We start from the raw sequence: 288,358 nt of genomic DNA on the forward strand, positions 1-288,358 counted from the left end.
TACGGAAATCAATAAATGTTATTCACCACATCAATAGACTTAAAAACAAGAACCATATGATCATCTCAATAGATGCGGAAAAAGCATTCGACAAAGTACAGCATCTCTTTATGTTCAAAACTCTAGAAAAACTAGGGATAACAGGAACATACCTCAATATTGTAAAAGCAATCTATGCTAAGCCTCAGGCTAGCATCATTCTGAATGGAGAAAAATTGAAGGCATTCCCTCTAAAATCTGGAACAAGACAGGGATGCCCTCTCTCACCACTTCTGTTCAACATAGTTCTCGAAACACTGGCCAGAGCAATTAGACAGACGAAAGAAATTAAAGGCATAAAAATAGGAAAAGAAGAACTTAAATTATCACTATTTGCAGGTGACATGATTCTATACCTAGCAGACCCAAAAGGGTCTACAAAGAAACTATTAGAGCTAATCAATGAATTCAGCAAAGTGGCAGGATATAAAATCAACACACATAAATCAAAGGCATTCCTGTATATCAGTGACAAATCCTCTGAAATGGAAATGAGGACAACCACTCCATTCACAATATCCTCAAAAAAAGTAAAATACTTGGGAATCAACCTAACAAAAGAGGTGAAAGACTTATACAATGAAAACTACAGAACCCTAAAGAGAGAAATAGAAGAAGATCTTCGAAGATGGAAAAATATACCCTGTTCATGGATAGGCAGAACTAACATCATCAAAATGGCGATATTACCAAAAGTTCTCTATAGGTTTAATGCAATGCCAATCAAAATCTCAATGGCATTTCTTGTAGAAATAGAGAAAGCAATCATGAAATTCATATGGAAAAATAAAAGACCCAGAATAGCAAAAGCAATGCTAAGCAGGAAGTGTGAATCAGGCGGTATAGCTATACCAGACTTCAAACTATACTACAGAGCAATAGTAACAAAAACAGCATGGTACTGGTACCAAGACAGGCGGGTGGACAAATGGTACAGAATAGAGGACACAGAAACCAATCCACAAAAACTACAACTATCTTATATTTGATAAAGGGCCTAAAAGCATGCAATGGAGGAAGGATAGCATCTTCAACAAATGGTGCTGGGAAAACTGGAAATCCATATGCAACAAAATAAAACTGAATCCCTTTCTCTCGCCATGCACAAAAGTTAACTCAAAATGGATCAAGGAGCTTGATATCAAATCAGAGACAGGCCGTCTGATAGAAGAAAAAGTTAGCTACGATCTACATACTGTGGGGTCGGGCTCCAAATTCCTCAATAGGACACCCATAGCACAAGAGTTAATAACTAGAATCAACAAATGGGACTTACTCAAACTAAAAAGTTTTTTCTCAGCAAAAGAAACAGTAAGAGAGGTAAATAGGGAGCCTACATCCTGGGAACAAATCTTTACTCCTCACACTTCAGATAGAGCCCTAATATCCAGAGTATACAAAAAACTCAAAAAATTAGACAATAAGATAATAAATAACCCAATCAACAAATGGGCCAAGGACCTGAACAGACACTTCTCAGAGGAGGACATACAATCAATCAACAAGTACATGAAAAAATGCTCACCATCTCTAGCAGTCAGAGAAATGCAAATCAAAACCACCCTAAGATACCATCTCACTCCAGTAAGATTGGCAGCCATTATGAAGTCAAACAACAACAAGTGCTGGCGAGGATGTGGGGAAAAGGGTACACTTGTACATTGCTGGTGGGACTGCAAATTGGTGCAGCCAATTTGGAAAGCAGTATGGAGATTTCTTGGAAAGCTGGGAATGGAACCACCATTTGACCCAGCTATTCCCCTTCTCGGTCTATTCCCTAAAGACCTAAAAAGAGCATGCTACAGGGACACTGCTACATCGATGTTCATAGCAGCACAGTTCACAATAGCAAGACTGTGGAACCAACCTAGATGCCCTTCAATAGACGAATGGATAAAAAAAATGTGGCTTTTATACACAATGGAGTATTACTCTGCATTAAAAAATGACAAAATCATAGAATTTGGAGGAAAATGGATGGCATTAGAACAGATTATGCTAAGTGAAGCTAGCCAATCCCTAAAAAACAAATGCCAAATCTTCTTTGATATAAGGAGAGTAACTAAGAACAGAGTAGGGACAAAGAGCATGAGAAGAAGATTAACATTAAACAGGGATGAGAGGTGGGAGGGACAGGGAGAGAGAAGGGAAATTGCATGGAAATGGAAGGAGACCCTCAGGGTTATACAAAATTACATACAAGAGGAAGTGAGGGGAAAGGGAAAAATAATACAAGGGGAGAAATGAATGACAGTAGAGGGGGTAGAGAGAGAAGAGGGGAGGGGAGGGGAGGGGGGATAGTAGAGGATAGGAAAGGCAGCAGAATACAACAGACACTAGTATGGCAATATGTAAATCAATGGATGTGTAACTGATGTGATTCTGCAATCTGTATATGGGGTAAAAATGGGAGTTCATAACCCACTTGAATCAAAGTGTGAAATATGATATATCAAGAACTATGTAATGTTTTGAACAAGCAACAATAAAAATTTAAAAAAAATAAAGATCTAACAGTATCACAGAATAGCCTTCCATTTTGATATAACTAACTCTATCCAGAACTTCTTCTACAGTTGCTGTCATTTGATATGAATTGTTTACCGAATATCTGCATGAAGAGATCCTATAGGAATTTAAACTTGGTAACAAAATATATGCTCTATTTCCTTTATTCTCCACCCACTCAGTTCTCCCAAAGAAAACCTGAGATACATTTGATATTCCTCATCACCCCCAGAAACCTGATCAGTCACAGATTCCTTCCCAATTTGCTTTCAAAACTGTTCCTTCCTCTCCCCTCCAAAAATCATTATCTTATCACTTCTTGCCCATGTGATTCTATGAGCTCCACCAAATACCTCTGCCTCTATACTCACCCCCACCTGTCATACTCTCCACAGCTACCAGAAGAAAACACCTGAACTAAAAATTTTATCTTTTGTTCTCTCTCCCAAAATCCTCAGCAATCCTCCCATAAAGCTTCAAGAACAAAATTCAAATTTCTCATTCTATGATGTAACATATTTCATAGATATTCTGTTATCTGCCTCTCTAGACTTACTTAATCCTATTTTCTTAAACATATCTTTTACTCATTCATATCTAAGTAATTATAGGCTCTTGAACGCTGTGCTATTTCATGCCATTGTTCTCTTAATCTCTTTGTTTGGAATGTGTATATCCTTTCCCCTCTGCTAACTTCCTCATTTGTTAAACTCTTTCCTGCAATTTTTTTTCAACTGTAAATTGATAATATATAATTACATAAATTTATGGGATACAAAGTGATATGATTTATGAATACAGAATGGAATGATTAACTCTAGCTACATAATATATACATCACCCTGAATACTTAATGTTTTATGGAGAGAGCATTTGAAATTTATTCTCTGAACAATCTTGAAACGTATAATATTCTATTGTTAACTATATTCATTATGGTATGTGGCATAACTAAAGAAAAAACATAATTTTCCAGTCTGAGATTATGTACCATTTGACCTCCATCTCCCCATTCCCCTGCCTCTGTAACAACCATTCCCATTCTCCCCATCCCCCTGCCTCCGTAACCACCATTCCACCATTCCACTCTATTTCTATGAGTCGTATTGTTTTAGATTCCATATATATATATATATATATATGATGCAGTGTTTGTTATTCTGTGCCTACCTTATTCATTTAACACTTTCTCCAATTTCATTCATGTTATCACAATGAAGGATTTTCCCTTTTTTGAAGTTTGAATAGTATTACATTCAGTCTATGTACATTGTCTTTGTCAATTCATTAGTTATTGGATACTTTGGTTTCATAACTTGACTATTGTGAACAGTGCTGTAATGAAAATGGAATGCAGACATCTCTTGGACAAACTTACTTAAGATCTTTTAGGTAAATACTCAGAAGTGATATTGCTAAATCATATAATAAATCTCCCTACAGTTTTCCATAGTGATTGCTCTAACTTACATTCCCCCCAGCAGGCATAAGGGTTTCCTTTCCTCCACATCCTCATCAACACTTGTTATCTTTTGCCTTTTTGAGAATAGCTTTTTTTGACAAGTGAGAGGTACCTCATTGTTAACTGCATTGTGTTTTATTTTGCATGACCTAATGGTTAGGAACGCTGAGTACTTCCTCGTCCCCTTTGGTCATTTGCCTGTCTTATTTTGACAAATGTCTATTCAGGTTTCTTTCCCAAGGTTTAACTGAGTTTTGATTCTTTCTAATGAGTTTTTTGAGCTTCTGATATATTTTGAATAGTGATCCCTTGTATTATTTAAAGTTTTCTAGAGCAGATTTATCAAAACCAGATGATGACACTTCCAGAAAATAAAATTATAGACCAATATTCTTGATGAAAACAGATGGAAAAAACTAAAAGAAAAAAAAATCAAACTGAATTCAACAACACAAATTAGGCATAGAAAGACCTTAGCATTAGGCCTACATGATCAGAGGCTCAACTAGTTCCACAATGGCTACCTGCAGACTGAAGACCTGGGCAAAGAAATAGCTGCTCAGTCCAAGAAGTTGGAAGTCTCAGAACAATAGACTAGTGATGCAGCCTCTGTTTAGAGCTGAAGGCCTAGAGGCTCTCTGGAAAACTGCTAGTACAAGTTGTGTTCAAAGGCTGAAGAACTTAAGTCTAATGTCCACAGGTGATGGTGGAAGAAGAAAATGCACCTGCTCCAGGAAAATGGAGCTTGCCCAACCATGCATGCTTCCCACTTTTTCTATTTTGTTCTACCAGGGATGGTGCTTCCCACATTCAAGGAGGATCTTGCTCAGTTAGCAAACTGAGAAAGACCCTCAATTTGCTAACCCACATGCCAGTCACACACACACAGAAGTGCGTTTTATCACTTTTATAGGCATCTCTCAGTTCAGTCAAATGTACAACCAAGATTAACCACCATACCACATATCAGATTATCATCTCACAGGTTTGCAAGATAGTTTGTCAATCTGTAGGTTGTCTCTCTGCATGGTTAATTATTTCCCTTGCTAGCTGTACACTTTTTAGTTTCATGGAATCCTATTTTTCCGTTTTTGTATTTGTTGCCTGTACTTTTGGAGTCAAATCCAAAAAGTCATCACCCAGACTAATTTCAAGCAGTTGACTGCTCTGTTTCCTTCTTGTAGATTTTGCACTTTCTGATATTACATGTAACTCATTCAGTTTTGAGTTGATTTTTGTATGGTGTGATTCAAGGCTCCAATTACATTTTTCTGAATCTGGATGTCCAATTTTTCCAACAGCATTTATTGAAGAGACTATCTTTTTATCATTTTATATTCTTGGGTGCTTTGTGGAAAAACCATACATGCAAGGGTTCATTCCTTGGTCTTCTAATCTCTCCCATTGGGGTGTCTCTCTCTCTCTCTCTCTCTCTCTCTCTCTCTCTCTCTCTCTCTCTCTCTCTCTCATCATGCTTCACAGTTTACTATAGTTTATAGTATAGTTTGAAATTAGGTAGTGTCATATCTCCACTTTTGCTCTATTTTCTCATAATTGCCTTGACTATTTGGTTGGTTTTGTTTTGGTTTTTGTTACCATATAAATTTTAGAATTGTTTTTTTTGTTTGTTTGTTTTTATGAAAAAAAAGACATTGAAATTTTAATAGAGATTGTATTGAATATGTAGATCATTTTGAATAGTTTGGACATTTTAACAACATTAATTTTTCCAATCCAAGAACACAGTATATCCTTCCATTTATTTGTGTCTTCTTTACTGTCTTTCATCAATATTTTATGGTTTTCAGTGCACAGCTCTTTCATCTCTTTGATTAAATTTATTCTTAAGTATTTTATGTTTTTGCAGCTATTGCAAATAGCATTGTTCTCTTGTTTGCTTTTTGGGATCATTGTTAGCGTACAGAAATGCTACTGACTTTTGTGTGCCTATCCTGTACCCTACACCTTTACTGTATTTGGTTTTTAGTTCTAACAGGTTTTTGGTGTAGTCTTGTAGGGTTTTATATGCATGAGATCATGTCCTCAGTAAACAGTGACAGTTTCACTTCTTTCTTTCCTGTTTGGATACTTTTTATTTCTTTCTCTTACCTAATTTCTCAGTCTAGGGCTTCTATATTATGTTGAATAGCAGTGGTGAGAATGGGCATGTCTTTAAGCCTTTGTTACAGGAAAGGTTTTGAATTTTTCAAAAGTGAGTATAAGAAGCTGGGGCTGTAGCTCAATGGCAGACCATTTGCCTAGTATGTGTGAGGCACTGGGTTCAATCCTAAGCACCACATTAAAAAAAATAAAAAAATAAAAGCATTCTATCCATCTACAACTACAAAAAGAATTTTTAAAAAGTGAGTATAGGGCTGGGGTTGTGGCTTAGTGGCAGAGTGCTTGCCTTGCATGTGTGAGGCACTGGGCTTGATCCTCAGCATTACATAAAAATGAACAAATAAAATAAAGGTGTTGTGATCATCTACAACTAAAAATTATTTTTTTTTAAAAAGTGAGTATAATATTAGCTGTGGGACTCTCATGGACCTTATTGTGTTGAGCTACATTTTTTTTATGCCTGATTTAAAGAGTTTTATCATAAAAGTATGTTGAATTTTGTCAAACACTTTTTCTAATTTTATTGAGATAATCAAATACTTTTCATCCTTTATTATATTAATATGATATATCATATTCTTTTTTCACATATTTTTACCCATCCTTGAATCCCAGGGATAAATCCAACTTAATCATGGTGGACGGTACTTTTAGTGTGTGGTTGAATTCAGTTTTATTTGCTTGTTTGTTTGTTTCTATCTGTTTTCATCAAGAATGGTCTATATTTATTTTGGTCTATATTTATTTTCTGGAAGTGAAGTGTCATCATCTGTCTGGTTTTGATATCAGAGTAATGTTGACCTTATAAAAAGAGTTTGGAAGTATTCCCTTGTGTTCTATTTCTTGAGATAATATGAGAAGAATTGGTAAATAGTTCTGTAAATATTTGGTAAAATTCTGCCATGAAGCTATCAGGTCCTGAGCCCTTCTTTAATGGGAAACTTTTTATTACTGATTCAATCTTCTCATTTTTTATCTGTAAAATTTTCTGTTTCTTCATGATTCAGTCTTGATAAACTGTGCATACCTAGGAATTTAACCATATCTTCTCTATTATCCACTTTGTTGTACATAATTGTTCATGGTGGTCTCTTTTAATCATTTAGAGTATTAAGAAAGCACAGAAGAGTTTTTAATTTAGATAGATGAAATAAAGCTTTCCAGAGATGGAGGACTATTGTAGTTATTTTTGTAATGTATAGGATCATTTCTCATCCTAAGCGTAGCCATTTAGAACATGTCACACTTTCCTGAAACTGTCAGCTCTCTTACCTCTGTCTCCTAAACTTCCTTGAATACAGGGATGATACATTATTTACCATTGCATGCTCGGATATGTTCATAGTCCTTGGCATTTGTTCTTTAAAGGATCCTAAGGTCAGTGTGGTGGTAGCAGCAAGAGTTTTCGAGCAATTCCCAAAAGAAAGAGAAAAATGAGCATGTCTCCACATAATAGAGGATCTTGGCTGGATGGTCTTAAGGAAACTAGGAGTTTCTTTATAGTGACACTTGTTTGCTTACATCAGTACTCAAGAAATCCATGTTGAATAAATGGCATAATTTGATTCTATTGAGAAATCTTCAAATCTTTTTTATTATAGTAGTCCCTCCTCAAACTTCTTATGTTCAAATTCAACAAGAAGGACATCCCAGAGGAAGAATGCAATTCTAAATCCATTACAGTTCTAAGTAGAAGCATTTGTTATTCAGCTTTTTGTCACTGTAACCAAAATACCTGACACAAACTACTTGGAAGAGGAAAGGTTTATTTTGACTCATAATCCATGGTCAGCCAGCTCCATTGCGGTGGGCCTGAGGTAAAGGCAGAACATCATGGTGGAAAAGTGTAGCAGAGAAAAGTTGCTCAGCTCATGGCAAGTAGAAACAAACAAACAAACAAAAAAAAAAGTGAGAGGAAGGAACCAGAGAGGATATAGTCCCCAAAGGCATGCTCTTAGTGACCTACTTCCTCCAACCATGTCCAGCTGCTTATAGTTTCCACCACTTCCCAGTAGTCCATTCAATTCTTAATGGATCAATTCACTGATGAAGTCAAAGCTTTTATGTTTCAATCACTTTCCCAAAGCCCCAACTCTGGAGTTTGCTTCATAGAAGACCAAGCTTTCAATGAATCAGCTTTTGGGGAACATTATAGGTCCAAGCTATAACAGAACTATTACATCCGTCATAGAATGTGGAGTTAAGTGATTCTAATTATCCACATGGGTGCCTTAGTTGGCTGCTGGATTTTCAATATTTCTCATAGATAATTGTGAGTAAAAAATAGACACTATCTACTATTGTAGCTCTGAAGGAAAATAGTACTTATTTAGCAATAAAATATTGTTTTGTTGAAAGTCTGACTGTTCCCTGTTTTAATACTTTTCCTCTCCCACGCAAAACAATATCAGAACCTAGAAGTTTAAAGATTTTTCTCATTCACTGGAACTAAATGTGTCCTATTTTTATTCACCCAAGAGGCTTAGTAAGATAAGAATGCTTTTATAGCAATTATCTAGGCCTTGCTTTGGCACAGATAGTCACCTATGTGAAGGAGAAGAAAAATTTTACAAATAAGTATTTCATCATAGATTTTTGTGAGGTTGGTACTGGTTGAAAAGTACTGCTTCTATTTATGTACATAAATCCTCTTGTGCTAAAGCAAATGAGTGAGTTGTAATCAGTTTTAATGGACATTATTCTAAAGGGAAAAGAATATATAGAGAATTTTTGGTTAAAATACAAATATAAAAATAATGTTATATACCATTGACAAAAAAAAATGGTAAGGCCCACTTAAGAATTTGTAACTCCCAAATAAAAGACATCAGGGAAGTGCTAGATAAGTTAGGAGAAGCTTGCTCTAATTCTCTCATAAATAATCCAGTTAATTCCTTTATTTCTGACAATCTAATTATTCAAACAATAATGATTCTTTTTACTGATAGTTTGAAATAGATCAGGTCAGAGGCCATTTTTATGAACTTAATTATGGTTAACTGTCATTTCTACTAAAAAGTAGATTTCATGAGAACAAGAATGTGTTTTTTTTTTCCTTTTCACTGCTGAATCCCATTGTCTTGTGCAGCTCTATACATACAGTAGGTTCTCATTGAATATTTGGTAAGTGAAAAAGTGGTGTCTTTTGTGGTAAAAGGCATGGAAATTAGGAGAACAAGAATCAACTCAGTAGAGTTGAACAGGAAAAGCATCATTACCTGCATAACTCACCCCCAAAATTCAATAGGTAGTAGAGACAACAGAATGTACACAATTCCCTTGATACTAATATCTGCACAGCTGTAATTTTAGATTGTCTCTTTGAATGGATTTTGCAGTTTCAAGCAAGGCAAGTTTGAGGAGATTTTTATTAATGTTTTATGGAGTATTAAGCAGAATTGTCTGGAAAATATATTTACTTAAAATCAGAAGGAATATATTGTAACAATCATTCATGAGAAAACGTTTCCACTTTTGATGTGCACTACAGCCTTCAATTCAGTAAGCCTTTGTTGGGCAACTACTGTACATTAAGAAGAGTTTTATGAGGTACAAGGGAGAGCATGAAAATTATACTCTACCAGTTCCATTAAGTAAACCATTGTTTACTATTATTGACTCATCTTTCTTCCCTAGGATTGAAGAGGTCTTTCTCAAAATTTAATTTTTTTGGCATTGAAAGATGATTCAGGACTTTCTGAAGTCATCCCAGAACTATATGCAGTGTTAACTTCTCTAATCAGGACATTATTTAGATGGATCATCATATCCAGAACCCTTCCAGAACAGAGACTGTATGGCATATATGAAAAATCTCAAAAATAGAACTTTTCACTAAAAATATTTACACTAGAATTGTTTTCATAGACAAGAGATATCAAATGTTAATGGAAACTCATGTCAACCACATTTCCTTAGTTATTTATGAGTACATCTGTTGGATATGCAGATGAAAAATCAGTGCTGTGTATTATCAAAGAAATCAATTGTTCAATAAAAGTCAAGACACTATATGAGGTATGTGTCATATGACAAGCCATCCAATCAATATGGATTTTGAATCTTGAATAAATTATTCATTCTTTGATTCCATAAGGACTTGAATATCTAACCAGTCCAAGACTCTCAATGGACACTATGACCCAGTGTTTGAAAAAGAGATATTACAACACAAAGTAACAGAATACTTCAGGAGCACCTGATAGGAGTTGAAAAGAGTACCCAGGCAAAGGTAGAGGAGATTAAAATGTCACATTCAAGAAATTAAAGATTGAGTGGATCAATCAAGAGTTTTGTGTGTGTGTGTGTGTGTGTGTGTGTGTTTGTGCACGTGTGTATGTTTGAGAAGGAATTAGTGAAAAAGAAAAAGATGGACATGAATCTAGACATGCAAATTTGGCTCATGGACCATAATAACCTATGAAGGCTTTTTCCTATGGGCAGTGGGAAACTCTTGATAGATTTATTGAAGGATACCAAAGTCATCAGATTGGTAAATATCCCTAGCTGTAGTTAGGTGGAAAAATCACAGCAATAAACAGAAGAAGGGAATCAAGGTAGATGGCCAGCATATTTGTTCAAGTTAGAGATACTGGTAGATTTATTTAGGGTAGTGGTGGTAGAAAATAGGAGTTGGTGGATTTGAGAGGTATTTAAGATACAAAATAGAATGTGTGCACTGTTTATAGAAATACTGATTATTTCCTTTTATTGACAATGGTAAGAACTGACCTTGTTCAAACTCTGAAGTCCCAGCAAGACCTATTCCAGAGGGAGGGGTGCACATGAACAGAACAACTTCAGAGCATACCCTTGCCTCTCTTATAATAATCATTCCTGGACAGAGGGGCTTTCGGAACAGTACTGGGGATATGGCAAATAAATAATCTGGATTTTTAACAACTCATTCTGAGGTTCAAGATATATGAGAAAGTAAAGTTGATGAGGCAATTAAAAGTCAAAGAAGAACAAGTCAGATTTTTGGAAAAGTGCTTTTATGAATAGCTTCCCACTTAATTGTGAATTTCAAACATGTCTCCAAAGAATCCCTTAAAAGAAATTTATATCAATCAGGTATTGAAACATAGACAAAACTGGCTTGATTCTATGTATGCTAAGGCTTCAGAACACTTTGTTAGTGTTTCAATAAATAATAAAGTATTAATTCAACATATGACTACTTAACTCTAGGATTTTATAATTTGGAATGTTAGGGTTAAAACTAAGGCAGACATATTTTGTAGCTATATAAACAAGATGAAGTGAGAGGAAAATTTTTTAGGTGTGTTTTATTGGGATGAGAATGGCTATAGCTATAAGGCATATGAAAAAAACCCACAGATTTAGTGGAAGTCATTATTGTTACTTTCTAAGACTTTAGGATGACTGTGGGGATTTTCATCTCATAGTAGAGGAACTACTACTGTATTTGTTCAATTATTGGGATGGAGCACAACAAACATTCCTCATGCATTAATTTACTTATTTGAATAATATTCATTGACTACCAATATGAAAACTTAATAGAATCTGAGTTTTCAGGACAAATGATACTTGGCATTTTCTCTCAATAAACATAGTTTTATTAAAGGACAACAACAACTAATTCAACAATGACAGCACTGTGTCAACAATACCATGATCAAGGATGTATAAGAGAATGGCAGAAAAAAGTCCATAAGCATGATGTCTGAGAGAGCTACAGAGAGTTCCAAATGATGAATATGAGGTTGGAGGGATGATGGTGGAAACTGCCTAAAGTAGCATGCAGGAACCTGGCTCATTATTAAGACCATGTGTGACAAGAAATGGTGTTTAAATTTTATCCTGAGAGCTATGAGGAATTGCTGAAGGATTTTAAGCAGAGAAGTGATCCAGTTCAATGTATGATGGAAAGTTGGCAGCCCCTGGGCTGGGGATGTGGCTCAAGCGGTAGCGTGCTCGCTTGGCAAGCGTGTGGCCCAGGTTCGATCCTCAGCACTACATACAAAAACAAAGATGTTGTGTCCGCCAAAAACTAAAAAAAAAATAAATATTAAAAAATTCTCTCTCTCTCTCTCTCTCTCAAAAAAAAAATTTAAAAAAAAGAAAGTTGGCAGTCCAGATATGACTGGAAATTCCAGTTTCATGGAGATGGAGAATAATCAAAGATCCAACAACTACAATAACACATGTGGGTTACATTTGATCATGACAAATCTACTGATTAATAGTCAGCAAAGTGTCAGTAGAAACATTTCTGACAGTGTAACACATGCATGTGTAAAAAGAAAGAAAAGTCTCAACAATGAGAGGATAAAGTAAAATATCTACCCCTTGGATTTCATTCTAGGGTGTAACAAGTAGTTAAAGTAAATGGTTTAAAGCTGATTTGGCCAGACAGTGCTATTAGACTTTAATCCCCAGCAAATGCCCTGTGGTCTTATTGTTAATCTCAGACACTGAGAAAAACAATAACTAAAGGTGTACTGAGGTTTTAGTGGGTCATTCAAATTTAATTGCCAGTGTGAAGTGCATCCAAACATGATTATTGCCTACCACAGAGACCTTGCAATACAAACACCTAGAATACTAAGGCTGCTTCAGGGAGCTTTCTTATAATATCTGAGAGATAATGACACTTCTTTTTAATAATCATGCAGGCACTTACATATCGAAATGAAGCTAATAGCTTTCAGCATAGGCTGTGTACTTGTTCCAACAGTGCTCTCTAATAATTCTATGCATTTACTCAAGCAAGATACAAATTTTAAAATTTTATGAACACATTCCTGAATTAACATAGTAGGCAAAATTATCCAAAAATGAATTCAAACCAATAGGAAAATTTATTTAAAAATTATAAATTTTATCTTTTATTTTTATTTAATTAATTTACTTCATTTTGTTTCATTTCACTTAAAAATAAAGTTATACATTTGCATTATTTTAGAATTTAATGCAAAGTAGCAAAGAACTATGGAGAACTGTGATGTCCCCTGAAGTAGCTGCCGTATCAGTTTGGGAAAAACTGACATCAAAGGTATTTATTGTGCTCAAGGAAGAATCTAGACAATGTATTACCTCAACATATTTGGTTTTCTTTACCATGTATTTGAATTTAGTAAAAGTTAATTTATTTAAGAATTTTATCTTTATCCCTAATTTCTATAACCCACAAATATAGGCCAGAATATGATTTCCTTTACCACGGTCCTATTTTAAAACTCTGGCCACTGCCACTGCTTTTGTGTGTGTGTGTGTGTGTGTGTGTGTGTGTTTCTAATTAATTTATACCACAATAATTCAATTAGAAGAGTAGTGAGCTAAAGAGGGAGTTTTGTGAGCTCTGATGCCTTCAGAATGTGTTGATTGAAGGTACACTTTAAAAGTACTATGGAAATCACAGGAATATCTTTCAGTAAACCAGGCAAAGCTTGATCTATGGAGAAATTGATGTTTTATGTTATCTGCAATAATTGACACCAAGTAAAAAAGAACATACTTATTTTGGATTAATCTCTCCTAAAATATTGGTATCCATGGATTATAGCAGATATTTACCCCTGGATTTTTAAAAAAAGTTGTTGAAGTAGACATGTCATCAAATTTATTCATTGTAAATATAAAAATTCATTGATTTTAGTATACTTGCATGGTTATCCAACCATCACCACAACCCACCACAACTTAACAGAACATTGTCATGCTCTGTTAAGTTCATTTTATGAGAAACTCAACATTCTTGAGAATACTAATAGCTTATGTCAGCCCTGCCACTAGGCTCAAATAATCTGTTATCTATTTAATGGGTGGATTGAATCACTATCTTCTAGTTGTAGGAGGAAATATGACAGTTCCTTGAGGTAAGTCATGATAAAGGAAGAAATAGCCAGAAAAATATAGTTTTATCAAATAATGATGAGTTCAACAGTTGAAGGACCCATAATTCATATGTTACTAGAGATTCATAGATGATTAGATGATTCTGCTCCCATATTAGATACATGCTCATGGAATTTTGTCTGATATATATATATATATATATATATATATATATATATATATATATATATATATACATACATACACACACACACACACATACACACACACATACACACACATATAAAATTAGGCATTAAACAGATATTTGTTGTTTAATAAAATATTTATTAAAGAAATTGTTTGAATTATATATGATAATCAAAAGTACAGGTTTAAAATATAACACAACTATTCTATTAATGTTCTATAATAACAGAATGGGAAAGTTTCATCTACTCTGCGCTAGGAAAATGAATGATCATAGCATCTGACAGTTCCATTAATTGGCTTCAGAAAGAAAGAATACCACTTGCAGAGAGAGAGCACTACCTGTGGACAGCACTACTTGCCAAACCCAGGAGAGATGGTTTGGTTATGGATAAAGAGTGCAACTGTTACACGTTCTTCTAGGATCTAGCAATTCCCCCTGGAAAACTCATTGGGTGAAAAGATTGGATTGTGAGAACCATAACTTGATTACATTTGATGAATTAAAAATTGAATGGAATACTGCATGTAAACTGTACGCAGATTAGTGTATCTAGAAGGAGGTAGGTCACTGGGGCTGTGTCCTTGGCAATTATATCTTGTCCCTGGTCTCTCCAACACCACCACCTCCTTCCTAGCTGCCACAAAGCTTTCCTCCACCATGCCCTTCTGCCATGATGGTCTGCCTCATCTCAGACCTAGAACAATGGAGTTGGCTAACCATGAGTGGACACCTCTGAAACCATAAGCCAAAATAAACTTTGCTCCTCCAAGTTGTTCTTGTCCTGTATTTTGGTCACAGTAACAAAGAGTTTATTAACACAGAAACACTGTATTTTCCTGAACATTGTACCAGAAACATTGTATTTTTCTGAACTTTATACCAGAAACATTGTATTTTCCTGTTGCCTTCCAAAACTTGTGGGGAATAAGAGACTTGACTCCTCCGCCTAATTCTGTACTACTCCTGCCTTTGCTCAGTAGCCTATTGGCACAGTGGCCCTCTTTCTGACCTTCTGCCATGATAAATTATTCCCTCACTCAGGGACTTTTGCTCACTGCTTCCTCACCAAGGACTGCTCATCTTGGACCCTGAAAGGTTGATTTTCGTCTTCAGATTTCAATTGACCTCCTGTCTGTCCAATCTAAAGTAGGAATCCAACACTATCTTTTTTCATTGTACTTATTAGCATACACTTAGAAACTTATATATTTTATTTTATAAGCATAAGTTAGGAGTAACAACAATGAGAACAAATTTATTTGGATTAAAACCATAAGGTTATCTCATAAAAATATATTGCTAAGGCCCACTGTAGCACCACCATCCGCCACTGCTGCCCATCTCTAGATATGGCCACCTCCATCTTGGGACATTGCTGCCACTGCATCACCATCTTGAGACATAGCAGCCTCCATCTTGGAATATTGGCCAGGGCCTGGAGGTCCATTATCCTCAGGTTTGATTACATCTGAGATCTTCCTGCTGGGCGTGCTAGTAGCCACTCTCTTATTGCAAAAGCAGGAGAGAACTGGACTCTCCCCAGCTCCACAAGTCCTGAAGTGTGCAGGGACTGGCGACAGTGGATTGGAAGGTAGGATGAGGGTGTGAGCATATCTTGCTCTCAGCTCGCCCAGCCTTTTATCAAACAAGTAAACTTTCTTCTCAGCAGCAGAAGAATCATTCTCTAAAATAGACCATATCTTATGTCACAAAGCAATTCTTAGTAAATACAAAAAAGTGGAGATAATATCCTGCTTTCAATCTGATCATAATGGAATATAATTAGGAATCAAGGATAAAATAAAAAATAGAAGCCACTCCAATACCTGGAAATTAAATAATAGGCTATTGAATAAGAAAGAATAGCAGAAGAAATCAGGGATGAAATAAAAAAAAATACTTGAGGTAAATGAGAACCCTGATACAACATATCAAAATCTCTGGGACACTGTTAAGGCAGTGCTAAGAGGAAAGTTCTTTGCATTGAGCTCAAGCACTAAAGAATAGAAAACCAACAAATAAATGACCCAACATTACATCTCAAAGCATTAGAAAAAGAAGAACAAATAAATACCCAAAGCAGTAAAAGACAGGAGATAATTAAAATCAGAGCTGGAATCTATGAAATTGAAACAAAAGAAACAATTGCAAAAAAAATTGACAAAACAAAAAGTTGGTTATTTGAAAAAATAATAAAATTTAAAAGCCCTTAGCCATGCTAATAAAGAGAAAGAAAATTCAAATTACTAAAATTGATAATGAAAAAGGAAGTATCACAATGGACACTACTGAAATACAAAAGATAATTATAAACTATTTTGAAAATTTATACTTCAATAAAATAAAAAAATACTGAAGGCATTTTAAAATTTCTAGAGACATATGACCTACCCAAACTAAATCAGGATGATACACACAATTTAAACAGATCAATTTCAAGCAAGGAAATAGAAGATGCCATCAAAAAATTACCAACCAAGAAAAGCCTAGGACCAGAGAACCCTTTCAACAATCATACTATAAGACCAGTATCACCATGATACTAAAACCAAACAAAGACACACCAAGGTAATAAAACCAATATCTTTGATGAACATAGATGCAAAATTTATTAATAAAATTCTGGCAAATTATATACAAAAGCATATTAAAGAGATAGTGCAACACAATCATGTGGGGTTCATCCCAGGATGAAAGGTTGATTCAACATATGGCAATCAATAAATGTAATTCATCATGTCAATAGACTTAAAGATAAGAATAATGATCATCTCAATAGACGCAGAAAAAGCATTTGATAAAATAGAGCACTCCTTCATGTTCAAAAAACTAGAAAAACTAGGGAGAGTAGGAATGTACCTCAACATTGTAAAAGCTATCTATGCTAAATACAAGACCAACATCATTCTAAATGGAGAAAAAATTAAAGTATTCCCTCTAAAAACTATAACAAGACAAGGATGCCCTCTATCACCACTTCTATTCAACGTAGTCCTGGAAACGCTAGCCAGAACAATTAGATCAAAGAAATTAAAGGGGGTATAAACAAGGAAGGAAGAACTCAAACTATCACTATTTGCTGATTACATGATTCTATATTTAGAAGATCAAAAAAAATACTACAAGAAAACTTCTAGAACTAATAAATGAATTCAACAGAGTAGCAGGATATAAAATAAACACCCATAAATCAAATGCATTCTTATACATCAGTGATGAATTCACTGACAGAGAAATTAGGAAAACTACCCCATTTACAATAGCCTCAATAAAATAAAATATTTCAGAATCAATCTAACAAAATAAGTGAAGAATCTCTACATTAAAAACTACAGAACAATAAAGAAACTTAAGAAGAACTTAGAAGATGAAAAGATCTTCTTTGTTCTTGGATATGCAGCATTAATAATTTAAAAATTGCCATACTACCAAAAGAATTATACAGACTTAATGTAATTCCTATTAAAAGCCCAATGATATTTTTTACAGAAATAGAAACAGCAATCATGAAATTCATTTTGAAAAATAAGATACCTAGAATACCCAAAGCAATCCTTGGCAAGAAGAGTGAAATAGGAAGCATCACAATACCAGACCTTAAACTATACTACAGAACCATAGTAACAAAAACAGCATGGTATTGGCACCAAAACAGACATGTAGACCAATGGTACAGAATAGAAGACACAGAGACAAGCCCACATAAATACAGTTATCTCATACTAGACAAAGGCACCAAAAACATTCATTGGAGAAAAGATAGCCTCTTCAACAGATGGTTCTAGGCAAACTGGAAATTCATGTGCAACAAAATGAAATTAAACCCCCTTCTCTGACCCTGCATAAAACTCAACTCATGGTGGATCAAAGATTTAGGCACTCAAACAGAGACCTTGCACCCAACAGAAGAAAAAGTAGGCCCAAATCTTCATCATGTCAGCTTAGGAAATTACTTCCTTAAACCAGACTCATATAGATTAAGAAGTAAAATCAAGAATCAATAAATGGAAAGTATTCAAACTAAAAAGCTTCTTCTCCTTAGAAAAGTAAACAACAACGTGATGAGAGTCTACAGAAGGGGAGAAAATGTATATCACATGCACCTCAGATAGAGCATTAAATTCCAGGATATATAAAGAACTCAAAAACAAAACAAAACAAAAAAACATCAACACCAAAAATTAAATAAATAAATAAATAAATAAATAATCATTAAATAGGCTAAGGAACTGAACAGATACTTCACAGAAGAAGAAATACAATCAATCAACAAATCCATGAAAAAATGTTCAACACATCTAGCAATTAGAGAGATGCAAATCAAAACTACTCTTAAGATTTCATGTCACTCCAGTAAGAATGCAATTATCAAGAATACAAGCCACAGTAAATGTTGGCAAGGATGTGAGGGAAAAGGCACACTCATACATTACTGGTGGGACTACAAATTGGTGCAACCATTCTGGAAAGCAGTATGGAGATTCCTTGGAAAACTTGGAATGGAACCACCATGTGACCCAGCTATTCCACTCCTTGGTTTATACACAAAGGATTTAAAATCAGCATACTATAGTGACACAACCACATCAATGTTTATAACAGCTCAATTCATGATAGTCAAACTATGGAACCAACCTAGATACCCTTCAGTAGATGAATGGATAAATAAAATGTGGTACATATACACAATGGAATATTACTCAGCCTTAAAGAAAAATGAAATGATGGCATTTGCCAGTAAATCGTTAGAGCTGGAGAATATCATGCTAAGTGAAATAGCCAATCCCCAAAAGTCAAAAGCTGAATGTTTTCTCTGAAATGTGGGTGCTAATTCACAATAAGGCAGGGGGACTAGGGAAACATAAAGGTATTTGGATTAGGCAGTGTGGAGTAAAGGGAGAAGACGGGGTGTGTGGGGAGAAAGGATAATAGAATGAATCAAACATTATTACCCTATGTACATATAAGATTATATGACTGGTATGATTCTACATTATGGACAACCAGAAGAATTAGAAGTTGTACACCATCATGTGTGATGTATCAAAATTCATTCTATTGTCATATATAATTAGTTAGAGCAAATAAAAAAAATCTATTGCTAAAAACTTTCTGTGACATGCCCAAAGGTCATCCAGCTTTTTCTTTTCAGTAAAAGAAAAATTGTTCTCTCATTGGTCAAGATACTCAGTAGATAAAAGATTCATATTTGTTTTTCAAAAATTTTTTGGTAGTAGGAACATTTTAATAACTTTTTGCTATAACTGTCACTATTCACCATTGACACTACAGTAAAATGACAGAAGTATTAATTTAAAGGTTCTTTGCAATATGGAACTTGAAACACTACCACTGAATAGTTCATAATCTGCCATATTAAAATCCATGTCTATCATGCACATTGAATGGATCTTATACTAATGTATGAGATATTTAAAAAGCAATGCATTTTTTTCTCAAATTACATACATCTTCCCGTGTCCCCATACTTAAGGGCAAATGACCAAAAAGTCACATTTGCAAATATTATTGCAGATGCCTCAGAAAAAGATATAAGTAATGGGAAGAAGGTAGGGTTAGGGTTCCTGTTATTCAAATTCTTTCTCTTCAGATCAAAAATTTACTGTCAAAAATTTTTATATTGATTCAAAATATGCTTTCTTGTAACTTTAACAGAGAGCCTTGCTTTTTCCATCTTAATTATGTAAAATAATCAACACATAATTATACATTTGATTTTTTTCTACTATTTGATACAGCTTAAATTATTGCAGATTCAATCTTTAAACAGGAGTGAATACATTTTCATGTTCTAAGAAGATGTCTCATCAAGAATTAAAATATGTTGGAAATAGTAACCAAAGTATGACATTACAAAACAAAGAGCTTACAAGAATTTATTGTTCACTAAACTGATTGGTGGTTCATATCTCTGCCAAAGAAATGAGCAGGGGGAGTCTTAGATGAAAGGCAGAGCAGAGGTAAGCTTAACAGGTAGGTGTTGACTAGTGACTGGTGGGCTAACATCTTCATCTTGCAGTTTTTTTTTTTTTTTTTTTTTTAACCAGAGAGTGGAAGAAACATCAACCACTGAAACTAGTTTGAGGCTTTCAGAACTGGTTTTTTTTTTTTTTTAGTCATAATGATATTGTATACCAAAACAATATCCTTCGATGGGTTTGCTACTTTGAGACTGCAGAAATGACTTCCTTCCTATGACAGGAAAAAGAAAAAGTCTGATTCTTTTTGCAATTCTGATTATTTCACAAAAAGATGAACATGCTGTGAATTCTGTTGAGTTTATGCTTTTCTTAGAAAAGTTAGTAGAATAAGAGAAGTACTCAAAATTTTCTTTGTAATTAAATTACATACACCTGGTTCTAGACTATTCCTATCATTTTTGTTCAATGGACATTTGACTCAATTTGAAGTATGGGTATTGAGTACTGAATTGTACCAGGCCCTGGGTGGGCTGTAGGTAATCAACCCCCAAAATGCAGTCCCTGTCCTTGGGAAGCTCATACTATAGTGAGAAAAGCAGATAAGTGGGAAAATACTGTTGCAATTCCACCTGTGAAAATAGAAATACTCTGCCCCAGAATCAGTAGGAGCATAACCACGAGGCAGCTATGCCAGTCTTGGAGGAACAGGGGAAGGTCCTCAAGGAAATCACCTCTGAAGTGACACTTGTAGAAGGAGGAGAATGAAGTAGAGGAAGGACAGTGAAGGATGTGTAAGAGCCTGCAAATAAAAGAGATCATGACCTTGAGTCACAGCAAGTAGTTCTGTATGGTTGAAGCACAGGTTTTGAAGTTTGGAGAGATGAAATAATAAGGCTAGAAGAATGAACTGAAGTCAGATCTTGAAATGTTCCACATTTTGACTGTAAGTCAAGAAGGAAGAAAAGCAAAATGAATTCTCATTCATATTCTCTAATTTCAGATTACATTGTACCTGTGCATGACCTCAGTTTCTCCTGTCCTATATTGAACTTCACAAAATACTATGAAACTCAAAAATCATATGAATGAATGACTGTGAGCATTGATCCTCCTCTTTTCAAATTCCAGAAGCAGAGAAAAGAGAAAATGGTAAATAAACAAATTTAAGAAGGATAATGAGTGAGATAATAAGTCATATTACCTCTTCTAACAGCACTCAGCTAAAGATGAACTCCTTCTTATCTAGTAGATATCAATTTAATCCCTATAAAAGAGCATATTATACTTGTTTAGTAAATTTTTAGTAGGTAGGGAATATTGACAGGTTAATAATTCTAGGAGCTTTCATTTCTAGTTAGAATTGAGGGACTTGTGACACACCAATATTTCCCATGCAAAAGCTAGAAAACATAGAGAAAAAGTGGGAAGAGGAAGAGAACATATAATTCATGAGGAGGATGAAGAAAAAGAAAAATATGTTAGAAGATAACTATGCCATCTGGTAGTGGTTTTCATCCTCGGATACATTAAGGACACCACTCTGAATGGCTAAGAAAAGGGTTCAGGGAAAAGTGATGCTACCACTGAGAACTGAAGAGAGTCCAAGGTCTTGAAGAAGATGAATTTACACATTTACCCAGGCTCAACATTCTGCTTTTGTTTTTCTTTTCATTTGGCACATTTGCTGATTTGGGTTTTGGGGATAAGGTTAAAAGGATGAGAGTATCTTCTAAGAAAGAGAGAAGCCAACCAAGACATCAGCATTCTCATGGATACAAGGAATTATCGCTTAAAAGTGTGAAGTCAAGCCTCTGAGAACAGTCTACTACCTTATTTGGAAAACTTGCAGAGCAAAGTATTCCAGGAACAAATGTGAAGCAGAGGTGACATTGGTAACAAGCATGCATTTTAAACAACTTACTCCTTAATTGGTTCACTCAGTACAATCTATTCACCTACCTATTGGTAGGTAGAAAAAAATGCTCCATGGAGAAACATTTTATATATTTTCAGACATTTTTCTGGCATTAAATAAAATTATTGAGCAAACTAAGAAACAAGACAAGATACTAAATAAAAATATAAATATATCCATCAACATCACATACATTGAAGTTATCAGATAGAAACTTTAGAATGACCGTAATTATATGCTTAAAAAATAGAAAATATAAAAATGTCACTGTAGAACTGAAATTTATAAAATCTAATAAAATGAAAATTCTACGGTAAAAATATAATAATTGAAATTGAGACTATAATAAATAGGTTTAATAGAATACTGCATTCTAGAAATGATTAATCAAATGGAAAATGTATCAGTAGAAAATATCCAGCTGAAGCACATTGAGAAAAATAAGTGGAATACTTTAAAAGTGTGTAATGATTTATAGGGCAGGTAATTGAAATTCCAGAAGCAGAGAAAAGAGAAAATGGTAAATAAACAAATTTAAGAAGGATAATGAGTGAGAATTTTTAAATATTGATCAAAATAGCAACCCACACCTTCAAGAATAGTTCCGAGCAAAACTAAATACAAGGAAAACAACCCAATTTTACATCACTATAGAATTGCTGAACACTAAAGACAAATGAACAGTCTTTTTGTGGGAACAAAGAGGCATTTTACCTTTCAAGATAAACACCACATTCTAAATAGTAATGAAAGCAAGAAGAAAACTGAGTGATACCTTAAAGGTACAGACCAAAAAACAAAGTCAATCTAAAATTTTCTGCACAGAGAAAATATCTTTTAAAATTGAATGCAAAATAAGACGTGTCTAGAAAAATAAAGATTGATTCTCTCACCAGCAGAATCTTAATAAAATATAAATAGAGTTCTTAAGACAAAAGGAAAATTATCCCAAATGGAAACACTGAAATGCAAGAAGAAATGAAGAATCATGGAAAAGTTAGACATGAGGGCAAATAAAAACTAATATTAACTGTGAAAAAATAATAATTGTATGTTGTGGAGTTTAACATATATGTAGAATTAACATACATTTCAACACAATCACACTAATTCAGAGTTAAAATAGTCTACAAGTCTTGCATTACCTGAGAGGTGGTACATGTACTAATTTCTCTAGACCCTACTAAGTCAAGGATATATATATTATATATATATATATATATATATATATATATATATATATATATATATATATATATTAATCTCTCTACTAACACTAAAATAATAGTAAAAGAATATATAACTAAGAGGCTAATAGATTGGTAATTTTCTTATGAGATTAAAAAATACTGGTTAATCAAATCAGAATGAGTGAAATGAATTCTAAAAATATTAAGATAGTAAATATTAAGTTAATCAATTATATTAGTAATTACATCAACTGTTATTGGACAAAATACTCAAATTTTTATTCTCAGTCTGGATATACCTAAAGATTTAGCAAGTAAAACCACATGTCACCCAGTTAAAAAGTTTAAATTTCAGATAAATGATGAATAGTGTTTTAGTCCTAAAAGACTGCTTATCTGAAATTACAATTTAAACATGATGTATTGGACCTGGCAAACACAGGTTTACCCTTACCACTGATGAAGTTATCAGTCATGCTGGAGAATGCAACTTTTGGCAGAAAGCCTCCTGAATAACTTCAGAATCATACAGGTTAACCCAACTACACTGCTAGTTCAGGTAATCCTCCCTGCTACAAATTCAAAAGCTGTTCCTGGAGAAGCAGAGTATAAGCCCCAGTAAATGTTGCTACCAAAAGACAAACCTTAAATACAGAATAAGAAAAACTGAAAGTAATAGAATATTAAAAATATACAAATGTGAATACCAAGCAAAAGAATCCTAACTTAGCTATACTAATTTTGGACCAATAAACTTTAAAGCAAGAGAGGTGGAAGATTACTAATTTCTCTAAACCCTACTAGCCAGGCAGGGTGGTGCATGCCTGTAATTGTTTTCTGCCAAAAAACAATTCTGAGAAGCATTCTCTATGATCCTCATAACATGACAGAGGACAAAAAGGGAGGCTTGTTACCTTCAGTGGTAACCTTGATAATACACCCTTATAATAGCTTTCTGTGTTTCCTCCCTCTCCCAAGTCCCTCACTCCCACTTCAGAAGATTTGCCTCCTTAACGAACTATATTCACCCTGTCCTTGTCTTGGATTCTGATTTATGGGAGAATACAAACTAAGAATTGTGATTTCTATTCTGCAAGGCAGGGGAACCCACGCACAGAGCCATGTTGGAGTGTCACATTGCAGGCAAGGAACTCATGGGAAGACTGTTGGGGTCTTTGAAAGCCTGGATAAATCATCCCCTTCTTTGCACAAGCAGTGAAAACAAGGACAAAGAAGTAGTGCAGATGGAAGAAAAAAGCATTACCTTTATTGTTGGCAAAGGTCAGAGTGCAGAACGTGACTCATCTTTAAGGCACATGAGCTTCCTGCTAATGTTCTTTGGTCAGACATCGACTTCTGACAGCTTTAAGGCAGTAAGACCACCCCACTGTAAACACATCCTGCCCCTAGAGAAGCAGAGCAGAATACCTACATACAGACTGGGAAAGAAGGATTGATTTCTAGTAAGCAACGAAAAACAGGAAAGCTGTGTTGAAAAACAGCTTTTTGATTCAAGCCTTAGCACCTGAGTAGTTTTGACAGGTGTAGACAGGAGATTATAAGTGAGATAATTCTTCCTAAGTGATTAAATGCTGAAGCAAAGTTATTACTACACTCATGGCTACAGGAAATGGATCATTTAATGGAGGATACTGGTAGGATTTTGAGTATGTATTCATTTCTTCTCAGAAAGTCAAATGGAATTCAATCTTATCAACTAGTGGGTGGAATTCTGAGTTAAAATGTCAACATGTAATAACTACAGTTCTCCACATTTCTTCCCTACAGTCAAATTTATATTCATTAAATCCCTCTCCCTTGTTGCTAAGCAGGGAATTCAAGAATACATTAAAATCATAAATATTAGCACGGTAGGATTTGCAAGTCAACCTGATCTATTATGAATGCAGTTGTAAAGTTTTAACCTTCAGAATTCTTGTCCACATTCTGAAGACGCCATCAACACCGCCTGGAGAATAAAAAAAATCGACACCAGAAAATGTGGCAAATGCATGTAGAACATTGTCATTTCTTACCTGGTCCCCTTATTTACTGTGTTCACATAGTCTATTGGTATACATATACGAGGGCACATCCGGGAGTAAACATATGTCACACCCCACGCACACACACAATCCACTTAGAAATGCACACAGATAAAATGTACACTTTCCTAGTACCTAAAAAATAAGATCTTGCCACTTCTCCAAGTTTAAGGGAGAATGTGAGCCAATATTAGGCTTAATAGAGTCTTGTATGTTATTTATCATATTTTGGTTGGCATTGAGGTTAGCATGCTTGGCAAAGGAAATTTCATAATGCACATAAGTACAAAATCTTGACATTTTTAAATGCTTTCTCCCGGACCAAGCGGCTATCAGATTATGTCAAAGCTTCATTAATCTCTTCTCCCCTGCTGCTTGCCTGCCTTTTGACCATTTCGTTGCTAATTAGCCCTGAAAGCAAGGGAAAGAGAGGCTTTTGATCTCTAGGCACTCCATTTCACAGTTAAAGAAAAATGGGAAAAGTGAGGTTTGGTGCTGCTTTGTTTTACAGATCTTCACTCTAAGTTTGGACACAATGAAATTCAGGCTTGCCTTAAGATACCAGTTGCTATTGTAACCTTCATAGTAACCAGTCTTTTGATTCAATTGGCTTTCATGATTCCACTAATGATCTAGCTAGAGCTGGGCCTTGTCATGTGTTAGGAATAGATGAGTAAATTAGACTTCCCTGCTTCTTTCCATGGTGGAATTTGTGGAGGAAACTGTAATTACAGACAGCACACACATAATTGCACAGCTGATGGCAGGAGGCTAGGGCAGGGTGAGGTGGGTATGCACAGCAAGGAGATTTGGGTCAGTCTATCAGGGAAGGTCTCTGAGGGAATGGTGCTAAAGAGGACACAAGAAGAATAAGTAATAGTTTGCAAAGTAAAAGCATTGGATTAGCATTCGGTGCAGGCAGAGAGCATGCAATCCATCAAATGATATTACCTAATAAGAAATATTTGTTTTGAGTGGCCGTGGTCTTTGTTTAGGGCAAATCTCTGAGTGTCAAGAAACACCTCTGAGCACTCTGAAGACTACTAGGAAGTGGGAAGGCCAATGGCTCTCTTTGTGAGTACAGGCACAGGGTCACATACAAATAGGTTTAAAGACCTTCATGGAGCATTGGCACTTCAGCTTTTTCTCCCTTCCTTCCCATACCTTCTGTGTTCTCGGTTGAAAAGAAGAATACAGACAATACATGACTTAGAGTAATGGCTAAGCTAATAACCTGCCTTTTTGAATTAGAAGTAGAGATTTTTCACTTGCACAATCTCTCAGAAGATTCTTTGATAGCTCAAGTTCTTTCAGTAACCTCCTCCCATCTGGATCTTAAACATGCAAGCTTCTGGTGAGCTCTAATTAAAGCAACTTCTGACTTTGAGAGAACAGCAGGATAGTGCTTTGAGGACCCTTGGAAATATCACCACATTAAAGAAATGATAAAAAAAAATCAGGTTGGGGCATTTACATGATATTTTTCCAAAAGCAGACTGATATGATGGAAATTTAAGTCCTTTGGCTACCAATATATCGAATGCCGATGAATCAGACTCCCTGTGAAATTTTTAGGAGTTTTTTAAACAGCCTATAGGAGACATCAAGCATGTATATAATTCTTTGGATTTAGGTTTCAAGTCCCTGGTTTAAAATTACTAAATATCCTCATAAAATAAATGACAATTAAAAGCACCTATGATTGTTAATCTTCAAGTCTGCCATTTGATGACCTAAGTCAGGTGCAAACTATAGAACTGATTTTTATTATTGTTGTTAGATCCATGTAATATCCATATTTGGACATTAAGGGGTTTCTAGTGATTGTTGCTTTGTTTACTTAGGCTTCAACCACTTTCTTACAGATGTGGTGCAGAACTATCTCAAATGTGTGCCAAATTCTCCATTCTCTAATTTAGCCATAAAGGCTGTGCTGCTAGCTTGGATTTTGATAAGGTAGAAATGTCTTTGATGAGTGAAATATTTTTATTAATTTTAGGTAGATTCAGATTCGAATCATTTTTAAAGATTTGAAAGGTTTTTCATTTTTTTTTCTTGTCAACACCGCTTTGTGGAAATTATAAGAGTTATCAAGGTGATTGTTCTTTGTAAAAATGGCTGAATCAGTCTTATGTCCTTTTAATTTGCTTATTTTGTAGAGTGAAGGTCTGTGAAAGATAGCTATTTTTAATCCAACCCTAAGCATATTTCTTCCTTCACCCTTCCTCCTAATTTGTAAGGTCAATGATACTCACTCCTTTCACTGATAGCAAATCCTATCTGTATGAAATCAGCTTATCTAAATGCATCACGAATGCCCAGCAGGCCTGTTTCATGGAAATTAAATAAGTGAATAACTTTGTGATGAGAACATCATGAGGTCATGGCCACAGTCGCCTTAAAACTAAATGAGCAAATCTTCAGATCAGTTTGCTTTTGCTTTTTTCCATGGTAAGAGCTCAGTGGTCATCTTCTTGTTGTAATTTTGAGATTCAGAGCCTCTCCAAGGCCCAGGAAATAAAGTCAGCTGCTAGGTTTGGGGTGGGTTGATGGGACCAACAGCCCTACCTTATGAGATCTGAAGAAGCTTCCTCAGAAACTGTTCAGGAGTTTGAGATAGAAATTAGAACTATTATGTCTTTGTAGTCTTCCAGATACAGATGTTATGTTTGAAGACTCTGGTGTATTATGCTGGTATGCTATGTTCAACAGCTTACTATTTCCACATAGTAAAATGGTTGCTGGGGTTACAATAAGAAAAAATAACTTTGTCCTTGACATCTACACTACTCTTTATTGGAAAAGTTTATACTTCTACCTTGTGCCTCTTCATTTCACATTGTGAAACTTGAAATCTGGGATGTGAACACTGCTAGGATGATCATCTATTAAGATTATAAACAGCTCAGACAATAACTTGTGAGGGAAAATTTGTGTTTGTTGATGCTGTAATTTCTCCTCCCATCTTCAAAAGATGCCCTTGCAAACATTTGTATGTTAATGATATACCAAATCTTCCTCGTCAAAATCATATCTTAAAAAAGATACATTTTTAGAAACAATTTTTGGTGCAAAGAATTATGTCAGTAAGTTTATAAGATGCACTTATTAATGCTTTAAAGTTCCACCTATTTTATCTCAGTGTCTCCTTATATTTTGAGGGATGTGAAACTTTGCCATTGATAAATGCCATTCAGGTATCAGTAGTGCAAATGGAGGAGTGTTTGGTGGAGGAAAAGTGGGGTGAGGAGTAAAACAGTTGTGAGAAGGAAGGAAAGGCTTATAGAATTGTGCTTATTGTAAGGAAAAGAAAACCTGAATACTTTTGATTTTATGCTTCAGTGTCACATGGGTCATTTAGTGATAGATTCAAGAACGCTCAGTTTCTGTAAATAGTAGGGTTTATTTAGCTCACAATTTTGGAGGTTCAAGAACATGGTGTGAACATCTGCTTGGTTCTGGCGAGGACCTTCTTTGCTGTATTACATGCCATATGGTAACACACCTCTTCTCTTTAGAAATCCCTACTTTAGGCATTTTGTTATAATACTGGAAAACAGACTAATCTAGAATGCAAGTAGAGAAAAATTGAAGGCAACACCTATTGTAAACAGAGACTGAGAAATTATCTCTGTAGTGAGATAATGTAATTCATTTTGGGGTCAAGACATAAATAGTGGGGATATGTATAAGACAGCCTGAGGTTAGCTAATTAGAATGCTGGAGGCTGGAACCCCAAATACCCCAGATGTTTCTTGATTAGGAAAATAATGGCAGAAATTGTTCAGAGTTTTTTAAGTGTCTTGCCATTCTGTGTCAGATATAAGTAATGCAAAAACATATAAAATGCAAAAACATATAATGGTTTAAACATATCCAAGCTAAAAAGTAAATGTATACCTTCAGTAAAATCTTTGGCAGCTGTGGGTCCTAAAATACAACCTCACCCTGGCGAGAGAAATCTATGTCCTAAGTTGTCCTAATCTATGTCCTGTAGGTCACAATAATGTTAAAAGATAGGAGACCATGGTTTTGGGACTGAACTCCTACAGTAGGCCTCTAAAGACCAGACCAAACAAAAATGGAGTCAGACTTGCTAAGTGCCATATAACCAATCCGAAACTTTAAAGAGGTAGATAAGATTTTCCTGAAAACAGGATATTCCAATCTACCCAATACAGCATAATAAGGAAGCTCCCTTTGCTTCAACCCTTACAAAACAGTAACCTGATATAAAAAAAAAAAAAATCAATTGTTTTTCCTGATGCTGTTTCCTCATCCTCATCTTACAAAACCCACTGTTCTGCTATTGCTCACAACTCTCAATTCTCATTCCATTTTGTAAACAGGAGACTGAGCTGATTGATGAATTGCAAATAAAAGTTGATTAGAACTACGTTCAAATTTGTTACAATTTTGTCTTTGACAGTAATAAAAATGTGCAAGGGTCCAGCTAATTATCTCTACAAAGCATATGAAACAAAATAGCCTATGCTCCAGGCCTGCTCCCAGTGCCCTCCTTCCCTGATACCAACATTTAGACTCATACCCAACTCTTTCTCCATGTGCCATGCTCAGGAAGAGAGGCCTTTAAATATAGTGATTGAGTCATCTGATATAATCTTTAATTGCAGCAGTTATACAACCTAGTTACATATTAAACTGGGAAACACTTAAAAATTTATCTATATCCAGGTGCCATTAAATCATATTCTCTCAGGATGATGAGACAAGGTGCCTCATAAGAAGTACATAGTTTATAAATAATCTGAGGTAATGATTATACTAAGATGCACTGTGAAGACTAATTCATAGAAAGGACTGATTACTATTGGCTTGAGTTAAAAGAACACAGTTTAGAGGAGTTGGGGCTTGACCTGGAAAATGCCAATATTTTAAGTGGACATTAGGAGAGGGCCCAACAAAAGCAGTGTGGGCATTATGACTGGGATTCCATACTGATCCAGGTCTGTTAGGAAAAAGTGATCAGAGGCCTGGACAGTGTTAATACTCATTTGTGAAGCAATGGGAATTGGTACAAGTGGGCAAGATCAGATGATGGAGAAGATTGAATAAAAGGTGAAGAATGCATTGTGGAGATACAATGGTAATTTGAGGCTTTTATCAAGAGGACAACATTGAAAGTGCTGGGGATTCCCAAGGACACCCATTCCTAGATTGGAATTTGTTTTCTGTAGTAGAGTAGATGACTTGGATCTATTATTCATCTCTCAATATATACCTTTCTTGTTGCTCATTATCTAATGTCTGAATTTCACAATACCTAGTTTGTAGATGCAATAACTAGCATGCATCTGAGTTTATGCAAGGTGTTCCTGGAATTTTTTCATTGCACAGCACCTAATAGCCACTCAAAAACTGAAGTGAGTATAACAAATATTTTCACAATAGCAATAAGCTTTCTTATCTGATTAGCCTTACACAAATCACTTAATCCTTTCAGTCTTAGTTTCTTCATTTGGCCAATGAAGAGACAATACTAGACATTTTGTAATTTTACATAGAGAAGTAGCATCACATATATTTCTGATTATTCTCAGCCACACATACAGTAAGATTTGTAATTGAGATTGCTCCTTTCCTGGCCATCTATTCCCACTTCGTCTGTGTACACTATTATTTAGATGAGAACATGTGCATTATTTTTTCTGGTGAGTCCAAAGAAAAGTAACTGATGTTTGACAAGAAGAAAATATTGATCATGTTTATTTTTTTTTTGTTTTTTGAAAGGATGAATGAAAATAAATAAAAAATCTGCAGGTTAATAAATTAGACTGGCATAAATATTTGAGTAGAGGAAAGCATAAAACTTCATGTCACCCATACATGAAACATACAGAGCAAATAGTTATCCTTTTGAAGATTTTAATACAGACTTAAAAATGGACAATTTAATATTACAGTTATATACCATTGATTCTGTTAGATATGTGGATGAATGTGTTTATTTGTTTTTCAGTAAAATAGTTTCATGCTTATAAAAGTCACTGTAGGTCAAGTTGGAACAAAGAGAACCACGTACAGTAGAAATAAACCTGGTATTAAATACGGTATAGGTAAGGAAAAATTATTATAAAGCAGTTACATTGTTGACACAAAATAAAAATAAATAAAAACACTTCTCTATGTTTTGAAGGCAATTCACAATCATTTCCAGGAATTCTGTGAGAGTTTAAGGCCATTTGTTCTAAAGAAATGCTTTAATTTAGACACAACTTCACAAAACTTTAATTCTTGTAAAAACTGTACATGCAAAAACTTTACAATTAATTGTGGACAGGCAGATCAGTATATAGGAGTAGTTTATTTCACAAATGTGTTGTGCACTAAGTCACATAGTTGTATATATTGAACTGGGAATTTCACAAAAGACTCCAGCCTGTGCACCCTGTGTGGCAAAGTGGAATGGTGAGAACAAGGAATTCCAATCAAGAGAGCCAGTATCCCTTTGAATTAAAATATCTAGACAAGATATAATGGAATAAAAAGTTTAAAACATCTGCTACATGGTTCATAGTTAAATAGTCTTGGTTTTTAGTCTTTCTAAACAGCATTATAATATAAGGATGCTACTTTTTACATAATGTATTTTCTGTGCATTTACAGTTCACAATGTTTGACTTTTTATTACTTCTACTTAGCATTACAAAATATAAACTGACTGCTGTCTAAATTTAGAACCGGAAAAATTTGTGTTCTTATAGGATAGACATCTGCTAATCTTAAACTCCCATACTTGGCAAACACTGCAGAAAAATTAATTACTAAGCAGATGTGCCTTCTTAAGACAATTCAGTTTCTGAGAAATACAGAGTATCTTCTTTCCCTATTTGCAAATGTATTTGTCCAGACAGTCATTCAAAGAGATATTGCTCTTGTGATTATAACTATTGCAATTTAGAAGACAAAGGATTCAATATTCAAAACTCTTATTCTTAAGAACAGTTATAAAAGTATTGAAATTTAAAAAGTAGTAACATGTAAACATTGATACAGAGAGACTGCTCTCCTATACATATAGCAGTCGAGGACAATATTTGAGTTAAAAACATAGTTTGTGCTTTTCCCAACAATACATTGGAAATTAGCTGTTCAGTCAAAAAAAAAAAAAAAAATTAAAGATTCAGAGAAGACATCCGTACTTTGCTTCAAGCATTTAAACATTTTTTCTGTTGCTCATGCAACAATCATATTTACAGTTTTGGTTTAGGAAGAGAATTAATTTTGGATCCAAGAAAGCACGTTAACTAGTACTGCTGAAACCAAACTGAGAGAAGTATCTTGATCCCTGGTTCATTACAGAGCACCAGGCACAAAGCATTGACTCAGCAGCTCTGACTGATGTGTAGGTAACACGAGCATCTGGGGGCACAGTCATATTTGTGTCTGCAACACATGTGTAGGTGGGGTGTATGGGGGAGGCGCGGGTGATGGCTTGATTCCTCGGGCCCTCATGTAGGAGAGAAACTGCTCGGGGATCTCAGCCAGGACATCTTTGGCCAGTCTAGCCATGCTCAGTATGTGGTTTCCACTTCTATCAATGTAATCCCTGAATGGCACAAACTAAAACAGAGGCAAAAGAAAATTATTTCATAGGCTCATAATCTCTATAAAAGACAAAATTCAGCACATATAAACATTTGGTAGGAGGAGAGTCACGGAAGCCCAGGATAACCAGGAGATGAATGATAATAGTACATTTAAAAATATTTGATACACTATAAGCAACTATAATAGTAAACAAATGCTTTTAATATATACTTTATCTAAAAAGGGATACAATTCTTTTCTTTTCTTTTCTTTTCTTTTTCCTGCAAAACTAATGCCACTTGGTCCTGAAACACTGATTATGTTGCTACATGTGTTCTGCAGTTTTGAATTCTGTATCCAGCCTGATGCCCCAAAAGGAAGGAACATGTAACCTCTTTAGGGCTCAGTTTCCTATCAAATGGAGTAAATACATGTATAATTCAGTTCTGATCCAAAAGTATTACTCAATGCAACATAAGGAGCAAATATTACTCAATTCAATGTATATATATATATATATATATATATATATATATATATATATATATATATATATATATATATCATTAGGCAATCCTAAGTACATGGATGAGGACACAAATGGTGTGACTCTACTTTGTGTACAACCAGAGACATGAAAAATTGTGCTCTATATGTGTGATATTAATTGAAATGCATTCTGTTCTCATGTATAACAAATTAGAACAAATAAATTAATTAAAAAAACAACTATTGTTAGGAAACACAAAATGATAACATTGCTACAGTAAACCAAGTTAAGATTTTGAAAAATCAAATAGCAGGTGTAATGTCTGTAACAAAGTGAAACCTGTCTCTTAAAAGGAGAAATATACTCCATTCTCTTTAAAAGAAGGCATGTTTGGGCTGGAATTGTAGCTCAGTGGTAGAGTACTTGAGTCACTAGTGTGAGGCACTGGGTTCAATCCTAGCACCACATTAAAAAAAAATTACAAATAAAGGCATTGAGTTCATATATAACTAAAAAAATAAAATTAAAAAAAAAGAAGTTATGCTATAGGCAGAAGCATACCTTTGTCACTAAAATGTTATCCTGTTTTGCTATTAGGAGGAAAACTCAGAGCATATTTCAAATCAGTGTTATAGAAAAGTGACAGATCTTCCTCTTACCCCTAAAGGTAGCTAAGTCAGGGTAAGAAAAACTTAACAGTGAACGTAATTCAGCTGAGAACAGGGAGGGTGTGAACTTTTGTGATGTCACATTATCTAGCTATGCACAAGACTTGACATTTTTAACAAAACAGCAGAGAGGTGACAAAACAAAGTTAAAGTTTATATTCTCCCTAAAACTTGAATTAGAACAGTGAGAAAATAGGAATCAATGTAGGTAAGGATTAAGAGGAAACAAATTACAATTGCAGTTATAGTTATTTTATTCTTACTTTAAAAGTCATGATATTTTACAAATTAACATTTACGAATATTAATACAGTTAGTATACATATAGCTATTTTTTAAACTATTTCTTTAAAGGTTTAGTTTTTTGAAAACGTGTAGCTAATATGTTCATTTCGGGAAAATAGAAAACAGTGGATATTTCTTTAGAAAAAGGGGAGATCATATCTGCTTGTGTCTTACCTCAACTCTGGTCTTTTAGTTTTGTTTGATTCTTTACCTCTTATCATACCATGGACATGAAACTTATCTTTTAACCCTTTATTATCACACACTCTGGAATTAGACTTCTTAGGTTTGAAGCCTGATTTTGGTACTCATTACCTGCATGGACTTGGGAAGATATGTTCCACTATTGCCTCAGTTTCCTCTTATATAAAATAACTATAATATATATAACATCTACTTCATTAGGTAGTTGCATTACATAAATTAACATATAAATTGTTTAAGACAGTGTTCAATCATAACATGTACCATATGTGATAGTTATCATTATCATCATTGCTAATACTATTCACCCATTTGTTCATTCCTTGAGTTATCAATATAGATATGAGGCTTTTCTCAACAGCTTTCTATTCACACTCATATCAACCATTGAGAATAAAGAACTATTATATTTTATCTCTCTTAAATGGAAGTACAATAACAACTAATCTAAAACAGTAATTCATAGAATTTTGGTATGTTGAACACTTGGTTTTTTTTTTCATCTTACGAGCAGGTGTTATAGGATCTATAGGTTTTTAAAACTGAAGTAAATTAAAATTCATTTCAGACTTTTATGATTCTCTAGAATGTCACAACTACAGGTTCCCAGCCACTGTTCTCACATCTCACACACTTATACAGATTTGTAAAGTCTCCTTATAAATGATGGGTAAGAAAGAAACCCTTCTTTTCAACCAAGCATGGGAATATATAAATCATATAATTTAGGCATGTCAGCTGGGGTCATAGACTCTAATGTGCCACTTGAGCCCGAGGTTGAGAATTGCTGTCCCAGCAAGTCACTGTCCTCCACAGAAGCACATTTCATCCTACATATATGTGGGGAGTAGAAAAAGAAGTTGGGAACTTTCTCCTCACTAACCTAAATGATCTCTATCTTTTCCAAAGGAACATTCAATTTTTCAGTCCACTTTGTAAGTAAGAAATGAAAATGGCAAATGACTCTTCATTTCCTTTACCTCTTACTAGTGTCATATTTTATAGTTTTCATGATGAAATATGCCCTAATTTTTCTTGGAAGATGGATCATGGCCTTCTACCATTAGAGATTCCTACTAAACTACTCAGACCACTCTCTTTATTTTCTCTTTCAACCTCATTTCTGAGTCCTCAACTTAGGGACTTCTTGTTCAAAAAAATTCCCACACATTTGTGGCTGCAGGTTGACCATTAATTCAGCTGGACCCTTAAAACATTCAATTTAAATAATAAAAAAATAAATGAATTTTCACTCTTCAATAATTTATTACATTCATATGATAAATATCAATAAATGCATTCTGTACTTTATACAAATATGGTATCCTTAATACTCAACATCCTTTTCTCAAAATCCACAAGTATAAGGAAAACATTCCACATGGCTGCTCTAATGGCTGGCTTTGCCTGTTTGTGAAAACAAGTTGGAATTAGTTTGGGCAAATGGGCTTTTAGTTGCTGTTCTGCTCAATTTTGTTTGATTGTTCCTACTGTGCAGAGCTCCATTAGTGATTTTCAAGTCTAAGCCTTGAAGGTTATTATTCTCCTTTTAATGGAAAATATGATTTAAATATAATTTTTCAGGAAATGATATGCTGGTCAGCAACTGCATGCAGCTAGGAATAATGGCATTGAGTTATTCACAATGGTCAACCCACAGCACAAACAAACAAACAAATAAAAAGCCTTTGCATATATTGACTTGAGGAAATAACTCACTTAAGTTTTAGAATAACAACCACAGGAACTCATCTTGCTTACTGTTTATATTATAGTCATATGAAATTGAATCCCAAGGCAATGAGACATAATCACTCATGAGATTCACTACATGTGTCAAGGTACAGCTACTTGCAATAGTGACAAACAAGTGCCTTCCCATCAGACTGTGCCAACACACTAGCTGATGATAATAATTGATATTGATATAATGTATTTACTGAGCAACTCTTCAGTGGAAGGACTTCTGCTAAGGGATTTTTAGTATAATACCTCATTTAATTTTCACAAGTGTCTATCCATATTTTAAATTTATGTAAGAGGAAACTGAAACTCAAGAGGGTTTAATTAACTTACCTCTCAGTAACAAGTATCATTATTTGAACCTAAATTAATCCAACTTTGACCCATTATCTACTACAGAAATCTGAAAAAGGGAATAGATCCCAATAATGTTTAGAATCTTGCTTTTTAAGGGAGTAGGCATATTATCATAGAACACAGGTTTGGGAATCAGTATGGTGTTGGAAATCTCGACCTATCAATTTATGACTTAAGCAACCTGGCATAGTTGTTTAGCTTCCCAACTTAGTCCACAGTTTCTTTATGTGCAAGTGACTGTAGGCAAAAAGGAACTAGCATGTTTAGGAGGATATAAGATGATACGGGAACAAAGTAAAGAAGAGGAAACTAGTTCAGGTGTGGGAGTGAGGGTAAGACAGAGGGAAATTTTAAAATAGAAGATTTCCATCAGTACAGATGAGGAAGCAAATGATATCAGAGGTAAAATGACAACAGAATAAGAGTAAATATTATGACATTGTGTGGTACAAGTACAGTTAATTTGTCTACATAAAATTTAGTACGTTTGTGTGTGTATTTAGCTGAAGAGGAAAACTGAGGTCAGGTTATAGAGACTCTTAAATGCTATGTTGATGTTTTAGAATCAAAGTTATACAGAATACTTCGGAATATTACAATCAGATATTTTAGAATTAAATCCAGATTCCACTTCTTGTTAGCTGTGTGATTATGGACAAGAGAAAATTGAACTCATTTTTTTTTCTTTTGTAAAATATAGTAATCCAAGTACCTGTTTCATAAAGCTAATTAAGGAGGGAGTTATGTAATGCTGTACCATGACCAGCACATAAAGCATGTCAGAGTTAGAAATTTCTACTAGGAGAAGAAGCTGTTGAAGATTTGATGTAAAAATAAATACCCAATCTACTATCCTCGACTCCCTCGACTCTCTGCTGAACCTCGACTACATATTATTTGTAGTCCTAGGCTTTTGTTTGTTTACTAGAGAAATCTGTTTTATTTGTGGTTTATTTAACATGATTAGCTTCAAAATGTAAGAAATGGAAAGAAGAGAAAAAAATAAAGGAGTCTAAATGGACCCTGTTCTCTGGTAACAGTTTAGCTAGTTTGTTTATAGATATTTTCTGGCCAAGAGGAGATGGACAATATTAAGGGAAGATTGACAATATTATCCTAGATGTGCCCCTGCAACCTCAATATTCTAAATATTCAAAAATGCTTCTATTCTTGAAAATAACTCATTTAAAGCAGTTTACAAAGGCTGGGAGGACATGGAAAGCTTTGAAGGTGGAATATTTAACCTTATTCAAGATGTGAGACAAGATGCCAGTTCTTCAACATAATGTAAATGTTTGGCTTGCTTAATATTTTGAAAAGGTCAATCCCCATTGAGGAACATCTCTGTGAAATTAGGAAGAGTGCATAAAATCTCCTTAACTGAATGATGAAATGTAAAACAAGATGTCCCTTGTCATTAGGGGGCTCCTCATTTGCTGGCTATACTGTAATTTCCTGTCCACGTCTCTAAGAATGCTCTACTCTTTCAGCTCAGCGTTTTGTGGCAGAATCCTTCAAGTGATTGCCTGTATCCCCAGGTGTGTTCAAAACCTTTGGGGATCCCAGTATCACTGAAGGACTGGTTATAAGGATTCTGATTCTCAAGAACAGGAAACTTAAATAATTACACTAACATATGTCTATGCTGGTAGACAACAAGTATTTTATGTTGTTACTTCTTCTGAGACTCATCATGGGAAGAGCAAAGATGAAGGAACTTGAGTTCACACACAATGAAACAAAGGCCACTAGAGATTTACTGGCTTCTCCAAGATCGTGTCAAAATTGTACTTTCACAGATATATGGGTCCTATCTTAATATTCTACTCAATGGAGTAAATCCACTGAGAGAGCCTAGTTGCATAATAAAGGACATTGTTTTTATAAATGCAAGCAGGCATAACTCTTTGTTATCACCCACATATCAATTCTTTTAAAGAAAATCTTAGTGATATGAACAATCTTGGCCACTTCCTGGGGGAGGAAATAGTATACTAAGTTTCTCTCAAGCATCATCTAGAAGGAACTGTGAGATATAAGGTGTCCCTTGCTAATTTCATAACAATTCATTACAACAGCAACATGACACTTTCTAAATGACTTCAAAGTCATACTTCCCTCTGGTAATGTGATTTCTTGGAAACTGTGAGCCGGACATTACAGAAAGCTTTTAGATAAAGTGCGTAATTACTTGGACTTATAATTATACTGATGAGGTTGGTGAATAATTATATGTTTATGAAAAAACACCATGAGATTCTTAAATAGATGACATCAACACGTCATCTTTCTCAGATGCTTTTAGTCTATAATCATTTATTGTATATCTGTGTGCTTTTTACTTTACCAATTATGTTAGAGTGGAAGTTTAAATCATATTTAATTATTTAAAAAAACTTATATGGCTGTTTCTGTTTTAAAATTTGATTTTACTAATTAATGCAAAAGTGTTTTTTAATCTTTAGGAACATTATTTACTCTTTACATGATCATATTCATAAATTGATTATAAACTGACATTATTTTCTCTTTCACTATATTAATCATTTTTGTTGTTTTTAGTGACTTCTATTTCAGAAATATATTTTATGTAAGTCATCTCACTTAATTTTCACAATGCGATTTGCTTTGTAGAACACTGAAATTTTGAGAGTATATCCAATTATCACAAGTAAGGATTTGAACCAAATTCTGAATGAGTCCAAATTATATTCTCTGAATAGCTCTAATATAGGTAAATATATAAGTTTGATTATTTTGGAGATAATACTGAAGTCCATTGTTTGTTCATCCAAAAACTTCTATATACTGTGCTTAAATAATACTAAGACCCTCTTCATTTCCTAGTTAAAAGATGTGCTTCGCAGCCTTTTCCCCTTTGCATAACCTAAAAAGTATGGACACTCTAAAATATGCAACTGTTTAGTTGAATTAACTCCTTGTTTTCAGTTATAAATTTTAGCTGAATCTTTGATTATTGAATGTTTTCATTCTATTCACTCCCCAAATAGTAGTCAGCAGTTATTTCTTCTTCTTTTTTTTTTTTTTTTGATTTTTTTAAAAATACAAGACGGTGGAATGCATTACAATTCTTATTACACATATATACCACAATTTTTCATATCTCTGTATGTATATAAATTAGGTTATTTCTTAATTCTAACATTTTATATGTAAAACTTATGACTATAACATATTGTTATATATTTTATACACACATATTACATATATGTAATTTTAAGATCTATTTCTCCACTTTCCTTACTATAATCTATGGGGAAAATGTGACAATAATTATAATCTTTTTGTAACTATTTTATTTGTACATTTTTTACTATGTTTACTTAATCTGGATATATGTCAGCTGTTTTGAAACACTTAGTTTTTCCTGAGGACTAAAGAATGAATAAACAGGCATCATTTAAAAGACTGTTATGTTTCTAGCTTTTGATTTTACTAAAGGTCACAATGATGTTTTCTGAAAATAGTAAAGTAGGAAAAACACTTATTAGTAATTCCACTTATACCAATGAACCTGAAGGAGGAGAAGTGCTTAATATAACATCTCACAGAGAATTAACCAACTTAATTAAACAGAACCTAAAATTTCTGATTTCAATTTAAGTAAGTTGCTTATTTTAAATTACAGCAGACATGGGCTCTTCACAATGAACAAAACATAAGTTTTGCTTAGTTTCTCCCCCGCCTTCTTTCTTTTTGGGGGGGTACCAGAGATTGAACTCTGGGTTACTTGGCCACTGAGCCACATCCCCAGCTCTATTTTGTATTTTATTTAGAGACAGGGTCTCACTGAGTTGCTTAGTGCCTCACTTTTGCTGAGACTGGCTTTGGAATCATGAACCTCCTGCCTTAGCCTCCCCTCAGCCATTGAGATCACAACCATGCAGCACGGCACCTGGCAATTTTTGCTTAGTTTCTTACCTGCACAATGTCCCTTTCGGCATATTTTCCTCTGGAGGAGACTCTTACATCATCACCATCCAATTCAACCATTGCTTAAAAATAAAATACAATCAATGATTTATTCAGTATATTTTTATCAAAATTTAAAACTATAGACAGTAAGACATCAGTATATATATATATATATATATATATATATATATATATATATATGTATATATATATATGTACACAGCAATATGTTCTATGTAATGACAGCAAGCCTGCCACCTTCATCTCTTCATTTATTTCTCCCACAAAACATGACTGAGTACACCACTTTTTGATAAAAGCAAGACAAGACCTTGAATGGCCCTTTCAGAGATAGGCAGAGCCAGTACGTTTAGGAACAGTCTTTGGGTCCATCTCTCTCTTCTATAGGTTCTAAACTTTAGTTACATGCTTTTATGACTGATTGGGCAAGTAATATTAGCCCATTAAATTTTAATTTTTCTTTCTAATTTAAGAAATTTGGCAGCAATTTTAGAATTCTGGATGCCAAGTTAAACTGCATTCTCATTGGAACTACAACAAAGCTATATGTCCACATTGTCCAATTTTTACTTTATAAATAAATTACAAAATAAAGTGACATTTTATCAGTCCTTATACTGATCAGATAGTTAGGTTTTTATAAAGTCTGTTTTGTTGTTGTTGGTGGTGGTGAAGAAGTAATTTCAGCATTGCATAGATCAGCTGGTATTTGGAAATGCTGTGATATAATGGGGCAGCTGGTGGCACAGAATGCCATGCTGCGATTAAGAACATTTTCCAGAGTTTATTAAGTTTTCAGTGAGAATTTTCTAAATAATTAATTACATGAGGGATGCTAATTTGTTCTTAAAGTATAATTCTATTACTTATAATTCATTTTGTATACACATGACATTCACCAGACTCCAGAGAGCCACTTGCAATTATGTTTGCCTCTTTACCCCCCCAAACAAAATAGTGCTCAGTCAGAATACAATCCACCTCTTCACTATTTTCTTCAGTCCTTGGATAATGTATTTGAGTTAAAAAAAAAACATTGTTTTCAATTTTATCTTTCTATATATGTTTGTGAGTCAAAGTTTTGGCTGAAGTAACACTAGTACGTACATCAGAGAGCAAGCATTCAACACTTTGCTTAGATATACCACACAAGTCATAATTTTATAAGATGTATACATTATCAATAATAAGTTAATGAACTTATTTAAAATACAAAAGACCTATATTTTCTCTGCTATTTCTTAGGATATAAATATGATGTTCAAATATTTTCAATACTTACTTCCTATTTCAACTAGGTTAGCTTTCATAATTTTCATTATTACTTTGAGACAAAATGGCACATTATACCTGGGCACGGTGGCCACACCTATAATCCCAGTGACTCGGGAGGCTTAGGCAGGAAGACTGCAAGTTTGAGACCAGCCTTAGCAACTTAGCAAGGACCTAAGCAATTTAGTGAAACCCTGTCTCAAAGTAAAAAAAAATAAAAAGGGATCGGGATGTAGCTCAATGATATAGGACCACTGGATTCAATCCCCAGTGCAAAACAAACAACTGCACATTGATAGTGACAGATCAGCAATCACAGAAAATTCCCCTTTATTCTCTAATATATTAATAAGCTACAATAATTACCCTGTGCTCACTCTAAAATGGGAAACAAGAATCCAGTGATAATCTAGGTCTCACCTCCACAGTCCTCTACAATATCTATCTGTCTTTGAGAATGTTTCATTATCATTAATGAAGACAATGACAGTAATTCAGGTAATCCATAAAAGGATGAGATCTTATTAAGCATATCTTACTTTTCAATGTGCCCTTTGGGTTAAAAGGTTTCAGGCAGCAAGAGCTGGAGGCTCTGCATTTGAGAGAAGAAGAAGGGATGGTGTGCAAGTAGTGAGGGGCCACATCCACTCTTTAGGTTTTCAGACCATTTTATTCTCAAGGAGGCAGAGATTATGAGTCCCATTCCCTACAGGTATCCCAGCCCAGAAAGAGGTGCAGGAGAGACATACCTGCACTTCTTTCTAGCCATGAGAGAAAATGAATTTAGAATCCTTTCTATTTACTCCTTCCCCAACTTTCATCAAAGCTGATGGCCAGATGCCGCTGTAAGTTTACTCTTTGAATGTCTTTTAAGGATAAAGAAATCATATTTGGAGAAATCATTTTTTTATTAATGAAGGTGCTTTATATTGGAGAGGAAAGTCACCAAGGAAAATTACAAAGAGCATTTTAAAACTATTCTTATTAAAATATAGAAATGGCTGGGTGCAGTGACACATGCCTGTAATCCCGTTGGCTTGGGAGGCTGAGGCAGGAGGATCATGAGTTCAAAGCCAGCCTCAGCAACTTAGCAAGGTCCTAAGCAACTCAGCGAGGCCCTAAGCAACTCAGCAAGACTCTGTCTCTAAATAAAATATATTTAAAAAGCTGGAGATGTAGCCTAGTGGTTAAGCAGCCCTGAGTTCAATCCTGAGCGCACGCGCACACCCCACCCCCCACATATATACACATTGCACACACATATGTATAAATGAATGAGAATATTCACTAATCTAATAGTTTATTCTTATTTCCTCTCTTCTCAAGGACAGATAGAAAATTTTGCATTTCTTGTTCATGCCAACCATGTCTTTCTGATTAAAACTGTGTAGATGTAGACTTATGTGATTAACAGATATAACCTGCAATTTGGATTTCAGTCTTTGCTGGATTATATATATGAAATGTAAATTTATACTATGGTAGATTTCAAAGTTACAAGAGAGGCTCTTCTGATAGGATAGCAGTAATTTGACTGTAAGTCAGAGATTTTTCTATATTATGCATTATTGTCTCCTAACAGGATAGTTGACTTTTCTAGTACTCTTGAGTATCCTGAAAGTTTTCCATCCTATTAAAAGTTCTTTCTAGTGAATATAGAAACCAGGTGTTGCATGATACTAATTCCATATTCACATGTTCCCCAGGGAAAGTTTCAGTCTAATTTCCTGGAGGGAATTCTACTGGGAAGGTAATGCATGATCTTAATTCCATATTCACATGTTCCCCAGGGAAAGTTTCAGTCTAATTTCCTGGAGGGGATTCTACTCGGAAGGTAACTTCCCTTTCTATCTGTAACCACCACATGCTGAGAGAGGAGTGAGTCATAGGATTACTAAGATTAGGAGAAAGAAATAAACTTGACTTCCCCTATCCTTGGAATGAATGTAGTTTCTCCTATGGAATGTTTACCAGCTAAAGCTCTACCCCATCAGGAGATCTGCAGATAACAATGAGGTCATTTAATCTAAAGGTAATGGAAAGTCCAACTCTGTTCACAGGATAACCCTATATCTCAAATTCTGCATTGCTGGTAATATAAGCTGATATGCTGGTCTGAGTGATGCCTGAATATTTTTTTTTTCCAATTAGTTCAGAATCAGGGAGGAAAATGATGAATTATACCTCAAAACATAACAAATTCATTGGGAACAAAAGAAAAAAGAAGATAAATAGATGTGGCTGTGGGATGAGGGTAGTGTCCAGATGGTTGTACCTGCTGTTCTTCATAGAAATACGTGACCAAAAATATCAGGAAAGTGCTTTGTAGTCATGCACCATGTGTGGGGGTTCTTGAACAAGAAGGGACTGAGGTTGACTATCACTGAGGTCATACACTTAACAGCAAAATTCTATAGGTGTCTGGAGACCTGAGATGTACCCATGAGTGGTGAGTCCTTTAGAGCTAAAAGCAAACAATAGCTGAAGAAAAAATGAGTTTAGTCCAGCAATCAGTAATGTTTGTGAATCACAGTCCATCACTGATTACTGCACGTTATCAGGTGCACAAGCATGGAAAAGAAGGCATTCCTAGCTCCAGAGAGGTGTTTCAAATTCACGCCTGAAGTACTATGTAAGCTGATGCAAACACTGAGAGAAAATATTAGCAGAAGCAGTAGCAGTCAGGACTAAATGACTTTTGCTTTAGAAACTGTAAGATAATGATCATGAAAAGGATGATCAGTCAAGCAAAAAATCTAAGGGAATCCAGAGTCAGCCAGATAGCTTTGCCCCTTGTGCTGTATCAGAGACTGACAGATCAGCAATATCCTTAGGCAGGGAGTCTGCTGATTAAAAAAGAATCACCCCGTCATAATCATACTCAAATGAGCCACATATGTGCCTAATTTAACCAGTAACTTACCAAGGATGGTTCCAAACATTCTAAAAGTATTTTCTTTTCCAAAGTCCCGGGCTAAATAAATAGTCATTGTTAATAAAAATACTAGAACCAGGTGAATGTTCTATGGTCACGCTATTGTTCAGCACAGTTTCCTAAAAGGAATTCACCAGATGACTAGAAATAGATTATGCCTAGTTTACCCAGATCACTAGTTACAAAACACCTGTAACTTAACTGATATTTGAATGAGGCCGGGGTCCACAAAGAAAACCAGTCATGAGCCAATTTAGCATAATCATCTAAGGTCTCATTAAATTTCAGCTGGTCAGTTCCAATTCGTTTTACTTTGCTCTTTCACATGACAGCACTTCTCTATTTATAAAACTAATGTCTATCAACAAGCCAGGGTCTGGAAACTTATTAAATTAACATATTATGCTTATTTAACATTTCTTTTCACAACTTGATGATTTATTAATTTAGTGCTCATCCTTAAAGGTTTTTAGTGAACTCAGAATGTGTTTTGCCTCTGGAACTAAAACTCAATTTATCACCCTGTCAGTCTTAAATATTATTTTGAGGTATAAACTATCGCTAATGAAATGGTAAGCTACATGTTGAATTAATCTGAAAACTAGGGAGAGAATGTCCTATTTGGAAGACAGTACCTTTTACTTTGTTTACCTTAACAGACATCATCATGAACTGTCTATTTTTATGTCTACCTGGAAATTTTATCCAAACCCAAACAACCACAATAAAAGTCTATGAGCTTGACATATCAAACTCATTAGATTTCCAAGGAATGCTATTGCAATTTTACTACTTACCATCAAATTCAGCTGGTCCAACACCCACTATGATGATTGACATTGGAAGTTTTGAGGCCTTTGGAAAAAATAACACAATTAGCTTTCAATTGAGAAACTTAGTTATTAAGAAGAAGAAAATAATATTCTGAGTTTGATTTGATGTTTTCACAGATGTTCATTAACACAGTTTTTAAACGTATCCAAACTTATTAATAGAATGATATACTTGATTCCACTCTTATCCTTTCCAAACTCTCTAAGTATGCTAACCCAGTAGAGCATTTTTCCAGGAATAACCAGCTCTATACAAAACCAAGGAACGTATACTTTCATTGCTATTTTCAGCCAAAATCTTTCTAAGCTGATGCTGGGTGTCTTTAGTTGGTTTTTCATTTTCTTTCTCCTCCCTGGATCTACCAGTTGCTAAGGGATGGGGGGGGAACCAAATTATTGCCAGATTCATGAAATAGTACTACCATATTTTACTTCATTTATACCAAAGGTTAGAAAAAGCCATTTTCACAGTAAATGAGGAAAAAAAAAATAAATTATCACTATAGAAAATAATTTTCAGAATTCTTAATTTATGTATTAAATATCCAGGAAATTGTGAGGGATACTGAATGTTTGATGTTTTTCCATCATTTGTATTACTTAATTTATATTATCACCTTAAATATTTAAATGGCAAGAAGGTGAGATCCAGCAACAGATAGATGGCACTCTATAGCAAACACATTTTCAGTCTGAAGGTCAATAAATTATGAATAATTGTTTCTCAGTGCATCATGTCCAGTTAGTTAAAACCTAAATTATTAAGTCCATATTTTAAAGTGCAAACTAATGCCACTGAAGAAAGCATCAAGGAAATTGATAAATTTCAAGCATGTCTAGTTAAAAACACATAAACATAAATTTGTCTGCCTTTACCACCTTTTTGTTTGTTTTTTCTAAGAAAATCTATAAAGCATTTTATTTTCCCCACATGTAACTATTTTTTTTCTTACACCAAACAGTTGTATTTCTCTGTGTTTTTATTGAAACTAATTTTTCATTAAATGTCTACATTGTGCCAATCATTGCTAAGCCTAGGTATAGAAGGTGAGTAAAAGTGGATATGATTTAATAGATTATCATCTAGTAAATAAAGACTTCTATAGACAATTTAGAACAGAACTGGGCACAGTGGTATATGCTTGTAATCAAAATAACTTGGAAGGCTGAGGAAGGAGGATTGCAAGATAAAGTCCAGCCTTAGCAACTTAGCAAGATCCTGTCTCCAAATGAGAAATAAAAAGGACTGGAGATGTAGCTCAGTGGTAAATCATCCCTAGGTTCAACCCCCAGTACTATAAAATTTTTTTAAAATATATAGTAATAAAAACTAAACATACAATTAAGAATTAAAATGAGGAAAAAATCAAGTCCAGTTCTATAGAATTAGACAGCACAATTCTGTAACTGGAATGCAAATGTTAAGAAATAATCTTTACAAGTCATAACACTGCATAGAATTATATCAACTAACAGAGGTAAATACACTAACGCACATTAAGCTAATACTGCTACTTTCTGTTTTCAAGGCAAGAATTTTATGCCAGTTGAACTATTTACCCAGACGTGTCCTTATGGATCAATAGTGAAGATATACATGAATTACCTGGATAAGGTTAAGAATGCAATCTGCTGCAAAGGTATGGGCATATTATTTCACTGTTATGTCACCTAAAATAGATTCTGTTCTCAACCTAAGGGGCCCCATGCTATTCCTTAGCCCAAGACTCCAGATCCCTACTCACATTAACTATGGACTCCTTGGTTTGAGCCATGTCAGAGATAACACCGTCTGTAACAATCAGGAGCACAAAATACTGGGAACCATCCTTCACAGAAGAAGCATATCTGTAAAATTAAGGAATACTGTGGTAAATAAAACATTCTATCTCCATATGATGGTTGCTAAATAACACAGTAAACAAACATTTTAATCTTGAGAAAATATTTAGACATGTTAGAAGTCTACACAATGCAAACTCTTATGTAAACACTTTTCTGAAACAACACACTGGAATAACAGCAATGTTAGTGCCTGCCGGCACACAGAAATATACGGATGCCTTAGAAGTTTGTTTTTAATAAAAATTTTACTAAGATGAGGGCTGGTTTAGCACAATGGAATACACAAGGGTTTTGGAATAGACTTGTCCTGACTAAGCAACATATTATGATCTTCAATAAATTATGTGAGCTGTCTGAACTGTATTTTGTTATCTTGAAAAATCAGATAATAACACATCTCTATATTGTTGGATGAAGTAATAAAGAATTACACGTATGGTTCTCAATATATAATAAAATTTGATAAGTTATAATAAAATAAATATAATAATAAAATGATTTCTGTTTGGAACAATATAGAGGTGATGGTTGCACCAACATTGTGAACATATTAAATACCTTTAAAATGTACACCTTAAAATGGTTAATTTATAGAATAGAAATTTCACTTCAATAAAAAAACTGTAATAGAAGAAATGCCTTTTGACATACCCACAGTTCAAGTTCTTAATACACACGTTATTGATGAAAAATGGGAAGAAAATTATAATACGGAAAAAAATTACATGTAGAATAATAACATTCTAGTACTTAAAGTCTATCAGAATTCTCACCAAATAATAACTCAGAGGCAGATTTTATGAATTTGCTACATTTTACTATATTTCGTCTTTTCCTGTTCTTCATTCTAGATTCGTAGTCAATATTGTCAACTAGATAATTTTTATGAGTTCTGTGCCTGACCTGTATGCAGTCCATATCCAAGCAACCACTCACTGGTACTTGTAAGAGACATATAGTGAACAGGAAAACTACGGTCCAAGTTTCTAAAAAATTATCAGAATCACTGAATTTAAAAAAATTCTATTGACCGGCCAATGAAATTCCTTCCAATCTGAAGGACCCCAAGGGATCCTGTTTGAACAGGTTGCAGGGCAGACAAATAGCACATCATCCCAGTGAACAAGTTTTTTCTTGGACTGGAGAGTTAGCAACCATATGAATAAAAAAATGTATTTACTAGTTTCTTAGGTACTACTGAAACTAATATGTATTCATGCTTCTAATAAAATGACGGGTAACTTTCTAGACTGATGAAGAGAATATGAACAACTGATGCTGGATGTTAAGGAAGGTGCATTAATTTGATTGTGCTACAACCAATGGGAAACAATCCAAAGCAGTTAGGAACCTACTCTCTTAATACTTTTACGAAATCTCACAACTTTACTCAGGAATTCAATTTTTTTTTCTTTAATTTTTATTGTTGGTTGTTCAAAACATTACATAGTTCTTGACAAATCATATTTCACACTTTGATTCAAGTGGGTTATGAACTCCCATTTTTACCCCGGATACAGATTGCAGTATCACATGGGTTACACATCCACTGTTTTACATATTGCTATACTAGTGTCTGTTGTATTCTGCTGCCTTTCCTATCCTCTACTATCCCCCATCCCCTTCCCTCCCATCTTCTCTCTCTACCCCATCTACTGTAATTCATTTCTCCCTCTTGTATTATTTTCCCCTTTCCCCTCACTTCCTCTTGTATGTAATTTTGTATAACCATGAGGGTCTCCTTCCATTTCCATGCAATTTCCCTTCTCTTTCCTTTTCCCTCCCACCTCTCATCCCTGTTTAATGTTAATCTTCTTCTCATGCTCTTCTTCCCAACTCTGTTCTTAGTTACTCTCCTTATATCAAAGAAGACATTTGGCATTTGTTTTTTAGGGATTGGCTAGCTTCACTTAGCATAATCTGTTCTAATGCCATCCATTTCCCTGCAAATTCTATGATTTTGTCATTTTTTAATGCAGAGTAATACTCCATTGTGTATAAATACCACATTTTTTTTATCCATTCGTCTATTGAAGGGCATCTGGGTTGGTTCCACAGTCTTGCTATTGTGAATTGTGCTGCTATGAACATCGATGTAGCAGTGTCCCTGTAGCATGCTCTTTTTAGGTCTTTAGGGAATAGACCGAGAAGGGGAATAGCTGGGTCAAATGGTGGTTCCATTCCCAGCTTTCCAAGAAATCTCCATACTGCTTTCCAAATTGGCTGCACCAATTTGCAGTCCCACCAGCAATGTACAAGTGTACCCTTTTCCCCACATCCTCGCCAGCACTTGTTGTTTGACTTCATAATGGCTGCCAATCTTACTGGAGTGAGATGGTATCTTAGGGTGGTTTTGATTTGCATTTCTCTGACTGCTAGAAATGGTGAGCATTTTTAGGAATTCAATTTTTACTATTTAAATAGCAACATTTTTTAAAGCATTCTTACTAGCCCTAATTCTGAAACATGGGAGTTTTACCTTTTGTGTAATTAAAGGAAGGTTAGAAATAGTAGTGGTGAATTTTTACCAGGTTCAAAAATAATACAGAAAATTGAATATTAAGTTGACATCAAAAATACCACTTCAAGTAACTTGGCTGATTTTCTTTTGATTCACCAGTATATATGTCTAAGAGGAGATCACATTCATAATTCTCCCCATTTATAGGGGAGAGCAACTGAAGCAGATCATAGTAAACTGTGAATTTCTCTTAAATTTGTTATTTATCTTACAAATGCATAGTAATTTTGCACTTATAGTATATATGCAATTGTACTAATGCTTTATATTTCTTAACTTTGAGGAAAACTTATGCTGTAGAAAGATGCACTCATTTTATTATGTGATTCCTTCCACCACTAAATCATTTGACCTGAGAATAAATTACATTATTTTATAGAAAAGCATCCAATCCATTTGAGTCTTTATCACAATCAGCAGCATAAGTCAATGTTTTAAAACTATTTATTGTTTCTATGGCATTTGCCCTATGCAGTGGTATAGTGTTCCACTTTGTAAGTAAATCTAAATTTTATACAAATACAGTGTTGTACTACCACTTCTTCTAATTTAGCCATTTATTTTAAAAGTATTACTTAGTATTTCTTAAATATGTACTTAATATGCTACAGAAATGTATGAAGTAGAAAGCCTATGCTGGCCACACCTGGATACCTCTTCCAGGAGGTGACACAGATACATGGACTGGCAGAACAGATCATATTTTAAAGGAAGCTTGTTCCTTAACAGAACCTGATGATGAATCATTCAGTAAACGCATAATTAAAACTTGCATTAAAAGTCACCTCACTGCCTTTTCTCAAACATAGCCAATCTATAATTTATATATTAATATTACCATGATCAATCTGAGAGAAAAGCTAGCTTTGTCAGGGTTGTGGAACTTAAACATATTTCTTTGGAGTTTCTGTCCAAGTTTCTAGAATTGTTCACATAAAAGCTCAGAAACTGTTGGCTCATTTTTGTGAAACATTATTTCAACTTATTATTAGTTCACAGGAATGGAGAGGGCATGAAGACAAGAAACTGGCTCAGGAATGTTTTACTTAAGGAACTCGGTTATGATTTATACAATGGATTGACTCTTCCTACTATCCAGTAAAGGAATGCATACATTTAAATACTTCAAAACAAAGGAACCATAAATTTTATGCTAACAAGTCATCACCCCAAACTACTTTTGCCTGTGTAATGAAATGACCAAATACATTCACAATGACAGGTAGCCTTGCTTCAGTTCCTTTTGCGTCTTTACCTCTGTAGCAGTGACAAAAAGGTTTAAAGAGGCAAGATGTCAGAACAGACTGGAGTTGAAGTCAGACTATTTAGGTTGGAATTTTAGCTCCACCACACTTAGCCACTCACCATACCCACTTGATTATCGGTACCATAGGAACAATAACACTATTGTAATCTCCTAGAGTTATTATGAAGATTAAAAGAAATAATCCATATTGCAGCACTGAGATAATGTACGGGCTCAATAGTGATTGTTTAGATTTTATTATTATTGATCATATGGAAGAAATAAAGTAGACTACACTCTATAAATTAATTTGGAAATTCCAAAATAAAAATGTCATTTTTTTTCAAAAATGAAAATTAATTTTGACTGATTATCTAGATTCTGCAATGTTCTCAATATCAGGAAAAAAATAAATATAAAAGGTCAGTAGAGGGGCTGGGGATGTGGCTCAAGTGGTAGCGCGCTCACCTAGCATGCATGAGGCACTGGGTTGGAGTCTCAGTACCACATAAAAATAAAATAAAGATATTAAAAAAAAAAGTCAGTAGAACAGAAGTTGATAGATCCCTCTTTTTTATGGTACCAGGATTGAACCCAGGGACATTTAACCAGTGAGTCACATCCCCAGCCCTTTTTATTTTTTATTTTGAGACAGGATCTTGATGAATTGCTTAGGGCCTCATTAAGTTGTTGAGGTGGCTTTGAACTTGTAATCCTCCTGTCTTAGTCTCCTGAGCCTGTGCGATTATAGTTGTGTGCCACCACACTCAGCTAGATCCCTTTTTTAAAAACAGAAATGATAGTGCCTCAAAACAAGTAATTTATTAGGCAGTGGAAACAAATGGCTAAAAGGAAACAATGAATATATCTATGTAAGTAAAGAAAATGGAGAAATTTTATGGTAGTCTGGAAATATATTTGATATTTTCACTGTATTTATTTTTGAAGTATTAAGTTGTTAAAAATATACCAGTACATAATATTCATCTCAGAAAATTTAAAATTGACATAAAATTTTAGATGAATCAAAACTTTGAAAAAAATAAGAATGGAAATATGTTACCATAGCCAAGAAGAAACTGTGATTAATCATGAGATAGTTAAAACTACATTTTATTCAAACGGAATACCTACATACACATAATTTCCTTCATATTTTCTCTCTACTGTTATTAATTAATGAAATTGAAACAGCATAATAAATATTAAGCACTTAGTAAGGTCATTATATGGAAGCCCCCAAAATTATTTCTCCAATTTCAAACTTGCTTTCAATTTGCAAAACAATGGTAAAACATTTCTTTCTTTGGTAGATATGATGATTAGTATTGCGTGTCAATTTGGCTAGATTTAAAACCCAGTTATTTAATCAAATTATAATCTAAGCATTGCTGTGAAGGGATTTTGTAGATATCATTAACATCTACAATCAACTAGTTGAAGGCCTTAACTTGTTTTGTCCTATTGTCCCAGATTTGGAACATACATAAACAGTTAGATATAATATGTAATATAATTACATAACATACAATTATAATAATAAACACACAATTATGTTACAATATAATATTAATTAACATGATGATATATTTAAGCTTTAGATTATCATTTCTAACCTATCTAATGTAGCCATGTAATTTCATTGTAACATTGTTAACATTCCTAGAAAAAGAGAATTCTATTTTAAGAATGCAGTATCAGCTTACTTGAGTTTCCAAACTGTCCACCTCTCCTATAAATATTACACTTTCCAGCACCTACAACTGCTTGAGTCAATTCTTTGAACTACATCTCTACATGTATACCTTTTTCTACATGTCTCTTATTTGTTGCAGAAACCCGATAGGGCCGGTATCAATCACAATCACATTTTCCACAAGTGATTAAGACAGACTAAGCATTTATATTGAAAAGTTTCTTTAGTTTTCAATTATAATCTTGCTAATTAAAATACATTCATAATGTATAATATTTAGCTAATTAAACAGGTATGGATTTCTCAGTATATGCAAACTACTGTGTATATACACATAAGTATATAATTTAATCACAATAAACAGTTCCTACCTTCAATGTGGAAAATATCTACTTACATGTGACAATAGAGCAGCATTAAATTAGGTAAGTGTTGTGATAGACACATACATGGAATGATATCACAGAGCAGAAGCAATGATTCACTGTGACTGAACTGTGGTACATTTGGGAAAATGTGAAGTAAAATGGAGTCAGATGGGTGGGAAGTGGCTGGATATTGGAAGTTCTTGAATGCCTAGCTAAGATATCTGCACTTAGATTTATGACAAGGCATTAATAGATATTGAGTAGAACTTTTACATCATTTTAAATATTGTTCCTTGGCCAGCTTTGGGAAAAGATAACTGAAAAAGCCGGAAATCGGAAGCAGAGGGTTGGAAATCCTCGAAAAGCATATAAAATCTTCGAATATTACAAATTTGATATCTAGAGTCTTCTCTATTTCATGGTCTGTCATCCCATTAATATTGTAAGTCAGCAGTCTTACTACGAAAAGATCAGTTCCCAAAATGGGCATATGCTTAAAGTCATTCTTAAGAAGAATAAGCATTCTTCAAAAATGCCAATAGAAATGATAAAAAGCCACTAAGCTTTTCCTCATTTAAGAAATATACTTCTGAAGGTTCAAAAAAATGAAACAAATGGACAAAGTATATACAAATATTTTCTCGACTTAAAACAAGTTTTAATAGCAATAAGTTAGTATATTTAGAATTCTTTTATTAGGTATTTGTTGATTACTTACTGCCTATATGATAGACATGGTGCTAAGTACTATAGAAATGCAGTTACAAGTGATGAATAAGAAATTATATATAAGTAAAGGTCACACTCATTTTAAATATGGTATGGCACTTATTTTGATGTAGAAAAAATAGTACCTTGTTTGTAGTTGATAAAGTTTTTGGATGAGACAAATTGTATGTATGTTTTAATAAAAATTTAAAAACAATTGAAACATAACATTTAAAGATAAGAGAATGAAGAAAGGTATTTCTTTTACAGATCTGTAATAAGAGATAGATACACAGCATTTCCTATTGTGTTGAAAAGAAATGATGATTCATAAAAAGCATCTTTATTGTTTTTTCTCATTTTCTTCCATTTAAAAAAATAACAATAAAGAATTATTAGATTATGTCTTATTTTCAAAGAGTCTAAAAGCTTTAGCTAGCAACTACCTCTATATTTGAGAATTTACAAAATGCTGGGCAAAACATAAAATGGCAATAGAATACTATAAATAGTATATACAAATGTATCAAGAAATCTTGTGTCTGTAATTTTAATTTTTATAATGGAGATATACCAGGACAAGAAAAATTTAAAATTAATTTGTAAACACTGATGAAGACAATTATAATAATTAGCAGGAATTCACACAAAATAAGTTCTGCCATTCTTGTCTTACCTTTTTTGTAAAAATGTGATCTGTTAGGTCATATGAATCAATTAAAATTTGTCTTGTACTAATATAATATTGATTCTGCTTTTTTAAAAAAATCATCAAAAAACTAGGAAATTGTAGTATGTATAACATTTCTTATCCAGGCTAATATAATAAGGTATGATATATCTTTCAAATTACAGGTAATGACCTACTAGTGTATTATGAAATGAATTTTGTGGGCCAAAATCTGAATTGGGAACAGAAAAGAATAGCATGCCATAGAAACAGAAAATATGAGATAAGAATAAGTATCATTCTATAACTAAATTTTTTGTTTGTGTATGTACAAGGTTGAGATGTAAAATTCACATTTTAGCACAGATTAGAGATAAAATGTTAGAAAAATTCAAACTAATGGGTAAAATTCACAGAGTTTTCCTTAATGTATCACTGTCATTCCGAGGTAGAGTTTCCCCTGGGGAGGTCCACTGAGGTCAGCTTTGGGTGCAGGGGTACTTTAGCATCTTGTCCATGTCCCAGATAATGGAAAGTAGAACACATTAAAATTTTTAGTCATGTCCAGCAGGGAAGTGGTAAAGCAACAGAACCTTCAGAGAACTAGAGTTTCATATGACCTTTGTACACTGATAAACTGGTGAGAATGAGATACTTTTTCAAGTTTTGGTTACATATTTGAAAGGACATAGAGATATTCCTTTTTGATTATCTCAAAATAAGACAGAGCTTCATAGGATTTGCAGTTGGCTCAAGTGAAACATTTTAGGGATTTGAAAAGCAGTGTCTAACTCATTTTTTGCATTAATGAACAAAATGGTAAATAAGTATAAATAGATTTTCAGATTTTTAACATTTTCTCTAGAACATGTAATAGATGGAGTCATAAGCAATTATATTCTGATCTCAGTACTATGCACTATATATAGGTAAAGCACTGGGAATTTATAAAATTAACTACTATATTAATTCCAGAAGTTAAAATAATGTGCCCTATATATATCATAAAACTTCAAATTGTTGTCTTAATTGAATTCAGTCTCATTACTTCTATGCTACTATGGAACATGACATTAAGTATGAATGACTAACATAGTTGAGCTCATCATCAATCATGTTATTGCTCTCATGAAAGCTTTTTATTTTTTAAATAAAATTCCATTTTGTTGAACAAAGACAGGTCCTAACATAACTTAGTGTATGTTTCTTCACTTAACATTCTGATGTAAAGTTCTCAGCGAAGTATCCTGAGAGCTTAATAGGGGCACTACCATTTTAACTTTTTCCTCACTTTATTAGAGGTATATTAAAGAAAGCAACTTTGATGTGTGGAGTCATTCCAAAAAATACCATCATCCATTACACTAGAATAAATACCTTCTCTATTCTATACTTACCTTGCCACATGGTTAATTACAGGAGCAAAGTTGGTTGGCCCATACAGTTGGACAGATTTCAGACTCCTATAATAAGCCTCCATAACCCCTTCAATGCCATCACAGTAGGGATTTTGAGGGTTGCCATTCTGTAGAAAGTTAGAGGGCAAAAAAATTAAAAACTTAATGTCTCAGCCAGGTGTAGTGGTGAATGTCTGCAATCCCAGCAGTTTAGGAGGCTGAGGCAGGAGGATCACAAGTTCAAAGCCAATCTCAGCAACTTAGAAAGTTGCCTCAAGTAACTTAGTAAGATCCTGCCTCAAAATAAAAAGTAAAAATGGAGTGGGGATGTGGCTCAGTGGTTAAGTGCTCCTGGGTTCAATCCCCAGTATCAAAAGAAAAAGTAATGTCTCTGTGAAGATCAAATGAAAAAAAGGGAATAATACACACAGACATACATAAAGTTACTTTTAAGAGATATTCTTTTGTAGACTTTATATAAACAAAAATATAATAAAGTGTTCAATAATATATTAATATATATTACAATGATATAAAATGCATAGACAAGAAAATTCAAATTAATCTTAAGAGAAACAGAATATCACACATTCTAAAATGAATACTGTCTTAATTTCACACATGTTGATAAATATGTAGAGATGAACATATCAAAATTCTGAAAAGCAGAATATCAAAATAGCGGTTACATCCAGGTGGTTAGATAACTGGTGATTTTCATTTCATTCTTTAGCCTATTCTATATTTTTTTTTCAAAAATGCATGCAATGAACATACATTAAAATGAAAAAAAAATTCCAAATGTATAACTTTAATCTATTTTAACTGAAAGAAAGAAAAATGTAAAATATATGCCACATGGACAATTTTCAGATTACAACTGATAACTCCAACTAGAGAAGGGATCAGAGGGATGATAATTTGGAGTGGGAAACATCAAGACAAAGTAAAAGAAAAAATATTTGAAGAAACATATGCACATTGTTCAAGGGAAATGAATATGATACTAATGAGTTCTGATTCTGGGGATGGTACCCAGATGGACAACTTGTAGAGCTTTATCTACCTTCCATGTTCTTGTCATTATTCCATCTGATTCTCCTATTTCCCATTCCACAAATAAAACTAATAATTATTATGAATAACACGTGGTGCACAAAGCTGTGCCCTTTTGCATAGTTGCATAAGACAATAAACAATTATTGTCTCACACCTGGGGAGAATCCACAAACTGCTCAACTGGGTGGCTCTTGAACAGGATCTCTCATGAGGTCAAAATGCTGGCCTGGACTGTAGTTATCTGAATGCCTGACAAGGCTGACGGATCTACTTCCAAGACTCACAAGGCTGTCCATCAGAGGACAGATTGACTCTCCCAGTGCTGCTTCTCATAACATGGCAGCTAACTTCCCCCAGAACTTGTGATCCAAGAGAGATGACAAGGACAAAACACCAAGGGCCTTTCATAAGCTATTTTAAAAAGCAGCATACCATTACTTCTACTTAATTTGCTAGAAACCAGTCACTAAGTATAGCCCACACTCAAGGGAAGGGGAATGAGTCTCCACCTGTGAAGGAGGGGCATATGGAAAATTTTGTAGTTATATTTTGAAACACAGGGATAGTCATTACATTTAAGCACAGTTAGCAATCATTTTGGCCTGAGTGTGCTTATCTTTAAAAAAATCACAAGTAACTGGCAATCTATAATTAAAATTTGTTGAATTTTATATGCCAAGTTTTAAAGTATTTACATATATAATTTTTATAATAACCTCTAAAAAGGTAGCTTAAAGTACTGTCATTATCCCTGCTTTATAGATAAAGGAACTGAGGCACTGAGATCATCGTATGCCCAAAGTTACACAACACAAATAGGAGATCTAAGATTTGAAATTTAGTTAGTCTAACTCCAAGGCTCACTCTCTTAATCACCATTACATCACCACATTATGAAACCCTAAACTTTTCGCAAAGTTGGAGAACTTGGAAACTGAGCCAGAAATTACCAACTACTTCAATTTTGTCATTTGTAAGAAAAGGATTTTTAATCATTTTTTCCTTTTATTATTCTCTCTTCAGTTTTTATTAACTCTCACATAATGTTTTACATAAAAAATTATAAAAGACCTCTGTGAATTATAAAATTGGTTACACAGATTATTTGAAATTAAAGTGTAAGAGTTTAACATTTAGCACAAAACAGTTGATGATTGGTTTTGATGTTAATCTGAGCTGGCCTATTTAACCTTCTTTTAAGTAAGATTTTTATGGTGCTCTTTTCCCTTGATAAGATATGAAACTAATTAAAATTAAAACTCATTACCAATTTTGAACATATAGAAATGTAGTATGTATCTGCCTTAAGGGAACAATTACAAACTAGGATAGTTCTGAGCTACTTTTTGATCAGCATTTTAACATTTTACTGGGGGTTTTTATTTCTTTTTCTTTTCTTTTCTTCTTTTTTTTTTTTTGAGAGAGAAGAGAGAGAAAGAAAAAAAAAGAGAGAATTTTTTAATATTTATTTTTTAGTTTTCGGTGGACACAACATCTTTATTTATTTATTTATTTTTTTATGTGGTGCTGAGGATCCAACCTAGCGCCCTGCGCATGCCAGGCGAGCCTACTAAGGCTTCAGCCACATCCCTAGCCCCAGGGGTTTATGGGGCTATGAAACTATTTCCTTCTTTTCCTCTAAAACTGAAATTACAACAAGGCTCATGTTTTGTTTTGTTTTTTTCTTTTGGTAGTGGGAAGATAATCATTAGACCCTATTCACCACATGGATTGGTTTAAGCTTTGATTTCTGAATTCTTCCTAAACCATAAGTTGCTCTAAGGTTTCTTCAAATGGCTTAAATGATAATAAGAATGTGTTGTAATATAAAATCATATCTTCTTTTTCACATGTGCTCTGTATTATGTCAGGATTATTTTAAATATTTTACGGCTACTCAAAGGAGATTTTTCTTTTTTAAAAAAATATTTTATAGTTACTGATACATCTTTATTTTTTATTTATTTATATGCAGGGCTGAGAATCGAACCCAGTTCCACACACATGCCAGGCAAGTGCACTACTGTTGAGCCACAGCCTCAGGCCCAAGGAGATTTTCTTTTTAATGGTAAAGTTGTAATGAGTTACAAAGGATTTTTAGTCTGCTTAAAAACTAATTTCTTTAAACAATTATACATGGAATCAATTTTTGCTTGTTAAAAGATATTGAAATGAATATATACGTGGCTCTTGCATAAAAGAGCTAGATAAAAACTAGATGTTTTTAAAATTAAATTCACTTAATTCTGTTGTTTATTAATGAAGGAGGCAAAGGATGCCCTACTTCATAACTTATTTTTAATTAATAACTTTTCATATTATAAAATTATGAATATTGAGTTGTAAATATGTAGAAAAGAATAAAGAACTGAAGTCAAATGAGCAATAATTCCACCACAGAAACCTACCTGGCTGGAAGTGTCTAAGCTCTCATGCCTTTCCCTCCCCATGGCTGCCTCAGGAATCCTACTGAGATTTAGATTCAGTTCCATGCAAGAAACCCATAGCATCTATTGCTGCCTGTAGCCTATAACAGTTTTCAGCAGGGCTAACAAGCTGATAAGACACTGAAGAGAAGCTGTTAGAGGCTATTGCTGTGCTATAAAATATATCTGTTGTTGCTTGGAAATTTTCTTTTCTATGGGAAAAATGTGGGAGAATTATTCCTTTTATTCAACCAACAAACATCTTTTGAGCTTTTATTTTATGTATGTATAGTGCAGTGTTAAAAACAGTTGTTTATTAAATTGTTAGTGTTTAGCTGGAAGAAAGATATCTATGTAAAAATTAAAATGTACAGATTTCTATAAATGCCAAAATAAGTGAAAGGTATGCAAGAGATTTAGACATTTAGAAGGAGCTATCACTTGGACAGGAGTAGCATTTCTCTGCTGATCAATGTGGAAGCCTTTCTTTTTAAAGGTCCCTGGCCACATGCCCATTGGAAATATTCTTCTAGAACTCCACATGATTGCATTTTAGAATAGCCCTACAAGGAGTCATCAAAAGTTATAAAGAGAGGGGAGAGATGACTCATTCTTTTTACAACTTGAAGTTTTAAAACTGTAGGAAATTCTTTCTTTCCTTTCCCATTCCCTTTTCTTTCCCCATGGTATCTATTCTTATACATTCGTCACATTAAAGACTCAGTTTATCTGAGGCTTTGTTGATAAACAAAAGCTCAATTTCAACATCAGTGCTAGCCAAAATCACTCACTAGGAATTATTTTATTTTCAAATATGCCTCCTTTGCCATCTGAAAAAAAATCGATTTGGTGAAATAGTGACTATATCTCAATCTCACTATATGTCAATATCTCATTACATTGGCAGTTAATGTACATCATATATTTTTACCATGGAGATATGAGGGTTGGTTACTACTATGTAGTCATTTATTGTCAGATTGTTACAGGACTCAAGCTTTTGTATTTGCCATGTTTGGTACCTCTCTCTATTACAGTGATTTAGGATGAGGTTAATGTAATGTGTTAGCAGACATCATACCAAATATCTCATCCAAGACCTACTTAATCCTCATTAGTCTTACTTATCCAAGAAAACAAAAGTGTGCTGAAAAAAATTAAAGTAATACCATTGTTACATAATACTAAATGGAAGCATTCAGATCATCACCATCCACATAACCATTATTTTTATCATCAATTTAGGAGACTAGGCTTCATTCATAGATTTCAGAGGGTAGGATACCTATGCTGAAAGATTTGAATTGTGTTAGAAGAAAAGCTTAAGGTGAAAAATAATAATAATAAAAAATCTTTCCTTACAAGTAGATCTCTGTATAAGTTTGCCTACATGGAGTGAATACAGAGGTAGAAAAAAGCAGAGCCGAGGAAAGTAGGAGAGATTATAAAGAAAAAATTATACACAAGGGTGAAAAAAAAGTGTAGAGGGAAAATTAATAAACCTCATTTAGTTTAACACAATTATTCCTTTTCCTAGGTTTCAAAATAGCTCATGACCTTTTTCCTGAGGCACTTAAGACTTAGGATCACATGAATGATTTTCATGGTTTTATAAATTTCTGGGAGATTTTAATTCTCTAAGACCCAACAAAATACAAACAGACACTCATTTTTATTTGACACTGAGAGTGTGACATGTGGGCTATTTCATGGAAGAAAGAATTAAACCCTGCAGCAACCTTCCCAGAAAGTGTCTGGGTGACAGAATAGAAAAGCAAGAATAAGTACAGAAATAAAAATACTCTTCTCAAAACATATTTGACCAAGATGAAATGAATCATATCAAAGCATTTGGAAATATCATTGTGTTGATAAAGCATGCATCTGAGTGACAGGATGAGAGTGATTTCATAGGATACAGTTTGGTAGCAGCTAGGAGCCCAGATCCTGAAAAAAGACTGAATGAAGTTCAAGTCCTATCCTTTGGAACTCTGGTTAATTTCTAAGCCTCTGAATTTGACATATACAACTCTTGGGGGTACTCTCCTCACTGGGTCAATCGGAGAAGTGCAATGTATCTGCCATGACATATCTAACTCCCAGGAGTTACAAAGATTACAGAAGATAATAAGTATAAAGTGTATGCCTCAATAGTGATTATGGAGTCCCAAATCACATACCATCTCACTGAATCAAGACCACTTAACCCGCCCTGTTTTACCTACTCAAGAAAAAAAAAAGGGTTTTGAAAAAAATAATCATAATGTATAAAGTTGACACATTATCATCATCATTGACCATAATTATTGTTGCTCTCTTCATCAATTTGGGAGACTATTTTTCATAGGGTTTAAAGAGCTCTGTTTCAGTCCATTGTGAATTACAACAGCAGCATACCTGAAGCTGGTAATTTATAACACAGAATGCTATGTCCTCATATGACAGAGGTAGAAGGGTAAGAGACTGAGTGCTAGCCTAAGTTTCTTTTATTAAGGCTTTAATTCCATTAGACTCTCAAGGTCTAATCAATCCTTAAATTCTTAAATTCCCATCTTCTGATGCTATTCCATTGGCAACACCAGAGTTTTGAAGAGGACCCATTTAAACCATAGCAATCTCTATCCTATACGTGTTATTTTGGGATCAAAGAACAGATAAAAATGCAAATTAAAAAATCCTTCCTTAGCAGTTTATATCTGCATTGGTGTAGTTACATGGAATGAATGAGGATGTAGAAGCAGAAAACGAAATAATTAGAGGAAAAGAGAAAAAAAAATCACACATAGGATGAGAATTATCATTTGTAAGAAAAATTAATAAGCTTCATTTAGTTTAACATAGTCATTCCTTTCCTCAGGTGTGAAGAAAGGTGGTAATTAAGATAGCCAGGCATTCTCTGATATTCCTCCCACTGAGAGGTGAAAATTAATTTCCCTACCTTAAACTTGGGATGGCCTCAGTAACTTACGTAAAGAATAGAGACTTCTACATCTATGCTATGAATGGCCCTGGAGTTTCTGTCTCAGACTTAAATACTCATTTTGGGCCATGTGACCACGATGAGGCCACCATGTAAGGATGAAGCCCACAACAACCTTGGATAGACCAGATCTAAAAGGGGAAAGATGTCCAGGAAGCCTCAGCCCTTTCAGCCATCTCAGCCCAGGCACTGGACATGAACTCAGATGAAAAAGCGATAGTAGGGAACACACGCACCCCTGGATACTTGACACAGAGAAGACCCGAGGAATTCAACCAACAGGAGAACTGAAGTTCAGAAGTATGGCCCTAACCAACAAATGCAGCTCTCTCGCCATTCAAGTCATAGCAGCTGAGGCCCCAGCTATTGAAAAGGAGAAATGTGCTACTCCACATTTCTGACCCACAAATTGTGAGCATAAAGGAATGATGTTGTCTTATGCCTCAAAGTTTTAGGGATGTCTGTTATGCAGCAACAGAAAAAGAAGAGACCTCCAATTTATAAATTAGAAACACTTCAGTTAGATTTACTCATCGTCTAATTTATCTTCGTTTTCCATTAAGATCACATTTCTAAGTCAACTATTTACCAAAATGAAGCTGACTCTATGGTTATGAAAGTTTGTGCACAAATGAGTAAAGAATAAGCAGAAAATCAATGTTAAAATAGCTAACATATGAATTTTTCAAAATACCAAATCCCTTTGGTATATTCTTACCAAAGCAAATTCATGAGATATCCTTCCATCTGGAGGCAGCTTTGCACCAAACCCCAGAGCAGGGAACATCTTATCACTGTCATAGTCTTGGACGATTTCTCCCACTGCTTTCAGCGCCATGCCATAGGCGTTCAGCTGGTAAGGATTCATGTAGTGGAGAGAAGTGGGCTGGGCAGGGTTGCCTGACAACAGAAAATGTATTGCAAGCATAAGTCATCAGGCTAAGGATATTTTTAAACAACATTGTTCTCTGATGTCCATTTCAGAATAAAATATTCAAAATCATGATTTCCTGCCTATTTCCATAGTGTGTCTAATAGTTTCATTTTTGATGGATATTAAGATACAGGTTGAATTCTTATGCCTACAGTCAGAGGACCAAAATGATTTATGCGTTCAATAATTGTAAGCCCTTCCTAAAATATAACTATAAATATAAGTTGAACTTTGGAGAACTATCCCAATTTGTCATTCAAGAAAAGCAGAGCACAGTGATTTTCAAATTCAAGGTGATTAAATACGTAGATTGGAAACATATTCAGACTTGCTAACTAGACAGTAGGTTAGGAGCCAGTGGCCCAGAGGTAAGTCTCTCCATTTCCAGGAGAACATCTGTAAAATAAATCCTCCCTTAGTGATATCTGGGAGGACAAAATAAGGTTATGTGTTTGAAAGTGATTAAAATTAAAAAAAAGTATCACAGAATTGTAGGCTTAACTATTATTGTTATTATTGGTTGGGTTATCCATAAGGTTTTATATTTCTAAAATGCTTGTTCTATATAGGGGATGCATCTGAATGGAGATGACCTTGAGAGCGAATGTAAAACACCACTCAGACACACTGAAGTTCACACTGAGTCACCTTAACTGCCAGCACAAAGGCAGCCTCCAAGTCCATTCAGTATCTTAAGTGAAAATGGAAAGTTTGATTGGACTTGTAATAGCTCATACGACTCTATTCCACATTAAACCAAGGCCCAAAGAAGGAAGGCCTTGAGACATTTAAGGGGGGAAAAATAACAATAAATACTTGCAATTCAGAGAGAAACAAAATAAAAGAGAGATTCCTCTTGGTTTATAATACATATAACTACACAAATGCATTTGTATTTCCAAAAGGTTACCAGCATTCACATGTTGGTTCTGCATGACGAAATTTCTAAGACAGTCTTCTATAGATGTCTTTAAGGTTCACCTCAACTTGACTGACTTTTGAATGGTTTCTTCCTGACTCTAGGACCCTGACCTCACTTTTCTTACAGCATTTGCTTTAGAAAACTTGCAACTGTAAATTCTTTCTTTCCCTCTCAAAAAGGAAAAATTCTATAACCATGAAGTATCTTCCTTAAGAAGCTGGGGGGGGGGCATTCCTTTGAAATACAATCATTTAAAAATACAGTACTACTATCTTCCAGTTTCTGCATATTTAAGAGGCTGCTTTCAATAAGAGCCAATCAGCAAACACAGAGGCCTGCTCACATAGACCAATCTCCTAGTTAATGTCCCACTAAATCACCCTAGCATTCAAATCCCTCCAGCCTTTTGCTTCAGAGCCCCAGAGTTCAATTTTTTTCTCTTCTTAACTCTTGATTATATTATTAAATTGCTATAATTCTGAATAAAGTCTTCCTTTTCTTTTTAATTCATCCAGTACAATTTTTTCTGTTATGTCCTTCTAAAGTAGGGACTTTGTCATTTGGTCAAAAGTCTACTTTAGTCAGAAACAGGAATACCATTAAAGGACTAAATGGTTATTTAATGCAACTCTCAAATAATGGTGGCAATATGACAAATAATTATATTTCTCTAAAAAAACAAAAAAACCCAAACCATTAGAATCCCAGCATGCTTAATATCTTAACCTCTCATGTGTAGCAGGACCCTACCCCTCTCAGCATCTTTATCTGAACCATCTCCATTGTATACCAATGATACTTCCCTCTCCTCTCTACAGACTTCTCAAATTTCCACCCTGTCCTGAAAATAACTTTCTTCTCTTCCAGCTTATGTCTTCTGTGTACCAAACAACGTTCTTCTTTAGCTTGGCCCTTGCTATCTTTTCTTTTATATCCTTATGGCTCTGATGGCTCTGATGTTCTGCACTACAAAATTTGGCAATTAAAAAATTAACTGCCAACTCCAAGAGTCTCTGACCATGTTTGTCTTTCCTCTATATCTGCAATGGTATTTATACAGAATGAACTGTAATAGGTTAATATGATATATTCACAATAACAGGGAATCTAACATATATTGAACATCTTATTTCATATCTCACTTAAGCATTTCAACAAACCAATGGCATGGGTAATTTTATTATACCCATCTTTCAAATTAAATAACTTGCTCTAAATCATATAGCGTAAATAATTGGTAAAACTAGAATATGAATTTAAGCAGTCAGATTCCACAGCTCTTGACCTTAGTTATCATTCTTTACTTAAGGTATTTACAATAGTTTTAAGCCTAGAATAATATCACACTTAAGCTGATTTTATTTTAGAGATAACACCAGGCGTTTGTAAGAACATTAGACTTAAATAGACTTTTAGCTGCTTACTGAGACATAATTCACATCATTTGTAAATTACAATTCTATCATTTTTTACTACAATATACTCACAGATATGCACAACCCTCATTACAATCAATTTTAGGACATTTTCATTGCTTCAAAAATAAACCCTGTACTCATTAGCTATTGATCCCTTATCATCCACCCCAGCTGTAAACAGTGAATGTCTTTCCTGATTTTCCTAATCCAAATATGTCATACAATGGCATCCCATAATATGTGGTCTTTGTGACCAGCTTGTGATTTCAACATCCGTCTATGTTGTAGCATGCATCAGTTCTTCACTCCTGGTTATTGTGGATCAATATCCATTGTATGAATACACTACATTTTGTTTATCAATTTATCAGTTGACAGACATTTGCATTGTTCCCATATTTTGGCTATTTTGCTGCTACAAAAATCCACTGGCAAGTTTTTCTGTCCACGTTTTCACTTCTCTTAGACATATATCCAGACGCAAAACTGCTGGGTTGTATGGTAACTTTTTATTTAACAATTTGACTAACTGTGTTTTCCTAAGTGGCTGCATCATTTTATGTACCCATTCATAATATTATAAAATATCTGGTTTCTTCACATCCTGACCAATACTGATTATGGCCAACTAAATAGTTGTGAAATCTTACACTTTGATGTCTATTTCTTGAAGTCTATGCATGCCAAGAATGTATTCATGTGTTTACTGGTCATTTGTATACCTTACTTGTAACAATCTCTACTCAGATTCTTTGCCTATTTTTAAAAATTTGGTTATTTTTCTTATTCAGTTAGAAGAGCTCTTCATAGTCTACGGCCATACCACCCTGAACGCATCCGATCTCATCTGATCTCAGAAACTAAGCTGGGTCGGGCCTGGTTAGTACTTGGATGGGAGAAGAGTTCTTCATATATTCTAGATACAAGACCTTATAGGATGTATGCTTTGTAAATATTTCTCCCATTCTGCAGTTTGTCTTTTCACTTTCCTGATAGTCTCCTTTGGAACAAAAGTGTTTTAATTTTGATGAAATTCAATTTATCTATTTTTTCTTATTGTTCATGTTTTTTGGTGTCACACTTAAGAATCAACTGCCAAATGCAAGATACAACCTGTTTTCTATAAGTTTAGCTCTTACATTTACATCTGTGTTCCATTTTGAGACTTTTTTTTTTAAATCTCATAGAGGTAAGAGTCTAACTTCATTCTTCTGCATGTCTATTCAGTTGTCCAAGCACCACTTTTTAAAAAGATTATTATTCTTTATCCAGACATGGCATCTAGGTTGATTCCACAATTTAGCTATCGTGAATTGTGCTGCTATAAACACTGTATGGTTGTATCACTGTAGTGTGCTGTTTTTAAGTCCTTTGGGTATGGATGGAAGAGTGGGATAGCTTGGTCAAATGCTGTTTCCATTCTACCTTTTCCAAGGAATCTCCATACTGCTTTCCAGATTGGCTGCACCAATTTGCAGTCCCACCAGCAATGTATGAGTGTGCCTTTTCCCCCACATCCTCACCAACACTTATTGTTGTTTTTATTTCTAATAACTGCCATTCTGACTGGAGTGAGTAGTTTTGATTTGCATTTCTCTAATTGCTAGAGATTTTGAACATTTTTTCATATATTTTTTGATTGATTTTTATATCATCTTCTGAGAAGTATCTGTTCATTTCCTTGGCCCATTTATCGACTGGGTTATTTGTGGGGTTTTTTTGGTGTTAAGTTTTTTTTTAATATTTCCTAGAGATTAGTGCTTTATCTTATGCACATGTGGTAAAAAATTGCTCCCATCCTGTAGGCTGTCTCTCTTCACCTCACTGATACTTTGTTTTGCAGAGAAGAAGCTTTTCAGTTTGAATCCATCCCACTTATTGATTCTTGATTTCATTTCTTGCACTATGGGAGTCTTGTTAAGAAAGTCAGGTCTAATCTGACATGATGAAACTCTGATACACACACACACACACACACACACACACACTGGAATATTACTCATCATTAAAAGAAAATAAAATCATGGCATTTTCAGGTAAATGAATGGAGTTGGAGAATACCATGCTAAGTGAAGTAAGCCAATCCCCCCCAAAACCAAAGGCTGATATGTGGATGCTGATTTATAATGGGTGTGTGTGGGGGGGCATGGGAGGAATGGAGAAACTTTAGATAGGGCAAAGGGGAGGGAGAGGAAGAGAGAGGGATTGGGGATAGAAAGGATGATGGAATGAGGTGGACATCATTACCCTAAGTACATGTATGAAGACACAAATGGTGTGAATCTACTGTGTGTACAACCAGAGAAATGAAAAATTGTGCTCTATATGTGTACTATGAATTGAAATACATTCTGTCATATATAAAAAATAAGAATAAATAAGTAAATTTTAAAAAATTCTTATTCTTTCCCTCATTGAATTGTGTTGGTATCCTTGAAATCAGTTAACTTAAATTGAGTTGTTTTTTTTTTTTTTTTTTTTTTGCTTTTTAAAAAATTTTTTCATTATAGATATACAGGACAGTAGAGTGTATTTTGACATATTCTACATATATGGAGTATATCTTATTCTAATTAGAATCCTATTCTTGTGTTTTAAATTTTATTGATCTTATATCTATTTTTATGCCACCATCAGACTGTCTTGATCACTGTTGTTTTATAGTAAATTTTAGAAGTTGAAAATGTGAATCTACCTAGGTGATCTTTTTTAAGTTTTCTTTGCCTTTTCTGGATCCCTTGCAATTCCTTTATAATTTTCAATATGAATTTTCCACTCCTCAAAGAAAAAAATGGCCTTTGGAATTTCAATAAATATTGAACTCAATCTGTCGATCATTTTGAAGAATACTTTGATCTTCACAATATCAGGTCTTCTAATTCAGAAACATGGCTATATTTTTATTTATTCAAAATATTTAATTTCTTTTGACAATATTTTCAGAATATAGTTTTCAGAGTATAAATTTGATGCTTATTTTATTCAGTGTATCACTAATCATACCATTTCTTTTGATGCTATTATAAATAAATCTGTCTTCATTTTTTTGGTACCAGGAATTGAAACAAGGGACACTTAAAGACTGAACCATATCCCCAGCTCTTTTTTATTTCTTATGTTGAGACAGGGACTCTCTAAGTTGCTGAAGCTGGCTTTGAACTTGTGATCCTCCTGCCTCAACCTTCTGAGCCACTGGGATTACAGGCATGCACCACTGCACCTGGCTTGGAATTGTCTTCTTAATTTCATTTTAAGATCATTCCTTAGATGGGCATATTAAAAAATTGATATATATATCAATTTAGACTTTTCTATATATAAGATCAAGTTACCTGCAAATAGAGTTTCAGCTGTTCCTCACCATTCAGGATATTTTAAGTTTCTTTTTCTTGCCTAACTTTCATGGCCACAGCCTCCAGAACACTGTTGAATAGAAGCAGTGAGAGCAGATATCCTTGGGTTGCACTCAGGAGGAAAGCATTTAGCTTTTCACCAGGAAGTATAAGGTTGGTTTTGCGTTTTTCCAAGACTCCCTTCATAAGGTCAGAAAATCCCTCTACAGTTCTAGTTTGTTGGTTGTTGTTACCATGAAAATGTGTTGGGCTTTGTCAAATGGTTTTTCTCTATCAGTTGGGAGTTACATGGCTTTTGCATTCTAATTTTTTTAATGGTTGTTCAAAACATTACAAAGCTCATGACATATCATCTTTCATACATTTGATTCCAGTGAGTTATAAGAACTCCCATTTTTACCCCAAATACAAATTGCAGAATCACATCTGTTACACATTCACATTTTTACATAATGCCATATTAGTGACTGTTGTATTCTGCTGCCTTTCCTATCCCCTACTATCCCCCCTCCCCTCCCCTCCCCTCCCCTCCCCTCCCATCTTCCCTCTCTACCTCATCTGCTGTTGTTCAGTTCTCTCCCTTGTTCCCCCCCTTTCCCCTCACAACCTCTTATATGTGATTTTGTATAACATTGAGGGTTTCCTTCCGTTTCCATGCAATTTCCCTTCTCTCTCCCTTTCCCTCCCACCACTCGTCTCTGTTTAATGTTAATCTTTTCCTCATGCTCTTCCTCCCTGCTCAGTTCTTAGTTGCTCTCCTTAAATCAAGGAAGACATTTGGCATTTGTTTTTTAAGGATTGGCTAGCTTTACTTAGTATAATCTGCTCTAATGCCATCCATTTCCCTGCAAATTCCATGATTTTGTCATTTTTTAGTGCAGAGTAATACTCCATTGTGTATAAATGCCACATTTTTTTTTTATCCATTCATCTATTGAAGGGCATCTAGGTTGGTTCCACAGTCTAGCTATTGTGAATTGTGCTGCTATGATCATTGATGTGGCAGTATCCCTATAGTACGCTCTTTTAAGGTCCTCAGGGAATAGTCTGAGAAGGGCGATAGCTGGGTCAAATGGTAGTTCCATTCCCAGCTTTCCAAGAAATCTCCATACTGCTTTCCAAATTGGCCGCACCAATTTGCAGTCCCACCAGCAATGTACAAGTGTACCCTTTTCCCCACATCCTCGCCAGCACTTATTGTTGTTTGACTTCATAATGGCTGCCAATCTTACTGGAGTAAGATGGTATCTTATTAATAGAGTATATTACATTATTTGATTTTTTAATATTAAAGGAATCTTGCAATGCTGGGATAAATATTTTGTCAGAAGATATAATTATCTTTATATGTTGCTGGATTCAGTTTGTTAGTATTTTATTGAGGATATATACCTCTGTAACTAAAAGAAATACTGATCCTTAATGTCTAGCTTTGGCATTAAAGCAATAATAACTCGTAGAATAAACTAGGGAAACTACCATTTTCTTTCTTTTTTATGCAAGAGTTTGTGAAGAATTGGTATTAATTCTTTAAATATTTGATGGAATTTACCAGTGAAGCTGTCTGAGTGTCATGGCAGATACACATTGAGGACAGATTTTTTTTTTTAAATTACTAATTCAATCTCTTGTTACATATCTATTCAGATTGTCTATTTCTTCTTAAATAAGTTTCCGTAGTTTGTGTCTTAATCGACATTTATTTGCTTCTCTTAGTTGTGCTAAAATTTATCAGTTCAAAAAAAAAAAGCAAGTTTTTAAACCAATTGCCTTTATTACTTCTGTTTCATATTGTACTGAATGAGTAAAAATCACTAACTTGAAATCATAATACTAGAGAATAAACTCAATATACAGTGACAGGAGAACCGAATTACAGTTTGGTCTTCTCATCTGCAGTTGTACCTCTAGGACTAATCTTTTTATTAGTAAAAAGAGTTTCTGGTTCTCAGTTTCCTCATTTGCATAAGAGAAGGGTGGATTAAGTGACCTCCTATGGTGCAGTTTTCCCAAAAAATTCTGTTATTTTGTGAAATACGAATAAATTTAAGAGAAATATGAAGTAAAGATCTTACAATGTGAAAGCCATGGGAAAATAAGTAATTTTTTTAAAAAAGAAATAACCCTAAGGATGCTCCTCAATTGATGATTGAATAGTGTTTATGTCGCATGTTTACTGGGATATAAGTTGAAAAATATCATAAATAAAGAATGTATTTAGTACACGGAACCTACTGAATATTATGGACTAGCAACTCAGCACACTCCAGAGAACCAGGCATTCATCCTCATGGTTGTGTGGTGGACTGGGAGTGGAGGTTGCCTAGCACCAGGAGGGGATACTGTTCCACATATCTTCAGCCCAAGAAAAGAACAAAATGCAAAATTGAAAAGTGGTTTCTGCTAAATGTATTATAATATAAATATATAATATAAATATATAATAAAAATAAAAAATATATAATATAAAGGTATTATAAATGTTCCATACCTTTTTAGAGTTGAAAAAAAAATGTAAGTCAAAACCTTGTAAGTTGGAGACCAATGGTAGACAAATAAAACTAGTTGCCACTTCTGGGAAAGGATAATGAATTTCATGATCTTGTGATATCTAACAATGAATTTCAAATGGTTGGTCTACTTGAAACAAAGTTGGTTCCAAATAAGATTAAAAGTATACTAATTTTCTTTCTTAAAATGTTTCATACATGAATTACGAATATTCAGTCATGGAATATCATATGTCAGTCCCAGTTAATTAACTAGATATAAATATGTTAATATGAGTAATTCTTAAAAATAAATGAGTAAAAATTAACCAACTTGTGCAAGGTACATGTACTGTTAAATTAGATCTATATAGATTAGAACACACAAAATTACTACAAAAATGAGGATTATAATTAGACACACATCAGAATTATACTTATATATGGAAAAGAGTAAAGGGTATATGAATGGGCCAGAGATAGACAATGAGATTAACGATTTCTAAAACTTGAATTCTTCTTAAATACATGTGGAACAAAAAGGACAATATTTCAACATTTAATAAATCTGTTATGTATCTTTGTGACAATTTTTTTGTAGTCTGTTAAATATCTTAACTTTTTGTAATGCTAACAATATAGGAAAATCTATTTTTTTTTTTTTTTTGGTACTGAGATTTAACTCGACCACTGAGCCACATCCCCAGTCCTATTTTGTATTTTATTTAGAGACAGGGTCTCACTGAGTTGCTTAGCACCTTGCTTTTGCTGAGGTTGGCTTTGAAATTTCGATCCTCCTGCCTCAGCCTCTTTAGCCACCGGGATTATGTGCCACTACACGTGGCCTATGTGATTTTTTTTTTAATGAAAATCTTCAGAAGTATGTAAAGATACAAATGAAATACCTAACTCTCATAAAAATAAAAATGTATTTTTCACTTAATTGGTGATAGCTTTTATCAGGGAATAGTCTTAATACTCACCATTTGATGCTGTAAAATCAATAGCCACTGTGAAGTTGATTTGTGTTCTAGAATATAAATAAATGAGAATCATTAATAAGCAAATAAGTGCACAAAAGGAGTTTGTTTTCCATTTGTGTTATATTTTTTAGTGTGACTAAGTTTCTTAAATGTTACTTATATGCAAATATATTACAATATACATTGGATAACATTAGATAGACAGTTTTACAATATAAAAACTTGATAAAAATACTGTTGATAAAAATATATTCATACTACATACAATAAAAAAATTAAAGTCCTAGGAATAAAAGTAACTTGTATTTTTTACCACAATAACTATGGGAATAGCTCACAGTGAAGAAGTCAAATTGCAAATATTTTCCAGTTTCGAATGCCAGTATTTATTAGTAATTTACATTAAGATCAAAATTATTTTGTAGTCATCATACTACACCTTAAAGTACTGCATTGCTAAAACCATTTCTAAAGATATTGCTTAAACTAATTTTCTTTCAGCAATCCTGAAAGTAGGATTCTCTTCTATTTTCTTTAGAAATCAAGAACTCCAGGTACATATTCATCTCTAATTGCAGTATTCCTCTATGTGTATATATGTATACTCATTCATCATAAATATGGAGATGTTAATGAGATCTGTCATATATTTTAAAAATTATCAGCCCAGGTAATTAACAAAACTATTTTACTGAATTAGTCAGATTTTTGTGTTTTTTACTATGTTAGCTTTTTTTTTTTTTTTTCTCATTTAGAAACCAAACAGGTGGCATTCACCTAAAAAATTTACTCAGGAATATTTATGGCTCCTTCTGTTAAGTAATTTCATCTCTTTCTTACCAAAGAAGACATCAAACACATAAATAATGATGATGATATGATTATTGTAATAACTATAGTCATAGTTATTATAACTATAACTATAATCATTATTTTTATAATCATAAAAATAATTCCTATTAAAAAGGAAATCATTTGAAAAGATGATACTTGGACTATTGTTTAGCCAAAATTACTTTTGACACATTGAACAACCGATGCAAGGCTTCAAAGTTTGGAAATGTTGGATAAATGATGATGATGATGGAATTTAAAAAATAATCTGGCTCAAGGTACCTTGTTCTCTTAGCAAAAAGTATGACAATATTTCCTTCTTTCTCCAAAAATTCAGTGTAAATACTTAAATACTAATCAGGGATTTAATCAAATTCATTCATTCTTTTCCCTAAACAATTGAAAAACCTTTTGTGGTTACACTTAACAAAAACTAATGTAGATTTCCTTTATATTCCCTTATATGATAACTTCTCTTCGAAGTGGAAATCAAGTTTGTAGTCTAACAATACAGGCTAACATGGAACAAAACACTAACCAATATGAACCAAAGTGCATACAAACTTTCAAAAAAAGAATACAGTGAGACTTTTGGGAGAACATTTCCAAAATCCTTTGAGGGCTTGAAAAGAACAGTCCTCAGCAGTACACACCTTCGCCATGCAACTTCTTATGAACAAGTGACCATAATTCAGGGTAGGATACTGTATCTTAGAAAAGGTATGGTTTTTGAATTGGAAAGGACAGGGATTAAGTCCCAGCAACTCAGTTGGTGACCTCAGCCAACTTTGAGGGCAGGTTCCTGGCACACAGTAACAAAAAGAAAACTGAAAGATAACTACATAAAATATTATATGCAAAATATATTTAAGTGCATAATATATGTAACATATTTTATATGCACAATAATTTGATAAAGAACTATTGTCTTACTTTTACAGAATGAAAGTTTTGCTCATAAAACTTAGTATCTTCCCATGCCAATGGTAAAAACAAAATTATAAAATCCTGTATTATGTTTATTTTATATATACATAAAATATATTTAATTTTCAAGATATACATATATAAAAAATAAACAAATATACATATATATATATAATGAATTTGTTTAAAAAAGACAAAAGATAAGAAAAGAAAGGGATAGAAAGAGAAAGGAAGACAGGCGGGTAGTCAGGCCAGCCTAAAGGGTACCACTAAGACCCAGGATGCTTTAATACTAAATATAAAAGATTGATGCATTTAGCATTAAGGGTAAATAAGACCATTTGGTAATCAGAGAGTAAGAGAGATATTCAAGAATTAAGCATTGTGCTTGATGCATATTTGGTGGCTCAATAATTACAAAGTTTGATTAATTCTTTGTCTCATTATGCATGTCAGAAAGATTTTCTGCCTTTTATTGCTTTGAATCAGCAGCACTATTCAGATCAGAAGGGAAATGTGGCTCACAACAGAAAGCTTCTCCTCATGGTAGTGATGTTCCCTTAGCCTACTATAATACCACTGAATTTTTTTCCTTTAAAAAACTAAAGCTCAGCAATTACTTATTAAGCATCTTCCAATTGGCAAGCACTGTGCTGAGATGAAATGAAATAAAACAAATGAAGCGCCATCTTTGATCTTACAGATTTTACAATTTCAACTTTCTATTCTTAAAAACAATGACAAAAACATCCTGGCATTTTATCACTAATTGATTATCAAAAGTATAACTAAAACTCAACTGCACATTTACTGTAACAGATTATTCATTTCCATGATTTCTGAACATTTTCATTTCTACTACAATGTATATTTATCATATCAAATACCATATTCTATATATTTAGAAAATATTAATTAATAAATGTTTTAAAGATGTTAGCAATATGACAACTTTAGGCTATAAGGCAGATTTCTCGAAGACAATGATTAATAATCTGTTATTAAAGCAAGCCCCAAAATACCACCAATAATCTTGTTATCCTTTTCATTCTCTAATATTGCTTGAAGTCTAATGTTAGAGGAAAAAAATCAATCACTTGTCAAAGTAAAAAATCTGAATTCACACAGATGACTCCTGATAGAATATTCATAAAAACAATCACATATAAATCCTTGAAACATTTTGCTTAGGAAGTGTTACTTTAGCTGTCATTTTATGTTTTAGAAACAGAAAAAGAAATGCAAGGTTTCAAGAATCCAAGATAGGAGCACCATATCCTAGAATATAAAAAAAGTTATGCCTGCCAAATAGCACAAGCTAGTACCAACATCTCATGAGACTTCCCAATGCATATGTCCTAGTACTGCAAAAATATATACTTGGAAAGTGTTCCTATTTTACTTTGCCACCTTTCCAAAAACTGTGAATGACAGAAAAATTAAATGTCAAGATGGAAAGAATTTACTAGCACAGCAAGACCCACAGAAAACAAGAATGTATACACACACATGCACACACACACGTCAAAGAAAATTACACACACATACAGTACTATCATCTCAGAATTTTTTATAGCTATTATTATGAATTAATTATTATGAACTAACAGTTGTGATGGGGGTATATAGAAACGCTGTTTTCATTGATTTCCAATTTCAAATCCTGTTGTACACACTACACATTATGAATCCTAAAGATGGACTTCCCCCATCCTTATTTAATTCTGACAAACAGATTCAGATTCACCAGCTCGTGGAATCTAGAGCCCCCCAATACTGGGATGCCCACCCAACCCTAACATGCATATCAGGACTTTGCTTCTGCCTTGATTTGCCAACATACAACCTACTTTATACCTCAGTTCTGGGACCTGCTGTGGACTCCTAGGCCCCTTGCCTCGGGCACTGTCACCCAGCCTGAGTGACCCTATCTCATCATGGGATGAACTTTATACCCTTTTTTGTCCTAACTTTTTCCTCTTTTTTAAAAGTAGTTGAAGTACTTTAATGACAGTACTGAGTTGCTAGATTCCAAACTTTCCTGCCTGTTCAAAATTGCTGCTTCCCTTGCTCATAAACTATTCCCAGGAATACTGTCCTCTGGAGATTTGCCTAAATGAGGGCAGGTTTTAAGATATGTGAATTCCAATATAAACACTTCCAGCTATTGGTAATGTGCCTTTCATAAAGCTAATTAACCTCTTTGCACCTCATTTGTAATAATAATAAAGAAAACTTCCTTGGATTCTTGTAGATGGGACAAGAAAAACACCTGTGCATAGAAGGCATTGAAAAATTAATTAGTTATTATATCTAATATTGATGCAAGTGTGTTAGGACCTGAATTCAGCATACTTCCTTGAATGTAGAATGTACAGTGCTTAACAAATTTCTGGGTCTACCAGAGTTACAGGTTATTGCCTCAAATCTGATCCTTCCATGTCAGATTTTCTTTATTTCACACCGGCTTCTTTATTTCCCAACCTGCCCAACCCAAGACTGCACCATGAATGATCCATCTTTTTAAAAGGTATCATCTGGATACCTCTTCAAACAAAATCCTACTACATGAAGTAATTATGAGCTTGGACCTCCTGCTTATTTCCTTTCTATCCTTCCAAATACTCTGGGTTTCAGAGGGATCATTGAAATATTAAAAGTAAGAACTAAAAAGAAACTAGAGGACAAGTGATGTAATTCCCCAATAGTTTATGCTAGTATTCTTGGTCCTTAGAGAATCTAGTTGTCATAAATTAACAAAATGTTCTTTCTCCAGACTTTGGTGATTGATTTCAGTGTGTTCTAAAGTACAGCTTCACAAGGAGGCTAGCTCATCTTCAAGAACTCCAAGTCAAAAAGCTATGCAAGACTACTAATCTTTTTTTTTTTTCTAACGAATACTTAAAAAGGATCTCATAAGTAACATAATCAAAATAAGCAAAAAAAAAATTAACATCAAACCACAACATGTAACCACAATTAACATACACTATCCAGAATTCCATTTAAAATGAGCTGGGTGCTAGAGAAGAAATGGTACCTAGAAGAAAGACAGTGAGATGTCAATCATATAGACTACAGCTTGAGCTCTAGGATCACAACTGGCCAGAGAGTTGTGTCTCCTTGAAAAATTAACAACTGTCTGCACCATTGTTTTGAGAAACAGGTAATGGCTTCTTTGAAGAAGTCCACTAAATATTAGAAATAAAACTCTTAAGTACCTGCACACGACAAACACCCCTGCATGCTAGAGAATGAGGTCTTATGACATCTTCTCCTGGTTCATATGAATCACTGTTGGGTCAAAAGGGGCAAGGTCTCTTTACATTGTCATAAATTTATTTTTCATTAATCTTTACTATAATTGTCAGTCAGTGGTTCAAGGTGAAGCAGTAAAACTCCCACCAATGCAGGAGTAAGAAAGGCACTGTCTGCAGAGAAGTTAAAAGCAACCCATAATGCAATCTACTAAGGAGCAGTCTTCATTCAATATTAGCAATTCTAAGCAACGTCAAGTACCCCACTACTACCTGCCTTTGGTAAGCCACTATTGTTTTATTATTTCTCCTGTCACCAACCTTTCAATTGCCTACCAAAGTGAAACTATTTTAGAGGGCAAAGCCTACTGTCCATAATACAATAATTTAAATAAATAAAAATTTGTTCCTACAGAAGTTCTTATATTTAAAAAAGTTCTATGTTTATAGCAGAAATAATTAGCCCATCATTAGTTGAAAAGATGCAAAGGGTAGCTCTCGTATTAGTAATAGGTCTGCAAAATTCCATTGCTATTACAGCACTCAGCTCCTTTAGACTTGGCTTTGGTTGGCTAAATGTGCAGACTAACCATGCAAAATTAACTATGAAACTGCATGCTACAAAATAAATTGTCAATATTTTGGCTACATTAGCACTATTTCCCTATGATGAAGCATGCATACAACTTTCTTTGACTTTGAATGGAATTCTCTGAAAGAGTTTTCTGTAAAATGCATCATAAAGCACATAACTGGATACCCAAGCTTTTCTAAGCATACATTTTAATGTACAAAAATTAGAATACAACATTAACCCAAACAATGTTTATGAGATTCTTCTTAATGTTTATAAGACTTTTTAATATTCATAGAAGTTTCTTTTATAAGTCCTAGTTTAAATGAGTTTAGTTGAGATATGATAATGTTCTCTGTGAATTTTTATAGAAAGCAGAATGGCTTTATTTTTATTAGATTTATCCCCGTTCAGCCCGCAGGATTTAGTTCTCTACTGATTTGATAAATGCAAAGCATTTGGGTGCCACAACAAGAAGCCCTATAAAAACAAAACAAAACAAAAAAAATCACCACTAGACATGTATATTTAGTTTCCAAGTAAGAAATTGGATTAGGAAAAAACTTTATAGTGTTGCATGTTCGGGCAAAATGTGCTCCCTGAGGCAAAATATCCAATACAATACCATAAATTTTATTAAACTAAGGCAAACATTTTTATATCATTATTGTATTTGCTTTAAGTATTTTTAAAGAAAAAAATTCTTGTGGGGCTTGTTGATAAAAGCACTTACTGATATTCAACTTGCCTTTAAAATAAGCTATATCAAGAAACTCATTTCAGCCTTAAAAATGAGCTTATGATATGTAGGTAGCTTTTTTTATTGCCCCCTAAGATATATTTTCACTTCTTTTAAATGGGATATCCATTTGTCTATAATTGTGGACAAGGTTTAGATTCAGATAAAGACTTGGGGTAGGGTGAACAGGAATGTCTGAAGTGAGTGCCCATGAGTTATATCCTCCAACAATTTACACAAGAAAATTACTGATGTAGTAAATTTGAACACATTTTTTCTCTCAATATTTCTGATAATGAGGGCAATCACCACTAACAATGTGATGATGAACATTGCTGAGATATGGTGAAACTTTAAACACATTGACATTTTTCAAAAGAAATCAGTCGAGTGTTAACCATATAGCATTTAATTCTCAAAACTGTCTATAAGATAGGCATTATTATTTTTATTTCTATTTGTCACTGACAAAAGGCAGATCTAAAATTTGAACTGTGCAATTTAACTCAAATTCATGGCCATTACATGCACTGCCTCAACTACGAGTAACACCTTTTTTGCGACTGTTTTGATTATTCGCCAAATAGTTAGCCCTTATCGAAATTCCTTCCTGGAAATTGCCCACCCAGTATCATCCATTATGTTCGTTCATGCTCCCATTCTGTTAGGATGTGCAGAAAGAAACGTTTCATGATCCTAATCTGATCTTGCCTTTCCTCTAAGGAACTACTAACCAAGATATTAAGTACAGTTGAAATAATTTCTGTGGAGGCAAAAAAAAAAGGGGGCATATTTTTTCTTATCCTGGAAAACCTGGTCCATATGTTTTGTTTGGTAATGATTGTAAGGAGCAGAAACAGAGGAAGGTCACAAGCTGATAAGGTCTGAATCATCACACTCTGTTTAAAGTTCTATTTGTTCATGTTTTAATTACACTGAGAGATTTGGGCAGAAAAAGGTAGAAAATCATGCTTAAAATGATCATCTAATTAATCCATATTTATTCAATGGTTACCTTGAATTCAGCCTTATAAAAATATTTAAAATTTGTGCCTCTATGAAGAGACAAACATAAGAATGGAGAATTAAAATGACACCAAGGCAGGCTAGCACCCACTGACTATATGTGGGAAGGCCACGTTTTACTCACTTGGGGTGGTTGGATGAGTTTGGAAATCTTCCCAATATGATAGCCTGCAGAACTCCAATTTTCTAACACACTCAATATTCTGATAAAAACGCAGACCAGGGTTTCAGGTTGACATGAAATTTCAGTAGCTTCACAGGTTCTCAGTGTGCAACAGCATTTGTGATCTCTTTCCCTGCCTTCATCTGCCAGTCTGAGAGACATGAAAACTTCATGGGTATGTGGTCTTGAGTCATTTTGGTGGAGTGCAGATTCAGAAAGACCTGGGAGGCACAGAGGATTGAAGGGCAAGCAAACAAACTGAAATTTAAGATTTTGCCCTTAGATTCTTAGAGTGAGAGCTGTTGGGAATATGCAGATTTGTATTCTGTGTAGGCAAATAGACCCATTTCACAAATAATAATAAAATAATGATGATGTTACCCAACAAAGTATTTTAGAGCAATATATGATTTGGAATGAATATGACATTGTCCTCACTAATGAAAATTTAAATATTCAATGCCATGAATTAGGTTTTAGTAAATAAATATTTTTAGGAGACAAATACATCAGATATTTAATATCTAAAATCATTTTAAATATATAAAGTGAAAAAAACCCTCATGTATCTATGTCTATAATTTAGATAGATATAGATATCTATATATCTTATGTATATATCTATATATGATATAACTCAAAATAATGATTGCAAAGTCGATAATTCAGGGGAAACTAACATTTTTTGTTATTCTGTATTAGAGCTCCTTTTAAATATTATTCTATTTAGAAAATAAAACTTTTCGAGTCAGAGAATGTATCCCACGATCCAGGAAAATCATGATAGTGCTTAACCAAAAAAAAAAAAAAAGTCTAAAAATTAGATTTTTATTTCAGAGAATATTTGCATAAAAACTGGATCTTGGCTAATTTAGAATGCATCTGTCTCATCTCCTCACCTGAGTCTATCACCCATCTACTGCAGCAAAACACAGTATTTTAAAGGGGTTGAGACAATAAATGAAAAATAACAAGCTACAACCATATTGATTGCACAAACAATCAAGGGTATATTTTCATGTAACTATCTATATCAATTAAGATGACAGCAAGGAAAGACCAGAATGTCTGATACCAAGAATTGGGCCTAAAAGGAAGCTCCTTTGAAAGGGAAAGATACTAAAGGACTATGAAAATAATTTTGTTTCATATTTAAATGTGCTCATTCTTAACTCTGCATAACTTATACCTGAATTCTGAGAAAACAAATAACTTGATGTTTTTATAATTTTCTATTTAATTTTTTGTGAGAACAAAAAAAGAGTTGAATTTTTAAAGTGAAATTGAAATATTTCTATGCATTTAATCTCAGTTATGACTATCAACAACACTGCTACAGTCCACATCATGGTGAATCTTGAGGACAAAGTAAATTCAGGAAAACATCAACTAACTTTATTTTGGTTGGAGCAGAGTTAGCCAGAATAAGTACCAATTTAATTATTATTATTCATATTTTATATGATGATTACCCATCCTTTTGAAGACCTTAAGCTTTCTTCATAAATTAAGATTCAACATAGGCAGAACTCAACATTCTGTCAGATGAGAAAAGTGACCCTAAATGATGAGTGTGACCCTAAATTGATGCTTCCCAGATCTAGAAACAAAACAATCCTTTTACCCAGCTATCCCACTCCTTGGTCTATACCCAAAGGAATTACAATCAGCATACTATAGTTATGCAGCCACATCAATGTTTATAGAAGCTCAATCTACAATAGGGAAACTGTGGAAACAACCTAGATGCTCTTCAATAGATGAATGGATAAAGAAACTAGAGTATAAATACACAATGGAATATTATTCAGCATTAAAAGAAAATACATTCATGGCATTTGCAGGTAAATGGATGGAGTTGGAGGGTATCATGCTAAGCAAAGTAATCACAAAAAACCAAAGGCTGAATGTTCTCTCTGATCCATAATGGGGGGTGGGGGATGGAGGAACTTTGACGGGGCAAAGAGGAGGGAGAAGCATGGGGGCAGGAAAGATGGTGGAATGAGATGGACATGTTTTACCCCAGGTATATGTACGACTGCACATATGGTGTGATGCTACATCATGTACAACCAGAGAAATGTAAAGTTGGGCTGGAATTGTGTACAATGAATCAAATGCATTCTGCTGTCATATATACCTAATTAAAATTAATTAATTAAAAAATTTAAAAATCCATAAAAATATAGGAAACACTGATTTTAAAAATTCTGATTTATTCTTAAAGCCATGCTGAATTTTGTAATTTCTACTAATTGCTTTTGAAATATCATACCTATTTTGAAATATGATAGGGCACCTCTTCCAAACAATTAATCTTGAGAATCCCACAAATCTTCAAATGTACTAATAAATATGACTCCAATATGCTATTTTGGTTTTTCGGTTGATCACAGCCTGAAACACTTGCTTGTTTCATTGTTCCCCAGGTCCACAGAGGGTAAAAGGCAAGGTCAGATTGTTAGTTTTAGTCCCCAGATGCATGCTGAAGAGAACTGGCATCAAAACCAAGGCATGAACCATAGGGTGGTATTGCCGAAGCCTTGCTCATCTAAGGAAAGCAGCTCCAAGCTGCCCTCCTGTTGATGTCCTCAGTTGAAAATACTGAAGTCCTTTGAAATGGAACTGAGGAAAGAGATAGTGGAGAAAAAGAGGCCTGAAGGCTGTCTGTTCAAAGACACAATGGGTTTAACATGGGACTTGGTAAACAGATCAAATTTATCTATTAAAATCGGCAAAATAAAAAAGGAGAGATGCTATTTAGGAAGGGTAAGGATATGATAAACACTCAAAAACAGATGTTAGGAACATAAATTATTATAGCCTTTTAGCAATACCATTAAAATATGTACAAACTATAAAATACATATACTATTTAGCCTACATAATTTCTAGGCAGTGACTCTAAAGACATGCTTAATGATGTGCACAAAATGCTATGCACCTGGAATTTAAAGTACAGTCTTGTTTATAATTTTAAAAATTGGATACAACTAAAATATGTGTCAGTACGAAACTTTTAAACTAAATTATCTATAGCTATACAATTTGGATCTATTAAAATAAGGTGGATATATAAGCAGTGGCCTGGTAATAAATATGCACAATATACTTAATGAACAAAACATACAATGCAGGAAACTGTGCATATCCCACTGTTTTAAAAATATTGATAAGTGTTAGAAAATAAACAGGGAAGAATAAATATCAAGTCTCCAACAGTGATTATTGTTAGGGTGTAATATTATGGGGAATTTTAATGTAACACTAAATGTTTCTCACTTTACCTAACTTTTCTTTTTACCATTTCATCTTTTATCTTTACAGTGTGAAATAAAAAATATAGTATTTTAAAATTTGAAAATCTTGATACTATGTCCTCCAATATCTTAATAAACATTAATAAAATATAATAGAACTAAAGCATTCTGTAGTTTTAGAAAAAAATATTATAAAGCATATTAAATATCACTGAGGTGTTAAAATGTTTCAGACTATTTTTTTTTCCATTGCAAGAGTCTGAACTGTCAGTTATATCAGAAGACTTCTGTCAACAATCTTTGATGTCATTCACAAAAGTCATTAGCCACTATTGATACTTTATTTTGACTAGTAGTAATTAGATGTCATCTATTAATTATACCAATACCAAAACATAAATGCAAGTAAATGATTTATTTATTGTAACTATTTTTGGAAAGAGAATATTATTGCTGGGCATGATGCCACCCAGCAGTAATGCCAGAAACTCAGGAGCCTAAGGTAGGAGGATTATCAATTCAAGGCTGGCCTGAGCAACTCAGCAAGATACTGTCTCAAAATACAAAAGGACTGAGGGTGTTCTTCAGGGGTAAAGTGCCCTTGAGTTTAATCCCCAGTAACAACAAAAAAGAGAATATTACCAACATGAATATTGTTCATGAAAGAAAGGAAGAATGAGAAAGGGGAGAACAAAAGGTGAGAAGCCCATGGAAAATGGGAGAGCTTCCTTCAGGCACTTATCTCAGGGCCTAGCATGTGATAAGTGGTCAACAAATGTGAGCTTAGCATGTGATAAGTGGTCAACAAATGTGAGCTATCAGATATGCAAATTATACTGTATAGTAAGCTGACAGTTTAGATTAAGCCCCTGCAAAAAATATAAAAAATAATTCCAGGGAAGATAGAATAAATAAGAGAATCGTTGGCTAGTTGGAAGATCTAGCTGAATTAATCATTTTGGAACATCGGATTCACATGAACTCCAGGAAAATGAAGTTTACATATATGAAATCATTTGCCTATTATGTAAAATGGGGAATGTCATAATAGAGTAGATCTCCTCACTAGATCTCTAATAAAAATCAGAAGTTCTGTGCCCAGTTACTTATAACAAGGTCTTCAGAACAAACACACATAAGGTCACACAATAAAATAATTATTACTGCTATTGATTTGGATTCCACTGTCAGAGGGATGATATATTCATAGCTATTTGTTTTATTTTGGATACTACAGTGATGAATGATATGTAAATGTATAATTGTAACATCTTTAAAAGACATTATATATATTTATTAAACATACTTCCATAAATAATATTTTCCATGCTATTTTAAGATACTTCTTTAAAAAAGTCAACCAATTCACAGAAATAATTCATAAATTTTAAATACTTTTATTATAGTATTTAATGTTTGTTTCATTATTATTGTTGTTAATTTCTTCCTTTGTCTAATTTATACTTTTAAATTTGTAATAAATACGTGCATCTATAAGAAAAGCACAGTATCTATAGGGTTCAGTGCATCCCTGGACATCTTGGAACATGTCTTATAGATTCTACATGAACTAATATAGGTCCAGTTGGATTAATTATCTAGTGAAATTCAAGCTCTGTTTCCCCCAGGTCCATTTATAAATCAAAAATGGGTTCTTAGGGAGGATTCAGGGAGTCAGGATTGTTGCCTAGCGTAGTAGAGTGGGTGGACCTATTAAGATGGGGCTCCACAAGTATACTGCCTCCTGGAACATCCTCCAGCACAGGCAGTGCTGGAAGTAGGAAGTATGGAAACACAATGAATTGTGGAGGACAGAAGCCACAGAACACAGAACACTGTGAGTCTGTCAAGACCATCATTGTTGTATGTAGTGTGGAAACCCATTTGCTCTGATTAGCTATGAGGATTTTCAAAAGGAGAATATGAACAACCAATAAAAGTGATCTATTGGAAATAATTTAGGAAATATTTTTATTGATAGACTCACACCAAAATATCTCTAGATGTGTGCACTGCTGACAAAACACACTAGTATTTTTTTATACATACACACATACACACACACACATTTCAAAGATTCACGAAGGAAAACAAGAAATAAATACCAAAAGGAATATAACATTTCAAAACTTAAAGTCATTATTTCAATATGCAAAATATAACCAGATATATGAAGCACTTTGTTTATAAACAGCTTGGTAAAGTATATCTGTTGTCTTACTTTTTCTTCTCTACCATCTATTATCTATAGCTACTAATGAATTTATCTATAGAGGAATAAAATCTATAGTAACAAACTCAGCTTACTATCTTTCCATCTACTAATGATAAAAAATATGAGGGAAAGGGAGAGAGAAGGGAAAATGCATGGAAATGGAAGGAGACCCTCAGAGTTATACAAAAGTACATACAAGAGGAAGTGAGGGGAAGGGGAAAAATAATATAAGGGGGACAAACGAATGTCAGTAGAGGGGGCAGAGAGAGAAGAGAAGAGGGGAGGGGAGGGGAGGGGAGGGGAGGGGAGGGGAGGGGGGATAGTAGAGGATAGGAAAGGCAGCAGAATACAACAGACACTAGTATGGCAATATGTAAATCAATGGATGTGTAACTGATGTGATTCTGCAATCTGTATATGGGGTAAAAATGGGAGCTCATAACCCACTTGAATCAAATTGTGAAATATGATATATCAAGAACTATGTAATGTTTTGAACAGCCAACAATAAAAAATTAAAAAAAAAATTTACATCAAAAAAAAAAAAGTACTGGATCTAGCTCTGTTGGAAAAAAAAATATGCACAGATGTTGGAATACATAGGCAAACTTTTTTTTTTTTAATTTTTTTTTTTTTAAATTTGGTACTTTAAACTTTATAGAAACTACCATCATAGATTCAGGGGACAGAATGGAAGATACCCACATATAGACCATAATTCCCATTTATGCACGTACTGGTTTTTGCTTGGTTTCTTTTCTTAACAAAGAGTAAAAAGGAGCCAGCTCTCTGTTTTCTGGGTATTTATCTTTGCTTCTTTGGTTCCTCATTCCCTTATTGTTTTCTTTGGCCCAATGACATTCTATCAATAAATAAATATTGCAAAAAAAAATGGCTGACATAGTTAGGAAAAGGTTTACAGAAGTGATGTCTCTGGCTGTTATTCATCATGACTTTACTAAACAGTCAAATCTACCTTACCAATTTTGTACATTATAAATATAAAATGAAAGCAAGTAAACATGTGAATATTTTGTATTGTGAAAAAGAACGAAAGCCTTTTGAAAAAAAAAAATCTTTAGGTCCTAAATACTCAGGTAACAAACAAACAACAACAAAAAAAACCTAGGCTCAAAACGGAAGAAAATTATTTACCAGAAATTATAAGACATTACTAATGTGGGATCTATCTGAACTTAGGAAAATTTAAAAATGGTTACAACAACTGTTTTTTTTTTTTTTAAGGAAATGTATTCTTACCTGGGAGCTAACAGAACAACTAAATGACTTTCATAATTATAATGCATGTCTGCATTATGATTTTATGACAAGGTACATTCCTTTAATATTCTGAAGTTAGCATATGCATTTAAATAAAGCCCTCAAGCTGCTCTGCTATTCTAAAAGCAATAAAAAGTACAACTAAAACGTCCTGTGTTAGGCAAGTAAAAATATTCTATGTTAGTGTACATAATAGTTTTATCTACAACTATTAATGGCATAACAAACTATTTTTCTTGATTAGAGAAAAGTTACATTTTGTACCAGAAGTAATAGTGCTTGGTATGTACATTTTTCTGTGTAGGTTTGAAACAAAAATATAGTAGGTCTCCATCAAAATGTACAAACTTGCCCCCATACCTGGTGGTAGCACTTGCTACACACTGCTAAAACAATGAAATAATTTGAAAGAATGACTTACCCTCCCTTAATATAGTCAAGGAATGAAACTTCGGTTTCTACCAAGAAAGAAAGTAAAGTTACCTTAAAAAAGAGAGTGAGAGACAGAATTACCTGTTAGTACTAATTATAACCCCAAATGGACTTTTTTTCTAACTGTTAAAGAGAAAATAATATTTCCTAGCATTTCAAAAATCACTAGAGACATTATTCTTTATTAAAATCTGCTAGGACTGACTGTTCATACATTTTAAATTATCAGAAGGAAAGGGATAAAAATATTAAATGAACTTCTTTCTATGATCAGTTTACTTTCTTTGAAGAACAGCATGAAACTTATCCACAAGGACACTTTGTTATTTCCATTTTAGATAAAAGGAAAGATGAAAGGGTGTTGGAAAATGGTTAAAACCAAAAAACTGGAATCAGTGAGCTATGCTACACCAGAAGAGATGTGTGTTTTTGTCATAGTTTTATAATAAGTCCACCTAATATTTTAAGTGTCTTGGTTTATAAAAATATTTGAAAGGAAACTTGAAGAAAACAGATTTTGCTTCTTTGAGAGACAATCAATCTTCGAAAAGAATCTTCAGGACATTTTTTTTCTCAAAATAGGAGGACATTGGATTTTCACAATTTTCAGATACATTCATCTTTGCCCCCTCCTAGGCTGAGTTAGAAGGGCATTCCAAAGAGAATGTACTATATAAATGGACACCTTCATAACCCGTAAAATGAATCCTAATAGTTAAGTGTAGCCTATAAAAAAGACTATTTCTTACAACCAATTAAGATTTTTTCAAGTCTGCCTGATTCTCCAGTCTGATTCCACTGGTCAAAGAGTTCAGAAGAAACTTCAGCTTCCCTCTGGGACCTTACTAACTCCAAGAAAGGGGGCAGGAAACCAAGCCATTAACTTTCATGATGAATTATCCATATAGTCACTCCAACAAGAAAGTAAATTTTTTGCTATAGTCCTTCATATTAAAATCAGAGGTAAAACAAGATTAGTGCTTTAGTTGCTTTTATTCTGATTAAAAACATCATATATAATTCATTAATTTGAATCCTTAATGAATAACATAAAATTTGACTTACAGTTCCAGAATTAATGTATTTTTTCTTTTTTCCTTTCTTTTTGGGATTCACCACCTTAAAAAGCAATTAAACAATTAAAATGTTAGATTTTATACTGAAATTTTTTAAAAAGATGGAGTTGATCATGTTGCTTCACTTCCTGTCCAGGTTTTCATTTGTAAGTACCTTCAGGAGGATTCCTAGACAGTTATTTGGTGAAAACGTCTTGGCAAAAGTTACTAGGATCATCTTTTAAAACACAATCTTTGTTGGTACTATTCTTCTCAATCATTTTATGTATCGATTACCTATAACTATCTGAATCTTCCACATTTGAGAGAGACTTTTAATATTTAAGGTCCTAAAAATGTTGATTGCTTTGTAGAAAAATCATAGATTGCTAAAAGAAAAGTATATTGGAGAGGCATAACTTTTACATCCCAGATTAAATACACTAACATAGAAATCAGGCAAAGCATGAATATTTAAGGAATCTATCGACCTAACTATTGTTTTATAGCACTAGAAATTTCTACCAGATACCAAGATTGGAACATAATAATTGGTAAGGGTCTGGTTTAAGAACATAAGGTTGAATTTTTTTATTAATAGTTCAATGAGGAAAATATTGCATTCCTGTACCCACAAGACACTAGGGAATATAAAAATGAGGAGGACCTGTCAATAAAATAGGGGAAATTAAATACATAAATGCCCTAAAAGAGGATCCTCCAGTTTTTCTCAGTCCAAAATATGGAGAAAGCCTTTGATGGGGAAAGAAAGGTGAAAGATTTTATGAATAAATATTATTTGAACTAGTATATATTTAAATAGGGCTTTAATAGAAAACAAATTGACAAATACAATGTTAAAAAGAGGAAAAAGAGGGTATATACAAATAGACTAAAAGGTGAGCAGAAGCCACATTAAAATCCTCAGTACATAACTAGAGAGTTTGAGTATTACTCAATTAATATTTAAATGGGAGAATGATATAACTGATCCTCAGTATAGAGTTCTAAGAACAGAAAGTGGAGGCAACAGTTAGGGCCCTATAAATCATCTACCCAAGAAGTAATGTTGCATTAAATAAGTTAGTACCATTGAGAATAGTTCACAGGAAAAATCTGGGACATAGAATAAGCTGGATTTAGTAGGTATAGGTTGAAATCACAAAATACAAATTGACTCATCCATTCATTCAATGTGTTATTTTCAATATTTGCAGAACCCTCACCAAGCATATTTTACATGCAAAAAAAAAAAACATACAATGATTAAGATATAGGACACCATCAGCAAAATGACACATTTTTCAGATTAAGTAAATGTCTTGAGAGTAACAGCATTAACTATGTAGAAGGTTGTTTCAGTGGTAGAAGGGTCAGGTTTGACCTTGAAGTTTGAGGAATTTCTCAAAATTGTTTGAGGAGAATAGTACTAAAAAATACGGGAGAAACCATGGAATAACATGAGATCAATCAAAAGATAAGAAATAAATTTGATGATTTAATTTTTTGAAAATTTGTGTGTTGGTATTTTGTGATCTAAAATCAACCATCTAGCATTAGGATTTTTCCTGCATCTTTGGACTGAATTTTCAGTAAAATTTCAAAAGCATTTTTTCAAAAAAAATCATACTAATCTCTTTGGCTTCCAAGATATCATTAACTAGAGTCCAGAGGAATTATCTTAGATTATTCAATTTTGTGATCAATTTACATAAGAATTTGTCATTTAGTCCCATAGGAGAATTTCAACTACCAAAAATAAAGTACCTTCTGTAATAGCAATAACAATGTTAGTTATATAAAATGTAAATATAATAGCATTATTATTTTTAACATAAAAAAATGGACTAGGGAAACACTTTTAGAATGGTGAAATAAGAATCTCAGAAAATATCCTCCTCCATAAAGGCAAATGCGAACACTAGGAAAAAAATGTCAAAATCATTTCCGCCCTCCTCAAGAATCTGAAAAAACTCAAAACATGCACCAATCTTGGGGGTCAATCATTTAAGGAAAAAAAGGCTGAGTCTCACTTTGTGGCATTTTAACTTTTCCTATTCCAATCGCATTTGCCTTAACTCCATGGTGCTGAAAATAAGCCAACCTTGCAACCATAGTAGCTGTGTAAATACAAGTCTAAAAGCCACTGAAGGGGAAAGAATGGGTATGGAGTTCACTAAAAAGTATCATTTTCAGAGAACTGTCATTAACTGACTTAGTCAAAAGCTCCTGGAAAAGACCCAATTAATGGAGGTTGGACTAGTCTTGACCCCCACTTGAAGTTTGACCAATGGGAAAAGCCCTGTCTTCTGAGCACTTACTGGAAATAGTCAGAGGCAACTGTGTAACAGCAGGTCCGCCAGAGGGGATGCAACAAGTTTGGGCAAATAAAAGCCTGATGCAAAAATCAAAAAGAAGATCTGGGAAATGAATGAGATGTTTATAGAGGGTTTTAAAAGCTCTAGTGTACTGCTGGGGATCGATAAGACCATGTGCTTATGAAGGGGTACGCATATGCCTAGGAAGGAACTCAGGAAGCCCCAGTCCCTAAGCTCTGGCTGACCTTTCAAGTCCTTACCCAAAGAGCATATGAAAGCTAAGGCAGTGTTATACACCACTGGAGCACATAAGGAGCAGCCAATGCACACAAATTCTAGTCTGGGAAATGTGGGTGCTATGATTTGAATATATTCCTTCTAAAATTCAGGTTTTGCCAAAGTGTTAGTATTAATCAGTGAGGTCTTTAAGAGATGATCAGGCCATAAGAGCTAGTCCTTTGTGAATGGAATTAGATGCCCTTATACAAGGATATGACAGAGAGAGCTGTTTGTTTTCTTTCTACTTTCCACCATGCTGAAGATACAAGAGAAAGCTCTCAACAGATGCTGGCACCTGTTTCCCCAACTGTGAAAGTCAAATTTCTGTTCTTTTTTAATTTAATTAAGCTTTTTGGACAGAGACAGTTGTTGAAGCTAACATGTGAAAAAATAATTTTCAGGTGTTCTTTTATAGTAGCATAAAATAGACAGGAACCTGATTTGACCTGTAGTGTTACTACAATGTATTATTTAAGATTTCTGGCATTCAACAACAAATAAGACATACAAAGAAACATGAACTTATATACCACATAGGAAAAACTATGTCAATATAAATTGTCTTGGTACTCTCAAATAAAGCATTTAGTAAATAGTCTTTAAGTCAGCTAATATGCATGTATTTGAAGAACTAAGGAATTGAAGAATTGAAGTATGAAACAATGTCTCACCTAAGAAAACAGGTAAACTGAGATTTTAACACAGTACCAAATAGAAATTCTCAACTAAAAAAAATAGCTATAATGACAAATTCACTAGAGGGGTTCAATAGAATATTTGAGATGGAAGAAAAAGTAATCAGTGACCTCAAAAGTTGGTCAATTGAGATTTTTGAATTTGAGAAACAGGGAGAAAAAAAATAAACTGTCTAAGAGACCTATGAGACACCATCAAGAAAACCAACATATATATGCTGAAATACCAAAAAGAGAGCAGAGAAAGAAAAGGGCAGAAAGAATACTAGAAGAAATAATGGCTAAAAATTGTCTTGGTTGCCTCCAAGAAAAGGGGTGCGGAAAGTGAAGTGTCTAATATATTGTTTCAAGGTTGTCCAAAGAAATCCTAAAACTAGTTGTTTGTAATACACATTAGCTCCCCACTTCAAGTTGTTTCAGACTGATGTCTTATACTGATGTTATACAAAGTAAGTCAACATTTGTATTTGAAGTGAAGGCCCCAAGTTCTTACAGGGTATTTAATTAAAAAAAAAAAAAAAACACTATTAGCCATTTTTGTCATTTCCTCAGATGTGGTACCAGTCTTCTCCTTTAGCAAGTTCTGTTGAACAAGAGAAAGTGGGGCCTGGGGCTGAGGTTGTGGCTCAGTGGTAGAGCACTCGCCTAGCACATGGGAGGCCCTGAGTTCAATCCTAAGCACCACATATAAATAAATAAAATAAAGGTATTGTGTCCAACTACAACTAAAAAAATAAATAAATATTAAAAAGAAAGAAAGAAAGTGAGGTCTAGCTGCAACCCAAAATGAGAAGTGTATTGATCTCTTCAGGGCTACATGGGGACTAGCAAGAACTAGTATGGGGGTACGTACCTCCTCAGCCCTGAAGCTGGGCAGGGAGAACAGGCACTTGCTTACTCACACACTGTCATATCACTGTCATTGCCAGTTTAGGGTCAATATTCTTTTCTTGTAAGACCCAGGTAGAAAAGATTGATTTATTTCTTCATCTTTGTTTTTTTTACTGAAAAGCTTTTCTGAGCTGAATCTGGCCCTTCTGTAGTAATCATATAAGTTCATTAAGTATACTACTCTTTTGAGCATATATAAAACTATACCAAACATACTTTAATTGTTTGCCTCTCCCATTACACACTGAGATTTTTGTTTACAGAGCAAGGAGTATAGACGCCACTTAATAAAACATCCTTTTATAATTAAATAAACAAATGAATAAATTATGTATGAATGAAATACAACTGTTTTAGCCCAGGAAGAAGATCTTAATTTTAGGATATTCTGCTACTATAAAAAAGGTAAATTTTAGTGTCAACGTAGTAGGGAGGATAACTGTCATTGGTTAAATATTGAGATATTTTCTTTTGCTATCCATATACATTAAAAAAAAAAACCCAACTATCCATATACACTAAATTTAAAAATTGAACAACAATAACACAACTAAAAGATGAACAGTACTAAAACTTAATTCCATATGCTCAGTACAAATCTGATGATTAACTGGCAAGGAACTTTATAACAGAAATAACTATAGTGTGTTTACTTTAATAACTTGGATTTTTGGAATGACTACATATTCCCTATCATTCTTTCAGTCTCCACCTAAACAATAGGGAAGGTGCTCAGACCACAGTTTTTCTTATAATACCATGCTGACCCTAGTAAAATGCATTTTTTTTTATTAGGATACAAGTGAAGACATCAATAGTAAAACAAAATGCAGAGGCTTAAGCTTAAGAAAAAATGAACTTATATCCATATTGATTTTTCTTAGGTAAGAAAGAGATTTATAAGCAAGAGTTAAAAATCTCTCAAAACAGACTTAAAAGATCACATGGCTTGAAGAGAAGTAATATCATTTGATCTGAGAAATTAGACAGCTCAATAATTCACATATATACAAATATCATAAAGATATATATACATATAAACCTTTAAACTTATATATACATTTACACACATGTATGTGTGTGTAAACTTAGTTAACTCTTGCAATTACCCTTCGCAAATTTGTGCTTTTAAAGCACAAATTTACTTATTGTAGAAGAAACAGTAGTAAAACAAAGTGTCTCTTACCTCATATACGTTGAATTGTGATTGCCCTCTTGAAAGTTCCCTATAGCTCGTTGTAAATTCTCCAATGAAATCATGACTAAAATTAAGAAGAAAAAATATATAGCATTAACTTCATACATTTGTCAATTATATTGTAAAGTCTTTTAGAAAGGTATAATTTAATCAATATGAAAAAAGCTTGCTATTTTTATGAATGTAAAATATTTTAAGAAACTGACAACTTCATTATCCAGCATTCCAAAATTTTATATATTCAACAATTACATTTTATTAATATTCAAATATTTAGTTTATACACAAAATCATCTAAAATAAGTATTTCTGTTTCAATAGCTCATATCTCAAAAACATACCATATCAATGTTATCCAATTAATTATTTTACTGTTTGAAACATAGTAGTGAGAAATTAATGTAAATGCTGGTATTCAGTAGAATGGAGAAGCATAACAGGAAAAAGGTGAGATTGTTGGAGCTAAAGTAGTATAATAAACATGATGGACGTCACAGTAGCTATTTGTATCATAGAATTTAAGCTTGGCCCATTCATTTTCCAAACACAAGCTGTTCATTGACATGTGAAGGGACTGTCCTGCAAAACCTCCTGTGTTAATGTTTCACCGTGATCACTTAGAAGCCAAGGACCTTCAGTAGATCTGACAATGACCAGTAACAGCAACTAACATGTTGTGTTTATGTAACCAAAATACAATGTCTAAAGGTTTGGGAAAAAATTAGGTGCTATTAATTTTAGCAGAGTTTTTGCCATAAGAAATTGAGGTATGGCTTATTTTGATACCTAGTCTCCCAGTTCTGCATTATCTGAAAGATTTTAGACATGCATCAAAGTACTTTACAAGGGGCATTCCTCTTTAAACTAGCATCACCTTGACTTCTTCTGGATTTAAAATTCAGAAGCAGATTTACACACATGAAAATGTTAGAGGAAGAGAGAGGGAGAGAAAGAAAGGGGTCTGAAGACAAATATTTATATTTATAGTGATAAACCCAAACCACTAGAATTCACTCTTGCAAGTTAGGGATAATTACAGAACAGTATTTTAGTGTTATACACAGTCCGTTAGTGTTAGTAAATTTCCTGTGGAATCTGACAATGTGGATTTAACCAGCATAAATGAAATGATTGTTTTTTGACCTTCATAAGCATAAGCTCACACTCACGGTTTCTTTCACTAAAACCCTAAAACTCTTTGAGTTATGGAGGTTCTATTTAGAACCCATCCTCCCTATTGCTATGCAAGTTTCAGATGTCTTAAGTAACCACTGAGATAAAGGTTCTATTGATGCACTTCAAACACAACACTTTGATGTTGATAGGTGTGAAAAAGTCTTATATAACCAGAACTCATCACAGCAGTCGTGGGAACCTAATACAGAAACCATAAAAATGTCTGGATCATTTAAGCCCTGAGGGTAGTTTTCTGATTGTACTAATCTATTCTGTGTTTGGTTAACTGTTCCAATGTTCAGCTCTTAATTGTTAACATTAAATTCCTACCACTAGATACTCATCCTAAACTTGTTAGAAGCCATATTTACTGGTCTCACATAAATGCAATTATGCTATCATTTCTATGACATGTAATATGTCCACCTGGGTACAGGCAATCTAACAGTTACAAGTGTGGGAATGCCCAAACTGCCCTTTGATATGCCCATGTTAAAGTCATGGAACTTTCTAAGAAGTAGATCTTCGACATTTGGTTCTGTTTTGTTCCTATTAAATTGGTTACTCTTCATGGAGTTCTGAATAACAGGGTACAATCTATTGGGTCTCAATTATAGAAAACAGTGCTTCCGTATTGTTGACGTGGGTTTTCTGTTCTGAAAGACCCTTGTTCATGAAATGGAGAGTTTTCTCCTCTGAGTTACTTGCTAGAGAGCTGAGAGTCAAACTTGTCGTCTATCTCCAACACATTATGTCTTTATAATATGATATCTTCTGCAGACTTTTCAGATTTCTTACCCTTTTACCTCTTTGCTTCAGTATCTTTACATATTTTATCTTATTATATATTTTTATAAGCGGTAATGGATCCTTTTACATAGAAAAAAACATAATGAAAGATGAAAGATCTATTTCTATGTTTATGTATGTCTATATGTTATGTTATATATATATGTGATATTTTTCTTTCTTGGATGATGTTGCCAAAATTTATAAAAAGCTCTATCAAATTAACTTGAAAAATAAGTGCTTATATACAGTTATTACCCCCTTCTCCATGGGGGATCCACTCCAACACATAAATAAATGCCTGAAACCACAAAAAAAAAAAAACCAGAATTGAATAGGGCATAAATAAATGAAAAAATTAAAAAAAATTAGTCCTCCATTCTGAATCTTGTTCAAGATGATTATTTTGAATAAAAACACTGAATTTGCATGTAATACAAATACAATGCTATCCTTGCATTATTGAAGAGAAAGTCTGTTAAGTGACTTCCAAATCCTATTTCAGCCTCTAAGACAGCATTTTTAGGAGACAAAGAAAATACAGCATTAGATCTATTCTGCATTCACAGAAATGAATAAAAAGAGAAGACTTGCAAAAGGTCACAAAAATAAGGCAGTAAATGGAGGTAGCAATACAGCAACCGATCCCAGAAATAAGGGGATTTGTCTCATGAATAAATCTGAAGAATAAAATCTGGGTAGATAAATGGTAGATTCTCTGGTTAATTTTGTTATAAACCTCTTTGCATACATGGATATTTTTATAATTTCCATCCTTTTTTAACCTGTCCTACTTCAAATATTGTATATTAAATCATAGGCAAGTAGTTTAAAGAGAATATTAAAGGTAGTTTTACTGATTTATTCTCATAGTTATCTTGATCCTTATCAATGATTCCTAGATTCTACTAAGATTAAAAGAAAGAAAATGAATTCACTTGAACACTTTTATCTGTTCATGATGTTCAATACTATATAATATTGAAACATTTCTTATTACACTAAGAAATAGCTTGAGAAGTACTCTGATAATAAATCACAACCAACAATTTCCTTGTGATTCAATAATACTATTTTGCTATTTCCTGTTAATTTAATTGTAACTCAAATAGTTATTTTATGTTATGAATCCCAAGCTCTCTGACGGCATTTACAAAATAAAGTTTGGTCTAGATCCATTTACCTGGTTTGTGTCTGTTTATATGTCTATTTTTTTCATAGTTTTTATATGTGTAAATACTATGTAAGGTCTAAGGGAATACATTAAAGAGATATTTAGAGCAAAGTGATTATGACCATAGCTACTAATTTGGCTCTACAAAGCCTCTAGTAAAGAGATTAAAGTGTTGAATAAAATCTGTATATTACCAATCTTACCTAGTTCTATTAATAGTGGATAAAATCATACATCGTACATTCACATTTATACCTGAACCCTGTAGGACAGTCGCTGCACACAGCTCTTTCATTCTCTCTGACAGTTAGCACGTTCTTCCTTTGCATCCTTTATCTTTTACTCTACAGTTTAGTTATCTCCTCTGAGAAGCCTTTCCTGCTTCATCTCAGTGTTTTCTATTCTTCAAAATCAATAACAAAAAGCAAGAAACAAAAACAAAACACCCAGCATCTCTCCAACATCACATGTACTATATTGTATTACACGACTGTTTATATATTTCCCCTCTCTTCCTATAACACACTTGAAGGTGAGAAAGGTGAGAAATCCAGCTCAGTTTCCCAGCATCTATTTCAGTGCCTGGCAAACAATGGGCACTGCCAAACGTTGCAGCACTCAGGAAAATTTCAACCATGCTGCGATCTGACCTTGCCAGGAATATTACCCATTTTACTTTACAGCATTCAAATGCAGTCCAAAAGAATGGCACAAGTGCCAATCACATTAATCATTATAATCTTACCTCCTAAAAACAACTCGGAGAGTAATGCAGATGACTACTGTTTCCCCACAGAAATACACCTGTATAATCATGTTAAAGGAAAAGCATAACTGGAGAATATTGCCTTTTATTGTCACTTCTGATGAACTGCATGTTTATTTTCCTGTTGACATTTAATAGTTTTGCACAGAATGGACACATTGCAACTATGTACTAAATCCATCTCATCCTTTTCTCTACCATCATGAAGTTTTGAGTTTGTCAACTTCAGGGATCTACCTTGTATCTTCACCTAAAAATTGGAGGTAATGCCTATTTGCTATTTCAAAACTAAACCCAGAGAATTCATTTGATTCGTTTGGCAATGTTCAATTTTTAAGTGGCACACTAGAATACATCTTAACTATTAAAAATATAGTTCAAGACACATATACTTGTAGTCAATAAAGAAGTTTAATGGAAGTCATTTATGAAGGTGGATTAGGCTTATGAATTGATATTGAACATCATGATATTGTAAACTTTCATACTCATGTGGCTTGTACTGTTCTGATGCAAGAGTCCTTAATTCATGAGGCATTCTCCTTTGGAATATATCACAGTGTGATACGTTTCCGGTATATATTGAAGGATATCTCAAGAAAAGATCTTTAAGCAAATTTTAAATGAAAGACAGTTTATCTAATTTGGATACTGAAAACATCTGGGCAAAAAGATTGGCATGCCTGATCTTCCTTATGGGAAAAACAGCCTTAGATTTTGTCTCCTCCATTTGTACTTCAGTGCAGTGATTGCCCATGTTTCCCTGTCTTGCGGATCCTGTTCCCATCAAGACAGGGAGGTATTTGAAAACAGCAGGAGTTTGAAAGCTGAGCAGTTATGGAAATGGCAACTCCTTTAAAATGAAGGATAGTTAGTTCAATGCACAGGCTGCAGATATTCTCACTGGTTAAACCTGTCTTTATAGGAGAGGCGCCAGTCATCTTCTATAGGAAAGGAAGCACCAGTTCCATGATTACAAGTCATCATGTGACAGGAGGTTGCCCATGATCACCAGAAAAAAGTTGTTAATAAGTTTAGATAATACAAATTTATCTGTTTCCCCTGAATGTAAAATTTTTCTGCTTTTCTTCTAGTTATAACTCTTTTACACACTCATCGGTATTTAAGAATGTTTTATAACATTAGCCTTCTCTGATTCCTTTTTTTTTAAATACTTTTTTAATTGTAGTTGGTCACAATACCTTTATTTCATTTATTTATTTTTATGTGGTTCTGAGTATTGAACTCAGTGCCTTGCATGTGCTAGGTGAGCACTCTACTACTGAGCCACAACCCCAGCCCCTCTGATTTCTTTTAAAAAACAGTTTTATTTAAACATTTCAACAAAAGCAAGTTCTTTTGTGTGTGTGTGTGAGAGAGATAACTACCTGAAATTCTGATGGAGAATTTAGTTTCCTAAAAAAGTCTAGAGATTTGACCTTTAAGTATTCCTAGATTATGAGCTGGTCTGTGTCTAAATTTGTAGAATTAGCATGATTCCTAATTAACTGCCCCAAAAAAACACAGATTATAAACATACCCTGACAAAAGTAAATTTCTCTTCATAACTTGTGTTCTTATTAGTAGGAATTACTTTGTATAAAATACAGATGAACACATTGAATGTAGAAGTCATTGTTTAACTTCAGATTTATGGAAAATTTAAGTGATTTCAGGAGGCATGCATCTTCTCTGAGCTTCCTGTAGATTACAAGAGTACGTCAGGGACTGTAGAGGGAAATGGATAATCACTCCTTTATGTTAGGAGTTCAGCAGGAGAACTAGACTAATTTTATCAGTCTTATCCACACCTGCTTTTTTAATCCAATTCTAATAGATGGAATGTTTTTAAAGCTATTTATTACATATATAATATATATAAAATAATATGTATAAAATATATGTAATATATATTTGTCCTTTGGGGTTCATATGTACAATTATATATAATACCTACACAATCGTAAGTTTTAATGTTTATATTTTATCTATTATGATTATTGCATATTTTATTTATAAATTTGATTTTCATTTATTTATTGTGTCCACACAAACACTTGGACAGAGCACGTTTTCTAAGATGAATATTTTTGACATGGTTCCCACTGATATAGCAAATAATACATTCCATAATTAAAGAAATGTTCTATGTGATGAGTTATAACATTTGAGTCATTATTATATGTCTGGATAGTTCTTCCTATTTTCTAAAAACAGTAGCATATAGAAATAATTAAAGTCTGCTTATAATGTTAGACTATTGAAATTGTACGCAAATCTATTAGACATAACAAACTTTTGCACATAAAATAGAACAATATATACAATTATATTAAGTTCTTTTTCTATTATATTAAGTTCTAATAAGCTTATTACACTAAACCACTGTTTAGTTTTAGTACACGAAAACACTGCTTCCTACTCAAATTAAAATTTGCCTGGCCAAATAAAAAGCATATTATATTTAGGACCAAAACTTCCTGGAATAAAATATTTTTACACCTAGCTGTAACTTCAAAAACACAATTTAGTCCGTTAGAAGTCACAGCAGAGAAAAAGCTGCCTAAAACAATGTTGAAATTTATTTTAAAGATTAAATTATAAATTTATAATATATGTGTTCTAATGGATTGATTTATTAGAACTATATTCTAATATATTCTGAATTAAAATATCACCTAAACTTTATATAGTAGATATGGTAGATTCTTCCTACATATTAAATATTTTATTCTAATATCTTTAGGAAATAAAGCATTATGGAACTATTAAGATAGTCATGTTTTCAGGAGATATCATGAATGTGAAGACTCCAATATAAATAGATTTTTCTGTGGCTGAATAAAATTTCAGTTTTGAATTCACTTTAAAGACATAGCCATAGAAAAAGAGCACATCAGAAATTTTTTACTCTTGTTTTGTATGTTAATTTTAGTCCATATACAACAACACAAATACGAGTTCAAACACTATAAGTTAACAAGTTTATATCTCTATATTACAGTTAGACATTAATATTAGGAAGATCAACAACACAAGTCGTACAATTTATAAAAACTCATGCCTTCATGTTTATGTTTTATTTCAAGTGTGAGTCATGATAGAAATTTAGAATATTTGGCTTTTGAAGAAGAAAAGGTCTGGATAATTCTTCAATACTCTTAGCATTGTATATACAATGATAATGATTCTATGTTTATTTAACTAAATATATAATTTACCAGAAAACCTGAGATAATCTTGATATCTTTAAAGAACATTATATCATAAATATAAGTCATAGAAAAAATATGAATAAAACCTCAAGTTCTTTTAAGGTATTATTTATTAGTCAAAAAGCAATTACATAATACTTCTTCAAACTGAACATTAATGCCAAATAATTATATTAAAAAAGTTTAAATATACATACAGGATGGATAAGAAAAATGCAAGAGCATGGCTTCTTCTCTCAGTTGTTCCCTGAGATATCAAATTCAGCAAAACACAAAAAATATTCATTTTACATTTTATTAGCAAAATATTAAAATTTCCAGATTTTTAGTAACATCTATCTTTATGTGGACTATATTACCTGGTTTCAAATAAAATACAGAAATGACCCCAAATATTTTGAAGTATCTTATACACAAAAAACTTTCTTCCATTTATAAGAATGTGGATAACTGAGGCAGTTACTTAGATAATTCAAATATATTATTACTTATATGTTTCAAATAAAATAGTCTAGAGGGCTTTGTTGTCTTCCTTAAAATTACTTGTGTAGATACCATTTAAAATTATGAATATCCAAAATAATGCTCACAAGCAGGCTGGAACTAAGATTATTGTAGTAGAACTCCAGAATTTAAAATTCAAACATTGAGCAAAAGTGTTTGGTGAAGTAATACAGCACAACAGACCTTAAGATATAAAATGGAATTTCAGATGTTTGGCCTTTACCCACACCAGGAAGGCACATGCCAGTCATTCAGACAAAATGTTCTTTAAAATACATAAAACCAGCACTCAAATGTACATCAATATTTACAAAAGCTAAATTTTCAAATTGCCTTGATGTTTTAAAATTACAGAGAAAATAGTAATAGAAAATAATCACTCTACTGTATAAAGAACAAGCATCATTACTATACAAAAGTCTTCACAATATCCAGAAATTTAACTTGTAAGATCTCTTTGACCTGTTCCATTGATTTTTCTCCTAAAACTCTCATTGAGCAATCACATATGTCTGTTGTTTCAAACAGATCATTTAAGTAGAACATTCCTCAATTTATATCTTCAATTTATATTGCAGTTTCTCCCCTAGTTCCCAAATCTCTAACAGTCTGAATCACAACTCCACATGCTATAAAATTTTAAAAAGAGGAGCTAGGTATGGGAAAGAGTGGAGATACAGTGATATCTTATAATGAGAAACAAGATGAAACACAGCTAGTACTCACAAATATCTAGATCTTTTAGGAATAGTCTTATGTTTAAAAGCAGAGTAGGATCCAGTTGCTGAGGTCTGACATGTTTCTCTTTTTCCAGCAGGAGGTGAGCATGAGTTCTAGTATCATCTTTGTTGCAAACATGCACCAGATTTATATATTTATTAGTCTCTTTATCAAGACTAAGCAAAGGCTAAACTAGAATTTTAAATCCATCAAATTGAAGGCCAAGTTCATCATATCCACTTCTAAAACTGACAAGTTAGCAACTCGTTATTCCGCTGTTTCTATCAATAAAGCATGTTTTCTTTTACAATCTATATTAGGAATCCAAAAATTTTGTTTTATTTCAGTCTCCAACTGAAACCATTCAGCCATTATAAACTCACAGAATCCAACCCATTAACACTAGCCCAAGTATCCATTCTCACCTTTGTTAAATGAGAAAGTGTGTGTAAAAGTACGTTGGAAAGTGCAAACTCTAAGCATATTCGAAGTGTATAGGCGCTGTACCTGACAGTGAAATTCAATACTATTTCCATTGTCTTTGCTACCAACCTAAGAGGTTTTTATCACTATCCCAATAATCTCCATAAACCTCCCAAGTAGCTTTTGTACTTCTGTCTCTCCCTGATTGCACAGATATTTTTCTATAGTTTGATCATGTTAAAATGTCCCTGGCTGAGAATCAAAATCTCAACAGCTCCAAAATTCCAATGGAATTCATTATATAACCTCATCTGTCACTAGAGTTCTTTCATTACATACTTTTACCTTACTTTTTATATCTGTATTTGTCATTAGTTGTTTTTTTTTTTAAATATATGATAACCTACTTACACAGAACCATAGCCAAAACAAAATCCTCTAATCCTTGGTTTCACAACATCCCTTCTTTTTGTATTTCCTGCTCTCCTTTCAGATAAATCACATATCAACTTACCACAAATTTATCTGGAACATTCCCACCCAGATGTAAATTTTTATTTTTTCTGAAATTCAGCATCCATTTTATGATATAGTCCTATCAGGAAATGTTCATGCTTTGTCTAGTGTTTTGCTGCAGAGGTTGTACTGTATCTTCTATAGGACCACAATCTTTCTCAATATATGGGCTGTATGTATGTTAATCATTTTTAATTCCCATGCAGTAACTAATACAGCAATCTGCTTTGAATAGATGCTCAAAAAACATTTCTTCATTTTAACACATTGACCTTCTGTTCCTAATCTCAGAAAAAAAAAAGTTGGTCTCATCGACTGCAATCTTTTTATTATTCAATTCCAGAGTAAGTTTCTAAAATAGCTTTCAGTCCAAATATGAATCAGAATGAATCAGAGTTTTTCTAAAAAAAAAAAAAAAATCCCTCACACTTAGACTGTATCCTATCCTGAGTCTACTGAAGCAGCATCTGGATGGGCAACAGTTTCAAGCAAGCTCCTCATATGTACCTCCAGCTGAAACCACCACCACTGCCAACAGTCTGCAATATATATCTCTGGCAAGTAGTGAGACGATTTCAATAATTTGCTCTTGATTACATTAAAAGGTCAATGTGTTATATTTCATAGGGTGGAGATGTCATTTAAGGTCATTTTAGAGATATGCAAAATACTGTTCAATGTGAGCCCAGGGGAAAACCTTTGAATATGATTAAAAATCTTTTGGGAAGCAGCTGGTAAGATGAACTGAAGTCAGAAATATGTTAATTAATGAAATATTTCATCCAGTAACCTGGTTGTCAAAAAGATTGCCATTAAACAACAACAAAACAGGTAAGGTTTTGTGCTTTTTCTTTAGAAACTTCAGTATATTTCTCATGTGTGTTATAATTAAACTCTTTTTTCAGATGAATTTCTTATAAACCTTAAGACAGTCCTATGGATGCTAGAAGATAACAAAAATGATGAAAATGAACAACGCGGAGGTACTTCAGACTTGAGCTACTGAATATCTTGTTGACAAAGTGTCAGTCTCTCAGTATGGTATTGAGAACACTGCTGTCCTTCATCAGGAGATTGTTCTTTGGAGAAAGCATCATTACAAGAAATCATTCTCCAATGTTTTGAATATAACAGAGAGATTTTCATTTTAAGGGCAATAACTATGAACCCCTGGAGACACAAGCAGGAACTTGAATCAAAATCATCAGCAGTAAATTTCAGTCATTTTATTAATTTTTATGAAGAACAAAGTGCAATTAAAAGCTTCCTTTCGAATGTTACCACTCAACCTTAAAGCAGAACCTGGAATCTTACATATTGAAAATACAGAATGAATTTGCATATGATTTAGATGTTTTTGTCTCCTGAATGAAAAAGATGGGAGTGCAAAACATATTAATTAAATAAATGAGAAAAAATAAACTTAAGATGTAGTTTCTGTAAAGAGAAACTGGAAATTAGAGAAATTGGTGCTCTGCTTGCCAGTTTAACATGAGACATCCTTCACCCTTAACTCCTAGCCTCAATCCTTGAAGTATAGGATTCTACTCATCTGATCGTCTCAGGCTTTTTAGAAGCAACCAAATTTTCTGAATTAATTTTTTTTCAAAATGAAATGCAATGATTGTACATATTTATGGTGTACAGTGAGATAATTTAGTCAATGTATGTAGGCAATGTATAATAATTAAAACAGAATAATTAGCATTTCCCTCTCAAACAACTATTATTTCTTTGTGTTGGGAAGCTTCAGACTCTATTCTTCTAGTTCTTATAAAATATACTTGTGTGAATTGTTATCATCCCATTGTGCTATTATTATTTTTAAGAAAGTAGCAAGCTGTGATTTCTTATGAAGACACTATATGCTTTACTCACAATTAAAATACTATTACCAATATTTGGAGCTATGGCCAGTGTTTCTAGATAGATATCTTCTGACATTTGTTAGTTATCATTCATTATTCTCTCTCCCCAGAGGTAGTCTCTTCTTGCTTACTTAACCATCTCTTAATCCCACAGGTAAAGAGGTATGAAATGCATTAGGAACTCAGCTCTCTGAGCCACATAATGGAACTAGAGAGTTGATATGTCAAGCTGATTTATTTATAATATTGATATTTCTAGACATTTCATCGACACCTTCTTTTCTTAATATATTTTAAGAAACCATGGAGAAATTTTTTGAGAATAGGGAAAGGTAGATTAAAAAAAAAAGTAGTAAAAAGAGAGAACCTTTCTGATGGTTGATGTATCTTTTCTATTTACATATTCTAAATATTGCAGATACAGCGCTTAAAGCTACACTGTTCAATTTACTAGATATTAGCCAGGCGGAATCACTGAATACCTAAAATATGACCAGTACGGAGCTTTTCATGAAATACGTAAAATATTCTGTATTTCAAAGACAATACAGGAAAGAAGTGGTATCTCATTAACAATCTTGATGTTAATCATGCTGAAAAATAATACTTCATTTACATCCATTTAAGTACAACATATTATTAAAATAATTTCACCAGATTATAATTCTTTTTTATTGTGGCTACCAGAAAAATGTGACCATATGCTACTTCTACTGAATAGTACTCTAAAATTTCAGTTTTAAAATTATTAAAAGCATATCCAAAAATCATTAAACCTCCCTAGAAAGCAATATTATTAATAAATATATAATATTCCTTTTGATGGATGTCTCAGAATTTAACTTGAACACTTAAATTGTTATATATGAGTTGAACATTTTTAGCATAAGCCTTCTTTTCTGTTTTCTGATAATTATCATAGAGTCTTAGAAATGAAAGAAGTAGAGAAAAGTTAAAGAGGTATTTTTAAGGATATTAATAGATGTAAACAAATCAGTTCCCAATATTTTGTTACCATTTATAACCCTATTAAAGTATAAAACTCCTACCTCAATCCCATGATCAATATCAAATAACGTATTTTAAAATATTTTCTAGTTTGGCTTAAAAAGTTATTTGGTTTAAATGTAATTTATTATACATATATGTTTGAAATTTTGTTTTTGTTGTTGATTACTAGTGACTTGATTATTTTCTTATGAATTTACTATTTGTGTTTTTCTGATCAATGATAAAGTCTTTGTGTCTTTGTAATTGAGTGTGGGCATTTTCTTATTATACTAGGACTATTTGTGTATTAAAGAAATGATATTTTTATCTATAAAGCTTTATATATTTAAATTTATGGATTTCTTCAAATGGCCAGTAACTGTCAAAAGCAGTCAACCTGACTGGTGACTGGTCCCCAGGGACAAACAAAATGAAATATGCACAATGAGACGCCTTCAAAAATGGCTAAAATTTAAAACTGGATCCAAATATTGACATGGATACAGAGCAACTAAAACTCTCACACAATGTTCCTTGTTAAGTAAGTTGGCAAACCACTTTAGAAAAGTGTTGGTGAGAACCTACTAAAGTTAAATACAGGACCCAGACCCAGGTATATACCCATTGTATCAAATTTCACCACGTACTACTAAGAGACATACACAAATATGTTCATGCGGCACTGATCATAACAACCAAAACCCTTAAAAAGAAGGTCCACCAAGCATGGACTAATTAGATTTATTGTAGCTTACTGACCAGCAAAATACACTAAAGACACTGCAATGAACAAAAACAATATGAATCTCATAAACTTTTCTCAATATCAAGCAAAAACCAAACATAAAAGAGGAGTTACTCTGAGAATACATTATATTAAATTCAAAAATATAAAGCACTAAGCCATGGTAATAGAAGGCAGGAAAGTGGCTGCTTTGAAGAAGGTAAATAGTGACTTAGAAGGGCAGGAGAATGCTTTAAACTGCTGCTGAACCTCTGTGTGTCAATGCGAGTGCTCCTCACAGGGTGTGATCAATCTGTGCAACTTCATTACACTGTGATTTAGGACTTGCACACTTTGCTGCAGTGAATTGTAATTGAATCACAAAAATCATTCTTAAAATGGACCCATAAGTTCCATCCCTATTATGTTTAAGGGAGGTTTAAATTCAGAAATTCATTCCTAGCCTTCTATTTTCTTTTCTTTCTGTTATTCCCATTTAGGTGGAAATTATTTTGTTAATGGTTTGAGTCTTGATTAATTCTTAGGTTAGTTTTAATCTTACATAAAAATCATCTCAAATCATCTGAAAGGCTAAATTGGTTATTTTCTAATTTCTCATTCTTCCAAATCTAATTCAAAAGAAGGAATTTGGTTGCCTTCAAATAGCGTGCCTCCCTGGAAGGTTTCAACCTGAGTTGCTATAGGATTTTGGATTCAGAGAACTACAGACTTTAATACTAAATCTTATCTATAGACCAAACTAAAAGCTAACATTTTCACTCAGTTTAAGTTCCTTTTCTGTGATAGTTAACTTTAATTCAGCAATAGTGGTCCTGAAGACATAAAATGATTTATTTTGGAAAGGTGGACTTAAAATCCAAATCTTTCCAAGAGACATTAATAAGACCTTAGCTTCACCCATTTTCCCTTATTCCAAAGCTTGCTAGAATATTTTTGTCCTATTCTGGACAGTCCTTTCTGCCTACATTCCTTTTCTTCCATTTGTAATATTCAGGCCTTCATTTGTCTTGATTTATTTTCTCTCTCCCTGGGCTGTATTATAAAATTACTTCCTACTGTTATGCTGTTCTCTTTATTATTTTTCTCTTTTCGGCATCTGTTTACTTTTTTAAAAAACATTTTTTTTAGTTGTCAATGGACATTTATTAATTAATTGATTGATTGATTGATTGATTTATATGTAGTGCAGAGGATCAAACCCAGTTCCTCACTCACGAGAGGCAAGCGCTCAACCACTGAACTACAACCCCAGGGGAAGTATCTGTTCAGTTTTTAAAAAATCATTTCCAGTGTTTTATTGTATAAATTATGGTATTGTTACAAAGCAAATTCTAGTAATTTTTAATACTCTTTTTATTTACATCTGTATTTACTTCATCTTTTTACCTCATGAAAACTACAGATAATTACAGAACTACTTTAGGAAAATCATTAATTTCTTCTAGTGACAGTGATGCTGTTATTCACTGTTTATTTCTGAGAGATGCAGGCGTTTACAACTTATTGGATACTGTGGATAAGAGAAAGGAAGGGCCAAAAATGATTATGATCCTTCAGTTCTGCGTATTTGGGATTAGAGGACTTATTTTCAAGAAATATTAATTGGTAGAGCCAAAGTAAATATAAAAATAGAAAGATAATAGACCTGCCCACCTGGTAATAATCAGTCACTGCTCAGTCTCTTATGTGGTTACTTACTGCCCCATATTCCATGGATGCCCCCTAGGCTTTCCAGGTCACCCCATAATCCTAAAAGATTGACCCTGGCAATGTAAAGGGCTTGTAGATACCTATTCCCATTACATGGCTCTCCTCTATTTTGATGGTGTATGAACACTTGAATATCACCCCTGGAAATCTCACAATAGAATAAACCTGAGAGAAGAAAGGCAGAATTAGTGGTGAAATTGATGAGTAGTTTAGGATTGGACAGAATGAAGCAAAATCAATCTCCTCTTTGTAAAATAGAGTTTTAATTTGAATAGTCTTTCTCAGTCCTAAGGATTCTAATATTATCTTGTACTGGAATTAGAAATTAATTTATATTTCACAATTGAATGATAACATTTTAATGGAGACAAAAGAATTTAAATAGTAAGGTGATAAAAAAATAAAATTTAACAATATAATAATAAAGCTATGGAGAAACACACACACACAAAAATTAACAATATGGGTACACAGGTTGATTTGAATTTGATAATTCTGTGTAGCAGGTGAAAATTTATCAGTATTTGGACACAAAATAAAACAAAAAATATCAATTTTCATCATAAGATCATAAATACATGAATGTAAAACCAAGGATAACTGCAAACAGTAAAACAGAGACTCAGGAAATGACAGCTCAAAACTCACTCCCTGAAGTTCCACTGTAGAAATAAAGCACCGATATTATTCAAAATATTTTCATTTAAAGCATGATAATGAAGAGATAAAACAACAAGTATTGACAGAGGATCATTAAACAGATAACAGCTATTTTAAATACTCTCTTCTGTAATATTGAAAAATAACACAGCAAGGAGCTAGTACGTAAAAGGCAGTTAATCTACACTGTGAGGAATAAGAAGATAAAATCCAGGTTCTTGACCCTAGGGAATTAATAATTATCACGAAAGGCAAAGCAGAAACAAATAATTTTGATACAAGTCAAAATGTATTAAGTCTGCTAATAAACATTCATAGGTGGTAAACACACAGGAGAGGGGGATTAAATGAATTCTGAGACAAAGAAAAGCTTTCCTACAATTGATGGCATTTAAATTTGGCCCAAACAGAAAACCAAGAGGCAAAAAGAACACAGCAGGTTTTTCCAAGGGGTGAAGGGATCTCAGTAAATGCACAATGGAAGAGGACAGGCCCAACATGAGACTGCATGGTGGAAATTGGCTAGAGTACCACTTCCCAAAATCTGTCTTGCATTTTTCTGTTAGTAAAGGGCCTGTGTGAATTGGTTACAAAATTTTCTTTAAAAATAATCTAATTGAAGACAAGATATATGCACTTCTTGAAATACATAGCTTAGAGAATCCAAAATCATTAAAGGTAGAAGAATTTTTAAAAACTTAAATGTGATTAATATATTATTGTATAAAGGATTCTGGTTTTTTTTGTTTGTTTGTTAAATAGCATCACCTGGTTCAACCCCATCGTGTGCTCAATGACAATTTATTCCAAATTAATTAATAGAATTTCTACTGGATTATAAATCAATGAAGAAGTTCAAGAGTTAAAAGTTGATTACCATACTAAGTTCCTAATGATATATAATTAGATCAGCCTTTCTTGAGAGTAAGAATTATAGATTAAAGGGAAATGCAATGAAGAACTCACAAGCTATATCTGAGAAGAATCATTTAGTAGATGGGGGAAATAGATATGTCAGTGAATAATATGCACATTAAGAAATTCCACTTATTAATATTTTAAAAATCTCAAAGAATAGGCAATGGAATAAGGAAAAGATTGAATCTTGTCTACTGAATACACAGGATACTCAGGGTTAATTATAGGCAAATGGTGTGTTATATTTCAGGGAAGATTAGCTAGAGTGAGTGAAGAAACTGAAAACAAATGAAAAACATAAAAGATTTACAAAGATCTTCCTAAAAGGAGGTCTAATGTCTTAAACAACTCACAATTCTCAAGCACTGGGCCGGGAATCACTTGGACATGATGATGCATAATCCCAGAATGAAAACATCAAATGCATTTATCAAATATTAGCTTCAAAGGTAACATACTAGAAAAAGACAGTATTTGTATAGCAAAATGAAGTTTGCACTTAGTTATAATAAATGCCCCTATTAAATGACACCATTTGACAAAATACAGAGTGGTAACAATGAAACTTTTAGTCTCCCTATTCAAGAGACTTTGGCAAGCTGGAATTTCCTGATTGGCAGTTCACTATCTCAGCCTTTTCATCAAATCATCATTTTCTGGTAGACAGCGATCTACTTGGTAGCCCATTTACAATCAGTCCCATATAATAGATACTTGGACTTAATGCAGAGCTACTCCATTAATGCTCACTGAATTTTAAATTAAGCTACAAATTCAGCTAAAGCAACTTCAAGCAATTGAAGCTTTTCAAGGACACCGCCACTGATTGCTCCAGAATTCAGACAAGTCAGTTTTACAGCACTTTAGCTTCCAATTGTTAAAATGAAGTTTAAAATAATCTTCTTTCTCATCCTTTAAAGAAAAAGTGGAATCTATGGGAATGATTTTAGTAAAGTGATTTAACTTTTTGAAAATGAAGTGCATTAAAACCAATTACTCATCCTAAGGTCAAGCAATGCCCCTGGCACTCTCAGATATTGTCAGTATGTTTAAATAAAAGGGACGGATGACTATATTTCTTCTCTTCTAGATTAGCTCAGGGTACCTAAGTTAACATTAAGTGCTAACTTGCTTAACAGCATTACCACATTTGTGTATACTTCATAGATTGATGAGATGTTCCTCACAGAATTAATTTCAAGTTGATGAATTAAGCTAAAAATACTATCAGAATTCTGACAAGACCACACTGCTATCTGAAGTTCCCTGACCATGAATATCATTGTGACCACAATTATCTGAAGTACCCTTTGCTGCAAAAACTAAATGTTCTAAGTAGGTGAAACTAACCAAGCACTTTCCATTTTAATTTTTACCTGAAATACTTTCCCCAGATTGAAAGAGCAGATTACTCTACTGGTTTCCTATGGTCAAATTTATACACAAAATAATATAGACATATGACCAATTTTTCCCACTATGTCAGGGGACAGTTCTAAACTTCGATTAAATGCCAAGAAAACATTCCATCTAATATAAAGTTACTTATGATATTTATCAGATGGGCTTCATTAAATACTAAGGTGGTGCTGTCCAGTGTAGTGGCTGATGGCCATGTGTTGCTAGAGGGCACCCGAAATGTGGCAAGTATGAACTAAAATGTGGTGTAAGCATAAAACACATTGTAAATTTCAGAGACAGTATTAAAATGTAAAACTTCTCCTTATTTTTTTACACTGACTCTACATTGATAACATCTTTTTTTTTCTTTATGATTCATTTTTTTTGTTTATTGTTGGTTGTTCAAAACATTACATAGTTCTTGATATATCATCTTTCACACTTTGCTTCAAGTGGGTTATGAACTCCCATTTTTAGCCCATATACATATTGCAGAATCACATCAATTACACATCCATTGATTTACATATTGCCATACTAGTGACTGTCGTGTTCTGCTACCTTTCCTATCCTCTACTATCCCCCCTCCCCTCCCCTCCCCTCCCCTCTTATCTCTCTACCCCCTCTATTGACCTTCATTTCTCCCCCTTGTATTATTTTTCCCTTTCCCCTCACTTCCTCTTGTATGTTCTTTTGTATAACCCTGAGGGTCTCCTTCCATTTCCATGCAATTTCCCTTTTCTCTCCCTTTCCCTCCCACCTCTCATCTCTGTTTAATGTTAATCTTCTTCTCATGCTCTTCGTCCCTACTCTGTTCTTAGTTACTCTCCTTATATCAAAGAAGACATTTGGCATTTGTTTTTTAGGGATTGGCTAGCTTCACTTAGCATAATCTGCTCTAGTGCCATCCATTTTCCTGCAAATTCTATGATTTTGTCATTTTTTAATGCAGAGTAATACTCCATTGTGTATAAATGCCACAGTTTTTTAATCCATTCGTCTATTGAAGGGCATCTGGGTTGGTTCCACAGTCTTGCTATTGTGAATTGTGCTGCTATGAACATCGATGTAGCAGTGTCCCTGTAGCATGCTCTTTTTAGGTCTTTAGGGAATAGACCAAGAAGGGGAATAGCTGGGTCAAATGGTGGTTCCATTCCCAGGTTTCCAAGAAATCTCCATACTGCTTTCCAAATTGGCTGCACCAATTTGCAGTCCCACCAGCAATGTACAAGTGTACCCTTTTCCCCACATCCTCGCCAGCACTTGTTGTTGTTTGACTGATAACATCTTAAATACACAGAATTAATGAAATATATTATTACATCAATTTCACTGACCTATTTTTAATACCTAATGTTGCCACTAGAAAATGTAAAATTAGGGACTTGCATTATATTTCCATTGAACAATGATAGTGTATAGTGTAAAAAACAAACCCACTGAGCAAATAATCTATTCTAATAAGAAGCATCAAAAGTTCTGGATGTACATATGGAATATAAAATTATAAGCATACAGGATTTTGAACAAATATTAAAGATAGCAGAAGGACAAACATAGTGAATAAGAAAGTCTCTAAATCATAACATTGTGTCATAAAATATAATGAGTGTCATATCATAGTCACTCCGATTTAAGGAAAGGACACTTACTCTGGGAAATTATGTCAGAAAAACAAAAATGCATGTAAAAAGCTTAATAAGCATGCTCTTATTCTACATTTATCCACAGCTGGATGTCAATTTGTATATCAACCTATATGGTGACTATTACTATAAATATATATGGTAATATAAATTTGAATTTATATTATGAAGTATATAAAGTTATAAGTTACTATAAATTACTATAAATTTATATAATGATAAATTTATGAAGTTTTTATGCATTATTTTCTACTGGGAACTAACACACCTTTTAATTTTTAAATAAGTTACTTAATTGGAAGAGTTAGTGAGAGAAAATTAATTATCTTAATTTTGCTTCATATATGATCCACAACCCAGTAACTTGCTAACACTGAAAAAATCTGTTTTTTGGTGCACATGTATCATACAGAATTGTACATTGAATTTTTTATTAATATATTGAGCTACATTTTCAACTAAAGAAAAAGTATTCTACCTTAACATTAAAAATATATTAAGGCACTTACAAAGTTGCAATCCATTTCCCTAACTATTCATTCTGCTAATCCTATAATTCATTTCAAGGAATGTTTAAATTTCTCCATAATAATGTTTTCTACTTCCAACCTCACCCTCTTTATTTTCAGCCTTTAACAGTTCAGACCTCTTATGAATGTGCTGTTAATGATGGTATATTGAAGCAAAAATTAAAAGATAAATCAACATATCAAAGTTAACAATCCAATGACAAAATGAATTTGTTAATATCAAAATAGTTTCTTTGCTTCTGAAGTTTGATATCTAAAAAGTAATTATTTATTGAAAAATGTTTCCCCAATCTAATGGTCTAAATCCTCCACTTCCATTAATTGTTCATAAATTGTGTCTCTGTGTATGTCTGTTTCTCTCTCTCATCTCTCTCTCTCTTGCTCTTACTCTATCTTTCGTGTATGTGTAACCCAGATTGTGCATATATTTTATTGACCATTTCAATATCTGTTAAGAATCTCTAAGAATATATAATACTCATTTACCTGCACCTAATTTTCAGTTATACAAGACTTGCTACTTAAGAACATTTTCCCCGATAATATAACATTTCAGGTAATGAAATAGTCAAATTATAGTAAATTGTTTCCTAAATAGCCTTTGCACTCTTCACAATTACCACATTATCAATTACTAAAGTATCGTGACCAATGTCCATGAAAAAAGCTTTCATATAAGTAGAAGAATTTATAATTTTAGGGTGTATCCTATAGAAACACAGTGCATTAATTATTACTGCACTGTTGGAAGCATACTACCAGGTTTCAAAGTCTGGCTCCACCTTTTATTACTCATATGACCTTAAGCAAGTTACTTCTTTTCCTTAGTTTCTTCATTTCTAAAATGGAATTAATATAATATCTATCATTTATTGTAAAAGTTAAATTAAGAATAACATGAAAAATGCTTAGAAAATACCTGGTACAATAGAAACATTCATCAAGTCATATCTTGGATAGGAATACTCAAAACCCCCAAATCAAAAGAAAGAAGAATCACATTCCAAGTTAAAGAGTTAACCTTAATATATACTGAAATATATAATAGATACTGAAAGCTACTTGAAATGCTTGCAACTTTAGAGGAATATTGAAGGACAGTCATAGAAGCACACCTTTCAGAGATAGATAATACAATATCTACAAATCTGCAAACAGGATTGAATGCTCATGGATATAATGAAATCTGAACTTACACTCCTCATTCCTAAGTGGTCAAATTAAAACCATCTCCCCAACTTGTAAAAATTATTAGGAAAAGGCTACCAGTTTTGTCCAATTCTAAAAATTTAAAATAAATTATATGATAAAGTGCCTAAAGTCCTTCTTTACTTAAAGCAGCATTATTTCTTTTTCTAAATTTCTAGGAAGCAAAATTCATTTTCTCTGTGAATCAAGTTTAATGAAGCAATGGAGCATAAGTTTCCAACAGAAAAACAGAAAGTTTTCTGATAAGATTTTACTCCAGAATGCATGTCAAATTCTTATAAAGGAAAGCCAAAAAATTAATTCAACGAATACCTGGCAGAAATGCAATGATCAGTGGTGTAACACAGGTTATCACCAAGAGTAAATTCCAAACCATGACTTTTGGACTTTAGGACAATCATGTTTGAGATACAGTTTGAAGACTGAAATCCTTAAGTCTTATAGTTATTTGTTGGTAGCTAAAATATGATATAAAATTTCTACCTCTCTTTCATCTTCCCTTATCACTTCTTTTTTAAAAAAGGAAAAAAATACTACTTTTTTCAAATTTTTGGACATTATTAGACCATGTGTGAGAATATGTGGGCGAATGTCACATATATGCATGAAAGTGTCTGTCCAGTTGGACATTTTCCTACCTATGCAGCAAAAGAATGAGAGAGGCTGCCCCTTTGGCATAGGCTGGGCTTCTGAAACTGTTCCTGTACCCACAGGAGTGCTCAGGGAGCTCACTCCCATCTCTGGGTGTGGTTGCTGGTTTCTATGGATTGCAGAGAGAAGGACTTTGCTTGCATGCTTGCATCTTGAGCTTTGACTTCCTGTTTCAGCTTAATTTACCAGTGAGCTGTGGGCTGGGGTTTAGGGCATTAGCCAAGTGGAAAATTAAAAGAGCCCTTTACTACTTTCCCAGTTGTCATTCTCTTTTGTCATGAGTCTATTCAGTCCTTTCTGGAAGTACCTAGAAAGGCAATTATCTGGAATTTTGAGCATTTCTGGGTCCTTGGCTTGAATACTTGAAGACATCTCAATATTAATTCTACTTAAAATGGCAGAAACACTGGAAAAATGCTCAAAGAAGAAAAGAAAGAAGTAGTGTGTTTCCACCCTTTTAGTCTTTAGCATCTACTGTGATATGCAGGGGGAGAGTGTCCCGCAGAGCTCTGAACAACCATTTGCTCTACCAATCCCCAGACACAATTCTAGGGTTTGTTTGTGAGATAAGTCTAGTCTCTGTTTCTGCAGGGGGAGTGAAGAGTGTGTGTTCGGTGCTCAGATATATTCCCTTGAATGGTACAGGATATAAAGGTTGTAGGAATCTTCAGAGAGATTTCAGGATGCAGAAATTTGACAAACTCTGATCTACAGCTAATAAACTAGACATCTACCAGTCGGAAGCCATGAGAAAAACATCAGGTCCAAAGTGAAAAATCTTTATTACTGTAAATGATGAAAATCTCTTTTAATCTCCAAGTTGAAAGAAGATACACTCTTTTAAAATCTCATGTAAACATCTCAACGTCATTTGAAAAAAACAGACAAAATATGTAATCTAAAAATGGAAATTAAAAATGAGGGCCATTTCCATGTACCTGCTTCTTAAAGTATATGTAGTTTGAAAAGCATGAATAAAAGAAAAGAAAATGTCTTACCTCCCATCTCGATCCCAGTCATAAACCTCTACTTTGATTGTTCTGTCCATGGGAAAAACACACATTAACATTAATTAGTATGATCAAAATAATATGATTGAGAATTAAAAACTAATTTGTCAGATATTCTTGACAGATAAAACAGTGCAAGCTTGTAGATATTTACAAAGTAATTTAAAATTGATTTAGCTAACTTCATTGTTAGAATTCACTTCAGATTTTAAGTCGATTTCTAGAATCTATGCTGATTCTTTAATGGGAGTAGAGAAAGTACATGGGACGCAGCTCCTCAACCAGGAGGCAGGCCCCCACTTCCACACTTTTGAAAACCACTCTCTTGGCACAGTATTTCTCAAAGTCAGAATCATATGGGGACTTATCAAGACACAGGTAACTGGACCTCTTCTGCAGAGTTTCTGGCTTAGTCGGTCTGGAATTGGACCTGAAAATCTGAATTCCTACAAGATTACCAGATGGTACAAATACAACTAATCACATTATAAGAACCACTTTCTCAGAAAAAGAATGAGTCCAGTTAAAAAAAAATTGCAGTCTTATTAAATAAATAACATGATAATTAAGTAGCATATCACATTTCAAAGTAAACTTAATGACACATTGGTAATCAAGTATCCCTTGTATAATATTGGTTAATAGAGTCAACTTCCTTTTTCTTTTATGCAAATAAGATAACTTTATAATTTACTCTCATTAAAAGAGAAAAAAATTGATTTTGAGAAATCATCAGGAATGTGGGAATATCTTCAGGACCACCTCATCTGGGTACTCATCAAAACAACATTCTATATCTATAGAATTTCTATGAATCAGCAACCATGACCTCAGTTGTGCCAAGTAACATTTTCAAGACTTTGTGTGACAATAATTTGTCTTGTAACTCCGGTATATGTACTTACTCCACTCGAGAAGGATGTATTATATTAAAGCCTTGAGGCAATGAGAATTTCGAAATGGCTCTCAAATAACAAGTTAAAGCTTAAATTAATGTTCAATATACCTTGGATATTTTCATGTGTAATATTTTCACTGCACATTTTCATCTTTGGAAAATCAGTTTAACCAAATTTTAATTAGCCAAATTACATCTATTGCCCAAATCATCATCGAATAAGAGTCACTTAAATTTTTTTGAATAAATTAAACAACCATTTGTAAATACATATTTACATAAGCAAAAAAGCCACCATTTAAAAAATAATCTTGCTTCAATTATTAGATATATACTAAACATCTGAAATCCTCAGAGAAGTTGCCATTTATTTTACCTGTCATAATCTCCATTGCATAATGCTCTGACTGAGATCTTGAACGCTTGCCATACTGGATTTAGAGTGTTTTTGACAACTTCAGTTTTATGACAAATTGTAAAACTGTAAAAAAAAAAAAGTTTTCAGTTACTTTCATGATTCAGTTATGATATAGTGTTTTAATGCCAATCCTCTTTCTTTTTATGCAGAATAAATGTTGTTGATCCCACTCTTGTTGCTATACCATTTAAGAAAAGGAGAATGACTTGAAAACTTTTAAGATTAGCTCACTATAATATAAAACAATGAGATTTCACTGTAAGTTTATCACAACAGTTTTTCCACAGATTCAATAAACCTAAAGCTATTTTATAAGTTATTTTTATAAAAACTCACAGGCCATATATAAAGATGATCTATAACTCTAAAAAAGAACGATTTTGTTGGAGTGTTGGAGAGAAAAACCTGGTTGAAGTGGGTTTAATAAGGAAAAGAGAAACTAAGAGTCATGTACATTATTTTTGAAGGGTGCAGCTGTGAAATGAAAAACAGAAATGGAGGGTAGCTCAGTTGAGTTGGGTCTTCAATGAATCCCACAATGTGTTCAAGGTTTGGCCACCATCTGCAGTGCCACTGGGAAATAGTGGAACCTTGAGGAGGTGGGGCCCAGTGGAAAGACATTAGGTCATCAGAGATGTGTCCTTGAAGGAGATATGGGGAGTCTTTTCTCTCTTTCCAGTCACCATGGGGTGAGTACCTTTGCTTTACCATGGGCTCCCCACAGTGATGTTCTGCCTCAAAATGGGTCCAAAAGCAAGGGAGTCAGCTGACCATGGACTGAAACCTCTTTAAAACATGAGCCAATATGAACATTTCCTCTTTTATGTTGATTTTCTCAGATATTTTTTCCCAGTCACAGAAAGTTGAGTAATACAATAGCTTAAAGTAAAAAAAAAAAAAATAGATAAGGAAAAGGGTTTTTGTTATTTTTATTATTATTATTATTCATGACAGAAGAAAACAAAAACCAAGATTGTTTGACAAATGAAAAGATCTAGCACAGGGGAAATCATGTGATGTATCAAAGAAAGGAGAGAAAGACTGGAGCAATGTACTTCAGATCAATGACAGTAGACAAGATAAAATAAAAACCAACTGACCATCTTTAAAGCAACATGCTCAACAGTCTACTGATTTTTGGGCTAATTTGCTTATGGTTAAATGAAAATTTCTGGTATATTCCTAGTGTCACCAGTCACAGTGATTAAATAATTTGACACTTGAAATTTTTCCTCATAAGAAAGTGACTCGTCTTCTTAGTGAGATATTGATGAGCCAGGTAGTCATTTTTCTCCTGTTAAACATTCTCATTTGTAACACATTAGATGTGATGTGGACAGAAAAATTTCACCAGTAAGAATTCCAGAGCTGATATAGTTGGTGGAAATTCTAACAGGATTCTGATGTAGCTTTTTCTAATATTCAGGAGTATGGATACGAATATAAATGTGTATAGATGTCTATCACAAAAATATTGTAAGAAAAATACTCATTAAATAATCTATATGAAGATACTTCAACCAAATCTATTTACCAAGATTACTTACTACAAAGGTCGAGTTACTAAATAAATGTGAAAGCAAAAAAGAATTTGTAACATATATCATTAGAGGTTTTAAATTAATATTTCTAGTAGAAAAGAAGTTACTTCTTTTTAAAATAAAATAAGCCTCACACATTATGAGCGAGAGACAGTTTTTGAAATAGTTCCATGTTCAATTAAATAAAAATAAAGCAAAATCTTTTGAGTAAGAAATTGACATACATGTAAAAAGTGAGGAGTACTTCAGAGCATTTTACTCATTCACCATCAAAACAGAATGATCTATATTAATTCATTTATTAATTAATGAATACACTTGGCTCTAGCTAGTGAACTAGTTTTCTGTGTCTAAATATATATGGAAAGTTTTCTGAAATGAGATTTATCAAATTTTAGCAATTTCTGCTTTATAATTTTAAATTATATCCTTTCTTAATAATTATTTTTTAATGATTGAGTATCTTTCTTAAAAGCATAATAACATTTTGCAACAAAGGCATAACTTGTAGCTTCCAATGTATGATACCCTGAACACCTATGCTTGTACAACTAATCTTTACAAATAAAGTAGTAAGAAGGAAAATAGGAAATTCAGTAAAGAAATAGTTTGGTCAAGAGAAGACAAGAACTTTGTGACTCCAGAAAGTCTGAATCAGTCCTTTGTTTCTCTCTACATTTGAAATGCCTGGGAAATATGATTACTTTCTTCAATATTTTTCATATGGCTATAATTGATGTACAAATGCAACTGACACTCTTACATTTTTACCACCAAATTCAAATGACATATACAATAATAAGGCACTACAACAAAAATATCCAACAGTTACTTAGTAGGTTCATCAGCAAAAATCTCACAATAAGTAAAGCATCATTCTAAACTGCCCAGTCCATTCACTTTAAATAGCAAACTTTCTATTTCTACTTGACATCTTATGAGTTTCCACATAACTTTAACATGTTGTGTGATTTTACTTAAAGTGAAGCAGTACTAACAAATAATTATTTTTCATTTTATGCCCTTCACTCTTAATTTACTCTTAATTATTGTTATAAAACAATAATAATTATAGCAATAATAATAAGTATGTTTAAATTCTTCTTACATGCTAGAACAACTTCTAGACATTTTGTGTAATAAGTCATTTAATTCTTTTAACAATCCTGGAAGGTAACTATGATCATTACCTCAATTTATACATTAGAAAACTGAGTCTTAACATAGTTTAATGCCCACCCACAGGCCTATAGCTGTTAAGTAACATGATTATGATTTAAACCTTGACAACATAACTTTAATAATATATTTAACCACCAAATTTTTTCATGAATTTCATGAGTACAACATGAATCACAGAACATGATAATCAAATATACTTAATGGTAATTATTTATGCTAAATTATGCTCTATAAATCATAGACATGTACTCAAAAACACAAAAAACAATCTAATAATAACTAGCAAAACATCAAATTTTATTATACTATACTAAAAAAAATTATTGACTTTGGACTCAGATATTACTGGAAAAAAAACCACTGTAGCATAAAAAGCAATCCATATAAGTTCATATCCTTCTAAAGAAAATGGTTTAAGAGTTCAATAATACAACAAAATACATTTGTTTCAGCATTTTGGGTTTCTACACAATATCATTCTTCCACAATCCTAAGGCAATATCATAATTGCATAAAAAGTAAATAGGAAATGTTTCTGTGAAACTTAAAATCATTCATCTTAAGTATCAAATATAATATACAAAATGATTATGAAGTTATACATTACTACTGAGACACAAAAATCACATCAATTTTTAAAGTACCAAAATATTTTCCTCCATTTATCAACTTAATATGCTCCTCTGACTCAAATGTAATAACTCAAATATCACTCTCACCAAAGAGTTAAAATGAATAAAAGATAAATCTACCTGCCATCTTCATTACTTCGATAAAATACAAGAAAAGGGTCTGATTTTCCAAAGAAATCCTTCTTGTCCAATTTGTTTGCACAAAATTGCATCAAAACAGCATCCTGAAAACAAAATTAATAAAAAAAAGACTCAAAAGCTGGGCTATAAATAACTAGAAACTGCAGACCTCAAGCAAGACTTGACAAGAAAACAAATTTGTCATTTTAATGCAAATGGCCAAGTGTGGAAGAGCTCTACACAACATAAAATCTCTTTTTCAAGGATTGTGGAACTTTAAAAATTGCCCTGGAAATTTTCATTCAAGTTACAAAACTTACTTATCAAAAACTGTTAACATTCTTTCCCTAAAAAGTGATATTAAGCTAAATGTCTCTGGGTATTCAAGATTGCCATACAGGAGCTACATTCATGTTTTCAATCACTCAGGTACAGATTTAGAACAAGCCATGCACCTGCCATGTATTAGATGTTGAAATACACTAAATGATTTGAAGGCAACATGATAGACACACTCTGACAACATAGTTCAGGATCTTTTTTGGCAGGGTTGGTGGTGAATTCTTTCTTAAATTATAAACAAATACATCAAAATGTCTGAATAATTATTAAAAATAATTTCTATGATACCGAGTTTCAAGAAAATTAAAAGAGTTTCCTTTTCTTTCACTCTTCTAATATTTGCATGTTAATTATTATGCCAAACCAATCATTGCTATCAATTCATGTATTCAGGAACTCATAATCTACATGATTTCAATGTAGGGAAGTTAGACATTGATTATATAAGTTTTTGTTTAAAAGGTAAATAATGTAGAGTTCTTTAAAAATTAAAAGTAATACTTTGGAGATTTTTTTGTTTTAACTGACAGGAGATGGTAAAAGTTTTAGGAAGAGGCAGAGTGGAAAAGCAATTCAGAATAAATGAAGAGGTCACAGTTTTGAGTAGTATATGGTGGAAACATTAATGATGCCTAAAAAAGATCAGACTTATTCACCATTTTATTTGGGGGAGTCCAACAATACTTATAAACAATGAAAAGGATGATGCTCTCTTTATCATCCATCCATTCATTTACTGTGCAAATATTTCTCAAGAAATCCAAGTCAGACTTGGAAATAGGGTGATTAGACAATTTCTGCATTTAGAAAGTCATAGTTCTAGATTTCCCCACTCCACCCTTCCTCTCCCATCCCTTCTTTAGATACCAAAGATTGAACTCAGGGATGATCTGCCACTGAGATACTTCACTACCATTTTTAATTTTTTTTTTTTTTTTAATTTTGAGACAGGGTCTTCCTAAGTTACCCAGGCTGGCCTTGAACTTTAGATCTTCCTGCCTCAGCTTCCTGAGCAGCTGGGATTACAGGTGTGGGACAGCACACACAACTCTAAATTTCTCACTTTCAGAGATAATGGTATAGTGTTATTTTACTTTATTATTTAGCATATAGCTATGATAACTTCTGTCAGGGGAACTTAGCCAGGCATATTGATAATATACATTTTGAAGAAAATTAAAAGAACAGAAATAAGAACAGTATAGACTTCTGTCACCTCCAGCGAAAAGTAATCAAATATGATCACTTTACTTTCTAATTCGAGGGCCAAAGATTAAAAATTTCTACACTATCCACTAAGGAAGTAATGAGAGAATAATCGCAAGAACAGAATTAAGAAGGAAGGACTGTTTTGTTTTGCTTGTTTTCATATATATATATATATATATATATATATATATATACACATACATACATACATATATGGAAATGCTCTTGGGAAAGAGTGGTTTTCTAAGAACATGGGACATTACAATGACATTGTTCTTGATGCAGAAAAATCACTCCTTCTCAATATTCCCCTGTGAAGTGCCTGGAACAAAACACAAACTTCCAAGGAACATATACTTAGAATGCAAAAAAGATGTAAAAACTGGGTATAGTGGTACACACCAGTAACTTCAGCTACTGGGGAGGCTGAAGCAGGAGGACTGAAAGTTCAAGGTCAGCCTCAGCAACTTGGTAAGATCCTGTCTCAAAACTAAAAAAAAAAAAAAAATTAAAGCCCTGGGGATGGATCTTAGTGGTAGAGCATGCCTGGATTCAATCTCCAGCATCACTAAAATATAAAAATAAATTTTTTAAAATAAATAAATCATGTGTATTTTAAATTGTGAATAAAACTTCAAAGATATGTTATTTTTAAAGCATGAACTTTACATGATCATTAGTAAGCTCAATATCAATATTTCATATCTCAAATTTTATTGCTGAAGTCTGATAAAAATGAATAACTAATTCAAAATAAAGATTGCTTTCAATGAAGCAAATTATATGATGTTGAGGAAAATATTTTTAACACAAATGTATTAAACTCAAAAGAAATCTAATGTAGGGTGAAAAATAAGCATTAAAATACTTTTAGAAATATACCAGCATCATTGCACAGTTTTGAGGTTTTCATTCTCTCTTCACTTTGTGCCACCAAATAGATTTTTAAGATCTCTCCTGATGCTTCACCACAGTATAAAGATCTTCCTACTAAAGAAATCTGCTTGGATGTTTCACAGGCATGTCTAACAAGTTCAAAATGAAGTATCTACTGTGTATCCATAAACTTACTTCTCCTCAAATTTTACCAGTTCAATTAGTGGCAGAATTGTCCTCCCAAGAGCTCAAGGAAGCCATCCTTAGCTCCTTGCTTTGCACTACTCTTTATCCAGTCCAGCACCAGGTTGTTCCATTCCACCTGGAAAACTTCTCTCAAACCTTTTCTTTGCATTGACTACCATACCTCAGTCCCAGCCAACCTCACCTCTCACCCACACATGTGCTGTAGCACCTACTCCTTTCTCCTTCTTCAACTTTTAGACCTTGTCCAATCCATTCTCTGAACATTCAACAGATAAAATAAGATTTTTCAAATATGAAAGAAATCAGGCTACTCTCAGCTTAATGTTCTTTAAGGATTTCCCTTGCATTTAGGATAAATGCAGAACTTTGAACATCGTTTCAAAAGCCAGCATCAAATGGGCTTTGACAGGTCTTTTTTACCTATATCTGGGGAAGGTTTAACCCAGTTATCCCCTACTGCCAGTCCTGGTCATCACACCTGGACACATTTCTTTCCCAATCTTACCCAAGCTGTGCTCTCTGCTGGAATTCTTACACTTTGGCTGACAAACCACTGCTCCTGTTAGGTCTGAGTTTAAATGCTGCATTCTAAAAGAAGAATGCTGTTACCCCCTCCTCAATATAAATCAGATGCCCACTGCACTCCCTCATAATACATCTGAATCACTTAGAATAGATCATGATATATTTATCTGTATATTGCCAGCTAGGTAATGTCTGTGGTTCCACCTAACTAAATGTTCTTTAAAGACAAGGACCTCCTCTCACCATTGCATTCCAAGCAACCACTCCTGGGACATTACAACATTCTGTAAATATTACTGAGTCAAGACATCAATCATGAAAGCAAAAAATATTCTTTGCTGAATATTTTCAAGCTACTTTTAAAACACATTCCCAGTATGACTTAAATGATATTAGTTTTCACTGTCATTCCATTAGATAATAAAAGTATATAATACTAAGTTAAGAAAAATAGGATTATCAAATAAAAATAAACATTTTTATAAATTTAATATTTATACGTATCTAAAATGAAGCCCTTTTTTCCATACATAGTATCCACCCGGAAGAGGTATTAAGAATACTTAAATTTTTGGAAAAGAACATGGGGAAAGTTTTTTTGCTGTTGACATTAACTATAATTTTTTTTTTGGATTTGATGCCCAAAACACAAAATACAAAAGCAAAAATAGACCAGTAAAATTACATGAAAATAAAAAGTTTCTGTATAGTAAACAATCAAATAAACAGGCAACTACAGAATGGGACAAAATACTTGTGAAACAAATAAGTGATGAAGGGTTAATCTCCAAACTATAAAAAAAAAAAAAAAGAAAAGAAACAAAACTCTACAACTCAGTCAGAGAAAGAAAAAAAATACCAACTCAATTTAAAAAATGGGCCAGGGAACTAGATAGACAATTCTCCAAAGAAGACATACAAGTAGCCAACAAGGTACATGAAAGAGTCCAAATATCACTGATCATCAGAGAAAGATAAACTAAAACTACAATGAGATACCATCTCACCCTTGTTAAAATAGCTATTACGAAAATGCACAGAGAAAAGGTTACAAGTGTTGATAAGGATATAGAAAAAAAAATCCTTATAGCTGTTGGTAGAAATGCAAATTAGTGTAGATACCATGGAAAACAGTATGGAAGTTCCTCAATAAATGAAAAATAGAATTACTCAATGATTCAGCAATTCCATTTCTGGGTTCATAGCAACAGAAATTTAAAACAGCATCTCAAAGAGATATCTGTACCCTTTGTTCACAATAGCTAAGATACAGAAACAACCTAACTGGCCCTTCAGTGAAGGAATTTCCAGAAATGTGTGCGTGTGCTTGAAGGTTTTTTGTTGTTTGTTTTGTTTTAGGGGTGTGTGAGTGTGTGTGTGTCAGAGAGAGTGAGAGAGAGAAGGAATATTATATTATTCAACCTTATAAAGGAAGGAAATCCTGTTATTTTTGATAGCATAGATGAACCCCAAAAAATATTACGTAAGTGAAATAAGCTGGACATAGAAAGATAAATAGTACACAATGCCACTTATACAAGGAATCTAAAATAGAAAACTCACAGAAGCAACAAGTAGAAGGATGGTTGCAAGGATTGAGAGAAGGAGAAAACTGTAAGGTATCAGTCAAAAGGCACAAAGTTTGTTTTGCAGGATGAATAGTCCTAGAGATTTACTGAACAATGTGATGTTTATGGTTAACAATACTGTATTGCATATTTAAAAATTTGCTAAAAAGGTAGATCTTAAGTGTTCCTATTACAACAACAAAAACAACAACAATAAAGAAGTTGGGAGAAACTTAAGATAGTTTATAGTATAGATTGTGCTGAGTTTCACAAGTATATATTCATCTCCATTCATCAAGTTGCACACATTAAATATATAGAGCTTTCTGTATGTCAATCCACCTCAATAAACTGGTTTTTAAAATAGGATAGTAGCCTTTAAATTGCAGAAATTAAAGATCTAAGTATATAACATTCCTCAGCTGACTAGCAAAAGAGACAAGAATGAAATTCAGGCACTTAGACTCTAAAGCTTAGGCTCACTGTACAAGTTAACAACCAATGCTTGTTTGAAAGAAAAAAGAAATGTAGCTTTCTATGGTGTTGAGTGTGAAATAAAATTATTTCATTTAAAATTCTAAGTGATAATGTTTGATACTTTAAAAATTCCCTAAAATATAAATTCAAAAAGAACTTAATTCTTCCGTAAACACTATTTTGAACACACTTGTGCATCCACTATATTAGTATAGAATGAAATTCTGTTTCTAGGTTTATTATTAATGATGCTGACCATCATAAGGCTATAACTAAGAATCTAAGGCTATAACTAAGAACTTAAAGAATATACATTGAGGGATTGGGGATGTGGCTCAAGCGGTAGCATGCTCACCTGGCATGCACAGGGCACCGTGGCCTCAGCACCACATAAAAATAAAATAAAGATGTTGTTGTGTCCACTGAAAACTAAAAAATAAACATTAAAAAATTCTCTCATTCTCTCTCTCTCTCTCTCTCTCTCTCTCTCTCTCTCAGATGTTCTTCAAGCTTTCACAGTAGAAAAGGGGAAAGTACCCAGATCAACAAGTAACAAGTTCTACTTCATTTGCATGGAAACCATGAAGAATTTCCACATTCTTCTAAGTAATACAATAGAATTGAACATGAAAGATATTTAAGATACAACCTGAACATCTCTGCTCAACCTATACTTTGGGACCTTAATTCTATTTGAAACAGAACTTATAACAGTGTGTTCATGGCAAATTTAAAACAGAACTATCTTAATGAACTCAAGGTTTTGACAAACTAGCATATTAATATTCCCATAAAGGACATGTATCTTATTGACCATGAACTTCCTTTTCTCCACCCTCCTTTATTATTCTGCAAAGCACATATTATCACAAACATATATGAATTCAGAGACAAGAAGCATAAAATATGACTACTTCAAGTCATCAGGCCACTTTAACAAAAAAAAAAAAAAAAACGAGGACACTGGGGAGAAGAGAGTATTTCTGCATTTAAATAATGATACTATTTTTGTAAGGCATTATAAAAACATACAAAGTACTTTTATGTACACTGTGTTATCAAATTTAATGCTATGGGTCAATTATCAGAGCTCAAAGAATTTTTGAAGATATTTCAGTAGCTGATTCACATGTTTTATTTTTTTTTCCTTTAAATATGGAAAGTAAAACTTGAAGTAGTCCAGTAAGTTGATAATACAAAGTACAAACTCATAGTATGACTAAAATTCTATTTCAGTGTGAGGGATTTTAATACTGCAGGTAGTTTCTGGGTTTTTACAGATGAGAAAAGTAGTGTTTGTAGACAGCGTAAGAAGACAAAGACATTGGGAGGATGATAAAAACAAAAATCCTCAATTTGCAAGAGTTTTTAGGTCCTAAGATTCTAACATTTTTGCTTGATTCTTATTTAATTCCCTTCAGAATTAAGCCTGTTTTAATACTCTCCTATGATTTTGTTTCCTGTGATTATTTCACCTTTTCCTCCTCCCTTGCCCATTAGGATCCCAAAACTATGTAATCAATTTAAATACTCAGTTCCTATCATTTCCTAGTCAATAATATTGTAGTTTTATGATAAGATTGTCTCAGAAATATATTGTAAAATAAATCCATTGTATTATCTAAAATCTAAAAATCCTCAAGATAATAAAACACTGTTACTCTATATAAAAATTGATGCTAAAGTGAAAGTATTAAGTTTTTGGTATTCTTCGGAAGTCTCTGTTCCTAAAATCATCAAGCAGACATTGAAAATAAAAAGCCCTAGAGGTATAATCTAGGGCAAACTTTTTTTTTTCCTTCCAGAAATAACAATTCCCAGAGATTCACCGGGCCACATTTTAAGCAGATAATATTGACAGTGGATTCAGCAAGCCATCATTACCTCCACTGCAGAGTGTCACAGCTATCACCCCATTTCTTGTTGAGAGTGAAATTATTGAAGATGAGTCAATAGGTGTATCAGCAAATCACAACTAAAAATAACACTTTTCTAAAAATACAGTCAATGTACTCTACAAGTCAAACTCCCATTTCTAGTGGCAGTTGGTCCTTTCTTCAAATATAAACTTCCCAAGCTAGCAGAAGATGGAACCAGTATAAATTCTGGGGTAATTCTGTTAGAAATATGAGGAGAAATACTTGTACAGAAAGGCTAAATCGAGTGATCAGAAATGTTCCTTCAAGGGGATAGTGGCTCCGTGGTAGAGTGCTCACCTAGCATGTGTGAGGCACTGGGTTCAAACCTCAGCGCCACATAAAAATAAATAAAATAAAGGTTAAAAAAAGAGCAAATTCCTTCAAAATTAGGCATAAATAAACATTTACCAGTAAATGCGTGGATCTGGATACTATCATGGTAAGTGAAATAAGCCAGTCCCCAAAAGACAAACGTTGAATGTTTTCTCTGATATGTAGAAATTAACCCACAATAAGAGGGGAGAGGGGAAAAAGATAGATCAGGCAATGGGGGATGGAGAGAAGAAAGGGGAGGGATAGGAAAAGGGAAGACATCAAAGTTAATCTCATCATCATGTACATACACAAGTATGGGGACCCAACTAGACTAAGGTATATTACATGTTTTTATAATTATATCAAAATGGATTCTACTGTCATGTTTAACTCTATAGAACTAATAAATAAATTCATTAATTAAAAAAATAAAATTAGATATAAATCTGCCAAATTTCTTTCAGGAACTGAACCAATTGGTGTAACTGACAATACCTTATAATAATGCCTAGAAAAAGAGATATTGATAATGGTTTTTAGTTTAATACTTTTTATTCTTTAAAAAGCTTATTAACTATAGTTTCTCTGGTCAAAGTTCTAAATATCAGGAGTAATATTTTATGAATAATAGAATGATATAACACTTAATTTCAAATTTTTTTGCTAAGATTACTTCAGAATTAATTATTTAAGTGGAATTTCAGAAAAAGTATTTCAAAGAAGCATTAAAAATGACTTTAAACAAAGAAATATTTACTCACCCTGCAACAGTTTAATTCCTCAGCTGTAAGTATGATGGTACCACACTTCCTCCCTGGAATTCCTCTAGAACAACAAAAATATATTTATCTACATTAATTCCTTATATTAATATCCAATATAAATTAATATGCTATATTTTCATGTGATCAATACAGAGCATACTACTAATAGATGACTCTTCTCTAACAAAATAAATTCCCAGGCTCAACCCTTAGTTTATCCTATAGAGATCCACATCTATCGATTAAGCTAAACTTTTCACATCACTTCAACATGTTATTCCTCTGCTCAAGAATCTTCAATATCTCTGTATTGTCTAACATATACCATACATAACACAGTGTACTATAACAAAGCTTTCCCTTATGGTGTCTTAAGGTTTCAACTATGGTATTAAAAGCCTGCGTGGGCGAGGGGATGTGGGGATAGGAAAGATAGTAGAATGAAACATACATTATTATTGTACATTTATATGTGACTCCATGACTGATATAATTCTGCAACATGTACACTCAGAAAAATGAGAAATTATATCCCATCTATGTATGATATATCAAAGTGCATAAATGCATTCTACTGACACGTATACCTAATTAAAACATATTTAAAAATTTAAAAAGAACAATTATATATTTAAAAAAGATCGAGTAGCTCATATAGCAACCATTAAGGAAAACACATTGACATTGTCTGCACCAAGTTACAATGTATTTGTTCTATGCAAAATTCCAATTGTTATCAGTTATTTGCTGTTGGTACAACACTGAGATGTGTAAAGGTATATTTAAAGTAGAACTGTTCATCCCAGCAAAACACAAGGAAATCAAGTACCACCCCTATTATCAATTTTTAGGAAGATAAATGACAATTATTTCTGTATATTCACATAGTTCAATACTATATATAGGTGAAAAAAAAAACTACCTGAAATCTTGCCTTCTACTATTTCCCTCTTCTTTCATCAAAAAGGCTCCTTATTTGTGCTTCTCTTCTCTTTGTGTTCACTGCCTGGATCTGACATACCATAGCTTGGTAATTGTTCCCTACATGTCTCAAATTTTCCATAACCCAAGATGAAGTTCCAGGAAAATCTTATGCCTTTACTGTATACTTACTTGCACTTGAAGTTAGTACCATACAGATTAGCATTTAATTAATCCTAAATTGTTAAAATCACATATTTTGACCCTTCTTTTTTCAAGTTGGTAAGTTCTATGGCAGCAAATGTCATGACATAAACCTCTTACTAATCCACAGAGTTAAACATCTACGCATGGCAGGTACACATTATGTAAGCAAGCATGTAATATATAAGCAAACCTAAGCAAAATAAAATCTGCACTAAATTTAATCTCTACATGCTTTGGCTTTCCAGCTGACTCCAAGAACAAAGTCAATATTCTTACATGCAAGATTGTATACAGTGCCTATGGTTTGGAAAAATGTCCCCCAGAGTTCAATGTGTTAAAAAAAAATCAGTCCCAGGGTGGTGCACCAAGGTTAAAAAATCAGTCCCAGTGTGCTATGGATTTTAGTGAGTAGAGCTTAGTAGAAAGTTCTTAGGTCATTGAGGATATGCTCTCAAAGAGGATTGTGGGAACATGGCCCCTTCCTGTCTTACTTTACTTCCAGGGTCAGGAGGGACATAGTATACTAGTATGCTCTAATATAACTCTCACCATGATGCATCACTTTTGCCAGGGATCCAAAACCATGGGTCACCAGAAGTGTGAAACAAAGTAAACCTTTATGTTTTATAAGTTAATGGCAGTTTTGTGTTGTTTTTTTTTTTTTTTTTGTCACAGTAGTATTAAGCTGATCAACATAGTTTCCCTACTTATATAAGGAAACATACAGACAATTCCATGAGAAGTTTCCAAAGAGCAATCCTAACACTCTAATGGTGTATGTTGTGCTTCTTTGCCCTGTCATGAACCATATCCCAGACCCTCCTGTGTGTCTTGGGAACTACAAATGGTAGCAACAAAAGTACTTTTGTCTTCAAAAATATAATTCATTCCCAATAATTTATTACAACATATATGCAACCAGTTCCTTACCCCTCTTATCTCAAAGTATACAATTGTAGTCTGAATATCATGATTGAGAACAAGGTGAAATAATAGAAAGTTATAATACTAGGGGTTGCAAATATATTAATATAAATTATGTTCACTTGAAACCTATTGCATCCTCTCTTTTTGTTCTCAGAAATCATCTGGAGCATGCCACTCAGGCTTATACTAACAATGCCAGCTCACAGCTTGTGCAATAAATTGTCACAAAATCTGGTCTCCACCACATCCTTACTCCCCATCAGGTAAATTGCACATGTCAGAATCTTCAATTTCTTTGGATCTTTATGACTAACAGCTCAATTAATCTAACTGTGCACATTTTTCTTAAAATATTGCATACATCATTTTTAGCATCCTTCAGTGTGTCTTATTTTTTCTAACCCAGTAGTAACTTTCTTTTCTTCTTTCTATTGTTAATCACAGATTTGCATATTCAGCATGGTGACAAACTAAGCATATGGACTGAGCATCTACCTGGAAATACTACAAAATCCTGAATAAAATATGTCAAGGTTTAGATAAATGTTCTGATAACCTGGCAGGAAAGCAAGGACCAATTAGAAGCTGAAATGAATCCAGGGGAATTTGTTCTTGGGCTTCTCCTTTACCTCCCCCTTCTTTTTTTTCTTAATGGTTTTTTTGGTGCATAGAGATAAGAGAGGGGAGGAAGAGGAACACCCAAAGTGGGAGTTCAGCAGAAAGTTTGAGTCTTAATGACTAGATTGCTTGACCACAGCATGAATTTCATACAAACATTCACTTTTGAAGGACTTACAAAATAAATCACTGCCTTAAAACTGGATGAATAAGTGAGAAAAAAACAGTTCTAATAATTTAGAACTCAATGAGGCTTACTGCCTTAATTGCTACCACGTGAGTGAGTAGTTAATCAAAACTTCAAGAATTCGGTTTAATTCAATTGATCATAGGTGCCTGGTAAAAGCAGGTTTGCTTTTAAATTGGATGCTAAAATATTTTCACACTAAAAGTTTCAAAAGTACACTTAAGGCTTATTTTTACATATCACAAAATACTCAAGGACAAATGCACTATGTATTGGAATCTCCAAAACAATTGTTTACAGAATCAAACACAGATTTAGAATACTGAAAGTATTATTCACAGTACCGAAAATATAAGCATGTATAATTTACCAAAAATTTAGAAGAATGGAAATGTGATAATTAGCAAAGGGCTATAAAAATAACTAAGAACACTTGAAACAGCATTGAGATCCCATAAATGAATTCAAACATACAAAGTCAACCAGCTTTTGACATAGGCACCAACAGGACAAATGGAAAATAGACAAGTCTCTTCAATAAATAGTGGTGATAAAAGTAGATTTCCACATAAAAAAGAATGAAAGTGTATGATTATCTTATTACAAACAAAAAAAAAATCAACTTGAAGATGGATAAAAGACCTAAATATAAGAACAGAAAGTATAACACTACTACAAGATAACATAAGATAAAAGCTCCTGGATATTGGCATTGGCAATGGTATTTTGGATGTCACATCAAAAGCTTAGGCCATTAAAGCAAAAATAAATCAACATGACTATATCGAGTTAAAAAGCTTCTGCACAGCAAAGGAAGCAATTAACAAAATGAAAGAGCAACCTACATAATGGGAAAAATTATTTGCACACCATGGATTTGATAAGAGGTCAGCATCTAAAATTTTTAGAGAACATGTGAAACTCAAATGAAATAAAAAACATTTCTCCATTCTCCAAAGAAGACATAACAATGACCAACAAGTATATGAAAAGCTACACAATATCATTAATCACCACGCAAATCAAGCCTATAAGATAGCACCACATACTCATTGTTAGGATGATAATTATCAAAAAGGCAAAAGATAATGAATATTGGTGAACATTTGCAAAAGAGAATTCTTGAACATTGGTTGGTAGTGACTTACATTTGTATGGCCACTATGGAAAACACTATGGATGTTTCTAAGAAGTTAATACAGAACTACCATATGACCCAGCAATCGCTCCTCTTGGTATGTACTCAAAGGAAATAAAATGGCCACTTAGTAAAGGTATCTACTTTCCTGTGTTGACTGTAGCACTATTTGTGATAGCCAAGATATTGAAAACACCTAAGTACCTACTGACAGATGATAGATTAAAAAACAGTGGTACATACATACAAAGGAATATTATGCATCCCTAATAATGAACTAGATCCATTTGCCACAACATGGATGAAACTTGAGAACATTATGCTAAGTGAAATAAGCCAGTCCCCAAAAGAAAAATACTTGCATTATCTCATATGAATAATATTTTTAACTATTCAAAAATACAGAGATAGAGAAGGAAATGGTGATTGTCAAAGAGAGGAGGAACTGAGAAGATCTAAGCCAGAGAATACAAAGTAGAAAATATTAGGATGGACCAATCTGAAAATCTCATGAATTACAAGATTATGGAAATAAGATTAAACTGCATATGAGTTGCATACTGAGTAGATTTCAGCTGTTCTTGCCACACATCAACACAAAAAACAGGAAACTGTTTACTGAGAGAAGAGATACATGAATTTACTTCACAAAAGTAACCTTTTTACTATCTACATTATCCTATAACATCATGCTGTACACCTTAAATATACACAATGAAATTTTTTAAAAAAAGAATATTTGGAAAAAACAAATAGAAATTCTATAAACAATAATGACTATCATTAGGAGCTGGGGCTAAGTGGTAGAGCACTTGCCTAGCACATTTGAGGCACTGGATTCAATCCTCAGTACCACATAAAAATAAATAAATAAATAAATAAAGGTATTGTATTCATCTACAACTTAATTTTTAAAAAAAAAATCATTAGATTATTATTACTGTATTTCTATTTTATTACAAATAATAAATAATAAAACAGAAATATAAAATCCAATGGGTAGATTTTATAGTAGATCAAACAGAGGGCCCATGTCTCTAAAGAAACAAATTTCCTGCTCCCCAAATGTAAACACAGGATAATAGCTGTAGACAATTCAGTCCAAACGTGGAAGAAAGAAAAGGCAGAAGGTGAGTTTTAAAGTCCAGCTGAATACTATCAGTTTTCACGGCAGCACCCCTGGGTTGTTCTTCCTTTTTCATAAAAGGTAGCAAGAGACTGCAACTGGCTAGCCTTATCAGCTGGTATCCTGCCAGTAGAATATAGGGGGTCTGACAGCCCACTTTCATTTGTACTCTCCTCCGCTCATTCAGTCTGAGGCAGCAGTGTTTCTGCCTGCAACACAAATTTCACTTCTTTGTGAGGCTCCTGCACATGTCATGGGCAAGAGCTCCTCCACAGGCCATTTTTGGATGTTTACAAATGGATTACTCCTACCTGAGAGAACTTAGGAGTCACTTGGCCTCTTCAAAGAGCCTTCTGAGTGACTGAATACTAACATTTTTAGATATCAGTAACTTTTTAGCAGGAGTTGTAGTCACATCTCCAATCTTTTTCCTTGCATGAGTCTTTTGCATTTAAAAAGGCAGAGAGTTTCCCAATTTATCAACTCTGCTCAAGATAGTCTATTTTTTTTTTTCCAACACATTCTTCAAAATTCTCCCATCTTCAACCCACTCCTTGATTTAAAAGCTACTTATAATCTTTTAGCTTTCGATTACGGCAGCATTCAATTCCAGCTACCAAAATGTTTCAGTTTCCTATTTCTATTTTTCCTATTGTTGCCCTAACAAATTACCAAGACTTTAATGGGCTAAAATAATATTCATTATCAGGCTATTTTGTAGATCAAAATTTCTGCAGGCTCAGCTACACACACTGCTTAGGATTTTGCAAAGCTGAAAAATAAAAAGTGTCAGCAGGTCTGGGTTTCTATCTACAGGATCTGGGAAAGAATTAACTTCCAAGCTCATTAGCAGTTGGCAGAACTCATTTCCTGGGCATGATTTCCAAGGACTCCCTACAGCTTCAAGTCTAGGGAGTACAAGTCAGCAAAGGCAGCTCAAGTCCTTCTCAAGCTTTGATTCTCTTTGGCTTCCCTACCTGTTGCAATCTTTCTGACTTCCTCTTCTGGCTTTTCTCATCTGTTTTGAAGGGTTCATGTGATCACAGGAAACTTACCTAGATAATCATGATAAACCTCTCTCTTGAGCTCAACTGATTACCAACCTTAACTAGATCCACAGATCTCCTCTCTCCATGTAAACTAGCATAACTATGAATGGGACACCATACCACACAGAAGCTAAACTTCTCTACTCCACACTGCACACACCCCCGAATCCCAGATTTTCATTTCCATGTATATGATTGTTTTTATTGTGGCATTGCTTGTATAGGAAAAATAAAACTATTAAGAAGTCCACTAGCTTGATATTAGGTAAATTTGTAATTCACAAAATGAATTACCACACAACAGAAAAAAAAAAAACAGCAAAGCAACAAATAAAGCCCAGTGCCTATATATTAGGTAAACTTGCAATTCATGAAACTGATACAGCAATGAAATAAATGAATAAACTACAGCCTCACACAAGATCAATGGTTCTCACAAACTATTTTGAGCGAAAAAATCAAGTCACACAAAAACATATATTATGATTCCAGTTATATTAATTGGAAAAATATGAAAAAACACACTTGATATTATGAAAGAGTTATCATAAGGTTTAATATTTTTCAGAAAACTAACCTGTTTTGATGACTAAAAGCAACAATGTCTTCAGTAACATAAAATGTTTTCTGCCTCAAAATATCTCCTTCATTAGCCTTTCCTAATGTTTAAAATTTTCAGGATCTCAAATTTATCTTTATGCTGTTCACCTGGTAAAATTGCCTTCATTTTCCAAAGTCTAACCCAGATGTCACTTCTCAGTCTCCCAAAATGAGAGTTAGTTCTTACCCCCACCTCTCTCTACCTTCGTACTGTGGTACACTGAGACCCAGTACACAGATTACAATGAGAGTTTACACAGGGCAGCTTAAATCCCATATCCATCAACAGATGACTGTGACCTTCAACAAGTTGCTTAACCTTTCTAAAACTCAGTTTCCTCATCTGAGAAATCAAGATATAATGTGTTTTAAATATCACATGCATAATAAACATAGGACAGGGTAAGTATTCAATAGATTATAGTATTATATGTTTACATACATCATTTCCTAAGGGTAGTGAATTCCAGAAACTGAAAGACTATGCAATGCTTCTTCTGTATGTCAACAACTAGAGATGTCTGTCATTTGTTTAGATATTATCTAAACATTTGTTGAATTAAATAACTTTTGATGTAAGAGAATGATTTCAGGAGGCCACAGCTAAATTATATAACTCATAGTGCATGTACAAGACTAACAAATTAAGATTAATATGCCTAGCATGCTAAAACCTAGCACTGATAAGTTTATTACACTAGCTCTCTGGTGAGAATATAATAAAATGTAGTACATTCTTTGAATGTGGGCAGGAAGAGGGTGGCAAGTGATAAAGAAACAGAATGGAGGTTCTTCATACAGAATGTTGAACAGCTAAAGGGGAAAAATGGAATTGCCAAATGTTTTGCCTTATCAAGGGATACCCTCGGGACCAAATTTATCAACTTGGTATACAGACTTGACCAGTCTCGACTAACCAGCTAATTCCCACATTGGAGGGGTTGGGGGGAAAGGACATAGGCTTTAATCAGGGTTATTTATTAAAAGGGTAAATAACAGAGCAATACTTTTGGTATGTCTCACCATCTATTATGACTGGAGCAAAAACAATTTTTTAAAAAAATCTTTCAGGATTGATTTTTTAAAAATATTAAATTAAAATGTTAATGCAGCACAGCCACATCAATGTTTATAGCAGCACAATTCACAATAGCTAAATTGTGGAACCAACCTAGATGCCCTTCAATAGATGAATGGATAAAAAAAATGTGGCATATATACACAATGGAATATTACTCAGCAATGAAAGAAAATAAAATCATGGAATTTGCAGGTAAATGGATGGAGTTACAGAAGATAATGCTAAGTGAAGTTAGCCAATCCCCAAAAAACAAATGCTGAATGTTTTCTTTGATATAAGGAAGCTGATTCATAGTGGGAGGAATAGATGAACACTAGATGGGGCAGAGGGGTGAGAGGGGAAAGGAGGGGGCATAAGGTTATTAATAATGGTGGAATGTGATGGACATTATTATCCAAAGTACATGTACAATGACACGAATTGGTGTGAGTATACTATGTATACAATGAGAGATATGAAAAATTGAGCTCTTTATATGTAGTATGAGTTGTAATGCATTCTGCTGTTATATATAAATTTAAAAATGTAATTATAAGAATTACCCAGTAGCACAATGAAGTATTTCACTGTGAACATTACACTCTGATTTAATAACACTTAAATAATAAATGAATAAGGGTTGTGTTTATACATTAAATGCGCAAGGGAAATGACTTAAAGCATAAAGGGAAAACTTATAAATAATTAACTGAAACTGACCCTTTCAGAAAAAATGGAAAACATGTAATATTGAAATAAACATATATAATACATCTGTTCTTCATCAACATTAATTATTTCATTCTAAGGAATAAACCTAACATGGAACTCTGGATTTTCCTTGTTAGTGTATGAATATTTTTAATTCCAAATGAATCTTAAGTTCCTAATATATGAAACTGATAGTCAAGATGCTCATATGATTCTTGTCATTAGTTCTATTTCACTATAAAATGTTAACAAAAAATAACTTATACTCAATATTTATTTTTAATTCCAAATAGAAAAAAAATCACTTATCTCTATAGAATTGCAATATATAAACAGAATATAATTTGTGCAACACTTGGACATTTCAACAATATAATTCTGCCTACCCAAGAACACGGGAAGTCTTTCCATCTTCTGATATTTATTCAATCAATTTCTTCAGTGTTCTATAACTTTCATTGTAGAGATCTTTCAATCCTTAGATTGATTCCCAAGTATTTTATTTTTTTGTTTTTTGAGGTTATTGTAAAAGGGACAGCTTTCCTGATTTCTTTCTCAGCAGAATCACTATTAGAGTATAGATAAGCTATTGATTTATGAATGTTGATTTTGTATCCTGATACTTTGCTGAATTCAATTGTCAGCTTTAGAATTCTAAATCTTTCCCCTTTTAAAATTGTCCTGGTTAGATCTTTTAGTCACAGCAACAAAAAATATGACTAAAACAGGAGGTGTCAAGGACGGTTCCACCCTCAAGAGTGGATTAATGCTGTAAAAACAAAAATTTATGAAAATTTACACATTTAGGTCCTCTGTGGGTTCTCTCTCTTCAGCTTTTCTGTTATATGAGGATACAGAGTTCACTTCTCTCTGATCCTTCCACTTTGCACCATGTGAGGATGCAGTAAGAAAATATTTATGAGATGCTGGTGCCTTCACCTTCTATTTCCTGCTTTAGAACTTTGAGAGCATCAATTTCTATGTTTATTCTTTTCCCCTAATGACCCAGTCTCAGGTATTCTATTATAGCAGCACAAAAGAGACTAAGATAAGTACCTTCCAGACAAAGGAATCAAATACAGTGTTATGGGAATATGGTCCACTGAAGGAAATCCAAGTAAGTGGGAGCATAATATATATTTGGGGAAACTAGAGTGCACTCCTACATCTCAAGTAGTATCACAAAAAGTTGAGATTAGTTTTCCTCAAAGATTATGGAGAAGAATTGGGAAGATTTCATAAAAGGGAAGGTAGCTGAATTTTAGATCCCATACCAAAGAGACCAGTGGGAACTGCTGCACATAGATGGGATGAGTACAGATTAAAACCATAGACACCAAGACCAGCTGGGAGAGTCTTATAGCTAAACAGGAAGAGTTGCTGCCCAAGAGATATGGGGTGGACACAGGAGTCTGAAAAAGAAATTGGGGAAAGGAGAGGGGGAGAAAGAGTGCAATGTGATTCCCAGTTATCCTACTTTGAAAACTATCTTGTGATGCTACCACAGAGAAAAAAAAACAGAGAAGGAGAAGTTTTGATGGTATAAATGATAAATTCACTTTAGAAGCATATTCGGCATGCAATTTTTTAGGACATTTATGTTTTATAGGAAGGTGTGATAAGGCAAGAAATAAGATTGGTATAAGAAATAAGCACTGCTGGCATGTGAGTGGCAATTGAAACAAGGCATGTATGAGGTCACTCAACTATCATACATTGTAGGCTACAGATCTTAAACTTTGTTGATTCATAGACAACTTTGAGATTTTAAGTTAAGCAGATTTTTCAGGAGAAAAATGTCATCTGGTATTTTGCATAAAATTTGAGGTTACTCTTGGGCCTATGAAGGAGAGTGAGAAGACTAACCAGGAAACCAGAAGGAAAATCAGGAGGAAAACCAGGAGTAGCATGCTGTCCTGAAAACGAAGAGGGAGGAGATACAAGGAAGAGGGGGATCAAGAGTATCAAGAGCCACAAAGAGGCCAAATAAGATGAGAACTGAAAGCACTTTGTGAATGCACGCCAAGTAAGCCATCTGAGGGGATGCATAAAGAATGCGCTAAGAGGAAGCAGGAGTTGAGAGCTAGACAAGAGTCTTCCTGCCCTGAAGGGAAGAATGGAGGGAGAGTTGTAGCACAGGTAGAAACAGCTGTATGCTTCTGAGGCCAGAGGGCAGGGAGGTAAAGAGAAGGGGCGGGAGATATCTTCTTAGCAGTGATCCAGAGCTCTCAAATGAACTGTCTGAGTAAAGAATAGAAATAAATGCTGATCTAAACCAGGACAGGATGAGGTAAAAAGAATCTCATCTGTAGTTAGGATGAAATTCTGAGGAAAGTTTAAGGTGCCAGACCTGAATTTTATAAACCAGCTTGGGTCCTGACTCGATTTAAGGCAAGGAATTGAACTTAACTAATTCTCACTCATCTCATCTGGAAAATATGAGATCCACTGGTAGAGTATATTTTGCTAGGTTGAGGAAAGACTGAATGATATGATAAATAAAAAGCTCTTGGCACAGTATGACAGGGTATTGAATAACAAATACAAGCACTGATAATTATAATGGCATTATTTTCTCGGACAGTTTAAGGTAAGGTTGTAAAAGGAAAAGGCTGGGAGTAAGTGAGAACAGGAAAGGGTGTGAGGTGGATGGCTGGAAGGTCATTTATGCCTTTCTGAAAAAGCTCCTGAGCAGAAAGGGGAAGTGTGCTCCTGGGCCACAGTGCATTGTGGGTAGACCTGTGGCTGGCTGAATAGCTAAACAGTTAGTGGGGGCACCAGCCTGTGTGGGTCTGTCCTGGGATCCTGTAGTGCTTGGGACTCATGGGTGTAGATGCACAGAGGTAACTAGCCAGGGTTTATGACAGCCTGGAAGGAAGGAGACAGGAGTGAAAAGGGTTGAAGATCTAACAACAAATTCAATGAAATGTCTGATCATGCATGTACACTGGAAGGAAGGGAAGGGAATAATGAATCATAGGTATTGTAGGTCACATGTGGCTAAAGAGGATAATAAATGTAAATTTAAAATCGTTGACGTATTCACTGGCAAAATAAAATTACTTCAGTGGGGTTCGTGGTGAAGCTATACAGATTTCTATAAAGAGACTAAAAAATGGGGAGTTTTATTAGTTGCTAATAAGTCATAATCAGTTGTGACAGTTATTATATCATTTAGAACAGAATACACATTATGAGAAGCTATATCTTAGTAGCTATCTACATAAGATACCAAACTGCCTTAAAATATATGTTGTAGGCCTGCCAAACTGATGTGTACCCATAACATCTCAAAAGTCCCTCCTTAGAGCAAACAAAAGAGTCAGAGTCGGGATGAGTCAAATAACTGAAAACTCTAAAATGTACGTGAAAAGAAATTTAGTATATTAATTTTGTTCAGAGATCTAATTACATGAGGAAATTGTGTAAAGATCCATGCAAGTACAGTTTTTCAAAACTAATGATCGCTTAATTTAATTCTGATGCATTTATCTTTCTATGCAATATGCCTTATCTCCAAATTCTTAACAAAATGTCATTTCTAAGATTTTAGTATATCAGTTATCTCAAAATGAAAAATACTGTGTTGCTGATAAAATATATCATATGCCAGAAAACTGAAATTGCAAGTTTTGTTAAAATTTGAATTACTGTGATCATCAGTAAATCCATCTGTTACCCTGTAATGTTTAATGCTGCAATTAAATGAAATGTGATTTAATTTTATAGTTAGAATGTAAATGTTGACACTGAAAGAAAAGCAAGTTGGTTATTATCATGGTACAAAGTCATAAGAGGTACAACCAATGTATTGGATACATAATTTTCAGTGACAAAAACAAAATAAACTGTTCATAATCTCTGGCAAGTCACACTTTTTTTAAAAAGCAATAACTGAATATAGAATGGTTCTAGCTCTTAATTGTCACAAATGCCAAAACATTTTAAGAAATTAGTTTATTGTGCTTTGATAAGTTAGATCTATCTATAGAAATATTAGGTTAGTATTACTAAAATTGCACTTTGCATATTTAATGTAGTAAATTGCATTTGTAGCAAGGATTTTACAATCTAAAAATTATATCCCAAGTCCTGAGAAATGAGTTCAAAGTTAAAATGTGCAGAAGAGACATTTAAAAATACTTAACAACAAAAAAGACACATAAATGTGACTATTAGTCTGGAATATTTGGTTCAACAAGCATTCATTGAGTTTTGAATATTTACAAGACACAACAGCTCCATACAATGCAGGGGATAGGACGGTTCCTTTTTAAGTCTTTTCATAATTGTTATGTGAAGAAAAGGGATGTAGAAAGTATTCAGCTCCTTGACTGCTATGGAACTGCCTGCAGTCTGGCTCTCAGGACAATCAGTAAGAAAGGAGCAGGGACAACTACTGAGAATGCTTTGGTTTTTTTGTTTGTTGTGTGTGTGTGTGTGTATGTGTGTGTGTGTTTGCTGTTTTTGAGTTTTGTTCTCAAGTGAATCTGCTTAAGCAAAGACAATAAAAAAATTAAAACAGACAAAGATAGTATAAAAGGAAGGGGAGATAGAATCTTCACTATAACACTGGGAGAAACTCATAATTCATGCAAATGACTTAAAAATGCACATCAGAATGTAGTTGTATTTGGAAATGTCACTTTGAGGCTTTCATCAGTTAACTCACTCTGAGAAAGAGTTCAGATCCTACTGACCTATTTTCATGATTACTGGGAGGGTCCAGTGAATATTGCTATTACAGCACAGAGTGGATTACACACATTACTGAGATTTTTCACTTACTGGAATTTATTCTCAGGGAAGTCTAATGTACTCTGAGTCATTATATACCTAAAATGGTGCCATAGGTCTAAATATTCACAACAACTTTTTAAAAAGAAGACAATAAATATATAAAAATATTAATAGTATGTCTAATCTCATCCCCTTCTCATCCTCCAAGGAATATGTGAGCCATTCAGGCAGGAACTTTGAAAACAGTCCCAGAAAGCTCAGTGTTATGGTTTGGATGTGAGATGTCCCCCAAAAGCTCATGTGTGAGACAATGCAAGAGAAATGATTGGGTTGGAAGAGCCTTAACCCAATCAGGGAATTAATCCCTTGATGGGATTAACTGAGTGGAAAATGAAGTGGTAGGACATGGCTGGAGGAGGTGTGAATTAGGGCGTGGCTTTGGGTATATATTTGTATCTGGCAAGTGAAATCTTTCTCTCTGATTCCTCATCACCATCTGAGCTGTTTCCCTCTGCCATGCTCTTCCACCATGTTGTTCCTATCTCACCTGGAGTCCAGAGGAAGGGAGCTGGCTGTCTATGGATTGAGATCTCTGAAACCATGAGCCCTTAAATAAACCTTTCCCCCTTCACAATTCACAATTGTTCTGGTCAGATCTTTTAGTCAAAGCAGCAGAAAAGCTGACTAAGACACTTAGTATGATTAGAGATGGAGGCAAGTCATCTTTCAGCACCAAACTGAAGAAATGAGCAAGGATAGGAACTCCATGCAGTTTTCTTCTCATCATGTTATACATTCAAAATGATGATTTTCCAGATTAGGGGGAAAATCCTGGTGTACTTATTTAATTCTTTTGAAAACTTGATATGGATTTTTTTTAAGACTTCAATAGTCTTCCTATGTTTGGATTGCTTGGATTTTGTGTTGATAAGCAATTGAGCATTGAGTGCTATTTATCTCAGAAAAAGGTGGGACCTTGTACTATACTTGAGTAACGGGTGTGCGGGTGAGAGATGTTCGAAGGAACCTCATCCTTGAAAAGACCTGTCAGAATCAGTAATCCCTGAAAGCTCTTCTAACCATCCAGAGACGTTCAGGACTTTTCAGTAAGTAGTTTATATTACTAAAATAAAAGGAAAGTCCAAATTTTCTTTCAAAGCTATACATAAATAAATTCATTTGTTGCAGGCAATCTACCACTGTGGTTGATCATATGTGCTCAGAAGCCAAACCACCTCTACTCTTAGCTTGGCTTCTCCAGAATCCTTGTCTCAGTTATTTCCTCTGCTGGATAACAATATTAACAATACTTAAGGGTTTAGAAAGTTGGTATATGTAAAGTAGGTAGAATAGCAACTGACACTTGAATACAATCAAGTTAGTCATTGGCTGTACTGAAAACAATTCATGGCTTCTCTCACTTGCTGTATGGTTTAGATCCTGTTTCCAAAAGGCACACAAGCTCAAGTCTTGATCACCAGCCTATGGTGTTATTAGGATGTAATGGAACTTTGGGCAGGTGGAAGCTAGAGAAAGGAAAATGAGGTTGCTGGGAGTGTGCCCTGACCCTGACCCCTCCCAACTGTCCAGTCCCCCTCTGTCTTTCCCAACTATCATGAGGTGAGCAGCCTCCTCTACCCTGTGCTTCCGTCCTGATGTACTAGTGCTGTCACAGGCCCAAACAAATGTGGCCAACTGACCATGGACTGAAATCTATGAAACCTGCGATTTCCTCTGAAGAGGCATGAGGAAATAAATCTTTCCTCCTTTTAAGTGGTTTTTCTAAGGTATTTTTTCATAGTAACAAAAATTTGACTAACACACTTGCTTTGATAACTAAGAACCAACTGAACATACGTACAAGAGCAAAGAATCCCCAAATATGTCTTTCCAACATCCATTTCATCAGTTGGCTAAAGCTCAGACTTAGATGAGAATGATAATGTTGATTCATAATGGTCTTTCCTTACCTATTAGTTTGCTTAACTATAGAACTCTATTCCTGCCTGCAACTTGAATCCTAGAATCATCAAATTCTGCAATGCACATGAGGGTGGAAAGAAGAAAGGAGCAATGAATTTCTGTGTAGAGAAAATGGTAGTTTCTCTGAAAAACCTTGTCCCAGCATGATTTCCAAACACTGTCTATAGAAAGGGTGATCCTTTAGAAACACATCTGATACTGAAACTTACTGAAATTAGGACTGTTTATGCAGTCCATATGATAAGCGCTAATTAACCTATAACACATCCTCTAAAATAGCACAGATCATGTCTCACCATTTGTTTCCTTCAAGACAAAATCTTCCACTAGGTTTTCCAATCCAATGAGGCAAACACAAACAAAAACATCTTGCTAATCTTTACAGTCTACGCAAATTCTGGCACCTGAAACACAAGGACAGAATGGCCCACCTCCTTCTACAGCTTACCAATAGGTAACAGGAAGGTCAGAAATTGATGTTCATCCTCTTATCAGAATGTAGTGCATCCAGCCCATTATATCCAGTTATTCATGCAAGAAATCTGAAGGTCATTTCTGAAATCTTCTTCAAGCCAGATTATTAACCTGTCATCAAGCTTTGAGAAATCACCTTTCAAAGCATATATTGAATCTTCCCATTTTTCTTCATCTTTCTAGTCCAAACTATCGTCATTTTGTTTAACCACACACGACCATTCTCCAAACAGAAAGAAATGATCCCCTTATTCAAAAATCCTGAATTCTCCCCCCTCACATTCATGGTAAAATTCAGAATACTAAAAATGGTGTACATATTCTGGTCTAAGCTAATAGTCTAATTTTCATAGAGCTTATATAAGTCTGTAATTATACTTGTTTATGTAATTAGTCCTTTAATGGATAAATAGTAAACATGCTAAAGGCCGGAACGATGCTGCATTTTCATCATTTATACTGGGCACCTAACAGTTTCTAGTCCATAAGTGGTTCCCAGTAAAGATCTGTTAAGTAAATCAATTTGAAAAATAATCCCTAAGGCTTCTATTAAACTCTGATTCTGTTTACCCAGCAAAGAAGTAAATAAACCCAATCAGTAAATTATTTGCTCAGTATATTAAGCACTGACATAAAATACTTTTTTATGTTTTTTCTTTCTTGAAGTGGGATGCCTAAAGGAGTTACTTACACACAAGCCTCATAAGAGCAAGAGAAATGTCACAGCATGTCAAAGTGACAGGCTAACCACTGTGGGGCTTGTCTCTGATGGGGGTGTTAAAGGCACTTTTGAGAAAAATGCATTCATTTTACTCAAATCTCTCATGACTGACCACACCAATTATAAGGCTTTATATCCAGAAAAGTCCTTCATTCCATGAAATTATTTGTAACTACTGAAACTTCTGAGCATAATAGTCATGTAATTTGCAGTTGTGAACAATTTTATTATTTGGAATAAACAATTACATTCCTGGTGATCTTTCCAGAGCATGAACTCAGATATAAAAATAAATGTTAGACAGTGGTTCAGCTAAACATTTATTAAACTTTTATCACATGTAAGTTTCAGATGCTTTGAAAGACATATAAGAAATGTATATAAGGAATGCACTAAAATTCCTTCTACCTCTATCCTTTAAAAAACATATGTGATTTTTCAGACAGGCTCTCCCAGAATTAGATAAATGCTTTACTCCAGGTTGATAAAGAATCTAGCACAACTCAAAAATACAACCAGTGGTCTAGTTTTTAATGGGTTGAATCCTATGAACATTGATAATATGTGGTATACACAAATGGAGTTTTATTCACCATAAAGTGTATTTATCTGTGTGATCTTTGAAAATGAAAGACTAAAAATAATGAGTAGATATTGAACTTGAGATTATTTTGCAATTACATAGGAACATAGTTCTAATACCTCTAAATATTGAACATTTCCAAAAACTATATAAAACTGTCTTATAATATCCAAATCAATGAAAAACAGAACTATAATTCATTTCCCCAATTGGATTGTTCAGCTATATACTAACAACGGACAAAATAATTTTTATATCTACATTTGGATAGTACTTAATTCACACAATGTAATCAAGTTTGGTTTAATATTATCCCCTGAATTCTTACCTTACCAGATAAAAATACAGGAAGGAAGGAAAGGAGGGAGGGAGGGAAAAGAAAAGGGAAGGGAAGGAGAAAGGATGTAAGAAAGGAAGGAGAGAGGAAATAGGAGGCAGTTAGAATGAAAGAAGGAAGGGAAGAGATTATTAGATGATTTAAGAAGTTTTTCCTAAATTAGCATGGAAGTTCCTCAAAAGTCTAGGCATGGAACCACTATATGACTCAGCTATCCCACTTCTTGGTATTTTATTCTGAAGAATAAAAGTCATCACACTACAGTTACATGCATACCCATGTTTATAGCAGCATAATTCACAATAGCCAAACTATAGAACCAGTCTAGGTTTCCATCAATGGATGAATGAATAAAGAAAATGTGGTATACACAAATGGAATTTTATTCACCATAAAGAAGAATAAAATTGTGTTATTTGCAGGAAAATGGATAGCACTTGAGACCATCATGTTAAGTGAAATAAGCCAAACTCAGATGGTCAAGAATCATGTGCTTTCTCTCATACGTAGAAGCTAGAGAGGAGAAAGGGAATAAAAGGATGGGACAGAGATTTCTTAAAAATCAAAGCGAGATCAATAGAGGAAAGGAGGGAGGGAGGAAGTGCCGGGGAGTAACACAGGCCAAATTACATTGCTATATTATGTGCATGTACAAATATGTAACAACAAATCCCATTACTATATGTAACTATAATGCATCAATTTTTTAAAAAGTAGAAAAAAAAAGAAGCAAAAAATTCACACCTGAATAATAAATTATTTGTGGCTAAGAAAGTGAAAATAAAAATAAAAATAGATTTTTCCTAAAAGACATTGACTATTCTAAAAACAATATTAACTAATCACTGTTTGAGTTTTTATGAAATTCCAGTGTTTTCCATGAGAAATATATAAAATATTTCTATTTCTTATTGCAATCCACTTAACAGTGCATTATTAAGGCATCTTTTAAAAAATATTTTTAGTTTTAGATGGACAGAATACCTTTATTTTGTTTATTTAGTTTTATGTGCTGCTGGGGGTAGAACCCAGGGCCTCACACATGCTAGGAAAGCACTCTACCACTGAGCCACAACCCCAAGTCCTATTAAGGTATCTTAAATGAGAAAATTGGGGCTGAGGAATTTAAATGAATGTGCTCAAATTACAGACATAATAAACTGTGAAATCCAGGTCTGACTGGCTGCAAGACTCTTGTACTCTCACCTCCATTTCTCTAGAACAAAGTTTTTTATGTTATAAACATGACTACAGATGTAAAAATATAATATATCCTATAGTTCGGACCTCAAGTGTCCTCCAGAGGACCAAATGTTGAAAAGACTTGGTCTTCAGGGTGGCACCACTGAGAGGTGGTGGAAACTTTAAGAGGTGGGATCTAATGGGAAGTCTTTAGGTCACTGGGGACATGCCCTTAAAGGGGACAGTAGGACCCTGTCATTTCCCCTCTCCTTTGTTTCCCAGCCATTAAGTAAGTGGTTCTGGTGTACCATGTACTCTCCACCATGATTGCTGCCTCACCATAGGCCCAAAAGCAATGCGGCCAGAGGATCATGGACTGGAACCTCCAAAACTATGGGCCAAAATGAACATTTTCTCTTTAGAAGTTGATTATCTCAAGAATTGGCTACGGTGACAGAAAGCTGACTGACACAATGCAGATATAAAAATGTAGAACAGCATAACAAATCAGTAGCACATATAAGACTAAAAATGTGTTCTGAATTCTAGCCCAATATTCTTTCCAATAAAGTAAATTAGAGATTATAAAGATATCAATCCAAATTAGAAAGTATAAAAATAACAATCAAATTTGCAGGGAAGTTAATAATAAAGTAAAGATGACTTTGAGAGCCAAAATTTATCTCAAAATTGACTATTTTCACATGCAAATAGTTGCACAATAAAGACATTACCCTTTTGTTCTATTTTCACGTTGTTTTCTTCAAGATTAACCATCTCCCAGCCTTCTTCTTCCTCCTCTTCCTCTCACAATGACATCTGATCTCTTGTGTTCACAGTCACCACATGGTGTTCAAGGTAAGTTCACGTCTGAGTCCAGATCTTTAAGCCAACACTTTAAGGCTGAGCCTCAAGTTCCCTTGGGCCCCATTCTTTTGTTTTGGTTTCCTGCCTTATTCCCAATTATCCTTTCTGCTTTGTTCCTCTCCCTGCATAACTTGTGGATCCATCTGGTTCTGTGTTTGAATGCTGTGTCACAATTGGAAATCCTGCAAGTACTACACAACTCCCATCTTGTCTTCTGATTATAACCGGCATCTTAGTTCCTGTCCATGTACCCTTCACAGTTGTTACAGTACTCACCGATCCATCTTGGATCCCTCCCTTTATCCTCCATCCACTACAGACTACCTGGTTCACAAAGTGCTGTTGCCAGCCTAAAAAGAATGGAACTTCTTCCCTCCTTAATTTCCTGTAACCAAAACAGCTGCTGGTTCAGTTACCCCTGAGATCCCTGCTCCTTCCCAGAATAGGAACCTACTTTGTAATCACTAGTCCTTGCTATCCTGCTCCATCTTCTTATACAGAACAATCATGTCTGACTTCGAGCAACAGGAACAAACAGGTCTGTTACTTGATGAACATAATGAATGTTTTCCCCCAAAAGGAGAGAATGGCAATCTTTCTTAAACTGGTGCTGATTCTAGCATTTTAGAAGGCTTTGCTGAATCCATCACAGAGATCCCTAAAGACAGACAAAGTGAGATGCTCTGACAGCATCACACAGAAAATTGGATACAATCTCACAGCATGAGAAAAATACTGCTGAGTGGAAATAATGCTAAATAACAATGGCATGATCTAAAGAGAGGATCCAATGAGTCATCGAAAGGCACAGTAAATGCTGCAGATGAATTAAGTAGCTCAACACTCATTTTGGGAGGGTTCAGGGAAAAGACCAAAAGTATAGGATGGAATTAAGATATGAGAAATGTATTTGCTACAAGTTTAAATCCAACAGAAGATTGTTGTAAACTGTGAAAATCTTGACCTGCCATTAAAAAAATAAATGAGAATTCATCACCTCATTTCTTAAAAATAATTTAAAATAATAATTTTGATTTCATAATAGGAAGAGAAAAATCTAATTTTTAAAATGATAATAATTAAAGTATTAAAATGAAAAGGCTTAAGTTGAAATTCAAATTCTGGTTATTTAATATGGCATGAGGCTATGTATAAGTAACAATTTTTTCCTTTGTAACAAAGCTGGCTTAGTTGTTAAAGGTGTGATTACTAATAAATAATTTAGAACTCTAGTTTGTCTCCCTTATATTCCAAAATTTTACAATTATCATCAATTTAAAATAGTATCTCTGAGGAGATATTATAACACAATTGCAATTCAGAAGCTAGAAGAAATTATCCTGAATACCTTATAAGAAAATAATTTAAATGAGGACATTTAAAGAGAAGAAAACAAGGGATGATTTTGAATAGCTTAGAATATAAATGGGAAACTAATTAGAAAATAAATCTCTAATCTAAAACAAATTAGTAAATAAGAGCTAAATCACTTGGATAATGCTATTTAGGATAAAAACATTTGGGACACAGGAGGACTTTTTAAATTCAGGATGAATCAATTTAGCTAATTGTGGGTAGATTATCTGCCTCAGGAAGCATCCTGTGTTGCAATTCAGAAACCTAGAGCCACCCAGACAGGGAAGATGGTCTAAGCACTAGCAAGATAGCAAAGGTGATGGCTACAACAGGACAATGTACCACTTCAATCTCCAGTTATGAGAAATAAATCATGAAAAATATAAAATATAGTCCAATACGTAATGACTGCTCTACAGTGTTATCTTTAACTAGAGACCATACGTCCAGCCAGGGTAGGTTCACACACTAGAGAAGGCAGCTGGGACTATGGAAACAGATGTACGCTCTGTATCTTAAACACTTATTATTTCCCCAATGTGAACTGCATCATTTCATAAAATGCACTGTTTTTATATATTGTATGATATAACATGATACCTTTAGGACTTGCACTTGTCACAAAAAAATCTTCCTGATATTCCCCCTGGCTTCATCCTTCCTTCCAAAGCCATTCCCTCTTCCACTAAAACATCCCAGGGTCATTCCATTTTCCCACCTATCCCTACCATTTTCCTATTATGATTCCAGAAATCACGCAAACAACATTTCACACTTCCTCAACCAACCCAGTATGCTTTTTTCTAACAAAAAGCATGAATGGTTTTGATAGCTTTCATTTGAGGTCGAGGTAAGAGAGTCAAATACAATTTCCTAGAAGCTACCTCTTCACTCAACCCACTTAAATCTCATGCTTAGCACAATGCACTTTGTTCTTCAATTTATATGTTCTTCCTACAGATTCATGCCTCTCTCACAGAGTTGTCCATAAAAGCCAAACTTTTTTTTTCAAGCCAGAGAACAGGTAACCACAAAATGTTTTCTTCAATCAGGTGAATTTACCTGGGTTGGAGCATGCTGAGGCGACAGCATGTGAGTATATTACTGCATGCTCCAAGTAACCAAGCCAAAATATCATTTTACTAGTAAACCAAGCACACTCAATTTTACTCTATTTTTGACTTATGTCTTCTGTTTGATTTTCTTCTCTCATCTCTTTTCTGTTGTTTATTTCATGTTGTCTAATTTACATTCCCTCATGTAACAACGACCATTCTTCAGTTCCTAGTTATATTTCTTTACTTCTTTCTTTTTTTGCCAATCTCTCGGTTAAACTCAAGTTCTGCATTTCATTACCCACTTACAACTAAGCTTAGCCTGGCTAAGCTCCCTTAGTAAAATTCTAAAAATCTCCCACTGCCCAAATAGTAAGCCCACTTTTAAACCTTTTGTTAATGTTTGTTTGCCTTAAAGGATTGCTCAATAAAATCAAACACTGAATAAAATATTAGTTACATACATATACTTAGAAAATTAAAGGAACTGTATTTTTTTCCAGGGGACAGCCAGAACAACAACACATTCAACAAAGCTGTCTAAATTTCAAAGTACCCTCTAGATGAATCACAGCATGCACCACAATAGTTCCACATCCCATGAACAGGTTTCAAAGGCTTTGCCTCATTATGCCACCCCATCCTCAGCAAGAGCTAAGAAAAATCTAAAGGTCAACCCAATCTTTCTGATTATGGAAAATGATCATGACTCAACCACAGGTAAATTCTCCCAACATCTGCATATTTATCTAAGCATCATCCTAGATATCTTCATCTCTTAGCATGTATTGGTATTTGATGGTCTTGTCTAGTGGAAATTCTGGATCCCCTGAATAAGGGCTATAATTGTATGCTATGTTCTATTTACCAAATACCCCAACCAACATCATATCAACTGTTCATGTTTCAAAATTAATATAAATATGATTTTCCACCTGGAAAAGTAATTTGTAATTCAACAGTTTTCTGAAATTACAATTATGATTGCCTGTTAAGGAGAAAATAACACCAGAAAAATTTCCAGTGAAATCACCAACTTAAAAATATGTATGTCACTTCATAAAAATCTTTATTCTCTTGCTCTCATGTGAAATGAAAATTCAATATTCTACATGCTTTTGTTTTCTTTTGAAAAATATTAAAGGGATCTTCAAGGTGGCATTATATACAATATTGATTCTTTGTGCACCAAAAATGAGATAGATTTAGTAATTTTCTAATTATCCTTGTGGGTCTAATTCACTGGATTAGAAAATGCAGTAAGAATTATATGTACTTAATAAAACAGTTATCCTTGCTTTACAGATCACTTATTACTTATTAAAGTTAGCATAAAATATTTTAATAATAAGCATCCAACTTGTCCAATGACATGAAAAGAAATTACACATAAAAAGAATATTAAAAATGGAGTTGATATGTGTAAATCTTCAAACTGATATTCAGTAATAATTCTCTAAGGAAATAAATCTAAACAAGAGAAGTTAAGATTAATAGCTGTCTTTACTTTTTTAAAATATTATAAGTGGAAATGCTTTATGACACTAAATATGAAGTTTAATTTTATTGACAGAATGCGAGGATGATGTTTTGGCCACTTTGAGTATTTGATGTCAGAAATGAACAAATTTAGTTTTGACAGTTTATTTTGTGAATTTGAGATTTTTAAAAGAATGATGAAGACAGAGATTAAAAGTACCCAAACCTGTTGACACTGTGTTTAGTTTTGCACAATGTCACTATCCAGTGCTATACAAGAACTTCTTAAACTAATAAGTCATTTTAAAAAAAAAAAAAACAATCAAGATTGATGAAACCAGAGATATTTATCAAATACACTTTTCCTTCTGATTTTTTATAAACTGGTCAATGAATCAAAATACTCAGAATGAAGGAGGAGAAAGGGGGAGGAACAGGCAAGAAAAGACACATGAAAAAGTTCTAGAATTTGTTTTCCACCTTATTTGGAAATGGGAAAAATAGGATCATCTCTTTCAACAACTCAAAAACTAAACATGATACTGAAATGGAAGAAGAAGATGGAGGGTGTGATTGTTAATAATGGCCTTCTCAACAGTTGCACACTTACCACTTTCTCCACAAATCACTTTTATAGCCAACAACATCATTAAGATGTCAATCGTCAAAAACACATTTATTAAACACATGGTATAGATGGGATGTTATATATAGTCCCTGATCCAAAGGAATAAAATCTCTTCCTCAAAGAGTACTTGATCTAAATATAGTACTTGATCTAATAAAGAAAACTACATTGTTCCTTGCTTAAGTCTGTTCATCTTGTAAACATTTTTTAGCATAGCATAACAGCTGAAATATAAATTATTCTTTACACATATGTCTAAAATTAAGTATTAGAAGAAAAAAATCAAACAATGTTTTAAAGCCCACTTTTGATTTACAGCCACATGTTCATGAATTCCAAACTGCCAAAACAGAAATGGAAGACTTAACATTTCATTGTCTGAATTAAAAAATACTTACACTATTGGTTTTTCCAGGCGACTTCCCTGTGAACCAACAATCTCCCCCAGTGTACAAAACACTTGCCCCAGAAAGTCCTAAAATAGATAAAAAAAATTAAAGCTCATCAGTTCCCAAATTATCCTTACAGTATATATTTTGTACATCACATTTGCATTATTTTCATTAATGAACTATTGCGTTAACTTCTGATAATAAATAAGCCCAATCTGCATTAATTTTAGCATAAGGCCTTCCCATAACTTTGCATGGTATTTTGTGCTTTTAATCACAGAACAGGTTTGTTACTTTGAGTTTTCAGACACTGTGTTTGTTTTATGGTCTAAACTAAAATGAAAATAGAAATAAATGTTTGCGGTTTTGAATGCTTGACTTAATGCAGAGACTTCCAAAGTGCTAGCTGAGGAGACAAATCTAGAGTGCACATGGCAAAGGTGGCTAATGAGCTAGCACTACTTAGAGAAAGGTGTTGTGATGTAACAGCCACAACCAGGGTCCAGAGCCACACTGCCATGTGTCTATTTCAGTACCACCACTCAACACCTGCAATTATGGCAATTAGTTTCTCCAGTTTCTTCCTCTCTAAAATGTATTAGTACCTCCCCACAGCATTGCTCTGAGGGTTCACTGAATTACTGTATGAGTTAATGTTAGCATATAGTAAGGGTTAAGTAAAATATAGTGTTCATTAGCATACAACTAGAAAAATTCTTCAAGACAGAATAACCCTGCAACATGAGAAATACACTTTACATAAAAAGAAACTAACAGTCTAGGAGGTTAATTTTTTGTCTTAAGCAGTCAGTAAGTAGCAGAGCCAGGACTAACTCTAATACTCAGATGCTAGAAACTGACATGCCACCATTCAATAAAAATCCATTTTAACTTCACATGTCCATACTATAAGGGTTCCAACACCATCTGAATATGTGAATCAAGAAACAGAGAGTTATTTCATGGAAAAATACCCACCCCTCCAGTTTAGCCTGTTTGTGATTCAAAGAAACTGCATTGATCTGAAGGAGAAGGTGAGAGATCTATCAGAACTGATTGTACAGTGAACTGGCCCCAGAGAAGCCCTAAGGATGAACAGAGGACTAATAGTAAACAAAATATTTTTTTAGTAAATCTAATTTAGCAAATCTATTTATTAAATATACAAATCATTATACTTTGTTCACTGGAGTTACAGAGAAGTTATTTAAAAAAAAAAAAGCCAATTCATGCTTGGGAAATTTCACTGTCCCTACTTTACAGATAAAGGACCTGAGGTATATAGAAAATACGCAACTTGCTCAGCGCCATGATGTGGGCCCAGTAGTCCAAATCCAAGGTTCATCCACTAAGTACTTTGCCCAGCCTTGCCACCTCTCTACTTCTAGTCTAAGGGGAACAATGAGACCCAGACACACAGAAACCTAACAAACCACCAAAGGAAGAACTATGTTTTTCAGTGGGGAAAAAAGGGGGAAGGTAGAGCTCTGAGTCAAAAGATAGAAAAAATACTAAGATAGTCAGGGGAAGTTTTTCCCAGAGGAAGTAAGCTATGAGAGCCAGGTAGGAATCAGATTGTAGAGAAGAGAATTGGCCACTCTAGACTTAGAGAACAGATCAGATTTAACAGTCAAGAAAAAAAAAAAATGAGAAAAGAAAGGAGCCCAAGTAAATGAAAAGGAGATGAGGTGACAAGACTATTGTGGAGGACCCCCTTGGCTAAATGAAAAAGTGGTGTTAGGGTAATCAGAAGTGACCAGAGCCTTGTGGCATTTCAGGGACACCATAAGAATAGTGCAATTGGACAATTATTCAAGTACCAGTCTACAAAATGTACCGAGGAGTAAGGGAAAAACTGGAAGTCAGACCAATCAGAAGGCCACAGGAATTAAAAAGAATGGACATAATAATACCTACCACCTGGATTGTTAGAAGGACTACATAAAATAATTTATGCAAAGCACTTAGGACAGACGCTTGGAACATAAGCATCTAGTACTAAATGACTTATTCATCATCCTACTCCCCTGGGTTAAAAGAATATGCTTAATACTTGCTACAGGATTTCAATATTAGAGATTCTATAACTGTTTAAGTAAAATACTATATTTTCTCTTCCAAGACCATTTTACATTCATGGTCAATACAGGTTTGTTTAAATAAATGCTTATTGTAAATGCTATTATGAAATCCAAATGAGCCTTATATACCAACTTGTGTTACATTTGACTAGTATACATAAAATCAACATACATATATAAAAGAGTGACATTTTGAAAACAATTATGTGCTGAGCCACAAGGCATTAACTGCAGTGGAAATGTCTGACTTCTATACTACTATAAAGTAATCAACATATGTAGTTTATTATTAGCATCATTATAAACAATTTCATAAGCATTCAATAGACTAGTGTCTTTCTCCTGGAAGTTCCACTAAAGATGATCTTTAAATGACTTTCCTGTTTTATAAAGTGATCAATGAGAATTTGAAAATGTTATTCCCCTAATTAATAGATGAGTTAGACTGAAAGACATTAAATGGTTTCATTGATAGTTCAGTTTTAATATAGTATAGTAATTGGGTGTAGTCAACTGTTGAGTTAATCACTAGAGTTCTTCATAAGGCAGAGACATGATTAGTTTCTTTCTATTCCTTCTGTGTATTTCGTGATATGTTAACTGATTTTTAGCACATTCATACCAAGGCAATCAGAACTAGAGAACATACATAATAAAAATTTCTTGCTTTTGCATATTTTAACAATTGTGGCAAAAATCAGTGGGAAAATTTACCTGCAAAAAATTTATTACTGGTTCTTACTAATATTTTATTGCTGCTACTCCTTACTAATATTTTAGACTTGCTTTGTATTTAATTAAATTAATATAAATAACATCAAGAGTAAAGACCAAGATGTAACTTAGTTAGGTTATGCACTGTGTATTATATGACAATCATTTTTAATAACTGAACACGGTACTTCTTTATTTCAGTAGTAGCTCCTTTTTAATGACTGTTAACACATTCACATGATTTTGGTGATAACACAAACTCAACATGGAAATAAATGGATTCAACATATTAGAACAATTTGCTGCATTTTAGCATTATAAAAAACTTTATTTTCAAAGCAAGGATTTGTCTTTTGAATGGGCAGATCCACTTTCAAAGATGTTAATCCTACCTCCAAAAGATTAACATTTGTTTGGATAAATTACAAATATAGTTTAAAAAATTATACCTTAAAGCTGAATTTATTTCTTTCCCCCAGCACAACTGATGATTTTCAAGTTACTTGTGGCTTTCTAAGCAACCAAATGAGGCAATTAAATAAACCACTAAAATAAAATTAAGCTTTTGGTTGGGCATGATGGCACATGCCTATAATCCCAGTGGCTCAGGTGGTAAAGGCAGGAAGATGGTGAATTCAAAGCCAGCCTAAGCAATTTAGCAAGGCCCTAAGACATTCAAATTAAAATACATATGTATGTCAAAATAAAAAATATGTCTATATATGTTTGTGTGTGTGCATATATATATGCCATATATATACATATGTGTGTGTAAATATATATATATATATATATATATATATATATATATATATAGAGAGAGAGAGAGAGAGAGAGAGAGAGAGAGAGAGAGAGAGAAAGAGAGAGAGAGAGAGAATATGCTGGGGATGTGGCTCTATGGCTAAGCACCCCTAGGTTCAAACCCTGGTACCAAGAAAAAAAGAAAATTAATCTTTCAAGGAGTGGATGATCATGGATTAAAATTAATCCATTTTTAAATTATCTATGCATATATATTTAATATTAGTCAACATACATAATATATAAAGTTTTAAAAAGCTATATACTATTCACAAATATAAGAATAAACCTATGTAAAAATATTTACCTTTTGGAGACATATCATTTTTGTAGTACAGCTCTCATCAATAAAGAAGCTTAAAATGGGAGGCCCACTCACCCCGCCACCCCACGTCCCACAGATCCGTGAGAGGCCCAGCTGGTGGCTGCACATGGAGAGCCACTCCATGCTGTGGTATCTTAATCACCAAAGCATGTCTCCACAGCCCAACATCAGGGTACATATAAACTTGAGATTGCCATGACCACGAAACTGGGATATCTCCACTTTATCAAGGGACAACAATAAGGACGTAGTAAGATGTCACCAAGGTCCCTGTGGGCCTGGCTGTACCAGAGGTTTCTCTACCAGGGATGCTAACAGTTATTCTGTTGCTGAGGTAACAGGGAATCTTGTATGGAGTTGCCTATCTCTTGTTTCTCCTAATAACAGCCAACTTCTTATGATCATCCTCTCCCTACATGTAATCTAATCACTCCATATTCTCACATCCTAACTCATAAACATCTCAGAAAACCCCCCAGGTCCCCTTATACCATTAGACACTACAAACCATTATACAAACTTATTGACTATATGGTAGAAAATAACTGAACTCATCTTTTCTGATTATAATGACTAAACTGTTAATGTAAAAATAGAAGCTAATTGATATATGGATGCACATTGGGTACATTGAGTAGAGTAATATTGATCTCTTCCTTAAAAGTGAGGTATAAGTAACCTATAGAGACACTATAAGACAACAGGGCAGAAGCTGACACATAGACATCATGAAAAAACAAGGAAGGAAAGTGCCTCAAACAAACCAAGATAGTAAAAAAATAGAATCCATAGATAGTACAGTAGGTTAAGTGTCAGAGAATGAGCTCACAATATACATAACTTAAATAATTTGGGAATTAAAGAATGACCTAAGTGAGCAGATACAGGCAAAAATTGGGCACTCTAAAAAAGAGATAAGAGAACAAATACAGGTGACCATTGATCATACCAACCAAGAGATATGAGAGCAAATACAGATGGCAAGAGATTACTTCAAGAAAGAAATAGAGATACTGGAAGAAAAAAAGGGAAATCCTTGAAATGAAAGAAACAATAAGCCAATTAAAAACTCAATAGATACCATCACCACAGACTAGATCACTTGGAAGACAGGACCTCAGATGATGAAGAGAAAATATACAATCTTGAAAATAAAGTTGACCTCACAGTGAAGATGATAAGAAACCATAAACAGAATATCCAAGAATTATGGGATACCATCAAAAGACCAAACTTAAGATTTATTGGGATAGTGGAAGGTTCGGAGATTCAAACCAAACGAATGCACAATCTCTGCAATGAAATAATATCAGAAAATTTCCCAAGCATGAAGAATAAATTGGAAAATCAAACACAAGAGGCCTATAGGACACCAAATGTACAAAATTACAACAGATCTACACCAAGAGATATTATAATAAAAATGTCTAGCATACAGAAGAAGGATAGAATTTTAAAGGCTGCAAGAAAAAAATATCAGATTACTCATAAGGGAAGACCAATTCAGATCTTAGCAGACTTCTCAACCCAGACTCTCAAAGCCAGGAGATCCTGGAACAACATATACCAAGCTCTAAAAGATAATGGACTGTAACCAAGAATCATATCCAGCAAAATTAAGCTTCAAATTTGAAGATGAAAAGAAACTTTCCATGATAAACAAAAGCTAGAAGAACTTACAGCAAGAAAGCCTGTACTACAGAATATTCTTGGCAAAATATACCATGAGCAGGACATGAAAAACAACAATGAAAATCTGCAAAAGAAGAACTACAATAAAGGAAAAGTTAACCAAAAGAGAAACCAAATAAAGCTAAATAACAAAAATAACCAAAAAATTACTGGTAATACAATTCATGTCTCAGTAATAATCCTTTATGTTAATGGCTAAACTCACCAATCAAAAGACATAGGCTAGTATACGGATTTAAAAAAAAGACCCAACAATATGCTGCCTTCAAGAGACTCATCTCATAGGAAATGATGTCCACAGATTAAAGGTGAAATGTTGTTGATAAAATATTCCATTCACATGGTTATGTAAACAAGCAGGGGTTTCCATCCTCATATCAAATAAAGCATACTTTAAGCCAAAGTTAATCAAAAGGGATGAAGGCAGGCATTTCACACTGCTTAAGGGAACCATACATCAACAAGACATAACAGTTATAAATATATATGCCTCAAACAAAGGAGCATCTATGTTCATCAATCAAACTCTTCGAAAGTTCAATTGTCAAATGGACCACAACACAATAATTCTGGTGACTTTAATACACCTCTTTCACCACTGGATAGATCTTCCAAACAAAAGCTAAACAAAGAAACTATAGAACTCAATAATACAATCAATAATTTAGACTTAACTGACATACATAGAGTATATTATGCATCAACGAGCAAATGCACTTTCTTCTCAGCAGCACTTAGATCCTTCTCTAAAACAGACCATATACTATGCCACAAAGCAACACTTAGTAAATACAAAAAATTAGAGATACTGCCCTGCATTCTATCAGACCACAATGGAATGAAATTAGAAATCGATGATAAAATAAAAAAATAAAAAAAGCTATTCCAACACCTGGAAACTAAATAATATGCTATTGAATGAACAATGGATTGCAAAAAATATCAGGGAGGAGATTAAAAAATTCTTAGAGGTAAATGAGAACACCATATAACATATAGAAATCTGGGACACTATGAAGGCAGTTCTAAGAGGAAAGTTCATTGCATGGAGTTCATTCCTTCAAAGAAGAAAAAGTCAACAAATAAATGACCTCACATTACATCTCAAAGCCCTAGAAAAGAAAAAAAATCAACACAAAAAGCAGTAGAAGACAGGAAATAATTAAAATCAGACCTGAAACCAATGAAATTAAAACAAAAGAAATAATTGAAAAAATTGACAAAACAAAAAGTTGGTTCTTTGAAAAAAATAAATAAAATTGATAAAACATTAGCCATGCTAACAAAGAGAAGGAGAGGCTGGGGTTGTGGCTCAGTAGTAGAGCACTTGCCTAGCATGTGTGAGGCACTGGGTTTGATTCTCAGCACTGCATATAAATAAATGAATAAAATAAAGATCCATCAACATCTAAAAAAATTTTAAAAAAAACAAAGAGAAGGAGAGAGAAAACTCAAATTAATAATATATGAGATGTAAAAAGAAATATTACGATGGACACTACAGAAATACAGAAGATAATTAGATATTATTTTGAAATCTTGTACTCCAATATAATAGAAAATATTGAAGGCATCAACAAATTTCTAGAGGAATATGGTATGCCCAAGCTAAATCAGAATGATATACACAATTTAAACAGATCAATTTCACACAAGGAAACAGAAGATGCCATCAGAAGCCTACCAAGGAAGAAAACCCCAGGATCGGAAAAATTCACAGCTCAGTTCTACCAGACATTTAAAGGAGAACTAACACCAATACTTCTCAAACTGTTTCATTAAATAGAAAAAGAGGGAACACTTCCAAACACATTTTGTGACATCAATATCACCCTGTTTCCAAAACCATACAAAGACACATCAAAAAGAGAAAATTTCAGACCAATACAGGTGCAAAAATTCTCAGTAAACTTCTGGCAAATCGAATACAAAAACGTATCAAAAAGATAGTGCACCATGATCAAGTAGGGTTCATCCCAGGGATGCAAATTTGGTTCAACATAAGGAAATCAATAAATGTAATTCATCACATTAATAGACTCAAAGACAAAATAATATGATCATACCAATAAATGCGGATAAAGCATTTGATAAAATAAGCATCCCCTTTCATGTTCAAAATGCTAGAAAAACTAGGGATATCAGGAATATATTTCAACATTACAAAGGCTATCTATGCTAAGCCCCAGGCCAACATCATTCTAAATGAAGAAAAATTGAAAGCATTCCCTCTAAAAACTGGAACAAGACAGGGATGCCCTCTTTCACCACTTCTATTTAACATAGTTCTCGAAACTCTAGCCAGAGCAGTCAGACAAAATAAATTAAAGGGATACAAGTAGGAAAAGAAGAACTCAAATTATCACTATTTGCTGATGATATGATTCTATACCTAGAAGACTCAAAACATTCCACCAGAAATCTCCTAGAACTAATAAATGAATTCAGCAAAGTAGATGGATATAACATCAACACCCATATTAAAGGCATTTATGTACATCAGTGACAAATCCTCTGAAAGAGAAACTAGGAAAACTACCTCATTTACAATAGCCTCAAAAACAAATAAAATACTTGGGAATAAACTTAAGGAAAGAGGTAAAAGAGCTCTACAATAAAAGCTACAGCATGCTAAAGAAAGAAATTAAAGAAAATCTTAGAAGATGAAAAGATCTACCTTGTTTGGGATAGGCAGAATTAATGTTGTCAAAATGATCATACTACCAAAAGCACTATACAGATTTAATGCAATCCCAATCAAAATTCCAATGACATTCCTCATAGAAATAGAAAAAGCAATCATGAAGTTCATCTGGAAAAATAAGAGACACAGACTAGCCAAAGCAATCCTTAGCAAGAAGAATGAAGCTGGTGGCATTACTATTCCAGACCTTAAACTATACTACAGGGCAATAGTAACAAAAACAGCATGGTATTGGCACCAAAACAGACCTGTGGATCAATGGTACAGAATAGACAACACAGAAACTAACCCATATAACTACAATTATCATATATTAGGCAAAATAGCTGAAAACGTGCATTGGAGAAAAGATAGCCTTTTCAACAAATGGTGCTAGGAAAGCTGGAAATCCACATGTAACAATATAAAATTAAAACTGTCTCACCATGCACAAAAGTCAACTCAAAGTGGATCAAGGACCTAGGAATTAAACCCAGGGACCTTGTGACTAATGAAAGAAAAAGTAGGCCTAAATCTCCATCATGTCAGATTAGGCCCCAACTTCCTTAATAAGATTCCTATAGCTCAAGAATTAAAACAAAGAATCAATAAATGGAATAGATTAATTTAAGATTCTTCTCAGCAAAAGAAACAATCAGTGAGGTGAATAGAGAGCCTACAGAATGGGAGTCAATCTTTACCACAAACACATTAAATACAGCACTAATCTCTCTCTCTCTCTCTCTCTCTCTCTCTCTCTCTCTCTCTCTCTCTCTCTCTCTCTCTCTCTCGGTGCAAGGCAGACACTCTACCAACTGAGCTATGTCCCCAGCCCGAGCACTAATCTCTAGGATATATAAAGCACTCAAACACCTTAACACCAAAAAAAAAAAAAAAACAAACACACAAATAACCCAATCAGTAAATGGGCCAAGGAAATGAACAGATACTTCTCAGAAGAGGATATACATACAATCAATCAACAAATATATAAAAAAATGTTCAACATCTCTAGCAATTAGAGAAATGCGAATCAAAACTACTCTAAGATTTTATCTCACTCCAGTTAGAATGGCAGTTATCAAGAATACAAACAATAATAACTGTTGGCAAGGATGTGGGGAAAAAGGCAAACTCATACATTGCTGGTGGGACTGCAAATTGATGCAGCCAATATGGAAAGCAGTATGGAGATTCCTTGGAAAACTTAGAATGGAACCACCATTTGACCCAACTATCCCACTCCTGGGTTAATACCCAAAGGACTTAAAAACAGCATATTTCAGGGATATAACCATATCAATGTTTATAGCAGCAAAATTCACAATAGCTAAATTGTGGAACCAACTCAGATGCCCTTCAGTAGATGAATGGATAGGGAAACTTTGGTATATATACAAAATGGAACATTACTCAGCATTAAAAGTGAATAAAAATCATGGCATTGGCAGGTAAATGGACGGAGTTGGAGAATACAATGCTACCTGAAGTAAGTCAATCCTAAAAAACCAAAGTCCAAATATTTTCTTTGATATGAGGATGCTGACTCATAATGGTGATGTGGAGGGAGTGTGGGAGGAATGGAGGCACTTTAGATAGAGTAAAGGGAAGGGAGGGGAAGGGAGGGGGCATGGGGGTAGAAAGGATGGTGGAATGAGGTGGACATCATTACCCTAAGTACATGTGTAAAGACACAAATGGTGTGACTCTACTGTGTGTACAACTTGAAAATTTGTGCTCTATATGTGTAATATGAAAATGAATTGCATTCTGCCATCATGTGTAACAAATTAGACTAAATAATTTTTTTTAAAGTTTGAAATATAACATGCTAATTGAAAATAAGTAAATATATTATTGCTAGTAAATATAGTTAGACAACTGACTTAACAAAAACCTAAAACACCTACCAAACATTATTACTTATTATACTTTTATTAAAATTATTAGATATATGAAAATATTATTATTAAAGAATACTATTAAATATGATAATAATATCACAATGTTAATATTAAATGCTAAATCCTCCATAAGGGCCAGTTTTACACACCAACAATACTACCTAATATAACTTAATGAGTGCTAAAATTACTCTCATCAAACCCATCCCAAGCATTATCCTAATCTTTATCTCAAAGTCTAGAGCAGATCTATAAGATGATATTAAAAAATGTAAATGGGAAATATAACCCACTTATAAAGTACATAAACACTTCAGTTTGAATATCTGTTTAAGGGTAGTTTTTACCATCTGTAAAGGACCAGAAAGAAGGCTACATAGAAAACATACCTTTTTTTTTTTTTTTTTCTACCAGGCATCAGAGGATGATGTGGAGGGCAACAAAGCAAGAACTCTCAGAGGTGACAATTAAGAAGCACCTGACTAATCTGAGGGAGAGAATCATGTAAATATTTGAGGCAAAAGCATGCCACGCAGGAGAAAAAGAAAGCAAAAAGTCCCTGAGAAAAGAATGTACTCAGGTACTCCAGGTACTCGTGGAAAAGCATGAGAGCCAGTGGATTAGAGCAGAATAAGCAAGGAAGGTGAGAACAGGAGAAATCACAGGGGCTACAGCACACCTAAGAGAGGAGAAAGTCATGAGTGCATTGAATAGAAAGTGACTATCCTAACTAACTTGCTTTTAAAATAACAATTTAGGCTCAGCTCCTTCCACCAAATTTCTAAACGGTGAAGTTTCTTCAAGATTCTATCCTATTATTTTCTCATTTCTACTGCCTTTAGGTGACTTTGATTTCCAACTGCACTGGCTGATGGTTCCTGAATGTATATTTCTAATCTCCAGACACTGCCTAATCAGTGTCTCCATGTGGATGCTTACTGGGGTCTCAAACTTAACATGAACCAAGCTTTACCACTGGTTTATCAATCTTCATTCCTTGCCTCAGTCTCTTCCTCCCCAATGACTTTCTTGCATCAATTGCATCACTATTTACCCAGTTAATAATCCAGGAGTCATTCCACCTTCTCTTATTTTTTATACCTGACACCCAACTCATCAGCAATCATCAGCAATCACACATAAAAATACATTACAAACCTGACCACAACTTCTTACCACTATAATGGCTTTAACCACCAAACGTTGCTCACTTAGCCAAATTGCAACATAGCTGATCTCCTTAATTCCAATCTGGCTTCTCCTCTTCAACTATCATAGCCTTCATTTAAATGCACAAATCAGATCAGGTACTCTCCTGTGATATCCTCAAAAAATAAACCCAAATTTATTTTTTATATGTGACCTAAAAAATTTCTGTACCATATGTCCCTTTCCAAACTAGTTCAATCCACTCTCCTCATCATTCATAATATTCTATACTTGCCAGCCATCTTTCTGTCACACCAACATACCAAATTTTCCTGTCTCAAGGCCTTTGAATTGTTGTGCCTTTTTTCTAGAATACTATTATCCCACATTTTTGGCTGTCCCCTCTTTTTCTTCAGTAAGTATATACTTAGGGTGAAAACTGGAATAACACCATGCTGTTCAGTTGAGGAGCATCTCAGCTTCTAGCTAACATTGCTCTTCCAATCTCTCTCTCTCTCAGTATTACTATCTTACTAATGTAACTTTTATAAAGAAAATTTGTTATTTTAATCATTTATGTGAATTATGTTCATTGACTAAATCTTCCCACCTCACCTTCCCAATTCCAAAATGTAAGTTGTTTTAGGACAGAGACCTTGCCTATTCACCAGCATCACAACCGTGGCTGTAAAATATTTGTTGCCTGACTATATAAATACACACACACACACACACTAAAATTCAGTTTGGTTACATATTTATTAACTAAGTTTTATAATATAATGAAAGAATATTGCCTCATTCATAAATCTGTTCCTATGCAAAAGTTCGTTTCATGGTCCAAATAATTTTCAAATGAAATTGAAAATACAACTAATCTACACTAGAAGTTTATATGCATGATACTTATATCAAAGAACATACATGTCTTTATTGAAAGCTAGTGACTTGTGGCCAAAATAATCCAGTAAGCCTTTATCAAGTGTGATCAATTTTAGTGGGTGCCTTCTGAGATCAATCAAGTGGATAAATGCATTTTTGATTGCCTAGTGGGGATGAAATTTTAGTACACAAAGTACAGTGTCACTGTCATCTGGTCCAGCATACTGAGAAGGATCCTAGATGCACAAATTCTGGGCCTCTGATTAATTGTTTTATTAATTATTCAGTCAATGCAATTAAATTATGCAAATGAAAGGATGTTATATAGTTCTGCTAATAGCATTGAGATGAGTGGGTTCACTGGAACCTCAGAGAACAAAGTTGGAATTCAAAATACCATTTTTTGCTCATAGTACCTAACACTTTCTGGGAAATATATTTTAGTAAAGATATTTCCTCAGAATCACAAAAGGGACAAGTACTATAAAGGAGGTGTGTTTGGATTCCGTAATTTTTCACCTGGAGTACAATGTTTTCCCCTGAAAAGTTTTCCGCTACCAGCAGAACAAATCAGTTATATGGACCCTTTATATCTCACCTAATATTCATTTGTAGTATTCAAAATCTAAAATAGATTTATTTTCTCTAATAGTATTTAAAAAAGTTTAACCCAAGACCCTTGAGTACTAGACACCAAATAATATCAACCTAATGGGAATTCTTTCAAAATTATCAAAAATTATGATGAAAAATAAAAGATTCTCTTCCTAAAAAATATCTTTTGTAAAACAGAAAAAAGTACCTTCACTTCACATGCAAGCCTAAATACTCAGTAATCTTTCTTAAAAGGTTCCAGTTTATATTTCACTTTGTAAAATTGGCAGGTGCACAACCTGCCTTAAACATTCATATCCTTAAACATTCATATCCTCAGGGATTAGCCCTAGTTACTTATTGGTTCCTCTGATTTTCAAATGCATCATGAATTTCTTTCAGGCTGAATGAGTTATATGTTCTTTACCTAAAATCTGTTCTTGATGCTTTCAAGTAAGGAAGGGCTTTTACTGCTGTTAATTTCAAACAAAATTTCAAGGCAGTCATCGCTAATAATTCTTACAATAATTCAAAATCACACTTCCTTTCTCTTTGACATGCTTCACCCACTTACAAATGGAGGCACTTATTAACCAACTTATCCTGTCAACTGAATATATTTTTTAAATTACAGCACAGTAATATAAAGAACAGATTAAAAAGTGAGATAATGTGAACCATAGGATTATATGGGAGACTATGCAAGACTTCAGAAAAAAAGGTGAAGAGAATTTGAACTAAGGCACTAACAGCAAGAAAGAACACAGAAACAATTCTTTGTCATAATAACAGGATTCACTGATTCACTAAACGTAGAGTGTGTGACAGAAAGTTGTTAATGATGCATCCAAATTTTCTAAGCAAACTATGTTGATGAATTATTCCCAAGGCAGATAATACAGACAAAATAACAAGATTGACATGAAAATGGTCATAAATTTTTTATATATTTTGGTTTTGCGTCTGTAAGCCATCTACTAAAAAATCCTTAATAAGCAATCAGAAACTCGATTTACTTGTGTATACACAGGGATGGATCAACCTTTGGGAGTCATCGGGTTAAGCTATGAAAATGGTGGAGTTCTTCCAAGAACTTACAGAGTAAGTTGACATAAAATTTTAAAGTAATTGGTAAGAAACACTAATATTAAGATGGTGGAGGAAATTAGCTTTATAATAAGTAAACAGAGAGGTAGGGGAAGAAGCCAGGAAGAAGTTTCCATGGAATTCAGGGGAAGTGAATATTTTCTAGAAGGGAACAGTTAATTCTGTCCCCCAAACTGAGGAAGCTAACTATGGTAAAGAATGAAGAGTGGGCACTAAATCTTGACCCACACTGTGTTAGAGTAGTATGAGTACAAGTGGAAACCAGAATCCAATTAGGTGAAAGGAGAATGGGAAGGAAGGAAGTTATGATACAAACCCAGGCATCCTTAAGATGGATGGCGATGAGTGGATAGTTAAAGATGTATCATGAGGGTAAGTCAGAATCAAAACAAAATACTTTAGGATGGGAAAAATATGAAACTTTGCTTGTAGGGGAAAAGGATATTTCCCATAAAAGAGAAATATTTAAAATATGTATCTTTCATACCTTCAATGAGACATATGTCATGTAGTATCATTTAATAATTCCTGATCATTGAAGAAGATAGCCCTGTCTGAGGCATGTTCCCATTCCATATACTACTTTCTTCCCTAAACACAAGAAACTGTGTTGGTAGGAACCATCATACTTACCCTCCAAATATCCATTTAATGGAATATCCCTAACTGCCCAGTTACAATGCCCTCTGAATAATTTGAACTAAGAAAAACAGAAATTATATTCATGGAAAATGAGGACTTAGAAATCTATGATCAGCCAGGGTTAGGGAGTTCATTTTTCCATATGTAAAAAGATGGATAAACAGAGATACCTGTTCTTTAGAGAACAGAAGATCAGAGAAAAGGCACAGTAAAAAGAATATGAGGCCTCAGAGAGAGAGAAACTGAGGGAAAGAGTAAGAGAGGGAAATAGAGAAATCTAAGTATTTCAGTTCCAACCCACTGCCTGTTTCCAGCTTCAGTTCTTATGAGGCCAAGCTATACATGATATTTATGAGATGCTCCTAATCTTTAATAAACCCCTCTTTTCTTTCCTTTACTGAGGTAATATGATTCCTTTCCTCATTCTTCCAAGGATATTTGGAAAACTTCCGGTACAAAGGTTCGTAAAACAATTCAAATGTCCATTCACAATGGTGTGCGTCTGCCCATGGAGAGCAGGAGGGTGCCATGGCAGCTGCAATGAAATTAATTATGGAGAGGATGAGCTAATTACAGCATTTTTTCAATTTATAGAAAAGTCAATCACTTTGAATATTTTGGAACACTTCTTCACATGATTCTCCTGCTTGCTTTATCATACCAATAAATACCCTACTTTCTTCAAAGAAATAAAGAGTAGTGAATTGTCACTTTTTAAATCAACAATCCAGGTTCCTAGTTTCCCCAAATTTATCTCCTGGCGTATAATAATCCTTTTTGTTATCTCTCTCCTCTGAATTACGACATTCCACCTATCTTAAGCTACACTGGATAACAATTGCCGATCTATTCAATTTGAACCACATACAAAAATAAAAAATCCCTGAGGACAAGTCCTGGTCCATCTGGCCTCCCAACCCTAGTACAAGTGTCAATTCTGTCTGTGTATTCAGTTTTCACTTTGCATCTTGTTGAACCCTTTTCAGGATGCTAATTTCACCCCCATTCAGCCCTTCCTACTAGGTGTGGTCTGATTTCTGTTCTCAGGTGGAGGGAATGCCAGTGCCTGCCTGGAACAATTCACTCTCTTCCTCTCCTCCTGCCACTGCCTTTCAATGGCCGCACTCAAGGATGCTATGGCTCCCGATTTGTAAACTACCCCAGGTAGAGTTACTGTCTCACAAGTGAAGCCCTTAAGAAGGAGGAATGGGTAGAAGAGGTGGGGGGTGAGATAAGGACTACATAAGAAATTTTAAAAACTGCATGTGATTTGAGGACAGAGTGAATATATCCTTCCTGCTCACACTGAACCCTCAGAAACTGGCATGTGCCTGGACTAAGGCGTTTCTCAGGAACTTTATAAACCTTGATAAACAAAGGAACTAAATGGAAAGCAGATGACAAATCACTCCACCTAAACACAAGTAATTCCTGTTCTTTAAGAACTGAAGCCTTCCAAAAAGATACAAGCTCACTATTTCATCTTGCTTAAACTGATCCAAATGATAACAAGGAATTGTCATTATCTCTTAAATATAGAAAATATAAAATAAGAAGTTCAGTTCATTTTACTTTTCTTTTAATAAGTTTCTCCCAAAATTGATTCTCAGGTTCTTTCAAAATATTATTTATAGCCAAGGGAGGTGGCTCATGCCTATAATACCAGCAACTTGACTCAGGAGGCTGAGGCAGGAGATGAAAAGTTCAAGGCCAGCCTCAGCAACTTATTGGGCAAGACCCTATCTCAAAAGATAAAAAAAATAAAAAGAACTGGGGATGTGGCTCAGTAGTAGAGCACCCTGGGTTCAATCCTCAAACCAAATAAAAGGAAAAAAAATATTATTTATAGCCTAGAGTGGTGACACAGGTCTGTAATCCCAGCTATTTATGAGGCTAATGCAGAAAGATCAACAGTTAAATTCCAGCCTAGCCAACTTAGCGAGACCCTGTATCAAAATAGAAAATAAAAAGGGCTGGGATATAGTTCAGTGATAAAGCATTTGCCTAGCATGTGTGAGGCTTGGGATTCAATCCCCAGAAGAGAGGGAAAAAAAGAAATGTTATTTATTTTCTATGACAATCACATTACATGAAAAGTTATAAACACATAATTTTAATATTAATAAAATCATCATAGTATTAACAATAAATCATCATATAATATATATACTATACAATTATCATTAAAACATAAAAATATGAACTTACATGTTTGGACAAGTTGGGGCTCTTTGAATCAACATCATACCTGAAAAATTGAAATATAAAATTCAAATTATTGCCACAAAGTAAATCTAGAAAATTAATATTTTCCAATATGTAAAAATGAACAAAAAAATACCAAAAGAAAGAAAAACTTAGCAAATTAAGAATTTTCTAATAATCTGTGGCCTATCTGCAAAAGAAAGAGTTTACACAACCCTGGATCCTTTTATTTTTACAAATCTAGGAAGTCTTACTATTTGCTTAATCATCAATTCTGTTGTTTGAGAAGTTTAAAATTTATCTTTTGGGGGCATCAGCAGGATCCTAGTAATGCTCAAGTAACTTCAAAACTCTGTAAGAACTGAAAACTCCTCTTCTTTGGATATAAGTTATAAAATAAACAGGTCCCCACAACAGGCTGTCATTTTTGTACATTATAATTCTTATTTAATGTCTTAAATGCTATTATAGTTGCTATTATAATTCTTAATGTCTTAAATAGTATTGTTAACTTTGGAAACTGAAGTAATGAGAGTATTTTTCCCTGATCACAGGACTTGTGCAAACTGAGTGTTTATAGAAATAGGAATATATTTCCTTAGGACTACTCCATGTTCTGCTTTTCTCTGGTTGATACCCAAAATCCATTATCTTTTAGATTTTGGGATGATATCATTCACCATCACTTTAGCCTCTTGCTTTGAAGAGTCTTTAGAAATGGAGAGACCACTAATAGTCAAAATAACTTCAATGTGCCAAATTCTTTCATAGGAAAATATCTGTACTGGTTCCAATCTTTCTCCCAAATCCCATTCCCTTCATATGTCTTGTGAGTTGCTTCCTACCAAAAATTAACTCTTTTTTTTTAAGGTTAATTAAAGTATCTCATGTATAAATACTGTTTTCACAATGAAACAAAGCATCTCAATCAATGGGGGGGGGGGACAGTTTATTGAGTGCCCTGATGGGCAGAGATGAGCTCACTCTCTAGCAAAAAAAAATATTTACCACAAACTGGCTTTAAAATTGTATGATATAAAGAATATCATATGAGAATAATCACAAAGCACTCTCAATTTCACATCAGGGCACTTTGACTATTTTCCAACAGCTACAGCTTAGAATTACATATCAGCAAAATACCATATCCACTATAGACCCACAGATGTTAATTCAAAGATAATTTTTATTCAAGATAATTTTATAATAATAATAATAACAGATAGATAGGAAACAAAGCTAGACTGGCTCCTTCTCACAAATCAACCCTTGAAAATGTCTTTTAGGTTACTGTGGCCAAGAAGAATACGATGCTCAGTTCAGTCAGAAGAATTTAACAAAAAAAGTTCATGTTTTCATCACAAAGAGATTAAGTATCTTCAAATACAATCCTCTTTAACTGTATTTAACAAAACGCTTTTGATACCATTATCTCAAAAATAGCTAATTTATGTCATTCCTCTGTAGACTTTAGATAATATGCTGGATTATAGAGCACTAGAAATTACTATATTTTTTTCTTCTAATGAATTTTCCATCTAACTTTTCTAAAAATATCAGGACCATTCTAGTTATCACCCTCACAGGTCAGAACATGCACACTATATCCTAAATGTCTCTACATGTGACTATGACTATGAGAGTCACAGTGCCTTGAAGAAGCCATAAACCAAGACAGAGTAGGAAGCTGAGCAGTGGAGGGGGCATCCCACTAAGTGGACTAACTAAGGGGAATAAGTAAACTACTTCATTCTGCTATTGAAACTTGATGATGACAGTAATGAATTGACAGTATCTGATTTGAAGGGATCTTAATATGTTTCCTATTAGAGAGGAACAGATGTCAATGGGAATAATTTCTGCATTTCTGGAACTGCATCCATTGCTCAAAGTGGACAACACAATATGCTTAGAATTCCCTCATATTGGCTCAGAGCTACCTGAGTCAAGGATCCTCAGGGTCAAACCAGTCCATGGTCTTGTGATCAACCCTGAATTCATAAGTATTCCTTCCCTAATAAAAGGCAGGAAGGAAGTTCTTTTCCACTCCACAAAGCCAAGCAAGGGGTAGCTTCAAAATCTAGGCTACCTTTGAGAAGTGCAGGACAAGATCTGGTTCCCCAGCAGGGTACAGAACCTGCCTGCAGGTCCACCCTGAGGCTCCCAGTGACAAAGAATGTTCCATGAATGTTCTAGGAAGCACATTCTGAGAGTTGAGGAACACTTTCCTTTTCCTGAGCAACTTCCTTTTCTTTTTTGGGGGGCGGGGGGTCCCTCTCTATCACAATGACATGATAAGCATAGTGCTAAAAATGTGTCCCTCAGGCTTGTACTTAAGATGAGGCCTAAATTTTTTAGAAGGTAAGATAACCACATCTCTACCTAGGAACACGTCCTACTTTTCCCCTCTCTTCTCTCCTGAAAAGAGCTGGGGGAGATCCAAGAGAGGAAAAGGAAATGAAGAACTTTGAAATAAGTTTGAGATTAAAGTTTTAAAGTGACATGTACCCAACAATTAGAGTACAATGATTCTAATAAAAGTGATCGCAAATTCATGAAATTCAGCCTAGACTTTGTTAAGGAAACCTTTAATCAAAGGAAAAAAAATGGAATGCACACATTGGGACAATTATTGAAACAAATGAAACAACATTTTTTCTAAAATGTTGAGATCCTTCAAAAATAGGTTGTAATAACAATAAACATTTCACTATTATCACCATTTAATTTATCAAGAAGGAAAATAATTTGCTGGGTAGGACAAATCTTGACTCAAGATGAATCCTTTTAAGTGTATGGAAAGAAACATCTCAGAGGGTTCTATCTCATTTCTTCTGTATTCCAGCACATACTATTATTGATAAGACACCCACACTTCTTGCACAAAGACATTTTGGTACAGGTACTCTACCAATAAGGTTTTAAACTATGACAACAAAGAATATTTATGAGGCACCCATATTACTATCAGTGTGATAATTATAATGAAAATAAATGCCAAAGTTTATGATGTGATAAATACACAGCACGATGACAATGACCATGTCTCATAAATGAATAAGTACACATCAGATCAAAAGACAAGAGAATTTGAAGATACAAAACTGATAGACTAATCTAAAATGCATCTCTGGCATCCACTGCAATAATAGCAAAAACCACTATGGCTCCAAAAGAAAAATTACTATACCTTAACCAGAACTGATAAGAATTTAGATCAGAGATACCAGGAATACAGTCTTTGTCAGTCTGTCTGTCTCTGACTATGTCTCCCTCCCTCCTCCCTCTCTCTCTGTCTATATAATATATAGATGGATAGATACATATAGATATATATAGATATATAATTTTGTTTATCAGTTAAAGTTTTTTAAAAATGTTTCTACAGCCACTTTCATAATTTTATAAAATCAACAGACATCGACTAAATTGAAAACAATTCAGAAAATAATTTTCATCTATCTTTTGGCCATTTTACAGTGGTGTGACTTTCTGCATAACTGTTTCTTCAAGGGTTATGCTATTGCTGATATGTTGGAATATTTGCAGTAATTCTCTAGGCAATGGAGGTTGGTACTACAGATGACTTTTGTATCCACTTTATCCATTTTTTGTTTTCCAGTTTTTCTACAATGTACTTATATTATTTCTCCAAGGAACAGCACCTTGCTTAGACAAATGTTAAAAGACAATTTCAGGGGCTGGGGATGTGGCTCAAGCGGTAGCGCGCTTACCTGGCATGTGTGGGGCGCTGGGTTAGATCCTCAGCACCACATAAAAATAAAATAAAGATGTTGTGTCCACTGAAAACTAAAAATTAAATATTAAAAAATTCTCTCTCTCTCTCTTAAAAAAAAAGACAATTTCAGGTATATTTACATAACTGGTAACCTGTTAAATTATTTCCATACTTATTTCACTTATTCACTGAAAAAAATTAGCACAATGTAAAAAAACCAGTTTAAAAGTATTATGTGCACTATTCTAATAAATTGGAAATCAAAAGGAATTAATTAAAGTGATATCAAAGATACATCATGAGCCCAGAGAATGTACTCATTACTTTTCTTAATAATCTTCTCCAAGTAACACTTTCCAGAGATACCTGTTTTAATATTTTAGAGATCACATAAAATTGAGATGTTGTTTGAATTGAATTTCAGAAATTAACCAAATGCATTCAAAAGACAGAGTTGATAGCTATTTAATTCAATTTTGCAATGTTTCACTTTTCAAAACATTGCACGGTTTTTGTGAGAATTACTATAATTTGTAGGAAATTGAAGATGTTAAAACATATCAATTTACCTAGATTAATTTCTTTATGTTTTCTTATCACACTGAGAGAAATGTTCCTGGAACAGCCACAGCAGTAAGCATCAGGAATCATGAGCAGGACATGGACATAAGAAGCTGGCAAAAGAAGGGCCAGAGTGAAACAACAGAGTGGCAAAATGGGTAGGTACAGCCACCTGGCAGAGGTACTCAGAAAGATGACAGGGCCTGTCAGCAGAGAAGAGGCAGCAGAACCCAGGGGGAAAAAAAATGGCTCTAAAAGTTAGAGCTTAAAAGCAGACACAGAGTTCAGGGAAGAACACAGCTCACAGGGTCTCCAAGTCAGTTTCAAAGATTGATGACCAGGCAGTAAGCAGTCTTACACATGTCCTTCTATACTAAAATTTAACTCTGAGTAATTTTTCCTCTGAAAGTACAAACAAAAATTATAAACATGTGTTACAGAAAATTTTTATCAGAGCACATGTAAAAGAAAAAAAAGGAACAAGCAGAAATGTCCATCAATCAATGTTTAATTAAATAACTTACAGTTCTTTCAAATAATAAAAATTATGGAAGCTTTAAAATGAATGAGGTATATGCATATTCGGTGGCATAGAAAAACATCTGAAAAATTTAAGGTACAGGAATTGCACATGCAAAAGAAAAACCTGCCAAGGTATGCACTGAATTATTTACTTTTTTTTTTAAATATTGGGATAGCAGGGAATCTTTATTTTTAAATACATATATCACTTAGTTTATAATAAATATTTATTACTTTTAAATGAGAGAATATAACACAGATGAATAAGAAAGGGAAAGAGAAAAAGAAAAACAGAACAAAGGATCATGAAATAGTGGATAGTTTTAAGATAAAAGTCTGAAACTAAGGGGAAAAGTTGAGGGGGTACCATGAGGTATGAGAAAGAACATTCTTAAAAGCAATGGCTATGAAGGCCTGAACAAGGGAAGCACACAGCCACATTCTACATGACTTATGTCTGGTGTTGAGTAACAACACTGTGTGCAACCCCCATGATAAACAGGAAGTCATTACATTGCACTCCAAATTTTCTTTGCATAAACCATATTTTTTATTATTTGGAAAGGAGTGTCTAAGAAATAAAAACCAGTGTGAACTTAATAAAGATTGTTTGATAAATTTGATGAATACTTGGTACTCTGAAGAAAAGGGGCTGTTATGAGATGATGCTCAAAAAGAAGCACTGCAGGTTATTTACTGCATGCATTTTATTTTGTTTTTTGATACCAGGGATTGAACCCAGAGGTGCTTACCACTGAGCAACATCCCCAGCCCTTATTTATATTTTATTTAGAGACAGAGTCTGGCTGAGTTGCTTACTGAGTCACTGAGGCGGGCCTTGAAATTCTCCTGCCTCAGTCTCCCAAACCTCTGGGATTACAGGCATTGCCACTATGCCTGGCTATGACATACATTTTAGATGAAAATGAAAATGTCTATTAACAGAAAAAAATCTTATCTTTACATTAGGAGGCAAATTAGGACTTTCTAAAGTAAGATATTGACAGTTTTTATTATTGAAAAAGTATTTATAAATTGTGATAATGGCATACTTAATATTTCAGTTGTTTAAAATAAGACATTTAGCCAGGCACAGTGGTGCACACCTGTAATCCCAGTGGCTCAGGAGGTTGAGGCAGGAGGATCATGAGTTCAAAGCCAGCCTCAGCAAAAGCAAGTAACTCTGCCTTTAAATAAAATACAAAATATGTCTGGAGATGTGGTTCAGTGGTTAAGTGCCCCTGAGTCCAATCCCCAGTACCACCCTGCACCAAAAAAGATATTTATCTTTTTAAATGGTTGTGATATTTACAAACTCCCTTTAAGTATTTTGACATATTGAGCAAATTTTGTAATGTATGATATTTCTTCTCTCCTCCCCAATATATTTTCTTTAATACTATGCAGAAACTTCAACAATCACCAAAGTTTTCCTCTGTGGAACAAAGACTCTAAATTAATAATACCTTGTAAACAAAGTGACTCCAGGTCTCTGTGGACAGGAATTTAATTTGACAATAATACTTTTATATGCTTGATTCAGCATCAAAATAGCAAGAATATTTAAAATATTAAATATGCTACATCTGCCACCCAGGGTCTTAAAAATACTGGGCTATCAAGAGATAAGAAGAAGGCACAGTTAAGCAGAGATCCATGTACTATTCTAAGAAGCTACAGAAAGACATTAGCTTTCAAACTGGAGTTTACAGAGAAATTGTAAGAAACCCACTGAGGCATCACAGGTTTGAAAGAACACCCATATTTACTGCCTATTATGGTGAAACTGTTCACTTATTTATTCAACAAGCATGTAGGTGAAACTCCACAAAATGCAAAGCAGTGTTGGTCTACACTCTGAATAGAATAAATCTACTTTCCTGCCAATATAATCCTATATTCAGTGCAACCCCAGGACCCCAACTTATGTTATGAAAATTGTCTTTAAAACTCAATTTTAAAAATTGCAAGTTTGGGTAGAACTTACAAGTCAAAACGAAGATTCTCTCTTTCTTCAAAAAAGTAGTCCAGAATAAACTTCCTTACAAAATCAGGATTCAAAGTATTATCAATCACTTCAGTTCTTCCAAACTGTTGAGAGAGACAGAGAAAGTCAGAGGTTAAAATCAAGCCTCATGTGGTTGATTACTTTAAGAATAATACTTAGTATTGATACAGTTTCTTTAAAACATAAGCAATAAATATCCAAATGACTTGATCAAATAAAGTCTTTTAGAAAAATTTTTAGAGATCAGATCATCATTCCTGCTCACTCAGGGAAATCAGAAAATGAGCTCTGAGTTCATTAAAAGCTGAGCTCCTCCTCAAAAAATTCATGTAACAGTAACACTTCCTCCCTTGTTTTCTTGAAAGCCAAATCTGTCTCTACTCAAAAGAAGTTATGTGTACATTAAATTTAAATTATTTTCCTAATCTTGTATATAAATAAGCCAGGCAACACACAAAAGTCTCAATTGGAGGGGTCAAATACTCAGATTTCTCATCTTCAGTACTTATCAAAAACAGTCCTTCATCCAGTAGAGTTTATCAGCCACGTTTGGGGGAGAATTTTCCTGTGACACATTGATGTCACAAAGATCAGTCATTTTTGTTTTGTTTTTCTATAATTTTTATGGAATCTATAAGCTGAAATAATTTTTGTGTGTTTTTTAGATATGTATTTTACTTTAACTTTAAAAAAAACAAGTTTCCACATCTCTTAGCAAATAGAAACCAGGAAAGAAAAATCCACATCAGGTCCTCCCTTTTTCAATGTGAAGGAAGGCCATTAGGCACCACTCCTAAAGACAGAGCACAAACATAAACTTTACAGATCTTTTTGTCCTTGGCTTTTATATTCTTCCCCTCCAACTGCCATGGAATTCTAATGAGGGAATTTTAACCTTAGCTCTTGCATAACATTATGCAATCAAGCATACTGTCTTATCAAAGAAGGAACTTTCATTAAAGTTCAAGGAAATATTATCTTTTTAATAGGAAAAGAGAACAACTGTGCTAATCCATTAAAATATGAAGGTCAGAAGGTCTCTTAAATTTATTAATAAAACTATGGTATAAAATATTGATAAAGGATTTACTAGGGCAATTACCAAATAGTAGCCACCCCCCCCCAAAAAAAAAGCACTAATGGACAGAGGGTTATGTCATTGGACAATATTCTATATCAAGGACCAATGTCATATAGACAGATAATAACTCAGGTAGTTAATCCAATATTTCAAAAACGATGACCATTTACACTGGACAATGTTAATAATTTCAGGCACCAAGGCACTATGTATTAAGTACTTAGCACTTGTCCTACTTTAAATCTTTACTATAGAATTGCAAGGTAAGTATTATTAATCTCAATTTATAGATGAGAATACTGAGGCAGAAGATATTAACCTAAGCCACTTTGGTTACAATATCTGCATTCTTTCTAGGATTCGCCTCTATTTAAGCACAGAACATATCACATCCTGGGGAAGATCCAACTATGGATCTATCTGTGCTTTCTAATTTTAAGAAAAAGGAATAAGAGAATGTACCTAAATAACCACAGACTGGCAGTGCCACACACATCAAAAGAAGACAGAGGACAAGAGGTTTGAGTGTAAAGTAGAGAGTGCCTGGGCCCCCCGCAGCCTTCCTACTGCCAGGAGGCAAATGGTTTCCAAACCTGAGCACAGAGCATCAAACTGGCAAATTTGCAAAATAACACAAGTCTCTCAAACAGAAATTCAGCCAATATCCATATTCCTGAGCACCCAAATCTGTCTTATGAATTTTAACCCAAATCCACACTTAAAGGAAAATTTAGATGACAGAGTGAAATTCCCAGGGTAAGCTCAATTGAATTCCAAGCCAGTAGTTCCCCAGGGACTAAGAGCTTTTTGTTATGGAATACTGATTCATCAGCAATAGGAACAGCTGAGTATGCTCTGGTGAAGACTAATACGTAGCCATTCTGGTTTTAGCTAATCATCTATAAATTACGACTATATTCATTTTGATGTCTTCTGACACATAATCTGAAATTGCTTTTGAGAATATCACTAGTGACCTTCATATTGCTAGATCCAGTGGTCACTCTATGGTCCACACTGCACTGCCCTCTCAGCAGCATTTGACATAGCTGTCCACTCCACCCTTTCTGAAGCAGACTTTCCTGGTTTTCTAGTAGCACACTCTCTTATGCTTCTCTTGTACTACTCAGACTCAGGCCTGACATCTCCTGTTTTCAGAGCACAGTTCCAGGCTCTCTTCATCTCTCCATAGTCACTCTTCTCCAGGATATGCCATCTGTTTCCTCATGTTTGAACGTGTCCTCTCCAAAATTGAAGTGCTGCTAGTGTGGTAGCCCCTGGAAACGGGGCCTTTAAGAGGTGACTGCAGGCTCCTCCCCTATGGGTGGGATTAAGGCCCTTATAAAAGAAGCTTTACAGGGGTGTTCAATTATGGCTTGCCCTCCCACCTGCCACCACCTGAGAAGACCCTCACCAGATGCCAGCACCTTAATCCTGGACTTGACAGTCTCTCATGAGAATAAATTTCTCTTCTTTATAAATTACCTAGTGTCACTTTCTGCTCTAGCAACACAAATCAGATTAAGACAGTTCCTTTGGCTTTAAATCTCAGCTACTTAATGATAATTTCCAATGTATGCCATCAGCCTAGACTCACCTCCTTACAGATTCATGCGTACAACTGCCTTAACTTACATACGTGGTTATCTTATAGGCCCCCCAAAATTATCATCCAGACATACTTATTTTATATAACCCCCCCCCACACACACACACACATACTCCTGGTACTTTCCATGCCTACCTCCTATCAATAAATGATACCCCTATCCACTTTGATTGCTCAGGTCATATACAGTCATCTATCCTATCTTCTCCTTTCAACCCATCAGCTTCTATTCAACACCACCTCATGAATTACCAATTCTAACTCCAAAACATACCACACAATTGTCTACTCCTCTCCATAACTCATGTCATCAACTTGAGTTCAAGCTTTTCATCTTTCTCATGGGCTACTTCCAAAAGCCTTCCTAACTCACCTGCTTCTACTCTTGTTTTCCTTCAATTAATCCCCCATACAACATTCAATGTAATGTTTTGAAGAATATAAACATGATCTTGCTATTTCACTACCCTAGAATTTTTAGTGGTGTCACAGAGTACCCAAAATAAAATCACGTTGGTGTATAAAACCTGGTTCCTGACTTCCTCTCTGATCTCACATGGGCAGTACATTCTGTTTCCTTGCTCTGGCCTCCTGGCCTTCTGTGAGATTCATTTACACATCAAACACTTTCCCACCTGATGTACTCTATACCTGCAAACTCCTCTTCCTAGGATGCTGCTAACCCCATTCTTTCAGGGCTAACTTTTCTCACTCTTTAAGCCTCAGCATAAGCATCCAGGATGTCAGCATTCCTGCATCTAATCTAAAGTTGGTCCCACTTACCCACATTTAGTTGCATACCAACTTTTTTCCTCCTCCACAAAACTTACATTTTGGAAATATACATTTACATTTGTTTTTTGTTTCCTCCCCTAGACGACAAGTTCCATGAAGGCAAAGGACATACATATCTGTTTGATTTACACCTGAATAAAATTGAACAAATGAACAACTAAAGAGTAATAAATCAGAAAGACTATGCAGAGGGGGAAAAAATGTCAAGAGCAATGTATAATACCAATTTTGACAAACTGTAAGTATATCCACAAACACATACATAAAAATAGAAGGTAAATCAGAATGTTATATTATTTTTAATTTGGTATATATTTTTAATTTGGTATATATTTGGTGTAAGTCTTCCCAATTTCCTACAATGAATATGTTTTACTTTAAATATCAGAAACAAAAAACTTTAAACAATGTTCCTGCTTTTAATTCATTATACTCTGAAAATTGAAAACTGAAAATAATAAGAAATCCACAAATACATTATGACTAGTTCAGCTCATGGGAAATATGTTGGTTCCTTCCCAGAGGCTAGAATATATTAGCTCTCAACCTAATGATTAATCTTTTTGACTTGAAATAAAATTTAGGTCTTAGCTAATATCTTTTATTACTAAATAAAAAATGTCCACTTCTTTAGAAAATAGGCAGCTATATAACATATTGTGCATATCAGAGGGGTTTAAAATATTGAGGAGAGACAATTATTATAATATTTACTGATGATAAATGTACAGAAATAGCTACATATGAAAGAATTATAACTTGTGTCCTAAAAAGTCTTGTTCTGAATATTAACCAATCTAGATTTAGTCAAAAGTATGTACAAGCCTGGTTACAATAATTTCTGACACAATAAAAATATACAAATTAAATTTTACATAATAATATAATATTCAGTTTTCATCATCTAATAATTAGGGAACTGTTTTTTTAATTTACAAAGTATGAAAGCTTTTAGTTATTTGAAAAAAACATGCAAACTGTGAGTTTTATTAGAACATAAAACATTGCTTCTTGCAAAACTTTAAGCAAAAATTTCAAAAAGAACAATTCACAATCAAGTCTTTGAAGGTTTTTCTTTGTTTTATGCTTGAGCTAATCGGATAAATACCTACTTTTCCAATTTAGGAACAAATCTTGCAGAAAATGATAGATTGGAAATACTCCTGATTTCTAAATCAACCAATTGTTAAACTACTCTAGAGGAACAGTAGTGGAAAGAACAGTCAGTAATTCCATCTATTTATGGCACCAAGTACTTGAGCTGTTTCAAGAAAAATGTTCAGAAAGGTTTAATAAATTGTAAAGGGGTAGCACAAACCCCAGTCTCACATTTGATTGTCAACTGAACTGAACAGAAAATGATGTAATAACAAGGTCCTATGAACTAGGACACATCTTTAATTTTACATAATTTTAAATCTTTTTCAAACATTTTTTATAATTGTTTTTAGTTGTCAGTGAACCTTTATTTTATTTATTTATATGTGGTGCTGAGAATCCAACCCAGTGCTTCACACTTGATAAGCAAGTGCTCTACCACTGAGCTACAACACCATCCCACATAATTAAATCTTAATGACATATATAGGATACTTCCCAGAGATTAGACAAAAAAAGAAAATAAACTTTGTAGGGAAAAAAATATTAATAAAAGCTATTAAGATTAATTCAAACCAAAATACTCGATTTAGGACTATAAATATCCCACCTGCATAGAGGATGGCAAGCTCACACACACACAAAAAAGAAAAAAAAAAGATCTGACTTCTCATATATATGCTCATAGAAGTTAAACACACCTCATCAAAGAATTGACAGCCCTCTTTCTTTGGGGGAAAGAGCGGTAGTTCTGTCACGTAACTCATCATGAAAGATTTTTTTTTCACAAATAAATAATCTGAAATTCATTTTTTTCTAAGATGACATATTAAAAATCCAAAGACTCTATCTAGATATTACATTATTATAGGTCAATGAGATGGAACCAAAAATATAATGAATACACAGGAAGAGAAATACATTTCTTAATATTCTTGGTTAAGACAATGTTTCACATTAAAAAACCTTCATTTAATTTTTAAGATCTTATTAGGAATTCACCTAAATAATTAACCATCAAAACACATACACTGGGGCTGGGGTTGTAGTTCAGTGGTAGAGCACTTGCCTAGCATGGGTGAGGCACTGGATTCAATCCTCAGCACCACATAAAAATAAATAAATAAAAGTATTGTATCTATCTACAATTTAAAAATATTTTTTAAAAATACCTTGATCATATCTTTGCATTTTATAGAAAGGATTAAACTCTATCAAGGTTTAAATTATAGTATTATAAAACTACTGAAAACATTTTTGAAAATCAAATCATATTCTTAAAAATAATATTTAAAGGGATTGATTTTCACAAGTTATCACCAGCTATTGATTGTGTGATTAGAGATATATTTTACTGTATAAAGAAAAAAAAAACTACAGACTTAATTTTGGGGAATATGAGTTAGTTTTCTCATATATCAATTAAATATTTATATTTAAGAGATTGAACATTTTTTAAATGAATCATGAAGTGCTATGGCTTGTCCCCCAGAGGCCCTGAACTAGAAACTTGGTACCCAATGTGGCAATGTTGAAGGGTCAGAACCTTTGAGAGGGGAATTCTAACATAAGGTCACAAGGTCATGGGGGTGGCACCCTCATGAATGGATTAATATTATCTCAGGAGTGAGTCAGGTCTGATAAAAATGTTAAAAAAAAAAAAAAGTAATAAGCCTGATGACTCCTGGGTAACTTGCTTCTTTACTTGTGTATATGCCATCCTATACATGGCCATGTTCCCTGCATACTAGTAAATCATGTTTTAATGCAGCCAGATGTAGCACTATGTTATTAGACTTTCCAGCCACCAGAATTGTGAGCTAAATAAACATTTTTTATTATAAAGCATCCAGCCTTAACAATTTTGTTATAGCACACAACACAGATTAATACAAAATTATTTGAATCTTCCAATTATTTTAAGTTGGATTATTTTAATTTATATGATTATCCAAATTCAACTGGTAATAGATTTGAAAAGTGTAAAGTTTGGAGGCAGAGCCCAAAGGTAGCCAAGTTCTTCCAGTATTCCTCTCCCTATAGAACAAACCATCATCTCAAGAGCTAACAAAGCCAGATGACAGATCTTAGTACTTGGTTTTAGCATAATAAAAAGAACAGATGCATTGAATAAGGCAGGAAGGAAAAAGTTGCCAGTATTATCCCTCCTCCACTCCAAACAGTATGAAGTAAAATACCCCTCAGTTGGAGGAAGGAGAGAGATTTATGACCAAGCCTTAGACTTAAAACCCACAATCTGGCCCACCATGGTAAAAAGTACTGGGCAGAACCCCACAACCCCTGCCTCCAAGCCAACACCCATGGATAGAGCCACTGGAACTGCTTCAGTCCGGTGACTGACTGCATCCATCCATCCCTCAACCTCAGACAGCAAGGATGGGACCAAGACTCCACCAGCAGGAGAGCATGGCACTAAAATTAGCAAGGGACTTTGTCATGGAGTTCAGGGCTGGGATCTCTGAAGTGGGAACCAATACTAGGCAGAAACCAAAGGGCCCATATTTAGGCCAGAGCTCACAGATGGAGCCTGTAGGCCTGCCCCAGCATCAGGCAGAGACCAGCAACTTAGCAAGCAGACTCCACTTTCATCCTGGAGCACATCCTGCCAGTCACACTATGCAGGATCCTGTAGCTCTGAAACTTAGAGGGGACCCTGTTTTATGCCAGACTTGCTGGGCAAAGGACTGTCTATACCACACATCCCCAACCTCAGGCAACAGAGCTCACGTAGACATGCCCTAGCACCAGGCAGAGACCTATGCCCCGGTGGGACACACTCATATCTTGGCCTGTAACACCACCATCTGTGGCATAGGCTTGGGTGCACCCAGAATTAAATTCTTTAATTAGTGTCAGAGAGACACTAATGAGTGAAAAGATAACATATGAGTGTGTACGATTCACTGGTTAAAGGTAAACATTCAGAAAAATTCAGGAGGTTCTTACATTTACATTAGTGCAAAAATCATTTATACCATCATTAGCATGAAAACTAAAAAACAAAATGCTATAATTTGGATCTGGAAAGTCTCCTAAAGCCCTATATGCTGAAAGTATGTGCCCAGTTTGTGACACTATTGGGACATGGAGCCTAGTGAGAGGAAGTTAGGTCATGAGGACATGTCCTGGAAGAGAATTTTGGGACCCCAACCTCTTCTTGTTTCTCTTCAATTCCAAGGCCCCATAAGATGAATAGCTCTCCTATGCCAAATATTCCCGCCATGATGTAATAAGGGGCCACAGGCCCAAACAACAGGGTCAAGTGATGATGGGCTCAAACCTTTGAAATCATGAGCCAAAATAAATATTTTCCCTTGTTAAGCACATTATCTCAGGTATTTTGTCATAGTGATAGAAAACTGACACAAAACAATTAATAATACCTCACTAACATACAAGATAACAAAAATATAAAGATGTAGGGGCATCAAAAATTCAAAATGTAGTAAGGAAAGGAGTATCACTGTAGATATTTTTATTAATATTTTCTCTCTTTATTTTTTGTTGTTGTCTTTACATTCAAATTATGTTGTGTTATCATTTCAAAATAGTAAGTTATAATCAAAATGTAGATTTTTGTAAGCCTTAGGGTAACACAAAGCAAAAAGCTTAAACAAACCAAAAATAATAAGGAATCAAAACACACTAATAGAATAAATCATTTAATCACAAGGAAGACAGGAGTTGGGGAAGAAAGAAGAAAGGAGCTCCAACAAAACTCAAAGATAAGTTACAAAATGGCTGTAATATGGCCTTACCTATTAGTAATTACCTTAAAGGTCAATGGATTAAATTCTTTAATTGAAAGACATACAGTGACTGAATGACTAAAAAGACTAAACAACTGTTGCTTGCAAAAAAACTCACTTCTCTTCCAAGGATACACAGGGACTAAGAAAGAAGAAACGGAATAATATATCTCAAGCAAAGAAAATCCAAAAGAAAGTAGAAGTAGCCATAATTCTAACACATAAAAATAAATCTTAAAAGCAATAAAAACAGACAAGGAAGGCTAGTATATAATGACTAAGACATGAATTCAGCAAAAGGAAATAATGATTCTAAATACATATGCACCCAATACTGGAGCACCCAAATACACAAACCAAATATCAGTAGAACTAAAGAGATAGAAAGACTCCAACAAGGTAATGGTAGAGGACTTCCACACAACATTTTTAGCAATGGACACATCATCCAGAAAATAAACAAGGAAACAGCAGAGTTAAATTATACCCTAGGCCAAAAGGAACTAATAAGGCATCTATAGAATATTTCCTCCAACAGCTACCGAACACATTCCTCTCAACAGTACATGAAACATTCTTTAGAATCAATCAGATGAGGGGTTCCAAAATTAGTTTCAATAAATTTCAAAACCCTGAAATCAAGCTGAGTACCTTTTCTGATCACAATGCAATAGAATTAGAAACTGATAACAGGAAAAAGAAATTAAAACCATACAAATACACGGAAGTTACACAAGTGACACTTAACAACCAAGGAATGAAGGAAGAAATCTAGAAGAAATTTTTTAAATTTCTTGAAACAAATGAACACGGAAACACAATGTACCAAAACCTATGGAACATAGCCAATGCATTTTTAAGAATGAAGTTTACAGAACTCAAGAAAGAAGAAAGATCTCATGTAAACAACTTACCATTGCATCTCAGGGAACAAGCACAACAAGAAAAAAAAAATCAAATAGTAGAAGGAAAGAAGTCATAACTATCAGAACAGAAATAAATGAAAAAAAAATACTAAAAGGACAATACAAAGGATCAACAAAAGAAAGAGATGGTTCTTTGAAAAGTTAAACAAAATTGACAAATCCTTAACTAGTCTGAAGAAGAAAAAGAAAGACACAAACAGAGATGAAAAGAGAGATTTACAACTGACACCACAAAAATACAAAGGATCATTACAGATTATTGTAAACAACTATAGGCCAACAAATTTGATAACCTAGGGGGAATCTAAAAATTACTGGGAAAATACGCATTACCAACATTGAATCATGAAAAAATAGAAAACCTGAACAGATCAATAATGAGTAATGAGATTAAGTAATAAAATGTTTACCATCATAGCCAGGACCATATGGCTTCATTTCTCAGTTCTACAAAACATTTAATACATTTATAAATTATTTTAAAATATTGAAGATAAGGGAATTCTTTCAAACACATTCTAAGGCCAGCATTACCCTAATACTAAAACCAGATGAGACCACACATAGAAAAAGAAAGCTACAGGCTTTCCTTAATGAATATAGATGCAAAAATTCTGAACAAAATACTAGCAAACCGAATTCAACAGCACAATAAAAAAGACTATTCACCATGATTAAGAGAGATTCAACCCAGGTAGGCAAGAATGGTTCAATCCCTTCACATCAATAAATGTGACATAACATAAAAAAACAGACAAAAACTATGATCACCTCAATTGTTACAGAAAAAGTACTGGATAAAATTGTAACATCCATTCATGATAAAAACTCTGAGTAAACTAGATTTAGAAGAAATATGCTGCAATATAATAAAGGCCATGTAAAACAAATCTACAAGTAACATAATACTGAATGGAGAAAAATGGAAAGCTTTTTTTGCAAGATTTAAAACAAGATAAAGATGCCCACTTATGCAACTTTATTCAAATTCTAACCAGAGCAATTGAGTCAGGGAAAGAAATAAGAGGCATCCAAATTGCCAGTTTGCAGAAGGCATGATCCTACATGTAGGGAGCCCAAAGACTCCACCAAAAATTTAGAACAAATAAATGAGTTCATCAAAGTTGTAGGATACAAAATCTACATATGAAAAGCAGGAGTACTGTTACACCAGTATTGAATAATCTGAATAGAAATCAATCCTTTTTATAATAACTACCAAAAAATACTCAGAATAAATTCAATCAGAAAAAATATAAAACAAAAAATATAAAACACTGATGAAAGAAATTGCAAAAGACCAGCCAAAAATGTAAAGAAACCGATGGCCATGATTTATAAGAATTAATATGATTAAAATGTTCATACTATCTAAAGCAAACTATAGATTCAGTACAGTCTCTTTTGACATTCCTCACAAGTCTATTAAAAAAGTTCTAAAATTTATATGGAACCACACGCGCGCGCGCACACACACACACACACAGAAATCTTAAGCAAAAAGAATAATATTTTAAAACTATATATATCTGACACGGGTTGATAATCAAAATATAATGAAGGAATATGCTGCAGTATAATAAAGGCCATATAAAATAAATCAACAATAGCATAATACTGAATGGAAAAAATAATCAAATATAATCAAAATATAAAGGGTGTTTCTAGATAGATAAAAATTTAATAGCAAAAAAAAATAATAACTCAATTACCAAATGGGAAAAAAGGCATTTCTCAAAAAAAGACATTCATATTTTCAGGTATATGAAAATATGTTCAATATCACTAATCATAAGGGAAATGCAAATTAAAACCAAAATGAGATACCATCTCATTCCAGTAAGAAGGGCTATTATCCAACCAAAATACTATACAGACAGCAAGTGCTGGTGAGGCTGTGGAGAAAATTGAACCCTCACACTCTGTTGGTGGTCATGTAAATTAACAATGCCATTAAGGAAAACTGTTTGGCAGTTCACCAAAAAAATTAAAGCTAGAACTACTGCATGATCCAGCAATTCCAATTCTTGGTATATACATACAAAGGAAATGCATGTAGAATTGAAGTATCTGCTCTGCCACGATCATTGCAGCTCTATATTCACAACAGCCAAGAAATGGAAACAACCTAAGTGTCTGTCAACTGTTGAATGATTTTTTTAAAATATGGCACATATATACAGAGGAATATTATTCAGCCGTTCAAAAGAAGGAAATCCTGATATTTGTGACTACATAGACAGAATTGAGATCATTTTGTTAAATGAAATAAGCAATGCAGACAAGTACTGCATGATCTAATTCATTTGTGGAATGTTAAAAATTGATCTCACAGAAATTAAGAGTAATGGTAGTCACCACAGGCTGGGAATAAAGGAAATGGAGAGGTTAATCTATGATACTAATAGTTGTATACATATACAACTATGATACTGATAGTTGTATAGGGGTAAGAAGTTCTATCATACAAATGAACAAAAGGGTGTTTCTAGATAGCAGTTATGTATACAATATATCAAACAGTAGAAGGAAGAATTTACAAACTACAGCATGAAGAAATAAATGTTTCAGGAGATAAATATATTTAACCTGATTTAAACCTTACACTATGCACACATGGATCAAAACATCACATTACCCCATTAGTATGTTTAATTTTTAAATTAACTTTTAAAAATTTTTATGTGCCAGTTAAACAAATTTAATTTTTAAAAAATTCTTTGATGTTTATTGAATGATATAAAGGAAAAGATGACAAGGACCATAAGAAAGATAAAAGTGAATTTCAAAGGTGCAAAGTGGAAATTTTATTTGTAATGTTAGAAAAGATTTACAAGGAAAAATAACAATTCAGCTGAAGTATTAAGAATTTCCCATCCTTCTTCAACATGTGTGTGCACATGTGTGTGTTTCTTAGTATGTAGATGAATGGGTGTTAAAATAGCTCCATGTCAATGAAATAATGCAACATCAAACTATAGTAGAATGGTTTGCTCTAAACTACAATCACTGTGGTTTGTAAACAACTTCAGCTTGCTTTCTTTCATTACATACTAAGTCAGGGAATCCAGAACCAACTCAGTTATTATAAATATTTAAAGGTAATTCACAAAGTGGATTACTTATATATAACTAAAATCTAACTCAAAGAAGTTAATTGCAATATTTTCTGAATTTCTTGAAGCGTGCCCTTAAGAATGTTACTTCACTATATCCACTTGCCATAAGAGCTTTTCAGACTTTCATAATTCATGGCATTTAAGTATCATTTCTAGTTCTGACATTATTATGCACTGAAAATCATTTTAGTTTTAAAAGATCCATTATTTCAAAAACTTTTCATAATTCACAATCATTAGAATTTATTAAAGAAAAAGAGGTGATTCTAATAGTGACAGGGGTAATTTTAAAATTGCAGGTTTCAAATACAGATTAATTTAAAATAATTTCTATTTCATTATTTGGAGCTTTTTGTTTCACATTTCTAGCTCTTTTTTCATTCCTCCACCCCTTACTATGTAAAATTAATTTATCTTGGAACACAAAATCTGATGTTTCTATGTGCTTTTCCATAGCACACCTGAATTCAAATAAAAACACAATCACCATGTTATTAGGATAATATTGATACATAAATCAGTAAATTAATTGTATAGATATACCAAGATTGCTGAGAAAATTCTCTCTCTCTCCCTCTGTGTGAATAAATATATATATTCCTTATGATAAAAACACTCTATTTAAATTTCATTTGCCACTCCAGCTACACATTTGGCACCCACTAAATGCTGGTCAAATTGATAAATGGGTATTTTTTAATAAAGTACCCAAAATTTCCCAGTCTGAAATATCACAACTAATTTTCATCCTTATAAAATAATGTTTAATACATAAAAGGTATTTGGAAAATTGTTAATTGTTATAACTCTTTTTAAACTCCATAACATCATAAAACAGACACTAACAAGGATATCAAAGCTGAGTCCATCTTCTTCCTGATGACTGGATGTGGCCCCTGTATGAACACTGCTTGTAACGAATGGTACCTCCATTATAGTCCCTAAATATTGTTCCAGGAAACTCATTCTACTTTTGAGAGGCTCTATGTGCTAAAACATTCTTCCTCATGGAGGACTAAACATCACCTCTTTGTCCCTCCAACCTTTGGATCAAATTTTTTTTAAAATTTTTATTATTGGTTGTTCAAAACATTACATAGCTCTTGACATATCATATTTCATACATTTGATTCAAGTGGGTTATGAACTCCCATTTTTACCCTGTATACAGATTGCAGAATCACATCGGTTACACATCCACTGTTTTACATAGTGCCATACTAATGTCTGATGTGTTCTGCTGCCTTTCCTATTTTTTTGTTTCCTCCTAAACAGTATCAAGTTAGCCTATCCCCCCTTAACAATGAAAATATTCTAAGAGTTTGAAGACAATCATTTTGTGACTACTCAGTCTCCACATTTTTCAGAGTAAACCTCCCTTTATTCACATGACAGAGCTTCTATCCCTTACTTCAAGATGGTAATCTTCCTCCAATACATACTTGGTTTTTGGTTTTGTTTTGTTTTTTTTTTTTCCTTTTTTGGTGGTACTGGGGATGAAAACTAGGGGAACTACTCTACCACTGAGTTTTGAGACAGGATCTTGCAACAATGGCCAGGCTGGCCTCCAACTTGTGATCCTCCTGCCTCTGCCTCCCAATCACTGGGATTACAGGTATATGCCAAGGCATCTGGCCATACTTGGCATTTTGATGGACTAAAAGGTAGAACTGAAAAAGTAACATTCCAAATTTTCTCCCACCAGAGCAAAATACAACAGTATTACTTTGAATCACATGTAACTGCCAACCCTCAACCACTTTTGACCTACAAAAATGACAATTTCATATGGTTCCGCATAACAGTATTATCTTCCTTGATGTAGAGCCAATGCACATCCATCAATGCAGCCTCAGATTGAATTAGCTTTTTAGCAGCTGTGTAACACCACAGCTTCAGATTAGGTTTGAGGCCAAGTAAATCCCATAGGTCATTTTCCCATCAACTGCTGAGCTTGTGTAAAGAATTTTATAAAATTATATACTGTAGAAATTTATTTACCTGCCACTTGCTATTTTTTTTCAAGGCAAGTCATTTAATCTCTTGGAATCCCAATGTATCTATAATGGTATAATGCTTCCTAGGTACCAGATACTGTTATCAGTGGTTCCCATTTCATCGTCAGAACAAACATACAACATAAAATCATTATCATCCTCCCTCATGTTACAGATGGGGAAACAGAATCACTGAGAGATGCAGTGCATGGCCCTCAAACAAAGAAAACTGTCTTTCTCAAAATGTTGAATGGGGACTACCAACAAATGTGGTATATTTCACTTTCTCCTCCCTATGTCTTCCCCAGTAAGTTCTTTTAATTGCTAAATGCTACATGATGTTTATCTCTTGCATCTGGCATATTTTTTTCTACCCTTCCATACTGTTCTCTCCTTCTGGAACACATTTAACTCTTTTGAAATTCCATTGAAATCACCTCTTCATTGTTAATATGGTATGAATATGCACCACCACCACCACCACCACCACCACCACCTCCCCGACACAAAATTCCTGGGTTGGAAACTTAATCTCCAAGGCAGCAGTGTTGGGAGCTGGGACATTCAGGAGATGATTAGGTAATGCTTTCACAAATCGATTAATGCCATCATCTCAGGGGAGTGTTCATTACGGAGTGAGTAGGTTCCTGTAATAAGAATAAGTTCATGAGTTCATCCCTCCTACTCTCTTGCCCTTCTACCTTCCACCACTGGATAATGCAACAAGAAGGCTCTCTCAAGATGTGGGCCTCTCAGCATTGATCCTGGATTTCCCAGCCTCTAGAAATAAAAGAAATAGTTTTTTTCTTATAAATTACCCAGCCTTTGCTATTCTGTTATAGCAACACAAAACAAACTGGTGACTCTCCATCTCCATCTCCTACCCATTTTATACAATTCTGGTCCTATCATCTTCTCCATGTTTACTTTATTTTCAGTATCCAGTTTGAGTATGATTTCCTCTTACCAACTTTCTACTGCAACAAAATATCCTGTTTTCTTTGTTTCAGTTTAATAATATGCCACTTTAAAAAAAAATAAACTTCTTCCTACTTGAATTTCTTTCAGATTGAACTAAAGAAAGTCATAGTAAAAGTCCAAAATCTGATACAAAATGTCCTTCCATTTCTAAAACCAGACTGTAATGGTTGAGATCAGATTAGCAATGGTGCATAGTAGGCTGGCCTCATGGCTCTGGAGCCAGTCAGTCTGGGTTAGAATCTTCACTCTATCATTTACAACCAAGTAAATATGGTCAAATTACTTAACTTTTCTGTGTTTCGGTTTCCTCATTCATAAAATAAGGATTATCATAGTTTCCAACTCTTAAAGTTGTGGTAAAAACTAAATTAGTCAATATATGTTAAGGGCTTGAAACAATAGTTAGCCATTACTATTATGAAAGAACTTGTAAGTTATGCAAGAAACTTACATTTCACTGCTTAAGAAATAGGAAATTTTTCAAGCAAGGAGTTCAGCCTGTCCTTTACCACTCAATAAGAATGAGATCCTTGATTCAGTTCTGAAATATTTTCTATAGTCCTTTCTGACAAATCTCCTTATCTAATGAAGTTTCAAATTGCCCCATCATTAGGGAGCTGCATTGACCCAGATGCCTGGTTCCTTTCTTGGTTTCTGAAGTAATACCATGTTCTGAACACTCCTGGTATATTCTAAGCCTCCATGCAGCCTGGTACCTATGCCAGTCAGAAGTTCCATATTGGGCTGTGCCAGGCCTTTGAGAAAGAGAACCCAAGAGTGAATGATAAGAGACAGCGTGACCTTCAGGAGGAAAAATCAAAGAATGAAAAGAAAGATGAACAAGAGACAGACAGGAAAATGATGCAACAAGGAAGACAAAAGGCAACGTAAATCTGAATAAAAGGCAAGGCTTGTATGAGAGTTATTGTTTTGTTTTTTTCATGAAGGAGAATTCACAGTGCTGGGTAACTGACTCAATCACAAGTGGGGAGGAAGCAAGGACAACTATAAAAATTGGTTTTATATTTTGGTTGATGATGTTATTAACCATATCTGTAGCAAACACAAAGCAGACATAGGATAGGGAAGAGGAGCTTACTTTTGGATATTTAGAGTTCAAGGTAAATACCAAACAACAATACAGCAATGTGCAAAAGCAATTAGATATGATGCTTTTAGATAGTAAATATCTCCCAAAGGCCCATAAATTAAAGGCTTGGTCCCCAGGGTGGTGCGACTGGGAGGTTCTAGGGCCATTGAGGTGTAGCCTGGTGGAAGGTCTTGAATTCAATGGAGACATGCCCCTGAGGGTATTATTCTCTGCCACCTACTCCTGTCATGATGTAATCCCTCAATCAAAACAACAGGGTCAACCAATCATGGACTGGAACTTTTAAAACTATGAGCTAAATTGAATCTCCTCATAAATTAATTATTGCAGGTCCCTGTTAGAGTAACAGTAAATTGACTAATAAAAATTGGTAATAAGAAGTGGCATGATCTTTATCACTACTATACATAGTACATAGTACTTTATTACTACTACACATAATACATAGTACTTTATCACTACTACACATAGTACATAGTACTACTACAACACATGTTGTAGAGAAGCCTTTGGAATTGGTTTACAGGAGAAATTTGGAAAAGTTTGAAGAAGCAAGCTAGAAAAGACCTAAAATGCAATAAGTAGTGCTTCATTGGGTGATTCAGACCAGAATGCTAATAGAGATGCAATAGTAAAGGCTATACTGATGAGGTTTTAGATGGAAATAAGGACTGCACTGGAATTTGACCAAAGACTATTGTTGTTAGGACATGACAAAGAATTTGGATGCTTTTTGTCCATGTCCATGTGGGAGGCTAAGTTTATGATGAACTAGTTTATCTGGCAGAGGAAATTTCAAGGCAATAAAGCATTCAAATTGCAGCATAGGTAGTATGGGCTACCGATAACCAAATTTAAAGTAAGAATCAGATACAAAGAGGAGCAGAGCAGAACATTTTAGAAAATTTGCAGTTTGGCCAGAAAAGGAGACACATTTAAAAAACAACAACAACAACAACAAAAAAAAAAAAAAACAGTGCCAGGATTAGCACTGATAAAAAAAAAATCCTCTGCCCTGGAATAATAGGAAAGATCCTTGAGGATCTTTCCTTGAGGGACATCTAAGAAATATGCAAGGCCATCCTAGGAATCATAGGTCCAAAGGTGCAGAAATGCAAATTTGTATTCAAGCCTTTCTTTTGAGAAGACAGTCCTTGGGCACAGTCTTCATCTAGGATCCACTAAGGAATCATTTCCTTATGGTTAGTCATCAGGTTGCTAAAAAGCCACTGCAATCATAGTACAAATAGGCCCAGGTACAACTCAAGCTGGTGCAAAACCCTGATGTCACCTACACAATGCTAGTTTTCCAGGTATGCAGAATGCAAACATAATGGAGTCAGAGAAGCTTTCACCAAGACCTCAAATGAAAGCCTGAGGCAAGACAGTGTTCTGCAGGTTCAAAGTCCTATAAGCAGCCATGACAGGGCAATGCATAGAACTGCAAGACAAAGATCAAGCTGTAACAGAGACCCCAGGAAGTTACAGATGCCAGCAACATGCAACATTCACCAGGGAAAGGAGCAGGCAGCAAGCAGAGCCAGCCCCAAATGGAATTTTTTCAGAGGAAAGGTTGGTTGTAGCCCACATGGACAGCAAGGCCTTAGGGCAGGGGACTGACCAAGTCCTTGGGAGCCTACATCCTGCCACAAGCTGTGAGATGTGGAGATTTCAGATTTAATGTTTTTGTTCTGATAGGTTTCAGTCTTGCTTAGGTACAATTTCTTTCTACCTTTCTCTTCCTCCCTTTAGAGATGGGAATGTTTACCCTGTGCCACCTCAACCACTGTATCTTGGAAATATGTAATTTTCTTTGTAATTAATTCTTTATAGGGCCCAAAGTGGAGTGTGCCTTACATCTCACAGGAGATTAGACTTAAACTTTTGAGAAATGGTGAAACAGAAATCTGCAAGGCCATACAGATTTTTATTTTATTTTTTTTAATTCTTAGGGATGGACTAAATGCATTCTCCATTAAAAGATGGACATGAAGTTTAGCAGACCAGGGACAGGGATCTTAAAGTTCCCCCAAAGGCCTATGTGTTAAAGGCTTGGTCCTCAGGATGGCCCAATTGGAAAATGGTGCAACTTTTGAGAAGCAGGGCCTAGTGGGAGGTGTTTAGGTCAATGGTGATTGAAGGGGATTGTGAAAGGCTAGCTTCTTCCTCTCTCTCTTTAGCTTCCTGGCAATGAGGTGAGCATTTTGCTCTATCATGTATCCCCCACATGATGTACTGCTTCGTCCAAACAAAAGAGCTAACCAACCACAGACTGGAACTTCTAAAACTGTGAGACAAACTATTCATTTTCTTTCTATAAGTTGATCATCTCAGGTATTTATGATAGTGGTGAAAGCTGACTAACATAAGAATCTTGTGCTCAGTATCCCAGTGGCTACCAACTTATTACCAGTAGCAACAAGTTTTGAATTGTGTCTTCTCGCACCAGTTATGACAATAAATTACAAAGATCTACTCTTACCCTCTACCTCACAATTGAGATGCATTGATAACATGGTTGATACAAAGCAATCTGTGAGAACAAATAGCACAAATCTCTGTAGGAAAATCTATCCAGAAACAAACCCCATTAAAACAATGCACTCTCTTCCTGAAATAGCCAGAAACGACAGATACATGGAATGCCTCATGTTTTAACATGCACCCACCCTCCAGTGATCTATTCAAACTTGGAGATGCACTAGAAAATAAATGAATAAAAATGATAGTTCAGACTCTGATTTTGCTTCATTAAACAGTAATAGTTGTATTAGGATACTAAGTGTCTATTTTTAAACAAATAACTGGCAATAGTCATGTGATATTTGATATCAAGCACTACACAAAACACTTTTACGTGGAATTTTATAAAAATCAGTTGACCTTTGAATGGGAGACTAAGTTAACATACTTGTAGGAGGAATCATGTGAAGTAAACTATAATAAAACTCTAGGCTTACGCAAGCCAAAGTCTCAGGTTTAGAATATTTCACAAGCTCATAAATAAGCTAACCAGTCATAAGCATTCAGTAATATTAAAAACTATGATGCAAAGATAGCTGTCATAAAATGAAAGACAAAATCTTTGAACTGAAAAGACTTAAAAACAGGGAAGTTCTATTATGATTAAATTGTTAAAATATAGCTTATACTATATCTTCAAGAACAGTGATTTTTTAAAAAATACTCTGTCTTACCTCTCTCCATTCTTTATTTCCAACTCCTTGTACATATAAGACACAAACTACAAAAGATAAAAAAATACATATATAAATTTCTCTTATAAACACCAGATGGGAATGCATAGAATTTCCTTTTCAATGGTCCAAAAGCTACAACACAATTAAATGCCTAACTCCTAACCTTACCCTGGCAAGAAAATTACTATTCAATCATCAAATGATTAAAAATTATTTTAATGAATCAAAGAACAAACTATATCAGACCTTTGGAATTTGATATGCATACAAACTTGACATGTAAAGAACACTATAATTATTTGCTAATATCTTTATTTCTGTTGCATACAGATGTAGGTAAATTTTCAAACTATAATTTAATAATTTGAAGTATAAGTCAAATTTCTCCTAAGATAATTAAAGTGCTCAAAGTCATCCTAAGAGGGACAAACTGGGACAAATCATAGTCTCCATTTAATAATTACAACATCTACCCTCAATATTTTTAAACAGGTAAGAAATTGTATCAATCAATAAAGGGAGTCCAAGAAAGGGAGTTTAAGGGCTTTGGATAAAGATTAAGGGATAAAAAGAATCTCATCTACTCATAAAATAAACCCCAAGACTTTTTAATCCCCAAAATTCTAATTCCTTTTCCCCAATGACCACTTCAAGAATCTTCCAGCACCTGACAAAGACCTCTTTCCTATAATTAACCACATTGTTCATACATTGCAGAGATGCAGAACTCCTGCACATCAATTTCAAAATATTATGAGATTTGGAAACACTAATTGATTTACACACTTCTGCTGTTTTCTAATTCAAACTACCATTTTCATTTTGCAAGTTATTCATAAATTTCAATCTCTTTACTTAGTAATCAAATTCAGCTCATGCCAGCATTTCACTGGTTGGTATGCCTTCTATACCACTTCAATGATTTTTTTTAAAGAAATATTATTCTGTGACTTAAACTCTTAAAATTACAGCCTACTATGGCTATCTTTCAAATGGTATTTCTACCATGTGACCATATCATGAAGTTTTAATTTCAAAGGAAACTGTCCTATGCTGGAGTTATCTGCATTTCCTTATTCTCAAAGTGCTAAGCCACTTCATCTTTAGCCATAGTTCTGCCCAGATAGATAAGCAAGCAAAGCCTGGGACCATCTCCCTCTGGAACTATAAGTTTCATACAATTTTTGCAAAATCAAGTAAGCAAAATAAATAGAAGCAAGTTAATGAATACTTACTTGGATCAGATTTAGAAAATGTGTCTCTGTCAAGAAGATTTCTGTTGAATAAAACAGAAAATGTTAGGTGGGCATAAGGCCAAAACATTTCCATTTATATTTATATAAATGTATGAAATGTTTATAAGTACATAAAATATGTGTATATACTTAGGTATATGTAACTAATAAAAAATGTGCTAGAGGTCTGAATATCACTGCACAGGAAGCTGGGCAGGGCGTGGGTTTATTACCTCAGTCTTGCCTTGCAGTTAACTAACATGAACTCTTCACATACTAACATTAAAATCTCTTTGAGAGAAGTAACTGTTTCAGGTTTATTCCTAAATTTTCATTGAAAGTTTACATGCTCAGAAATGCTTCCTGAATTGAAACATGGGTTATGAATACTGTAAAACTGTTTGGAACTCAGAGCCCATGATCAATTAGAACACACCAGTAGAGAAGCACTGTCACTTATATCTATCCTGATGAGTTTTATGTTGTTATTACAGTTTGGAAATTTAAGATGAATATACAGACCCTGGATAAAGATTCTTTTCAATAAAGGAAAAGATTAAACAAGTAGATCAGACCATCATTATCAGTACCTTTTTTTGTATATATTTATACATTTATGAAAGAATTGAAATTGAAAGTAAATATTGAGGTATCCTGTTATCCTCAGTGGCAGTAACACAGCCTTATACCTTATGCTCATAAGAGTAACACAGGGCAATTAATGAAAACTTAAGATTGATACGTTATGATCAACAAGGGAAGCAATTATTAAATTGAATTAGAAAACAATCCCAACTAAAACTGACTTTTTTTTTTTTTAAGGGACAATTTGAAGATACATCCTTTTTCTGAAAAGGGGTTATTATGGTGATGGCTTGAGGGTTCCAAAAGTTCAAATTTGTACTTCATATTCATCCTCCATTTATTGGTAATAACAGCTAAATTATATTTCTGTCTCTAATACTTTAATGAAAATCTCATGTGCAAGCTGTCTTATTCCTCCGCAGGACCACTGCTCCTGTGCATTTATTTGTTGTGCCCTTGGTATTTGAACAGGCCTGCTTTTTTCATATCAACCTGACATCCATTTTTAATTCATTCAGGTTCTCAAACATGATTGCTTCCATGGAATCACTGGACACTAAGAAAATAAAAACATATTCAACAGAACAATGAAGCACAGATCATAAAATGAAATATGTTTTGAAATATTCCTGGAAAGAAAACATCAGATATATTTATATTTGGAATTACAAGAGATAAAAAAAAAAGACCACTAGTCAGAAATCAAATTAAAATAATCCTTTCTGTCCCCTAAGCAGACACCATGACTCCAGTAATGGTTGGCAAACAGTAAATTAAAACATTTCCATTTGAAAAATTACTGTGATATTATATTTACAAAGCTAGTTCTCCACTTGAGTGGAAATTCTCTGACCCTTCCTGTAGCTCCAGCTTTTGTTCATTAAGTATCCTAAGAAAATGTTAAATAAGCGCTTTCTTTCAAAGTTCACAAAAATCAAGAGAACAAAATACTTCACTGTGGTTCAGACCCTGTAACTATGATATATACATACTTTAAGGAAAATAATGCAATTTCAGTGCCTTGGTTATGCAAAGATAGATTACATTGTTAATTATAAATATAAAATAAAGGATTTTTATCAACATCAGATATTAATATCCTTAATGAAAAGACTTTCCTCATTACATTGTTTCTTGCCACAATTATGATCCATAACACATAATGACAAGGCAAAAACAAACAAAAAAAATGATGTGACAAGAAGTAAAACTCCATGAAATTTAACTTTACAATTGTTTGACCAAAACCAGAAGAGAAATGAAGAGAGAAAACCAGAATGAGAACAAATTCTTGAAAAAAATAAAAAGTTCTAGAAAAAACAGAGTGAAATAATAATGAAGGTAGAAATAATAGTGAGGTAGAAATAATACCTGAAGAAATACATAATAAAAACTGAAGTGAATTGCCCGACCTGTTCTAATAACCACTCACCCTCAAATTCCAATTAAAATTCCTGGTCTCTGGACTTAAAAAGAAGATTATAAAACAACACAACTAAAGCCGAGACCTGGACTATTAACTCTAACCAGTATCAGGAAATACTGGGCTAATGGAAAAGGCATATTTCATACATCTATAATAAGACAGTAGATAAGTGAGAATTTAGTAAGCTCTTTCTGAGAGCATCTAGGGGAAAGGATTCCCTGCCTGCCCTCTTTACTGTCCAGTCCTTACGGATATTAGTCCCATACAGTAGAGCACCCAGCTATCTTCCCTGATGACAACAGTCAATCAGCTCATGTGGTAAGCCTACCTCCTCCAATTAAATGCTCAACAAGCCACTTTCCTATTTTAAGAAAGCTTCCAATACATTTTTTTTTTTAAGCCCAGAAAATGTGCTGAGTAGAGAACATGAATGTCAGGAGTTTACTGTCCATTGGCATTCTGAGTCCCACACTTAACAGCCAGGAAGCCTCTTGAAATGGCACCTCAGGTTTCCTTTATCTAACTGAAAAATAACAATTCTCTTTAAACTTCTGCACAATTCTGAAAGTATTTTTTCAAACAAATATTGAATGTCCAAGACCAAACAAAGCACTAGCAAACATATACATAAATATTAAAGACACATTCCCTGATTTCAAAGAGCCTGAATTTTAGTGGGATAAGAAATTCACAGAAACAATTAAGTAGCAAAATTAGGTGGTACATTGAATAACAGTGTGTAATGAGGAGAAGGTATAGGAATCTAAAAACAGTCAAACTGAATCAGCTACAACAACAGCGACAAAATCAGGTAGCGTGGATAGCTCTTATTCCAATCATTTTTTAAACCATACTATGAAAAAAACACTTATAGATATTTATACATAATTAAAATAATCTAAACAAATACATAAGCTGAAATAAGTATTAGTTTTAAAAGTCTCAAATATTCTTTTTTATTTATATATGATAAAGTTTTAATAATAGAAAATCAAACCCTCAAATTCCTCATACATAAAATGAACATTACAAAATGACCTATTTAAGGAATAGAGGTCCTAAAAGTGACCTGTGGGTTCACCCAATAGTTACAGGCCTTCTACTTCCTCTTTTCTGAAACCAACTAACAAGCATTCTGTTTTAAAAAAGAAACATTATCCTACCACAGATGTGACTTGGAAAAGAAAATCTACTTGGCATTTATATGAATTCCAAAGTTAATAGTTTCAGAGTGTTAATAAGTGGAGTATCTGTGAACTCTTAAATTACTAGTTCAGAAAACTATACATTATATGTATTTTACAGAGTAAGTCCTCATATTGAAGGGATGGAGTACGTTCCAAAAAGCAATGTCACTTGTGGCCAGCCAAGCTCCAACAACACATAGAGGACTTCACTGCTATAACTGGGTGGAACTGTTCCACTAAATTTTTTAATAGGAGTAGAAATATAGCTTATAAATACAAACAAAGGATAAAAACCAATCTATTTAATTTCCTATGTAGATATAAATAGTGCTAATAAATATTTGGAGTCAACAATGCCTTATCACTTGACGAATATTTTCCAGCATAAATTTTCCACACATTGACAGAGACCAACATCTCTGTATCATACAGTCTCTCCTGCAAATTGCTCTGTAACAATAAGCAGAACAAATCTGGGCTTAATTAAAATTTGAAAATTATTAAGAGCCTTCATTTGCTATTTTTCAGTGTACTGTCTGGACCACTCTCAGCTTGCAAAGTCTTTACCAAATATTGCTTAGGCTCGCTCAGAAACTAGCAAAAGCTCAAACATAAGCAGAAGCCAAACACCTGCTGCATAAATGAAGAATCTTCTTATCTAATCAGAAGCATCAACTTTTTTCACATTAGTTATGGTGAGGTGTTTTATTATGGGAAGTGGAGTAGAAGAGGAAGGTGCTATTTGGGGCCTTTGCCCTAATAAGTAATCCATTAACTGAAAACACATGAGAGAGGTAGTGTCATTGGAATTATAAAGGAGCCCCATGTCACTAGGCCATCCCTGTTGTTCTTCTTTTGGGTATTATACTACCTCATGGTCAAGAATTAGGAAGTTGTTATTTATTTATTGGCAAGGAAATCAAAACATTTATTGAGTAATTGAAAGAAAATTTACTCAGTCTTTAGGAATGATTTGAAAGTAACATTTACATTCTCTGATTCATTTGTTCATTATTTTACTCACTGAACAAACCTTATCTCTGGACATTCAGCATTCATATTTAAGAAAAAAATATTTTTTTTCAGACTGTAACTGTTATGGCAAAAGGAGACAGACTGTTCAGAGGCAAAAGTAGGTTTAGAAATGGAAAAAAATAATGAAGTATTTTGAAACTGAAACTTGCTCAAAAGCCAAACCCAGCTAGAATCTAATAAGATACCAAGTAATTTTGAAAGATGGGGTCATCGGAAAGTACTTAACAAGATTATTTGGCTTTCACAAAGTAGGAATAGACTTTTAGATTTGAAGTTGCACAAATAGACCAAAAAATTTGTCTCAACAGTTTCCTCTGAAAGCCTGAGCACACAGGTAAAACTTCATCATAAATGACAGATACTACTCCACACACACTGGGAATAATAGAAACTTTATTTTGCAGTTTTTGCTGAAATTGGTTATTCCAAACATTTATATATTAGTGTTGCTAAGCTGAAAAGGCCAGTGATAAAAATACAGTTTCAACTTCTGCATTAGCAAAGTTTGGTTTAGATACTAAAAGAAATTTGAGGGGAAGACAATTAGCAGTAAACGTTTTTAGTATTTCTTATGAAGCATTCGATTGTGATTGATATTCTTGGAAATTACTTCAAAGAAGCCCAGCTCTGTCACAATCTGACAATTTGCCCTGGTTAACCTGAAATAAACAGAACCTAATGACCTGAAGAAATGTGGGGTTACTTGAGGGTGATGTAGTTTCCAGAAAACGGTATACCATGCAATCCCTGATTTCAGCTGGGGAAAAGAAATACAACATTTGTATTTTAAAAAATGGATGGAAAAAAAGACAGAGTGCAATATGGACCTTCTTAAAAACCTAAAACTCAGGTACGAAATTTAGTTCACTATCTTTCCCCAATCTCTCAGCTCCTGTATTTCCTATCTTGGTGAATGGCAACTGTAGAAGGTGAAATAAGAGCCACATGAACGTGACAAGTTCCAATTGCAAGAACCTATATATGTGACCTTATTTGGGAAAAGGAAAAAAGCCTCTGTAGATGTGACTATACTATGAATCTAGAGATAAGGAGATTATCCTGGGTTCTCTGGTGGGTCATAAATGCAATCACATGCATTCCTATAAGAAGAAAGTGCAGGGAGATTTGACACCCACAGAGGAGTCAGAATGGAAATGGGAACAAAGCAGAGAGACCTGCAGCTTCTGGCCTTGAAGATAAGAGTGTTATGGTCACAGATCAAGGTATGCCAGCAGCCCTCCATTGGAGAGTGATCCTGCTAACACCTTGAATTGAGCCCACTGACACTGATTTAGGAATTTTAGTCTCCAGAGCTGTGAAAAATAAATAAATTTTGGTTCCTTTAAACTAACAACTTTGTGACGATTTGTTACAAAAGCACAACACTGTCCATCCACTTTTCCAAGCAAGACTCCAGGGTCATCTTCCTTTTTTCCTCTCCCTTAAACCTAAAGCTTCTACCACCATGACGTGTGCTTCTATAACCAGCTATTTTCCCAGCCTAAGATTTCTTAATGGTCGAGTTGTCTCCCGTCTTCCAACTCATTCACTAAGATGCCTCCTAAAGATACTTCTCCACAGAAAATACCTGAATAGATGGCTCCCTTGCAAAAAAAAAAAAAAAAAAATCATTTGCTAACAGAAATTCTGAATTCCATTTTTTTATTGGTTGCTCAAAACAGTACAATGATCTTGACATATCATATTTCATACATTTGATTCAAGTGGGGTATAAATTCTTATTTTTACCATGTGTACAGATTGCGGGATCATTAAGTACTACAGACTGAACCCAGGGGATTCTACCACCAACCTATATCCCCAACCCTTTTTATTTTTATTTGAGACAGTGTCTTATTAAGTTGCCAAGGCTGGCCTTGAACCTCTGATCCTCCTGCTCAGCCTCCTGAGTAGCTGGGACTTGTGGTGTATGCCATCATGCCTGGCCCAAACTCTTTACATAGCACTAGCCACATTCTGACAAATATAGACCTGGCTATGTCTCTGGGGGCACCTCTATAGACTCTTCTTCAGATATTTCAGAATTTCTGCATACCCTAAACTACCTATCCACAGCAATCTCTCCCCCAGAAATTTCCACACCAACATCTTTCAAACTCTCCCACAGCTATCACCTAGGCATGGAGAACTGATCATTCCCTCCAATGTGTCCCACTTCACTCAAAATGAACCTATATCACAAATTCCACACCTACTATTTATTCACTGACCCAGTTACAGGCTCTGAGCTCAGCACTTTAAATAAACCATTTCATCTAATCCTCACCATAGTCCCAACAAGTAGTGATTATTGGCAAAATCCATTTTCCAGATGAGATTACAAAATTCAGAGATGTTAAATAAAGTGGTCAAAGCCACAGAAGTGCTTAAGATACATTTTTTATAATTAAAAATAAAACTTTGGTCTTATTTTTTGATATTTAATGTTTGTATTGATTATATTAACTATTGGTTGCTATCATTGACAAGAAAATTAAATGACAGGCAAATGACGTTAACATTTGGCATCATTTTGGATGTTTTAGAGAGTAAGCTATAAAATAACAAGAGTAGTAGAAAGAGAAAAATTAGTTTTACTTGTAGAAGATTTAATTTTGCATAGAGAAAAACAAGAGAATAAGCTAATAAAAGCTTCTAAAATTAATAGATAATTCAGTAAAGTGATTGGAAGTATGAGGAAAAGGTGAAGGTCAACTCTGGGTTATCAACTGTTAATAATTCTTTTATCCAATTCAGGCTTTTCAATAATGATCTGCTGCCTTCCCTTGCTGAAGTATGTGAGGGTTAGGCAGCTCTCTTTCACTATAACTGCACTCCCAAAGCAAATCTCAGACCAAATGTACCAAAGAGACAAACATTCATTAGCAAGCAGGACCCACAACAGTCACACAATATGCTCTCTGAGTTTAATCAACTTTTAGCTCGGTCTTTGCAGGCACTCCAAACAGCACTTTAAAGCAGATGTGACTATGGTCTGTTGTCATAATTTATCTGAGCTTCTGGAATTATCAGTGTAGATAATTCCCTAAACATTCTGTACCCAGGACTTAAGGAGTCCTTAAGCCCAGGGGAACATTCTAAAGGCATAAGCAAGGGCTCACTAGGCATGTGACCTGTTCTCTCTGGCAATATAGTCACAATCAAGGATGGGCCACAAATGCAACAGTGATCCCATGAGGCCATAATGTAGCTGAAAAACTCATATCACCTAATGACATCACGGCCATTCCAACATCACAGACCAACACTTATATTTATGGTGATGCTGGTGTAAACAAACCTACCGTGCTGCCAGTTGTATAAGTGTAGAACACATAGAATTATGTATATTATATAATATTTGATAATGACAATATATGACTTACTGGTTTATGCATTTACTATACTAATCAGGGTTATTTTAGAGTATACTTCTTTTAGTTATATACAAGAAAGGTTACTGTAATTAGGCCAGCAGCAGACTGACACATCTCATTTACATCCCCTTTTGACTGCGCCATTTTCTCTTATGCCTGATTTGTGTTTTGCTCATCGTGGGTATAAGTGTGTGTGTGTGTGTGTGTGTGTGTGTGTATGTTTACCATATAGCCTAGGTGTATAGTATGCTGTACCATCATGATTCATGTAGATAAAATCTGTGATATTTGCGCACTGACAAAATTGCCTGAGAATGCATTTCTCAGAATATATCTCCATGTATCTGTTGTTAAGCAATCTTTTTTCATAACAGCATTATTCAGATATGATTCTTGTACTACGAAATTTGTCCTTTCAAAATGTACAATTTAGTTTATGGCATGTTCACAGAACTGTGCAACTATCACCTCTATTTAGTTTTCGAACATTTTCACCTCTTTCCTCTCTGCCTCCCACCAAAAAATCCTGTGCCTGTTAATAATCATAGCCTATTCCATTTTCCCGTTTCTGGTAACCATTTATTTGTCTTCCTTTATTTCCTATTTGTAAACATTTCATATAAATGGAATCATTCAATATGTGATTTTTATGACTACCTTCTTTCACTAGTCATAAAAGTTATGACTTTTCCATGTTATAGCATGAATCAGTACTTCATTACCTTTTATGGGCACATAATATTCCATTGCCTAGTTAAACCGCATATTTTTCATCAGTTGTTAGGCACGTGGGTTGTTTCCATATTTTTTGCTATTATGGATAATGCTGGTGTGAACATTTGTATACAAGTTTTTGTGCAGACATATGTTCATTTCTGTTGGGTATATACCCAGCAGTGGAAGGTGGAGCCTTTTAGTAATTACACTTATCACATTTGGAGGACCTGCCATACCATTCTCCCAAGTGGTTGCACTATTTTATATTCTTACCATCAATGGATGAGGGTTTTAATTTCTCCAAATTCTCTCCAATACTTGTTATTGCCTGTCTTTTGTATTATAACCATATGTTGTATGAAGCAACTAACCCATACATCTGATTACCATACATTCCACCAGAAAAAGGAAAAAAAAAACATTTCTGACATCTAGAATAATTACAACACAGTTTGGTGCTCATTAACCATTGATGGTGTAGTAAGTAGTCCAGAGCATATGGACTTATGATTAAACTTCAAATACTATCTCACCACATCCAAATTATGCTGATTGAAATGATTCAGATTTAATTTTACAGCCTAAAACACACATTTATGACATTGCCTTTGCTAAAATATTTGAAAGTAAATAGCAGAAAAATATATTATCTACCAGAAGTAACTGGACAAGATGGGAAGAAAATAAAACATGTTCCCATTTTTGAAATCTTGGCATGAAGACTGTCTTATAAGCTTCACATAAAGCCCAGAGGAAAGACTAACCTATTTGATAACTAGTGCATTTTAAGATTCTGTACAAAAATGATTCAATAATTAAAGTTAAAATATAACATCTGCTACATATATCATAGATAAAATGTTATAGCTATAAAAATATGAATCATTCTCTAAATTACCAAGGAAAAAATATAAGCACCCCATAAGAAAACATCTGGCTAAAGAAGTTAACAAGGCATTGTATTTTATGAAAGTAGAAATATAGTTGGTCTTTGAGCACATTCAAAGAAATTCATCCTCAATTATGAGCATCGACATGTAAATAAATAAAAAGCTAGTTTTCTCCTATGAAACAAATATTAGCTACTCAGTAGCAAATGACATATTAGGGCTCATTTAGTTGTGACAGAAAAAAAGAGAAATCTATGATGAAAATCCATGCAGCTGATCCTATGAGAATAGCTAAAACAAGGACAGAAACAGCAAAACTTTTTCTGTGAGCATCTGTTTTCAGCATTTTTTTTTAACTGTTTCTTCTACTTCTCTTGTCCACGTGGAAGGAAACATAGATACCTAGAGACCTTAAACTTTACATTTTATAATTCTGGCACCCTAGAAGGGCTGTCATCTTTTTCTTCATTACAGTCACCAAACCTCATGTATTTATCCCTAGCTGGCAGGATGCCTACCTCTGAGACAACCAACTGTGGCTGGATGTGTATAAATTAAGTAATACACTGTGATCACGGACAAGGGTCACACTCATTCAACCACAGTCCCTCTTTATTTCAACACATATTTACTGAACATCTAATACATAACAACCACTGTTCTAGGAAGTAGGCATAGAATGGTATAAGAGAATAGTGAAAGCCTGATATTGAGTTCAGTTCCCAGGAGAGAGGAAAGATGCAACCCATAGAGAGGTGGCCACTGGCATTTCTGTTAGTGTTAAGAACAGTGGAGACATTAAAATCTAGCAGTATGAAAGTGCCTGAGAGGCTCGTTTCAGGGAAGGCCTCTCTGATACAACATTTGAACTGAGAAAGTAAAAAGAGGCAAGCATGGGAAGATCTGGTCATGTAGTATGCTAGGCCGACATTATAAGTGCAAAGGACATGAGACAGAAGAAGAAAGTGAGGGTGAGATGAGGTGAAGAAGAGGCAGAGAGAGAGCTCACTCCTGTGGCCACAGTAATGTAAGATTTCATGGTGAATGTTGTTGTGAATGTTGTTAGAAAGTTACTATCTTGAAAAAGAAGGCTTATATAGTTTTAAACAAATATCTAGTCTACTAAGACTGGAGAGTCTGTGGGGAACTGAAATTCTCATAAAACCAGGTAGAAATCCATCTTGATGTATTTTCCAAAGCTTTAACATGTTCGTCAAAATGGTAAGTGTGCATTCCCTGTGATACGACAATCTATTTTCTGGAAATAGAGTCAAGTGCAGAAGTAAAAAATATATATACACAATGACATTCTTTTCACTTGTATAGTTACATACTATATACTTATAACTCTTAAAAACTTGGGTAAAACTAGCCAGGTGTGGTGGTGCACACCTATAATCCCAGCTGCTTGGGAGGCTGAGGCAGGAGGATCACGAGTTCAAAGCCATCCTCAGCAAAAGTGAGGCACTAAGCAACTCAGTGAGACCCTGTCTCTAAATAAAATACAAAATAGGGCTGGGGATGTGACTCAATGGTCGAGTGCCCCTGAGTTCAATCCCCAGTTCAAAAAAAAAAAAAAAAAAAAAAAAGAAGGTAAAACTAACCAGTCATAAAATGAAGACTGGTTAAAAGATTGGATTCTAAAAAAATTAATGTCCTGAAACATTTTAGTGAAAATTTAGCATTGAAGAAGAAGCATAGTGCAATCATTACAATCACAGACTTTGGAATCACTAATTTTTCTGCTCAGTACCTTGTAAACTAAATTCTATATGCTTCACTTTACTTTCTGTTAAAAAAAAATAAGTGATAATGGAATCTGCCTCATAGAGTTGTCCAAGGAGTAAATAAGTTAGTCAACAATGTCCTTAGAATATACTAGCATACAGTAAAACTAGAAAAAGCAACTAGGGGGAAAAGTAAACACAATAATATTGAGGCTGACGTGGCCTGTGGCTCGCAGGATTGGTAGGTAATGATGTCCTTTCAAGGCCAAAGAGCCTCCTGGAAAAAAAGAAAGATTATGATATGGTATTCCTGGATAGCTGGGGTTGGATGGGAAGAAAATACATGGGAGCCCCTACCTGGATTCTGTCCCTTAGAGTCAGTGGAGATCCTATTAGAAACCCAGATTCAAAGACAAGGCATGGACCCAGACAACCTGAACCCTGGAGCTGTGTAGTCTGTGCCACAGAGGGAAAAAAAAAAATCTGTGCATATATGGATTTGCAGAACTAAGGATGTTTAGAAAATTTTTACAAAGGGGGACTTGAGGTTAAAATAACCCTGGAGAGACCAAAAAGAACCACAAAGATCTGGTAAATCAAGAGAGACAGGCACCAAGAGGCAATGAGCATGTCCCAGGCTCTGCAACAATGGGGCAGCACTGCCACCTTCCAGGGTCCCTCTCAGCAGCAGCAAAGGCTCCCTGGAGGCAGAGAGAAAAGAGTGTGGGTCATTCACTTGATAAAGTGACCTCTTCACAGCACAGGTCACTCACTTGGTAAGGTGGTTCTCCAGGCAGAGGGTACCAGCTGCTAAAAGGAAACAACACACAGGTGTTATTATCTGGAGTAGAATTATTTTTTTAAAGTTGGACTTTCATCTTAGCTAAGTGGTCATCACATGGATTTCAATGGAAATGTGCCTTACATACAAATCAATAAATGCAGAGAGAGATGTCTAGCTGGCATGACTTATTTATTAATGGGTGGGGAAGTTGGGCAGATTTGTATTTTCTCTTTTGCTCTTTTCAACAGCTTGGGTTGGTTTTCCATGTATTTTTATAATGATCATATAGCCCTTTTATAAACATTGTTAGATTTTTAGATTTCTTTAGAGAGCCTTCCCCATCTTCATGATGTAATTCACTGCTTTCCAACTATTTCAGTTGAATGCCAAAATAAAAATTAAGAGTTTCTTGCCAAGTGACTTTGAACTTTCAAAACATTTTATTGACATTGTATCATACAATCCTCAAAGCAACTATAAGAAACAGCTTCTATTCCTATTCATAAACAAAAGCACAGAGATTAATTTATCTGTATTGTCATAGTTGGTGATGAATGGAGCTGCAGTTTAAAACCAGATCTCTCTAGCTCTTAACTTTCACTCTGCTCCTTAATACACTCACCTAATTATGTTACACACTTGAATTTCATATCACCATTTTTCCCAATCCCTCTTGCTGACACTCTGAAAATAGTAACAATATTTCAGCTCACTACTAACAGCTAAGTGGGCAAGGAGTTTCCACATATTTTAGACAATTGGCTAGATTAGTAGTTTTTCAGCATTTATTTCTCCTAGAGTCAATGAATGAAGCATGTGTGGTTCAAGAAGTGAGTGTTCACGATTGTACCATGTCTGCAAATCACCAGGAAGGAGAAAGCTGAAAGCTACAATACTTTAACCAACATCAGCTCAGCAGTTTCTGCCTTGATCCAGGCACTCCCCAAATATGATAAACCTATGTCCAGGTATCCTAACTTTTTGTTTCTTTATCCATAAACTGTTGAGCAACATAAAGTTGAAATCCTCATTGATCTTCAGATTCAACATGATAGCGCTTCAAAAGAAAATCTTTATATTCCGGATTGCCTTGTGTAAGCCATCTTTAAGATTCACCCATCAATATGCACAATATGCCCGTGAGAACAATAATATGCCTAGAAAGGTAAAGCTAGATTGGCAAGGGTGTTTCTCTCTTCTGTAACTTGCTTGAATCACTGAATAATTCAAATGTTCCTAACAGCAATCTGAGCTTTGCAGACTCAACAACAGAGTTCAAACAGAAGGAATTAATCTGGAACGAGAATTTGCATGTAAGCATAAAGACCTACTGATATAGGAAGCCTGAAAATAATTCCCTAATATGCATCTGTTATATGCATCCAAGTGTTTAGAAATGTGTCCCTGACTCAAAAGCACTCATGTAGCTACAATAAATATACAACAACAAAAACAACAATTGCAACTACAAACTTAAGCTACATATGCTATACAAACCCTAAAAATCAACAGAATGAATCCAGCATAAGCAATTGCTTAGCCAAGTCGTATTGATTCTACTTTTTACAGTTGATTTTTTTTAACTCAATTGATGCCCATACATGGTCCCATTCATTTTAGATGATCTCCTCTCCTTTCTTCAACTTTACATTGAATGAATAATTACTAAGCACTTTCAACATGTAAAGGTATTGGACCAAAATCTAAGTAATACACAGTATCTGCTCTATGAGAATTTATGGTTTAATAGCTGTCTGATACTCTTCCAAATGTTTACTCAACAAGCACTATGTTACTGAGCGCCAGGGCGGGAAAAAAAGTTTTGGTGTTGGAGATTGTGATATGAACACATGAGCTCCTGGCCCTAGATTATTTATATTTCATAAGGATTTGTTTAAAAAAATATGTGCAGTAAAATGTGGGATCCTAAAACAATTTGTTACAGATTAGAGAAAGAGAAAGAAGGGAGTAGTCAATTCTATTTGAAGGTTCAGAAAAAGTCCTCACAATAAGAGGAATATTATTGTGTACCATTGATGGACTTCCTTGGGTGAGACGAAGGAGTGTCCTACAAGAGATAACACGTGTATTCTATTCGTCACAGGCGCTCTCAGGAAATACAAGCAGTCTCATGTGGCTCAAAGTTCAGGAGAGAGTTTGGAGGGAACAATGCAGAGGAGGAGGGTGGTAGGACATGGAGAGAAAGCGATGAAGCTGAAAAGTTAGGTCAGGATTCAAAAGATCCTTATTACATAGGCAACTAAAGAGTTCTCAACAAGGGAGCCATAGTATAATGGTAATTGTCCCTTTTAACTGGGCCCTACCAGCCCAAACTGCAGAACTGATGACAGGGAGGAGAGGGTGACCAGACAAGATGTGAGTTTGAAAGAGTCAAGGAACATGTACTCTGTTCTCTCTAAGGATCAGTCTGGCCTGAACCAGTCAGGACAATAGTCAGCCATGTTAAAGGGATATAAGGAAGCAGAAGAGACAGGCAGTAAGGGCTTGAGGCTCAACTGACAGGAGTTTACTAGAGAGTCAGAACATAGAAAAAACGGTGGAAAGAACTTAGTTCTTTGCAGAGAAGTGAACTAAAATTTTTCAGAGCACCCATATGTTGTCTAAAAAACCTCTGAGGCAATTCTCATGATATCCCGATTGAGAATAGATGGTTTAGACCATGCCCCCAAATAAAAAAGATACGACCACACAATAATTGCATTTTTTTTTTAAATCAGGGAGTGTCCTAGGCGGGCTGGGATTTGCTCATCATCACCACCATGTATTAAACTAATTCACCTATTCATCACTCTCATCAAAACAACCATTAGTGAGGTTAGTGCCTCTGAGAAGACTTGATCTAATCAGGCATGACAACATTTTAGGCTAAATATAATCAATTGAGCACTTAGGTTCTTCAGCTGTGTTAGAAGCACTTAGGAAATTACTCAGACAATCCCACAAAACTTTAGAGCCAGACAAAAGTGAGAAATGACATGATTTATGGGTAGTGACTTGATTAAGTAAAACTCATCCATTTTTAAGTTGTGCCCATGAAAATAGTTTCTTTTGTATTGTTTCCTTCCATCTTACCATTCTTGAGACTTTATTCTGTTCTTGAATTGGACTTTTTGAAAATTCTGTTTTGTACTGTGTGGTATAAAAGTACAATTGTTGGAGCAAATACCCAGGGTCTAGAAGAGAGGACATCAGTATATAAGTATCCTATTGCTCCCTCAAGAGGCCAGACCACCAAGCAGCTCTCTGTACTGTAGATTATACCCAAGTAACACCATCACACACTGCAGCATCTCATCAGCTCACCAAATAAGTTATTCAAAATATTTTTCCCAAAACCCAATCTTTCTTGGTTGAAATATATGTTTATCCATTTTCTTATTAGATGTGCTCTATGAGTAAAGTCAAGTGATTATGTTTTATTAAATTTTACTAGTAATATCAGTCATTTTATAACCCTTACCATATAAGCCACTTTTAAGAGTGTAAGCATACTCAAGTTCTGGATATAATGAATGTTCAGATTTCATTTTTCCAATTTGTTCATCAAGCGTCAAACATTTATTTTTTTTATTTTTTTAAATATTAATTTTTAGTTGTAGTTGGACACAATGCCTTTATTTCACTTATAAATTTTCCTGTGGTGCTAAGGATCGAATCCAGGGTCTCACACGTGCAAGGTGACCACCCTACTGCTGAGCCATAACCCCAGCCCCAAGTGGCAAACATTTATTGCATTGAAAATATTTTATGTGAAAAGCACAAAGTTAGATTTTATAATAATATCAAAGCAGGTACTTCTATAGTTGGTTGAGGACATAGACATGTAAAAGTCTGAATAATTTTAAGTATGAATTGAATTAAAGTACAAGAAATGTAGTGTGAGAACTCAAAGAAAGGACTAATTAATTCCATTTGCAAGACTCATGTAAAACATGAGTTCTTTCTAGGTCAACCTTGAAAACCAACCGCAAATAGACAGAAATAGGAAAAGGCTTTCAGACAGTAAGACAGTATCAAATATGTTGGGAAGTGAATATAAATAAGAAATTTGTCCAGCTGTGGTAGTGCATGCCTATAATCTCAGTAACTCATGAGACTAAGGCAGGAGAATCGCAAGTTCCAGACCAACCTGAGCAACTTGGTGAGACCCTGTCTCTAAATAAAAAAGACTGGAGGCTCAGTGCTATAGCAACCCTGGATTCAACCCTAAGTACTGGATAAATAAATAAATAAGGGCATTAGCAAATACTTCACTTTGACTCAAATGTCCAATGTCTAGGAGAGAATGGAAATGCCTGGCTGGCAGGATGAGGAAGTACCCTGAATACCATGGAGAGTGCTTGGACTTTATTCCGTAAACAAGGAGAAATACTGTATGTTTCTGCAAAAGAAAAATCAGACAACTCAACCTTTGTTTGGGAAACTACACAACATGTGAAGAATGAAACAAGTTAATTCTAGAATCCGAGAGAATAATCCCAAGAACATTTTAATTGTCTGGGGTAAAGTGACTACTTATTGAACCAGCATGGTAGCAGCAGAAATGAAAAGGAGGTGAGACACAGGAAAGTCTCAGTGACTGACAAAGTGATTTAACAAAAACATGCTGAATGAGATTTCATCTCACACCAGTCAGAATGGCTATCATCAAGAATATAAACAACAATAAATGCTGGAGAAGATGTGGAGAGAAAGGAACAGTTTTACACTGTTGATGGGATTGGAAATTAGAACAACCACTGTGGATATCAGTATGGAGGTTCCTCAAAAGATTAAGAATGGAACCACCATATGACCCAGCCCTCCCACTTCCTGGTGTTTATCCTAAAGAATCAAACTCAGCATAGGATAGGACACACGCATACCCATGGTTATACCAGCACAATTCACAACAGCCAAACTATGGAACCAACCTAGGGGTCCATCAACAGAAGAATAGAAAAAGAAAATGTGGTATATACAATGGAGTTTCACTCATCCATTTAAAAAAATGAAATTATATCATTTGCAGGAGAATGGACAGAACTAGAGATCATTATGTTAAGTGAAATAAGTCAAACTCAGAAGATCAAGGGTCCTATATTTTCTCTCATATGTGAAAGGTGGAGAGGTAAAAGGAAAAAGAAAGGTGGGAACAGATCTCACTAAAGGATCAAGTGGGTGGGAGGTGAGAGGTGAGCAGGGCAGTGCTGGGGAATGATATTGGCTATGCAACAACAAATCCCATTGGTCTGTACAACTATAAGGCACCAGTGGAAAAATGTGGTTAAAAAAATCTTCCAGAAGGAAAAAAAAAAAAAAAAGCAACATGCTGAAACTGTAAGTTATATGAAATACAGTAAGTCAAGCTGAATAGAGAACTAACAGTACACATGCCGCATATTACAGTGTACTTTATTTCTCAAGTCAACTCTTTTCCACAAAGCCCTGGTGTCCCCTCTGAACTCGGCCAGATAATTTTAGGCAGCTGGCACTCAGCAGCAACTGACCAGCTAGCACACAAGACCAAACCCATTTACCATCTCCACTGAAAACTCTATTTGCCACATGGTCATCAATGAAAATATATGTTTATAAAAAGCAGCAACATATTACAAAAGTAAATTGCAGGAAAGGCACAGGTATCTATTAATATCAAACACTGTTCATTCCTAGGTTGAAAAGCAAGCTATAGGTTCCTAATGAGAGGAAAAACTAGAACAGTGACAGCAGAACTTGACACCCCTTTGGGGAGTTAGTAAAATGAGGACTTTGAAATAGACCATGGCTCGCACTTAAAACCATCTATCATGATAGCTTTTTAAACAATTCTCAGATACTAAAATTAAGTCCTAACTTTTTAAAGTTTCATGTGGTCGCACAAAGGCTTAAGAGACTATGTTCAGAAAATCATGCATACTGTGTCAATAAAATTATACCGTGATAGAGAAAATGAAGATTTCTCTAAATACATATTAATCTAAACTTTTTCCTATTGACTTTTCTTTACTCACTTTTATTTATCAAAAAATTCAGATAATAAATAACTTTCCATGATCCTAAAGCTCTTCAATAAATAGTACTACATTTCATTTTCTGTTTATTATTAAAATCTATTCATATTAAAAATTATAAATAAATATCATTTTAATATATCAAAGAAATCATTTGCTTAAAAGACACTCTGAGGGGCTGCAGTTGTAGCTCAGTGGGAGAGCACTTGCCTAGCATATATGAGGCACTGGGTTCAATCCTCAGCACCCATAAAAATTAATTAATTAATTAAAGGTATTGTGTCCATCTACAACTAAAAAGAAATTTAAACAAAAGACAATCTGAGATAAATGTTTTGAGGGGTGAAATATCCTTTGCTTTTTGTTTGTTTTATAAACCACCCAGGTTAGCCAATTTGCAAATGTGTATTAACAGGCACAAGATTCCCTTAAACTAGAGCATATCTACATTTCATTTCAAGGTACTACTTCTCCTATCATAGAATTATAAAGCTTCAAGTGACATAACAGACCATTTGGGCTAGGGACCTAACTTTTCTATAGGAACTAAGATGCAGAGAAGTAGAACAATTTTCAAAGTCACAAAACTAATTAGAGAGGCAATGAAAACCTAGGGATTCTAAATACACTTTGCTGTGTGGCATAAGAAAGCAAAACACTGACATTCCAATGGCATAAATGGAATAAAAAATGATTTAACCCAAACCAAGAAAAACTAAGTTATAAGATGAATCTTGAGTTGAAAAATCAATCATTTTTAAGGTGTATATTTCAAACTTTTCTCAAAATCTGTTTAAATTTGCTCAGTGAAATTACCAATTAAAAGAGAAGGTCACTAAGAATATTGATTATGCCTCCATTTCCCAAAGCCTACAAAAAAGCTTTGAATGAAACCACTGACATAAAAATCAATTATAATCAACTTCTACTATCTCTGTTTCCACAATCAAGTTGAAAACTGAAATATCAAGGTAAGTTAGATAATAAGCTAAATCCAAAATAGTAGCTAAGTGCTGGATGAGGTGGTGCACACCTGTAATCCCAGTGACTCAGGAGGCTTAGGCAGAAGGATCTCAAGTTCAAGGCCACCCTCAGCACCTCAGCAAGGCCCTAAAGCAACTTAACAAGACCCTGTCTCAAAGTAAAAACGAAAAAGGGCTGGGAATGTAGCTCAGTGGTTAAATGTCCTCAGGTTCAATCCCCAGTAGCAAAACAAACAAACAAACAAACAAACAACAACAACAACAAAAACATGATCAAAATAATAAGTCATTTAGATATATTAGCAAATAAAAGTTGTTGTTCTGGTATAGTTCTCAAATATCTTAGTTTTACTCACTTGCTCTTGCTCTAGAGTTCTCTCTCTCTTACTCTCTCTCTCTCCCTCTCTTCTCCCCCCTTCCTCCCTCTCATATTCTGTGTTTATTATTGAAAAACATGAAAACCTACTAAAAACATTGAAGAAGAATGACTGAGTTTCTTTCAGTTACCTAGAAAACTACAAATAATGCGATACTCTCTTTACAGGAGGACATTTTGATAGAAGAGATTTTTAGGAATGCCCAGAGTTATACACATTGAGATGATGCAAAATCAAGGATCTTCAGGCAACAAGGAGCAATTTCATTACCCAAAATGGACTGTAAAACCACCATTATGCTAACAAGGCTGAGAAATGTGTTCGTTTCAAATAGTTACGGCAATTATAATCATTGCTCTGGTTCATTACACTCTCTGACATTTGAGATCCTTCTTAGTAAAATGAATGTGTCACTTGTTATTTATTTTACACAAATATATGGAGAGGGAGCACAAGTGAGCAGGAAATTAGCAAGGTAAAAAATACTGACTTTTATAAACTCATGTCTGAGTAACATGCTGACATTTTCAATATCTAAGTAGTTATTTTATTTACATGGAATTCCAAGTTTGTTGTGATGGGCAATCCAGGAATTGAGTATTACAAAAATTTAGCAAGTTAAATCGTGACTTCCCCATTAAGAAAGCAGTGGACTGAAAATGATGGAACTTAAGGTTAATTCTCAACTCCACTAGTGGATCTGAAGGTCACAGAGTCGATTCAATTAATTTTTCGTTGCCTTTTTCCAGCACTTAGTGTTCATCTCACATTGCCTGCTGATTTCTAGCTAAATAGTCTTCTCATTACTTAATTTCCCACAGCTTCATTAGGCAATGCAGTATCATAAGAATGACAAGAATCAGTACTTGGAAATGCAACATCTAAGTGTTGAAGTTTATGCCACTCCCCTGAATTGCTCTACTCATAGTTCTCATCAATAGGGGGCTCAAAAACACAAAAGACTTCCCTATTTCCCATCTGCAGAGAAATATTTCCTTTGGGATGTGTTGATATTACCTATTGTGTCTCCCAGGTTTTCAATTCCTTTTCAGTTATTAATAACACAGTGATACTGATAGGAAAGAGCCACACCTTCAAGACTAAAATAAAAAAAATTTATGGAAGAGTGACAGCAAGTGACTGGCAATCAAAAGCATATGCCTAGGAATTAGACATATATGCATGAAGAACTCAATTTTGTCATTTGCTAGATGTATCACTTAGACCAAATTATTTAAACTCTCTCTGAACCTCAATTTCCTCATCTGTAAAACCAGACCTAATATCACCTGTTTTAAAAATTGTTGTAAGGATTGAGGAAATTAACCTACATTTAGTGCTTTACACATTGTCTATCATAGAGTTTGACTTTGACATTAATTTAAATCAAATTCATAGCAAACATCCAAAGCTTTCTTGTTTCTTGGCTTCAGTAGTATAGCTTATGTTTGAATTGCTTTACTGTCTAATAAATACAAACATTTCTCAGGGACTATCAATGATATTTTTTTTCATTTTTAGAAAATCAACTGATTATTCCCTTGGAATATTTGGAACACTATTCCTCATAGAATAAACTTGAAAAAATATCTCACCACTGGAAAGAGAGCGTTAGTAGGCAATGTTCCCGGCTGGAGAGGCATAAACATTGACAGCTGTCGTATGTTTGCAAATATTACAGGACTGTGTCAGGCAGTGAATAGCGGTCACTAGGGCAGGCATCTTTTAAATGCAATTCATTTTATTAATAGCAATAAACACTTACCCACCCTCAGCCTGTGGTGTCACCTACTACAATCTCTGCTTTATCACATATCCAACAATAAAGAGCTATCTTAAAAGTAGACATGTTGATTTTATTAGTCAGAAATATGAATGTGCTAGAATGTTCTTTTGTTCTAAACTTTGTTATGGTAGACAACCTCCTGCCTGTCACATCCCACTAGTTCCACATATCTGTGTGTCTTGGCAGGGGTAGAAGCATGGAGTGCTATCTGTAGAAACTGTGTTTGCATTTCCAAATCCACAGTCTTCTGACCACTATTTTATTCTATATCCCACTATACTGAATTATTCAGACTGGGATAAAATGTATTATCTTTAATATACAGCTTTATAATTATCACCATGTTTCTATGTCTTCCTAAATTGCTTTAAATTTAAATTTAAATTGCTTGTAAATTTCTCCAAAGTAAAGTTACTCTCTCCTATGATGCTTATATGTCACCAAGTAAAATACTCTTATGAAACTGAGATAAGACAAACAATTATTAAGTATTTTTCTTGTGACATACCTGTGCTGGGCACTGCAGAACTTATTTCATTTACTTGCCCAACAACCTTGAAAATTCGCTTCTAAATCATTTCTATGTTACTGATTAGGAAATGAGATTCCAAGAGTTGAAGTTACCCAAAATAATATTGGGATAAAAATGTAATTTAAAGACATCTGCCTGACTCCTAATTCCATTTTCTTGCTGCTATACTCTGCTGCCCCAAATTCTTATTAATCTCAAATGAAAACATCTCAGGGGAATAAAAGTTTTTAGAAAGGTACCAGTCAGTAGTTTAGCTTTTATTCTGCTTACTTAGAGAAATGGGGGAGAAATTACAAAACAAGCTATTGAAATCCCCTTGAGAAGACAGTTTTTGAGCAACTTCAGCTCTAAAAAACTAACCCAAGAAAAAAAAATTAAAGATGCTAAATGTTTGTGAATAAGAATACTAATTGTTGGCACTGTTTTGAATGGCAACTTTTTGAAATAAAATTTGAATAATAAGAGCTAAATTAAATAAGTATATTATACCCATATAATAGAATACTGCAGAAATGGAAGTTTGTGTTTTTAAAGCCTAATGACAGCAAACTATTCATGATATATAATGTTAATGGAAAATCATAGGAGATACACTGTAGACAATATATAATTATAATTATATTCTATCTTATGTACACAATACAAGAATTACAATTCAAAAGTGGTAGAACTAACCTACTTCACATCCATGTTCTTCAAGGTTAAGCAAAACTGGCTCTGCTAAGCAAGTATAACTGTTATAAAGGAGGGTAACTGCAGAATAAATCCTTTTGAAAACTGCATTTCTTCTCTTCCCTGAGTAAACTCACATAGAGGGTGGAGCCTCTTTCTGTTGCACAAATAACACATGGCTGATGCCACCCCTCTCCTGGGGACTTGTTTTGTGAATTGCTCCTGGGCTCACATTCTCCATATCCCTGGGCTCTCTTAGAACACCCTGGGATCCCAAACTCTAAGACATGAAGGGCAGACCAAAATATCAGTGGAACAACAATGCAAGGTGTTTCTCTGAAAAGATGTACGTGGGCCACATCCACATTAAGATGTCAAATCACAGATGGGAAATGATCTTAGGAAAGATTTTCCTGAATATTTGGGGCTAAGACAAACCCAAATATGGCAGAAAAAAAAAAAAAAGCACTATGGAGTGACTGTAATCTTGAACCACTGGACCCCAGGAACTGCAGAGTCACAAGAATGGGATGTATGGTCATGCAATAACTTCACCCATGGTTCATTCATCCTAATAGGCCTTCTAATATCCCCCATCTTAAAGGACTAGAATTTACCAGGGAGCAGCATCATTTGAAAACCTATTCACAGAATATCTTCAAAATTTTTGTCTGAGTAAGGAAAGGTAAAGAATGTCTAGATGAATAATCTGTGTTGAAATACTTCGATTCTCTTTCACCATAAATAATTAGAACAAATCAGGTATTTGTTTTATACTGGGGCAGTTCCAGCAGGACCAGTCAGATTCTCTATCCTGGAATCTGAATGTGCTTTCACACTCAGTTCATCACTAAGTGTAGCTGGAACTGTAACATGTAAATCTGCAAAGGATAAAATGGCAGCAGATGGAGAAACAAAAAATAAAAACAACGAACAAAATTTCAAAGTCAGAAAATAAGGAATATTGAAAGGATCACATGAAAAGGAGGGGGAGAAAGTAAAACCACAAAGTTTCAATTGGCTTCTGGTTCCATTCATAATATATTTGCTGTCATGACCTTTCATGGATTATAATATCACACAACCCCAATATTCCAGTAGATATGACAATACATAATGCCAAACCTGACATAATCACTTTTAATACTGATAGTCTGGTGTTATGGACTGAATGTGTGTTTCCCCCAAAATTCGTATGTTGAAATCCTAAACTCCAATGTGATAGTGTTAGGAGTTGAGGCCTTGGGAGGTCATTAGGCCATGAGGGTAAAGCCTTCATAAGAGGGATTAATGTGCTTTTATAAAAGGAACATCAAGCCCCCATGCACAAGCCTGTAATCCCAGCAACTCAGGAGACTGAGGCAGGAGGATTACAAATTCAAAGGTCATCTCAGCAATTAACACAGAATGCTTTCTTAAGTGTAGTAGTCTTCTGCTTTCTATGGTGTAAATATTCCTGCTATGGCTACCAGTATGACATCCTTGTACATGAATTGGGAAAAGATGAATAATAATACACCATTGCACAGTATTTTAACCACATACATAAAAAGATAGATGATGATAAAGAACACAAAGAATTATAAAATGTAGTACAATAATTATGAAGCTATAAGTTTTATCCCTTAGCCTTGTCTTTAATATAATGTTTAATTTTAAGTTTACATAATTTAATGTTTAACAATCAATTTGTTTCACAACTGGCTCAGAAATTCCCATCTCAAGCCCATTTAAGCCATCTCCAACACACCATCAAACAGTATTATCCTAAACCCGTAGCAGAGTATTGTTGACTCAGCTCAGGAAACTACACATTTACTTATGAAACCAGTAAATTAAAAATTGTAATGCACATAATCAGCATGTGGAAAACTTGTTAAAAAGTCCAGATTGCAAGGTCCCATTGCCAGAGATTTTGTTTCAATAAATCTGCCATGGGGCTCAGGAGTCTATTTTAACAGGAATCCCTCTTCCACATGTGAAATGACTTCATTAGAGAACGATAACATCATTTATTGACTATGCAGCCTGTACCACACTCAGAATACACAAACACAAAAAAGACAAGAGCTGTCCTCAAGGAGTATACAGGCACCAAGAATTATATATATCTACAGTACTGGTCATAGTGGCAGCTTTCGGAATACAGAAAAATCCAGCTTGGGAGAGGAGTCATGAGAGAAGATGATGGTTGACCTGAGTCTTGAAGAAGGATCACAGTTTAATCAAGAAGACTAGAGAAAGGGAGGCAGGGATGTTCAGGGCATGAGAGAAGGCGCATAGCCACACAGGCACAAAGAGTGCAGTCAGCTACAATATTGTCACACATTTTGGAACTGTGCCTCTTATTCATATTTTGTAGCCATATTTATCTGGCATGAGTCTTGGCATATAGTAAGCATGTGTTTGTTGGACTCAGTTCAGTAAGAGTTCATGTGAGGATTGATGAGGCAAAAGAGTTAAGGTCAGGTCTGGCTTTTCAGACCTAACACAAAGTAGGCAAGTAATAAATGTCCACTTCTTTCCAAAGTAACGTTAAAAATCATTATTCTTTCCACTAAAGGATTCTTTATATGAAATGATATATACTTGATTGCTGTCTAGAACTTTATGTGATAGCAATCAAGTATAGATCAAGTTTTTCACTGCTTTTATGATCAATAAACTGATTTCTCAATCACAGAAAATGACAAAAATCACTCAAATAATGAAACAAACCAAAACTCCAGGGAAAACAGATTACTTTAAATTACTTTTCCCATTGGTTTTCCCCCACTATGTATCAATCTGTTTTTCAGAATAAAATGGAAAAGTTATTTTGTCTATCTAAAGCTGTATCATTGCAGCTATAGACAAGTTCGATTAATTAGGTAACCTAATTAACTTAAAAAATCTACAAATTGTTTTAATAAAGAAAGTGAATGCAAGAATAGCTATATGATAGGTATACGAAGAAGGAAGTCAAAGTAAGAGCTTGCCTCCACATAAATAAAACAAGAAAAGTGCACTTATCCCCACCCTAACAACATGGATACTGTCACTTTTCTCAAACCATGCCTATCCATCATGTCTCTGCTAGAACCCCATTTGCCTTCATCTATGTAATATGTTCTAAGCACTTTATTGCACAATATCCCTTCCCTGTTCATGCATGAGCCTCATCTTTGGATTTTTGTCCTAGGCTATCATGTCTTATGTCATGTTTATCTGCCAACCAGGTTTTATATTTTCAGAGAGGAGAAACTATCTTTCATTTTGCATGGAGCATGACATAATTCTAGACATATAAAAGACATTCAGATACTTGATGAGTGAATAGAATTATATTTTGCTTCAAGCTTTAGTGGTTGATCCGTGTCACCTCGCCCAAAGTGAAGATGAAGCCTTCAATGATAGGGGACAGTGAACAGATATCAAATGGATCCTACTCCTAAGCTGCTTTTGAAGTATCAGCAATCTCTGATATAGTAAAACAGGGGAATGCCATGCTCTCTTGCCCATAGTGAGGCCTATGATTGTGCCTTGTTGCTAAGTGAAATCTCTACAAACACTCTGGGAACTAAGTGCCTTATGCACATCAAAGAAGAAAGAAAAAGAGGAAACAAGTATCCCAATGCTGGTTCTGTCCTTGTTTTCTTTAACCAATATATTAAAGTTCAAATAGAAGGACTACTTACAGAATTCTGTAAATGATTCAAATATGACACATTTATTCAATAAATTATGTTTCCAATATTATAATAATAGCAAGCATTTTGGTTATTCTTTTGTGTACTATGCAAGCACTTTTCCCACCTCATTTTATTAAATCTGATAACACTCTATATGAAGTCAAGACTGTAATTATCCTCATTTTTAGAGATGAAGAAGCTTAGAGAGATTAAATAAAAACTCTCTTCAAGGGAACAAGAGTAAGTGACAAAGCCAGAATTTGTAACACATCCTGTGATTACAAGATCCAATTCTCAGCAATATAAAAATAAAATTTACCCACCATAAGGCACTAACCTGAGAATTTAATGGTGTTTCTGTTTGCCCAAAAGATGTATTATATATCAAACTTACCAAGAAATAAATAGTAAACTGAGTCAAAGCAACTCAAATAATGGACTAACCAGTGGCCTTAGCAGAGATATTTGAAACTAAGTTCTTGGATTCTCGTTCAAGGGTTTTTTTTTTTTTTTTCTGATTAAAAACTAAAAAATTAAAAGGGAAAAAAAAAAAAAAAAAACATGCCAAAGCCACAGTACACAAAGTGGCTAGAGAAGGGGATCTCCAGGGCCTGTGGTAGCAAGCTGAAACACACTGGCTAATCTAATTGATCTCAGTATTCCCCAGCAAACAAGCATCAAAAGAGGGGAGGGAGAAATTAACATAGATCCTATGGCAAAATGATCAGCCAAAGTATAACTTTCTCACCACCCCTAAAGAATTGGGGGACATTCAGATCTATAACCTTCTTTTCTATTCATTTTACATACAGGCTACATGCCATTCAAACACTGCAGGATATTGAGCAGAGGATAAGAACTCTAGAAAACATTGTATTGTAGGAATTTTGGCTATCCATTATCTTTATATATCAATAACCTTCTAGCATCCAAAGCGAGCCACAAAAAAAAAAAGGCCTAGAAAAGAGTTTTCTATAAGCTTCCCCCATTCTATTGACAGAAAGAAATCTCAGGCAGTACTAAAAGCAGTGACCCCAATAAAGCAAGAGCTTAACATTAGCTATCATTATCAGCATTATTATTTTCTTAGTTTAAAGTCAGCCTTAAGACAAAGCAAGCAATCATAAGATATAATCTCAGGGATAGCTAAAGGCTATCCCCTGCCCCCAAATAACCCCACTACTGGAGGTGATGGTGCTTGAATTTCCATGAGTTCCTCTGCAAAAATTAAGGCTGATGGCATTTTAAACTTCAGGGCTTAACTGCATCAAAGATTACCTATGTTTGTAAGATTTCTTTAAGACAAGTTTTGCTGCAGAAAGAAGGGAAGGATTTGAAGGCATTAAAAACAATCTTAGAGGAAAAATGGATAAATGAGTTCTCCACTGAGAGAGATGGAAGTATGCAAACAAGGGAGTGGGCTCCGGAGTCTATAGTGTAAGAATTTCCCACTCCTTCTTTTGCCATTACAATTACAATATAGAATAGTCAGCCCATGTCGTCCTTGAAATCTTCCAGGATACAGCAGTTATGCTGTTTTCTTTTCAGGGAAACTGACCCACTGAATGTCAGGAAAATGAGTTTGAAAGGTATAGTCCTTGGGCACATTGAGAGTTGTTGTAAGCACTCAAATGCGTCTACCAGCAGGCAGAAAGTCGTGACTTGCCAGATCTTAGGTAAGGCATACACAGATTCCTCTCCAAGGAGGGCTGAAGCTGAAATCTCTATCAGGCCTGAGGCAAAAAACCTGAAAGGGTGGGGGTGGGGGTGAGGAAGTTGGCTGGCTCCGGGAAGTGGGTGGGTAGGAAACGGCAGGAAGGGGAGCCAACCGTGGAAATAGGTTTGCACACGCCTAGCAGGGGGAGTGCCGGGCCACTGCGCGCAGCGGTCACGAGCGCTTTTGGCAGTGCTGTCCCCGTCAATTCCAGTCTTTAGTCAACCATCCAGCTCCCGAGGGGTTGAGACGCCAAAAGGGCTTGTAAAGTGGGCGGCGGCCGAGGGTTCCCGTAGCTGAGTCACAGCTCAGCCAACTTTTATAGCATTTCCCAGAAAGAAAAAAGTCTCAGTCCCAGAGCCCATCACTCGCTTCTAATTCCCGCTCCCCACTCCGTGACACTTGATCCAGCGGAGGGAGTTAGGGGGGGTTCCACCCCATAACCAGGGGTGTTCCCCACTCATCCTGCAACTTTTCACCCGCGTAAAGCCTCGTGGTAACCCAAGCACCAGCCAAGCGCTCCCAAACCTGTAAACGGGAGGACTGAAGAGAGGGGAAAGGTTACGTCCTCACCTGCAGGACACGGACACCTCCACCCGCGTGGCTGGGATGGCCGCGCTCAGCTGGTTCAAGTCCCCGATGCCAGCAGTGCTGGTGTAGCGGCTGTCCATCTTGAGTGGAGGCGCCGTGGACTTGTCCAGCGCCCACATCCGGAGCTCAGGCAGACTCTGGGCTCTTTCGGAGCCTAGCTCCCGACAGACGGGGATAGGGGGGGTGGAGGGTGGAGGCAGAGGAAAGAGGCGGAGGCAGAGCAGAGCACGGGAAGGGGGAGGGAAAGAGGGAGGGAAGAGGCGGACCTCCGCGCCAAGCCGCGAGGGAACCCAGAGTCAGTCCGGGGTGAAGCTGGAGTTGCCGGGGGAAGTGGCGTGCGGGACTCCTGGCTACCCTGCCCCCTCCTTTCGGGCAGCAGCGGGACGGGGAAGCCACCTTGCGACCCCCTCCCGGCTCTGGGCGTCAGTCTCTGCGGACTAACCCGGGGCCTGGCCGGGTTTGTGGTACCACAACGCACACCCCTACCGTCTAGCAGGGCGAGTCCCTGGGGGCTCTGCGGTTTTGGTTTTTGTCTCCGCCTCTGCACATCTCCCCGCCTCCTGGGCCTTGACTCCCTCCTGGTGTCAGGTGTGCACGGGAATTTAACGCAGTTTCCCCGCCTGTGCTGGAAGCTGGAGGTGAGCTCGCTCTGCCCGTCCCTAACTCTCCGCACAGGTTCTCATCTCCCCCTCGGAGTCCCCGGGGCTTCCGCCCACTGTGACCCGAGCAGCTGAGTTGAGCCCCGGCTTCTGAACTGCCAACTCTGGGCCACCTGACGGTTGGGGACAATGGGACATGAGGACGTTCTCCAACCTTCGGCTCCCGAAGGTTGGTAAAGTGGCAGACCAATCCATGGGACAATAGGGGCGACCGAAGACTCAAGTGTGGGGGGGGGGTGGAATACACACACACACATACACACACATAATATGTATATTTATTTAAGGGATGCTTCTGGATTGCGTCTCCCTTCTGGGTTCTTTGGAGTTTGAGCGTCTAACGGTGACAGTCCTCCTACAGTTTTACTGCGTCCCTCGTTTCCAAACGCATGCAGTTTTTGCCCTGAAACCGGAAGGTCACAACCAAATAATGCAGTTACCTCATCCCAACTCCCAACCACAAAACCTAAAACCGGACGGATAAGAAGCAAAGAGAAGCTAAAGTGGTCGCTGCATTTGGGACACTGAATGCCTGGGTAGTGGGATTGGGGTTTAGATGTAGAAGCGGCCAGAGTATCCGGAGGTAGCTGAAGAGCCCCTCCACCACTGCGACCTTTATTACCCGCACCTTCCCTCCGGCCTCTCCCGTGCGCCTGAGGGTCCTCTGGCGATTGCCACCAGGGGGCGACGGAGAGCAGAACGCGGAGCTGCGGGAAGTAGGGTGGCGATGGGCTGGTGTCCGCGCGCACTTAACCCGCGGAGTGCGTAGTTTGCAGCTGCCTGGGCTAACTCAGGGAAAAGCTGTTTTCGCGGCTGAGGATCCAGCTTCTTGTTAACCTTGTAATCCTCTTTAAGCCATCTGCATAGAGAATTTATAGCGTGGCAGGTGAGAATGCAGAGGTGCTTGCCACCTCCCCCTGCCGGGTGCACTTCCCCTATTTTTTTTCTTTTCTGATCTCCTCATTCGCCACTAGTCAACCCTTAAATTCAGAAGTTCTACCTTCTTCTTCCTATTGACTTATAACAAATTGAACTGTAGCGTTTGACTAAAACTGCCCCCAAAAGTTCGGGCATTTCTATTATGCTACCCAAAATACTTTGGAGGAAAACATGTATGTTAAATGATTTTTTTTTTTTTTTATGGAAGTCTATTGAAGTTGAGAACTTAAAATAGTACTCAACCCATAGAAATCTTAATTTTTTTTCACTTAACTGAGGTATAAGTTATACATAATAAAGCATGCATAAAATAAATCACTTGATAAATTTTGATGCATATACACTCCTGTGAAGCCATCACCAATCTAAATAATGAATCATCCATCCCATCACCTGAAAAGTTTTCTAATGTCCCTTTTGTAAGCCATCCTTCCCTTCACCTAAAAACGATGCTAAAGGCAACCAATAATTTTCTTTCTGTCACTATAATTTGCATTTTTTAATTGTACATATGGAATCCTACAACATGTACTATTCTTAATCTAGCTTTTTAGAAAAAAAAAAAACTTTACAGATTTACCCATGTTATTGAGTGCATCCACAGTAAGTAGTAGTCCACAATATAGATGTGCCACAAATTGTTCACCTTCATGAACATTTTGGTTGTTTCCAGGTTTGGGCTATTAAAAATAAAACTGAACATTTTTGTGCAAGTCCTTTCTGTGGACATATGCATTTGTTACTTTTGGCTAAATGTCTAGGAATGGATTAGGTGGGTTATATGGGATGTATTTGTTTCACTCTTTAAAAAACTACAAAACTGTTTACCAAACTAATTTTACTATTTTCTATTCCCACAGCAGTATATAACAATTCCAGTCTCCACATCCTTGTCAACATTTATTATTGTCAGTCTTCTGAATTTTAGCCAATTCAACAGGTGTGTTTTGGAATGGAATATGTAACTCAGTGGTAGATGGCTTGCCTAACATGTGCAAGGCCCTGGGTTCAAAACCTGGCACCACAAAAAATATATATATGTACATATATAATGTGTATATATAATATATAAATATCATAACTTATAAAATTTCTGTTCAGGCTCTCATTTAGAAAAATTTTAATTAAAATTTTGTCTTTATTAAAATTAATTTAAGTTAATATAAATAACCTTAAAATAAATATTCTTTTATGTTTCCGATATTTAATGTACCCTAAAAATCTTATGTGTTAGGCAACACAGGAATGTTCAGAGGTGATATGATTAGATTATGAGAACTGTAACCTCATCAGTGAATTAATCCATTCAATGGATTAATAATTTGGATAGATGACTAGGTGATAACTCTAAGCAGGTAAGGAGGGCATGGTTGGAGGAAGTAGGTGTAAGGTTCTTGCTTAGCATCTGGGTGGCCATCTTAAGTGACAGCTGCCATCTTAAGAAAAAATTTGCTTTCCCGCCCAAGGGCCTTTCTGAGAAAGGCCTCATACCAACCCCACCCTTAACTGCCCACAGTAGGACCCACCTGGCTCTAATCCCTGAGCCTCCCCATAAAAGTCTGGAATCCCAAGCCTGTATTGCCTCTCTCCTTCTTTGGAGAGATGTGCCTTTATTTGTCAGCTCTACAAATAAACTCTCCTGTATATCTCTGCCTGGTCTCCATCTTTTATTTCTTGCTCACCTGTCTCTGGGTTCCTCACTTTCCTTTCAGTAGGTCCCTGGGGATGTGCCCTTAGGGATTATATTTTGTCTCTGGCTTCTTGCTTTCCCTCTCTCTGCTTCCTGGCTGCCAAGAGCTGAGGAGCTTAACTCTGCCATTATGTTCTGCTTCATATTGGGCCCAGAGCAATGGAGTCAGCAGACCTTGGACTGAACCTGTGAGTTCATAATAAACTGCTAAGTGGCTTTTATCATGTATTTTGAAACAGCAATGAAAAGCTAACACATGTGCTAAAAATTAAAAATAAATTATACTTACCAAAATTTATAATAAGTCATTATTCACTGAGTTTGATTCAACAAACATTAGTCATGTTGGGCAGTATGCTAGATTCAAGACAGAAACTCCTACTGGTACTTATAGACTAAGTAAAAACTGGCAAGAAGATAAACGATTGAAGAGAGCTTATACTGACTGACTCACTGATTTCCTTTCATTTCTCAGATTTTAATATAAGGTAAGAGAAGACCTCAGTTTGTAAATGAAATTGTTATTATCCATTGTTTTCAGAAGCACTTATTTACAAAATAGTATGGTTAAGGTGATGCCAATGAGAAAAACAAATGGAGAGAAAACCAGAACAAACAAAAACTATTGGCACACCAATAAGAGCAAGAAAACAAAAAAGGGTGGGGGGAGGGGCATATATTTTGAAGAATCAGCTGTGCCTAAAAGAGCATTTACTTATAAGGACAAATACATTACCTTGACAAGCAAATGGTGTGTCAATTCACAAAACATAAAAAAGAAAATTTAATTAAATTTGAGAAAATGGTGGATTGAGTATTTTTTTAGACTGGAGCTACATCAATAGAACATTTGTCTGTTGGACCCAACAACTAGTCTACCCCGAGATAAGCCCAGAATACCAACATTGGCATGTGTTCAACTTTAAAATGGCCTCAGAAAATGCAGGGTGAGGGCATTGCTTTCTGTGGATAGCGGTACAATCAGTTTAGCCATGTGGCCTGCTTTATGAAGGCACAGCTAAAAATAAAATAAATTTACATAATAGAAAAGAATGGGCTAGCAGTTTAGCTACAGGAAAATGGCAAATAAAGGGAGACAATTTAATGACTGGCCAAAATTTGTTCTCTGATTACCTGCCTTCTTTCTGGACTTGATAACCATTTGTATCTGAACAACCAAAAGTGGATGAAATCTGCAGAGAATTCAATCATTGCATATATTAAAACAGCCAGCATCACAGATATTTTAAATTTGCAGTTACCTTTATCATTAAAAATCAATATCTCACCAATCTGAGAAATTACTAACTTTTTCATGGCTAGGACAATCAGAAAAATATCACTTTTAAAATCAACTTTAAAAATATTACAAATAATAGCACAGCTAGTATATGTTGTGAAGAAATGTCTGGTAATATTAAATCCAATATTTCAATCAAATACCACTATTCTAAGGGATTGTACATGGGTATTTAGGTAAACCTATTGTCAAGAATATATATTTTTCTGAGTTTGATAAGTGAATTTTACATTCAAAGTAGCACTTGGAATGCAGGATACTTTAAATTTCAAAATTTCACACACTTAGTATTTAAGTATGTAAATATTTGAAGAAGTTGGGTTGGTTTGGATAATATTTAGTTTTTCCTTTCACAGAGTAAGTTGGCCCCAACCCCTGGCTATTCAAGAACGAGATACCTCAAATTTGCTGGAGTCAGAGGAGAGGAAGATAATGAAAGTGATGGAAGTCTGTTCAGTTACCTGTATAACTGAGTTTTTTGATTTTGTAATGGGAGTATCTCAATTTTTCTACTGCTCTATAACAAGTCAGTCCAAAATTTAATCATACCCCCCCCCAAAAAAAAAACCAAAAACATGATTTTACTCTTTTCATGATTCTTTCGGTCAGAAATTAGGGCAGGACCTGGCAGACAGTTCTGCTCCAAGTTGCGTCAGCTGGGGTCAGACACATGGCACCTAGAGGCTGGCTGGACTGGAAAATCCAAGAAGGCTTCATTCCCATGTCCAGAAGTTCAGTGGCCTTCCCACATGTCAGTACTCTGTCATTTCTTCTCATGAGGCAGTCTTTCCTGAGCTTCTCCACAGCACAGACAGAGTGGAAATTGCCAGGCCTCCTTCAAAAGGAATTGATGCAATGTCACTTTCACTGATTTCTGTTTGTCAAAGTAGGTCACAAGCCCAGCCCAGGCAGTGGTAGGAGCAGCAGTGTGTTACTAGGTTGACTTAAAGAGTAGAGAAACATGCACCTGTTAGGGGAGATGGAATCAATGGCAGGCATCTTTGGAGACTACCTACATAAAATAGTTAATTCAATGAAGGTTAAAATTAAACATGTCCTTCACTTAAGAAAAAAAACACTTTAATTTTCTGATTGAGGTTATTTTAAATACAGATTGAGGTTATTTTAAAAGAGCTTGTAATTAATGGCATGATATGTAAAAAAAAAAAAAGTAAACAAAATTATATGATTTATCCAATAAAGTAGCCAGGAGTCCGAATGGTTATTTAAATTAATTACTACTAAATAAAGTTCAGAATGCTGTTCACTGGCTAGTTACGTTATCTAACAACTTGCAAATGCTCGATACCCACATGTGGTTAGTGGTTACCTTATTGGTCAGTTGCATGTTATAGAACATTTCCTTAACCCAATAAAGTTTCGTTGGCAGTGCTGACAATTGTTCCACTTCCTAAATATTTCTGAAAACTATTCAATTTTCCCTTCCCTCTGCCACTGTGAGTAGTTCCATCTAACAGCATCCTTCACCTGGGTTAAAGCCACACTCCTACCTCACCTCCCTGTTTCCAGTCACACCCTATTCCGTCTTCTCATTTCATAGCTAGAATGCTCTTTATAAAACATTAATCTCATGTTGACAATGTCCTGTCAAAGTTATTCTTGCTATTTTCTATTTCCAGAATATGCCTCTGTCCCCTCTTTCCTTAAGTAACCCTTAGGCATTTTTCTAGCTCCAGATTAGATGCTATGTCCTTGATGAAGACTCTTTAGATACCTTGACCTCAGTGTTCTTATCTGGGAAATAATTTCATTGCCCAAGTTCATGAAAGTTCATGAAAGTTCATGAAAATTAGAGATAAGATATGTAACTCAGTTAGCATTTAGCACATATGTGAGACTGTAATAGTGATTATAAAGATGTAGTATTCATTTGATGATGATGGTTTACACTCCTGTTTTTTTTTTCATGCAAACTTCCCAGAGTTCCATATAAAGTGCCACCTTATCCGCCAAGTAATAATTTAAAATTACTTGTGTGATTCATATAATCCAATGGATATCCACATTCACTATGTTTCAACCACATCTCTTTCCATGAATTAGTCTAATCTACTATGTCCCTCTCCTTCTTAAAGCTTTTAAAACTATACTTATTAGCTCCATCTTTCCTTGTCCAAATTCCCATTTTAGTCTTTTTGCCCTGTCTAAAATGTCATTTCCTCATGGAAATATCCAAAAACTATCCTTCATACATTGCTTTTTAAATAATGAATCTAACAGGACATTTATGTGTAGAGAAGAAATGAAAATAAGAAATGTGAGATAGTTTTAAAAAATGGAAGCTTTTATTTCTTCTAAAGTCATAGACATTTATTTGAATATGATCATCCAGTGATAACCAGGTGATTTTGAAGACCTTAGAATAATGCATACACTTCTTAAAATCTAGATGTCTTTCAAAGATGTCTTTCAAAGTGGCCTGTCAGAAGAATTGTATGAGGATATTTTTTTCATGGTTACTAAACACAGAAGAAGACAAGTTCTATATATGTTTTCAGCCTCTGAACGTATCAAAAGTTTCTCCTCAGTAGCCTTGCCCTAAACCTGCTAATTCAGAGAGTTTGATTTTTCAAGGCTGCCACAAGAAAGCCACTTGCTATAGTGAATCAGAAGGTAAGAAAGAATGCATTCTTACAATAGGACTATGAAGTCTAAAATAATTTTCTTCTACAGAAACCTTCCTAGATGCCCAGACAGGCCAGGTCATAGCACCTTTTACTTTTAACTGTCATAATTAAAATAACGATTATGTGACAATTGCCTAATCCCTACTTCCCCTGCTAGTCCTGGAGCCTCAAGAGCACAAGGGTCCATCTGTCTGATTCTCTGATTCTCTTCTGCCCTCAGAGTACACACTGATGAGGTCAGATGTCAGGGGACAGTGGCCAAGGTCTATTGAAAGTGTCTAAGATCACTTGTGTATGATGAGTTCAAGCAGGATGCTGAGTACTCAAGTAAAATATCCAACAGGTATTTGGGGACACTGTGGGGGACAGGATTGTAGGGTTTGGAATCTGTAGCTTAAAATTAGTAGTTGAAGCCAAGAATGGAGGTAAACATTCCAGGAACAAAGGAAAGAAGAGTGAAAATAAGGATCAACTCTGAGGAGTGTCTGCCTTGGAAAAAAGGAGGGTAAAGAAGGTCCCACCAAGGCAATGGGTCAGAAAGAACCTGGACAACAGAGAGGTGGGGGATTGGGTGGAATACAGAATCAAGACTCTAACAATAAAAAGAAAAGATTCTTAAGAGGAACAAGGATCACTCCAGCAGATGCTTCAGAAGCCACATTCTGCCTTATTTTTGGTACTGCTGTGGGTTGCCTCTTTTTCTTGGGCAGGTACCAATTTTACAGAATCCTATAAAGATTTCATTTATCACCCCACATCTGTCTTTCAGATTCATCTGGCTGAAATGTCAGTGGTAGTCCACCCCGAGCCCCATTTTGCTGTCTTGAGTGTTAAGAACATCCTACTTCATAAGTCTTTGATGCAGAAAATAAGTTTCAAGCAAGTCATGTATCACTGAGGACCTAGCACAGGAGCAAGCTGCCTGGCCTTTTATGACCATAATGTATGAGCAACTAATGCCTAATTTTCAAACCTGATTTAGATCTCTACTAGAGCAGGGCAGATAAGCATTCATTAATATGTGGGTGGGTCTACTCTGGTTTCTTGCCTGCTTGAGCAGTTAAAATGCACGACCATGCAAAAGAATAAAAAGTTTTATTGGAAACAAGAGACAAAGAGAAAAATATATATAAACCTTGGGTATTTAATGACTTGACATAATTAACAATCCACTGGGATCACGAGCTTTTGGTATGTTTGAAAATAGTTATTTTAACTTAAAAATACTAAAATGTGCCAGGTGTGGTGGCGTAGGTCTGTAATCCCAGCAGCTCAGGAGACTGAGACAGGAGAATCACAAGTTCAAAGCCAACCTCAGCAAAAGTGAGGCGCCAAGCAACTCAATGAAACCCTGTCTCTAAATAAAATACAAAATAGGGCTGGGGATGTGGGTCAGTGGTTGAGTGCCCCTAAGTTCAATCCCCAATACCAAAAAAAAAAAAAAAAATAAAAAAACCTTTGCTAAAATGTTGGCTTGGAAAGTGAGCCAAGAAAATCACCAGTTCAAAGCCAGCCTCAGAAATTTAGCAAGGCCCTAAATAATTAGTCAGACTCTGTCCAAGAGATGTAGGCAATACTGTGATCTAACAAAATTATTTTCATAACCAGAATAATTGCTGTTAAATTTACTATAAGTTGACACAGAAGATGGAGAATTTTTTTTGTTGGACATTCAAATAACTAAATCATTATGTTTCTCAAAAGAGTTCCTTAGAATGGAGTAAGATTTACAGAAATAAATTTAGGTTTTTTGGTTTTTAAATATTGAAAGAAAGTTTGACAAGTCTCTGAGGATAGTAACTTTGGCTAAGGAGGAAAAACTTAAATTGTTTATTCTAAGAAAATGTGTTAAGGTTTAGTTTCTACTCTAATAAAAGGAGAACTGATTGCTGTTATAAAGCTCACCATTAGTTAAAATTGATCTACCAACAGCTATCCAAGGGAATAATTAGCTTTAATAAAGTTGCAGCATCATAAAATCTTTCTGATTTTGCCTGTTGATGCTAAGGGACCAAACCCTCATATTTCTGCTGAATAGCCTTTAGTCTCTCAAGGAGAGCCACAGCAACCTGGTTGTTGGAAGCCCACAAGTATGTGATGAACTGGAGCCAAGCATTTGGATTCTGTGGTTTTGTTTTGCAAATACAGACATAGTAAAAGAAAGCAAAACATTGAATCTATTAAAGTTAAAGCAGCTTATTTACAGGGCCTCACCATTTCACTATTACATTGGCTTGGTTAATGCCATGTCACCAAAAATTTTCTTCGTGAATTAGGCAATTTGAATCTTGGAGTCCCATTTAAACTCAGCTCTAGTTTTCTGATTTGGTTTAAGAATTCCTTCAAAAACACTATTTTAGAGTGTTAAAAGTTCAAAAAAATTTTTACAAACAGTGTTTATGTATGATGATCTATTTATTTTTTAAATGCAACCAAATACAATTTAACACTTTAAATTAATTCCCTAAAACATACCAAAAAATGACAACCCAATAGAAAATAATGAGTAAAAGATAGAAAAAAATTTACAGAGAGGAAATGCAAATAGCTCCAGAACATGAAATAGTGCTCAATCTCAATTATAATTATTAAAATCTAATTAAAATAGGTGAAAATTCTGTCATTTTCTAATATTAAGCATTGTGAGACAATAAAATTGATGCCTTCATACATTGCTGGTAGAAATGCAAAATGGTATAATCGTTATAGAGAACAAACTGGTAATATTTATCAAAACTGAAAATTATTCAACTAGATATTCATTTTTTTAAAAAAATAAACTTGGATGCATACATCATACCATACATAAAAACTTACCCCAATAGACTATAGATCTCAATTTAAAACTTAAAATTATAGAACTTGTAGGAGAAAATATAGGAGAAAATTTTTATTATCCCAGATTAGGCAAAGATTTCATAGGTATAACACTGAAAATAAAATCCATTAAAAAACAAATTGATACACTGAGCTTCATCAAAATTAAAAATCACAAGTTACTATTGTTTGAATGACAGTGTGAAGAAAATAAAGACAAATTACACACTCGAGGAAATATTTTATAAAACATATATCTGATCAATGACCAGAAGATATAATGAGCTCTTGATATTATATCTCAAGATATAATAGGAAAACTTACAACTGAATTTTTAAAATGGGCAAAACATTTTTATGGACAAGTAAATAAAGAAGATACACAGATAGCAAAGAAGCAAAACTGCTCAAAATTATTAATCATTAGAAAACTGCAAATTAAAATCACAATGAGATACTACTGCATCCTTATTAAGATTGATAAAATTAAAGAGACTGGCAATCCCAAATACTGGTGAACATACGGAGCTACTGGCACTTTTATATACTGCTGTTGAAAATGTAAAATGATGCAGACACTTTAAAAAACATTTTGGCAGACCCAGGCCAGAGCTCAGGCCCCAGCCCAGGACTACCCCCACCCACCTGCATATCTACTCCAGAGCCCAGGCCCCAGCCCAGAATCACCCCAGCCAGCCAGAAGACATATTTTCCTTAGCCCAGCCCCAGGCCATCAACATAGCCCTCCCCACACAGTAGCCTCCACCTTATGACAACACACAAGGCCTAGAAGCAGCTGCCTCTCGGAACAGGCACCCCAAAGCCAGTGTAAAGCCTACCCTTTTAGCCCCATCTCTGAAAGAGGTTGCATCCATCTTGGGGCACCTCCACTGCTACCTCGAGTTACCTCCACTATTGTATCCACCAACTTCAGTTGAAGTAGCATCCATCATGGTACAATGGCAGGGTCTAGAAGCCCAACACTAAGGGAATATACAGATAATCTGCACGGATACTACAAGATTATAGGGTAGAAACAGTGTTACCTCAGATCTACACTACAAGAAAGGAAGACACATAGACCACATGAAAAAAAAAAACAAGGAAAAAAAGTGCCAAAAAAATGTAGAATACTATAATAATAGAATCCATGGACAGTGCAGTTGAAATGTCAGAAAAAGAGTTCAGAATGTAGATAATTAAAATGATCTGTGAAATAAATAATGACATAAATGAGCAAATACAGGCAAAAATTGATCACAACAAAAAGAGACAAGAAAGCAAATACAAGTAGCAAAAGATTACTTCAAAAAAGAGATAGATTCTAAACAAATAATAATAATAGTAAATCCTTTAAATGAAGGAAACAATAAACCAAACAAAAAGCTCAATAGAAAGCTTCACCCACAGACTAGATCACGTGGAAATCAGAACGTCAGATAATAAAGACAAAGTATACAATCTGGAACATAAAGTTGACCACACAGTGAAGATGGTAAGAAACCATGAACAGAACATCCAAGAATAATGGGATAGCATCAAAGACCAAATCTAAGATTTATTGGGCTATTGGAAAGCACAGAGGTTCATACCAAAGGAATGTACAATCTCTTCAATGAGATAATATCAGAAGATTTCTCAAACATGAAGAATGAATTGGAAAATCAAATATAAGAGGCTTATAGGACACCAAATGTACAAAATTCAACAGATCGACAACAAAGCACATTATAATGAAAATGCCTAGCATACAGAATAAGGATAGAATCTTAAATGCCACAAGAGAGAGAAATCAGATCACATATAGAGGGAGACCAATTTGTATCCCTGCAGATTTTTCAACCCAGACCCTCAAAGCCAGGAGATCCTAGAACAACATGTGCCAAGCTCTGAAAGAAAATGGATACCATCCAAGAATTTTATATCTAGAAAAATTAAGCTGCAAATTTGATGTCAAAATTAAAACCTTTCATGATAAACAAAAGTTTAAAAAAAAAATTAGAGTGAGAAAGCCCGCACTAAAGAGCATTCTCAACAAAATATTCCAGGAGGAGGAAATGAAAATAATCAATGAGAGGAACTACACTAAAGGAAAGGCCAATCAAAGGGGAAAACTAGTCAAGTTAAAAATAAAAAATAAACCAAAATATCTGGGAATACAAATCATATTTCAATTATAACACTGAATGTTAATGACCTAAACTCATCAATTAAAAGACATAGACTGTCAAAATGGATTTTTAATAATAAAAAAAAAGACCAAACAATATGTTGTCTTCAAGAGATTCCTCTCACAGGAAAAGACATCCAGACTGAAGGTGAAAGGATGGGAAAAAAAATGTACTATTCACATAGACCATGTAAACAAGCAGGGATTTCCATCCTTATATTAGACAAAATGGACTTAAAAACCAAAGGTAGTAAAAAGGGATAAAGAAGGACATTTCATACTGCGTAAGGGATTCATACACCAAGAAGACATAACAATCATAAATATCTATGCCTCAAACAATGGGACATCTATGTATGTCGAACAAACCCTTCTCAAATACAAGAACAAAATAGACCACAACACAATAATAATGGGTAACTTTAATATACCTCTCTCACCCACTGAATAGATCTTCCAAACAAAAACTAAACAAAGAAACTATAGAACTAAATAATACAATCAATAATTTGGACTTAACAGACACATATATAGAATATTCCAATACACTTTCTTCCCAGCAGCACATGGATCTTTCTCCAAAATAGACCATATGTTATGTCACAAAACAAGTCCTAGCAAATACAAAAAAAAATAGAGATACTACCCTGCTTTCTATCTGACCATAATGGAATGAAATTATAAATAAATGATAAAATTAAAAAGAGAAGCTACTCCAACACCTGAAGATTAAACAAAACACTATTGAATGACACATAGATAACAGAAGACATCAGGGAAGAGATTAAAAAAATTCTTAGAGGTAAATGAGAACTCTGACACAACTTATCAACATCTCTGTGACACTACATAGGCAGTGCTAAGAGGAAAGATCATTGCATTAAGTTCATTCCTTAAAAGAAGGAAAATTCAACAAATAAAAGACCTGACATTACATCTCAAAACCCTAGAAAAAGAAGAACAAACCAAAAGCAGTTATTTCCAAAAGGAAATAATTAAAATCAGGGCAGAAATCAATGAAATTGAAACAAAAGAAACAATTCAAAAATTGACAAAACCAAAGGCTGGTTCTTTGAAAAAATAAGTAAAATTGACAAACCCTTAGCCACTCTAATGAATAGGAGGGAGAAAACTCAAATTTCTAAAATTTGTGATGAAAAAGGAAATATCACGAAAGACATTATTGAAATATAGAAAACAATTAGCAACTATTTTGAAAATTTAAAATAGAAAGCCTCAAAGACACTAACAAATTTCTAGAGGCATATGATCAACCCAACTGAATCAAGAGGACATATACAATTTAAACAGATCAATTTCAAGCAAAGAAATAGAAAACATCATCAAAAGCCTACCAACCAAAAAAAGCCAGGACCAGACAGATACACAGCTGAGTTCTGTAAGATATACAAAGAAGAATTAATACCAATATTCCTCAAATTATTCCATGAAGTAGAAAAGGAGGCAACCCTTCCAAACTTATTCTATGAAGCTAGTATCATCCTGATACTAAAACCAGGTAGAGACACATCAAGGAAAGAACATTTCAGACCAATATCCCTGATGAACATGGATGCAAAAATTCTCAATAAAATTCTGGCAAATCACGTACAAAAATGTTAAAAAAAAATAGTGCACCATGATCAAGTGGGGTTTATTCCAGGGATGCAAAGTTGGTTCAAGATACCGAAATCAATCAATATAATTCATCATATCAATATACTTAAAGATAAGAATCATATGATTATATGAATTGATGCAGAGAAAACATTTGACAAAATACAACACCCTTTTATGTTCAAAACACTAGAAAAACTAGGGATAGTAGGAACATACCGCAACATTCTAAAAGCTAAACTCTAAACCCAAGGCCAACATCATTCTAAGTAGAGAAAAATTGGAAACATTCCCTTTAAAAACTGGAACGAGACAGGGATACCCTCTTTCACCACTTTTATTCAACAAAGTCTTTGAAATTCTAGCCAGAGAAATTAGGCAGATAAAAGAAATTAAAGGAATATAAATAGGAAAAGAAGATGTGAAACTAGTATTATTTGCTGATGACATGATTCTGTACTTACAGGATCTAAAAAACTCCAATAATAATTTCCATAATTAATTAATGATTTCAGAAAACTAGCAGGATATAGAATCAATACCCATAAATCAAATGCATTTCATTACATCACTTATGAATCCTCTGACAGAGAAATTAAGAAAACTACCCCATTCACAATAGCCTCAAAAAAAAAATATCTTGGGCATCAACTTAACAAAAGCGGTGAAAGACCTCTACAATAAAAACGAAATAAAACTAAAGAAAGAAATTGAAGAAGACCTTAGAGGATAGAAAGATCTCTCATGCTCTTGGATAGGCAGAATTAATATTGTCAAAATGGCCATACTACCCAAGTGCTATACAGACTCAATGTTATTCCAATTAAAATCCTATTGTCATTCCTTATAAAAACAGAAAAAGCAATCATGAACCTTATTTGGAAACATAAGAGACCCAGAATAGCCAAAGCAATCCTTAGCAAGAAAAGTGAAGCAGAAAAGCATCACAACACCAGAGCTTAAACTATACTACAGAGCAATAGTGACAAAAACAGCATTGTGTTGGCACCAAAATAGACATGTAGACCAATGGTACAGAATAGAAGACACAGAGACAAATCCACATAAATACAGTTACCTCATACTAGACAAAGGTGTCAAAAACATTCACTGGGGAAAAAAGATAGCCTCTTCAACAAATGGTGCTGGGAGAACTGGAGATCCATATGCAGCAAAACGAAAATAAATCCATATCTCTCACCATGCACAAAACTCAACTCTCAGTGGATCAAGGACCTAGGAATTAGTCCAGAGACCCTGAACCTAATAGAAGAAAAAGGAGGCCAAAATCTTCATCACGTCTGATTAGGCCCCATCTTCCTTAACAGACTTTTAAAGTGCAAGAAATAAAATCAAGAATTAATAAATGGGATGGACTCAAACTAAAAAGCTTCTTCTCAGCAAAAGAAACAATCAATGAGGTGAACAGAGAGCCTACATTTGGGGAGCAAATTTTTGCCACATGCATGTCAGATAGAGCACTAATCTCCAGGATACGTAAAGAACTCAAAACACTTAACACCAAAAAAAAAAAAAAAAATCAAACAACCCAATCAATAAATGGGCTAAGGAGATGTACAAACACTTCTCAGAAGAAGCAATACATCTAATCAATAAATATATGAAAATATGTTCAACATCTCTAGTAATTAGAAAAATGCAAATCAAAACTACTCTAAGATTTCATCTCACTCCAGTCAGATGGCAGTTATCAAGAATATAGACAACAATAAATGTTGGCTAGGATGTGGGGGAAAAGGCACACTCAAACATTGCTCCTGGGACTGCAAATTGGTGCAACAAACCTGTAAAGCATTATGGAGTTTCCTTAGAAAACTTGGAATGGAACCACAATTTGACCCAGCTATCCCACTCCTCGATCTATACCCCAAAGGACTTTAGATCCACATACTAGAGTAACACAGCCATATCAATGTTGATAGTAGCTCAATTCACAATAGTTAAACTGTGAAACCAACCTAGATGCCCTTCAATAGATGAATGGCTAAAGAAATTGTGATATACAAATATATCATATATATACAATAGAATATTTTTCAGTATTAAAAAAAGAATAAAATTATGGTATTTGCAGGTAAGTGGATGGAGTTGGAGGCTATCATGCTAAGTGAAGTAAGCCAATCCCAAAAAACCCAAAGGCCAAATGTTCACTCAGATAAGTGGATGCTAATTCATAATGGGGGTGGGGGGGCATGGGATAAATGGAGGAACTTTGGGCAAAGGAGAGGGAGGGGTTGGGAGGGGGCACAGGGACAGGAAACATGGTGGAATGAGATGGACATCATTACCCTAGGTACATCGTGTACAACCAGAGAAATGAAAAGATGAATGTAATTATGCATAATGAATCAAAATGCTTTCTGCTGTCATATATACCTAATTAAAATTAATTAATTAATTAATTTAAAAATCAGTTTGGCAGTTTCCTAAAAGTTAAGCATACACTCACCACGTGATCCAGCTATTCTACTACTTGATATCTTATGCAAGATAAATAGAACATGTCCTTAAAAGATGAATACTTGGAGTGTTCACAGTAGCTTTATTTGTAATATCCCAGAATTAGCAACGACCCACAATTTTACCAAAAGACATGCAAATAAATAGTGATCTAGGCATACAAAAAAAGAAATGAATTGTTAAAATGGGCAACAACATAGATTAATCTTAAAAATAAGTATGCTTAGTAAAAGAAAGCAGACAAAAAAAGACTACATTCTAGTGTATATTAAATTTATATAAAAATTTAGAAAATGTAAACTAATTCATAGGGACATAAACACTGATTAGTGATTGTCTAGGAACTAAGAAGTGGTAGGAGGAGAGCAAGGAGAGATTACAAAGGGACACAAGGACATTTTGAGGGATGATGTATATGTTCACAATCTTCATTGTAGTGATAATTTCTTGATTGAATACATAGGCTAAAGCATCCTACTGTACATTTCAAATATGTGTAGTTTCTTTTATGTGAATAACACCTCAAAAGAGCTTTTTTTAAAAAAATCATATACTGTTTGGGCTGGCCATTCTAACTCAAGGATCTATTCTACAGAAATATTTGCAAATATGTGACATGATATCTGCCTAATGTTATTTATTGTACTGTAGTTAATAATACCAAAAGACTACAGACAAATGAGTGCTTATCAGTAGAGAAATTAATAAATAAATTGTATTTCACAGTTAAATATTAGACAGGCAAAATAAAGAATAATTTCCTTTTCTACTGCTAGGGGAAAATCACTAATAGATCAATTAGTAAAAACTAAATGCAGGGCAATGTGTCTGTCATGCTCAACTTTGTACTTGAAAATGAAACAGGTATAATTATGATGCATATTTTAAGTGGTAAAATATTATCCTTGGAGGGTACAAATAAAACTTTAAAAGAGTTGCTTGAATTGTGCATTCTTACCCATGGATGGTTTGGGGACAAAAGAATGACAAGAGAGTTTTTGTTGTATGCCCACTAGTTTCTTCTGAATTTTGTTCATTTCTTTATCAGAGCCACCTCTGCATAATGTCAAACCCAGTAACTGTATTTTAACCCTTTTAAAATTGCTTTACTTATTGTATTGTATATCACTACCAAAATTTAAAGAGCCAAAGTTTAGCTGACATTTACTATTGCTTTAAAAGTTACTTGAAATACTTTTCCTATACACTCTTATCTAGTTATGCAATATTTTGAGGTAGTTAGACTCTAGTACAGACATAAGGAGGTAGCTGAGACAAACAGGACAGGTGTCAGAACATTTAGGTCTCTTACAAATTAAGCAAAATGGTGCATTCATGGCATCAGAAAAATAATCCATCAAGCCTTAAACAGGATTTTAAGCCTTCTCGCTCAGTTAAAGGAAGACAACTTTTAGTTCCAAATATTTGTTATCTATGCATTTAGTGAAAATTCTTAGTTCTTCTTTTTAATACAGACACACACTAGTTGAAGATGGACACAATACCTTCATTTTATTTGTTTATTTATATACGTGGTGCTGAGGATCAAACCCAGGGCCCCACACATGCGAGGCAAGTGCTCTACCACTGAGCCACAACCTTAGTGACTTGTTCTTTTAATACTTAATAAATATTTGTTAGATAAGTGGAAAAATATTCAAGCAATTTAATCATACCACTGTAGCTTGTTTTCTATCCAGCTTGGATCCTCTCCAACCCCACTGACCATAGACTGACAAGCTGTTGCTTGCAGAGCTGTGTTCTCTAATATCCTTTCCTGTTGCTCCATTCTTTCTACCTCAGTCTGTTTTCTTTTCATAAATTATTAGTATCACATGATGCCACGAGATTTTTAGCAACTTCTGGGATACTCTGTATTGGGGATGTAGTAGATCTCTACAGAGTAGAGAGTAATGACTGATTCCTATGAATTCTATCTGGTATTTACAGAATCTCAAAACCATACATACCTCTACTAGACACATTTAAAAATTAACTCATGTATATTCCAATAATATCAACACATATAAAACAATGATTAACATTTAAATAGCCTATTCATAAAATCCATTTATATTTTTAGAATGGCTTACCTTTAAAAGGAAGCCATTAAAAACATTTTCCTTTAAATCTTGGGGTTTGAAGGGGATGGTGTTTGCATACTTGTTTTAAGAACCATTTCTAATGTAATTCATTGTATTAGCTGGCAGTTAATTATTCTGATTACTAAGATTGACAATTATATTGCATTTACAAAAGAAAAAAGTCTGGTATCTTTTCCTTCTTGAAAAAAATCACTAACATTTAAAGAATTGGAGATTTGAAGGACACAATATTCTTATTCTTTTCATGAGACTTCATCCGACCACATTATCTTTATTACAAGTGTAGCCAAAAATAGCACAGTGTTATGTAACCTTGATAGGGGGAATGCTAGATAACTTCATCTGTGCAAATCACTTTCCATGAGTCTACTTTTTTATCATGAAAGTGGTGACTCCATGACTCCAGCATTCACAAGTGAATGATAGGGCTCCAGATTGCTATTTAACCACCATATGAAAAGTCTACATAAATAGATTTACTTAAGGAAGCAAACAGTTGCATGTGGTCCAAAACATAATCAAAACAATGGGGGGAAAACTAAACAACATTAAAATCTTCAAATAATCCCTCTTCCTATTTGTGGTTGAAACTGATCTCTATTCTGCCCTCTGCAACTATGAAAACAAAATACGTTTTCACCCAAAACAAAATAACCCACAAAAAATTAACTAAGCCAGCTTCCAAGAGATGGTACCTGTCCATCAGCTGAAAGTGAGCCAAGACACTTAACTCCTGAGGTCCAGGCCTGGCACAGTTAGTTATGGTAAATGCGTATTGAATGCATTAAAAATGGGAGATTTTTGTTTTAAATATGAAGATGAATTGGCAGAGTTAACTAGGTGGCAGTATGATTTTTCAATCCAGAGAATTTTAAAATCTGAAATCTAATCATAAAAGATTTTGCTTTCTTTTGCACACATGTACTGCAGGACTGAAAGCCATTTAAATGTATACACATTATGCGTTTCAAAGCCTTGAATGAAATTCACTGTTATCACAGCACTCCTTAGGTAATGAAAGCCAACACTGAAATATATTAAACAATGCTAATAACTAATATCATTTACTTCTCACCCAAACTTTGTGAAATAGGTAGTATTTTGAATTGGTTTTCTTTATTCCTGTTTTTAGGCAAGAAAATTTAGACTTTGGGAGCCTCACTAAGTTATTTAAGGTCACAACACTAGAACAAGTAGCAAATGGCTCCAGTCAACTCCAGAGTTATTCTCACTATGGCAAGTTAACTTCCCTTCCATCACAGTCAATTTCTTCCTCCTCTGAGCTCCCACAACATTTATAATTGCTCTTAATCATTTGAGCTCTGCTGATGCTGCCTAATCTATAATGTAATTTTGTAGATCATATTATCTGTTTTCTATTAATTTCCATTTTTATTTTTATAATGGGTTGTCTTTATCCTATTTACTTTTTTTTCTGAGTTACTAAGTTTAATGCTTAGTTTATCTTTTTTTTTTTTTGTAAAATAAATGGATTGACAGCTATAACTTTCCTTCTAGCACTGCTTTAGCTTCATCCCATGAGTTTTAACATATAGTAATTTGTGTTCAATTCCATATATGTTGTCAATTTCACTTGAAATTCATGTATAATTAATCAATTAATTAAGAAAGTATTTTTGTTTCTCCAAGGACACTCTTTTTCACTTTTTTTATTGACTTATAATCCAATTGCAATATTATTAGTGAGCATGAATTATAAAACAACATTTAGGGTATGTGAAGATTTATTTTATAGCCTTGTATATGATTACTTTAAGGAGCTGTCCATAATCTTTGAAATCACTTGTAAGACGTATTGATAGATACCTTACATTCTATCACCATCTCAGATTTTTATGGATAGATAAATTTCTTCCAAGAATTATTTGTACATCTCAGTTAAAACTTCTCCTAACATATAACATAACATATGTACTTTGGTGGAAAGAGATTCAGTGAATAGGAAAAACAATCTCAACACTAGAGTTTGTTTGTACACACAATGGGTTTCATTTCAAATGTGAAACAGATGTCATGCATCATAAATGAAATCTACAAGCTTTGAAGTTTGATTTGAGAGTTATTCTATGATACAATAACTCCTTTTAGAAAGTAGAAACATGGTAAGTTGGTAGGTAGCTAGCTACCTAAAGAGACAGATTCCCAACAGGTTTTGTTTTGTGAAAAGATATCCACCTTCTTCAGGCTCTCGACTCACACATGCAGCATGTTGGGAATATTCACAATTCAAACTACCTGACCTGCAGGTGGCTGGTGAGTACAAATAACCAGAGACTACACATCTGCCAGTGCCTTTCCTTCCTGCTGCCATGAACAGCTCTGACTGCTCAGACTCAGATTTGTGTATTACTTTCGTTTTCACTAGATTTTTGTGCATATGTGTGTTTCCTTCTACTTAAAGTCTTACTTGAGTCAAATAGAAATAAAATTCTCTCTTAAAGATAATTAATGGCAATTATTCTTCAATGCATTTTCCCCTAAACTCTACTCTGAAGGACAGTCAATGTAAAAAGATTAAGTTATTTATAACCGGTTAATCTTAAATTCTTAAATAAGCAATTAGATCTATAATATAATAATATAACTTGAAGACCAAACTCGAAGAAAAAATTTACATTCTCTATGTGTTTTTGAGTAGAACAGAGATTTCTAACATGATGGCCAAAAACCTTAAGAAAGGGCTAATGGAGCCATGTTGTAGCACATACCTGTAATCCCAGCTACTAGGGAAGTTGAGGCTGTTTGGTGCAAGTTTGAGGCCTGCTGTGCAATTTAGCAGGACCTCAGGTAAAAACAAAATAAAAAGGGCTTAGAGTGTAATTCAGTGGTAGAGCACTTGCCTAGCGTGTGCAAGGCCCTGAATTTAGGAACACCAGAGGGAAAAACCAAAAGGGGTTATTGGAAAGATTTCAAAGGACAAATGAATCTTAAAAGATAATATTAAACATGTTTGAGGGAGTGATTTTTCTTTTTTTCTGAGGAGAGTTATAGCTTGTGTTATTAAATTCTCCGTGACAAGGTAAACATTAACAAACAAAAAATTGATATAGTGATAGGCATATTTTCTTTAAATTACTTTGAATTCTATTATAAACATAAAGGTGGACACTTTCTTATCTTTTACCTTGCACACTTATTGTACCTTTCAAAACTGTTATCTTTTTATCTTTTAACATAGTTTATTTTAGAACCAAGTTAATTTAAAAAAGCCTGAAGTACTTTGCATTTTCTCATTCTGAGGCGTTTTCACTTATAACTCCTGTAACAAATATATAGCAGTGTAACTTTTTTAAACTGTTGTTAAATTTAGACATCTTTTAAGTTCCAGGCACACAGTACTTAATTAATGGTCCTTTTCCAGCTTTATTTAAATAGTCTTCTTGCTTTTTGCTGTCTCACACTGAGCCAAAACCTTGATCAAAAAATAAGATTTTATAAGCCATTTAGGATAAAAAAAATTGAGAGGACCCGCCAACAGGAAACCCCAGAAAATAACATACAAGAAAACTTATAATGACGATAAGAAAAACCCAATTTAATATTTAGGGAAGTAATTTCAAGTACCCGTAAATGATATATTTTTAATGTTATTGAAGACGGGCTTTTTGTGGTTTAATCTAGGTGTAGGGAGGAAATTCTGAGGCTCATATTCAATGGAAGAATGTAACCAAAAGAAGAATAAAGAAATCTTTGTTTTCTACGAGAACAAAACCTCTCCCTGGCCTCACATCCCTTTTCCCTCAGAGGAAGGCTTTGAATCAACAGGTCTCTTCATTCAAGTTATGTAATTGCAAGCAACCAGTGCTGCTGCAGGTTGATTTAAGCCAAAATTACCAAATTAACTGGATTTCCCAGAATCACTCCGAGTTCAAGATATCCAGTCTCAAAGACAATGGAGTGAGAAAAGCATGCCCAATGATGACAATTCAACATGGGTCTAATGATTATACCATTGCTTCTATCAACAACCATCAGATGATGCTCTGTGTCATGGCTGTTGCTTGCATAGATACTCAATGCTTCCCCTAGTTCCACTCCTGTTACTGGCCCTGGAAAATGGACCCTCATGCAGCGCCACACCCCAAACCACCATATGTTTTACTCTTGTCACCATTTTCACTACCTTTTCTGCAACTTCCTCACCATTGCCATCACTAGCAAAGAGAAAATACTGCATTTCTCCTTTTTGGAGACACTAAGCCAAACACATGTTCCTGTTTCATATCTACAACTGGTTATATCTAAAATTGGTATGAAAGGGAAGCTGGGAAGATGAATATATAGAGTTAACTGGCATTTATAGCAACAAATGAGCTGTATGCCACCAAAACTCACAAAGTAAGAGTTATCCAAATATGGAAAGGCATTATTGCACTTGGAAGACAAAAAAACATGTCTGGTGAGGTTTTCCTTATTTAAAATATCCAAATGTTTGGATGATGTACATGTATGATTATATATGGCACTTTATAACTATATCTTGCTCATAAAATATGCACTCCTTTCTTCCACAAAGACATCAGCTGTCACATCTAGTTTCAAGACCTTTGGGGAATGCCATTCCTTTTCTTATTCTAACATATTCCTGTGTCAATGATCTTTAATATATGGACTAAAATAAAATGAGAAAGAGGGAAGAAAAGAAAGAAATGCAGGTTAGTTTACAGTGTGTGTGTGTGTGTGTGTACATGGGTATAAGAAAAAAATGTAAGCATACTCAACTTCATATCTACAACTGGTTATATCTAAAATTGGTATTTATGACCTCCATACTCATCAATAATCACATTTATTCATTCCCTATTATTCAACCAAAACCAAATCTGAGCAGAATTCCTTGCCTAAATTTTTTTACAACTTCATTTCTTAGAAACCAATCCCTGACATTTTTGCCTCTATACCATTGCTTTTTACTCCATTTAATTGACATGATATACCAGAGATCTCCTGGGTTCTATCTGTTCTTCTTTCTATCTCCATTTTATAACAGCAAACTTGTTTCCATTTGATTTTCAGGTTATATTACCCAAGCAAAGAACATAACCCTGGATACTATTGCCTGCTTCAATGACATTTGAAGCCTAAAATTTGGGGGCAACACTCTCCAATTGAAATTCAATGGAACCCTAAGTATCTTCAAGAGAAAGTATTCTTCCATGAATATACTCAAACTTGTAAGCTACAAGAACCCAGAGATATACACATAAGCAGCAAGTACTGTGACTATGAGAAAAAAAATCACCATTCAATGAGTTCAGAGTATATTAGGCATCCTAAATATAGGAGAACACCTCAGCCTTAAAAGGATGTCTCCCAGCTGGCACTGTAATTGGATCTTGTACTGTTTAAGAAAAGTCAGAAAGAAAAATTGTCTCTCAATGTAGGGGTATGTGGTAAATCTAGGATATCTTATGTAAATCAGAACATTAGACCACAAACATGTATTTACTAAATGCCAGGCAAGTGAACAGCCTCAAAAAGCTAAATAAGAAGCATTTATCCAGCAGAAATTCACAGCTTCTAATCCAACAGAACCATTCCTATACCGACTATAGTTGAAAGCATTCCTGCCTTGTATACTCATGTAGTTGGTTCACTGTTTTGTTTACTGAACTCACGTTACAGTAAAAGAAATAATGAAGTAGGAAGCAAATGAGATTCCTAGTTAATAGTAATAACAAATCTTGAACCTTGGCTTTTATAATAACATGAAAGCCCCAAGAAAACTAAATGCACAGGGAGATAGGATGGAAAGACAATAACCATAACATGGATTGAGTGTATCCTGAATTTACAAGATTAGATTTCTTACCACTAATTGGAAGAAGAACTTAACTGAAGCTAAGTTTAGCTACAGGAAAAAAAAAAGAAGAAAGAAAGAAAAGAAAATTGCATTTTGGAACCTGAGTTTTGTAGAAAGAGAAATTTTTCCTTCTCTGGATTAGCAGTTTGGAATATGGTACCTTCTTAACCAGCAAAATTTTCTTCAATCGTGCACACTTATGTAGTTGTTTACAAACATCAAATATAAATGGTTAGCTATTAAAATCTCGCCCCCGAGCCAGGGCACATTTTGCAGCACACCTATAATCCCAGCAGCTCTAGAGGCTAAGGTAGGAAGATCACAAGTTCAAAGCCAGCTTCAGCAAAAGCAAGCCACTAAGCAACTCAGGGAGATCCTGTTTGTAAATAAATACAAAAAATAGGGCTGGGGATGTGACTCAGTGGTCAAGTGCCCTGAGTTCAATCCCTGGTACTCCCAAAAATGTCCCACCCCCAAATGCAAGATAATCATTAGATTGTCCGTCTGGACTGTTCCACTAGATTGTATTAATTTCTGGAGACTAGGGATCAGACTGTATCTAATTCACTTCCTTATTGACTCATGAAATCTATAAGAGTATCCTTACTATAGAATAGATACTTAAAAAGGTTTAATGATTGAATGAATAAAGAATAATGAACTAGCAGAAGAATTGTTAGTTTTGTAACCTCAACAGTAATGAACAATTTCACCCATTATATTATCCTACATTTAGACCTTCAATCAGCAAAAATTAAGCTTATTGTATTAAGAACACTTATAAAATTAAACTAAAAGTCAGTAGGCTACTTTCCCTCTTATCCAGTATGAAATTTAGATCAGAAATGCAAACTATAGGCCATTTCTCAGAAAAGACTAATGTTACAAGTCCAGTGTTTTGAAATGGTAGCCCAGTGACCCATAAATGTTGAAGCCAGGGATCACTCAACTCATACCTTTCTTACAAAAGGCAATGAGCTCTCTAACTTCCTGCTTTTATTTTGGCATTAAGTAACACTATGTAACAATGCCTAAAGTTAGATAGGAAGTTATGTGCCTTATTCTGAGACTTGGGTTTATTGTAAGATGGTGACTTGAAAAGTTTTATTTATTGTGCCTTTTTACATAGTTCCTACCAAGTAATTGTAGGAAATAACACAAAGCATTTTTATTCTGAAAGGCAGGAAATATTAACACAGAGTTTTTATATAGAGAATATGTTTTTAGAAAAACATATTTTGTACTATATTCCATGTTATGACACTTGTTCCAGAGAACCCCATACATGTGACTTGAGGAACTTTGTGGAATAGGAGGGAATTGAGACAAACTTATTTTTTAAATCAAAAGAGGTATTTTTATGTGAAAATGTGTTTCCATAGTAACATACTAAAAGGGTTTAAGACAAAGATTGTGTAAGTGCCATAGTGGTAGCAGTAGATGACAAGGTATCATCACAAATAATAGACTCAAAATGCTGCTTTTGCACCTACCTTAATGTACAAAGGCCTTTCTTCCCAAACCTGTAAGCAACCTACAATTCTCCAGAATAAGTAGACAGGGAACATTTAAGAATATGAGAAGCTGGTCTTTAAAGCATTGCTTTGTTCTAGGTTTCAATGGTATAATTGAACTCAACTGCCACAGGATGTAAATATCAATCACTCCCCCATAACTTCCTTCTTTGTTTCCATTGGAAGTCATTAATTAACACATCTTGGAGCTCTTTTATGACTCAGGATCTAAGGAGAGTCCTAAAAACTATTATTTGGTAAAAGGACTGGGAAAACCCATCAGTTGTCATGGCAAGAAAGATCAGTAATTTATGGGAAAAAATCTAAACAAGTAATAAATTTAAATCCCACATTATAAATTTATGATGAAAATCAGCCTATAACAGTAAAAGAAAAGTGTTACTTCTCTAATTGTGAAATTGTTATTTTCACAAAGTATTTCTAAGATATTGTAGTGTAAATTTGTAAGTATGGAAGCATCTATATGAAACAAACCAAAAAAAAAAAACCCCTAACATTTGTCTTTATAATTAGATTTGGAAGGAGAGCTTAAATCTGGACATCCAGATTCAAGGATCCTTTCCCTTAATTAATTCAATTATTTCCTTAATGACTAGACTGGCTATAAATATCACTATGAGGTGCAAGTTCAATACCGTATCTCTACTCTCCTATATAAGCCATTTTCCTTCACCTGAATTGCATGTTCATCTGCCTAAATCTTATCATCCCTCCGTCTCTCATTTCAGTGCCAACTTCTTCATATCTTCCCTATTGGCTAATGAAGATCATCTTACACAGGTTCTCTGAGCTGTCCTAACTGTTTACTTGAATATCTTACATGACAGTTCTCATCCACACTCTATTCTATTTCAGTTATGTGGTTAAAGTCTTAAAGCTTTTTTCCAGATGGTTGGTTCTCAAATTTTATCATCTGGGTCACTTGTAAAGGATTCAAATTGTTGTGGTGGGGCCTTGGAATCTGCCTTTTCAAAATGTTCCCCACATTCTAATTTTTCTTCTTGTTGTCCAGTGTTTTTCTCTTTTAACCCACAGCCAAATTGCAAGCTTTCTCTCAAAAACATTTTGGCTACATTCCAGTGGTTTAAATTTTTTTCTACTCTTCATTCTACCACCTATCATTTGTGGCATATTTGAATATTATTGGGATCCAATATGGTATAGTAACAAATAAAGCCTCAAATCTCAGTAGTTTAACACAACTAAGTTTTATTTCATATATCACACCTTTACATTTTAGCCATGTCACATGAAACACATGACCTACGAGTTCTTTATGATATAGACATATATCACTTTTCATATTTTATTGAACAGAACTAATCACCTGGCCTCAAACTTAGCTCAAGATACACAAGCAAATAAAGGTTATTGGGTGGATGCTATGACTCTGTGTCCAAAATAAATTGCCAATTGCTAAGGCTTTTAATATATCTTACAACACAAATCCAAAATGTCCAAAAGAAGAATTACTGGCATAATGATCATCATAATTTTAAACTGTAATTCCTTGAGCATTCACTACATTATTGTGGTAAGTGCAATACAAAACTATCTAATTGTTACAATAACGCCAGGAGGAAGGATTATTAGGTATACTGCACTTCAGAAAGTGGTTGCTTGGTAATGCAATTTGTCCTAGTACACAAAGCTTCCAAGTTGTGGATCCAGCCATGAAACAAAGTCTCTAGCTCTACAGCTTGTTAAGGGGTGGCTTTATATTTCTTTGAAAACTGTTTACCCAATGAGATCTTTACAAGTCACAAATATCATAAAATCACTCCCCATTGATTTGAAAATACAATTCCAAATGTCCTAACACGGTACAAAAACCCTTCCTGACATCTTTTTTTCAACTGTCTAGCCTACTCTATCATCACCACAATTCTTTAACGATTTTCGTTTCAGCCATACTAAATGATGTGCATTTCCATACTTATCCCTTATTTCTTCTTACTTTAATCACTTTTCCTATTATACCCTTTATCTTCTCTAGACACTTCCCATCGATATTTTAGGCCTTCCTTTAGATACTAGAGTTGTTGAAACAAGATATAAAGAAATGTAAAACTTCAGGGAAAATCAACATCATGAATGACTAGATTCAGTCAACAGAACAGCTAACATCTGAGGGGGGAATGAAAGGACAAAAAAAAATACATAAAAATATATTAAAGACAGGCACAGTGGCACACAACTATAGTCCCAGCTACTGGGGAAGGGAGATAGCTGAGGCAGGAAGACTCCAGGTTTGAGACCAAGCTGGGAAACTCAGCAATATCCTATCTCAAATTTTAAAAAATAAAAAAATTGAGCTGGGAATGATATAGCTCAATGGTTGAGCACACCTGGGTTCAATCCCCACTACTATAAAAAAGAGAAAAAGAAAATTTAAAAAGTTGTTACATTCATAAAATATTAATGGACTCATAGGAAAAAGGATTGTAGAAATGTAAACAGTGATTGTTAAAATGGAAAAAATTTTCAGCAAATGAATTAAATGCTAATGTAAGTCTAGCTGAAGGTTATATTATTAAGCTGGAAAGTTAAATAAAGGAATTACCTCCAGAATGTAGTTTAAAACATAGTTCATTATGCCATTCAAAATGCAACACAAATTTTCTTATATCAACACATACCCAGTCAATTCACATTTAACCATTGCAGTGTTTTCATTAATTCCTTGGAATCAGAAAACAAAACGGGCATTTTTGCTAGTTGATAAACCTCTTAATTCTTATATGTTCTAATTTTCCTTGCTATATTTTTTTCCTGGTGATATTTTTAGGGGGTTTGTTTTTGTTGAAAGAATTGAATTGTTTATCCAATAGAGTTTCTTAAAATCTTTGTGTTTTTTTTTTAACTGCTTTATCTATTAACTTGTTCTTCTGTTCTCTGTATTTCTTGGCAATTGGTAGTTCAATTAAGTGGCTTGATTGGATTCATTCCTGGAGGCTTGATAAGTGGTGGTATAGACTTCCATTAGGAGGTACATAATGCCTGTCCTTATGTTGTGGGAATACCAGGAATGTACCACCAGAAAGCATGGTCCCTCTGTTCCTATGATCTAGTCAGGCAAGATTACAAGATGGCAATGAACACACACACACACACACACACACATGCACACACACCTGTGCAAGCACATGTAGCTGCACACATCGGAGGTCTGTTGAAAGCAAAAGTACGTTTGGCATAGACACCCAATGGTGGGTCTCCAGAGTGAGAACTGCACCTGTGTATTTGGGAGTCGTTTCTACATACACCTTTAGATCCTGGTTTTGTCAGGCCTGTGGGCTAAATTGAGAACAAGCAAGGTAGTATGTAGATGGGCCCCACAATTACCGTGGTGGAATCTGCTGATTAGTCTATGTTTTAAGGCCTGTTTTACATGAGGGGAGATGGGGCGGGGTTCCTTGTTCTGCTCTTGTGGTTTGTAGGCCTGCTGGCATCGGAGTTGAGACATCCTGTTCTCCTGAGACAGCTGACAGCACATCCTGTGTTCTTTAGAGAGCTAATTTTATCTCCTTCTGTGAATGCATCTCTGTGACTTCCTATGGTTCCTGCTTATCCCTATCACTTAGATCATGAACCATTGATTATAATTACACAGATGCATTCAATTAATCTGTATTTCAAATGCATTAATTCTTTGGTTATTATCTGGAATGCTTCTGTAGAAACATCCTTTTACTTAAAGTTTGCTTATCCTGAGTTACAGTTTACATAGGGAAGGGAAGGGAAATGTTTGATTTTTTAATTTTATTTACCACTTTTCCAAATAATGACTTCCTTAGCAATCTCCAAAGTTAACATAGGATATTTTTTTCTTAGTGTCATTATTGAAGATAGGGGTTATTTTTAACATTTTTTATTTGTTCTTTATATATATACATGACAGTAGAGTGTATTTTGACATATTATACATACACGGAGTATAACTTATCCTAATTAGGATCCCATTCTTGTGGTTGTACATGATGTGGAGTTTCATTGGTTGTGTATTCATACATAAACACAGGGAAGTTATTTCTGATTCATTCTACTGTCTTTCCTAATCCAATACCCTTACTCTACCCTTCATTCTCCTTGGTCTAATCCAATGAACGTCTGTCCCCGCTTCCTTTATTGTGTGTTAGCATTCACATATCAGAGAGAACATTCAGCCTTTGGTTTTGGGGACTGACTTATTTCACTTAGCATAATATTCTCTAGTTCTATCCATTTACGGGCATATGTCATCATTTAATTCTTCTTTATTGCTGAGTAATATTCCATTGTGTGTGTGTGTGTATGTATATATATATATATATATATGTGTGTGTGTGTGTGTGTGTGTGTGTGTGTGTGTGTGTGTGTTTATTTATCCATTCATCTGTTGAAGGGCATCTAGGTTGGTTCCATAGCTTAGTTATTGTGAATCAAGTTGCTATAAACATTGATGTGGCTGCATCACTGTTGTATGCTGATTTTAAGTCCTTTGGGTATATACTGAGGAGTGGAAAAACTGGGTCAAATGGTGGTTCCATTCCAAGTTTTCTGAGGAATCTTCATACTGCTTTCCAGAGTGGTTATGGTCCCACTAGCAATGTATAAGTGAATCTTTTCCCCCACATCCCCACTAACATTTATTGTTACTTGTAGTCTTGATAATTGTCATTCTGACTGGAGTGAGATGGAATCTCAGTGTGGTTTTAATTTGCATTTCTTTAACACTAGAGATGTTGGACATATTTTTTATGTATTTGTTGATCAATTGTATTTCTTCTTCTGTGAAGTGTCCGTTCAGTTCCTTAGTCCATTTATTGATTGGGTTTGGTTTTTTTGGTTTTTTTTTTTTTTTTTTGGTGTTAAGTTTTTGAGTTCTGCGTATATCCTGGAGATTAATTCTCTATCTGAGATGCAGATGGTAAAGATTTTCTCCCATTCTGTAGGCTCTCTCTTCATATTCTTAAATAGTTCCTTTGCTGTGAAGAAGCTTTTCAGTTTGAATTCATCCAATTTATTAATTCTTGATTTTACTTCTTGCTCTTTAGGAATCTTCTTGAGGAAGTTGGTTCCTGGACTACATGATGGAGAATTGGGCCTACATTTTCTTCTAGTAATTTTGCAGAGTCTGTGGTCTCATGCCTAGTTCCTTGATCCATATATATATATATATATATATATATATATATATATATATATATTAGTTGTAGTTACATACAATACCTTTTTAATTTTTTATTTATTTATTTTGATGTGGTGCTGGGGAATGAACCTAGTACCTGGCACATCCTAGGCAAGCACTCTACAGCTGAGCCACAACCACAGCTCTGGTCCTTGAACCATTTTGAGTTGAGTTTTGTACAGGGTGAGAAATAGGGGCTCAATGCCATTATACTGCATATGGATTTCAAGTTTTCCCAGTACCATTTGTTGAGGCTATCTTTTATCCAATATATATTCATAGTGCTGAACATAGGGACTTCAACATAATCTAGTTTCAAGTCATTGCAGATACTGCCTTTATTGGTACTATGTTTTCTCATTGTTGGTCTGGGAGTCTGTTGAACATGGCTCCTGGCTCCTGACTCCTTTCCTGACATGGCTTGAACAATTTTTAATAGCTTATTTTCTTTACAGTATGAAAAGGTATTTTAGACTCATCCTATACATTTCCTTCTACTAAAAATAGAATAAATATGATAAGAACTATCTAATAGTTATGACAACAAAACTATCAAATTTGGCTGAAAGATATGAAAGAAGCCCCAATAAAATGAATACATTTTACTTTTTCCAATAATTTAATAATTTAAAATAAAAAATTTAAATGATTATAAATTCTATGAAACTGGTAAAATACCAGAAGGAATTTGAATTCTAAAGTTCACAGAGAACAGGAAATGTGCATGTGCATGAATAACCTAAAGAATTATTTGGAAAGTTTACCTTATTGTCACACACACACACACACACACACAAACACATATACACACAAATGTGTCAATAATATATGTCAAAGTATATGAAAGATCCTGTTAATTAAAAGTGTACTGTGTTGACACAAGAATTAGTTTCAAAAAAATGTCTTAAAGAAAATGTAGTTTATATTAAAATTGGTAATTCAACAGAGAAGATAGTTTATTTAATAGGTGCTATTAATAAAATTAGCAATTTGTAAAAAATAATCTGACTCATACCTTATTAAAGAAATAAATAATAAATTGTTTATAGATCAAATACATAAAACAAGTGTATAATACCACTAAAAAACAATTCATATTTCTATATTTTGATATGATGAGGCTTTGCAAGAAGGAAATATCACTGTAGTCTATAAGCTAAAATTTCCATAAAAACTAAAACTCTGTCAAAGGACATGACAATCAAAATTTGACTTGGGGAAAAGATTGACAAGATAAATGAAATTAATGTAATAAAAAACTTAGTATCTGTTTTACAAAATAGGTGTCTACAAAAATGTTCATAATCTTACAAAGAAGAGTGAAATGCAAGAAAGAAATAATAACAGTCTCTAAAACTGTTAATAATATTCAAACTGACTAGTATACAGAAATATTTGAGTTACTACTTTTAATACTTAACGTTGAATTTGATTAAGTGAATTGATAATAACTATGATTACCACAGATGTGAGGAAATGGGCCTTGAAACTCACTGTCAGTGAAAATGTAATTTGTACAATTTTTTTGTGTGTGTGTGTGTGGGTTCTAGGCCTCCCTGAGATCAGGGTTGAGACAATCTGTTGTCCTGAGATAACCTTTTGGAGGGCAATTCAGTAGGACTGACTACAACTTTAAAGAGAGCCATTGACCCCTAATTTCACTTTTGGGTATATATCCTAACAAAAGGTACATATCTAACAGAAGCATTTTCAAAGTTGCACATGCAAGGATGTATACCTCAATACTGTTTGTAATGCAAACACAGGAAACAATTTAGCTATCTATTGGTATAGGAATAGTTAAATTATGCTACATCCGTACTATTCATTCAAATAAGATGGTAAAAGAGGCTGAGGTAATCTTCAAAAGTTTACAAAGAATTATATGTTAATGATTATTGTTAAGAGGAAAAAAAGCAAGCCACAGAAAAACATACATAGTGCTCCCCATTATGTATATTAAAAAGCATACATTTCTGCAAATATATATATATATAAATTCATAGAAAATTCTGAATGGATATGCTAAATTAAGTAGAGACTATTCCAAGGAAAATGTCTCGGTAGCTCTTTATACTTATAATTTGAGGTGGCATTTTATTTTTGCATTTCTTACAACCAGAACTCAAAACTTCCTCTCTTCACTATAAAATGCTTAGAGATGAAGCTTCCAATTATTTTGCAGCTGCAATTTGGTCAGGACTGAAGGTAGAACATGTCAAACACATTATTACTTATAGTTAATTTTAAAAATTATCTCAATACACAAAGTGAATCATTTAATGAAAAATTTAAAATAAAATAGAATATATTTACTCTATACAGTTATGAGTCCATATCAGATTCTGCATTCTTTTGAGAGTCCATTAAAAATAATCTTTCCAGGTGGCAAATACTCAAGGACACACACACATGCATATACAGGTATTTCCTGCAGGTATAGGAAATCAATGATCATCTGATCTGTATTTCCAAAATTGATTCTTGAAAATTAATGTGCCTTGAGTATATATGTTAATCTTTTCTAGTCCTGATTTCAGAGATAGAGACAGAAAGAGGGAGATAGGGAAGGAGAAAGAGAGAAAAGAAGGGAGGGAGGAAGAGAGATAAAGAAAGACAAGGATAAAGAAGAGGAGGAAAAGAAGGATAAGGAATTGCTTTGATTTTAATTTAGGGTTTTATCGTGAACATTTTCGAAAGAGTAGAAGTATAAAGAATGACATATTAAAACCCCATGTTCCTATGATCTGTCTTACATAATTACCTACCCAAAAGTCATCAAGTTTCATCTGTATCCAACTCCCTTCTACCTTTCCCCCAAATAATTTTGAAACAACTCTTAGATATGGTATCATCCCATCTTAAATATTTTAGCACATAGCTCTAAAAGATAGAAACTGTATTTAAAAGCAGAATTTCAAATTAACATGCCACCTAAAATGTTAAGCACAGTTCCTTATTACTGTTAGATATCCAGTCAGTATTCACATTTCCTTGATAGTTTTATTTCATAATTTTTGGGGTTTATTTGGTTGAATCAGTGCAATGTGAGAATTAATAAAGTCCACACATTGTAATTCATAAATATATGTATTTAAATTACCTAAATATACACCCTCTCCTTATCTCCTTAGCTCTATCAATATCAATATCCATCTCTCTCTCTTCTTCCACTTCCCAACTTTATAATTTATTTATGGCAGAAACTCTTGTCATTTGTTTGTAACATTCCCCATCTGAATTTTGCTGATTGCATCTCTTTTGTATCAATTATCATGCTCCTCTGTCCCCTATTTATTTTTTATTATTTTTTGACACAATACCTTTATTCCATTCACTTATTTTATGTGGTGCTGAGGATCAAACCCAGGGCTTGGCGCACGCTAGGGGAGCGCTTGACCACTGAGCCACAACCCCAGCCCACCATCTATTTATTTTTTATATTGATAGTTAGATCCAAAGGTTTGCTCAGACTCAGAACCAGCTATTTAGAAAACTACTATATATGTGATATTGTGTGCTGCTATCATAAACTATATCATTTCTGGTTGTTGCTCTTTTGATTTTAATAGCCATTAATGTTTACTGCCCAAGACTTTTAGAAATGGCTTTTTAGAATTAAATTCAACACTTCTTCCACCTGTAAGGCCACATGAGTCTGGCTTCTGGCTACATCTCTGAGCTCATTTTCTATCACTTCCTCTACTCTGGCCAGTGAACTTCGTGCTCTTCCTCCAACAGAACAGGCTTTATGGATAGCACTGTAATCAACTCTCTCCTAAGATGGTGTAACTCACTAGATCATCGAATTCTTTGCTTAAATGTCACTCCTCAGAATCACTTCCTGACTGTTGTATCTAAAATAGTATTATTTTAGATAATTCAAAATGTATGCCTTTGCATTATTTTATTTTATAGTCTTTAACTACCTGGTGTTATAATATGTAGTTACTATTTTCAAGTATTTTCAAGTGAGGGATAAGCTCATCATAGGGAGAAATTTAATTTTCCATAGCAAATGAAGACCACAAGCTTAATAAATATTCCTTGTATATAATCCTGAATGGGAATAAAGGAGACTCAGTTTTTCAGTGATTGACCACATGGATGTAAAGATCCCCCAAGCTGGATGAAAGCCACAAGGTATATAGGAAGTGACAAGGAGATATATAAAAGACACCAATTAGGAAAAGAGGATTTTTTTTATATCCACATGCATTATCAGTTCAGTAACTCTGTAGTCAAGCTAAATTTTTTTGTTCTATAAATGATTCAAGCTTTTGTTAAGAATTAATAAGTATGAATACATATTTATCTTGAGTATCACCTATTATATATTACTTCTTCAAATGGAGTTTTTTAAATATTATTAAGTAAATTTGCATAAAAGCAAGTATCTCTCAAAAGAGTGCTTATCTCAAATTAAAAGCTGTAGATATCTTATGAATAGAATTTAAAAGCTTTTAAAAATTACTGCCACTGAATTATACTGTATTACATTCAGGTTTTGTATGTTATATAAGATTTTTCTACTTTGTTATAACAAATGTATTACTGTAATCACTTTAAAATAGTTGGTTCAATTAGGGGTACTTCTGACTGTAATAGGACACCCAATTAATTTATTTAAAAAAAATCAGCCAAAAAACTGGAAATTTATATATATATATATATATATATATATATATATATATATATATATATATATATATTTGTGTGTGTGTGTGTGTATGGGGGTATGTATATGTATATATGTTTAAAAGAACAAACTTTGAAAACAGAAATGTAATGAGACATTTTATACCCGGATCACTGAGGCAGAGGCAAGTCTTAATTTCAGTGTAGCTGCTGGTATTCAAAATGACGTGAAACTAGAGCTGTCTAGAGTATGATAATGTAGCCATCAGAGGAACAGGAGTGAATCATTTGAACTCCTGAGTCAAGCTCTGTTAAAAAAATATGTAAAAATATATGTGTGTGTATATGTATTATTATATAGTATATATTATATCATATTATTATGATATTTATATAATATTATATAAATTATATAAGTATAATATATAATATTATATTTATAATATTTATATAGAATACATACACACAAATATATATGTATTATATATGCTATACACACAAACACACACACACACACACATATATAAATTTTTTTTAAAAGAACTTGATCCAAGAGTTCAAATGATTCACTCCTATCCCTCTGATGGCTACATTATCATACTCTAGACTGCTCTAGTTTCACATCATTCTGAATTTCAGCAGCTACAATGAAATTAAGACTTGCCTCTCCCTCAGTGATCCTGATATAAAATATCTCATTATATTTCCTTTTTTATTTGTTATTTTTAGACAAACAACAGTAGAATGTATTTTTACATATTATACATATATGGAATATAACTTATTCTATTAGGATCCCATTAGGTCTAATTGGAGCCCGGGCAAAACTTTGATTCAATCACAGTGGCAGTGAGATTCTCCAATGGATTAGCCCCATTTCTACCTGCCTTTACCTGCTTCTTCAAAATTTCAAGCAAATCCTGGAGCTGAGATAAATGCATGGAAACCCTTGTTATCTGAAAAGAGTAGAAGTGGTTCCCTAGAAGGAAAACTGCAGTAATATTACCAAACATGGGGGCAGAGTGGGGTGGGAGCTGCATAACAAAAACCTCAGCCCATTGGAAGCATTTTAAGTCTTTGACAATAGTATCACATTCATCAATAATAATGAACATTTAATGTTTTGCCTTAGAATTCCTTCCATTAAAATTATTCATTCATCTTTGAGATATAAATGCAAACAAAATTTAAACTTTTAATAAGACACAATAAATGGACTCAAATGAAAGAACTATGGACATTTCATCAATGTTCTGTCTTGTTTTCATGATTCTAAAGCTTATCTAACCCATCTAGACTTGATTTCTTCTCTCAAGCGATATTTGATGATTTACTTCTCACCCATAGTTTCATTTTACTCTGAGCCTTTTTTATGCTGTTGGAATTTTGAGAAAAAAAATGTATTAAGGCTTTAGTTTAGAAGGAATTTAAATATATTAGTAGATTATACCACCCAAGTGTTCTATAATTCTTTTCAGTTATTCAATTTTTGTCTACATGTATCAATAATAATGATTTCTTCATGCAGTTTTGTTTCTCAATTTAAATTAACTCCTAGATATTTGTGACTACCTTATACTTGGTTATGAATTATTTTAAGTAGGTGTTATCACAAGTTATCATCGATGCCTAGGAGAGCTATATACTTGTATATTTATATATATTTTTTCTAGTCACTTTAATGGTGTTCTAGAAGTAATCCCAATATTTTCAGGGGATCTTAGGAATATACTTAGAACATAATTTTGTGACATGCAAATAATAATGTTATTCCCATTTTCTTTTATTTCTGTTTTATATATTATCACCTTAGCTAGAGTTTACAGAAAACAATTGTATTTCTCAGATTTACTTAGGAAAAAAGAAGTAATTTGAGTAGATGGGATTTAGGCCCTCTTTGTCAGTTTATTAAAAAACCATTCACCATGATATTTCTGCATACATATCTCAGACCAGTGTCATTCTGTACTATCTTTCCAAAGCTGTTTAGGAGCCTTCTGGGGCAGAGAGTAGACTTATTTCTTATCAGGATTATAAAAATAATATTCTTCCCCTGAGCAAAGTTTGCTCAGATTTTCTATCAATCCCTTATAAGACTGAGATTTCCAAAATTCAGGATTTCTCAGCTGTGATGCAAAGTCACTATATATCCAGCATCTATCTATGTGGTGCCATATCACTCCCACAGGACATGGGCAAGAGGAACTGGTGTGCACATGAAGCTTATGCTACCTGCTGTGCCATGAGTGATACAGGTATTTTTTTCTGGCCCAGGAGTTTCATGTCCTTTGCCAGCCTTTATGAACGGGGGCAGGCCAATTTGATGCAAGCAGGCTAAAATGTCTAACCCGTGTCAGCTTTGATACTGTTGTCTGTTACTGTTCATGAGTATTCTTGTAGTTGCTACTGGAGAATAATTGTTTTTCCACCTGTCCTTATGAATTCATCAAGATTGCCTCTCATTGTGGAATCTAATCAGAGTTCTATGTGCAAAATAGGCACAATTCCCCTAAGATACCAAATCCATCTGTGGATAATGGTCATTCCTTTTTTTTTTTTTCCTAAGCAGTCGTGATCTCTTTTTGATATCCTGTAAACCAACTACAGAATTACAGGTTTAAAAACATCATCTTTACATCCTATATAAAATTTACAGAGTGGAGATGAAATTGTTAATGTTTACAAAACATATATATGTATCAAAGAAAGAAAGAAACAATTTATAGCTATTAGAGTCCTAATTTCTGTACCTAATTATGACTCACTTTTATATTTGTCATTCCCTTATTCTAACATTCCTTAATCTGGTCTCCTGATTGGTCAAAATTTTGTTTTGATTTTTTGTTTACCTAGTTTCTTTCCTCAAACCCTTTTTCTTGAAGAATCAGGGTCCTTCGTGTTCCTAATTAGGATACTGTAGTCTTCCACTCTTCAATCACTGTATGGAAACACTAAGAATCACCCTATACATAGGTCCTCTCAGTCTTACATTGCTCAAGTTCTCCACTGGGTAGCAGTGCTTTCTTTTTCATTGACAGTTGGAACTAACCTCTTTATCCAATACAGTGACTCTTCTCCTTTCCTTATATTCCTCAGAAATAATACTAAATTATCAGACTCAGACTTGAGGGCCTTAAAAGCAAATAATTACTTAGTGTAAATCCCTTTTCTACTCTTAGTTTCTAGCCCCTTGTGTTCTGAGTATGGGAAATAAAACACCACAAACTGGAAAGGTTTAGAGTTCCTGATGAATCTTTTGGGGTATCTAATCAATCCTTCACTCTTCATTACTTACTCTGCAATTCAAATTTTTAATATGTCATGAATAGTTCTATCACATCTCTGCTTTTATTAACAGTACAGTATATGTGAAAAGACTTATGATTCTCATGGATATGAGCCTGAGAAGACTTTTACTTATTTTGGAGTAACAATTGCCCTTTGACCAGAAGAAATATTGTTGTTAAATACCATGATGTTCAATAAAGCAAACAGTAAGTCTCTGGATTATAATGCTGGCTAAAACATTTTGGGCAGGGGGAACAAATCAATACCTTTGATGTCTAGTCCAGTGAAATCAAATTGCTTCACCATCCATAATGGAAGGCAAGAGAGTTAGATGCTTCTGTAGGAAATGGTGCCATGTCACATGCCCAGTGTTGGTCACTACTGCTGGCAAGTATTTTATTGAGCAAGTGCTGAGTCATCTATCCAAATTACAAATTCAGAACTCTAGAGGAGATTCAGGGCCATAGAAACCCACTTTGAAAGGAACTTGAGCCCAAACTCCACTTATTTCCTGGCTTCCATTGGTCCCCACTCTGACTGATGAAGCATGAAATCATTTTAGGTTATCTGGGATTCATGTCAGTTCAGAGCTCTGTTAGCCCTGAAATTCCTGGGCATTTTTCCTTCTGCACTGAATAGTTACCATAAATGGCTATTTTAATGACAAAGACTAGAATGATGATTTTACAGCAGTTGTGTCACCATTGAAAGGTCTTTCTTCAAATAGACCTGGTCTCCTGTTTATTCCAAATGAAGTCATATGGCTCAAATTCTGCCAATCTAAGAATATAAGCACAAGTCCTGGATTTAAAAATATGTATTATGTGGCTGTGTCTAAGCTCGGGAAGGTTGTTGATTTTCTGGCTGGTGTGATACAGGTACTGATCCTGATATCCAGTTCTAAAAGTAAAAGAAATCAAGCATCAGCAGCAGATGATACTTTAGCTAGGTAAGTCCTAGCTAAATTTCCATGGTTGGAAATTATTTCCAGCTACTTAGTTTCTCTACCTCACTAGGGGATCTGTGACCTACCCAATATCTTTCAAATAAATTCTTTTTCTGTGGAGATGGTACAGGTAGATTCTGTTGTTTGGAGGGGTGTGGATAACTGACTGAATCACTTCATGGAACATCAGAGAAAATTGCAAGTGCTCAGGAATATTTAAAATTTAGTCTGTACCTGAACAAGTGTTCCCCAGAAGTGCAGACAGATTAGAAGGACATAATGATCAAAACAGAATACTTTTCCAGGCTAAAGAAAGATCAAAGATTTATTATCTCTATAGACAAGTGCAATTACTGAGCAAGTATCAAAATCAGAATCATGCCTTACCAGCAGAAGACAATGGGGACTGAATGACAGCTGTGGTTCTGAGTTTAAATCACAGCCTCAAACACTTACTAGCTATGAAAGCTTTGAAAAGTTTCTTGATCTCTTGTAGTCAATTTCCACATTTTTCAAGTGGAAATAATAATACTTGACTTGCAGAGTCATTAGGAGGATTTAATGAGAAAAAGGAAATGTCCAGCCTAGCGCTTGATACACAATAGATACTTTGTAAATATGAATTTCTTTACTCCAGTCTGTTTTGCTCATTGAAAGGCCACATTCTTAAAATTTAGCATATAGTTAATGATGGGGAAGCTCTTACAAAAAGAATTACAGAAGCCTAAATTGTATTAATTGCTATATGAGACTTCTTTTGATTTTAAGAACCTAGAATGAATTTATAACATTTTATAGAACAGAAACATCTCCAACTGGAAACTGTTAGTCCATTCATTGTTTCACCTTTAACAAGTTATATAAATGCTACCACAGTTGTTTTTTTTTACAATAGGTAATTTATTCCTTAATATAAGTAATGTGATCAGATAGTGATAATCAATATATTTTAATAATCCCTAATACAAAGTACCTTTGATGTATATTAAAAAAAGAGTTCTAATTTATTTTATGCATCTAGCATAAACCCAATAGCAAATTCAACAATAACAAAATACAAGCATCTTTCACATAATATCTTCCCAGTTAATACTTTTAAAAATTACCTTTTATTTTTGTATCATTTAAGACCCATAAAAGGTTGTGAAAATAGAATCCTTGTCTACTGTTCAATCTGCTTCCCCCATTGAAAACATCTTATATAATCCTAATATGCTGTCAAAATCAGGAAATTTGTAGTGGTACATAATATTGATATGTAGTATGGTATGAATATTACTAATTCAAATATAAACACTACTCATGTTTACTAGTTTTTACATGCCTTTGGTACCAAAATATATATAATTCAAGAATCTATCAATCATATCTTACTGGGCAATGTTTAATATGCAAAAATTATATTAATTTCCCACAAACTCAATAGAACATATTAAACAAAAAGATGTGAAAAAAAAACCTTTAAATTGCATTCTAGATACAATTGGGTAGATGGTCAGAACCATGTGTTACAGATTTTGAAGGCTGTCCCAAGTAAACATGGATTTAAATTCTCTAATCACAAATTTCCTTAAGTTCTAAACTTCTATCTTCTTTAGAAAGTGAAATTTTTCATAGGAAATTTCTTTGCTTTTGATTGCTTTTTGAGTGTATTACTTCTAAAAAATTATTGTCTTTTTTCTTTGTGTTTATCAGGGTATGGCTTGCAAATTCTATATTACTACTTTAAAAAATTGTGTTTTATAAACTACCTCTTCTCTCAAATGATAATGCTACTGACCTTTCCTCAACTCATCTCCCCCCTTATTCTCACTCTCATGCCTCCACCTCACATTTTCCCTGGATGTTTCCACTGGAGTGAGTCACTCCCTCACTTAGTTCCCTGAAGCAGGAGGTCTAAGCTTCTATCACAGCACACCTTCCTTTCTGCTCTGCATCGACAATGGTGTGTAGTGTTGGTCTCCAGCTCTCCGAATAAAAGCTGAGGGGGGATTTGATTCAAGTGGTCCCAAGCAATTATTTCTGTGGAGAGGATAAGAATCAGTCCATTGAGTAAGAGAGACCAAAACATAACAGCCACGCCTAGCTCCCCATCTTTTCAGTTTGGAATACAATCTGAGGATGCTGGTAATAGGTAATTCTCACCTAGCAAACCCTAAGCTCACTGTTCATTTCTCTTCTTATGTCTCTATTTAATTCCAGTAGTGCAATTACTGATCTTCTTTTCATATTTTTCTCCTGCCAAAGGTCCTGTGATATCTCTCAAGATAGATCTGAACCTTTATACAAAACAAAGCCTAGGACATACGTGGCTCATTAGTATAGATAACTAGATTGCTTCAACTTAAAAACATCTTTGCACCCTTCACTTAGCAAGTCCTATTTCTGCCTCACTGATAATTATGCCCCCAAAAATGTAAATAAGTAACTTTTATTTCTACAGCAAGACATGGCTTATGTGATTCATCCAAACTCTCAGATGAGAACAAAAGTCACATTTCAGTTTGATGCTAAAACAAAAATCAAGAGTGTGAGGAACAAAAAGGTTTTATTTGTAGGTTATTCTTCTATGAGTATCTTTGGCTGGTAATATTTAAATCAAGGAATTTAAATATTAATGTGGTTTTGTGCCACAGTCCGGCTGCAGCAAAATAACCACGAGCAACTTGTGTAGATTGATACAGCAGGAATGGGAGCCGTTTATTGTAGGACCGGAGGGGTATATATACATTACACATAGCTTATCTTAATTAACATAAACTAGATACAGCAGTCAACCAATAAGGAATCTCCACACTCAATGGCTCACTGGCGTTACTTCACAAACCACTCCCTCTGCAAAATGCCAGGCGCCATCTTGACTTGTTTACAGACTAACAGTTTTCTATTTCTCTTTCAATAATATTGTTCCTCAAGAAAATTATGATTATTTTCAGTTATAACAGCTTAAAAATTCATGCTTAAAAATTTGCAATCAAGAAATTTTACTAAGAACTTGGCAGAGTACATGAATGTGCAATAATCTCATTTGATTATCTTTTCAATAGAGATTAACACAGTTTCATGAGTTATTATCATCACATTAATAAGTCCATCTTCTCAGCATCACCTCTATACTTTTCAGTTAGTATTGATTGTGAGAGCTATTTGAAAGTTCTCTACTTACTGATAAGAATCTATGTGGGAGGAATCTGTGTGTGTGTGTGTGTGCGTGTGTGTGCGCACGCATATATATAGATTCTCAAATAAATGACCTGATATTCAAGAAACAATGCTGGCTTGAATGCTATTTCTGGCTTCTAAACTGTGTGCTACTAACAAATAAATACAATATTTTAAAATCCTGACAGAATATATTTTTTAAAATTCTTCCTAGCAATTTGTCTTTCCCAAATGAATACTGAGAATACTTGGAGTTGAATTATTATTTTGGTCACAGTGATCCATATTAAATGTTATTGAATGGCTTAGACGTGATGTCCCCTGAAAGCTCATGTGTGAGACAATGCAAGAAAGTTTGGAGGAGAAATGACTGGGTTATAGCCTTAACCTAATCAGTGAATGGATCCCTGTTGGGATTAACTGAAGTGGTAGGTTGTGGATGAAGGAAGTGGGAATTGGGGTGTGGCTATGAGGTATGTGTTTTGTATCTGGAGAGTGGAATCTCTCTCTCTCTCTTTGCTTCCTGGTCACCATGATGTGAGCTGTTTCCCTCTACCACCTTCTCCCGCCCTGGTGTTCAGCCTCACCTTTAGCCCCAAGCAATGGATCAGGCCTTCTATGGTCTAAGACATCTGAAATCATGAGCCCTCAAATAACTTTTCCTCCTCTACAATTGTCTGGTCAGATCTTTTAGTCATAGCAGAAAAATAAACTGACTAAAACAATTATGAACTACAAATTAGCACTGATCATTCTGAAGAATAACCAAAACTCAGTTCTTTTGTTCTTAGGACATACCACTGGAGAGGTTGTTTGATTCAATGCAAGAGGAAGAAAAAGTATCTGAGAGTTTAGGCAGTCCTTGCTCTTCCTCATTTTCCTCCACCAATATTGCTGAAGAATCTTTCTCATCCCCCTCAGCTTCTTCTCGCTTACCAAGAGTTTTAGGAGATTTTGGTACCTGAGATTTTGTAATAGTGAATATGAAGAATTGGTGGGGAAAGTCTGGAGGCATGAGCAATGGAACAAATGTGCCTTTAGTGCACATTCAATCTGATTTAAAACAATTCGGAGAGAGGCAACATTTACCAGAATCAAATGACAGACTCACCTCTGCATTTATAGGGTCATTCTGTGGTGTGCTACTTATTTACTCGTATGCTACCAGAGTCAAGACCAGGACCACTCCAGTGTCTTGCTGGGGTCTGGGGAGTTAGAGCATGAGGAATTCAACATGTTACAGCTTCAGTTCAACTTCAGGTATAACACTGGATTTTAGGAAACACTATTGTAGATTAGAAATTGTATCACTTACTAGCATTTAAAATGGAACTATTTTAGAAGTAGATTGGAATTGGTGAGTGGTTTGGATTAGCAGATTCATAGGTTGGAATTCGACTTTTTAAAAATATTTGATTTCTTTGATTCTAACCAAAGAAATATACTTCTTTAACAGAAATATAAGTCAGTTCTTCCTTATCTGGTCCTCTGCTTTGAAAATTTTAGCTGTGTTGGCCTCCCAAGACTCCAAACTCTTGTGTCCTGACTTGGGGAGTCAACTATATCCCCTATGTGACTATGTCCCCTCCCTACTCCATGGCCTGAAAGCTCTCTCCAGGCAGGAAGTGGGGACCTCCAGGGCTTACCTTATTGTGCTGCATTGAAAACTCCTGCTTCCTATGGTTTTTTTTTTTTTGTGTGTGTGTGTGTGTGGCTATTGTTGTAGCTATTTAAGGTGGGAGGGTAGCCGGTCCCTGTGACCCAGAAGCAATCTTCAGAAGCAATCTTCTTTTCTATTCACCTTTCGTAGAAGAGAAATGCCTTCAGTGCACATAAAATCTGATTTAAAACAACATGCTAAGAAGCAGCATTTAGAAGGATCAAATCTATGCCATGACATTTTTTTTTTTCCAGGAAGCTGCTTTGAGCATACTAAGAAGATACCTTTGATTATCTCCTTAAATTCTGTTTTACATGATACTTTCCTTTTTGCTTTATGTGCATACGTACATTATCTATTTTAGAAAATCCACAAATTGAAAGGCCACAGTACTTACATAGTTCTCTAGCCCCATTACTGAATATCTGCATTTGTTTTTTTATCTTTTCTTTTTTATGATACAAAAAAAAAAATTAAATTAAACCTAGGGGTGCTTTACCACTGAGCCACATCCCCAGTTCCCCTTTTTAAAAAATATTTTTATTTTGAGCCAGGGTTTCACTAAGTTTCTTAGAGCCTTACTGAGTTGTTAAGGCTGGTCTTGAACTTGCAATCCCTCCTCAGCCTCCTGAGTTGCTGGGATTACAGACAGTCATGTGTCACCATGCCCAGTGAATGTCTGCATTTGTATGGAGAGTGGGAGCAAATTGTGTGTGTGTATGTGTGTGTGTGTGTGTGTGTGTATACACCCTCATATATATACAAAGACACACATATACATACCAGGATCCTGAGCGATGACATGAAATACATCATGCTATTTCCCTTGCTATAATACTTTCCCCATGAACTCTTTCCATTTGTGGTGTTTTAGCTCAGTCAACACCTTAGTTGATTATGATTCTTTGCATGCTCATAATCAAAGTGAGTTTTGTCACCAGGACATTTAATTCATCTATCCTTAAGTTAGTTATATTGTCTTTCGCATTTTGTTATGGTATCTAATTTTCTCTTCATGTATTTTAAAGCCATTTTCCAAGTCATTCTGGACTCCTTCATTTCCTTTTCTTCCCTTCCCTTGTGGTCAGCCATTTCCCATCCTTTTAGAAGGCTTTACAATGTTTTCTGCTTAAAATCCTTGAAACTTGATGTATCCCCTTGAAATTCCTTCTTTAGATTTAACAGAATCTATTTTTGTCTTTATTTGGAAACCTCTGAAGTGCCTTGTATGTACAAAATCTTTTACCAACCAGTGGAGCCCATTTATCTTAATACTGCCTTCCACAAACACTAGTACGTATCCCATGAAGTATGGCCCGTGTACAGTTCTATGCAAGTTAACTAAAATGAATATTTCATTTCATATGTGAGTGTTTGGTGTTTAGAATCCTCTCTGCCTGTATGTCTGTAAGTTGACTACAAATCCATAGACAGTGTCTGAGGGTGTCTGCCTAGCTCTTAACACTCCACTACCACTCAAAAGAGAGCACTTTAGAGGGAACCTGCGAAGCCCTTTCTGATGACAGTCCTTTCACAGTTGTGCTCTCTCTTGTACATAATTATCACCTCAAGAAAGGATTGATTTTAACACATACAGAAATCTCCCAGAAAGAAAAAAGACAGATGGAGTGGGGAATGCAAATACAGAAGTCTGAAGGTACAATGAACACTCCAACATGCATTTTAAATAATCTACGCAAGAAGGTTTCAATTTGTGAGCCAGAATAAAAATAGCACCATTTGTCAAATGAAAGTTAAAATTTTGTTGAAATATCACAAAGTCTTGATTTATACATCAGATTGTTAGATTTTGCCATTATTAAGCATACCATAAGGGCAACAATCTAAGTATAAACATGCCCCCTCCCTTTCACAGCTGCACAATTGTCTTAATTGGCACTAATTTCCCTCCAATTTCAGTATCATTTGTTTTCCTTGGTGTGGAAAATCAGAGTGAATTTGTTTTCTTTATGGGTACTCTGAGGAAAATAAGCAGAGGTTTTGCTTTGCTTGCAAAGAAGGAAAATTGATCCATAATCCATATGTGAAATACATTTCCGATATAGCATCTCTCTTGCTCATTCACTACATATACTGGGACTGGAAATGAACACAGGTGATATTATTTTGATATATACTTTGTTTGAATCCACATTTTCTGCGAGTTGAATATAGTCAATAATTGGTCTTCAGAATATATTTGAATATAAATTAATCCATGTTTCCTGTGAATGGTTACACTTCAAAATCATATCTTCTAGTAAAATAATTACAAGATTTTTATTTATTTCTAGTAAAATAATTACATCATACTTAAATAACACATAGGACTAACCAGCCAACGAATCTTACAGATTTCTGTTGATGAATGTTGCATAAAGAATTTCGCATCCTAATTTTAAGTAATCTCAGGTTCAAAAGAGTTCAAGGACCTTGGTTTAAGAAAGGGTTAAGAGACAATTCAAGGAACATTTTAAAGGTGGTAGTCAACTGGTAAGATTCAGTATGTTTTAAAATCGTTCTCTTTATAAAAATCCACAAGGGGCCTTGATAGCCTCAAAGAGCTAAGAATTCAATGGAATCACTTGAAAGGTACTTAGGGCAGAAGAGGCTTGTTTGAGGAGACAGCCGTGCCATGACATTTTGATGGGAGTGACATGCCGCCGTGTGATGAAAGCTGAGTTTCCTGAAAAGAAACCCTGGTTTTATGTAACTCTCTGAAAGTTCCATCTGGAAATTTCAAACATCTCTGGGGTCAAGTTATACGGTAAGATGCTCCTCAGCAATGAGAAAGAAATGCTTGATGCCTCTTCCCTTGGTTGTCAAAAACAGACTGCAGTTCTGGCAACTCTTTTGCTATCTCTCCTGCTTTGCTGTGGTCCCTGCAAGTGGCATTAGGAAATGTTATTCTGTCCCAAGTAGACAGACCTGGGAAGGTGGGCTCAGCATCAGTGTTTGGGACTTCTAAACAGTTTGACAAGACGCTGTCTTTGCTAGAAGCGATTCTCTCTTTTCTAGTTGGCTCTGACATAGTTTCTTCCAGAAGCATGTTAATGTGATCCACCAGAGGCCTAAGATGATGTCTTACTTCCTCAATGCATCCCCAGTGGGTAGCACAATGCTTGTTACACAAGAGGCCCAGGATAGACATTTATTCAATAAATAAATGAGATTATTTATCCCATACTGACAATACCAGGAGTCACAAATTGTGAGTATCATTAAGTATATCCACATAATATGTACTGAATTTCTGTAATCCTGGGTCAAACATAAATTTAAGACTGGGAGCAATCTGGATTTCAATAACAGTTTCATTAGGATAGTGTAAACAGCTGGAAGCTTTTGAAATTAAAAAGATAATTATATTTCCATAATTGTTTTACATTGTGTACAGACTTAAGACAACTAGCCACTTTGTTATAAGCACCATACGGGTGTCACAGCAACTTTGGAGGAAGTCATAATGAATGGGAAGCTGAAACAGTGATGACCTGAAAAGATAATTTAACAGTAGTCACTGTTAATGACTCCTGCTGGGAAAACAATGCCAAATTTCAAGCAAATATGTGAGCTCTTGTGTTGCTCCATATGCTTTTTATTTTTTTTTCATGAACTTTTTAAATATTGGAATAATTTTAGACTTACAGAAAATTTTTAAAGATAGTACAAGATTTCCCTAGATTTGCAGTCTGTAGACTGCACCCAGTCTCTCCTATTGTTAACATATATCACCATGGTGTATCTATCAAAATTAATTAACCACTATTGACCTATACTGTTAACTGAACTCAATACTTTATTTAAATTTCTTTAGTTTTTCCCCAATGGCCTCTTTCTGTTGTAGAATCCTATCCAACATGTCACAATACAGTTAGTCATCATCTCTTTAAGGTCCTCTGAGCTGTAATGGTTTCCCAGGCTTTCCTTAATTTTAATGATTTTGACAGTTTTTAAGAGTATTGGTCAAATATTCTATAGACTATTATTCCTCAATCTTCGATTGTATGATGTTTATCTCATCCACCAGGGTTTGGGGGTTCTCAGGAAGTGATCTGTCACTTTCAATACAAGTATCAGGAGTACATACTATCAATGCCACTTTTCACCTATGACATGGGCCTCAACCACAGTGTTTGTTAGGTTTCTTCACTCTCTGATTACTCCTTTATTTCCTTCTCTTTCTGTGATGTGCACTTTGGAAGGAAGTCACTAAGTGCAGCTCACTTTGAAGGGAAAGTTTCTTCATAGATTATCTGGAATTCTTCATGGATATGTATCTCCCTGTCCCCATTTGCTTATTTACTAAATTATTTGGTATTATATTCATTTTGTGCTTAGGGCTAAAATCTAATACATTATAAATTTTTTTGCTCAAAATGTTCCAGCTTTGACCATTGTGAGCTTTATAATTGGACCCCAATGTCCCCTTGGCATATATTCATCATATGGTTTTTTGAATACTTTCTTACTTTGTGGTACTATATTATGCTACACACTCTCCTAGCAGACTTTCTGTCCAAGCCCTAGAAACAGTCATTTCTCCAGGGATCCTTTGTTCCTTTTATTTGGAGAATGTTATGAGAAATCAAGATCTGAATGCTAGAGTACTCATTGCTGCTAGAATATCATTGTTTCATAATTTAACTCTTGAAAATCATCTTGGTCGCATCCAATTTGGGACAATTCTGAATTGCTCAAAAGTGGTGTCACTATTTGTGTATCTATTTGTATGTGGACATAAGTTTTCTAATCAGCTGAGAAAATACCTGGGAGTATTACTTCTGGGTCATGTGACAGGCATATATGCAGCGTATAAGTAGCTGCTAAACTGCCTTCCAAAGTGACTGCCATTTTGCATTTCTGAATGAGGGCCTCTTATTGCTCTGCATCCTCACCAGCACCTCTAGCACTTTTACCTGTTCTCATTCCTACTTGATGACATTGCTCCTTGTTTTACTCAGGAAAGAAACCATTAAAACTGGACTTGTGCATGTTTCCATCACCAAATCCACAGTTAGCTTGCATCTCTACTGACATGCGTGTTCTGCCTTTATTTATTTATTTATTTTTGACCTCACTGACCACTTCTGGTTTATCAGTGAACTTAGAAAAAGAGTGGTGAGGGAACAGGAAAGGAAGCTCAGATATCCCACCACTAACCATAATATCATTCTAAGAAAGACTGCTTCCTTTCTAAAATCAGGATGATAATATCAGCCATGCATTTCTATCCCTGGGACCATATTGAGAATCAAATGAAATTATGGCAGTAAAAATGCCTTGTAAATTACAAAACTTCAAATAAAGAATTATCATTATAATTAAGACATAAATGACTTTCAAAAAAATTCAGAGAGAAAAGTACATTCAATTAGAGAAGGATAAATTTTGCCTAGATTGCTATTAAATGACCTTGTTATCAATTATTTTTAATTAGAAAAAAGAAAATCCAGTATTTGGGTTTTCTGTGTCACTGCTCTGTATTAATGACCAATAGGCTATATTGTGTGGTAAAGTTTTAGAAATACAGCAGGGGTTTCAGAGATTCTGAAATCTCTAGGACACTCTTTTCTACTGTAGAAAAGTGGTGTCTATTCAGTATGCTATTTATTAAGTTCTTCAGGAGTGTGGATGCTGTCTTGTATCTACAATCATGTATCTATGAACACATACACTTCCAAGCTTTTTGTAGGAGCTCATTAAGTATGTTTAAACTCCAGATGAAATAGGGTAGAAAGAAAGAAGCATGAAATATCAGGACTTTCATGATCAAGTCTCAACCTGCCAATTACTGAGTATGTGGCCTTGATATGTCATATCAAGGAATTAGAATGGAGTAGTTCCAGAAGCTTTCACATTCAATTTTCTATAAGCTTAATTTCTCATTTATTTTACTCCCCATTTACCTTTCCTTTATGTTACTTTTGCCAGAGAATACTCCAGCCTTGTATCATATTGTCTGTGCCACTTAATCCAACAAAGTTCTTCGCTCTGATGTGGGCACACTTTTATCTGGAAATATAACTCTGTGTTTACTGTCTTCCTTGAGTTTCAGAAATATGCAAGGAGTTATTTTAAGAATGTGATCTACTATGATTTCTGCAAAAAAAAAAGCAGCATTCAAGAAAAATTTAATTATTAGTATTCAGGATTCAATAAAGAAAATGTATCATTTAACTCAGTAGTGTTTAAACCTTACCCTACTGGAATTACACTTGTTCTGTGGTTTGGAATGATTTTTCCCATTCATAGAAGTAATATTTGGCTTCAAAGTCAAATAAAGAGTGTGACATGCCAAAGTATCAATTCCAGGGTAGGCATTTTTCAAAAAATATTGTTTTTAGTTGTAGATAGACACAATACCTTTATTTTGTTTATTTATATGTGGTACTGAGGATTGAACCCAGGGCCCCACACATGTGAGGTAAGCATTCTACCACTGAGCCACAACCCCAGTCTCCATTTTAATCAAAATGTTTTTCAGCATTTTTTTTTAGAGAATATAAAAATATTTTTAAAGAAATTATTGAGATACATAGAAATATACAATGCAATGTACTCTGGATAACTGTCAATACTTTTAAACACTTCTTATTTTTAAGATTCTTAGAACATATTTTGCTTTAGAAAAATGAAATATCATATCATCGTAGACACTGAATGTTTCAACTTGCATCACAGAATGTGATGGGACATAGAAGGACTTTTCCCTTTCATCAAAATCTGCAAAACAAGCATTAATATTAAAAATATAAAGGTCAATGTTTTCTTTTTTATTTTTAATTTAAATTCTGGTTAACTAAGCTCCAAGTCCACAAGTTCTTGTCCTAAGCCATTTACTGGGAATCCTTTAAATTACCTAGAAACTTCTGGGGTTTTTTTTTTTGTTGTTGTTGTTTGTTTTTTGTTTTCCAGTAGATTAATCATTGGCCTCCAACTTACATTTTTTGTAATGCTGTTTGATTTTTTTTTAAAGAATCAATCTGATGAAGTGGCCTTATCATCTTATCATTCTTCCCTGCTTATTTTTCTCCTTTATTTCCCAAGGATAATAAGGGGAAAGAGCTTTACAGAGATATGAAATCAACACCGTAGTCCAGTAAGTAAGGACACAGCATAGGGACACTGTGCTCGACCTCTTGCATTGCTCAGTGTTGCCCACATACACAAGAGTCAGGGACAGACGCATCCATTCTCCCCTCACTCTAGTGCTCTTCTGGCTTGAGCTTTCTCGACAGAGTCTTTCAAGTATGAAGAGATTCAGTTAGTGTATCCTGAGATGATTCATTGAAAAGAAAGGAATCAAATAAAATGAATAAGGGACACAAAAGAATGCTGGATGTCACGAACACCCAGGCACTGGGGTCCCCTGAGGTCCTTGTTTTAATTTTTACTAGAGAAACCACTAATCACATTATTTACATTTAAGATTAGGACTGTATTCGCCCACTTGGCTCTACATTCTCTTTTTCTATCTTTTAATCTTCTTTATTTTCTTGATTATGAAAAAGGGGTAAGAAAAATATAGATGTGAGATTCACTAATATGGAGACGATAAGAAGAAAGGCTCAGAACAGTAGCTTCATAGGCTTTATTGTCTCTGTGGATGTTCCTGGAAATAATGATCTCATCTATGTCGCTCAACACAGAGAAGTGGCTATACATTCTTGGAGAGTAATGTTGGGGAAAGCAGAACACTGCTATGGTGTTTAGTCTATCATGCTTACTGCGTTGGCCTAAATAACCAGTCTTTAAGTAGAGTCATATTCAAATCCAGATCTTTTGAACTATTGTGCGTGTTGTGTTGTCTGCTAAGAAAGCCACCATCATCCCAAGAGAAAAAGTCAAGTGCTTCTGCCCATTCATCCATAGCAAAAACCAGGCTAAAAGGATTCAGACAACTGGGGAAACAGAGAACACTAGCATTGATTTTCTTTCATAGACATGTATTTTCATGGTAAGAAGAACCTAACCCCAACATCTCAAAACATTACCTAGAAAGTTGTTAAGCCCTCTGTAAACATCTTTACCAAATGCTCACTTGTTATCTTTGCCAAATGTTCAAATTTATCCTTGAATACCTCTAGTGATAGGGAACTTAAAATATCCTTAAGCAACATATTTCTGCCACTGAAAAACTCAATCTGAAAAAAAAAAGTGACAGCAATAGCACAAGACTTCCCAAATACAATTATTAAAGTGCCTTTGACTGGAAAAAAAGTGATTTTTTTTTTTTTACAATTAATAAAATGCTACATCTATTGTACCATGCTAAGGTATGGCTCTCAAACTCTAGCTTGTTATAACAAAAAGAAAGTTACAACAAAATGACCTTAAAGTCATTGGATTAGAGATCCCAGAAAGTGATTTTAAGGTATGACCACTGGGAAAATGAAGCTTGAAGAATAATTTGAGAAGTCCACACAGCTGGGAGTTTTATTAATATCTCAGGAGCAAAGATGCCAGAAATCCATATGCCACATTTTTATGATTACACAACAGGGACAGAACTCAAGAATTCAATCCTAACCATTTGGCAAGGCAAAAATGCATAATGAGAAAAGAACTACACAATTCAAATGATAAATATACTTTTGGAGAAGTTGAGTTAGAGTGAAAATTTCTAAGGAAAGTTTTTGGTTTCATACGAAATACACTCACATCAGCACTTTTTCCTTTTGAAGTGAGAAGCTAGGCATGAGATACCTTCTCCCTTCTTGGCAGTGAACAAAATAAATAACTTGAAATTCGAACAAATCTATTATTCAGCTTGTCACAGGACACAGATCTATTGCAAAGCTGAGTGGTGAATTGGCTCCTCTTTGCCCCAATTCTTGTGATGCCAGAAAGATTTCAGACATGTTGCTCAGAGTAACAGGCATGAGTTTATTAGAAGGGGAGAAAAAAAAAGAGAAAAGGGGTCACTATGAAGAAAGAGAGTGGGTCCTCTCAAAGAGAAGGATGGCATATTTCTCCTCTCCTCCAGTTTTATTGGGTGTGCCAGGGAAGTTTCCAGAGGATTCTGCCCAGATCCACCTCTTGACTCTCAGCAGAATGATCTCAGGCTTTTAAGGCCCCACTACACATGACACTCTAGGCCACTTTGTCCCATACTGACTGGTTCTAACTGGAATCTGTTCTTACAGATTTTATGATTGGGGGGAATAATCCTTATCTCCCTGAGTTGTGGGATCTGGTCTGCGGAAAGGTCTCAGAAATCCTCCCCTTTATGGTAACGTGTGTTCTTTTTATCAGCATTTCAGGCCTCTATTTCTCCTGCAGCTAACAGGTAATTTACTGAGGGATGTGTCATGCTACTGACTTAAGCCAGGCAGGGCTGAAGTTAAGTTGATTTTTAAAAAAGAAAGTATGTGGGGGTCAGCACAGTAGGTCCAGCTTACATAATTATTTCCTTAACCTTATGTTCCCATGACTCATATCTGTCTATTCCCTATCAAAATTAGTGCTCAATAATTATGAATATAGTACACAGTTCTAGGGATCTTCAGGGTCCTTTCAATATTTACAAAATGTCTAGCCAAAACTTTATACTCTAATAATATATACTCTAACAATAAGTATACTCTAATAATGATGTATACTTTTAGATAATTTCATTTTAATTAATGCTGATTAGAAGTTCTGATTTGCTTTTATGTATCTTTGATGTAAAACATAAATATGAACTAATTATTACTTTTTAAATATGCTTGTTTGCTTGATAAAATCTTTGATTACATGATGCCTATTGATGAGAAACAACTAATTAAATACATAAGTTGAAAAAAATGCTTGGGGAACAGACCCTTCCTTCATATAAAACCTAGTAGAAAATCCATGTATCAGAAATCACAAGGTTTCTTAATAGTAGTAATAGGAAGACATTTAGGGAAGGACATCTTTGAACTGGATCAACTGATCAAGCAGAATATCATCTATTAACCTCTCATTTTCTTTTATTTCTCCTCCTCCTTCCACCTTCTTTCTTCCTTTCTTTTTTTCCTCTCCCTCTTCCTCCACCTTCTTCTTCCATTCTCTGTCTGTCCCTCACATACACACAAGTACATGAGAATATACATATACAGACTAACAAATAGACAGCTACTTGCATTACTGATGGAGCCAATCCCCTGTCTCTGGCCTCCTGTTCCCAGTCTCCACACGGGAAGGTCAAGCATATTTAGCCTGAAGTCTCTTAACAGGATGGAATTGTTACCTCTGCATTGTTATTCTGGCTGGAGACCTCAGCAGAATATATCCTACACCAATGAAGAGAGGAGTTAGTTACCATGAGAAGAGCTGGCACTGCAACAAACCGCTTCTGCCGAGAAGATGGTACTTGACCCTCCCAGCAAAGAACAAGTCAGAGTTAACTGCTCCATTTACATAATTAGTAACAAGTAATACATTTCAGAAGACAAGGGAAGTTGAAATTTAAACTTCTGTTTCAATTCAACAAAGCATACATGGAATTCACTGAAAGAAAGGATGACATACAATATCTTGTAAGGGTCCGGCGAACGTCGGAGGAAGAGACCACCAAGAGACTGGCTCATGCAACAGCAAAAGGGGATTTATTGAGGATCCAATCCAGCGCGCTGGGGCTCCAGGCTCACTCAACAAGGGAGAGCGGCCCAGAGCCCCGAGAAGTGGTTAAGCAGTGCTTAAGTACACTTTTTGGGGAGGGCGGGGGCTTTGCATACATCAGAGCAAATCATCATGAGGTGTGGAAAAATCAAACAACAATTCTTGAACATGATTAGTACATTCATTGGCGGGAACAGGTCGGGGCGGGAGTGATAGGTCAATCCTAAGAAGGTGGGTACATTCAAACTGATTGGTTTTGGCCCTGAGATGCCTACGTGCCAAGCTGCACAAGGTCCTAGGTTATTAAACAACTAGATGGTCAGGGAGAATATTTACTGGGCAGTCCCCGGAACTGTCCTAACAGCTACAGGAATTTCAGGTTTTGTGTGTAGCATAGGAACTTAACAATACCTGGTCCTTTACATTTTAACTCAGGCTTTGCAGCTTAGAAATTTTACAATACCTGGTCTTTTACACTTTAACTTCAATTTCTTTTACTCTTACAATCTTAATTCATTGTTTTTTTTTTAAAAAAAAGCTTATATAAATTCCAATTTGCAAAAACAAAAAGTAACATTTATTAGTATGGACTTTTTCCAAAAGTTCAACCTTGTAAACAAACACATCAACTTACTAAAAAGGTTAAAATTGGATATAATAACACTTTTTCATGGACCGTTTTATTTTAATTTTTAAAAAATTTTATTAAGAAATCAAGTTTAGCTGGGTGAGCTGGTGCACACCTGTAATCCCAGCAACTCGGTAATACCCTGTCTCTAAAGAAAATACAGAAAAGAGCTGGGGATGTGGCTCATTGGTTAAGTTCTCCTGTGTTCAATCCCCAGTACCAAAAAAAACCCCACCAAATTTAATGTAAAAATTTATAAAGCATCTTTGGAGAATATAATTTGAAACCCACCAATTTAATTTCTAAGATACTTCAATGTTGTGGCCACTAGAATGAAGAATTGTTAATATACTTCCCCCAGTTATAACTAAATGAAAATTTAAAAACAGATCATATTCCCTTTCTTCCAGTTTGACATTAGTCCTATATTTATAGCCAAAACTTATTTCCACAAAATTCTTAAGACTGGATGAGATTAATCAATGCTCATCAAAACTTAATCAAATAATGAAGAAAATGGGCTCACAAGTAAAATAACCACTAGTAAAATAACCACTCTGCTTCCTAAAAGACTAGGTGTAGCTCGATAGAAAAGATGAGTTATATAAACAATATTGTATTTCTTGGGAATTTTAACTACAAAACATTGAAGAGCCTGACACTTGCCACAGAAGCACAAAGGATATATAAAGTTATATCTTCTTCCCAGGCCAAAGAGTTCATGGCAATTTGAGGCCTCTAGGAAAACAAAAATGACAACGAAGAACAGAGCCCTGGGAATTGCACGATACCAAAATGAAGTTCCATAAACACTTGCAGCTGAATCCTGAATTTCTCCGTAAAATCAGTGCTATAACAGTTGCTGTTCTTTCATTTTCTTAAGATTTGATTTCTTAGTTCATATATTTTCTTTCCATAAACTCACACTTGAGTTAGCCTGAATGAATTTCTGTTTCTTATAAGACAAAGTACCTGCCTCATGGATTATAGTATTCATTATACTCTGTTATCAAGAAACATCACTCTGGGGATTTATTTGCTTTTAAATTAAATGTTTGCATAAAGCAAATAAGTCTACTCTGCTTCTAAATAAAAAAAATCTATCCCATCCCTCATCTTAAATATTTGCTGATCTATATATAGCCAATTCTACCAGTTTGAAAAGAACAAATGATTTTAAATAAAACACTTTACAGAGAACTAGATCATTAGAATTATACAGTCCAAGGCTCTGGAAGTCAAATAAAAATAACAAAAAAGATAATCTATTAATAAGTTTCACTACAATGAAGGTATATTTTATTAGTAATGCAAATTTTTGTGTCATTTTAGCTCAATGGTAATTTTCATACAGTAATGGAAAAGTATACATTATAAAATACATAAATTTTTTTCTAAAAACATTTTTTAGTTCTTTCTTGGTACAAAGTACATGAAGATCACTAAGAATACCAGCAGGAACAAAACTGGCAATATCTTTGCCTTCAGCAACTTCAAATCTAGTTGGTAAGACAGAATACATATATATGCACCTATACATATATAAAGGGATTATATATATATATATATATATTATATATATATAATATATATATTATATATATATATATTTTATATATATAATATATATATATATATATTTTTTTAAAAAATATTTATATATATTTTTTAAGTAAATTGACAGGACCTGAGATATAACTCAGTAGTAGAGTACACTCTTAGCATGCACAAGGCCTTGGGTACAATCCCTAAAACCAAAATTTAATAAGAATGGATAGACACACAAACATGTGTGCATGTGTGCACGTGTCTGTGTGTGTGTGTGTGTGTGTGTGGTGAGGAGAGGGAGGGAGAGGCAGGACGAGGGAGGGAGGGGGAAAGAGAGAGAGAAAAGGGATGATAGAGGCTTAAACTAGAATTATTGTAATAAAGAGAATTCCAGATATATTTTTGGAAATAAAATTAGAAGCTGCTTTTTGGTAATGGATTAAGAGAGATAATTTCTGCTTGTATGGCTTCAGCACTGTATAGATAGTGGTTATTCCTAGGGATGTGATACATGGGGTGTGGAGAATTCTTACTGTAATAAGGCAAGTACAAACTTCAGAGATGAATGAGAGTTCTATATTTCAACCTGCACTGAGATATTCACTTAATAATATTCATTTGTTTTTTATATTTGTTTTTAAAAAATAAATTTGTTTAGCCATTATAAATTTTTTTCAATACAAAGAGAAAAATATTTTTTTTAAAAAAATTTTAATTAGACAAGACCAAAGAATATTCTGGAACAGGATCATAACCAAGGAAGTAGAAGAGGGGCAATTTCATCTGGCAACATGTGGTAGCAACATTATTTAGCAGGATTTGTAAAAATCAAATGAGGTGACTTGTGCAAAGATGCTCTGTATACTTTTAAACACAATATAAATGTAAATTGTTCATATTAAAGAGTTGGATAACCATGTTAAATTAAACCAGGTGGCAGCAAGATGGCAGAATGTGAAGTCTCAGCCCCTCTTCTTCCATAGACACACTAATTGAACAATGATATATGGACCAAGATGCTTTTATGATCAGTACAGAATCCAGTTAAGAAGTTTTAGCACCCTAGATGAGGACAAAAATAGCTGCCTCAAAGAAGGTGAGAAGAGTATTCAATTTAGTGGAGTCATCCCTTCCCTTGAGGGGCCATAAGCTGAGCACCCAGAAAGATCCCTTCAGCCCTCAATTTCTCCCTGGGTAAGAGTAGGGTAGAGCATGTACCCTCTAATGCGAGAAACAGATAGCAGTACAACAGCAGTAGAAGACTTCAAGACCTCACTTTTTATAAAGAATAGAACAGCTAGACAGAAAATACACAAAGAACAGGAAATTTTATCAGCCCTGTAGATCAAGTGGACCTGATGGACATACCCAGAACACTCCTCCAACAGCAGCACAGAAGACATTCTGCTCAAGTGCCCGTGTAGCATTCTCCAGGACAGAAACATGAGGTCACAAAACAACTGCTAACAAATTTAAGAAAGCTAAAATCATGTTATGTCTTAAAACATCTTATAATTTCCTCTTTGACTTCTTCTTTGACCGACTGCTTGTTCCAAAATGTGCTTAACTTTCACACATTTTGAGTTTTCTACTTTTCCTTCTGTTATTGACTTCTGGTTTTCAGTGTGTTTGGAGAAGATAGTTGGTATCATTTCAATCTTCTTCAATTAATTCATGCAAATAACAATTTGGGAACCTGTTTTTTGTTACCTAAAATGAGCTACAACCCTGTTTGAGTTTAAAGTATGGATAAGATGGTTAAAAATAGATTTGAATCAGGAATGTTAGTTTTGTTTTTTTAAAAAAACGACGTGAAGCTGCTAATGTTCTCAGTCTAGCTATCTTTGCTTTTACACTGACTGGTAAGGGTGAAAAGGGATTTCTATCTCCATTTTTTAAAATACACCATATATTTTTTTAAGTCAAAAGCCTAGCCTACTTCTCTGAATTATCTTGAGACCAATATCAGAATTTCTGAATAGCAGAAGTATTTCAGTTTTGTTCAGAGGTTAACATAAATAAACATATAAATACATAGTTTTCAAATGTAAGAAGGAAAATGATGTAAAGCTATAGGGAGTGTGGTGAGCCTAGACTGATTCTCAGTGTAACGTGACACCAATATAAACAGCTGTATGTAATGATACTGTGCTGATATAAAGTGCTAGTACTTACCTCTTCAAGAACTGAAGCAATCAGTTCCATGAATCTGAGGACTGACGTAAATCGATATTTTTAGGGTGAAAACTTATCAATTTAATCAAAGGAATGTTTTTCTATAACTAACTAGTCTTACTCAACCACCTCCGGTCATAGTGATCAATACCAGGAAAAATAAAATAAAGAAATAAAACCATACATACACAAAAGAAAAAAGCAGGGAAGGGTTTAGAATACAGAAGGTGTTTTAGAACAAGAATCTAGTCATCATTTGATTCAATTGCTACTGATTGTCTTCCCTACCAAAAGATAATTGGGAATGTCAGTAGAGGGAGCAGAGAGAGAAGAGGGGAGGGGAGGGGAGGGGAGGGGAGGGGAGGGGGGATAGTAGAGGATAGGAAAGGCAGCAGAATACAACAGACACTAGTATGGCAATATGTAAATCAATGGATGTGTAACTGATGTGATTCTGCAATCTGTATATGGGGTAAAAATGGGAGCTCATAACCCACTTGAATCAAATTGTGAAATATGATATATCAAGAACTATGTAATGTTTTGAACAGCCAACAATAAAAAATTAAAAAAAAAAAAGATAATTGGGTATGAAAACTAAGGTCACACTAGTGCTGAGTAATCCAATTGTCTAAGTTTTTGTGATCATTCATTTTTGCATCATAAACAGCCTTTAAGGATCAAGCACAAATCCCGCCTCTCATAGAGGGTCCCTATAGTGCAGATCCTATTCCATTTCACGCTAATTTAACATTTCTCTTAACTTTTACAGCACTCTGTAGACTATGCCACATAATCAGGTCATAAATACATAATGTTCTATATTGTACTCACTCACTGTCTTTCAAATCTGTTATCTTCCTAGTTGTATTAGTCAGATTTCCAGGCTGTGACAAAACAACTGAGATAAATTTAATCATAAGGAGGAAAAAATGATTTTGCTTCGCAGTTTCAGAGGTTTTCATCCATGATTGTTTGGGGCTGTAACAAAGCAGAACATCATGGAGGGCAGCACCTGGTGGGAAAAAAAGCTGGAAACCAGAAGCAAAAAGAGACAGGGCAGGGGGAGGGCCAGGGTCTCCAAATCTCCTTCAAGGGTATGACCCTAATGACCTAAATCCTTCCAATTGCCCCACCTCCTAAGGGCATGACCACCTTCCCATAGTGCCACAGGATGGAGACACATGAGCCTTTGGGGACATTTAAGATCCAAATCACAATACTAGTTCCCCGTGAGGGACCATACCTCATCCTTTTATATTCTCTACACTGTTTAGATAGCAAGATACAATCTTCACTTTCTGTTTAGTTGAATTGAAAGTGTTTTCTTAACTAATTTTTTTTTAAAACATGTAAATTATTTCTAATCAGAAGGAAAGAAAACTGATTTGCTTTTCTCTATATCCTCAAAATAATTCCCTTACTAGGAAAATTCAGCCTTCCAGGTTCTGGGTGGTATATCATCTTAGACCACAACAAATAATTCCTCATGCATCAGTCCTGAATCACTGAATGCCCACAGATAGCAGAAACGTAGAAGAGGGCATATGAGCAAGGCCAGAATAAGTATCTAGTCCTTAGTGCAGAAGGAAATTGCAATAAACTCTTCTCCAAACTTCCCAGGATCTTGTTCCTATTAAAAAGAATCATCTTGATGTACTTATTACTTGACATGTGAATTTTTAAAGCGTTATTCTTTTTCTTCTGAACAAGGATAAGGGAAAGGCAGTCAGGTTTTTAAATATTATTTCTGTCTACTTGATGGCCTTTCACAGTGGTAGGCTATTGCAGAGTTGGTTCTCCATTAAATATATTCCAAAGATTACATAGTGAAGTATGTAGTATGTAGTTTGCATGTCCTGTTGCCAGCAAAGTTTCAAATAATTTCTGATAAAAGGTAATTACTTTCTCCACAAGAGAGGGTGATGTCACAAGCATTTGACTGAGGAAGGATTCTGGCTTCAGACTGAAGAGAGACTCTTGTACTAGATCATACCATAACCTACTTTCTATCAAAACTTGGAACATGATCAAGTACTCACTGACGGGGTGAAGTTTCAAATATATATTTTTTGGATGCTATCTTGTGCTACAAAAGGAAAATTTGGTCACAGGTTATTTTAAATAAAAAAATATTCTTTGTCTTTTAAAAATTACAAAAATGCGTTTTCAAGAACAATTTTAGAAAAGTATTTCTCCAACATGTTTCTTGTCTGTCATTCTCTCAAAGTTCTTAAAAAATCAATAACATGTAAATTTATTTAAAAATTGCATATTTTTAATAGTTACATTGAAGATTAGTTTGATTTTTTATGATTTCATATATACTTGTTCCTCACTATCTTTACGGGATTGGTTCTACGACCCTCTATAGATTACCAAATCCATGGTGCTCAAATCCATTATATAAAATGGTATTTACACACAAACTACATATATCCTCTTGTATACTTTAAATCTTCTCTGGATTACTTATATTATCTAATACAATGTAAATGCTATCTTAAAAAATTGCTATATT

At 34.4% G+C, this 288,358-nt stretch overlaps 1 protein-coding gene across 1 annotated transcript; it reads right to left on the reverse strand.

Moving 5' to 3' along the window:
• Positions 1-31,108: 31,108 nt before the first annotated feature.
• On the reverse strand, positions 31,109-226,720 carry Cpne8 (copine 8). Its single transcript, XM_046436155.2, has 20 exons — positions 226,230-226,720; positions 198,180-198,220; positions 196,942-196,988; positions 177,237-177,340; positions 170,431-170,470; positions 153,655-153,731; positions 129,305-129,368; positions 121,106-121,209; positions 117,589-117,693; positions 116,303-116,344; positions 93,682-93,757; positions 88,323-88,376; positions 87,247-87,308; positions 72,550-72,596; positions 63,169-63,350; positions 55,986-56,113; positions 47,280-47,382; positions 45,499-45,556; positions 40,480-40,553; positions 31,109-32,823 (listed from the first exon to the last, which is right to left on the reverse strand). Exons 1-20 carry the CDS (start codon positions 226,364-226,366, stop codon positions 32,635-32,637), a joined length of 1,734 nt encoding a protein of 577 aa, XP_046292111.1. The 5' UTR covers positions 226,367-226,720; the 3' UTR covers positions 31,109-32,634.
• Positions 226,721-288,358: the final 61,638 nt, after the last annotated feature.

Source organism: Marmota monax, unplaced genomic scaffold (assembly GCF_021218885.2).
Source record: "Marmota monax isolate L192 unplaced genomic scaffold, Marmota_monax_Labrador192_F-V1.1 WCK01_AAM20220418_F8-fsc00012, whole genome shotgun sequence".
Taxonomy (NCBI): Eukaryota; Metazoa; Chordata; class Mammalia; order Rodentia; family Sciuridae; genus Marmota; species Marmota monax.

What these genes read in the sequence shown, in the direction of transcription:
- Cpne8 (XM_046436155.2), bottom strand. Translation starts at nt 226,366, where the DNA reads ATGTGGGCGCTGGACAAGTCCACGGCGCCTCCACTCAAGATGGACAGC. An exon ending in AGGAATTAAACTGTTGCAGG is followed by an intron (nt 121,210 to 129,304) that starts GTGAGTAAATAT and finishes TTTTGTTTTCAG; the next exon opens with GATGCTGTTTTGATGCAATT. An exon ending in TGCAATGGAGATTATGACAG is followed by an intron (nt 116,345 to 117,588) that starts GTAAAATAAATG and finishes TCCCATGGACAG; the next exon opens with AACAATCAAAGTAGAGGTTT.